General features: G+C 36.7%; 7 protein-coding genes across 15 annotated transcripts; 5 read left to right on the top strand and 2 right to left on the bottom strand.

Annotated features, from left to right (window-relative positions):
- The first annotated feature begins 4,523 nt into the window (after positions 1 to 4,523).
- LOC131355714 (collagen alpha-1(XXV) chain) lies at positions 4,524 to 150,396 on the top strand. 7 transcript variants are annotated; one of them, XM_058394148.1, is made up of 38 exons: positions 4,524 to 5,214; positions 5,361 to 5,430; positions 82,357 to 82,401; positions 86,161 to 86,168; positions 101,380 to 101,406; positions 104,629 to 104,655; positions 109,898 to 109,969; positions 111,351 to 111,467; positions 112,757 to 112,792; positions 117,140 to 117,166; positions 117,935 to 117,979; positions 121,415 to 121,459; positions 121,989 to 122,015; positions 123,255 to 123,299; positions 130,570 to 130,602; positions 130,768 to 130,803; positions 131,856 to 131,900; positions 134,010 to 134,072; positions 135,054 to 135,122; positions 135,850 to 135,894; positions 136,014 to 136,058; positions 137,029 to 137,106; positions 137,385 to 137,408; positions 139,032 to 139,076; positions 139,238 to 139,282; positions 139,434 to 139,514; positions 139,646 to 139,708; positions 139,815 to 139,865; positions 140,174 to 140,200; positions 140,541 to 140,621; positions 140,946 to 140,981; positions 141,507 to 141,560; positions 143,011 to 143,064; positions 143,215 to 143,241; positions 143,384 to 143,437; positions 145,785 to 145,862; positions 146,942 to 146,980; positions 147,157 to 150,395. In XM_058394148.1, the coding sequence occupies exons 1-38, from the start codon at positions 4,918 to 4,920 to the stop codon at positions 147,157 to 147,159; spliced, it is 2,064 nt and encodes a 687-aa protein (XP_058250131.1). In that variant the 5' UTR covers positions 4,524 to 4,917; the 3' UTR covers positions 147,160 to 150,395. The 7 variants fall into 7 exon arrangements, 3 of the variants coding, with proteins under 3 accessions (XP_058250131.1, XP_058250129.1, XP_058250130.1); XM_058394146.1 differs by lacking the exons at positions 4,524 to 5,214; positions 5,361 to 5,430; positions 82,357 to 82,401; positions 86,161 to 86,168; positions 109,898 to 109,969 and having other exon boundaries at positions 101,284 to 101,406; positions 104,629 to 108,408; XR_009204902.1 differs by lacking the exons at positions 4,524 to 5,214; positions 5,361 to 5,430; positions 82,357 to 82,401; positions 86,161 to 86,168; positions 109,898 to 109,969 and having other exon boundaries at positions 101,283 to 101,406; positions 104,629 to 108,408; positions 145,785 to 146,980; positions 147,157 to 150,396.
- Positions 150,397 to 150,761: 365 nt separating this feature from the next.
- On the top strand, positions 150,762 to 161,632 carry etnppl (ethanolamine-phosphate phospho-lyase). Of its 2 annotated transcripts, XM_058394149.1 has the most exons (13): positions 150,762 to 150,921; positions 151,358 to 151,476; positions 151,726 to 151,885; positions 153,058 to 153,132; positions 153,488 to 153,581; positions 154,649 to 154,765; positions 155,442 to 155,524; positions 156,411 to 156,636; positions 156,795 to 156,949; positions 158,151 to 158,240; positions 158,604 to 158,734; positions 158,834 to 158,895; positions 159,187 to 161,632. In XM_058394149.1, exons 1-13 carry the CDS (start codon positions 150,863 to 150,865, stop codon positions 159,268 to 159,270), a joined length of 1,455 nt encoding a protein of 484 aa, XP_058250132.1. In that variant the 5' UTR covers positions 150,762 to 150,862; the 3' UTR covers positions 159,271 to 161,632. The 2 variants fall into 2 exon arrangements, with proteins under 2 accessions (XP_058250132.1, XP_058250133.1); XM_058394150.1 differs by lacking the exon at positions 150,762 to 150,921 and having other exon boundaries at positions 151,398 to 151,538.
- Positions 161,633 to 164,289: 2,657 nt separating this feature from the next.
- ostc (oligosaccharyltransferase complex subunit) lies at positions 164,290 to 168,124 on the bottom strand. The gene is made up of 4 exons (XM_058394151.1): positions 167,739 to 168,124; positions 165,904 to 165,997; positions 165,620 to 165,817; positions 164,290 to 164,710 (listed from the first exon to the last, which is right to left on the bottom strand). The coding sequence occupies exons 1-4, from the start codon at positions 167,875 to 167,877 to the stop codon at positions 164,692 to 164,694; spliced, it is 450 nt and encodes a 149-aa protein (XP_058250134.1). The 5' UTR covers positions 167,878 to 168,124; the 3' UTR covers positions 164,290 to 164,691.
- A 2,874-nt stretch (positions 168,125 to 170,998) lies between these two features.
- rpl34 (ribosomal protein L34) lies at positions 170,999 to 174,963 on the bottom strand. The gene is made up of 5 exons (XM_058395233.1): positions 174,889 to 174,963; positions 174,335 to 174,405; positions 173,293 to 173,392; positions 171,856 to 171,959; positions 170,999 to 171,122 (listed from the first exon to the last, which is right to left on the bottom strand). The coding sequence occupies exons 2-5, from the start codon at positions 174,397 to 174,399 to the stop codon at positions 171,038 to 171,040; spliced, it is 354 nt and encodes a 117-aa protein (XP_058251216.1). The 5' UTR covers positions 174,400 to 174,405; positions 174,889 to 174,963; the 3' UTR covers positions 170,999 to 171,037.
- Positions 174,964 to 175,851: 888 nt separating this feature from the next.
- On the top strand, positions 175,852 to 193,000 carry trmt44 (tRNA methyltransferase 44 homolog). The gene is made up of 11 exons (XM_058395232.1): positions 175,852 to 176,274; positions 176,369 to 176,483; positions 178,534 to 178,753; positions 178,980 to 179,048; positions 179,218 to 179,325; positions 179,686 to 179,757; positions 183,722 to 183,828; positions 186,094 to 186,277; positions 187,621 to 187,987; positions 190,522 to 190,638; positions 192,262 to 193,000. Exons 1-11 carry the CDS (start codon positions 175,944 to 175,946, stop codon positions 192,480 to 192,482), a joined length of 1,911 nt encoding a protein of 636 aa, XP_058251215.1. The 5' UTR covers positions 175,852 to 175,943; the 3' UTR covers positions 192,483 to 193,000.
- Positions 193,001 to 207,164: 14,164 nt separating this feature from the next.
- gpr78b (G protein-coupled receptor 78b) lies at positions 207,165 to 210,471 on the top strand. The gene is made up of 3 exons (XM_058394134.1): positions 207,165 to 208,285; positions 208,376 to 208,489; positions 209,115 to 210,471. Exons 1-3 carry the CDS (start codon positions 207,618 to 207,620, stop codon positions 209,350 to 209,352), a joined length of 1,020 nt encoding a protein of 339 aa, XP_058250117.1. The 5' UTR covers positions 207,165 to 207,617; the 3' UTR covers positions 209,353 to 210,471.
- Positions 210,472 to 211,915: 1,444 nt separating this feature from the next.
- On the top strand, positions 211,916 to 221,988 carry LOC131356818 (carboxypeptidase Z-like). 2 transcript variants are annotated; one of them, XM_058396029.1, is made up of 11 exons: positions 211,916 to 212,268; positions 212,599 to 212,625; positions 214,790 to 215,164; positions 217,301 to 217,516; positions 217,772 to 218,001; positions 218,571 to 218,732; positions 218,898 to 219,056; positions 219,225 to 219,360; positions 219,461 to 219,600; positions 220,395 to 220,494; positions 220,659 to 221,988. In XM_058396029.1, the coding sequence occupies exons 1-11, from the start codon at positions 212,154 to 212,156 to the stop codon at positions 221,000 to 221,002; spliced, it is 2,004 nt and encodes a 667-aa protein (XP_058252012.1). In that variant the 5' UTR covers positions 211,916 to 212,153; the 3' UTR covers positions 221,003 to 221,988. The 2 variants fall into 2 exon arrangements, with proteins under 2 accessions (XP_058252012.1, XP_058252013.1); XM_058396030.1 differs by lacking the exons at positions 211,916 to 212,268; positions 212,599 to 212,625 and having other exon boundaries at positions 215,024 to 215,164; positions 217,303 to 217,516.
- Positions 221,989 to 235,705: the final 13,717 nt, after the last annotated feature.

Here is a 235,705-nt window from a genome sequence, read left to right as displayed (position 1 = left end):
TTCACTTGACTGTACATTTTTCATGGGAACAATTTGACCTGGACGTGCAATTCCTAATAAAAGAAGAAATTCACTTCCAAAACCTAAGACTGAAATAACACAATTACTAAACTGAACAAAAAAATATACCACCCAGGTTCTCTTCCCTCACATTTTCAGACTGGTCTTCACTCAACTTTAGACTATATACAGTTATGTGTATACACTGGCCACTCTACCCCTTTGCTATTAGATGAGATTCCCTTCTTCATGGCATGGATTTCACAAGTTGTTGAAAATTCCTTTGGGATTCCTGTGCTGACTAGATTGCATCACATAATTGCTCCATATTTGTCATCTGCACATTCATGCTGCAACCCCCTAGTTCTACCACATCCCAAAGCTGCTCCATTGAATTCCTTGGCCATTAATTTACACTGAACTTATTTCAATGGAACACATTTGAAATGATTTGCACTGTGATATGGTGCATTATCATGTTGCAATTAGTCATTATACAATGGGTAAAAATTGGCCATAAAAGGATACTCATGGTCAGCAACACTTTAAAAGGTTGCAACATTGACATGATGCTCAGTTGGTATTAAGGGGACAAATAAGTGCCAGGAAATCATTTCCCATATCATTATACCACCTGCAGCATCCTAAACTGCTGAGGCAGGTTGGGTCTATGGTTTCATAATGTTTACACCAAATTCTGACCTACCAGCTGCATGTCACAGTAGAAATCGAGATTCCTGAGACCAGACCAGTTATCTTCATCTTCAACTGCCCAGTTTTGAGTGTGACCCACTTTTTTTTTTAAACCTCTCACACCAAGGCATTTCTGCCCATAGAACTTCAGCTCATGTAATGTTTTTTTTTTTTTTAATTATTATTATTTTCACACCATTTTATGCAAACTTCATTTCATGTGGCACCAAATGCCATGGCACAGTCAAATCTACATGAATTTAGGCAATGTGCTGATGCCAAATAATTGGCTGATTAGATAATTATGTTAACGTGCAGGTGTGCAAGTGGCGCTAAGAATGTGTATCACTGTACTTAATGTTGCGTGAAGTAAATATTAGGAAAATTTAATGAGTCCTTTTTATTTTCACACAAATGATTCCCCCAGAAAATACAAAGCTCCATTTGTGAATGAGATTAATATTGATTCCAGTGCTTCCATGTGATTAATGACATAGCCATTGCAGTGCTCATTTCATTTGTTTCCATTCATTGTTAAAAAGGCAATTTTCCCTGTGTGGGTTTTCATTTGTGAAATACTGTGTGCTTTTTCCAGTAAATCACAAGTGTGTGAATTTTCCAGCTCCGCAGGTTTTTTTTTAGAATGCTAGCACTGTTGAATTAGACTGCATTAGATTAGACTGTCTTTCTGACAAAGGGATCTGATAATGATTTTACAATGTGTGATACAATAACAATGTGAAGCATGTAAAGAATTCTGCAGTGATTGTGTGGTGACTGTGCTGTAATTGTTTCTGGCAGAATAGAGAGAGCCAGCTGGGCTGCTGGATACACATATAAAATTGAAACAGTAGAGCCGATTTTGGTTTCAATATATCAACTGGGAAAAATCCCATGAATAGGCAATCACTGCTAAAAAAAAAGAAAAAAAAAAAGAAATTCTTAAACTAGGTGTAGGGTGCCAGCTAGTGGACAGAATCGGCAGCTGCAGGTTCAACAATTTAAACCTGTGGAATAAAAAAAAATCTGGTGATGATAAAATTCTCATTTAACATTTATTGTGTGATAAAAATGTATCTCGGTCAGGTGGTGGATTGTGAGCTCATTCTAGGAACACTGCATGCAAGGCAGGGTCTTGGTGGGACACCAGTCACCTCACACACACATTGCAATAGCATATTCATATGCACACATCTATTTTCTGTAGTGCTTATCCTACACAGTGTCACAAGGTGCCAAATTCAGGGCACAAAGTGGGGGACACCATGGACACAGTTCCAATCCATCACTGGCCACAATGTCACACACACAAACCCTTTTACACACTGTGGAGATGCCATATCTTTGGCCTGGGGAAAAAAACTGGAGTACCCACAAAAAAAACCCCACTGAAGCACAGGAATAACACACAAGCTTCTCTCCTGACATTATTGCCAGAATTATACTCCAAAATCTTAGAAAGCCTGTGGAGGTTATAATAACATAAAAGGGGGACTAAATCTATAATGAAATGTTCAACAAGCACATATGGGTGTGATTGTTCAGGTGTCCACATACTTTTGGCTATATATTGAAGAATATATCTTTATTGTCATAAATATTACAATTATTTACATATTGATATTTTTTTTTAGAAATCTGTCCCAGTTTTATTTTGTTGAGACAAATCAGAAAGGAAAAAAATACATGATGTTTTCACACAGAGATGCTGCTGCATTGAACACACCCCCTTTGTAAAATGCCACACTTGACTTGGCACACTGTGGACACTAGAGTGCTCTGTTGCTGTTTGAGTGAATGAAAAGCCACAAAAATCACTAGGTCCAGGTTGTAATTTTTGCACTAAAACTGCACTATGTGGATGAAATAATATGCTGCTGTATTTTATTTTAGGCAGTAGAAACTGTAGTATGCCTTACAGCATAACTATAAAGCACATTAGTGAGACAATGACCTTGTGCATAAATATGCTCACGAGAAGAAGTTCTGAGTTCTGAGACTTATCAGTTATGTTATAATAATTAACCATTAACTACTGTTATATCACAATTAACTAAAAATATATTATGATGACACATTGGATAGCATTGCTGTCTCACAACTCCAGGGTTCATTCCTGGGTTTAGTCTCTGGATATTGTTTTGCATGTTCTCCTGTGTTTGTTTTAGACTCCTCAGGGTTCTCTAGTTTTCTCCCATTGTCCAACAAAACATGCATATAGATGAGTTAGCCCGTAAGTGTAAATGAGTGCATAAACACCTACAGTATGAGTGCATGGTGCCCTACATTGGACAGGCATCCAATCCAGGGTGAATTCTTCCACCTTAATAGGTCTTGCTCTGAATCTGTAACACCAACCAAGATGAAGTGGTTACTGAAGAAAAAAATGATTGTTCAAGAAATAGCCCTCACCCGAAGAATTCAACAAAAAGCAACACATCACTCTGCACCCTGTACATCAATTTCCTCCCAGAAATCCTATACGAAGACTCATTAACTGTTTCTGTTTATACCTCTTTTATGAGTATGTATGACAAACAGATCTCTTGGGATATGGTTGTTCAACACAATAAAATTTTTTTTTTTTTTTTACAAATGCTGACCAAGCACCTCACCTTAAATTATTTTTAGGACTGCTTTAGTTTAACTTGCCCTTTTTTTTTTGCCATGTTACTATTGTTCATTAGTCCAAAATGTTTTATTATAACCCTGTTTAATTTGCTCTTTTATTATTGTGCTTTCACAGATGTTTATGCACCCTACTTCCTGTTGTATGGGATTCTTACCATCAAAATGATGTAATGATACAATTTTCAATTCTTACAAATGATTATGCAATACCTTTGCATGAGTCATCATAACATAAATAAATAAATAAATAAATAAAATTTACACCGATTGTAGAGAGCTAGACACAGTACACAGTGGCCAGCTAGTAAGATTACATTATACCATCATACATGGAATAACAAATAGCAACTTGCTTTTGCTAAATATGGCACTGCTGTTTTGCCTGCATATGGTGTCTATCAACTTGATATCAGCTCGCAAAAAAGTATACTGTGATATGTAATGTGTATCTCTTAAATATCTTCACCCATTCTATATTTTTTGAGTTTCTGTGGTGAAACTCAAACTGAGTGTGGGACCAATATAGAGGTCAGTCCAGGCCACATGTCTGGCAGCAGGAAGCAGTGAGTGCATGTCAGGCATCTCTACATGGGTTCCAAACACGAGCTTCTCCTTGAAGCCTGCTGTCTAAGGTTACTGCGAAAAAAACTGCGGCAAGCACATTGAACTTCACAGCATACAACTGCCACTTTTCGCACACCACGTGATCAAGATTAGCGTTGCAATATTTGATATTTATTTCCAGAATTTATTGTACGGTTCATTATGCATGAATTATTGAGTGAGGTTTTGGGGAGCGACAGTGCATTGATTTTGATAGGCTGTTACGCAACCTCGTGTCTAATATGTTTTGTAATAAAAAAAAAAGTTTTTTGTGCAGCTACATGCTGCTGATGTGTGTGAAAGGTGTGACTTGTGCGCTAAACAGATACCTGGCAGGCAGAAAATGAATGATTATAGCAGCATTCACTATTGATGACGGTTTCCTGTTGACGGTGCCACATTTCAATATCAACGCATTATTGCATTTAGCTAATGCGTGGATCTGCTCTGCAAAACACCATTCATAATAGTCTTATTCAAAAGCGCAACAGACGCGTCTGACTATGTTCGCAGAAATAAGATGCAGATAGTGATGCATATGGGTGGAGAGAGCAGTCATGATGATGATGATGATGAGTAGCGCGTTCATTCGGAGGCGCACAGTGTTGTGTAGTGTGAACGGACCGTGTGGAATGCATTGCGCTCTTCTCAGCGCGCTCACACGCTCGTGCGCTTTAGAGCTTTGGCCACGCCGCCTGCCCAAGTAGGGATTCGTAACGTCTGGCCACGCCATCTCATTGATCCTTATTTTTGTCCAGTGCATCAACTAGCTCCCAGAAGCCTCCACGAATCAGCCGCTGGTTATCCGGTTATCAGGCTGGGTTTGAATGAGCGCGCGCTAGACGGAGCTGCGCGCAGACACGGACGTCGCTCACAGTTCAGTTTCAGCCTGGGACGCGTCGAAAACAGTTTCAGTCCTTCCCAGTCATTTCTGCTCCTGTCTCTGCATGGTGATTATTTCCATAGTATTGCACGGTTAAAAAAAGAGTTATGAAGGCTTCAGAAGCCACAAATCAGCCCAGGTGCGCTGCGAAAATGGAGAGCGACTCGGGCTTGGGCGGGAAGCGGCATTACCTCAGAACCATCACCGGTGCAATTCCGTTTGTTTTCTCCGTTGCCTCTGTCGCTTTTTGCATCCTCCTTGGGATTCAAACCAGTGACATAAAGAGCAGAATGGTAGATTTAGAAAGCAGCAATGGAGAGCGCCTTTTACACCCGTTTGCTGAGGTTTCCATAGACGAGTTTAACTCAATGGTTCAGGAGAGAGTGGACGAGGTCCTGTCACAGGTAAGTCATCTAAAATTGCGTAGGAAGCGTATGCATTAATATGTCAATTTACTCTTATACACAGCATCTAACCCTTTTATCAGTTTCGCAAATCAGCAAACTCAACGCTTAGTCAACATTTGTTTTGGTTTCTGTTCATTCCATAGCGCTCCTACGAACATTTTGCACGCATAAGGACTGCACGTGAAGTCTCATCTGACTGCAACTGCCCACCAGGTAATCACTAACAATATCAAATCTTCTGTATAATTCAGTAGTGTAAATGAACAATGCAGGATATGACAGATACACGCAAGGCTTTAAGATTTTATCATATTGCGCACATGCTTCTATGTTACTTTGTCAAAGCGCACGGCTCACCAGTGCGCACTGCTAATTCAGAAACTTCTAGTTAAGGGCATTGAGTTGGAAATTGGATCTGCCTGGTGTTTCAGCAGGGCTATTAAATATTCTCGAGGTTTGTTGGCAAATGAGGCGCGTTAATGTGCCACGTGGGGCGCTGATTGACGTTTAGCTCGGCAGGGCTTCCTCTGCTGAACATCCTCTACAAAAAAACAACAAAAAGCGGACTATCATTCAGATGGCAGGATCTGACTCTAGATAATGTTTTTTAATTGCAAAATGAGTGTGTGTGGGAAACGTACGACCAAACCCTTAAGACGGTCTAGAATGTTTTGAAAGATGCAGACAGGTGGATGCTTTTAAGGGTCGGCTTTACTGTACTTCTATAAATACTCTTCTATACATAAAAGTTTTGTGATGGTGGTGTGTGCTTCGGAGTGTGTTATCCTCACACATTCTTGCATCCCCCCCCGCCGTTTTTCCTGAGTGAAACATCTACCTCATTTTGCAGTCTACAGTGAGACACGTTTTAAATTGCATCTGATCTTATAGTAGACTTCCACAGTGCATGCTTCATTTTGTGGGATCCTTGCTGGAAAGCTGAAGTGACCACAAACAGCCTCTGAAAAGAATTGAATGTCTCAGTGCTAGCTGCTCATTTCTACCAGCAGATGGAAACACACATACCTAGAAATAAGAATTAACTTTGAGGAATTTTGAATACATCTGATAGGAAGATGAATAACCTGTGAATAAATTACAGCAGTTTAACGAGGACATTTTATTCTTTGGTCTTTAAAAAAGATAGAATGAGTTTGCATCAGTAGGATCACCAGTTAACTAACACCCTGATTTGATTAGAATGTCTGGAGTAAGAATAAAATAATGTAATAGATCCTTATACTAAGCTCAAAATTTTGTAAACCATATTTAACCATAGTTATGATCATAGCATTATAGCATATTTATCATAGCATAGTATAATATAGTCTATTATGCATTTCTAAGTGTACCTGTAAGTGTTTCTATGTCATTATCAGCATGAATATAGTCTAAAGTATGATTTGCATCAAACTAACTTTCCCCAACACCCTGCCAATAGAATTTATTTGGGAGATAAGTTGTACAAGGCTTGCTGGTGCTGCTCTTTATATTGTCCACACAAACACATACCCAGCCCATGAACTTTAATTCCCTTGTCTTCAGTGGTGGCTGTTTCACTAACGTAGAACAATACTGGGGTGTAAGACAGACTGTAGCTGATTCTAGTATGTATCATGAGACCCCTTTTTTTAACCAAAGTTGATTGAACAGAAATTGCTCAAATGGGTAAAAAAAGAATGTCTGACACAGAGAGAGAAACAGAGAGAGAACACGACTGCATGTGTGTGTGTGTGCGTGTGTGTGTAAGCGAGAGAGAAAGTGAGAGAAATTTGTGGGGGATGAAAGATGCACACCATCAAGGGCTTCAAGGTCATTTAGTGCTTTGTGCATCGTTTACTGGAAGAACAGACAATTTGCTTCAACATCTATTACTATTACAGCATTGCATCTGTCACCAATTTACATAAGCTCAGAAGAATCATGTCTCAAAAAACGACATTAATTGGTTCAGGATTTAGGCTGCTTTATGGTTTCCTGTACATTTATGTCATTCTTCACACTGTGATCAGCATTCCAAATAGTTGTCCGTTGTTTAATGGGCTCTTTAATAAAAACTGCACTCAGCCAGGAGGAGTGCCCAACTACTGAAACACCTATTTTCTTTCTTTCTATCACCATCCCAATGCTTATGACCAACTATTTCTGTGTGTGTGTGTGTGTGTGTGTGTCTCAGTAACGCTTCAAAAACCCTTGGCAGGTCAGATATGCTGGGGACATACTATAATGGAATTTCCCACTGTTTATGTGGTTTTTCCTGAAAGTGGGTGTTGGTTTTGATAGTCAGGAATGTCTACTGGCAACACAAGATTTCTCTTATTTCTTATTTTTTTTGTATTGTTTTAATGTTATCCAACCTTTATCACCATCTTTTCTCATAGCTCATTTTCTCCTCTTCTAAATATTCCTCTGCAATGGCGATACACAAAACAGTGAGAATTCAGGAGGCAGCCAAATGATAGTTGCCATCTATGTTTTATTTTCCCTGAACAAGGACAGCACAAGAAACACTACTGAAACTCAAACACCTAAACTCAAACATGTTTAGAGGATTAATCATTTTCAAGATGTATGTTGTTGTGTCCTTTCTTTAGCTCAACTGGCTGACCTTGTCAGACTAACTGTTGCGTTCCTCAGCCTGTTCCAAACAATTAGGCAGATAATTAATAAGAAGCGTATGGGCTTATCTTGCTGTGTGTTTTTCTCCCACTGAGGGGGTAGAGGAATTACCGGCTGCCAGGTAAAGCGATACAGACATTCAGCGAGAGACAGGAGCCAGCTGCTACTGGTTAGACACCAGCCAGCAGCTGTAGAGCACAAGACGAAGAAGGTTACACATGAGTACAAACATGTTAGTGGGAAAAAATGTGAAAGAGAATGGGATGGATGTCAATTATAGTATGGAGGATTTTCAACAAAAATGGATATTGGAGTCCATTGGAGTGGCAAACCATTTATACACTGTATGTAGTGAAAATGTTCCTGGTGTTATGGAGGTGACACTTGAACTAATGAGCCCCATCTTCTGAAGCAGCCTAGCAATTGCGAGACAGTCTGCATGCGTATATTAGTAGAATGCAATGAAAATGAAGCTCTCAATTTCTCACATATATTTCAGATACAGTGCAATTTATCAGTATTATGGATGTGACATTGCAGTTTACTATCTTGAGAAAACACAATGCATTTTTGCCAAAAACCTGAAGGAGAACATGAACGTAACTTGAATAAACAGAAATCTTTGCAATAGTTGCAAGTGTATGTTTTGTTTCTATATATTACTGAAGAAAATCTACAATTCTGGATGGAATATGTTTGTGAGATAAAACAGCAAAGAAGCCTTAACAGATGACAGAGATCTCCATAACTGTGGGAAAAAAATGATAAACTAAGAATATAAGCTTTAAATGAAATCTTGAACTTTAGCCTTACAGTTAAACCTGCTGTGATAGGTTAAAGATTCAATTACTTGAAAATATTTAACTATAGGACAAAATGGATAATATTTTAAACCTTTTAATCTTATTGTAAGATTAATATGTTTGCATGAATATAGGTTGTCAAGATTGCTGCCTTTCTTCGCTCTGTAAGAGAGCATGGCCTCTTTCCTCAAGTAATAAGAGTGAAAGAAACTGCAGTGGAGGGGTAGCAGGACAAAACAGTTCATTATAAGAGATCAGCCTGAGGATTGATGTATTGAAAAAAGATAAATAACTGAATGAGAGAGATAGAGGTAGAGAAAATAAAGTCTTTCAAATCAAAGAGGCTGTTTGTTGCTGTTGCTTGACTCTTGGCTGCATTCCGTGGATAGTAGACAGGAATCTGTGGGTAGGAGGGAGAGATCTCACCCTCGCCTCTTACCACAGACGATGCTTCCAGGCACATGCAGCGGTTCATAGAGCCACAACACATGTGGTTGCACCCCAATTCACTGGAAGAATGGCTCCACAGTTTTAAATGTCATTGTGCCACTGAAAGGTTGCAGTTTGAATTTGCAGTCAAAATATTGTATGTTTGTAAGATTTTTTTTTTTTAATATATATATATCATCTGCTTCGTTAATAGACAGCTTTAGTAGTAAAAGCCAAGCCTCTGAATTGGCAACTCCAGCAGATAACAAACTGCAGTTTGAATTGTGACATTGTGAATTGTTTTGTCAGAGAACTCATTTAAATGTTAAAGTGTACAGATGGAAAGGGGGTGGAGAGTAACCCATAAATGTCATCATCACTCCCTAGTTTGGCTGACAAGGTTAAGCAAGCATCTGGAAAGCTGGCTGAAGCCATAACTGTGTTAGAATATGACACATAAAGTTGTGTCACATTAGCTTTGTACCTCTGTCTGTGTGGCCCCCCATCTATGACTCACTTGCTTCTTCAACCACATAACCATGACCACTATGTGATCCGTGAAAAAAGACCTCTCTGTTTTCAAGTAGACACAACACTATATTTCTTCCTAGCCCCCACCACTTTTACTCCAAAAAGGAGCTTCCTGCATTGCTCATTCCCACAGGAGGTCAATCTCTCTCAGTTTGGCCATGTCCAGAAGGTGAGTGCTGTGTTCTGGGTCTTTACAAAGGGAAGACCCCTAACCTCACAGGGCACATCTGTGGGAAAGTCTGGATACTAAGCTATTATATTCTCCACATTTCTAGTATGGACCTCAGACAACGCAAAGTCAAAGGAGCCTAGAGGACTTAAAGGACCCTATGATCTATGTGATCCTCTTTTTTGGCTCAGAGCCAGCATATTAAACATAAAAGAGTCATAAGCGATTGATTCAATTTGAAACATCACCATGCTTCCATGTTACAATGTGAAATACATTGTATTGTACTGTCTGTCTTGCACTGTTTGCACACGTTTTCACGTATGCACTTTGTGTAGGTCTGTGTAGTGTACATAGTTCTGTGTTGTTTTATGTAGCACCATGGTCCTGAAGCAAAGTTGTTTCATTTTGCTATGTACTGCACCAGCTGTATATAGTTGAAATGATAATAAAAGCTTCTTGACTTGACTTGAATGTTCATATGTTCATATGGACCGATTTAACAAGCTTCTTAGTTTTTGCTCTTCCACACTGTTCATACTAAAGGTCGTCCATTTCAGTCCTCAGCCAGAATCCTGGACAGTGTGATTGTTTTTCTCCTCCAACACATGGGTGTTTTGAGCCTGTGAATTGCCTTAAATCAACTTTGCTGGAATATAACCCACTAGGAGTATAATAGAATAAAAAAGGTGTATCTAAGGGGTGATTCTGAGTTTGAAGCCATGGGAAAAAAACATATATACACTACCAGTCAAAAGTTTGGACACATCTTCTAATTCCATGGTCTTTCCTGATGTTTATTTCTTTCTACATTGTAAAACAATGCTGAAGGCGGCCGAAATACACAATAATGTCCTTTGAACAGTTAATCTTGAGATATGTCTGCTACTGATGCTCTGTAAAGCCTTCATAACGGCTCTAATCTGAGGTGCTGTTAATTGGTGATTTCTGAGGCTGGTAACTCTAAATGAACTTCTCTGCAGCAGAGGTAAGTTTTGGTCTTGCTTTACTGGGATGGTCTTCATGTGAGCCAGTTTCATCATGGTGCTTGATGGGTTTTGCAAATGCACTTGACAATACTGTTCTTGCAAGAACTATTCCAGAACACCTGACCTTCGTGTCTTAAAATAACAACTGACTGTTTTTTTTTGTCATATGTTGTACATATGGATTACTTAAGTCCATGTGTGTTATTTCATAGTTTTGAAATCTCCAGTATTGTTCTAGAATGTAGAAAATAAATCCCTAAACAAAAAACATTGAATTAAAAGGTAAGGTGTGTCCAAACTTTTGACTGGTAGTGTATATATATATATTAATGAAAGCTATAGAAATGTGGATTGCATACAGTGCAGTTTATTATAAACATGCTCAATAACTTTGTTTTGCTGTAATGACTCATAAAAGGTCAATAAAGGCGATTACAAATTCTCCACATATAAACACCCAAGATGTCAAAAAATCTGTCCTTTATTATGATTAATCACATCTTATTGACTACCAGCTGCTATGGTGAGATACAGGAGTAGAATGATGTTTCTGTTTAAAAGTTACTAGTCTGCTACACTCTAAGCTCAGGGACATTGAGCTGACAGCTGATTAATTTCTAGAGGTCTGGTGTTGGAGAAAAAAAAACAAAAAGAAGATCTGTTTTGATGAGATAAAAAGTTATTTTATTCATATAACTAACATAGTATTTTCCTCATTTTCTGGTGAACTGCCATATTATTATTATTATTATTATTATTATTATTATTATTATTATTATTATTATTATTATTATACTGGTTAATTGAAGATATAAAAATATCTATATATTAAAATATCTAGATAACGAATCCGTGCCATCAGCGCTCATACTGCTTTCTCAAAAACAGTGCTTTGCAGTATAATTGTACAGATCACACAGTGACGTTATTTAGCATATTTTTTCAATCTCTTCCATGATTAATTCCTGGCTATGCCACTGATCGATGACCTTAGATTTAGTAAGTAGGTCTGAGATTGTAATATCCAGTATAGTCAAGAATCCCTGCCCAGAATTGGGTATGTGCGCATTAGCACATGGGGACTGCTTCCACTGTTCAGCACATTACAGTTACTAATGCTTTAAGGACACTCCAGTCAGCAAATATGTAATTTTATATCCACCGGGCATGATCATTACTTGCGTCAGCCATATTGGACTGAGTGCTAGGGGGGAGCTCAAGGCCAAAAGACACAAATCTCACATCTAATATCCATGTAGCCTGAAGCACTAGGTAAAAATTGATGCAGCATCTCTTTGTCACTGACATCTGGAACAGTATTTAGTAATGCTTTAGGTCAAGCTTCTTTGTGTTGGTCTTTAAGCAACGTAACATAAAGATCAGTGTGAAAGTCATCTTATTAATCTGCTTTGACATTTTTCTCTCTAAAGAGTTGACTCACTGATTGTGAACTTGCTGGCATAATGTTGAGAAAGAGTCCACCCCCGAAATATGCTTATCCATGAAATACAAGTATTTTAAAATATGATTATCACATTAGAAAAGGCCATTTCCTCTCAATAATATTGATATTTTAACATCTGTGTTAAGGCAAATTTATTCCTCTCTGCTGCTTTTTTAATGAAATGATGGATACTTCGTGTTTTGGCTTTGAACTCATTAGAAAATTCATTATTCCATTAAGTCTCAAAGGTCGACTTAGTACATGGCATGGTTCACCTGCTAGCACCCCCACCTTTCTTTCTAGATACGAAACATTGAACTCCAAGTCAGCCCTGATGTAACTGTCTCAGATGCATTTTTGCAAGCTGGGCTCAGGTATCAAAACACGTTTCCTGCTGTGATGACATCCATCAAAGAAGACAGCCGTGTTGGTTTTGGTTCAGTTCAGTTTGGTTTGTGTTTTGAGCAGTTGTGGCCAGAGTCTGCTCTCACATGAGACATTTCAAACGACTGATACACGCTAAATCGAAGTCCAGGCACAGCTTAGGATTCTCCCTCAGCTGTTTTAAATATCAGACTCAAATCACTGGATCTTAGAATATGGTTTGACATGAAATGGAACGTTACCAAAGCCGCACCACTTTTAATACAGCGCAAAAGAATGAATCATTCAAACAAGTGAATCTCTTTGCGGTTTTAAAAGAATAATATCCTGAGTGTAGAACGTATAAGCAGCTTTGCAAGGTAGGCTTCAAAGCATTTTGGACATTTGCTTAGCATATATACAGAATCTTATCTTAATTTAAAATCCCAGGAAGGACTGACTGGTTATACTTTTACTAACAGCATTAGTTAGAAGGTGATACACTATGTTTCCACACTAACATGTACATAATCCTCCTTTCTATACATTCGACATGGCAGCCAGCAAAATGTCAATTCCCCAAATTCATTTCAGGTGGTTTTCATGAATGGCATGGTGTGTCAAAAAAAAACAACCCACTGCCTTCATGCCATTTTCCCTCTCTGTGCTTATTTGTGGGTTTTCTGTGGTTACCACTATTATTGTGACACATTGCAGATGTGTAGACTTTTTTTTTTTTAACCAGACTAAAAATCTTACTAAACACACCATTCTAATACTTTTCCATACTCTGTTATGTGTCTGTTGCTAAAATATGCTCACAAACATAAACATATGTGAAACATACGCACTCCCACACCCTTCAAGCATTTCGGTTTCATTTGATACTGCTGACCAGTGAAGTGTGGGAACTGTGGTGTGACATACTTGTGTAGCCTTCAAAACAGGGATCAGATTCATAGTCTGCTACAGAAAGAGCTTCCTTTAATAGCCTCAAGCTTCATTCATAAAGATAGGGTTGATGGACTGGGGTTGCAAGTCATGAATGTATTTCCTCATGTCCTGAATGTGTTTCCAAAAATAGTTAGATAAAACTTATGTGTACCACCCATGGTCTAATATAGACTAAGACTATGAATATAGAATGACACAATTATTTTGGTTTATAGGAAAGCAGTAAAGCAAAGCAGTGTTTGTAGGCTTGATTTTAGCCAAAATAACTAATTCTAGGTAACTAAGTAACTGTTCATTTTCTTTTGTAATATGGTTCTATACATTTATACAGAGCCCTTTTAAACACAAAGCTGCTTTACAGAATCCAAAAGTAAGGAAGTAGCAAATATATAAATGAAATCCTGGCATACAAACATCTTTCACAATAAGACATAATGGAGATTAAAGCAGCTGGATAAGGTTTGATCAAATGAGATGTCAGAAACCATAACGATAGAGTGTAGACAGAGAAGAAGTAGAACTAATAATCAGAAAGAAGACCTTGAGAGTTTAGAGTTCATTACTTTATGTGATTACATAGTTTGTTTAAAAGTTCAGAAAGCATCATTATCCCAATTATGCAATGTCAAGATGAAGACTCTGGGCAGCTTTAAAGCTCTTGGGACTTGTGGTAGTGTTAGATCTCATTCTCCTTCTAATGTGATAAAACTACTAAAACATCTCCTTTAATTTTGGCTTGATGCATTGTAGGTTTGGTTGAAATGTATGGATTACAGTATAATTAGATTTAAAGGCTAATTTCTCATGGGTCATGTAGCTAAGATGATTAGGCACTGACTAACTGCTAACAAACTAATTTACTAATTTCCTTATCTAAATCTCCATATGCTGTGCATGTTCTTTAATTAAAAGCAATTAGATTTAATAGTGTCCCCTTTAAGGTGCCCTTTTAGTTGTACCAAAGCATGGTACAATCATTGGACCTTTCAACTGGCTTCTGTCTTGACATTTGGAACACTGCTTTTCAAAGCATTCTTTATCTCAAAGGCCTGCTCACTTTGGACTTTGGATACTCCATCGCACTCAGCCTTGTATGTAAGAATAAGTGAACAAGAGCATGCCATAATTCTGTCCGTCTTTCCAAGTTGCAGGTCATTGCTTGGTTTTAGCTGTATGATTCCTTATTTTAATTTTAGAAAGCCTCATTATCCCAGACAATATTAAACTTAGGACTGTGTGCTAGAGAAAGTATTGATTTATTGACTATACTTAAGAGGTGACTGAATGACAGTGACAAATTGTAGTGATTTGGCCTTCGCTTTAGTTAGGTCTGTTAGAAACCCTATGATGTAACTATTAAGTGAATCATGCATTAAGGGTACGCTTAACATTATTACTTACCATACCAGAATAAAATATTACATCAGTTTGAGTGAAATCATATTTTCTGGGTTATTAAAAGTGTGAGCAAAGAATACCTGGTCATTCATGTGCATTAATTTAAGGCCTCAGTTTAAAAAAAAGGTATGTGTTAACATTTTGTTTGATTTAAGATAGTAGAGATTTTAAACAGCACATTATCCAAAGGTGACATAGTGGCACAGTAGGCTCTATTACCCCCTTACAGCTCCAGGGTTCCTGGTTCGATTCTGTCTGTGTGGACTGCATATTCTTTTCATGGGTTTCATCCTTGCTGTCTAGTTTCCTCCCATTGTTCAAAGACATGCAACATTTGGCTATGCGAAAATGTCTCTGAGTGTGAATTAGTGTATGTATGGTGCCCTGTGATGGACTCCTGTCCCATTTGAGTTGAATTCCTACCTAATGCCCAGAGATACAGAGATAAGCACCAGATCGACTGTCACCCTGACCAGGTTACTGAATTTCTTCTTCTTCTTTCAGCTTATCCCTTCACGGGTCGTGACAGCGAATCATCTCTCTCCACCTATCCCTATCGTCTGCATCCTAAACACTTGCACCCACTAGCTTCATATCCTCATTTATTACATCCATATACCTCCTCTTTGGCCTTTCTCTTTGCCTCCTGCCTGGCAGCTCCATGTCCAACATTCTCCTACCAATATACTCACTCTCCCTCCTCTAAACATGTCCAAACCATCTTAATCTGGCCTCCCCAAATTTGTCCCCCAAACATCCAACATGAGCTGTCCCTCTGATGGGGGGAACATAATGTTTAATTTCTGAACATAATGTCTATTTGTATATTATTTCCTATTTTTATGCTGCTAAACTGAGTACATTTTATTTTCTTAATATTAAGAAGCAACTTAGGACCTTTACAGCGTGCTAAACTGTCTTTGACTCAAATAAGCCTTTTTCCATATACAAAAAATTCTAATCATTTATATTTGTTATCTGTTACACACAGCTTTAGAAGGTGTTGGCATCTTAGCAAATTCATATTTCTGATATTCTTCCTTTGCTGCATTGTAGCCAGACATCAAACCCAGTCAACAGAGAGCTACTACAGACAGGTGACGCCTGGAGTAATTGTCATGATGTTATGTAACGTGTTACAACCTTGCTGAAATGGCTGGGAAATTCTAGTCTGTATAATAGAGATATTCTGTATATAGGGATGCAAATAAGATGAAAAAAAATGAATTAATTCGAATGTAGATGTCCTGCTCACAAAACATTATACAGCAGGTAAATTGTTCCATTCTGGTCTTCTCCTGGACCAGCACTTTATAGCCAAAGTAAATAAAAAGGAAGCTGAGAAAGTACTTTGCTCATTCTCACGATTACCGCTAATGTCCCACCAGAGTCTCTGTCAAAGTGGCCAATTTGCAACACTGCATACTTATTACCATTGGAGAACTTAAGAGAAGTGTTATTTTACCAGGTCTTCTTTGCTTCTACAAAGAAAATACAGAGCATATGGAGAGAAATATTACACCACAATCAATCCTTCGACAGAGCTGATTAGAACACATAATTTTGAGTTTTTCATTTAAAGTAATTCCATCTGTCAAGCAAAGTAAAAAAAAAAAAAAACACGATATGGAGCACACTGCTGACCAATTCCTGAGGTTGCTGGCTTGGAATTCAGGGGTGTCCCATGAGGTAAGCTTGCCAGTAATAAAAAAAGAGCAGTAATGGATTTTGTAGTCTGTAAATCCAGTAGCCCAGTCATTACAACACTATATGACATGGGCAAAACCCTGCTGTCCTCTCCTTGATCTCAAAATAAGGGGTACACTCTGCCCTTTTCCCAAATCAACCCTGTTTATTTGCTGCATGCTAAAGAATTTCCCATGTGCACACAAACCACTCAAGTTTGGCGCAGCTTAATTGTTCACTTGACTCGTTCCATTGTGCTGCTGTCTGGGTTGTGGCTGCCAACTTTTTTCTTTCCCACTTATGTCAAATATCAGGGCTGTCATTTGTCTGAAATAGAATGTGCAAAAGAACAATATGAAATTTTTTGAATTAAAAGAACAGATGAAAGCAGAATGAACAGATATGTGTGTACAAGAAGTGGACTATTTAACTATGAGATAATTTTGAACCAAAACAGCATTTTACTTCTTTATCATTTCACAAACATGAATTTAATTGGAAGGTGATTTACTTGTCCTCAGTACGAGGTAGTAATAAAAGATTATCTCCTTGAGGGCATACCCTAGCACAAACAATTAGTGAAAACACTTCCACAGCGGACTGATGCTGCATGGCTGTGCAGTGGTGATACGAGTCCTCATGAGAAGATGAGGTCAGCAAACTGCCCCAAAAGCCTGCTTTTTTTTTTTTGCATTGAAATAGCAAAAGTAGGAGTGAAATGTATGCAATAATGACCATCAGCTGAGGACATCTGAAAGGACTTTAGAGCTTGTTGCATTGCCTCCAGCAGTAAATGACTCATACCTCGGAGAGGGCCCACACTAAATAGATCATCTTAGCTCATTTCCAATCCACTGTGTGCCTACGGTGTGGAGGGCTTTGATGATATAAGAGAGACCAGTGAAGTGACACAATTGAAAGGCATAAAAGAAATAACGGATAATAATTCAAAAGTCCTCAGATGATAAATAGTGTGCTGCTGTAGAATTGCTCAAACAAAATCCTACCAGAATCCCTCCTTAACGTTTTGCTAAAGCAACTGACGCTTTCTTTGCAGCATTATCACAGCCATTCAAATTTGTTATGATGTCGGCCTGACTGGAGTCTTATCTACATTATTTACTCTGGCTCCTCAAAAAGGGCTGATCCAATGACTGGTGTGTATTAAATTCAGAGAATAAAAGGAATTGGACTGGATGATGGATAAATATGAGCGGTTATACATGCAGCATACTGGCTCCTGGAAGCTTTCCAGTGTATCCCAAAGAGGGAGTTACATCAAGAAGAATTCAATGAAACAGCAGACTAACTACAAAGTTGAAACATGAACTGTGTCAAAGCTAATTATGGACTTCAAAACACACAAAACTTAAGACTTTAGTGATAAGTAATCCACACTAGACTCAACAATCTCAAAAATCAATCACTTTTTTCAGGGAGGATTCCGGCTATGCGTTGAAACTCCATACTAGACTGGTCAAGTTGGATAACCCATTAATCATCCCTTGGGTAAGGCACTCAGCTTAGGGTTAATATCCACAGATTTCACAAGCATATACCACATCTAACATTTTGGTAGTGGTACAGTTTGAAATCCGTTGTCAGATTTGACACAATAATTGACAAATTTTGTTATTTTAATTTACTGCAGGATAAAAACGAGGTCATATTTAGGAAAATCCACTGTACACAGCAGGTGTGAGGACACAAGTGGGAGGCACTTTCCTCCTGAGCCTTCTGGAGATTATCAGCATTAGCACTGGGATGTCAAATCACAGCCTGTCATGTTTGTATCATGCCACACTTGTGCATATGGCAGCTGCTTTTCACCCCAAGAATTAAAGAATATCTGGGTGCCCATAGACGTTCTGGCTTGAGCGCTGTCTCTAGGGCAATATGGAAAAACACTTACGGTTTTCTGCTTTTATTTGAGTGTGTCTCTGCCAGAGAAAGTCACTTTCATGTGGGAATATGGAGTAGCTCATGCTTGCCCCCAAAAACTGCCCTCTCACGACAGTAGGACACGCATGGATGTCTGGTCTGTGTCAGGAAAATAGTGTTGTCTGTGTGGATCATTGCCTTAATATGACTTGGAAGGGACTATGAAAGGAACAGAGCAAAAGAACAATTAGTGTTTCAGGCAGTATGTATGTGTTTTGTTACTTTAGTAGGTGGGGTAAGAAAAATGCTTATAATGCCAAAAACGTCTGGCATTAGCAGTAATGTTAGAACTTATGTCCAGAATGGTTGTTCTTTGATGTGAAATGAACTTTCAAATGACTGGGAAATTAAATGAGTGTAAAATGAACAGGAATTGTAACTCTGGCCCTGGAGAGTCACAGCACTGCGAAAGAGAGTGTTTATTTATTTATTTTTGCAGCACTTTATATTCAGAATATAAAGGTTTTGATAATGGGTTAATGAATTCATCATACTTGCTAACTCTAAAAAAAAACACTACCTTTGTAGAACTATGGTCTTTCCAGACTTAGCTCCCATCCTAGGAACTGCTGAATATAAACATCGTGTAATTAATACAAAAAAAGTCTATTCATTCATTCATTCATCCTCAGGAACCACTTTATCTTGGTCAGGGTTGTGGTGGATCCCAGGAATGCTGGGTATGATGCTTGCTTGTATGGAACACCAGTTCATTGCAGAACACCACACAAACACACTCCATACAAACAAACACACACACACACACATTCATGCCTAATTTTACCTAACAGCATGTTTTTGGTATTTGGGAGGAAACCTGAGAAAATGAAGGAAACCCTCAAGGACACAATGAGAACTTGTGATACTCCACACAGCTCAGGACTGAACCAGGGACCTTAGTTCTCTGAGGCAGCCATGACCCAGGAAATACATTATAATATGCTTAAATCATTGCTCAGGCACTCACAACCCCACAACCCCAAACACACACACACACACACACACACAAGCACTTTTACTCTACAATCTGGCCCACCAGCCAGCTCACCCCTATCATACAACAGCTCTGGCCCTCTTTTAATACTTTAGTGCTCATTTATAATGTCTTTCTTTCCTTGTTCGTTCTCACTCACACTATGTTCTCTGTAGCTGGCACAGGCAGACAACTCTCATCAGTCTCTGGATAGTATTTTTATGTTTCATAAAATTATCTGGCCTAAAAACACACCAGCTAAGACACCAAATTATAGTTTTTTTTTTTCTTGACTTGCATTTCAGCAAATTTTGCCTCCTACGCTGTTGGTTGCTAGTTCTTAGTCACAAGAAATAATTTGGATATTTGAGATTTTTTTCACTCAGTATTTTTTCTTAGTCATATTTACAAATAAATAGCTTTGAACATTGTTCTGAGCTTATTATCTACTATCCATCCATTCATCCATTTTCTGTACCACTTATCCTTCAAAGGATTGTGGAAAACCTGGAGCTCATTACGGGGAATTTGGGGCACAAGGCAGGGGATAACCTGGATAGGGTACCAACTCATTGCAGGGCACAATTGCACACATACTCACACACACATTCTCAAACTGCGGACATTTTAGAGGTGCCTACAATGTGTGTCTGCATTGGGAGAGAAAACCAGAGTACCTGGAAGAAACCCTCTGAAGCACATGGAGAACATGTAAGCTCATGCAGGGCAGAGGCAGGAACTGAGCCCACAACCCGGGAGGTGTGAAGCAAATGTGCTAATCACTGAGACACCATTATAATCCATTATAATCTTAGTATAATTTATTTTAAAGTAGGTTAGATTGCTAAAATAGATAGATAAAATAGGTGTTATGCTTTTGACCATCTGTTTGGGCAAGTAAAGTGGCAAAACTGCAGTGAACCCCATTCCTGCTCATATTTCCTTTCTTTCTCTTGTTATATCAGGATCTGACAGCTTAACCCACTTCCTGCTGATACACTGTCAGATTTAGTTGCTGCAGTGTCAGCCATCAGAGTTTAGAAACGGTACCACTTTAAGAAACATGCTGATGTAAATAAAACCAAAAACATTTCATAATTGATGGTTTCGAAATATTGTGGTTTTCTGTAACAGCCCAATGAAACATGCAATCCAGCAAAATGTGTATATAATTAAAATGATATACTGGCATGAATGTTCAATAACTATATTCCTCATTTATTTGTTTGTTTGTTTATTACAAAAATGTTTTTATTTTATTCTGTTCCCTTTTATACAACCACTATAAATATCAATTTGCTGTTCTAATTTGTTAACTATCCTAACCAAATCTAAATATCACAGACAGCTATTACGAAAATGTCTGCTCCGATCATGGTATTGTATTTGTTCCACTGTGCCCATGCCTACAAGTCCAAGACAGAAGAAAATGAGACATTTTCTTCGATAAATTGTCTCAAGAGCATAATAATTTCTGACGTACCGAGTACCAAATCCAATTCAATATGTGAAATAACATGGTGCTTACTGATGCATGCTGGGTATTGTCTGATGCTGTGGATAAATCCAACTTCTTTGAGACAAAGTATTTCTTGGGATCGGAGAGACATGTGGCATCTATAAAACTTCTGTCAGCCAGTTATAGCTGGCATAAATTCATGCGCAACAGCACGGAACAGTTGTTCACAGTATTTTTATTGAAATATCATATAACATTATATGAAGTTCTATGAAAATTACAAAGTACCAGCACATTTTTTCATAACCCATAGAGAGCATGAATTCAAATCCAACACTAAGGCAAAGCTCTTGCCGTGATATGTTTATTCTCAGACCTCTTTCACTGGCTTCAGTTAGCAGTCTGTCTTTGCTGAGTGCTTCTAATCCCTGAGCTGTGTAATTCCACTGGGATAGTAACCTGAGGTGTATGCACATGTGGCTCAGCTCCTCTGTTTGGTCCAGTGAGGCTTGTGTGTTCTGCTCGGGGGTTTTATGAATGGAGCCTGTAGGGGGCTGGAGGTGGGAAACCGAATCCCTTGAGATTGCTGAGCGTCTGCTCACACATGAGAGTGCCTGCTCTGGAGGAATTATAGGAGGCAAGAGGCCTTAATGCCTGGCCAGCTGTTAGTGTTCACATTGTGCCACTGAAACAGGAACCAGATGATAGGCTTGAGGAAAAAATGTGATAAAATGCTAGTTTGCATCCTGACTTCTGTGTGTGTCAGTGCACAAAGATTAAGAATAGAGCTGATATTACACAATTTTTTGAGAGTATCTGTCTACATCTCATGTGTGTTGGCATAAGGATAAACTCCAATATAAACTCCAGTGGAGGAGCACTATGAATTTTGAATTGAAATAAAGCGAGCTAATTCAGCATGGACCCTAAGTAATGTGTAATGAACGTGTTTAACTGCATACTTTTCACAGCTCTTATCCTCTGCACCTGGAAGATATCTTTCTTTGAAATCTCTCTTAGTTTTGATTGCTCAGTGGCTCACTATAAAGTGCATTCTCAGATCCCTGGCATCTGTGCCGTGTACTGAGTGTGACTCTGGCAGAGCCTGACAGGCTCAATTAGACCCTTTTTTTCTGTGTTACCTTCACCTTGTGTCTATAAAATTGTAGTCTCAGATAATCCTATGAGTTTAAGTGGAATTCACCAGATGATTCCATGTGCCATATTTGCCCTATGTCTTATCTTAAGAGTCTGTTTCTCTGGTTTCAAATGATTTTTTTTAGAATTAAAAACAAAACAAAACACACATAGTTTCTCCCTGAAGGATAATTATTCAGTCAAATATTTTGTATAATTTATTATAATTATTATGCATGTCTTAATTAGAGCAAAATCCTTTAGTAAGTAATTTTTTTTCTGACAAAATAATGCTTTTTGTATGAATAAAGATGATATTCTTGAGTATAGGAAAAGCAAATTGCTTTAGCATACAACAGTAATATTGAATCGAAAGCAAAATCTTTAAAAAGCTCAGCGTGTCATGTGCTAATCCTCCCCACATACTATGCCTTAGTGCAGATTCTACAGTCATACAGTCACCACCTGTGTCAGGGTCATGTCAGATTAATGTAGTTGGCTGCCATACTAATAGCAGTCTGTCTTTCAAAAGCCATTTATAAAACAATTCATCACTCATCACTTCTGTGAAGCAGATGGTTGCTGGTTTAGCATCAACAGGGACAGTTGCGACCACTGTCAGGGTCAGACACTATCATCTCCTACAGGGATCCGGTGGTAGAATAACAAGGTTTCAGCTAAAGACACTGCAGTCAGAGACTAAATTATAAATGGCCTAGAAATGTAGATACATATGTAAATACATATAGATGTTTAGGACTCATAAACATTTTCACCTGTAAAGATATTCTCAGGAGCTTAAATTCAGTGTTTGCCATTATATATCCATGTCGTGAATATAGAGTATACACTTGAAGGAAGGGCCTTCTAAGTAAAAGTTATTATGGTTAAAAGTCAATCTCTGGCACTCCTCACAAACTGTATTGAAACTTCTGGTTTATAATCCTCAGCTGTAACCTCTGGAACACACAAAGCCTCAGGACAGTTCAAAGCCACATGTATAGAGAAAGACACCAAGGACATCTGGACCTGGTCTTGGTTTCACAAAGGGTGAAAAACCACAGGATAAAGACGGAAATGCAGAAAATACACAACACAAAGAGGCTCTTCAGAAAACTCTTATGATTCAAAGGAACAAAGCAGCCAATAACAGCTTGCACTGAGCGTTTATATCAACGAGACATTTGTGCCGTTGACTGTTTAAGGAAATGAAGTGCAATTTAGCCCGTTGCCCAAACCCAAACTTTGTGCATCTACCCTCTTGGTGCACATTTTTCTTTTTGCATGTGCAGTGTGAGCCTGGCCATGGAGTAAATACATGAAGTAAATCGGGTGGAACCTGGCTAATGTGCTGTGCCTTGGAGCTACTCAGGCTTCCTGGCCTCCCAAAAATCTTTCTCTACTCATTTTTCAGAAGTCCACAAGAATGGATACCTTCAGGCCAAAACACACTTGTTTATAGGGGGTTGCTAGATGCTTCTGGTGGACCAATTGTTCTGGGAAAAGTTGGATGAGAGCTTGTGGCTGAACGTTTACATCATAGTTGGTATCAGTAACCTTTAGGGAGAAACAAATCAGTGTGGTCTAATCAATAGGTCTTTTGTTTGAACAATGCCGCAACTCGATTTTTTATTACCAGTGTTATGTCCTGCAGTTTGAGTAGATGTATTTTAAGGCTCATTTCAGAAGGGATAATTGGTAGGATCTCAGTGACATGTAATTGGTCCTTACTTATGGCTACTGGCATTGTACCAAAGTAATATGGTAACACTAACATGACCTCTGCAGTCTCACATTACCTGCAGTGATAAGGTGGGGAGCCATATTTACTTTGCAGGAGTTCGACCTCTATTATTTTAAACAGAAGGAGGAGTGTGTCTTAGTTTATGAAACAACTTCTTCATACTTAACTAAACCTCTAAAAGTAAGATAAATCACAAGAGAATTTGTAGCATGTATCATGTTTCTACCCAAGGAATGTTGTTGATGATTTGAATGTACAGTATATCTGGAGAGATTAATTTTTCACCAATGATCTTCATTAATGATTGTAATTGTATAATTTGAGCCTATGTGAGCAGACTGACACCTAATGAAACTTAACAGATCATAACACCAGCTGTTAGGCTCTGAAGATGAGGATGCCAGACTAATGCCAGCCTTTCCCTCCTCTAGTGGTCATATATCCCTTGATCCCTCCTTTTTAAAAATATGTATGCATTGCCTTGTACTGTATTTCAAGGCATCGCATGGCTTGACAGCTGAACATCTCAGCTGAACTGCATTGCTAAAATGTGTGTTAAGTGTAAGCATACTGTATGTGTTAAGCACAAATTACGGAGCTGTAGTGTGTAGTGGTCTTTGCACCTGTTCCTGACATTGCTTGAAACCTATTTAACTTCACTTCCAGTTCTATCTTAAAAAAAAACAAAAAAAACAGGCAAAATGACTATGAATGCTAACTGAGAGGAGATGTTGAATTAGCTGTATTTGAGAACAAAAGATATGAAGATTGATTGCTTGCAGAGAAATAATAATATTAGTGTGTGAACTAGTTCCCCAAAAATATGTCAATGTGCAAGATACAGAGTAATAAGAGAATATCAAAGACTGAATGAGCACAACTCTTGCCAATCAACTTCCCCTTTAATTCCAGGCATTGCTTTGATACTATAAACATGCTCTGCACACAAACAGGAGCCAAAGGCAAATTTTGTTCATGTCACATGGCCAACAAGGTCAACTTGTCAACAAATTTGTCTTACTGAGAAGCCTGAAATATAAGGCCAACCACAGAGCAGGAAGTTTGTTGCTGAACGAGCAGGAATCAGCAATGTAATACCAATATATTTAACACTGTTTTTTTTTATTATTATTTATTTTAATCTTGATGACATGTGAAAACATCTGTTGAGTCTACTGATCATCTGAACCCTCACTCCTTTTTAAATATAAGTCTATGCCCCAGTTATTTGTAATTTCATAATGGAAAAATAACACTGTTAAAAAGATATAGGCTACTTGATGAGGGTTTTTTTCAGTCTGCAATTACTATACAGACACAGGATCTATACTATTGTTAATTATAGCTCCCAATTTATAAATTACCTTTAAACATTAAGTATTTGTGCTTATTGGACCCCAACCCTCAAGCTGTGAACCTTGAAACTGTAGCTGAAATTGTAGTTGCAGAATATATGTGATATATGAGTACCAAATTATTGCCATTATTCCAGTTCCAGTGTTTATAGGTGAACATTTTTTGAGTCTTTACTGTTTGTTCTCTTACTTGTAGGTAATTATAATCAAAGTAAAATTATTCTGTTGTTTTGGTTAATTGAAAGCTTATGCACTTTCCACTTTTCATCAACATGCAGTCAATTTACCTGCTTGAGTAAAATGACCAGAAAAAAAAGTGACTTGATTGTTTTCATTAACAGCTCTCTGAGTGAAAAATATCAATTTAATTGTAAATGATTACCCTGGCATACACAGTAACATGGCTTGTATCATGGGGTAGTTGAAGCGCCCCAGTGTTTCAGACCACTAAATCACTTGAGACAACTCAATACAATACACAGTGGGAAAATGAGGCATATGTGTGTTAGCTTGACTTGCAAAGCACTGCTTTTAAGTCTAACTCAGTAGCTAATCTTCCTTGATGTCTGATGACGTGCTCCAGCCTTACCAGGTAAACACTAGCAAGCAAAATCTGACAAGCTTGTGCTGATTCCAAGACCCATGTGATGTTTTGCTTGGACTTGAGCGTTGTAGTTATAGGCATACACAAGGGTGATGTGTAGAAAGCAACCTCTGTCTGACTCTGCTGAGTTCTGGCTAATTCCAATGAGATACTATATTAAACCTTACCTCATACTTTATCTTCATGCCAAAATTATAATCCCAGTTCCACATGAGAAAGGACATGCAGCATGGGCGGAGCGTCTATGCACAGTTGTTGCATTTAGCTAAATAGAGATGTTCAGTCAATGTTGGAAAGCATTACTCAGTTACAAGGTGTGTTCCATTCTAAAGCAGCTTTATAGTCACCTCAAAAGGAAGCTGTCTTTTAGCTAAAAAAAAGAGTCTTTTAGCTAGTCATTATACATTATATAAAGTCTTTATACATCAATGTCTTTAGTGAGTAACTACAACCAGACTGTTTTTTTCCCCTGAGTATATCAGTCTGGTTGTAGTTATTTACTATAACGGCTAAGTTAGCTACAGTACATACATTGGCTAGATATATTTTATGCTAGAATATTTAAACAAGTCTTAGCCTAATAATGTTTTCATCATGTTTGCTGAAATTGTCACAGGACTGTACAAAATTATTACACAGGTACCTCAACAGGCACCTGCTTTCTAACAGGGTCAGACCATATCTCATTAAGTCTACCAGTGCCAGACTAGTGTATAACAGGTAAATAGCCGGCTAACTATGTTTTAGAGCTACTTGTTATGCAGCCAGGAATTCTAGGACTGAATTAAACTAATAAGCCCATTCCATCAGTTCGTGAACAAATGTATTCAGACTACAAGGTAGCGTTAGGATCCCATATAAAACGATATAAAGTGAGGAAATTTGGTACATCACTCTTATATTTCTGCAGGGTATTGCTTTGTAAGAATTCAGAATTTGAATTTGTGCCTGAAGTGAATCTGATCCACCTGAGTCTGCTGCAGTGCATTTCACTGTGAGATTCTGTTGCAGACACTCGATCAGAGACACCAACCAGAGCACAGTATGCTACTGCAATGGCTGAATTATGACAGGATGCTGTCCTAAAACATGGCAGGAATTTCATTGATAAATGTTTATTCTACTCCTCACTAAAAGTAAGTCTAAGAAATTTGACCTCCCAGGTCCTGCTGTGAGCTGTAAGTATTTTTAGTCTTATTAACACTTTATCATGTTTTAAAAACAATTCTGAAAAGCTTGATGATGAAGAGTTGAACATTTAATGCAGCAGGAATGAAGAAAAAATTAGCCAATAAGAAACTATAACAGGTTTTTTTTTCTGTTTCTCTCTGGAAAACAACACTTGTAGGCCTTTTTTTCATTCTCAGATTACAACCATGACACCAAGAATGGCTTTGGGATGTAACTGGAGATTGAATGTATTTGAATTTTCTAGACACAAAGCATTTAAATCACAATAAAGGAACCCTGCTGATTGTGTAATAAATGAATGGTTTCCCTTTTAAAGGTTTTAATTACAAAATGGGATATGTGAATATTTCACTTTTTTTTTATTTTAATACTATATACTTTAAAATAGAAAATACTTTTAGATAGATGCTTAAAATACTTTTTATGTAGCATGTCCAAGCAACTTTACTGTGTCAGTGGGATATGTCATTATTACAACTGATCATAAAAAGAAAGCTAAGTGAAAGTTAAGTATAAGCTAAGCTTATATGTAAGCTAAATTCTCTGTCGCTCAACTGAAGGAAAATCCAGTATATAAAATCCAGAATACAACATTAAAAACAGCATTATTTAATTCATTATTTAGTCAAAATCCTGCTAAAGTAAACTTTCTTAGTGTCTGCTTATACCAAATGTATGATATTTTGGCACTAAAATATCACAAACAGTAAAATATCATGAACAAAACTACAAATTCTCCTCATGTTATTCCCTATTTGAGTTCATTCGCCTTATTGTGGTCCACTTGCTCCCAAGTAAAGGTTGGAAAATCCCTACTAGAATATTCATAAAGTATTTGAAATATTCTGAAGCCAATGAAAGAATCTCTATTCAAACAAGAGTGACACTGGCCCACTCTCTTCACATTTCACCTTCAGCACTTCATACATTAAGGGCTGGCTCTTTTGATCAGAAGACACATTCATTTGGACAGAGTAACAGAAAAGGCATCTGAATTTAAATATATTACTATATAATATTTTTTTGTTATAAATCTTACAGTTGTCTAATAGTTTGTGGGCTTGTTAGATTTTGCATATGAAAAAAAAATAACACTGAGCAGCAAGTTAATAGGAACTAGATTAGTACACCTAATAAACTAGCAACCTATTTGTTTCCTTATGTAACACAATCTATTGCATCAGATTGTGTTACTTCAAGAAAAAAAATGATTTAAGATTCAAAATTGACTTTTTAAACCTTAGAATGAAGGGTTTCAGAAATTGCCTAGATGTACCAGCTCCTTCAAACTAGACAGAAAATGGCAAATGTGAAAAGCAATCAAGTCTGATTCAATTGCTTTGAGCTATAACAAAACAAGCAACCTTAGGGGAGCACAGAAAAAAAGGGAAAAGACTTTGCTTGATCTGTACTGCTTTTTAAAAGCATAAATAGCTTTTTATATATTCTATAAAATGCTTATATTTCAAAATACAGGCCCTGATTTTATCATCACATGCTCTTGGATATTGGAAGGACCAGCAGTGCATCTTGAATATAACAGTGACCTTACTGCAGTATTAGTATTTCATCATTTTCATAACATTTTAATAAGAAATTAATAAAACAGCCATGAATAAAAATAAATGGAAAGTGATACCCATTTTTGTCTGTGAACAAGTTTCCACAAATGTAATATCTTTAGTATCTTTCTAGATATTGTTTGTAATTCATTTTCCTTTTTTTTTTGGCTGGTGTTATCAAGTCTGCACACATTTTAACCTGCACAAACCTGTTGTATATCGCAGAGGTTTTTTTTTCTCGCTTTGGTTATGTAACGTATTCTAGACACAGCTCAATGAATTTAAAGGTCTGCACTGGGGTTCTGGGCAAAGCTGTGGATGAAGAGGTCAAACATCCTGGGCACAGTTTTTTGGCTATAGTGAGAGTGAGGCTAGTGTTACCCCAGCTGCCCACCCAGATTTTTTGGCAAGAGTCTTTGCCCAAGGTTCATATCACAGCCAAAGGTGTTACACCCATGATAAATAAAATATCCAGATGCAGAAAAGTGAGAGGAGTCAACAGATATGTGTCAGGATTAACTAGTTGCAGATGGCCTCAAGGTCATAGTAAACTGCAAATGATATTTTTCAAGGGAGATTAATGGGACATACAAACATCAACCAGGGATTTGCATTTGCATTTCCCAATAATTCTGAATTTCAGTGAGTAACAAACAACTTAACAAAGGGCATACATTATGTATGCACCTGTTTTGTGAGTTTTTCCCAAAAGCCTTCGTTCTTAGAGATTTAATGAAAACATTCAAAATATATCTTTGTTGATTGTTGCTCAGAAGCGATAGAACAAGTTCTAATGTTTTCTAAACAACAGGCTGTCACTCAGTGAAAAAAGAACAAGGGGAATGACAGAATAAAGAAGTCAAATAAGTCAGCTAACTCATTCATTTCTGAAGTTTAGTTAAGATTCATTTCAGTAAACATTTGCTAATTAATGCATATTCTTAGGATAAAGTTAAGTTGCTCATCATTACAGACCTGTAGGGAAATGAACACCAAAACACAGAAATAATGAATTTATGCCATGAAATACTGATTTGAATCTTTATGTACGTTCTAGTATTTTCTACGGTGGCCGAGAAGTGCAAAACCATATAACAAACCCAAAAACAAATCTGAAAGCAGAATAACAGATCTGAAAACACAACGACAAAAGGAAGGTATAGTTTGCGAAAGGAATTCTAACAGCAGTTTGGATGAGGCATTTGTCACTGAAGATACAAAAACAGTAGGAAATTGTGTATCTAACTTTATTTCTTGTATATGTGTGGAGTTCTGCATTCACTTTAAACTATTTTTTTTCGATAGTGCAACTTTAAATCTAAGAAAATAACAAAAAATTTCCATTGGCAAGCAAACGGAATTCATTCAACACTTCTTTGAGGAACGACATTCATATGATGAAGCATATCATGGCATAAAGATTAGTTTGCAATGTCTTAAAACACAAATGAACAATGCAGGTATGTTTCAAGGACAAAACTATTATAAATTAAACAATATAAGGAATGCTATAAGAAAAGAACTATGTTCATACACACACAAATCAACTTTCTACTGCCACAGCCTGCTGAATATCCCGAGTGACAGATATTTCGTCCAATCAGTGGTAAGAATTCCATTTGCAAACTATACCTGCCTTTTCCAATTGTCTGAATTGTCATTGCATTTTTGGATTTATTTTGTTTTGCTCTTCTCAGCCACCGTAACTTTCAGATTATATGTTGTAGTCAAAGAACGTACTTACTTTGACATACAGAAGCATAATAGAGCTTGATTTTGTAAATTTGTAATTACAATCTCTATAGCTGGACTGATCAGATAAAGTAGAGTATAGTATAGTATAGTATAATGTAGTATAGTATAGTATAGTATAGTATAGTGTTGTGTAGTATATTAGAGTATAGTGTATTGCAGTGTACTATAGTATAGAGTAGTACAGTGTAGTGTAGTATAGTATAATATAATATACTGTAGTATAGAGTTTAGTCATTCATTCAACATTTGCCTACATTCCCATTGCTTAATATCCAAGAGCAGAGGAAGGAATAAATAATAATGAAACAATAATATTATCTCAACAGTAGAAGCAGAAATGTGCATTCGTTATGTATTTTGTCTAATCTTTTATTTACTTATTATATGAAACTGTACTGCATTACTTTTTTTCGCTACCCTGATGCGTATTCATCACATTTCTTAATTATAGGCATTCATCAAACATCATCTTATTAGACGTCAGAATCTTGGACAAAGGCTTCATGATGGTTTCTCTGTCATGCATTGCTGAGTTTGTATGTTTTGTATCATAGCAACTGCATGGAGGCAGACTCTTGGATGGCTGTTGGAACTGCCTCACATTCAATGAATGGGCAATATTATCAGCGTCCATAAGATGTCTTTGTGTGTTTGACAGCTCCTTGTCATTTTCATAGGGAGGGGTGTGGATTTGTGAAGTTGCAGCAGGAGGGCCTTGTGAAAGACTGGCATTGCTAACACATGTCACGTTAATGCCAGGTCAAATCAAAAGGGCATCAGTGCAGCATGATAAATCAGACACTGGTGATTACTTTTTTTTTAGCTAGACATAAAGTTTCACTCACTGATTTAGTAATATTGTAAAGTTTTCTGTTAAAAACAAATGCTGGGTTTGTAGACTGCTCTGGTCAGTGATCATTTTCTCAGTCAGTGTTGGCAGCTGATGCATGAAAGTTAAATACTTTGGTTGTGACACTGTAAAAGTTTTCAATGTAATTTGTTAACCAGGACCCATCAGCATTTCCAGATACACATTCCTCACTTACATAATTATGCTTCCTATTATTTTCACTATAGTTACTAGTTCATTCAGTGTAGATACTGTATAATGTTATCCTAAAAGTCGATAACAGAATAATAAAATATGAGTTAAAGTTTCTAGATGATCATAACTTGGAGTATTACTTGGAGGCAGCTGTTTTGTGACTTGCTAGATGAAGTGTTTATTGAAAGTATTTAAAATGGATTGAGCAAACGGTTAAAAAAATAAGTGTGGTAATACATCCCACATTTAGCTACCAATGCAGTGTGCCTGAGTGTCAGTGCTGCAAACATAAATTAAGTAATGTTGGCTGGACTACCAGAGGAGAGTGTAACAGAAATGTGGTGAAGTTTGAAGTGTAGCAGAATGTTCTGCTTGAACACTTTTCACTTATTTTGAGACCCTACAACCACAATAACACAGGAACTAAGTATCTATATGTGTTACCTGTTTATTAATCATCGTTAGTCCTCCATCCTTGGATACAGACCAATAGAATTCCTTTTGGCAACACAGCCACCAGCTATAGACAGAGTACCAGACTCACTCTGACATCGCTGAGCTGTCTGTTGGCGGCGGCCGCTTGATCCACGGCACTTGTGGCGCCTTGTGTCAAGTGTAGAGGGAGATGGAGGGTGTGGGGTGATGGCTGAGGTGCTAGAGCAGCTGTCTGAGCCAATCTGTATGCATTTGAATAGAGTGGTTTAAGAATACAGTCATCCTCTCACATAATTGCATTATTTAATAGAAGAAGATTAGGTTTCAAATATTCAGAGTCTGGTGATACAATTGTTTATACTGAGTGTGTTGAATTTTAATGGTGAAATAATATTTTTACAGAAAACATGGAATGAAAACAGACAGTCTGTAATTGTTGATTTCAGGGTCGCTTAGGAGAAATATAAAGACTGATTTTTTTTTTTCCTAGATCAGAACAAGAGACAGCGTGTAACATAAGATCAGTTGGGAATGCTTGGCCTTGGTGCATCCTTCCCCTGTGGTGCCTAATCAAAGAGGATATTGAAATTGCAACTTCAATTTAAACAGAATTTATCTCCATCATTGTAAAGAGGTTTTAGCAGGCCTACAGGATGTAGCACATTCATGGCTGATAAACCACTCTGATTAATGACACGGCTATTATAATGCGTGTTATTGGGTCTGCACAAAGTGTCACATGGAGCCAGATTTGTGCCATGATGAATAAAGGTGAAATGGGAGATAACGGTTGAGAATATTACCATGCAATTTAAAACCTTTCTCTGAGCTCCTGTGAGACCTAAATACATCCAATAAGATGAATATGCTCCAATGGCCACACCATCTTTAGCCAAATGAAGCATGTGTTTGGCTGACTAACTGGACCTGCTCTAACAAAAGACATTTTAGAACAATGTGTTTCAGGAAAAGAAAAACAGCGGTGCTCATTCTACCCAATCACACATTTTGCTGCTGCAACTGCCCATGCTCCTCTCTATCACTCTAACTGTACCAGAGGCATAACATTTAATCATTTTAACTGTTCTAGACACAAGCAGTGTGGGAAGTGCCTAGTTAGCAAATGTGACCTCTCTGTACTTGGAATAATGGCTATAACGTTACAATAAGGACGCTTATGATACTATGAGATCTAATATGCACTTTACAGATTTTCAGAAAATAACACTATATGACCCAGGGAGCTTGCCCTAGAATGTTTGAGTTTGGTCCAAGAGCAGGTGTTTCTCTTGGCAGCCAAGCACCAGAAATCAAGTTTTACAGCCAGTACCACTGACTGAATCCAGCTCTTAAGCATGCACTAGTCTCCTGTGTCACAATGTACATTTGTTAAATGTTTGGCTTAGTGCTACTTTACTGACTGACAAGCGTTGATATAGCCATGTATCATCTCCCTGTCAGGGCCTGACTGTACAGTGCTATATGCTTTCAGTGTCAAGGGCAGGAAAGTCTGTTAATCCGAATGTAATCAGTTCACCCCGTTGACTTATCTTTTTATACAATAGTTGCAGTATGTTGATATTAAACATTAATGAACCTCTGTATAAGCTCAAGTGAACTGCAGACATGCGTGCTGTGTGGGTTTGTGTTCAGTTGCACGCTTGTGGCTTAATGCAGTGACAAAGTGCACAGTCTGATCAAGACAGACAGCAGTCCCAAGGTGAATGGCACAAATGTTATTTAGGGGTATCAAATTTACACTCATCTCCTGGTTTGTTACACAACCTTCTAAATTAAGCCTTGCACAGCTGAGTGATTCTGCTAAAGGACAAATGTGGGGCAGTGAGTAACACGCACACACACACACACACACACAAATACACACACAGACACACACAAATACACGCACACACACACACATACATTTTGTGGGGTATTTCCATTGGCTTGTGTGGTACTCTAGCTTAATGATGTTATGCCTACCCCTAACCCTAACCATAACTTTTCTCTAACCAAAAAGAAAATCATGTTTTGGCTCTTAGACTTATTCTCCAGTGCATACATTACATTTATAATTCTGTTTTATTTTAAAAGAATAATGCTGTTTCAAATTAAAAAAGTGTTTTTAAAAACACTTATGCTGCTGTAAACTTAATCATAGTAATGTTGTATAGAAATATTCACAAAAAAATAATAATACAGTAAAAAATACAATTATTACAGTGAAGCTAATAGAAAAGGTGCATTGCTATGGCTGAGATTAATGTAAGTCTGGACTCGGTGGAGGATTCTGGGAGCTTAAGAGTTTACATCTGTTTAATGTCTGATGTCTACACTGAGATCTATTGCATTTATAACAAGTTACTAACGACATGAAATGAACAGTTCACCACAGATACCTAACTTAATCGACTATTTCAGAATCATCATCCATTATTCAGGCATTGGAATTACATAAATTATGTTAATACTGAATTTTAAATTTGGGTCAATCTTTATCATGAGCATAAAGCACATGAGTAACAACACCTAATCTAATTCATGTTTAAAAAGAACCCACATGTGATGAACCCACAGCATGTTAAGCGTTCCAAGTAGGGATTGCTGCAGGTCAGGCTTTGGAAGAAAAAAGAACATAAATCCATCAACAAAGCGATTCATAACATGAACAGTATGTTCTCTGAACTTAAAGATAATTCAATATACAATAAAAAATGTTTTATGTTGAATTATTGTAATAGCATGTTAGGAAGAGAGAAGAGAAATCTGGAATTTATATTTAAAACTCAGGATAAACAGAATGTTTTCGAATATGCAATATTCAAGATTCTGCACAATTTTTAGGAAAATCTATGATATGTAACATGTTGACTTTTTGTACAAAAGGTCACATGTTCTTTGAGTCTGAGGCATGTGTTCAGAGGAGACTCCAATGGATTGGAACTAACACGGGCCAACAGCTTTTACACAAACCTGTGGAGTCCACAGTCACTCTATTACATGCCCTAATTAAAGAAAAAGGAGGATACAGCAGATATTGAGAGTGAAATCCATATAAATATTCTGAAGAATCTGCTTTTCCCTGAAGTAGTTGTTATTCATATTTACATTTACATTCATGGCATTTGGCAGACGCCCTTATCCAGAGCGACTTACAGTTTATCTCTTTCTTTTCTTTTTTTTTTTTTTACAACTCAGTAATTGAGGGTTAAGGGCCTTGTTCAGAGGTCCAGCAGTGACAGCTTGGTGGAGCTGGGATTTAAACTCACAACCTTCTGACCTTTAGTCCACCCACATCATATACTGTAATATATAATTAATTTTGTATTAAATTAGAAAATGCAAGAAAAGAAGCACTTTAACTGGTGGTCTCAAACTTCTGGACCCAACACAATTATAGTCAAATAAAAAAAAAAATACTTTCACCAACGTCTGCTTAAGTAAAAAGACTGATTAGGAAAACTCCATATGCTGTAACGGACCATGCACCTTTTCAAGCATCCTAACGTCCCTAACAGCTGTCATGCTGTGCTATGTAGTTTCAAGGCCTGACATGCATAGCAACACATACATTGGCTCAGACGGCTTGATCAAGGTGACAGAGTAGGATGTGAAGCACTAATAAGGAGATAGCAAAGAGGAGCCTCACTCATTATCAGAAACTGTGTGCTCATATCTCTCAAATGTTTCCCAAATAAAAAAAGGCCCCATGTTGAAGCTATAAACTCTGTGAAATGCTGCTTTCAGCAGGCAACATGCAGCGATCAAGTATCACATACTACCACAACATGCTCTTTGGTAGGTTGTTGAAAACCACAATGCTGTACAAAAAAAAAAAAAGAAAGAATGTTGTGGTACAACACACCATTTGCTGTATTCTGTCTTCTAGACAGACATGATTAACTTTCAATAGTGCTAGAAGTTATTCTTTCAGGATGATCAGAGATGCATGCAGTTTTCCTCTTTATAGTTAACATTAGATGTTGAGAAGTAGAGCTCTCAGAAAAACTCAGAGAAACAGACATTAATCTATTATCACAGGAAAATTGAAACCAAGTATTATTGCATTCCTGTTAAGGGTAAAAATGTATCATTATGTAACATTTGGTCTGAGAATTACATTGTTTAAGTTACTGGCTAGTTTATTTTATGCTAGACTTCATTTACTTTTCATTTTTTCTTAATTTAATTTCATTTATGTTACACTTCATTTAAATTAGCAACTATTAGTATATGATATTCCTAGATAAGGCATATTTGAAATAACCTTTGTATGACAACATTAACTAACAGCAGTGTATTATATGATCCCAATTGTAACATAAAAGTGAAAAAAAGAAGCAAACAAACCAACAAACAAACCCTATCATCCCATTCCATACATGCTGAAAATACAGCATTACTCAGTTCCTAATCTCCAGCACTGTTTATCATCATAAATCAGTGTTACTAGTACTAGTGATTCAGTTACACTTGGTATGGGGAAGTGTTTACTTCTAACTGTTAATTTATTTCTTATCTACAGTGGGTAGCATTTATTTCATAGTTTTGCAATACAGTTGGTAGCATTCCTGCCTTATAGCTCCAGGGTCCTAGTTTTGAGTAGGACCAAGTATCAAGTATGGGTTAGAGTCTGTATGAATATTTGCCTGTTCTCCTTGTGTTCGCATGGGTTTCCTTTGGTGTTCTGGTTTCCTCCCACTGTTCAAAATCATGCGGATAGTAGGGTACACATACAGGGTGAATTCTCCCACCTTGCACCCAATGTTCTAGGGATTGGCTCCAGATCCATTATGACACTGAACAAGATAAAGCAGTTACTGAAAATGAATGAATGAATCAGTGAATGAATTAGTTTGGCACTAAAGAGTTCCTCCTCTGAGTTGCAAATGGAAATTCAGGTTGATGTTTTTGCAGTAAATTTATTCATATTTAATAACATTAATTGTAATTTCCAATCTTAAAAGATAAATCCTGTGGGGCTCAGACCGTTTATTGCATACGTAATAAAATAGTGCAGAGTTTACTGGCTAGTGGCATTTATAGACCCTGTTCTTGAGCACCTGCATTGAGAAGATCTATGGCTCTGTCTTGTGGCGCTGCCTTTATTGAGGATTATTTACCATGATGCTTCTTCTTATGGCTTTTGGAACTCTTTGTACCACTGAAAGTAAGTTACCCTTGGAAAAGTTTGAAAAGTTCTTCTATAATTTCCCTTTTGCCTTTAATGCAGGATCATGTGGCTATATATAGTTGTGATGAATTAGAAAATTACAGCATTGTGACATTTTATTGGGGGTCTGAATAAAGCCACCATATATGGTTAAATATGAGTATGGATAAAAACAGCGTTTTTTGCCTAGTGAAATATATGAGATTTATAATCTTTAAATATCCCCTGAGCCAACTTTTTTATCATTCTGAATCTACATTACAATGTCAACAAAACTGAAGGCATGATTGCCAGCAAAAGAGTCTGTCTCAGGTAGACACACCACGCTTCAGTAGTGACTGATGACAGGAAGGAGTAGAGCTGGCATTTGGGTGGCAGTTTGCCCACTATAGGCTTTAAGTGGGCTCATTTGATATCACCTTTCATGACTCATTGCGTGTTTACAAGACATAGGTCATTTTGAATCAGCACAGCTCTTGCAGTCAGCTCAGGGCACCTCACACACACTATCCTCTGAGAATCAATGTTAAGACAAAAACAAGGCACTTCAGACTTGGGTAATAGCCCCCTTAGAGCTCATATTTTACAGAGTCTAAATAGAGTTAGACCTCTTGGTGATCCTTGAATTTCGAATAAACTTTTACTCAAATAAGAATGTAAACAAATCAATGTAATATGTAGCTTGGGAAGATTAGCCCAAGATAAAGAGATGCTTATATATAGCCTAAGAGTCTGAAAAGTTTCCTTATACAGAAAGGTGACAAATTGAAGGAAAATGCTGTCTGTTCTATGTTATGGGAGGCATTTTGCTGGCATGGTTTGTGTCCACTTTTCCCCTTAGAATGAAGAGTCGCTGCAAATCAATGCAAAATTATTCTGACTGATCACCTTTACCCTGTGATTATAATTTCTATCCTGTTGGGAGTGGTCTCTTCTTCTCTCCCAGTCCACAAGGGCTCATTGAATGGTTTGATGCAAATCATATGGCCTTCACAGACACCAAATACCATTCTAATTGAACACTTATGGGATATTTTGGACCAAAGTGTTAGGCAGTGCTCTCCATCACATTCATCAACACACCAAGTGAGAAAATAACTTTGGAAGAATGGTGTTTGTCCTCCAGTACAATTCCAGAAAAGTGTTCACGGAACACTTCACGGAAGTTGTTCTGGAGGCAGGTGGTGTATACTAAGTCATTTTGGGTTGCTTTACATTGTTTATATCTATTTCAAGTCAATTAAATTTTATTTGTAAAGTGCACTCATAAAGCAGCTTTACAGAAATATGAAAATTGAAATATAAATGATATACATTTTATATTTCAACTATAAGCCAGAGGCAACAGTGGCAAGAAAACACACCATGAGACATGTACAAATCAGCTCATAAGTAGTCAATAGTGAATTTTTTTTTTAATGTTTATTGGTTCAAGATGGAAATGTGGCTAATCTCTGGTACAATTAAAGAAATCATCAGACTTTAGTTAAATCTGACCTATTCAAGCTGAATAAAGATGAATGAATAAAGATCTAGCTATAAATAGCATTGAAAGGAAAATAAGAGTTTACTGCCTCAGTTTGTAAGAAAAAATATTCAATTCACTGCTTTATTTTAGAAAGAAATATTCAGTTTACTGCCGAAGGTTAAAAAAAAAAACTATACATGGACATAGCCATCCTTTTCTCTGCTGAAACAGTGTTAACAGTTGATTTTATGAGGATACCACAATAAATAAAAAATTTGAAATAAAGCTTGGCCACAAGCACCTTCAACTCAGCTTCACAAAATGTGGCTCAAATGAGGGCATGTTTGAGACTACATTGTGGCAAGTTCTTTGCATATAGCATAAATAATTAGTGGACAAGGAGTTGCTTCAAGCAGCTGAGTGTGATTTACCAGTTGTGTTCAAATCAATTGCAAAAGCAACTTTAATGAATTAATCAAGGATTAATGATAAAGTGCCAGTATCTCAGTGATATGTAAAATAGAAGCTTTCAGTGTGTCAGCCACTGTAGCTTTGCTGTATGAACTGAGGGCAAGAAGCCGTTATCACAATACATACATTACAGCACAGTGAAATTCTTTTCTTCACATAGCCCAGTTGTGGAAGTTGGGGTCAAAGTGCAGGGGCAGCTCTGTTACAGCACCACTGGAGCAGGGAGGGTTAAGGACCTTGCTCAATCGCCCAACAGTGGACCCCGATCCTCCGATCAACAACCTAGAGCCTCAACCACTTGCACCACTACTGCCCCTTAAGCCTTCAAGCTGGGACTATTTGCAAGGCTTGGGTGCTTGGTAAGGCGTGGGACTTACCCATTTCATGAGAGACAACTTGGCACTTGACCAAGCATATATGCATCAGTTGCTTTCATTTGTGTCACAGTCATAACACACATACTGTAGCAATCTGACCAAAATAATATAAATTTGCTAATATATGCAGACAATAAAGTGATTAAATACTAGAGATTATAACATTATCACCCATGTTTCCAACAAAAACACTTTCAGGAAATAGTGTGAGAAAATTGCTTTTGTAATAAAAGTATTGCGTTGGTGGCTCAGTGGTTAAGGCTCCGGGTTACTGGTCAGAAGGGTAGGGGTTCAAGCTGCCCCTGCCAGCCCTTGAGCAAGGCCCTTAACCGCCTCTGCTTTAAGGGCACTATATCATGTCTGAGCCTGTGCTCTGACTCCAGCTTCTTACCAAGTTGGGAATTATGAGAACAGAATTTCACTGTGCTATGTATAATGTATATGTGACAAATAAAAAACACTTTCTTCTTCTTCTTCATACAATCTACACAATTTTGTGTTTCAAAAAAAATCTTAGTTATACAAGGGAATTCAGGTGAAATAATTATATAACATTTTTAAAAGCAGAAAAGGCCATTTACTGTCCATTTTTAAGGTATTACTGTCAGTCCCCTGTTTTTCCAGTGCATTAAAATGAAGCAATAAAGACACCAGACCATATGCATTAGCACAGTGTGACTTACCTTTATGACTGAAAAACTGTTTGTAAAGTGGCAGGCGCAGACCTCAAGTTCACAGAAAAATACAGAGCATGTTCCACCTCCACACAGTATTGAATACATCTGCATAAAATGATCTGTCTAAAGCAGATTCGAGGCACCAACTGCCAGCATGCTCTGTGCGTTGATTGTCTTAACTGTAATCTGTAAAATGAATTGCTACTTTGTATGCATGGACATGAAAATCTGAAGACGTATCTAGCAGTTCATGCACACTCAATTCATGCACAGACATTGCTGATTGTAAAAATTCAATCTGAAGTAATTTATGCTCCTTGGCATGTGCGGTAAACTGATATGTTTTTGGGGTAGAAACAAAGAGGTTGTTGGCTGGAGGTTCTAGAAATCACAATATGTAACTTTGTCTGCCCTGATGGGAGTCCTGGGGAAAGTTTACCTTAGATATGCCAAAAATGGCAATGCTTTTGGCCTGTTTCGTGTTAAGGAGGAATTTTATCATAACTGTGTCTAATTGAATTCTACAACAGGAGCATTATATCAACAAAGTTATTGGATCAGCATGGGAGTTGATGGGATATGGACCTCTGTTTTAAACTTGAAATCTTTGTTAGGATTTCCACAGTCTCTGTTTAGCAGTTGGAATATGACTAACACACTAAAAGTGAAGGTCAATTGTAGATTAAGATCAGCAGCAGAATTGTTAATACCCCCTACCTACAATTCACTATGAACATTTTTACTGGGCTCCTTAGTAGTGCATTTCTTCTTATAGCACATACATTATATATTTAACATTGTAGATGTGCTTTCTCTCTCAGACACCCAGATGAAAATCTTGTGGTTAGTAGGCTTTAACTGAAATGTTTCATTCTTTAACCTTCACACTATTCCAGGCATCTGTTTTTCTTCTCTGTGCCGGTGTTTATCATATTATACCACAAGTGAAATGTGACCTTTTATACTGTTGAATTTGGGTTTAATACAATGTAAACAGGAAACCTCTATACTGAAAATGTTCCGTTTTTTGGTTAAATATTAAAGCAACTGGTCATTGTGGAGTTATTCCCATTCACAACTTGCAGGTTAATATGCATCTCTCAGCTGTCGCAACCTGTCACCCTGACCAGATGCTTTACATTCTCAGCCTGTGGTCCGTCTCATCCTTAATGCAGGACCAATCCGCAGAGAGAAGCTATGGCCCCAGAGAGCCAAGTACTGCTTCTTAAAAGGATTTCAGGGCCAAAGGACATAATCCAAGGGCGGCTGTACATGATATGATCATTAAAATAGTTGTAGGGAAAAAACAAGGGTGGGGCTTGAAGCTTCGGTGATGTGTCTCTTTGACTAAGGATACATACATGAAATAAGTCACAGACGTTTACCAGTGATCAGATCCAATCAGATCCTATTTCCAAATAAAGAAGTAGCTGTCCATTATTCATTGACGTGGATGAAAAAAAAAGACTGGCAGAAAATATCAATTGAATGCAGATCTGTTAGTGTATGTCCAATTAATGTGCAGTAACTTTTTAAGAAGCAATGATGTTTTAGTCATCACACAATAAACAGTTTACAAAACATGTAATATTCTTGCAACACTTTTTAAGCAAATGCCTTGGATAAAAGTTTTATATTTTCACATTCCTCAGTTGCTAACAATTTAAATAGGCTTCTTAAACTACAGGAAAATGTTGCGTATTGGATAAATTTCTCTGTTGCTTCACGAGTCAGACCACAATCATCTGGAACTTATAATGACTATTAGAGAAATTAATGAAATCCTCATGTTTTTTTTTTTTTTATATATGCAGATCTTCCACGATCTGGGCACACATTTGGGAATAACCTGAAGTGCAAATTAAATGAGAATAATTTCCCAAAACAGTAACTGAATTATAAATTGGGATTTTCTGCTATTTTTTTTTTGTCTATTAGTAAAAACTATTTTTAAAAACCTCTTCTTCAATGTCTTGTATTAACATGTATTTTCCAGGCCCCAAAACTAATCTCACTTATTACTAATGTTTTACCTGGAGAGTTGAGTGGAAATGGGTTGAATGTGAAATTTTGGTTTGAAGACTCTACACAATACTATCCTTACCTCACACTCATGCCAGAAATGTCAAGAGACAGAGAGAGTTTCTGTATTTCACACCCATTGAGAGTTAGCCAGTCACTCTGTAAAGGATGATAAAGAGTGATATAAAGAATAAAGCACCTTGGCATATGCTGTTATAGGAAAATAATCAACCATATTGCCAAACTGAAGCTGATGTTCCAATAACAGCATGTCAAAAAAGGGCAAAAAAGAACATTATGTCAGATCCATGCTGTTATAGAAAATTACTCAACACCTTCTGATCAGAATTGAAGATTCGACAGCACTATGGTGTAAAAATAAATAGAGCTCTCCACTTTTCTATTATCACACTGCCTTTGACAGATGTGCCACTTGGGAGTCTGTGGTGTCTATTTCATGATCCAGTAGAATTATAACTATGTTCCATGTTATAAAAGTATTGTATTTCTTTATACTTCAACCAGGGAAAATACAGACAAAACTTTTTTTAAGAGAGTAAGTATATTTTGGATAGGTCAGGGCACATACTCCTCAAAAAACAGTCTGTGACAATGACACTACATTATGTTGATCAGCAGAGTTTCTGGAATTCTTTAGCTTCTTTTGTAAATAAAGCAAATTAATGCTTGGAGCACTGGCTGTCTACATCAAAGCATTTTTAGTCAAATGGGTTTAGTCAAATTTAGCTATGTATGGGTTGCATAGGACTCTTCTAAATGCTTAAATTTGCCTTAAGATCTGAAAATCGGACAGAAAACCACTTATTCCAGCAACATTTTCTTTTGTTGTAGGGCCAAGTCTTCTGATAATGCAGACATTCTGAACCCTCAAATTGATTATGAGGATTCCTAAGAGCGTCAGTTTAATCCAGTTAGATTTGTTGTACATTTGATCACTGAGCCTTAGGCCAGTGGAAAAATTCACTAGTGTGTGGAGAGGTGCCCAAATACTATACCTTGATTGCTGTCAGATGAACAGAAAAATATGGAAGACATAACATGGGATAAACACTTGGAGCCTTTGTTGGAAATAAAATACAGGGGCATATCAATCAGTGATCTTGGCTTAGAGAATATAGTAAACCTTTCAATATGTTGAAAGTGCTGACAGAGGACTGAACAAGGTACAAAAGGGGCTTAGCAAGTAAAACCAAACATTAAAAAAACCCTCTATGCACCAACTGTATTATGAAACAAAACGTGTAATGCCAAAATCATTCAAAAAGAAAACGATTAGGCTAAATACATCTCAAGAGACTTTGGCTTTCATCAGTTTTATTTCCCGCCAAATCAGAACAGAACAGAACAGAACAAAACAAAACAAAACAAAACAAAACAAAACAAAACAAAACAAAACAAAACAAAACAAAACAAAACAAAACAAAACAAAACAAAACAAAACAAAACAAAACAAAACAAAAACAGCATAATCCTGTAGGTTAGTCCTGCTCTAGGCTTGTTCATATGTTAACCAGCTCAAACATATGTACAAAATCGGTGTTGTTTGTTGTTTTTTATATGCAGTTCTCCTTGATGATTTAATTGATATTTAATTAGTTTTACTTTTACATATGGTAGTATGTCAGTAATTTTCCTGAAGGTCCACTAGTTGGGTGATGGGTTTAAATTTGACATTCTGGTGGTTCACCATGGGTGGGACCAACTGCTAATGGGCCATAAATGTGGTATAATTGTATCTTGCAAAACATGTACAGGCATAAAAAAAGTTTTGTCAAGGATTATTTGGATAGTTCAGGACACTTTGTTCTTAAAGGGGTTCTACTTGGAACTCTCTTATAGGATTGTACGCAGTTGTAAGGTTCTAAATAGAAAAATTGGAGGGCAGCTAATTAATGTACATATTTTAATATCATATACAAATACTGAATGCAACCCAAACAAAATAAAAAAATACATGTAGTTAATAATAATGTAATTCAAATACATGCAGCACCTTACAACCACAACATTCTCACAACTGGTAGTTATGGTAAAATATAATAAAAAAGCACATTAAGGTTAAAGCTCAGACGTTCATGTGGTAATAATATTCCTTGTTCTATCATTACTGTGTAACTGAAAGCCACAGTAGCCACCAGATTCCTGGTAGATGTTATTCACAAGCGTTTTATTCATCTATCAAATCAATAACTTTGCTAGCATATGGTGTATGTGATATGTACTGAAACTTTGTGATCATATTTCACTGTGAGACGATAAAAGCTAAAATGTGCGCAATTAGTGCAGTCGTCTTAAATAGTTTGGTATTTGCAGTGCCTGCAGTTTTTTTTTCCCTAAATAAATGATTTAAAACTGAAAAACAAATTTACATTTCATAGCTCTGTTGCTTACTAAGGTTTGATTTGTACAGTAGGAGAAAATTAATATGGGAAACTTTGAACAGATTGGTGCTTTATGATTAATAAGCAATAAATTCTATTTTCATTGAAGAGAAGTAAGAGATGTGTGGTTTTAAATAAACCACAGCAAAAATATACAGCTAAAAATCAAACAGAAACATGACTAGCATAAAAACTAAGGAAAGTTAGAGTCTCCTGCTATTATACATTTAAAGTGAAGGCTCATAAGATTTCTTTTGAACATTAAAAAGTATATAAATCTGTACAAGTATATGAAACACTAGATGCTATTAATAATATATATATTACTTAAATAGACAAATATTTGCCTAAGTAATTTTAACCGAAGTTCATTGTTGTTTCGGTTGCTCCCTGTTAGGGGTCACCACAACAGATCATTTGGTCCACACATTTCAATTTGGCACAGGCCCTTCATGATACAACCCTCCCATTTAATCTGGGCTTGGGATGGGCACTGAGAGTTAACTCATTAGTGGCTGGGTTAGCACGCTGGCCCAACAGGAGGCAACTGAAGTCTATCATTATCGTGTGAAAAAATATTTAGTTTTTAAATATACAAAAAAGACAGAATTAAAGAGCAGATTAATTGAAGAACTGTCTATTTTATACCATAACACTGAAGACCCAATTGTTTCTGTAAAGTTTTAGGAACACTGGAATTTCAGGGATTAAATGGGTATACCTATAAATCAGTACTTTAGTAAGAAACATGAAATTGAGTGATAAAACATAGCATGCCATTAACAAACTGACTGAGTAGTCATTTAGTTCAGACACTTACATTTAAGTCATCTCGCCCTTATAGCCAAGTCAAACCCAAAGTCAAAATGTTAAGTCTTGAATGGGATCTTGGAGAGCACATTGCCAGCACTGATCATTTCATTTGTCAGAAATACCACAAGTCTTATATGCTCAAGTCTCAGGTCATAGATAAGCGAGCCCGAGTCATTCTACAAGTCATAAATTGTGATTGAAATAGAACTTAAATCCAAGTCCATGTTGTAAGAACCTCATCACTATTGGAAACATGCAGAGGTTGCAAAGCATTTAAAAAAATGCTTTGATGGCGCCAACAAGTGTCTTTTTCCCCTTTCAAACTAATTTGCTTTGGACTCAGATGGGTTATTTGATCTTAAAGGTTACTCCAGGTCATGTTATTAAGGTGTACCTTAACTCATGTGGTTGACCACAAAAATTTGACAAACACTGTGAACTGAGCTTTTGTTTGTTAAAGATCATTTAAAGTGATTGGTATAATCTTAATGATCTCCTATAACCTGGCATATCATGGTGGTCTAATTTCTTGTGTTATTTTAGTCTCCTTTTTACAAATGCCTTTTTATAAAAAAAAAAATGGGTCCAAGAGGAAGGATGCTGGATTTTATGCTCAATGAATTGCCCATAATAATGACACTATAAAATTATGTTCCAAAAAGTCAAATCAGTTGATCCCACAAGCCTGATAAAACCTTTGCTTAGTTACCTCAATGATTCAACAGTAAACAAACAACAAAGTAGAGCTGTATCTTTAAGACTTCCTGTTTTGGCCCTAATACTTATGGCCTTCCCCTTAAGCCTTGGCTAGAATTTGACTTTCTGTTTTAGTGAGGACTTTCTCTGTCATTTTGGCCTAAGGATTCTCTATAAGCTCAATCACTGGGCTCTGAATTGCAGCCCCAATAATGTTCATCCAGGCTCCACTGGCACAAAAACAGCCATGCTGCTGTGATAATGGATGCCACCTGTTGGGTCTGGGCACTTATTACAGCTCTTAGTGTGCATTAGCCATCGGGGGCACAGAGAGGTGGTATGGCAGGCAGTGCCACTATAAAGCAGTTGTAAGACTTGGCAAAGCCTGCACAATTTTATAAATTGGCACAGAATGCCCAGGCTCAGGTGGATGTGAGAATAAAAGACTTACAGCCTAAGCTAATAGCAGGGTGAATGGGTTGTCAAGGTTAAAGTATACTTTAAAGCTGTTCCTGCGCTTATTTCCACAGTGCACAGTTGGCTTTTTAAGGACCCTTCTAAGTAATGTATAATTGAAGGATGAGGAAAAGCCAAGTGTGACCAGAGGAGAAGACATGAAAGTAGTGGACATGAAAGGCATCAGGAAGTGTAAGTGATATGAAATCCTATCCAGAGGTCAAAGATCATAGCTCTTCAATATCATTGAGTAACAAAACAGGCCAGTTTGCCAAGCTTTGAAATGGGAGGCAGGTTGCGGGCTGCATTCAGGGGCAGTTGTTGTGTCAGGTGCTTCCGTGGGACAGGTTATTTTTAAGGAGGAATTTGCGACCATTTCTATGTGTGTCTATTCTGTCATCCCGCTGCCATCTGTGCTATGAATTTCAACAGCTTCTAAACACAAACATAACACACACACTGGGGTCATGGCATCACACTCACATACATGCTGCACACAGGCCACAGCCACATGCTAACCACAGACTCCTATAGTCTCTAGAGACAGAAAAGGACAGAGACAGGCACCAGTGGTATGCATTGTCGCTTGGGTGGCCTAGTCAAAATAAACTCCAAGTGTGAACTCAGTAGCCATAAGTCTGTGAATCAGATAATTGATTTTTAAGCCAGCAAAGCCAAGATAACTACATGGACTAATTTTGTAAGATGAAGCAAGACAAAAACAAGGCACAGTCACTAAACATGTACTGTACACCCCACTTTGCTATCTTGCGTTCAGAGACTTTATGCTGATGTGGTACAACAGCAGAACAGGTCTTATTATATAATTCTCATATTTGCACGATTAGCTAATAGTGCCTTTAGTACAATAATGTTAATTATATAAGTGCTTATATTATCATGTTATATATATACACTGTATTGTTCTCTTTGTCAAACACGAGTTTAGGGGACTCAAAAACACTTCACAGAAGAACAAACTTATAGTGTTGAGGATCCGATGATGAAACATCAAGTATCCTTTTACTGCACTGAGTAGAAAACACCATGTTCTGAAAAACCATGCCAAAGTATCTAACACAAAGGAAATGCCTTGCTTTAAATAAGCTTCATTTCTCATGTCTATATTTGGACAGTGCTAAGAGAACAACAAGTTTTAAGCCATTACTCGAAAACTTCCAAAAATACTGTTCAAAGATAACTATGAACACACAGCACAGGCATATAGAAGCATATTTTTTCCAGAAAGCATCAACAGTTTATTGCTGGAGGGCCCAGAGCAGAGTGGCTGACTATAGCACAAAGATTGAACTGTTTACATCTGCTAGTGTGACCCTATAGAACATTTAGGCTTTGTCACAACACAACAATGAGCAAAATCAATTCTAGCCCTAGTTTAGTCTATACTAGTTCACTTGAGAAATAGTTTTTCTGGCAACATATTGCAAGGGTGCATCTGTGTGCATGGTGGGCTTGAAAAAAAAAAAAAAAACTTTCCCAAGGTTGTGAGGATTTAACTGTAATTGCTCTAACTGCCTGCTCTGACAGAAGTGCAAAACTCACAGCACAGTTTGTGAAACTCTGAATTATTGACCCTTCCAATAGGACATCCTAAAACTTTCTTTCCAATTTTCAGGTAACTAGCAAGATGTATTAATTCACAATGGAATGTGATTAGATACTTCCTTGTAGATCAATACTTGTCAGCAAGATTAAATGCTGCAGAGAACGTATACAAGGCTGTGAGAGATAAATCACTAAGATACAGTGCTCATATGTGACTCAGGAGTCTTCTGCCAGCTGCATACACATGTACTGTAGATGCTTTCTGTGCAATGTATTAGAACCACATTAGGTATCTTGGCTAATTTGCAGGCCTATTCATGACTCCTGCTGTTAATAGACTTAGATAAAACACTGAAATTAGAAAACATATATCATAGGGTATGACATACACAGTTATTATAATTTTAATATACTTATTTTTACTTATTCAGCTCATTCGCTGCTAAAGAGGCTGACAGGCAAAAATGGTAAAACCTTGAAATGTTTTAGAACCCAGGGTAAATTTAGTCTTATGGAGCTTTGTAGATAATATGAAACAAGGCTAGAGAATAGTGATGATTTGTAATAAAAGGCAAGGGTCTAGAAAAAATATTCTAAAACATTCTCTGTCCTACACTTAACTGAATATGCAAATGGCATTACATGGCATTTCTATTGGGAAAATCGTGTTTTATTTATAGTATGGATGCCCCAGTCTGATATAGAGGATCAGAATATGGGACAATATCAGGCTAAAATGTGAAAACAGTATCATATCTGACTTGGCATAATTCAGTGATGTATTTATTATTTTTTTAAATTAATGTGTGATCATGCATGTGCATGTGTGATTGTTTAATATAATTTGGCAGCAGGTTTATAGGGCTATAAAGCTTGAGTCCAGTCTCAAAATGATTTCTTTACTGACTTGGATTTGTCACTGACTTACTGGCATTTGTACTTGGACTTGTCAGTCTTAAGTGATCCTGCTAAATATGTTCTTGGTCTCGACTAGGAGTTTTGAAAATAAATGTTTGTGTGGTCTTTTCACATAGAAATGATTGCTTCTAGTAGAAAACATAGCAATCCTCAAATGAAGCCAAATAGATGAAATAAAGGCTCCAGAAAGTTTTTGTCTTGCCATTTTATTTGCACTTGGTGTGACCTGGCCTCAATAGGGTATTAAGACTTGAACTTATCTAGCCCTGGTCTTGAACCTGACAATAATAGTTCTATAGACACTGTCTTATAGACATAATTACCAAGAGGATGCATGAGGATTAAGTATTAGGTGATACTCAGAGCTCTGAAATCAGTATTGCATTTAAGAACGATTGGTGCATTGCTACAATTTCGTCAAGGACTCTCAGGGACAGTGATATAAGGGTACTATGCCTGGCACATATTTAAGTGTACAAGTGAGGTTTGCCAAAACCCTTAATGATAAAATATCTTTTCATGTCATCATTTGTGTACCTAAAGAAATTACTTGATCTGTAGCATCAAAATGTCACTGAATTTGTCTGTGCTTTGCATCTGCACTAACAAAAATCCCATGTGGAACTTGTGCTTGGCAAAAAGATTCTGATTCCAAGAACACAGTTCCCTTGAGAACTATAGAGAGCTGGTACAAGCACTGCATGAAAAGACACACACTGAGTAAGAAACAGTGGGGAACAAAGTCTTAGGATTAGATAGTTCAAACGAAGACCATTTTTGGTCTCTAAGCAAATGCTTGCTCTAAGAACGTCAGAAGACACTTACGGAGATCGAAAATGACAACGTCTGAGACAAAATGTTACCACCATATTGAAACATATTCTGTTTTGCTGTAAAACAGATGAGGCTTCCTTTGCTGCTATTCAGATGTCCCTGAAATTATAACTGGAGGCACCAGAGTTGTCCTGTGGCTCTCAACAAATGAGGAACCATATAAAGTATACCACTGACAACAATACTTCTTGTGGCTTGACTGTGTAGTAATGCATACATTTAAAATAAAACAACCACTACATAATTGAATTTAATCTGTTTGGGATTGTTTGCATTTGCATTGTACTGTCACTAGAGTTTCTCCTTATTTACCCAATACCCCTTATTAAACACAAAGGGAAGTTCAGTGTCAGAGTGCAAAGTCAGTTCCTTGGGTGCTTCTGGGACAATTTGGGGTTAAGGGTCTTGCTCAAGGGATCAGTTGTGGTAGAACCGAAAGGCTATCACCCCTTCTGGTTGAACTCACAAGCTTTTGTTCAGGGATACTGATTCTTACCCACTGATCCACAGAGTCATCTGAGGACAACAGTGGATGTACCTTGGAGAAAAATGACTTTTTCTAGTCCTTTAAAAAGAAGAACATACAAACTTTTAAACATCTTCACTCCATAGTTTCACACCTATTCGCATTTCTGAACTCCAATATAATATAATTTAAATCCAATATAATGTGAATTCAACAAGTTCAGAGATGTCTTTTGTGTCAGTCACTCAAATTGTTTAAATATAAATGGAATTCCTTATAGGAATACAGAATATAGGCTACAAACTCAAATGAGTGTCAAATTGTCTTCAAAATGAAAATGTCCAGCCACATTACTTATTTGAGAAACCGGAAGGAGCATACAAATGAGATGGTTTGGAAAAGGTTTGGTGTCCAACTATTTCCACTTTTGCATAAGAAATAATGAAACTCTGATTCAGCAGATTCAGGAGACAAGTTAATCTCTAAAATACTAATGGTTGTGTCTGCAGTGTTCTCAGGCAGAATCTTTTTTTTTTTTTTGGCTTAATAAGACTGAAGACCCTCAACATTCACAATAAAAATAAACAAGTCACTTCTTGTTTGCATGTAGCCACCACTACAGTTGACATATATGAGCAGACAGCTATCTTCTAAAAATAACTAGTTAAACACAAATCAAATAAAGCCCTAACCAGTGTGAAATCGGCTGTTTGATTTACATCCTAGGTGGAAGCCTTCATAGTAGCTTGCTAATTTCATTGTCTAACTGTGCTAGAACTGAGGCCAATGGTTTAGACTTACATGCTTTGGCGTGTTTTCTAATTTTTTAAAAAATGAGAAAACCTCAATTCACTTCTCATATCAGTAAAATTATGGCTCTGTGTCACACACATATGTAAAAAAATTATTATTTTCTAATGTATTGCCATTTTCTAATGTGAACATGAAATCTGTGTAAATAATTAAGGAGTGCTGCTTTTCTATTTTCAGCAGTTAAAATTATAATGAATATTTTTAACAGATGATTATATTTTTCAGCCCATTTTTTTTATCAGACAAACATGAGTTTGGGTGCTACCACAACACTGCCTTTCTTTAGTTGATCTCTCTCTCTCTCTCTCTCTCTCTCTCTCTCTCTCTCTCTCTCTCTCTCTCTCTCTCTCTCTCTGTTTTAAATAAAATAAAGCACATCATACTTGTACTCCCTTACCTGCACGCACATGTCCTCTGGGTATTGTATTCTGAAAAGCACTAGCCTGGGTTGATTAATGAAATGTTTCTGGACTTCGTTTGTAGATTTATTCAGGGCATGGTGAGGGTGAGGTAAAGGTAGAGTTGTGTGGCCTAGTAATTGTTTACTGTGTTAACAACAGGATGTGTGCTGTTTATAAAATGTATTACATCCTGTGCTTTTGGAACAGATTGTCTGGTGCATGAGTTACAAACATACAAGCATGAAAAAGTGTTGTTATACTGGCAGGAAAAAGGGCTGGTGGCTTTACTAGAGTCTATGTTAGTGAGGTCAGTGTTTAGTTACCACTTTTTACATGTTGCTGAAATGTCCTGAAGCCCACAGGCTGCAGAATGTCAATACCTTACATGATTTTAAAGACCATGTAAACCAAATGCTGGTGAATTTCCATTGGCAATCCTTAGAGGATGTTCTCTCTCTGTCTCATGCTGTATCTACATTCCTGCTGCCTGATGTGATGCAGTTTATGCCCAAGACAAGATACTGTAGATTTGTACCAAAGAACTGCTTCTGTAGTCATAATAACTATCTTGTGCTCATCCAAAGAGTCTTATTCACAATCTGCTTATAATAATCATTCTTTCAACAAACTGTTATTTGTGTCTATCCTCTTCTACTCATTTATACTGTAAAGATTTATAATCATTTGTCACAGAGAAGAGGACGGTTATCATTTTAAGTCTGAACACTCCCAAGGTGTCTTCCTCATGTCGTCGCAGGGAGTTTATCACTGCCACTGTCACCTCTAGCTTGTTCGTTAGGGATTTAAATTTACATTTGGATTTCTGTAAAGCTGCTTTGAAACCACAGACAGTGACAAAAAAAGTGACAGACAGAATTAATCATTGTAGTCCATCTGATATCTCTGTATCTCCTCAAAATATGTCTTTGGTGAATTTGTTGTTTGGTACAAATTGTAATACTGTGAAATCTATTAGTCTGTAGTTGCCAGACTACAGACTTAGAGCCAGACAAATTATATGAATCATTTATAGACTTTGAAACCTATATTTCTGACTTTACAAACCCACTGGTGCATTAAAATAAATTTCACAGAGCTTATTGTGGATTTCTAGTAATTGTGGGGTCAGAAAGAATGTGTCTTTTGGTTTGGCGGTCTTGACTGTTTGATCAGCATCCTGCAGGCAATTACCAGAACCGAGTCATAATTGACAGGCTGGGAATGCTGTTGAAGATGGGTGTCGTGCTCATTAGCATGAGCATGGTCAGCTGAGTAGACTCGGCCATGCGGATGGCAGAATGTTGGAGCTACCAAAACTTGTCGCCTTTCATCAGTGCTACAAAGAAAAAAATAGTGAGAGGAATTCTAGGCCTTAGAATCAGACACTATTATATTGAATAGCCCAGGATTAATCTTTTTTTTTTTTTTTTTTGCCATGGACATAATTCATGTATGGTTATCCTCAGGTTACTAGACATCTGGCTGCCTTCATATAAAATTCATAAATAAATTTGCGACCAGGAATATTGTATTAGATTTACACCAAACAAGGTTGCTTGTATCACATATTTGAATTAAGCAACCAAAAATATGAAATATTCATAACTATTCATAACAAAAGCCCAAATTTTTTTATATCTTTATATTTATCCATCTTTTATTTACAGGCTCTTTTGAGACAATAGGACCAGTTGTTATCTATCAGATCTTGAGTTTCTTGCCTTTATCATTGCAAAAATGGCACTATATTTTGACAGAAACATGGCATATCCGACTTCTATTTTCATTTTTGCCAGGGATTTATTGAGAGTAGTATATATTTACTTAGTACATAAATGGCACATTGATAGTGTGTTGGTATGAGATAGATTTTAAAAGGCTTTTATTTATTTATTTATTTATTTATTTATTTATTTATTTATTTATTTATTTTTATTATTAGAAATGGCTGAAATGCTATGGAACAAAAAAGATCTGATCATCAATTGGTCTTTGGACCTTACTTTATTTAACATTGATGTGGTCTGATCTGGTCCGACTCAGGTTTCGCAATAAACAAAAAACATTGAGAGAACTACAGTAAATATATGTGATTATAACTATGTCTTATTCCTTTGGGGACTGAACATCATGGGAACACCACTTCTTGGTACAGTAATCATGTTAATTAGTAATGAGGCAAGATCAGTATAATAGGGCTATTAATTACCAATTGCTGATGGTTATAAATTAATTTTTTTTGGAAAGGTTTGCCAGCTAATATTTGTCTCTTTTTTATTGCTTAAGACACAGGTCTTTGATGTGTTTCCATGTAATTAGTGCATGATGCCTGTAAATGAGAAGAAGGACCAATCAGTAAATTGCAGTCTGGTTTATTCCTTCGAAGCCTTTCCAAAAAAAACGAACTTGTTATCATGTAGATCATACATTTTAATGGTAGTAGGTGGTTCCCGATATTTGCAGAAATTAAGTGAGAAAGAACATATTTTCTTGTTGTCTGTTCAAAGAAAATGGTGGCAAAATTTGTCACATATTCTTATGATTAAATAGTTGGAGGCATCTTGGTTTGTTTGTGTTGCATTTCTACCACAACAATCAGGCCATATGGTTCGCACTTGGCTGTTAATTTGAAAGTCATAAACAGAAACAGTGTTGGACTGCAACTTAAATATGCTTCACTTCTCGTCACTTTTAAATAAAGTGTGAGGTTTTAGAAGTTTTGGTTTGGATACATGGTTGTGGTTCATCTGAGGTTTTGAAAAGGTTGCAAATAAAAAAAAAATGTTATATATTCTTTTAGGTCAAGTAGGCTTTAGTGTCATTCCTCCCATCTCAGACAACAGTAATGCTAGGAATGAAATGTGGTTTGCCGAGAATCATAAAATTACACTTAACTTGAAATACTGATGGAAAGAAAATTGTGCAACAGTGTCAGAGACGGTGCAAAGTTGATAAAAACAATAAAAAACACACTAAACTCTAAAATGCAGTGGGTATCGTAGGTAGAGTCTGAAATAATTTCCACTGAGATCTGCCTTTGACATACAGTGGATGTATACCTGAAATTCTATCTCACTGACATCTATGGGCTGCTTTGTTGCATTGTTAGACACAATTGTTAGCCAAATTTGTGTAATCCATTTCCATCAAATCACACAGAATAATAAACCCATTATGTAATTATGAACAAATTATCTGATGTTTTTGTAGATTCACCCAATATTTGGGGGTTTCCTCTAGATAATTAAAACAAAAAGTTCCATTAGGATAAGCAAAATTGGCACTCTGTGTGAATGTGTTTGAGTGAATGTGATATGCCACCTTTTAGACTGGTATCCCATTATGGTTGTATTTCTACCTTGTGCCCAGTGTTGTCAGGATAGACTTTGGATCCTCCATGACACTGACCTGAATGGTGTGATTGAAGATGATTTTATGAAGAAATAAATAACAAACTTTGTGGTGTTTTCACTCACCACTATCTTTTACTCATAATTTAAACAAGTGGATCTGTACAAAAAGGCTTATGGCTTGATCTGACTTAAAGATATTGACTAAAGCAGCAGACACACTGCATGTGAATGAAATCTGCTTGGAGAAAAAGTCACTTGGTATGCAAAAAAGATATTTGCTTCTGGTAGCGATTAATTTCCGCTGACTTTACTTCACGCTGAGTTCATCTAGACGAGACCTTTTTAACTCTATGAATCTGCCAGTTTTGGAAGGCACAGGCCAATAGAAAACAAGCACAGGGATGAGGTTACAATTTTCTGGATGACTTAACATGGAGATACTGCTAATTATCACCAATTCATTATGGCAAAAACTTTTTCTTTTCGTCAAACAACATAAGACTCACAAGCAACAAAACTAGTTATGTGGCTAGAGTTAGCTGAACCACAGTTTCATTTTGCCTCAAAAGGACAATTCATAACTGTCTGATTTTGTTTCTCATAGAATAAATTCACAAAGAAAAATCTAGACTGAATGCTGAATGCCATGCGGGATTGCAGTAAAGTAAAGCAAATCACTTCCTTTACCAGCAGCTGGGGGCAAGCCACTAAAGAACAACAAGTTCATTACTGGAGTTATAGAATAGATCTGTGAAGCAGAAGTTAAGGAATATTCATGGTTTTAAATCTTTTGTTTTGTGTTTTTAAAGTTAAGTTACAAATGTATTTATGGATTGTTCAACGTGTGATAGAATGTTGACTAAACTGAAAGTTAAACCAATATACATGTACCTTTTGCATGTTTATTTACTTATTTATTTATTTATTTATTTATTTGATATGATTCTAGTGGGCTACAAATGTCACATAATTATGTTTTCAGAGATGACAGCTATTACACTGCACAGTTCTTTCACTGATTTCATCATGTGGCTTTAAGGCAATTTAAAGCCAATGAAAGGATATCGTTAAACAGATTTTATAAGCCCAAAGTTCAAGGCATTAATAGAATACTAAGTCCATTGATAGTTGTATCTTTGAATAAATTGCTGACAGATGTTTATAGAGATTTTATGTGGTAGCCAAGCCAAACCACCATAGTCTAGTGGTTACCACATAAAACTTCATGACATAACATATGGCTTGATATGGACTGAATAGAATACAGAACAAACTTTGATCAAATACAGTGATGAAAATCCTTTCTGTGGTTATAGCATTTTCTAATTATGGCAAATGGGACATTGTTTATGATTCATACACTGAACAACAAAGGTCTGATATAGTATAATAATGTGTTTTGGAATGTGAAGGTATTTTTTAAAACATTCCACTTATGTTGTTATTATTAAGTGCTTGTTCATCATGCTGTTATGTTGATGAAGATACAGCCTTAACAACTGAACACCTTAAGCAATTAGGCATAATGCAGTGTGTTCAATTAGGAAAGAAACAAGTGAACAAGCCTCCAGCATATATTCACTGTTTACTGTTAGCATTACTGCTGATAATGTAAGGGTTAGCAAGTGGGTTAATCAAACTGTCATAGCGTAACAGTGTTCAGGCAATTAACCATAAGTAATTGTACCTAGATTGTTCTCCACAACTATGGGTACAGCTGTTTATCAGGTACTCATTGAAGAAGAAACCCAGCACTTCAGAAGAAAACATATAATTGCTAACAATAAGAAGCTAAAATATATTTTTTGAACACTACTAATTTATAGCACATTAAACTTGGACTTCAAATCAGATAATAGACAAGAACACTTGATATCTCCTTAACATTTAGCTACTAGTAAGCTTTTTAGATGACATTACTTCAGTTGAACAGATTTGGTGATAACACATTCTTCCCTAATCCATCCATCATAAAATAAACTTTTTCCAGTTTTGTATGCTTAAATAATACAAGTACTATGAAAATTAGATAAAATGAAACAATTAAGCAGCAATATGCCTAGGCTAATTACAGTGTACTGTAGCTTTCAACACATTTACAGTATATGTTAAAGACAGAGTGTGTTTTCAGTGGATATGAGATCTCACAGCATTTTTCCCAGGGTTCTCTCTGACATTTTTTTTAAAAGTAACAGTTACTTGTAAATATTACCTAGAAAAATGAATGTAGTTTTAACCTGAAAGTTAAATTACTGTCAATATATTCACCTTAATGTTTTTGGTGACAACAAACGCTACAGCTGACCAAACAATTTTTTTTTTATTTTATTATATTTTTTAAAGAATTATATGTACAGTGTAGATAACACGAGAATGTGATATCTGATGTGGTAAGAGCAACTTTGACACAATTAAAATGACACGGATACAATCATTTTCTGATGTGTAAAGAATGATTTGGGCTCTCAACTCTTAAGTTCTTCAAATATAGAATCATATGAACTAAAGAACCCCCTGAAGCACCCTTTTCATTTCATTAGCAACGTCTTCTCTGTGCATTACTGATTAAATTAAATTATTATTTAAATTGTTACACAATGCCAGTAAGCTCAGTCAGCATGGTGCTTAATTCTAAAATTACAACCACAACATTCTAGAAAAAAAAAACCCTACAAGGTATTTCTAAACTCATTGTAGATTATGTAAAAATAAATCTGAGTGCAAACTGATGTGGTTTCATTTGCCAGTAACTCCATGAATAACCTGATGAACCCTCTATTACTATGTAGCACTTGTTTTGAAGTTTACTGGATTTTGGTTCCTTATCATGCAAAGCCATCTTGGATCTTTTGTTCATTAAGCTTGTTTGCATGTTCTTACACATTGCAGCAAATACCTTAGAGAATCAGGCCCAGATGTGGGAACCGCCCATACCAGAGGTAGACGACGCGGGCTCTCAGCATGGTGCTGGCTCTGATTTCTCCCAAAATAAATATAGCCAATGTTCAGCATGTCAATTATTTTTCCCTTTGCAGCCAGAACTAACAGCACATGCTGCTAGCATTCAGCAATTACACCTCTCAAAATTAATGTCGTTATAAATACTGACAAGAAAAATAAAAATGTCTCTGATATGCTGAGTATGGTTTAATCGACTTATACCACAAGTTGCTTTGAAACCTGAAACTCTTAGGACAGAAATATATTTAAGCAGACAGCTCCGAGACAAAAATCAGGTTTGACAATCATGATTGTGGCTCTGCCACAAAGCAGAGCAAAAAATGTAGATCTAATAAATCATACAAGTGTGGAAACCAGATTCTGACATGCAGACATAGTGAGACATCACAGATAAGAGCAATGATTGAGCATGAAAAAATGGTGGTAAGGCACTGAAATGGCCATACAGCTGTTTGGCTTTAGGGTTATCAAATGGTAAGTGATGGCACAAGCAGTGTTGAATCTGTACCTAAGAGCAAATATGCTTTCTTTCCCATCCAGAGAGCCAAGATCACCAAAGCCTTAGAGAGAAACTGGCTAATAAGAAGAGTAAATGTTAGTCGAGATAATTTAAGTAAAAGAATAATAACTTCAACTTCATGAACTTTATTCCTCTTCTACATAGAGGACTTGCACAGAGTTGTGCACAGCTTATGTAATGCCTGGCCCTTTTTTATAGTTTTAGTCATGAATCAACAACTTTGTCAAAGATCCCATGCACTTTTTAGTGGGAACCTCATGTGCTGAGGTACGTCACACTTTCCTGCTGTGAAAATGACAAGATACAATGAGTTAAGCAACATTATGTCAACTTTATTATAAAGTTGAAGAGGGAGATGGTGAAGTAGCATGTAGAAAATTTTAGCAGCATTCACACACACATTAATGAGTTACAGCGTACTCAGGTACTGATATAGTCTGGGATGGAATCTGTCCACAATAATTGTATTTCATTTAAATAACAGTAATTTCCTCTCAAGCCTTTAGGAAGTCATTTAAGTTATTTTTTTCTTCTGAAGGTTACCTTGTGTAATTTCCTTTCTGTATCCTTAGAATCTGCAATTCTGGAGAGAAAGAAAAAAACAACAAACAAAAAATTCTCACAATATGTAAAATGATCCTTATTTTTTTTTTAGAAAAACCTTGAAAGGTTACAGCTGAAGAGGATTAAAGCTTGAGTCTGTCAGTGAGTGATATTAAATGCCATTTGTTTACAACTTTTTAAAACACAAAATGTCTTCAAAGTACCTCACTGGAAAATTTTTAGTTGGATATTGCTATGATTCACCGCACCATATTTTATGCATCACATATTTCATTTAGAGAGAGGGACTGCTATGGCAGCCACATTCTCTCTGCTTATGTCAAATACATCGGCAAAGTACCTCTCAGTCATCTAGCCTCAGCATCTTACACAGCTCAGTAGTTTTCCTACCTGCTATAAAAATGTAATTCAGAACAGATCTAAAATCTTTTTCTAAGCACTAAATAGGCAATATCATAAGTCTGTGAAAAGACATGAAACACCTACACTTTCACTACTTTTTTAACAATGTGAGCAAGTATTCAACTTAGCCACTAAATGCTTAATAGATAGCAGAGTGTGACATACACATGGGCTGTCCATTAAAATTCATCTAATTGGCAATTCCACTGATCTCTGCATGGACATCACAAGTGTGATCTTTTTTGTTTCAATGAATATACGGATGGACGGCAGGGAGGTCAAAGATGAGCACCTCTTGGTTGAGTTATCTGAGCTGGCCACATGCTGTTTATGTCAATCAGATTAACAATGGCTCACTCATTCGGTCATTTTAGGCAATGCAAGCCATTAGTGATGGAGTGTTAAAGGTCAAGACAGCAGGAATGTACAGGTGGTCAGAGAAATAGAAAAAGTGAATAAGAATGCCTGAATAAAATGCAAGGCTTATTGTTAGCATGACTTTTTTAAAGCCGAAAACACAGAGAAGTGCTGAAACATTTAGAAAGATAAATAGTTCTAGTAGTAGGTGTGGATCTAGAACATTAAAAAATGATGAAAAGTAAATGCTCATGGCGGTCTGTGAGCTGGAGAAATGCCAGCATCTTTTATTCTCTTCAAATGTTTGGCTCAAAAAATGCAGGTTAGTTCCAGTGTTGTGGCAAATCATGTGGGCAGCCATGCGACTAGCAGCCAGCCAGCAATATCCAACTGCCAGAAAATACATAAATTCTGCTTATTGTTCCATTTAACCCTTTCAAAGCAGGCTAAGCCCAGAGCCACTATATCCGCTTCAGCACAGCATTTATATAAAAAGCTACATGAAAGGTAGCCACAATCATCAAAATAATTATCACCATCATGAAAATCAACATTAACCTAATCACAACTAGTCATAGCATATATGAACGCTTGTAAAGAAAGCTCTCACATCATGATGCCTCTTATTTAATCAACCCAAATGTCTAATCAAAAGCCACACTCATAACCACATCATTTTCCAACAAAGATTGGGCCCAATTAAATCTGTTTCAACACGTTTATAGCATGGAGCCTTGTTTCTTGATTGTTTCTCAAAACAGTGGAATGCTGAATATATTGATATGTAGCCCACCCTAAGCTGTTTACTGTCTCACGAACATGAAATTAAATTGATTTTGACACGACTCAGTGGGTTCCTAAGCTGAGCCAGCACACAAGACATTACATATTCGGCATTATGGAACCCAGTATAACTGTCAATTAATACATTTAAGTGGAAATAAAAACAATATTTCATATCCCACAGAGTTGAGTGTAGGCATGTTTTGTTTAAGATGTTTTGACATTTGACAGTTACCAAGCAGCTGTAACAGCAATATCAGCATATCCAGTGTGTAATGTAATGCAGTAAAAGAATCGGTGATGTAGATTTTGTCCGTTATTATTGACATTTCTCACATTCATTCCCATGCTACCAAAGCTTACTTTAAGTTTCAAAATTGTAAGGTACTTTTACATGTTTTTTGCTAAAAAAAAAATGGTATTCTATAGTCAAGTAAAATAAATATGGCCTATTTGGTATATAAATGTATTTAGTCTGTGCAAGATTTGCCTAAAAGTGTTTTTAGATTGTTAAAGATATAGTAAATGAGCATATGAAGCTATTGGGTGCAAGTGTTGAGGATGCAGAAGAGAGGGATAGGTGGAGAGAGATGATTCTCTGTGGCCACCCCTGAAGGGAAAATCTGAAAGAAGAAGAAGGAAAAAGATTAAGGAACACTTTAAACAAACACTTTAAAGGCATAATAATAACCTCAAATGTTTTGTGTATAGTATAGTTTGTGAATGCCAGTAAAAGAATGAATACAAACTTGAAGTAACAAACCAATTAAGACTTTCTAGAAGTACTGCATAAGGAGGTCATTTGGTGGCTTTTGAGTATTTCCAGAATTCACTCTTTGGTGCAAATGTTATTTTGAAATAGTTAGACAAATACAAAGAAATTGAGCGAGTGATATGTAACAGATGGCGATAACTTAAACTAAAATAACCAGTGAAGCATAATACCTAAAAGTGCCTATGTTCTTGTATTTAGTTTCCCATCCTGAATTCTACATTTGGTGATCAGAAGTGTCAAACTCTTTACTGAATACTGGACATCTGGTTTAAGAGACTAGAACAATGGTAGCTATGATAGCTATAGCTACCAAGATGCCAACAGTGCATTCTCCAGAGTCGTACTAAATATTCATTAAACATAACATTAAAATATAATATATTGCTTACAGTTTAGAGGGGTTTGCTGTCAAGTGCAATATTGCTGGAATTACTCCAACCTCCAGCGTTACGTTTTGGCACAGCAAGTACTGAAGTCTGGGATGAAATGTGCTGAACAAACTGTTCGGCGCAGACGGAAATGCTCAGGAACTGTAGAGAAAATAAATATAATCCACTAGTTTGTGACACCTGACACATTTACCTGTCAACAGCCAGGAAAAGTGCAAAGTTTAGCTATTTTCCTTGTTCTCTCTTCTGCTTTAAACGGCAATCCTTGTCATTTCAGCCAAACCGCTGTAGGCTAAATATGTAAATGTGTTCATGGTAGTGACATCACAGTCATGAGGAATTCAAAACAGACTGTCCTTATGGCTCATTTTTTATATACGCATGACATGGTCTGAGGAAGAAAATGTTTTGAAACTTTTACATTCATCTAGTTTCATTTAAAAGGGCAAGACAAATCCGGTTTGAATACAAAGTTGTTTAGAACCCCCTTGCTGAAGAGCACCCAGAAGTTCTTCTGCTCATAGAGCTGGAGGGGTGTTATTTGTAGAATGGCTGGAAAAGAAAACAGGAATGTCAGAAAGGAGCAGGAAGGCGCAAAGGGCAAATTAGATGGTGATGTTTGACTTGGCTGTCTGTGTTGGAAATGGTAATAATAAGCAGCTTAAGAGGGTTCAAAGAGCTTGTTTTCTTCCATCAGCATGCCACTGTACCTGCCTGTCACCCACATTGCATACCTGCTTCATCAGTAGCCACAACCTGTTTTCTATTTTTCCTACATCTCTTGTCACTGTACTCTGTTCTGTCTTTCATCTCAGCTTACCATGCTCAGTTTACTCGGAAAGTGGCCTGGTACTCATTAAACACTGCTTGTGTACTCAAAAGCTTGTATGGAATTAGTGGTAGCAATGGTAATGATTATAATCCACAACATACATCCTTCTTCAGGCTTAAATCTGCTTTGCTACTACACATAAAAGATTGCTTTTACTCTCTCTCTCTGAAGCTAAATTCTAGCTTCTACTGTTCTACCACATAGGTTTTTGAGGAAATTAAGCCTGGTTAAATGAATATTGAGCCGTTACTGTGAGGGAGTTAATGTAGAGCATGTGGAAGACTTTGAACAAAGACAACAGTTGTACTGTACCAGCAGTACAATCATCAGTTTTTTTAAATGAGACAGCTCATTTCCTTTTTATTTATTTTTTTATTTTGTTTATTCATTTATTTCGGATCAGATATTGAATTGATATTTATATTTTTGGTTAATGTACAACATACAGTGGCATTCATGGTTTGTCAATGGATATGGCAGTCATTTTTTTTTTATTAATGTTAACTTAATTTAAATTTATTTTCGTAAATGTTGATAATTAATTATAAAATATACAGCATCAGCTGTTTATTAAAATACTTTAGAGTATACTGTAAATATGAGTTCCAGTCTGTATTTTATAAGCATGCAAACTTTGTCATTTGTTTACTTACTAGATTTTATTAGGGTGTCATCGCCACACTCACCTTAACAATAGTGGGCAATAAAGGCCCATGAAGAGAGAACAAGTTCATCTAGTTTTAAGGAAAGTGGTTTTAATTGCTGAGCACTTCACCATGTTTAATTGAGGACTCTATAAACTACCTGACTTTTAGAACAAATTGGTTATGCTTCACGACCCTCCGCATTATGATTTGCATTTCATTATAGGACACAGCCATCAAGAAGAGTCAGGTGAGCATAAAGTTGCTGGTAATGGACTTCAGACATAAGTGGAAAAGTTTTAAAAAGGCAAACAAGAAATGTGTGGATAGGCTTTGAATGCTGTAGTATAGAGGCAGCATTGACAGAAATATTCATTAACAGATTGCATGTTTCATTTTTTAAATAGTTTTCCATTTAGGTATTGTTGGGTTTAAATGCGCCGTTTGACACTATTGACTATGACAAGCTATTGATTAGTTTAGGATTTTCTTGAAAGGCAGCTACAAGTTTGTTAACATTAATGGAACTTCTTCAAAGATTTATAGCAATCATATGTTTAGTCATTACTGCCATGAGTTCCTTCGATGAAAACATTGCAATAGGCTGTGAAAACCGAACACTGGGAACAATAATAGCTTTCATACTAAGCACAGGACCACAAAAAAGTCATTCCCATGCGAATAGCCAAAAACACTGCTACAGGCAGCTATCTGACTGAAAAAGACAAGTGCTGTTAAAGCCTGATAAACAGCAATGAGTAACGATGTAACAGAGGAAATTGTACAGAAAAAAGTAAAGACATGTCTCTCTTTACAGTCAAATACAACAAATACTGTACAGCCGTAATATGATGTCCCACAAGGTTCTATTTTAGACCGTATATTGTTCTTTTTAGACCCTGTATTGTTTCTTGAATACAAATGGAAGACTCTAACTTTCTCCTGAGTAGTGATGAAACAGAAATACAAAATTTGTTATTAATTGTATGTGCAGTTAAGTGGTTTATTTAATTATAGAGTGTGACGATTATTTAGCTATAATGAATAAACTAGGTATAACACTAGACACAATTTTATCCTTTGATTCCTGTTGGACTATTTAAATATTTTGTCAGCTGCCCCACTGTCTTTTTAAATATACTTTAGTTCATTAGAATTCAGCAGACCTTAACCAGAATAACAATAAGTTAATCAACTCTATCTTTAAGTGCTACATTAATTATTGAGTCCTGTTTATGAAATAGTTTATATTTAGCTTAATCTTAATATTTAGTCTTCTTGTACACTGGCTGTTAATTCTGAGGCTCACTCTTAGCCCAGAGAGTGGAGGGGTCTTTTATCTTGCTTAATATGCATTATATTTGTTTTTATACATTCTTATTCTCAATAAATTAAAATTTAAAGTCAATTTAGAGATTGGTTTATTAATGTGCCTTACCATAAACATCATTAACACCTTATGTATATGTACGGCTCTTTGAAAGTTTGAACTCAAAATAAAAAAGAAATATATTAACATTAACCACTCAGTCCAACAATTACATGAGAGGAAAAAAGTATAAAAGATAAGTATTTTTTAGATAATCACTGCTCATAAATTCAGATAATAAAAACATAATACATTTAATTTAACCAATTTCTTTGATTCAATTGTAAATACTTAACAGAAAAAAAAAAACATGTGAGGAGACCACAGCATCCGCTCTGGGTTTACTGAGCCAGCAGGGTTAATGTCTGCTCAGATCTAGCTTTCAACACCTGCAAATGGACTCCCACTGAAGAGCAAAGTCAAAACATCTACATGTCTGTCTAAAATATCCACATCCCTTAAGTGAACAAATGTTAGAAACCCAGCAAGACGCTTGTCATCTTGTAAAATATAATTTAAAATTTTCATTGCCACCTTGAAGAAAAGATGCAAAGGTGCAGAGAAGAATGACAACTAATCACAGGTGATCAGTGTTCATTTCCTGCCTGTTGTGGCTGGCTAATGCAACACTGCAGTCAAAAGGGAATGACTAGTGTAATGTGTGGTGCAGAAAGAGCAAAATATGACTTAACATTACGAAAACCAAAAGTGAAGCATTTAAAGAAAAGGATATGTATTAGATATGTAGTATTTAGGTAAAATGCCTATTGTTGGATGGAAAAAACCATGGAGCTGCTGTAACTTGCTGCCACTAGCAGGGCACTGTCTTTTCAATTAATCAAGTAATTACTGAATCAATTAATGAATTCATTTTAAGACTGAATGATGTATAAAAGTAATTTGCTACAAGGTTTCCTTAGCTGTAAGGTTTTCTTAGGTGCAGTGTTATCTGTAATGTTGCAATGTTCCACTTACATACAGACAACAAAACTGCAGACAGGCTTGTTATCAGTAAAGCTGAGAAACATTCCCTGTGTAAATGATAAGAAATTGGAAGACTGTGTCATTTTAGCAAAAGTATATTCTCATGTGTACTTAGTGAGTCATGATTGAACATATACTCTGCTTTCCTTAGCTTTGGCAAGCCTAAAACCACATGATTGTAAATTCTGTAAATCTGTAATCACATTGCTTACATTAGTCAATCAAGTGCTCTAATTTAAACAGTGTCTCAATCCTCAGTCTCTAATTTGATGAACTAATGTGGTTTCATAGCTTTTACACTGGGTCTCATCAATCATTAAATAAATTAGTCACAGAAACACTGATAGAAACAGAAGCTTGGAATTAAAGTGTATTTTTATTGATGAATAGACCAACCAATGCTGCCATAGTTTATGTTGTATGTTGAACATTGTATGTTTAAGTCAACAGTTCACTTTGTACATTTAAATTTACATTTGCCACATTTAGTATTTATCCAGAATGATATAGCATTGCTTTGTAGTCTCCACATGTTAGTCGAAAGACCTACTTGTTCTTCCATCTAAACAAGCTTCTGATGACTTCAGTGTGTCAGAAAGGTCCTTCAGATGGGGTAGAGAGCTACAGTATAAAAGACATACAAGTGTTTAACTCTAATTGAGCTCATCCTTCATCATAATAGCATTCTATTCAATAATAGCAAAGTGGCCTTATTGTCATTTCAACCATATACAGCTGTACAGTACACAATGAAGTGAAACAAGGTCCTCCAGGACCATGGTGCTAGATAAAACATCACAATAGCACATGAGACTGTAGCACAGCTACACACATTGGTACATACACTACCAGTCAAAAGTTTGGACACACCTTTTAATTCAGTGTTTTTTGTTTAGGGATTTATTTTCTACATTCTAGAACAATACTGGAGATTTCAAAACTATGAAATAACACACATGGACTTAAGTAATCCATATGTAATGACAACAAAAACCAGTCAGTTGTTATTTTAAGACACGAAGGTCAGGTGTTCTGGAATAGTTCTTGCAAGAACAGTATTGTCAAGTGCATTTGCAAAACCTATCAAGCACCATGATGAAACTGGCTCACATGAAGACCATCCCAGTAAAGCAAGACCAAAACTTACCTCTGCTGCAGAGAAGTTCATTTAGAGTTACCAGCCTCAGAAATCACCAATTAACAGCACCTCAGATTAGAGCCGTTATGAAGACTTTACAGAGCATCAGTAGCAGACATATCTCAATATTAACTTTTCAAACGAGATTATTGTGTATTTCGGCCGCCTTCAGCATTGTTTTACAATGTAGAAAGAAATAAACATCAGGAAAGACCATGGAATTAGAAGGTGTGTCCAAACTTTTGACTGGTAGTGTATATAGGTATGTATATATATATATATATATATATATATATATATATATATATATATATATATATATATATATATATATATATATATATGTGTGTGTGTGTATGTATATTTATACACAGAAGTACAATGTGCATGTGTGGAAATGTGTACAAAAACCAGAAGACAGTAGGCACAATGAAGGACAGTGCAGCATGGATGAGTACAAAGTTCCAGTGTGGAATAAAGTACTAAAAGGTATTACAGTATAATAGTAAATGCTGTAAATGTGAACATAATATACAAGTTGGTAGCAAAATTACAAAAAGTTAATACAGTATAGTGGAACCTTGGCATACAAATTTAATTTGTTCTGGAAGTGAGTTCTTAGGGCATAAATTTGTATAGCAAAATAAATTTTCGCATAAGAAATAACGTAAATGCAGATAATACATTCTAGCCACCCAAAAATATTACCAATATTACCAATACGAAATGTCTGTAAACTGTATAGCTGCTTACAAAGAACTGACCCAAGCCAATTGTTCCATGTCAAGGGTGCTCACAGGAAATTGTGCCACCAAGCTAATAATAGAACAGACTACCCATGGCAACAAAAAAACGCAAGAAAAATCACTTAGCTTTTGAACGCAAGGCGAAGGCAACGTTGGTAACAAGGGTCGACTCTTTTCGAAACTGACTGAAAAAATGTTAAAATACTTAAACTTGCTTTGGTTGGCTTCGCTTGGCTTTCCACTGACGCAAACAAGTTTTGATTGGCTCCCAGATGTGCGCGCAACTTAGCTGGCATTCAGTTCGGTTTGTTCGTATGCCGAAAATGCTTCATATGCCGATACAGATTTCTTGAAAAATTTCATTTCTGAAGGCCAGTCGTATGTTCCACTGTATTTTGTTTGTGGTGTTTTAGCAGCAATAAAGAAAAGAAATGTGCAAAACTGTGAGTGTGGGTTGGTGCCAGTGCAGTCTGATAGGTTCAAATGCTTCAGAAGAGAGACCCTGATGATCTACTTAGCAGTCCTCATGATCTACTGTGGGGTCTTGTGATTTGATACAGTGCAATTTCCAAACCAAGCAGTGATGCAGCTGCTCATGATGCTCTTAAAAGTCCCTCTATAAAATTTTTGGGATGCTGCTGGGCTTTTTTTAGGCTGAGGTCCTCCACAAAATGGACAACAAGGAATTTGGAGCTCTTGACAATCTTCCTGGAGGATCTGCCGATTTTCAGCAGAGAATGGTGGCACTGTGCTCTTGTGAACAACCATATCTTTTGTTTTGTCCATGTATAGTGACAGGTTGTTTGCTAAGCATCAGGCCTTTAGCCACTGCACCTCCTCTCAGTATGCTTACTGTTTGCTTTTGCTGATGCGACCCACCCCAGTCGTGCCATTGGTGAACATTGTGATGTACATTGTGATGTGAATTAAGCTGCACATTGTGTCTTGAGACTGCAAAAAAAAAACAGTAGTGTAGTGAGCACACAGACTGTTGGAGATCAGGATTTCCAGTATCCAGTTGCAGAGGGATATGTTCAGACCCAGCAGGGTCAGCTTCCCAATCAGGTGCTGAGGAATGATTGTGTTGAATGATGAACTGACGTCTATGAGCAGCATTTGTGCATACATGTCCATTTGTCAGGTGGGTGAGGGCCAGATGGAAGGTGGTGGTGATTGCATCATCTGTTGAGCAGTTTGGATGATATGTGAACTGCAGGAGGTCCTGTGAGGGGATACGCCATGCAATGCACTTCATAATAATGGGAGTGAATGCACAGGATGGTAGTTGTTGAAGCAGGACACTGAAGACATCTTCAGCATAGGGACAATGATAGTGGCCTTGAAGCAAGTTGGAACAACGCTGCTCAGGGACATATTAAAGATGTCAGGGATAACATCTACCAGCTGGTTTGCACATCCTCTGAGCATTCTGCCAGGAAAGTTGTCTGGCCCAGCAGCTTTCCATGGGTTGACTTTAAGCTTTTTTTAAATAAATGGTTTCCTTATCCATCGTGATTCCGTGCAGTTGTCTTCAGGTAAGACTTCAGCAAAAAAAGAGCAACATCTGCATCTCCGTCATCTAATCTCAACTAAGCTAACACTAAAGTGTGTGATTTGCTGTTTACTAGAGTCACAATTTTGCTGTTTACTGCTCATCAACTTATTCAATTGATTCTCCTGCTGCACTTTTCTACTGAATTCCCCTACTGATGTGAGAGACTGTGGAAGCCTAACTCTTGTAGGAATTCAGTTCAGTCATCTCTCAGAAGCAGTAGTGAGAAAGTGTAATGAGCCCTTAAGGGTGCCATTTAGCTAAAGCCCTGTTAAAGAGTTGATAGTACAGCTACAATACACTTTTTTTCTTAAAGTTGCCAAGTGAAGAGGCAAGTCTTCAATTAAAGATAACCAGTGACTCAGCTGTTTAAAAAACTAGCAAAGAGAAGATTTTTGACTGATGTCTTGAGGGATGGTGGGTCAAGTTGAGCCGTACTTGTGGTTTGAAAGAACGTGAAAGAGAGTGATTATGGTAAAAAACAAAATTACAGCCATAACCAGCCTCAAGAATTGAAAGATTTTAGCTGCGCTCTTGCTGCAGTAACAACCCCATGCGAGATGAGTCTGAGTCTAGTTTAGGCATAAGACTTTCTCTTACCCACCCTATTTTTCCCTGCATCACCAACCTGGCTTCTTTTCACAGATGTACCATGAGCTCACAATGTTTCCTTTTTTCTCACAAAAACTATGCTGCAGCATAGCAATACCAGACACAACATAATGTAAATGTTTTTAGTGATACAACATAGTGATACTGGTTTCTGGTTTTATGAGCCTTGTAAGTCCCCTGGCACTGTGCCAGTGCTATCATGAACATACATTACATATAAACGGCTTTCCTTTAATATAGAATGGCCAACATGTTGTTGTTTAGTCACAGGTGTGGTTTAGTTAACTTAATTTCTGGAACAGTTTAGCTAATGTGAGTGAGAAACAGTAATACCCATTTTCCAGCTTAGAGTCAGTAATTATTAGGGGGAAAAGTACATCCATTCATCATTCATCTTCATTTACTACACTTTCCCTTTCAGGATGGATTGGATTGGTCAGGATGGTGGATTCTGTGTTTATCCCAGGAACACATAGCATTTCTTAAGAAAATTAACCTAGATTTTAAATTGATTAGAACAATTGTTTCTCTTTATTTACCCAGTAAAGTTAGATACATTACAAGTTCCTTTTATTTAACTTCCAGAACAACCACGTGGCCAACCCCCCACCCCCACACACACTTTCTGTACCTTCCAACAACGAAGCTGCATTTAACAGTTTAATATGATGATATATGTGTGAGAGGTTTTACTGTATTGTAGGAGGGGGCACTGAGGTAAACTTTGGCTTTCATAATGTTTGCTGCGTAATCCAAGGTTATGTGTAAAGCACTGTTAGTGGATTATTGTGGCAGGCTGTAAAAGAACACGGTGAGACAAGCTTCAAAAGGACTTCACCGGCAGCATTCTGGCATAAGCTTCAACAAGAGCGTGCTGTGAGCCAAGGGAGGCAGAGATGAAGGAGGCCTCACTCCTGTTCTTTAACTCCTACTCTTCTCCTGATGCTTATGAGAAAAAAACCCAGTGTCCTACTCCCCTCTGTGTTCCCTACCAACTTTATGGGGACATGGTATGACCCATTATATCAATCCCTATAGACTAGGCTTGCACCACTACTTATGTGTTTCAGCTTTTATTCTCTGCTTTATGTCTCCCTTGTTTGCTCTTTAGTTCTTTTAACACTGGTCTTTATGTTGTGTCAGCAAGGTTTAGATGTATGGATTTGTTCTTTAGTTATAGAAGGTTTTAAGACAGACCAGAAACTGGAGAGGAAGTAGTATAACTCTAATGGAGTAAAGGTAGTGCTGCTGAATAGTGTTGACTATCATTTGTAATATACACAATATACATACTTACTTATATTCCTCAAATATTTTTTCAGTGATAAATAACTGTCACTTTTATTTAAGAACAGTTGTTGATCAGGTGAAGAATATAACATGACAGGCCTTTCTGTCTTGAAAAAAATAACATAATGGTCTGGTGCAGCACTACACAATGTTTGTCAGGAACTGCTGGTCTGTTCTCTGCCAGGCCTGAGGAAGGCGCTGGCAGGTGAACCCGAGAAGCCTGCTTGTTCATGTGTCTTGTAATTACCTGTCTTATTGTTCTCTCCCCTGATTGTCTCACCTGTACCCAGTTTACCCTAATGTCTAGTCCAATAAATAGGGATCCTTTTGTGCCTGTCTTTGTCTGTGATTGTTTGCTGTTATTCGTTCCGTGGTTCCAGTCCGTCTATGATCCTGAGTTGATCTTGTTACCTGTTCCGTCTTTATTTTCCTTTTTTTAACCACGCCATGTCTCGTATCCTGTTCGTCTTCCCATGTCGTGTCTTCATGTGAATAAAAGCAGCGCTTTGCTGAGTCCTGTGTCTGGGTCTGCATTCAGCCGCGTGCTGGCGCGGACACGCGCACCACGGACAGCCGGGTTCGAGCCCCGCCTAGGGCAGGGATCCCAGCCGTGACAATGTTAATTTTAGCATGCCAAAGTTGTTTATTTTTCTATAACATGCCCCTGTGTTTTATTCCTCTTAAATCACAGCAATTTGCAAGAGCTAACCATTTTTGGTAAGGCCTTATTTTAAGAAATATTTATTAGGGGTTAGGACTTGATCTTTGTGTGGTAAAGCCCAAGTTACAGTTTTTTTTTACAAATTTCAAGTGGCTGTGAATTAGATTTATTTCACATGCAATTAATGCTTCACTGAGACTCGGCTACTGGTTAAATGTGTAGATTCAACATAGCATCAAGTGACCTCTGGTTTAGGTCTGTAAGAGCTATTCTATTGAACCTCGGTGCATATATATCACTCATGATCACTCATTACTCATGATGTTTTTATTATTATTATGATTATTATTATTATTGCTCTATAATGTGCCATACAGCATCTCACCTCTTCTGTGTCCCACTACAGTCCCCTGGTACTCATGGTACACTTGTATTGTAGAAACTATTGATGTCGTTAATGGCTAAAACACATGCACAAGTTTCTTTACATCTTGCACAAGTGCAGGCCTGAGTATGGCTTGCGTTCGTGTTCTCAAGAATCGTGGCATGGTTCCAGCGCAATCGAACCCACACCACCTCTTACTACAGCTAGTCTTGGGTTCAGTACCACATCGTGTTTCCTGATCTTCAGGACGGCTTTTACATTACCAATTTTTTATGCAAACCCTCTGTTTCTAACTAAACTGCAGTGTGAAAGCCCCCTGAGAATTCTCAACTAGTGTGGCTGTGTGTGTGTGTGTGTGTGTGTGTGTGTAATTGAGTTCAGGTGTGTGCAGTCAGAATGAGGGTGAACATGACGCGTGATAGTTCATGATGGTTGGGTGTTATAGTCCTGATGTGGAAAGTCCCCTCAGCAGCCGATCTTTATTTCCCTCTCTTAAAGTTAATAAGACAGCTTGTCATGTTAACAAGAAACTAGAAAGCACAAACTGCTTTGCCCTGGAGACATTCTGTGGTCTCAAACCTAAGAAATAGCTTTATCTTGAACACTTTACAAAGCATTAATGTTAAATAACTCTCTCCATGATTATAGCATATTATTTTATGGTTGAACATATTTGTTTATTATTAAATTAAGATTATGTGTAGAGTGTTTTAAGCCTTGCAGACAGCTCTACTGTCAGAGCTGCTATTATTTCTTATTAATCAGCACCTTCGGACCAATTCAATTTAAGTGTTGTGGTACGTAGTTGATTACATATTATCACAATCCTCTCATTACTTTTGAAAACAGTAGCACTTAATTCTAAAGCAGATGCACATAATTTCATTTTTTTTGGTACCGACATTGATCTTGAGGATGAATGTTTAAAATGGAGAGGGTTGGTTTGAATGACGTACATTGTGGTTTATTTCTGACATTTTAATGAAGAGGTATTTGCCCTTATAAACACCATGCACTTTGGATCTGAATTCCAAAAGCTGTTTCGGATTGACATTGTTTTATGAAATTTCTAAAGGTCCTGCTTGTGCCTGTTTCTGAAAGTTCTTCCACTGATTATGTTTAAAATGAGACTTGGAAGAAATTTTAAAGACTTTATTAAACCTCCACTGTAGACCAAGGCAGTGACTCGAGCAAACAGTTGGATTAATTGAATATTATATTTGTTTTTAGAAACCACCATGTCAACATCTGTGTAACCCAGAGCACCCTCTTTGTAAAACATTACACATTACATTTTGGATCTACTTAGAGGTGACTAACTTTACAAGCATCAAGCATGCAATTCGATAAATTACAGCATTGTTGTCCACTTCTATTGTTTGTTTTTTTAATATAAAACATTTCAGTAATGTGATTTGCCCTTTGGTCAGAGTATAAAATTTACTTCTTCTTCTTCTTCTTCTTCTTCTTCTTATTTAAACTGTGGGTGAAGTTTTATAAAGCGGTATTTAAGAAGACTTTATGCCAACCTAGTGCAAAGTGGATTGTGGTTGTGGCACATATATCATCAAATAAATTAGGAAAAAAAGAAATAATAAATCTATGCCAGGATAATCTTGGGCACTTGCACCTCTAAGTACATAACAAGTGCTGTGAGAACAAGACGGAGGTTTCGATTTGCTGAAGCATAAGCTGTTTGGGAGGAACAGAAAACCCGCAGCTCCAAAAGGATTGGAGCTGTTGACAAGGAACCAAATAACGTGGTCCAATAACTTTGTCCTTACAAGTGGACTCCAACAGACATCAATATTCTTCATTAAATGCATGGCTGCATTTAATGCAAGGCTTTTATCAGCAAATCATAGATACGATTGGCCAACAAATTATGGTGTACGTATTCTAATAAGCAATAAACATGTGCACTGGGAACAAAATCATTATGGAGCAACTTGATGATTTAATAAACTGTAGCAGTCACAATAAGTAGCACTTGCAAACAAACACTCCAACTCTCTTTATTTTTCATCTCTTAGAGTTGTCTTTGAACCTTCCTAATACTTTCTTCAAACTGTCAAACTGTGACACAAACTGATTCAAGCTTTTCCCATGTGGAAAAGTTGTGTTTAAAATGTGCCATTTTGTGGTCTATGCATAGCTGCATAAATGACATTTTAATATATGGTTTAGGTGTACATTTGATATTTTAGCAACGATAAATTCCTAAAAAAAAAAAAAAAAGCTGTCTTTTTTCCTCCATTACCTGGATCTAAGTGATCCATAATATGTGAAATGTTTCTCACTTTGTTTTGACCTCTTATCTGGCTTGAATGGCTTACCAGTAAAAACACATGAGGCAACTCTGCTCCATCTGACAAACACTATTGATATTGTTTCTCCTCATTTCACAGTGTGGTTACGAAAACGATCATGTTTCATTTTCTTCTTGCAAGATTTAAATCTGAAAATTTAAAAAGTTCCCTTTGGAGCGCAGATTTATTGTTTATTATTCAACATCCAGCTGCCAGGAAATACATAACATACCTGCATCAAGACACAGAGGATTTTACAGAGTTTTAGCCTTTCACTTAATTACACAAATAGTTATTGATTTTTCTTTTGTGGTTTGTAGGAATAGTTGAGAGGGGTTCACACACACACAGTTTTATATACATGTTTCATGAAAATAGTATTTCATTTTAAAAATGATTTGTTTTATGGGTGCTTTCTAACATCCAGGTAAACAGAGCCTGCACTTACAATGCAATTACTTCACATAAAGGTTTTGTGTTTAAACCCTTTTGAAATGTAAGGTGCAAGGTGACATGTCACTTCATTGCTCTTCATCTAGATATGCTGTAACTAGATCCACTATATACTATTTATATGAGGTACAATTTGCCAGAAAAGCTATCAGACGCTCTTGTCTAACACATCCCACAGACGCTTTGAGATGCTTTTTCAGATTGAGATCTGGGGAAGTTGGAGGCCATGTAAACACCTTAAACTATTTGTCATGTTTCTCAAACCTGAACAATTTTTGCAGTGTGGCAAGCAACTTTATCCAGCTGAAAGAGGCCACTGCCGTTAGGGAATACCACTGCCAGGAAGGGGTGTACTTGGTCTGCAACAGTGTTTAGGTAGGTGGTACGTGTCAAAGTAAAATCCACCGGGACTCAAGATTTTCCAGCAGAACATTGCCCAGAGCATCACACTGTCTCTGCCGACTTGCTTTCTTCCCATTATGCATCCTGGTGCCATCTATTCTATATATAAACTAGCACTATACACTAAGAATTATGCCAGAGGGGATTTCTGCCAGAAGGGAGAAAATGGTCATGCAACATTAACATGGATTGTGCTCATTTAAGTGTTTTCACCATCCAGTCCAGGCACATCATAAAGTTGTTTTACTGCCTACACTGACCTTGTAAAATCTCATTATACCATTAAATGTACATTAAGGACCTTTAATGATTACTGATCATTACTCATTACCTTAGTGAAGGACGCTGCAAACAGTAATTATTATGTGATTTGTTTTTGTTCACAAATATCCTCTATGGCAGTTAAGACAAAAATATCCTTTATAGCAAAAGTAGCTATGTTGGCCTGCTAGTACTGAGAACTTCATAAACAAAAAGACCAGTTTAGAAAAGCAAAGACTTTGGTTGCTACTTCTTGTCTTGGCCAAAATTTCTTTCTCCTGCTGTTTAGTTTGTGCAGAAGCATTATAAAAAGGGGGGTGGGGGTGGGCAGGGGGGATAGGTTCAACAACTGAGAAAGCCATCAAAAGACTCATTACTTTTGTTTCCATTAATTATATCCTCAAACACTTTCAGGATTCAGATAAATTCACTGGTTAGCTTTAGATTAGTGAAATAGTCTTTTCATGTAGGTGAAGCTTATTTAAATAATCACTGGAGATATGAATTACTTTGAATTAACTCAAATAAAATATTATATCAAGGAATGAACAAACAGCTCATTAAGCACCAGTTTCTCAAACAAATAAAGATAAACGTCTTTGGGGTCAGTGGGTTTTCTCTGTGTGTATACATGAGCTGTGTGAATATAATATTGGCAGTGTTAGTAACCTGTTTATGTTAATTAACTAGTGTGGGCCTCTCTGTCCCAGTACTGACTGGAAACTGGAAAAAGAATATGCTCATGTGCCAGCTGATTCTGGACAGTACAGTATAAGCATTGGCTAGTTTCGATGACCGTGCCTTTAATTCAATTCCATTTAATGACATTTTATTTGTATAGTAACAAATGAATACAATAAAGTCACAAAGTGTGTGCAAGGATATTCAGTATGAGCATCTTGTGCATATAGCATTCGGCACCTTTGGGGCTTTACAGCAGTGATTTTTTGGTATGTGTCTACAGTATCCAGGTGAGATTATCCAAGATTCAGCCTTGGGCATAAAGTGCTTTTTCCAAGTGTGAATTTTTGTATCCATGTGGGAGCATCCCCAACTGCAGAAGTCACATGTGCTGTCAGTCCTGGCTTTGGCTGTTTTAATGTGCAGAGGTTGGAGTGCTTACAGCTCAATTACTTTGATTTACTCATGTTTAATGCATGGTTAGTATATGTTATTTGTAGCCAGTTGGGGATTTCCAGGAGTTCTGAATATATTTAGTTTTAAAAATTTACATATATTTAGTACCCCCCACCACTAAATCTGTTATTGTATAATGGACAGTTCTTCTTTGTTTTCAGATATGTAACATTTTGTTTATTACTTGTGTACTACTAATTATTGAAGCTTCATAGGATTATGTAATTGTAGGAATAGGAAGCTATACTGACTTCTAAAAGTGTCAAAAAGAAACAGAGCCACAGACTATAAAAATGGCTAATATGTGAAATTTGCATACAAGAAGATATTTAATAAACAAAGTACATTGGTCATTCTTTAATAAATAACAAAGATGCTCTTACAAATACTGAGGTAATATATTTAGCCCAATTATACTCTCATTTCTAATTTAAAGTAAATTGTACAGGTAATTTTGTATTGTTTATAGCTGTTAGCACTCTAAGATATATTTGTTTCAACAACTAAAAATGTATTATTTTAAACATTGTTGATCAAAGACAGCATACAGAGAGCAGACTTTGTGTCGTACAAACACTAAACACATGCCAAGTATCCACACGCACCATTATGCTGTAAAAGAAAGCACATGAAGTCAGCCAAGACTGACAGAATATCAAAGCCATGGCTTACATGTAGTGTTACCACCATCATCCATCAGCCTGGAGCTAACACCACCTCCAGAAACAGAAATAAACTCACACTTGGATATGCTTTACTTGATACCTCCAGCATGTCCCACTGGATATTCTCAATGACACTTTCATTCAATGCCCAGATGTATTCAGGCAACTGTTTCTCTGTTTCTGTTGGGACATCTTTTCACTTCCCTTGAGAAGTACCTCACAGCTGACTAAAGGGACAGAGACAAATATGTAGAGCTCACCACACACCCAAACATATTACTCAGGTTACAAACCGTATTCACAGTGGAATACTCACCAGCTGTTGTTTCGTAAAGTAAAGACAGCAGCCACCAAAAAGTATCATGATGGAGACTGATATAATGTCACTTTGGCCATCTGTCTGGTTAATTGTCCATCATTTCCTTTCAGATGTCAGGTTGGCAACTGGGTCTCCAGGGCAGTATTGTTCTTAAAATAGCATGAAGTGGCATCATGAGTTCCTTCACCAATGTGCAGTTGCAAACTGTGTTTAATAATAATGATGGTAGTTGGTGTACTGGTTCTGTATTTGATGATATGGCTTAATGGCACTGCTTATATAAATCTACATAAAGCAGAGTATTTGACAGAGTCAGTGAAACCGCAGCTAATATATAACTTAAGTTGTGTGACAACAGCTTGGCTATTGATTTGTTTATTACATTCACTGGCTGTGAGTACTGTATTCTCTGCCTTCAGTTGGCCCACAGTGGACTCTGTGGGGAAGATAATTGCGTTGAACTGGACACATAGGGAAGGTTTCAAATATCTAAGCCTTCGACTCAGCCAGAGGAAAATACATTGAGCTCCAAAGGTGATGAAAGCTCTTCTCATAGTTACAGTGTCCATACATAAAGATCCTTGCTGCAATGTGAAAAACCAATTCTGCTAGCTGATGAATGATTAAAGGTGGCCATCAGATGAATTTAACTAATAGGTGAGTGCGAATTTTTCTTGGCATCAAAGATGAGCGGAACACATTTCATGAATGCATTTGCAATGAGATATGTCAGTATTGGATGGGGAAAAAATTTTGAAAATACTTTCATATGTAGCTGATGTGATTTTAGGACTGAGCTATTTTAGCCACAGATTCATTTCCAAAGGGGAAATCCATTTTTAATACCTAATTTAATCTTTTACACATTGTTAATTGGGCTGAAATGATGAATACTTCGCTGGAAGCATGTCAGAAAAAAAATATTCACTGGTTAACCAAAAAACAGCAAGGAAGTAGAAGCCCACTGAGTTAAACTGCTACTGCACTGAGAAGTGTTTCCACACTTGCCATTTGTCAATGTACAGTACGGAGGAACTAAGCAGCACTAGATAACAGACTCTGACAGTGTATGCACACATTCATTCAGGAATGTCAGTCTGTTTGGAATCAGTTAGAGTGCAATAAATAATTAATGCTATGTAAGATAGAAGAGACTAGATTTAGCCCAAGTGGGTAACACATGGTGGATTGCACACATAAAATAATTTAAAAGAAATGAAATGAAGCTTAAATAAAATGAATTAAGTGAATTAATGAGTCTCACTGATAAGCACAGTCAACAAATCAGCAACAGTAATAATGTCTTCTTAATCATTCTTTTATTACTTTTTTTCCCCATTATTAAGCTTGACGCCAGAGTGGTGCAACAAAATAGCATTTGTTCTATCATCCAGCAATTGTGAGTTCAAATCCCAACTATGCCCAAGCCATCCATGGCTAGGCATCTAAGAGAACAAAACTGGCCCTACTTTCTAGATGAAAGCGATGGCATAGTCTCTCTCCCCATCAATAACAGTGACACTAACAAATACATAAGAAAAGTTACCATGCTCTGTAATGGTGTAAATATAAAAAAGAAAGAAAACAGCATTGCCTTTTGATACAAGTTCATTATATGTACATGGTCACTAAAACCTGATCATAGTTGGCTTGGAAACAAGAATAAAATCTGAGTTAATTTAGCTAGAACAATGCATTTATGAACTGTAGAACAAAGAGTCTATTCAGCATCTCCTCATGTTTCATGTCCAGACTTAGCAGCAACTGAACTGATGTCATTCATAAGAATATTTTCTGAGTGTGTCGCTCTGACTCTGTGTGTGTGTGTGTGTGTGTGTGTGTATTTAAGTTCACCGGTTACACTGAGTCATGATCAGAAAATCATGATCAGATACACCTACATACACAGCTACAGTTTGACTACAGACTTTCTTTGTTTCATATAGCATAATAATGCGGTGAAGTAGATAGAGAGTAGAGCTTACAGGATAACATTACGAGAACTGCACTGTATGAGCCTAAAGCCAGACAGACACTACAGCATCTTTATCCTGTCTTCATGTTTCCTATTTTGTTGTATTTTTTGACAAAATTTTAACTAAAGGCATCTTGATATTGCCATGTTTTATATCTATATACAGGTCTAGAGTGAGGTTGTCTGAGATACAGCTGGATAACTGAGGCCACTGTGCTGATATTGCATATGTATATAGTAAAATCTGTATTACAGCTGGAGTAAAACAGGATTACTAAAAAGGAATGTACATTTTATCCTTTTCTGTCAACAACAAGTGCACAACCAGATCCTCCCTTTCTTGCTGACTTACCCTCATAATCTGATGTCATGCACTGTCATCACAGATGTGGTGGTTGGCTGCACATTAAATGTATAATTGCATAAATCAAGACCAGCTAATGGTTAGGACACCATTCAAGCTTGCAGTCTGTGACAAATATTGGCCTTAAGTGATGTTTATTTTACACCCATTCTTAATTATGCTGCTGGTTAATCGGCTGCATACTGCCATTTGATTGCCTCCTGAAAGTATAAGCTGTAGATGAGCTAGCTTGGTCAGAAAACAACACCAAACACTTTTAATCCTAAGAAAGAAATTAGATCCTTGCTACACTACTTGCATATTTAAATAAACCAAGCATGATTATTTAAGAGATGATTATTAGATATGCAATTTCTAGATATCTAATCAATAGATTTACTTAATTCAAAATCCTGACAATTATTGTTTAAGCGACTGAGTCAGATATGTTTGGCCTACACAACTCATTTATAGATAAGAACAAAACACCAATAAGAAGTAGCCCATGAGAAAATGTTAGTGAATGCTTCAGTATAAAACAGTGGAAAAGATCAAGTGTATAGAGTTTTGTATGGGTTAAATTAAGAAAGTTAAGAGATTAGTGACACCGCATAAAAATTAGAATTTAAACTTATATCTTGACCTCAGAGGCTCTGGATTGTATTTACAGCCAGGATCATTTACACAGATACCCTCTGTAACATGTCAGCCCTAAGAGACAGATATCTCATACAATGTCTGCCATAAAATACTACAGTGGAGTTCAGGAATTTATAGTTCATTTGAGGAATTATTTTACTTGGAGTGGAATATTCACTAATCATTTAGATGTTTATTAGATCTTTCTTTAGTGGCGTATGTTGAGTTTGAAATGGGCCAAGACCTCTTGTGATTATAAATGCTATTTCAGTCAAAGATGACATATATCTGTTTTGCTGTTTCCAAAACAACTGCAAAAACAGAATAGCGCATACAACCAATTTGCATTGGTCATCCAAAAGCCCAACTTAGTTAAGCATTTAACAATTGCAATACCACCAAATTTGAGTTATAGTCAAATTATAGCCATATAATGTTCTGCTGTGAAACATAAATGAAGAATGCTCATGTTTGACATGGTGGTAATGGATACAGGCAGAAATGAATTTCCATTATTTCTTCAAGGCCTTATACTGTAGCTCATCACTACATTAAGTATATATAAAGTGCACAATTTGGGAATGTTCTTCAATGACAGATTTCTGTTCTAGTACTTTTTTAAAAATGTTTGCAGGCTCCGCGCTCAGGCTGTATGATGACAAGTCCATATACGAGCTGGAATCTCTTCATTTTTTTTTTACACGGAGTGAGCTTCATTCAGTTTATAAGGCTAACAAAAAAAAGAATGATGATGGAATAGTTATACTCATGGAGTAATGATCATGGGTTCCAGCATGCTGTTAAAAACTCAGCAGACATGGTTCAGTTAACTTAGTTCTATAAAGATTGGATGTTTGGGTGCATAATGATCATTGTTGAGATTAATAATAAGGTTCTTGTCATTTGTTATCTGCCTCTGCCACACATTTATGAAGATGTCACTCTGTATATAGTGTATCATTTTACTGAAAGAAATGAGAGCTGAAGGGCCTTGGTTACAGTTGGGAAAGTTTAGCCAGGGGTTCTCAGTAGATGTAGTTATAAGTGAAAGGCCTGTACATAATTAAGCTCAGAATTCAGTGCTCATGGCCTTGGGAAGGCTGGACAACTGGCCACTGAGCCACATGAACCATGACCAATTGATTAAAAAGTATCTGCTTTTTTTCTAGAGCCAGTTGCACACATTATTTATTTATTTATTATTATTAGGTTGTCTTTTTTTTTTTTTTTTATCTCGCCCTTGTTTTGCAGTCCATGAAAATTGGAGCAAAATTTATAAAGCCTTCCAGGGAAAATGGGAAAAAATTGTCTCTCTTGCAAAGTTATATTTCAACATCTCACGTATGAGTGACAAATAAAAAGTTTCAGATCTATGAATAACAAAGGCGTACTGTAAGTGATGTGAAGTACTGTTGTATTTATGACTCACTCAGGCAGTAAACTTTGCTTTCACAGCTGCTTGCCCTGACAAGGAAAGGCATCAAAACTAAAGCGACAACTACCAGACGCAATATTAAGGCTTGGCAAATTAATGAATATATAAATATGTAGACTCAGCATTTTAGTCTTTGGATCAGACTAGATACCTGAAACGTAGTTACTGGTTGAAGTGAGTTAACAGATACTCTGTATAATTTTCTTTAATCTCCTCCTGTGTGGAGCAGGAGTTCACAGCAATTCCATCAATAATACATAGGATCTTGAATACTTTTTTTTTGTTGTTGCACATTACACCTAACAGCCCATATAATTACATTATATACATAGGCAATGTTTACTGAAGGCTCACAAGAAACTGAAAATCAAGCAAACAAAGAAACTAACAAGAAATAAATGCACCAACATTTGGATAAATTGAACTATCAAGTGCATATTTGTTATGGGGGAAAAGTGTCTTTTTTTCATTTTAGATTCTTAATGAACCTTGTATAGCCTGAAGAAGCAAGTCTAAAATCAAGTCTGAACAATTTTTGAGTGCTTTTTATTTACCTTTTAGAAATTTGACAAAGTCTACGGCAGAAACTATAAATATCTAAGGATTTTATTCTAATCAAACAAGAAAAGAAGTCTAAAAGCATTTTTCTTTCTTTCTTTCTTTCTTTCTTTCTTTCTTTCTTTCTTTCTTTCTTTCTTTCTTTCTTTCTTTCTTTCTTTCTTTCTGTCTTTCTTTCACATTCTAGGCCCACCGGGAAAGCGAGGAAGAAGAGGACACAACGGAGAACCCGGTGAGTGATTTCTTTCAAGCACCTCATGGCTTAGTATCCATGTCGTCTCACTCAGCAGACAGTTTTCAAAACAAGTAACAAGACCCATTCATGGAACTTATTCATGAAAGGGTTATAAGTACTCCTTTCACATTTTCCTAATGAAAATGATGGAGACTTAAAATGCAACTGCCCGGAAGAGTTGAATTCTCCGTCTGGTAGTTCTGTTTTTATTGGACCTTTAGTAGGAAGTTCATACCTTGAACAGACCATCAAATCCTGCAAAAAATAGACCTAATTCAGTTCTGGAGGACTCACATTAACAGTGCCCTACCCACAAACCATATAAAATGGATGCTGGATAAAACTATAATGAACTAAAAAAAAAAATATCAAATTTGAGATGCAATGAGGATGAATAAAGGACATTGAAGACTAATGATCACAAGTGTTGAGAGGTGTAGGGGTTGAATACGGTACAATGGTACTATTGGAGCAAAGGTAGTCACTCCATAAAAAGCAAATGACTGCATATAAATTTGAATCACTGCATATAAAAGCTTTTTCCTCAGTGAGCTTGAGCTATGAGGTAGCGGTTAGCTCATTGGAAAGGAAATGAAGGCGGTCACTGATAGAATAGACAGGACATTGGACTCCATTATTATTAATACTGATGTAGGCTTTCAAGTTGCTGGAATTAAACAGGAATTAATCAGGAGACTGGCCAAATATTCTACTTTTGATGTTTGAATCCAAAGTCCTCTGCTCTTAATTTTGCTAAATTAATTTCAAATCTTGTAAATAGCCTGAAGTTTTGTTTTTGGTTGAGTGGATGATTGTGTATATATTCTTGTGGTATATACTTTAAACTACCATTCACCCTGCATGTCACTTCAAAGCTATGAAAGAAAGTGATGCATTGTGTTGGTATTTTGCATGATGCTTAAAAAATTTGGTCGATTTTCTTTGGTTGGATGTGTACTTTTGAGGTTGCTTTATGTAGCAGTGAAAACTGAAATAACCCTCTGTGGATAAATTGACTGGAAAAGCAGCCAATGCCAGCAAGAACAATGTACTACACTGTACACTCTTTCTTAGTAACGGTATACAATAAGACAACAATTCCCTCTATTGTGCTGATATATGAACTGCATCATTGTGTTGCTCTATCAGCATGTTGCACAGCCAGACCAAGCATATCAAGGCATTTTACACTTGGGCCACACACTTTCAGCCAGGCCAGATTTACAGTTTCCAGCTCTGGTCTGCGACCACACACACACACTTCCATTTAGGATGTGGTCCACAGACAAGCCAAAACAAATGTGAGTTGATGCTCAAATAATGAGTTCTTGAGATGTTCTTTTACTCTCACCTTTACGCATTAGACTAATGGTCCACTTGAAGTAAAACTTCATATGATCCAGGTTCCCCCTCATAAAGGAATGAAATATACTGAGATGTGAAATTTCTATTGGCCTTTTGGGAAGAAACATTGGTAAATCTCAATTCCCAATTGTGAACACAATTAAAGAACATCTCTATCTGTACCTTATTTATATATTTAATGTACTTTACAAAAATATGAATATTGTATCTTCACTAGAAACTTTGTGCTGCATCCAACTCGCATGTATGGCGCTTTGATAGAGAAGGATTTTCAGTCGATCTTTTAACCACTTAGTTAAAGAAGACGACTGGGTTTCCAAGGTGAGAAACACCAAACATGTGGGAAGACTGTCTGGATGGATGGAACATCCTTTCATCTGGTTGCACTCTGCCCAAAAGTAACCAGTTAATTGAGGGGCTAAAGCAAACTGGAAAAAAACCAAAGTGTTTACCCAGGAACTAAAGCTCAAAATTAGGGAGTGTGAATGGGGTTTGAGAGGAACAGGCATTTTTTGGCTGGGCTGACTAAAGTCATAGGTGGGGTTAGTGGTTGAAGGATATAGCTGTTGAGTGAGAGCGTGGCGGTTATCTGTGACCGTGCAAAACGGGTGGTCAGTGCTTGAATGCACTTACATGCACATAGGCGCCTATTCACTTCCTCAGAGTAATTCAGAGCCCTTGCATTTCTGACCAAATGACCACAGGAAAAAATCTATTAAAAGCTTTCATTCCAGCAGTTTATCCAGATGAAATAAATTGCTTAACAAAACAATAACACTCAATGGAGAAATATATATATATATATATATATATATATATATATATATATATATATATATATATATATATATATATATATATATAATAAAATAATATAAAATAAAATAAAATAAAATAAAATAAAACACAGACATACAATAAGGCAGGATGGATTATGACAATGCTGCTATTTCTAAGAATGGTGGGAGTTAACAAATTTAACAGATTTACTCCACAGTTTGTCATAAAAGAATGATAGCATCCTAATGATAATGCATTAAACATTAATGAACTGCTATCAAAGTAAACATAATACACATGGATACTCTAAATGATGGTTGGTGAAATAACAGAGTTAGCCAAACATGACCTACACAGCTGTCAGTACCCAAGGCTGTTCCAGACCTTCCTGTCATATCTGCAGGTGATAATTACTTGCCCTTTCTTATGATCATGCAGAGTCTACCTTGCCACCTTGCCAAGAAGCCATTAATCATGAAGGTAGATGTCAAACATTCAAAGGGTTCCAGGACAGGAGCCAGGTTATTTATCTTCACTCATAGCTTTTTGGACTAAGCTTGCAAAGATGGAACTGCTGTATCCTCTGTGTTACACATATGAATATAGTGTATATACATATTATGTAGTATATATATATGCATATATAATGGTATATATCTACAATGGTATATTTAATAATAGTGTATGTACATTCTAAATCAGTTAACTGAACATATCTTAAAATGAACCTTGGGATTTATAATCTCAAAATGTATTCAGTTTATTTATATTTCGTTTAAATATTATCTATATCTGCACTGTATGTTCTTCATAGGAACTCTTTATGATTGAAAAAGGCATTAGAGCTTAGGAAAGTAAATGATTTGGAATGCTATGCAGTGTAATGCAATCTCCTACTCTCATGATTCATCGGTTACCTATAAAGTTGAACAACGTTTTATAGCCAAAATTTTTTTTAATTTTTTTATTACAAACGTATTGCACTCATGGACAAATTTTAGAGATATTATTAAAAAAATAAATTACATATCTTCAAGTTATTATCAATTTATTTCTATATAATTACAAACATAAAAATTCTCTTGTGAAATTATTATACCCCTAAACAGCAGTACTGGAAGGTAAATGAAGCCTTTTTTAATTTTTGTAAATTGGAGGACAAATTGGGCTAAAAGATGTTACTGAGAAGGAACTGGGAGAAAGAACCCATGCTGATTATAAATGCAGACCATATCTCCTGGTTAAAGCTATATCTGATTCTCTGCCCTGTTATTGTTGAGATACAAGCGTTAGGAAAGAAGATATGTTAAGTATTTTGCCTAGGTGCTAATTTTATATGGAAAGAGTATTAATAAAACACTAGAATCTGCATGCAGGCAGAAATGAGATGCAGTGATACTCGTGAGTTGAAATAGAGTAGCCGGAAGCATGTTCTTTCCCTTGGGGTATAATATATTTATATTGATTTATTTAAGGTCAATTTGGAGTTGAAACAATGCCAGAGTGCATCTAAAACGCAGCTGCTAATGAACATCTCCTGAAAGAGTAACTGATCTCTTGCCTGCTAATTTGTCCAAATTGTGACCATTTTTCTTTCTTTTCTCTTCCTAGGACCCCCTGTAAGTACCATGGCAAAGAGCTGAATTTCATTTGCATGAATGATTGTACATCTTTGAAGGTAAAGCCTCTGATGACTTGGGATTGGAAGTGACATACATTTTCATTTACAAATCGTTAATAATTGTGACTTTTCTATATTTTAATTTTTTATTGCGGTCATGTTGTCAGAAAAAGCTCATTTCTCACTGTCCACTGCATGCAGTAGGCTAAGCCTGTGGTTTTTAAACAAAACCGAAGGATAAATCTGCTGAAGAAAATCCGAAAGCAATGGTTTGCAGAAATGAGTTGGACCAAAGTTTACTAAACAGAGACAGTTTGCCAGGACCTTCTCTAAAAATAAAAGAGTCTGAGGTACAAAGTGATTAGAAAAGCATTCTGCTTCAAACAGATAAAAACATATCTGCAATCAGGAGGACAAGTATGAAGCTGTATTTAAGCATTAGTGGCTCTGAAAGACAAAAGATGTTGGTACATAATCCGGGTCAAAGTAGGCCATGTAGGTTTGGTTAAAATAATTCACAGAGGTTGTGTGCAGTTGAATGGGTTGAACAGTGCAGGTCAACAAAGCTGTGAAAAGAAGGAGACACTTTTCTTTGTGAAAAGAACAAGAATTCTTTTTGCTGATACTGACATCTGCCAGACGTATTTCATGAAGCCAGGTGGTGAAGTAGGTTTTATTCAGCCATCGATTACTCTGTTGGGTGTTGAGTATCAACCCATGCTTAGACATAAAATCACTAGAAAACCCATATACAACAACACAGAATCATTTTCAGTATAAATTACATGATTGAAAGCACTATATCATCCTAATGTTTCGTTTTCAATCACATTGTGACAGATGACACCAATGACAACACTTCTGAACTGGATATTTCTATCTTTTTTTGCCAAGTGAAGTGTTGCATACTAATTCAAGGGGAGAAATGCTATAGTTATAGAGATGAAGAGCTCTCATGAATTGAATTTACATATGACGAATATCTGAAATAATTCAATGAACAGTAGGGATGTGTATGATTTGAAATGGCCTCTGTAACTCACAGGTCGTTTAAAAAACTCTCAGCTCAATAGGCAATATAAAAAAGAACAAAAGAAAACCAATATGGAAAAGCGATTATTTTCTTTTTATGTGTTCTGTTTCACTCCTTCAGATAATGTTTTGGAGATATTGTGATTCAAATAATGGCAACTTTTTTTTATATAGGAATTTTGAGAATGACAAAAAGATTGGAAAAGCACTCAGCAGTTAGCCACTGGTTTACTCCAGACAAATAAAAATAAAAATTAGCAAACACATTTTACTATAGTTATGTTGACTTATATAAATAGATTAATGTGTCTATGGAAAAGAGAACACCAACCATTGGGTGGTGATGGTGTACTCAGTGAACCTTAATGAAAGATCTGCAACAATCATGACTGAACAAAGAGCCAGTCTAGCAATGCATTAAGGCACATTTAGGCCACATTAAGAAATCTAACATTAAGTGTTTGCAATTATAATAATTAAATAAAACAAAGAAAGAAACTGTTAAAAAATTAAATCAAGGAAAGTAAAACCAAAGCATAAGTTAAAACTTTTTTCTTTTAAAAACTAAAACTATACTCAACAATTAGTTCCATATCCATGTGAGGGTTCCTAGATTCTAGGTTCTATTTAACATGTTTTCTTGATGTGTTACTCTGAAACAAAAACCATCAACCTGTGTGCCATGAAGACAATAAAGCCTGCACAATAATGGCAACAAGGATATTAGCCCAGAAGCTCTGTTTCTCAGGCAGCATTATCTGAACATGCTAAACATGTGATTCTTTAAAGAGTAACATGTTATGCACATAGCATAATTTTGCATGGATTTGGTATATAAAGTTTATTTATTTATTTATTTATTTTTTGACTGGACCCTGTGACTTCAAGTCAGCTTATAAGCATCCACACAAACTATTGGCATGGAATTGCATTTTTCCAGGCTTTTTTCCCCCTCTGAAATTACTTGAAGGAACAGTGTGTCATGGTAAATGAATTATGCAGTAGGCCTGCCCAGGATTAGAAAAACCTTGGAGACACCCAGGAGCTCAGCCCTTGGCCTCATCCATAATGTAGTGCACCTGTTAATAAAACATCTTCCAGTTGGACTTTGATCAGCCTTATACCTCACCTCTGCTGTGAAGAGAGACTTAGGAGTTAGGAGAGTCCAAATACTAACTTGCTACTAATTATCATGGCATTTTGACAAGTCAGGAAAAAAAAATCATGCGAGAGAGAAATGAGAGTTTCATGGACATGAATTACATACAGTACCCTCTGTAAACATACTCTGCAGTTTGGCACTATGTACATTTGATGACTGTACAATGTCCACAAATCATTTGTGGATTTGATGATTCCTGTTCAAAAGTCTTCTCGTTTGTCACATGAGAAGCTTCGATCTGAGAGGACCAAATCCTGACTGGTTTGTGCGTTGCCTAGCAATGAAGGTAAAAGAAGTCTTCTAAACACTTTCTCAAAGACACCCAGCTAGAGGTGGCACAGCTGGATTCAAATAGGAATCATTCCTGCCCTGATAGCCATGCAACCCTGCATGTGGATTTACTGCATTACCCATTTATGCTAAGAAAATTTATTTTATAATTGCTTTCTCTTTTAACAAAACATAAAAAGGAAAAAGCTGTTGTTTGAGATCTGATTTATTAACTCACAATCATTTGTTAGCATTAGAATATGTGCATGAATTGTTTGTGAAGAGCTTGAAGGATAGGAATACCAGACATTGTGTCTATCAGCATGAGGTTAGGTTTGCTATTGAAACTGTCAGCATCATAAAATTGTGGGTGTAAATTGCTAAACCTTAAACATAGTGAGTGCCCAAGCAAAATATGTGTTAGTTGATGAATGTTGTTGCATATTACATATACTTTTGGGACTGTACCAGAAAAAAAAGAGTGTACCAGAAACCAAAATGAGCAAAACCTAATACAAGGAGGACAAGAAGTGACAAGGAGTGACATCTGTACCATCCCAAAGCTGCAAAGAATCAGGACAACATATGGGGATGTTTGGAAGGCTTTTCATATTGTGCAAAAAGTATAGAAAAAGTTTCAGTGTTGACAGGCATTTCAAATCAGCCAGATTCAATCTGGTTTTTTCAGGAGGCCAAGTGAAACCAGAGACATACATCTATTACAGGATATTTGTACTGCGACAACAGAAGCTTTCAAGCAACAGTAATACTGCTGTAAAATTGTGAGATATGTATATTTTCTAAGCTTGTTGTTAGCAAGCTCAGCAGCAGCAAGAGTGCTGTTTCATCAAGTCCTGACCAACAAATTGTAAACATCAGTGGCTATTTAATTAAATGCTGGCATATGTGGAAGTCAAAATTTCGATTATTAATTGAAAACATTTATATGAGAAATGTGATAGTAATACTAAAAAAATACTTTTTAAAATTGCTTTCAAATCTAAATGCACCCATGAATTCAACATCCCAACCACCACCACCAACAACGATAGCAGCATCTGTTTTATAAAGCTCTTCAGTATTACTTCACATGAAATAAAGCTTTGGAAGCATTGCTGCTTTCCCTCCACTAGCTTCCTGTAGCTGCCCACATCAGATTTTAAAACACTATTGCCTGCCTACAAAGCCAAAAATGGACTCATACTCATACCTAAAGACATTTATCAACCCCCCTTTCTTCACATCTCCTTCCAGCCTGTGGCACGGCTTAACTTGAATCTCCATTTCTCAAAATACAAGGAAGACATGCATCACGACTCTTCACTGTACTAGCACCCTGGTGGTGGAAGGAACATTCCCTGACTCTACAAATAGCTTCCGATAAAGGCTCAATATCTACCTTTTCACTAAACATGTACATTTTAAAAAGAAAGAAAGAAAGAACTAAACTTGTACTGTTATTATAAATTGTTCTGGGGCAGTGGTGGCTCAAGTGGTTAAGGCTCTGGGTTGTTGATTGGAAAATCGGGGTTCAGGCCTCAGCACTATCAAGTTGCCAGTGTCAGGCTCTTGAGCAAGGCCCTTAACCCGCTCTGCTCCAAGGGGGCTGTACCATAGCTGACCCTGTGCTCTCCAAAGCTGGGATATGTGAAGAAAAGAATTCCACTGTGCTGTGCTGAAATGTAATGTGTGGCAATAATACAGGCCTCTTCATATTTTTGCTGGAACAAATTGTACTAACTCATCTCTAACAGGGTTTTAGCTTGATGGTGTTCTTAGACCCTGACCCCTTTGTACAAGCATGAGGATGTTTTTGATGGAGACTACAAAGCACTTGTGTAAGTCACTCTAGATTAAAGCATCTGCCAAATGAAGTAAATGTAAATGCAAATGAAGCAGAGCAGGGTCACAGTCTCAAGTAACTTTAAAAGAAGTCCATGGCTAAAGCTAAAACCAAATTCTTAAATTAAGGGTTTTATATAATCAATGAAATGTAATTCTGTGAGCTAGGTACATGATTATTACAGTGGCATAAGTACAGTCTGTGAATTTTGGCACGGTGGTACAAGAAAGTATTTAGAAAAGGAAATATGAGGCTAAGTATGGATTAATAACCTGTTCACTTGGAGGTGATTATCCCTATACTGGAGAATCCATATATAAATCACAGCCTTGTTTAGGCATACTGATTGTTAGATCACAAAAAGTAGACAAAATCATCAATAAATGTTTTGTACTTGCCTGAAATTCTATAAGCCAGTAGATCTCAGATGATGTTCTTTCATTGTCTGTAATATAGACATTTTTTGTTTCAGGGAATTTCTGCCTAGAGCTGTTTTATGATGACGTTCCACTGTTGTCACTGACAATTGTCCATCATCGCTTGGCATCATTGCAAGATGATGCTCCACCCGTTCAGTAATTGGCTGTATCTGAGTAGCTATGATGCTTCCGTATACTTCAAAATTCATTTTGCTGCTCCTGTCAGCAGTCACATCATCAGTAAAGACAAGTGAGCAGTTCCTCTGGCGGCTGTACATACCCATGTCACCATGGTTCACAGATGAAGTGTTGTGCTTTGGATCATAACTAGTTCCTTTTTTCATACACACTTTTTTTCATCACATCTGTCCATAAGACTTTGTCTGAGAAGTCTACAGCTGTTTGGCTTGTGTTCAACAGTGTTTTTTTGTGATTGAAAGCACTGTTTATTAACCCGTTGGTCTTTTGAGCTTTCCCAGGTTGTTTATAATTGTTAAGATCATCAGTGCAAGTTAACTCCGGTACCAAAATGAATGGATTTTTGATTTGTTTTCATTTTTTGTATTATTGTAGTCTGCCAGCATTCACATTAGTTCCTCTATCAAAAGACAGCAACTAATGCTGGGCTCGATTGTTAATCATACTATTAGTGTTTAGGAAGGACGTTTATGTTCAATAAAGGATAACTATCTAGAACATCAATAGAAGTCAAAGATTTATCTTTAATAATTCTATATGTCAGTAGAATATAAAACACATCAAATGGTAATAACTCACAAGCACCCTTGGAGGAAAATGGCATAACATTTTAAAATAAAAATTACATTTTGGCAGAGCTGCATGTAGTCATCGTCAAGTGAAACATTTAATAGAAACAGCAATATATACATGAACTAGCTCTTAAAGTAAGTCATAATTTGTTGATCACTGTCTCATAAATCTGTGTCCAGAACAAAGCTGGGATTACTGAGTGTGGGAGTGTGCAGAGTGCTAAGCAGTGACACACTTAAGTTAACTGCAAGGTGAACTGCTAATTAACTCATCTGGCAGCACATTGAAACTTTGTGGTTCTTTACAGCATGACTCACTTTGTTCAGCCATAGAATGCACCACTATGGACACACATGCACATATGCAGCCATCATTAAAGCCACTTTGGGCCAGACCAATTGTGATACAATGCGATTATGGGAACCAGATGCCTTTCCCCAAAGTCAGTTTTCCAGTGGTTTTTCTATTCCAGCCTAACCTCCAACACTGTGATTCCCCTGACAAGCACCAGCCATTTTGCGGTAATCTGTTCTTGCCCACTCTGTTCTGATTGCTTACATCCTTGTCCTCCATTAGATTTCCAACTCCAAAACATTCCACATGGCTCCTTGCTCAAGGGTTCTGATTCAGACCTAACATACAGACATGAGGTATGCCATTAGTCTTAGCTCTTTTTCTTTAGGCTTGTGGTTTGGGGTTCATTTAGTGAGCTCCCCACTAAAGCATTAAAGTCTCTTTAGGAAGAGCTTGAGAGTGCAGTGGCAATTACCTCCACTTGCTCACTTGTTATCATGATCTATTGGTTTGTTTACCTGCTCATCCAAGAGCTGCCATTGATTTGTTATGTGCTCATTACAGCATAGTCGGTTTATATAATCAAGACTGTTTCATGTGTGTAAGCAATATTTATCTACATATACTTAATGCTTTATCTACAGAGGTTTTCAGGCATTCATTCATGAAAATACATCATGAAATACTAAATCCATTGGCTCAAGTGAGTAATGGCAATAGCAGGTATGGATGAGTAAAATTTGGAAAGCAATTTAACAGTTCAATAGCAGCCTTTGTGTCTGCCGATTTACATAAAGTAGTCTGCCATTCCTCATAGTCAAGCACTTCCTCGGTAAGTGGAGGGCAGTCAAAATGACTCGTTTTATGGCCATGTTTTACAACAATTGCCACTCTGGATTTATTCCATTCACAGATTTAATGTGTGAGGAACAGCTACCACCATTAAGTACTGTATAGGCTGTGTATTTGCCTTTCTTTTAAGCAGGTGTGGGTTTTTAATGAAGCATACTAAATGTACTGCAAAGGCATAATTTTCATTGCTCTATCATAGGTCCAATTAGGCCAGAAAGATGAATATATTGTGCTTGTGACATTACCCATTTTTGTGGTAAATATCAAAATGCTTCACATGTGCTTCTTGTTATGATTTCTTCACACAGTTGTAGCAATGCTTTTAAGCAGCTTTGTCACTGGCATTTGACAGTACAATAGATACATTTTGAAAAAAAAGAGGTGGTGTTGTCTCTTGCTTTATATGAAACCACTGGCATTTGTCAATAAACCCAAAACTGAAATATAAGACTGGTTTTTAAAACATTTTATACAGCATCCCTTTACAAGACTGAATAAAGATTTGGATAAATGAATGACATTTTATTATTATCTAAACCAGCTACATTCTTGAACTACATCTATTCTCAAATATCTTTGTACAGAATGTCTTTATGTCCTAACTCAGTAAAGAAACTCTTTTTAGGAGGCAACAAAAATGGTTAGTTTTTTCACACAGATCTTTATATCTTCGAAGTAAATGGTGATATAAAACTCATTTCCGTGCTCTTAAATGCTTGTTCATAATTGAAGGTATTATCTTCAACCACTAAAATTCTGTATTAGGTTATCCCAACAGAGGTAAAAATGACTCTCACTGAAAGCCAACAGTTTCCTGACTAATTTTATATATCAGACTTGCGTCGCTGAAATAATTAATTTGTTTATACTGACTGAGAATGTCCTATAAGCCGATTTCCATTCGGCTAGGAGAATGGAACACTTGTGTACTAGTAAAAAGGATTTAAAAAACCATTCATACAGGGATCATTTCATATATGCATTCTCAAATTCCTTTTAAATAGCTTGAAAATGTCTCCAATGATCCCTGCTCCAGTAAAATGGATTTGGAAGTTTTTGTTTCTCTCTTTAACTTCAAGTGACTTAACACGATTAGTAACTGATATGTCAATAATCAGTGTGCGTTAGGTGAACAGCATACCTGTTTTTGTAGCTAATACCTTCTTAAAATGAACGTATATGAATTAGATTGTCACTGCAGTAATTAACACAAGCCTTCTATTGGTTGCGCTAGACAAGTACTGGCTACAGTCCTTCTTGAAAAGGCTATTAATCATCATTTGGTATCTAAAAGTGGGTATTGACTTTGACTACTTTTATAAATGAGGTGCAAGGCCTTTAAGTGACAGTGATTGATTTCACAGGGCAATCAAATGCTTGGATTATTCAGTGGCACAGTTTCTACAATATAAATATAGAAGCATCAAGCCCCTGATGATGATGATGATGATGATAATGATGATGATAATAATAATAATAATAATAATAATAATAATAATAATAATAATAAACATTTTATTTAGAAGCACTTAGATTTAAGACAGACTACACCATGCTAGCACATACAGATAGATAGGTAGCTGTAGCTGTATATGTATGCAGAATAGATATTGTATGATAGATAGTTATCTGTATAAGTCAAAGGCAGAAACAAAGCAGAGTATCAATGTAGCTAATTTCAAAGTGTGAGATGGAGATAGTCCATTTTGTAAATACAAATATAAAAAATATTTTAAAAAGTGAAAAGAAAATAGAAAGTGTTTTCTCCTCTAGCTACAGATTGTACGCATTTATGCTGAACCACTGAGGTAAGCTGTAGTAAACTCATTAGGACACTTTATGTTCATGTCAACAACAGTGAAACTTTGGAAGCCCTCCAGCCTTGTGCTTGCACTTCTGAATACAAACTGTCAAACTGTCACCATTTTTCATGTTGCTGAACAGTGGGAGGAAATATGAACTCACTGGAAGATGTATAAACACACAAAAGATCTCATCTGCAAAAAGATCTCTCGCTTATTTAGTATAATAACAGGTTTAAAGTTTTGGGAAATGATTAGGGGGCTAAAGGCTACATGTTCACTTGGATATAATAAAAAAAAAGTGATAATTAAATAAGATGCACTTTGGTTAAAATGTTCAGGAAAACCAAACATCTTATTGAATATTTGCTGAAATAGAATACATGGAAAATGTGATTTACACCATTTTCCTTGAAAATTCTGTTGAAGGTTTCTGTAATGATAGGATTAAAAAAAAGAACATATATGTTAGATATGTTTCCTTTTAATACATGCACTAAAAAGCTATGATGTTAGAGCTAAAGACATGTACTGTATAGTGTACATGTACTGTATTCTGTACATACTACAGAATACAGTACACTGTGTTTATTCTTAAAGTCTGTTAAAGGTTATTATAATCCTAATTCATTTTCAATTACAGAAGTGAATTTAGTTTGTAAATGAAGAGCAGAAAAAAAAAATAATAGTAAATCACTATAATACTCATAAATCTGTTTGATTTCTTAGTTAAAAGGATGGAAATAAATATTTACCAAATGCATTTCTTTAATTATCATTAATATTGCAGGGTATTAAATTAGTATTAGCATTATTAGGGTAGTTACTAGTTGAAATGTTTTAAAAATTGGCAAAATATCTTTTAAACAAGCCTAGGTTTTTCCAAACCTCCATGAATGTGCAAGAATGGTGAATGGTGGCTGAGCTCCATCATACTGACAAGATGGCACTATTTAATCAGTTTGGCCTTTTGTATCATTCTGCTGACAACAAGCAACAATCTAGCTAAACAACAAACCATGGTTCAGAGCTTGGTAGTTTTAGAAGGTTTTGGGTTTTTCTCCTCCCACATACAGTAGCTGTCAAATTCAATCTGGAAACTGTGACCTCCTGATAATGTAGTGGCAGGATGTAGACTTCTTTGTGAAGAAAAAAACCTATTATAAGAAGCAGTGATGATTAGTTCACAACTGACTTCAGAGCAGCTGTTTGTTTGTTCATAGATTTGTTTTTTGTTGCTGTTGTTGTGCTTAGTACAGTTTGTTGAGAGATATGCAAAGCACATATTAAATCTAAGATCTGACACAACTATGGCATAGTATGTAGGTGATATAAATGTATGTATAAGAGCAGGTGGCAGTTTGTAAATTGTAATTGTGTAACATTACAAGCCAAATCAGCTTGCTAGTTGTGGCAGTGTTACATGGCCTTTTTTAATTTATGCATTTCCAAGAATTAATGAGAAAATATGAGAGAGAAAATGAGGACAAACTCATGTACGGAGAGAAAAACATAACTGTAAGGCTAAATATTTAACTCCATCATAAACCAAAATAGTTTATGGAAGAAGGTAAGTATAACATAATAGAGATTAGAAACTAGCGATCAGTGTAGTATATGCTCAGTTTTGTAAATTTATTAAAAATTTAGAAGTAGGTCACAGTTCAGCAATATGGGCTTCACTAAAATTTTGAGCCCCATTATGACTTACAGCTTTCACTGTAAATTGTAATGACAAGATTAATAGTGGAGTATGTAGTTACAAACATGCATGTCCTAATACATTTTTGAAGGTTTTATATAAGTTAATACAAGCAAAGGTTCACACCCACAAATACAGCTAGCTTACTTCTCTCCTATCTCTGCAATGATTTAACCTTGCAGACACCCACCCCACCCCGGCCTTTTTCTGACTAACTCTTGCACTATGATTCTTAATACATTTTATTCACAAGATAAAGACTAAACCTGACAAGGGAACATTTGGGAAATCGTTCACATCACCATAGCAACCAGAGAACAAGCAGAGCTATCATTGGAGCAAAATCAGAGCATCAGAAACATGTATTTTCTGGAGAGGTGAACATAATGCTAATACAAAATATGGATTTGAGTGGAAAAAATAGTTTCTCAAGCTGTTCTGTTCTGAGGTCGCAAACATGCTTTGGAATCTGTTTAAAAGACACAAGGGATCTATGTGGCATCTATGTATTACTTATTAGCTGTAGGAATGTTTATGGACAGACTTTTGATTTTTATTTTTTTTTTACCTATCCAGGAAGCTCATTCAAACATATATGCCATAGATGTCAGACCTACTTCTTACTGCCCTAACACAAAAAATAGATCTACTTTATTAACCTGAAAGAAATGTACGCAGTAACCACTATTAACATACACATATAGATATTCATCATAAAACCTATCAGTGTGGACAGTTACAGAATAACTGTTAAAGTGAGTAAAACTCATTACCAGCCATAGTCTCCATTCATATAAACTTGGTGTGTTTCTGGCTTGGACCTCAGTGTTATTTAAAGATTTATTGTACATAGTGTAAATGCTTGTAACTATTACGATACACTAAGGGACCCTAAAAAGTCGGCCAGAGGGAATGAATTGATTTTCTAGGTGGGAGATATGAGAGGTGTATGAGGTCATTTTTCTGAATATTGTATTTACATAAACAGCCTAAAGGCTGGGGTGGTAATTGCCTCCCATCCTTTTTATGGCATTGTGTGTGTGGTGGCTGATCTGAGGCTTCAGCTGGACTGTCAGTTAGCCAAACTATGAGGTGTCACAGAAGACAAATGTCTTTTCAACACCTTAATAAAACATATGCTCTTTGATACCAAAGACTGTCGTCACAGAAAATCCACCAGTACCTTAATACATACATGTTCCACCTATATTATCTCACTAATATGTATGATCAGTAACCCGATGAGGAGTTAACTGCCTGATGCTCTGACTTTTACTGTTTACTTTGACTGATAAATGGCTGCCAATAAATTTGGCATTACAAACCAAGATAGAGCTGGGGCCTCACTGCTTTATGATCCAGGGGTTTATCCTGAGCTCTGGCTAGCATTTGTGCAGAATTGTATTTGTTCACCCTCTGTCTATACGCTTTGGGGTAGTCTAATTTTTTTTTCCACATCCCCAAAACAAGGCAGTAGTGAATGAGTTTGAGAATGTGTGTGAAGAAATACAATAGACTGGTGTGCAATGGAGGATGTATACCTGCCTCCCAGTGTTTCTGGGAAGGGATATAGACTCAACAAGTCCCAGATCACAATAAAACAAGTTTATGAAGAAAAACAGTAAAAAAGTTTATGAAGCTGAGTGAATGAATGAATAAATGAGATGAATGAATGAATAAACCTGATATATTCAGCAAGAACTAATGGATGCCTGTGCCACCTGAAAGCAGCTTATGTGTTAGTAGTGCTGCTTACACATTTGCAAGTGTACAGTGATTGAACAAAATAAGTGTCTGATTCACAATCACCTGATGGTCAGGAATAACTGGTACCACTTAATGGTGGCAAAGGCCAAGATCCTTAGTGGCTAGTGAGTCTAGTTGTGATCTCCTAGAGATGCCTACATATAGATATTTACATTTCTTTAAGATATAGTGCCCCAAGCAAATGCTATTTCCTCTGCAGATGTCTTAAATAAAACTGCTGAAATACAATCAGTATCGCAATCAGTACAGAACTAGTAGCTTTGTTCAAATTGCACAGCAAAATTCTATTTTTCCGTGGTTTTGGATCAATCTTAAACCTATCAGACTCAGCAACTGTGGTAATGATATCCAAAGCTTGACCACATTCAGCAGAGACATAATGTGCCCCAAATTGTTTATTGAAATTGTTTATTTCATTCGCTTTGGTTAGTTCATAAAAGACATGGAGATGTTTCTTCATCAGTTTCATGTTGGTCAATCCTAACAGAAGCCTTCTTCTTAGCTTTTGGTTTTCGTCCTGTTTTTGATTTAGCTCTGTTTGTACAGACCTTAAATGCATCATTTTTGATAGCAGATATATAAACAGAACAAGTAAAAAAAATATTTACAAACTGCCAAGGTAACTAAACTGCCCAAGATTCACATTTGCAGACTGGCAGTATGTCTCTGCTTTTCCCCAACCTTTTCAATATGAGAAGTAATTCAGGTAAATCTATATGTAATTTTCTCTATGAAAACAAGACACAGGACTCACCCTACTCATGGTTGCATCAGAGAATGTCCTTTCAATTCAACAGAAAACCATTTTAAACATATAGAGTTTTGACATGCTTTGGGCCCTCTTTTCTATCAACATAGTGTAAGTGAAACTAATTGTTCTTATACTAAAATTGTCGCTTTAATTGTGTACTGTGGATATACCAAGTGACCCCTATGCTTTCACATTTGAACAGTCCTTCTGTCAGTCAGCCAAAAGCCTCTAGTTAACTGGTGTGGTTAATTGTCTTTAAAAAAATCAGGCATTATTATAGTATTATGTGAGCCAACTTAACCTACCCCATTTCACACATCCATTAAATTATTTTATCCAACCAAATGCAAGTGGCTTCACAGATGATATTACTGTGTGTGTGTGTGTAGGCAAATTCTTTCTGCCAATGTTATTTGATGATCTGATGTCCATTGTCTGTTTGAAACAATTTCTGAGCCAAGCCAAACTGAGCAAGCCATTATAAAGTTTTGACAAGACTGCATACCAAAGCTTAGTCTAAACTGATCAGACATGAGAGTGCTTACACAAACAGAGATTTGGAGAGAAAATTTATCACATTTGTATTAATACTCAGGATATCTACTTTATCAGATATGCTGTGGAGAGTGTTTCTCAGTTCTTTGCGGTTTTGGCTCAGGTCATGCAGTCCATTCACGCAGGCCATGTAATGCCTTTTATTCCTGAACTGCTGTCTGTTGGTCAGGAAACACAGCACTATGATGCTCATCTTTGTATTAAACCTACAACCTCTTAAAATGTAAATGAGCCATAATGATCATAGAAAGTATGTATGTTTTATGTCCTGTGATACTTTTCAAGGAAATAGTTCTGGCAGATATATGTGTGTTTCTTCTATGCACAGTAATCAGTTAATCAAGAAACTGACTAAAATAAGAGGCTTCTGAATCTTCTGTACTGCATATGATGATGCTTCCTATTTGCATAAAAGCTAGAAATGTTTGGATTATTTGCACAAATTGCAAATGTCACTAAATAGCACAACCTTCTGGTGGGGTGGAAGAAAGGAATTCAGTCTACAAAAAAAAAGAGCAAAATGAGCAAAGCCAAATTCACACTTAGTGCATTCATTGTATTTTTATTCATTAGATATTTTAATACAATTTTGTGGTTTGCAGAATAAGAACTGTAATAATAAGTACAGTTAACACATTTCATACAGCAGATAAAGATAAGGGCTCGCATTTCCTTTTCTGTTTCTCATATTATATCCTCTCTTATTCAAGAGGACATTTTTGCTTCAGTGGGCAGGTTTTTATGCTTCACTCTTTTAGAATAACCCACAATTAGATCAATATACAATTAAGAAGAGAACAATTGCATGGAGATGATAGCTGTTCCTCCATGGACATGGCAGCTGTTCCATGTTTATTTAACACTCAAGGGTAATGGATTTAATGTGAATGCCTCCCCTTATCTCTGAAGGACATCTGTGCTCATGAATTTGACAAGGTCTGATATAGCCCAGATAGAGGTTAACAACATGTCCGTGCTTCTCTTCTTACCTTCGCTCTCTCACTGGGAAACCTGCTTAGCGTTCAAGAGTGAAAGGAACAGCTCCAGACATAGTATTAGCTGGAACTGATCCATGAAATGTCAGACTCAGGGTGAAGCGACTTAGGTAATGGTAACACACTGTGTTTTAAGAGGAAAATGTCAAATGGGCAAAAAAGCTTCTGTTCACAAATAACAAAACGGCAGAATTCAAAGCCTTTCTTCCTTAGCTGAAATAAATTGGCTAGATGTCATGATTCAGAAATGAGTCATTCAAAACAGGATAATAGCTTTTAATATGGTTATTGACCCCATTAACAGTAAACAACAATTTCCTACTCTTTTAATGAAACACATTGTAAGCAGTTAGTAGGTATTTCTGTAGGGTTTGAGCTGTCATCACACACATCAGAAAAACCCTGGAGGAAGGAAAGCTCCAGCTTAGGATAGCAGGTGTCTGGCTACACCATCACTTCCTCTACGTCAAGCCTTTTAGTCTAAACACAACAGCACACAGCCACACGTGTTTGCATTTTAGAAGCTTCCTCTTTACTGCTATTCTCACCACAGAATAGCGAAAAAGAAAGAAATGATTCGTTTCCACCTCAGTGACAATGCAGAACTAGTACAGCAATTCACTGTGCATGAGCAGCACAGACACTTCGGGTGAGTAAATGAAATCCAGTTCAAATACATTTCAGGAGTCCAAGGTTATTAATGTATTATATATTTGATCAAAAATATATGATATATAAAATCTGTATTGATATTATTATCAAAAAAGGGGCAAAGGGAGTCAAAACCTCTAGTTTACCATCTATAGTAATTGTTTATCCTGGTCACGGTGGTGCTAGAAAGAAAACAAAGAATTTACTACTGGATGCACCCAAAGCTTTCATGTTCAAAGTTCATTATGAGCTAGTTTGTTGACACACATTTGTGTTTAAATATTGTGTATTGCCATTGAGAATGAGTTTGCAAACCCTAATATTTTCTCTCAAACCCCAACAGGGTCCGCCAGGTCCGAAAGGTGAGAAGGTAAGCATAATTTTATTAGCATTTACACTCCTATTCTCATCATTCGTTGTATTATGCCTTTACCTTGTTTTTGATTAGATTTACTTATTTAGATGCCATTTTGAAGTTGCTCTTTTGTTTTAGACACTCTCTAGCATTCAGAAATATTTAGCCCACTGCATTATTCCCTTAAGACAAGGCCCTGGCTACAAACATGTTAACGTTTCACTTAGCACTTTACCAAGCATTCCCCTATAAAATACTACAAAAACACTAGGAAAAAGTGTCAAAGATATTACCACACTCTTTAGGCTATGGACCATGTGATTAATGCGGACCAATGAAGCTAAAATGTGGAAAGAATAAAATCCTGCAGATATGTGAGGTTTCCTCAGCTCTCACTCCATGGGCTGTTAATATCTTCACATCTTTTGTTGATATGGTTAAGAGAACTACAAATCCTTTAATAGTTGGCTCTGACAGCTTTTCCACAAAAGCAAGAGACCTTTAATACAGCTGTGTATTACTGAGGCAAAGATGAGAAGGACAATTTGAAAGTCTGAACTGCATTTCCATCATGACTTTTTTTGGTGAACCCATGGAGTCACTTGAGAAGCAGCATAAGAAGATGAATAAACATGCCTAAGAATTTGGACATGCAGCACAGTGGGAAAATTTGGGTTTAAGGAATTGTCTCCAAGAAGTGGATAATGGACAGCTGGTAAATTAGAAAAAATCAGCCCTTTTCTCGGCCCAGTCAGTGCCATTTAGTGTTTGTTGAAATCTGTTGACCACAAACCCCTGAAGTCCAATACAAACCACTCTGTTTAGCTCTTCCAGCTCAATAACATTACATAGGATGGAGCACCACATATAGTTGTTTGTAAGTCATGTGTATAACCTATGATAAATTACAGTATTATTCATTTAGTCACACTGTCTAAGATAAAGCTTGTACACTATGCACCAATTAGAAATTAGTAATGGTGGTTTTATACATGAGATTGGGTTTCTTCATACACTGCTTGGTTAAACTGTGTAACATTCTGAAATTTTGCAGAATGGGTGGCACACTTCTTTTCCAATTGTTCTATTACATTATTATTATTATTATTATTATTATTATTATTATTATTATTATTATTATTATTATTATTATTATTATTATACAATAATAACTGCTGTCAATGCTGATATAAGTTTCTGTAGCCAGTTGCACCAACTGAACTTTTTGAAGTTCACAAAGAGCCAAACACTAGAAAAACTCTAGGAAAAAGTGTCAAACTTAAACAGTGGGTGTGTGGTTGCTTAGTGGTTAAGGCACTGGACTACTGATTGGATGGTTGTGAGTTCAAGTCCCAGGTCAACCAAGCTGCCTCCTCTGAGCCCCTGATCAACCATTTATCCTCAATTGCTCAGCGGTATAAAATGAGATAAAAATGTAAGTCACTCTGGATGCGGGCATTGGCTTGAAACATAAGCATTTAAAATGGTATAAATAATGCAACAAGTAATACAGCATAGTTTTAAGCTAGTACTGTGTTTTTGAAACTGGGTGAAGTCATCGCTGGCAGTCCAAGTGAGTCAAAATAACAGTAGCCAATTACGTAATGTGGAAAACAAGCTGATGGTGTGAAAATTGGCTATAAATAAACGTGGAGAAAAGGAGTGATAATAAGGAATAAAGAACAATGGGGCATGCTGTTGTAGGAAAATAACAGTGGGTTAGTGTGTTGCAGCTTAACATGTTTTATTCATGTTATACCATAGAGATTTGCCAATGCTTCATACATTCTAGTCTTTTATAGTTACAGTTGATGTTGTGAAAAATCCTTGAAACATCCTGTTACCACATATGTTAAGTCAATTACTGTAAATTAAATTAATACAACTAAAAACTGCAGATTGCCATATTATCAAGAAACCTGAAAGGACAAAATCATCTGCATGGAAGAAGAAAACTTCAAATTGTTCATGGGGAAAGAACCCTTAAAACTTTTAATATCAGAGCTTTTGTTATTTTGAACAGGAATATTCAATACAGTTTTTTTTAGCATTCAACTTCACTACTCTTTGTTGCTTTGTTACACAGGGGCCTTAATTTGAAAACCTCAAGACTGTCAAGCCAAGAATGAATAAAAGCACCATGCACAACAAAGATACAGAAGAATACACCACCTTATAATAAAACACATGCCTTACTCAAACTTAATGTGTGTCATGAAAGTAGTTGGTAAAACTGGCTATTGATGTTCAGGGCTATGTTAAGGTTGTATGTAAGACTATTAATGGGCAAAAGTCCTTTCACATAAAATCATGTAAAGTGGATCATTTTTCGTAAGTAAATTAAATTATTAAAAAACTCAGTATATAGGCAGCACCAGTATTGTTCACAGATTAGAATATAGCACATCTACCTATATAGACAGTATAAACTGTACTTAAATATTTATATGATCACACTCTAAATGTTCTCTCACAGATTGTCTAGCCTTGTAAGCCTCCACTGGTGCTTTGTGTAAAGCTGCTGTAGGCATGGACAGACAGACATCTGTATTGTATATTTGTATAGCAGTAAGCAAGCATGTTAAACTAAGTGAAATTTTGAGACTCAGAGACTAACATCTTGCACATTGCTTACTGTAATTGCTAAAGGGATTCAATCCCCATTCTCATCTCATCTCAAAATATTTGTAACAATAAATGAAAATGTTAGAAACCAGCTGTCACATTATGTTTCATAGTTAGTCTTTATAACCTTTACACCTTTAAAGTGTATCAATAAAATGTATTCCTTGTGACCTTCTTCTTAAAATCTGCATTAATATGATGCAGGCTTAGCTGTTAACATCATTCAGTGCTTAGTAGCAGTCTCTTATTCTGGCTGATATACAGATAAACCTTTTAGAAGCTCTGGTTAGAGAAGAAGCCAGTACCCTAAATGAGGTGGTTGTTCATGTGTTCAGCCACAATATGACAAATTGGGACCCCCCCTCACGTATACACTTTCCCTTTTCAACTCACACTTCACCTCAGCCCTGCTTTCAAACCCCTGCCGACATCACTCTCTGTTATCATAAGTGATTTTCCCCTCAGCCGCAATGAATTCTTGAGGTATTAGCTTTCCTCATCAGTGTATTTTGAATTATGACTCGGTGGTACTCCTCTTGCCGTCTCTCTGTCCATTTGTACGTATGATGTTACCTAAGTGTATTCTCCCTTTGCTTTTCTTTTCTTTTATAGGGAGATCAAGGAGACCAGGGACCGCGGGTATGTGGTCTTCTCTAGCATGCGCTTATTTTATTTTATTTTTTGATGTGTTGATAAATCTGTGTTATGTCTGGGATATTAAATGCATGGAATGTTTCAGATGCATGAGTTCTTTGTGGACAGTTCATACTTAAGCTTTCCAAGCATAACAAAGCTGCCCTAGAATAAGTCAAGCAGACACAAGAGAGTTGAACTATAAACACCTGAGGTAGCCATTAAGAAAGGTCAGTGCCCTCTGATTGCTTCTGCGGGTCTGAGTGCCCTCTGCCGAGGAAGAGTGCCTGGAACAAAAACAAATGTGTCAGAGTTTATTGTAATTTGATATAGCTGAAGCCTTTCTACTTCACAATGACATATGATCACTGAAGACTGAGAGCTCATTGGAAGAATGTAATTATTTCCATCCCAGTTGTTTGACATTTTGATAAATTCACACCTCTTAGAGAATGATTATGAAGTCCACGCTTTGCCACAGCTGGCAAATTATTGAATAAATCACTCAGATATCTCATTCCAATATCTGCTTGCAGGGATTCATCTAACTGTGACTGACTTATTAAGTCTATCTGTCTTTATTGCATTACGCGTCTGCTCTTCTCCTACTCTCTGATCCTCACTGCCTTTTCTTTATATTCATCATTGTCTTGGATAGACTCCAGAAGGGAACCAGGCACTAAAAGTGTCTCTAATTAATTTGCCCCACATGTGGGTGCACATTGAGGTTAACTTGAACACAGCCATCAGCCCAATACCAAACATCTTCATCACCTGTGACACTGTCGCATATGTCCCTGAGTTGCAAGCCCATACCAGCTTCCTGATTGTGGTTTACTGTCTATCACTATGAGTCTCCTGCTCCTTGAAAATTAGATTTATACTCTAACCACAAAACCCACTTCATATGAGTTACTGCACACACAGAAGCTTTTGGTAAGTTGTGTTCTGTGTCATTTAGTTTTTAATTGTATAATGAAGTATTTGGATAATAAGATGATGGATAATGTGAATGATTTACATTTCACAAACTTATCCAAGATTTATATGACTTGAGCACTAAATATCCAAGGTACTGTGTCTGATGAACCTCCCAGACAAAACACACCGTGCAGGCTACTTTTCTGTGAGTCATAATTACAAGAATGAGATGCTGGCTTATTGTTGTTATTATTATTATTTCACTGAGTCATATAATTATGTGAAAGTCATCATCTTGACTATGGAAATGGGTTTTATTTTTTACATGAGCTGTCTGAGCTACACTGAGCTGTCTACATAGGTAGAGAAAGAAAATGTATTTAAAGGAATACAGAGATACAAAAGAATAGGAAACCAATATTCAGAAGTGTGTGTGCTTAAAGAGAAGTAACAATACTTACTGTTACTAGCTAGGCGTGCAAAAATGTGACATATTTTATGTAGATATGTGCTTTTTATAATGTAATGAAATTTAAAAGTAATAAAGATTGTACTAAAAAGTAGATTAGTTTATTACTTTAGTTATTTTGACCAGAACATGATACATCACTTTTCAGAAGAACTGATGAGTTTGCGCTTAATGGAAAACATAACAAAATGAGATGACTGATGAACACCCATCCCTCACACACCAACTCATATTCCTTAGTTAAGAGGTTGAAAGTTCAAAGAATGAATCAACAGCAAATAATACAGCCTGAAGTGAATAGTACGTGTTGAATCAAACTTGAATCAATTTTTTGGTTCTGTCATTGACGGGACGTGTGTAATTTATACAGTTCCCTATTGACGCTTTTCTTTAAGCGCTACAAAGGGGAGTCCAGTCCTGGTAGCTATATTTTGTGTAGTCCTGCAGATATACAACTCAAGATGAGCTCTTTTACTGCCATAGAGTTAAGATCTTGGGTCTTATCCAGTATGAAATCTCTCCACAAATGTCAGAAGAATTATTCAATGTTAAAGATCTGAAAAGCTATTCCAGGACAAAGAGTTTTGCATGCTATGATTCAGAAGCCAAGATGTCTTTAAAAATAAACTGATTTAAAATCAGTCTGATGAGGTTTGTAAAATACATGACAAGCCAAGTATACCGAGCCACCTTCAGGATTCAATCAATACACTTATTTAAATTTATTGAAACCATCTGCCCTCAAATATAGATAATCATTTCATGGCGACTAAACTTTTGTCTCTCGGTGCAAAAGAGGACAAAAAAAAAAGAAAGATGAAGATAAGTAGAAGGGACATTAACTTTAGCACTGGCTGCTGCACACAACATAAATGCACACAGAACAGCTCAAATCTGCATGTAACGAATGATGTTAAACTGGGCATAAACACTGTGGTTAAAAGAGTTGGATATTTTAGAACAAAAATACTTCAACTGAACTGTTGTAGTCAAGCAAAATGTCAGATAAATGTAAGGTAATCCAGATTATAGGTGTAATGTCATCATTACTGTAAAGGGCAATTCAGATTGTTATCATTGCATTTGTTCAGTTTTGAGCCCAGAAAAAGTACCGCTTGCTCTCAGTCAAAATCCAAACTATTTGCTGATCATTAAGAATCTTTATCAACCATATTAATTGTTCGAGTATGCAGTGGGATTATGAGGACTATAAAGCTCCATACTAAATTTAAAAGTAATTTAATGAGACATTGTGAAGCTACTTTTCTTTGACTAAGGAGAAAAGTGATGAAGAAAAGTGAAAACCAAACTCTTCTTTGGTTGAGTCATGTCAGACATTTTTCTTCCCGCTGCTAAGGGCATTATTGTAACACAGGGACAGTTACAGTGAGGTTGATGGTGCAACCCTGTGGCCAAAGTAATGGTACATAAGCCCAGCTTATATTAGCCACAGTCTTCTTATAAAATGTAGTGGGATCAGTGCAAAGTCCCACTGACTCCAGGCAAATTGATCAAGCTTATTGTAAAACTAACAGATTGAAGCGAAGGCAACACTCCAGCTTTAGTTGAGCGCTACATAACTCAAAAGGCCTAGACAGTATTTCTGTCAGAGGAGCTCTCAGTGATCCTCTTGAGCTTGCTCCCAGTTTTATGCTCAGGATGTCTGTGGTTGTTAGTAACTCATTCTGTAGTAATGTCTCATTAGTTAGATTTATTATAATTTTGTTTGAAAGAGTATCCTCTTCACATATTCACTGAAACAGTAGACAGCTGTTTCCTGAGCTATACTTTTTAAAATAACCTATGCCATTTCAATTACTTCCCAAACATGCTAAGATGGAATATCCCATAAACATGGTATTTCCCCCATGTTTTTATGACAACCATTTAAAAACCACTGTTCAACTAATTGCTGGAATTTTTTTTTAGCATACATATACCAGACTTTTAGGTTGTGTTGGGATGACAGAGCAGACATAAAAATATATGGTCACATTTTTCCTGGAAAATCATTTCGTTCTAAATAAACATTTAAACCATTTTAAAAGAATTGTCACACAAAACAGATGGGCAGATACAGAGTCATGCACCAGACATGGAAAGTCTGGCACTTATTATTATTATTTGACTGATCTTATTTTTTATTTTAAATATATAGTTTAGTTGATATGCACCTCAAGCCCCTATACAGGCATTATGTCTTTACCCTTGAATTTGATACAGTGCTACAGAGATTTGTGTGGTGGTGTACACAATCCATGTTATCATTTTGTGTGGTTGTTGTTTTTGTTATGCCATTTTGTCCCCAGGGACTTCCTGGTGTGCCCTCCATGGCTGCATTGCACAGCAATCAAATCCTGACTGTAAAGGTTTGTCTGGGTGGTGCAGCTGCTCAGCCAGACTCCACAGCTCACACACGGAAATAACCTGACCCTCATGCTGTTTGTCACCTGAGACCAGTTAACAGAACAACTTGATTTGATCAATCAAGTCCAATCAATGGCTACTATGCATTTCAACTGCCAGCAGCCCTAATAAAAGAAAGAGCTCCTTTCTGTATACTGTGTGGTAGTGGTTCTCAAGCTTGCAGCAAGTGCTTGTTAAGAAACTGAGTTTGTTATTGATTCCTTGACATAACAGATGTAGAACAGGTTTTCTTTAAATCCTTCTAAAGACTGCCAAACATTGCTAAAGGCCAAAACACTCTTTACCATTAATGCTCTCTAATTCATGACTGGGTCTCCTATATAGGTATTTAGGCACAGAAAAACCATTAATAACTGTACAAATATTCCATTTAAAGAGAGAAATTGAGCAGCATTATTCTGATATTACATTCTGCTTGTTTTGTAGATACAGCATTATTATTATTAGTGCTTGTTTAATTTACAGCAAGATGTTCACAAGAAGTTTGAAAAAACAAACACACAGAAAATATAATATAATATAATATAATATAATATAATATAATATAATATAATATAATATAATATAATATAATATAATATAATATAATATAATATAATATTCACAAAACCACTATAACCTGACAGACTATGTAACTTACTCATGTATTTTTGTTTAATATGCTGTTTATATATACACTCTTCTGTCTGTTCTGTTAATCAAAAAATACTGTCCAGCAAGAAATGTTGCTGTTGAAGGCCATGACTACAAAGAGTTAAGGCCAAGAAGCGTCCTGTACAACTAATTAAGATATGTAACCCAGACTAATGTTGAGAACCACTGCAGTATGGAGCCAGATTAAGAATGATGGACTTAACTGAGGTTTTAAGAAAAAACAAACAAACATGCAAGCAATTATACACAGGATTCAGATTTACTAACCAAGATATGGTCTGGAGCGTTCCCATGTGAGTGAATGTCCATGTTTCTTACCACAAATATCTCCCTCCAGTGTACTTTTCAATGCTTGTAAATGTTATACATTTTTTAAATGACGAAAAAACGAAGCATCACTTCAGTGTGTGCAGCTCCTGGGGTCTGGCTTAGCACTAAGCATTTCTGTGATGACAGTGCATTCAGTGAGAAGAAATTGACATTTTTCTTGGGGCTGATGAACTCTAAGTGGGTGTCCCAGCACCCCTGAGGTAGTAAATGAGACCTCTGAGACCAAATATAGTTTTCAGATATAGACTACAGAAACCACCACTGCAGAAAAGTGTGGATTTCTCCTCATGCTTGAAGGCGCTGAACTTGGTCCTCTGTCTCACTTGATCTAATCTATTTTTATGCTTTTTTATTTCTTCTATTTTCTCCTACTTCTGGGACTTCATCAAACTATCTTCTCTTCAAACTCTCCCACCTCCGACCTCTTGACCTCTCACTCCTGCTCAGATGGTCTTCCCTAAGATCAATCATGGCTTTCTTTCCGCTGATCAGCAACTCATTAAACGTCGACTCATTAAGGTAGTGCTTGACCTCACACTTCTTTCTCAGTAGCCCACTGTTTTTTCCTTTCATCTCCATTCTTCTGGTTCTGGCTGGGCAACAAATCATACAGTATGCAGTAAAAAACAGCAATCATTCTAAGATTATAGTAGAACTTTATAGCCACTGCTACTCGTTTATTTTTTGATTTGCTTTAAAATGTCAACAAAGAAACTCATTACTAGTTCAATAAGTAATTTAGATATCATTTAATAGTTGAAAAGAGAGAACTTTAAAGATTTATTTTTATATAAGAGGTTAATAAAAAATTATGTACATTTGTCCCAGATGAGCAATCACTACATGATAAGTAGGGAGTCTACCATGAAACACAAAATGTTCCACTTAATAAAGAGCAACTGTGTTAATAAATTAAATACAGAGCCCCTGAGAGGGCACAATATTTCTTTTATTTCATGTGCATGAGGTTCTAAATTGTGCACATGATTTAGTTTAACATGGCAATGAAATACTAAATCGAGGCACAGAATATTGAGTTCTAGATTTAATAAAGTTGTGCCCATATTTTGCTTTTTGCTGTGCTTGTGCCCTTCTCTTAGGATAACATATCCACTGGTAGCTCTCTGATAGGTTTCAGGGAGCATTATTTCTATCAGTGAAATTCATCTGATGAAGGTAAAGCACCTATACCCTTAAAACCCATGTACCCTTACTGTATATTTAGAGCCTTCTTGCTCAGAGTAATGCCATGGACGTTTAGTGCTATTTGTATATCTGTAACACACCCAAATTTACTATAATTACTGAATTTATGTCCATAATGAAGACTTATGAATTATTCATTCAGCTAAACGGTGATCTTTAAAGGAGAGAACAGATTAACCAGATTAATGATTTTATTAATTAGAGAATCATATTAATAAATGGAGAGCATGATTGATATAAATCGTGTGTATCTGTTATGATTTAAGGACACTTCTTCTGACCATGTTAAACTAAATAGTGCATTCAATTTAGTACCCTATGTACAAGAATAATAAAGACGATCTTTCCAGTGCTCTGTAATTAAACACAAATATCTTGCAGGCTAAGTGGAAATCTGGAAATCTTTAAAAGCAGTTATATATTAAAATTCCAGAAAGAAATTTTCAAAGCAGAACTGTCCACCGCAGCCTTAAATCAGTGGATTAAAATAGAAGGCTAACATCAGGTCTGCTGTCTTATAGTCTACTTATTTGATTTAAACTACTCTATGATTCATAATCCCTCTTCATTATAGCTATTTTCATTGCCTTTTTATTCATTCACTGGATATTATCTCTATTCCTACTCATTGCTGTCTCACGCTCTGACTTCATCTGACTTCATCAAATATTATGCTGCATTATTTGTTCTTTAGGGTGATCAGGGTCAAACAGGCCCTCCAGGACCTCCTGGACCTCCAGGTCCTCCTGGTCCCAGAGGACCTCCAGGGGACACAGGAAAGGATGGCCCCAGGGGAGCTCCAGGGCTACCAGTGAGTGCTTCCTGCTTCACAAAGTCTTGCTAGAAAATGTACCTTGAGGCAGGGTGCAACAAACAGCATAACCAATAACATGCTCAACTCCATATCTCAAAAATGTTCCTGCTTCCAGCAAGCTGTCTGTACCCCAGCATTTGATAGATATTACTTTTGCGTTCCACTAAACATAACTCTTTCCATGTGTGTAATTCTGTCAGTGGGACAGTGTGTTAATTTATGTACGTTCTGAGAAAGATAAAAAGGAGAGAAGAAAAAGACAAAATATATCAATTATATGCCATTATATAACATTCCATGGGCCTCAAACTGATGTGTTATTTTTCGCTGATTTGTGGCAAGCATGTAAAATATTAAATGTTGCTTCACTCCAGACAAGATCATTATATTGTTCTCAGTCTTTCCAGTAACTCACTTCAAAAAAAGAAAATGATTTAGAAGGCCAGAAAAAGCCATTTTGTTAAAGAGAGAGAGAGAGAGAGAGAGAGAGAAATGAATTAATTAAAAAAATGATATATTGAAAGGTATAATAAATTGTACTCTGGTGTGTCAACATTTTGAGTGTTATTACATCATACTGTGTTTTCAAAAACTTACTAAAACAATGACAGATGGATTATGACAGATTGTTGACACCTGAACCTCACACATGTGGTTCATCCCCAAAATATTGCCACAAATTTGGGAGCACAGAAATGTATAAGATGCCGCTGTAGCATTACAGTTTCTCTTCATTGTAACCAAGAGGTCCTGTTCCAGCATGACGGTGCTCCTGTGCAGAAAGCAACGGCCATGAAGATCATGGGTTGCCAAGATTGGAGTGAAAAAACTCAAGTGGCTTGCACAGAACCATGACTTCAACCTCACTGAACATCTTAGGCCTAAGTGCCCAAAATCAGTGCCTCATCTCCATAATGGTCTTATGACTAAATTGATAAATCCCCACAGCCACACTCCAAAATCTAGTAGAAAATCTTCCAAGAAGAGTGGAGTTTATTATAACAGCAAAGGGGGGGACTAAATCTGGAATGAGATATTCAAAACCCACATATGGGTGTGATTTTGGCCATATACTGTATTTAGATTTTCACTTTTACTTTTTATACTACAGAGATTAACATGTAGTATAACTTTTACTGTATAAAATTACTACTTTGGCACATCAATATTTTTCCTTATAGTAGTATTTTATCAACAATGACAAATACCTTATCCTGTATTATAAAACATTAATCCCTGTTAGAATGAAAGATTATGTTTTTGGGTTTTTTTTGTCTCTATCACAGGGTGACCCAGGAACTCCAGGAGAGCTGGGCCCTGCGGTAAGCAACTTTTCCAGTGCATCTTTCATACTGAGTGACATAATTTTATTCAATCAGAAACATTACTTTTGTTACTAATACTAATTGTGAATGGCATTACTAACCTCATTACTACCTTCTTGAACGCCTATAATTTGACATAACCCTCAAATAGGACATGCTTTGAAAAGAAAAGCATTAATTATTGACCAATCACACAGTTTATTACACAGATTCCTAGAGTTAATTAATACATTTACGTTTGTTTATTTATTTATTTGACACTTTATTTGAACATTAGTGACAGATTTGAACTCCTTATGACCTAAAACTCACACAAATATGTTTACAAGGTATAATTATCAATGTTCTTTCAGAAAGACTAGCACAAAGCTATATATTGAAATCAATAATCAATAAGCCCCACACACACTTCACAGTTTTCTAGCCACACCAGAAGCCAGCACATGCAGGTGTAGATAATGAAATTCATTGGAGATGCTGTTTAATAGCTAGACTCATCAGATCAGTGTCATTGGCTAGAAAATTGCACATCTTATTGGTAACTTGCTCTTTGGTAGCCAAAACCATGCAGCTGAATCTAACACAGTAAAACCAATCTTAATAAGATTTTGGTGTCCAACAGTAATTAATGAGAAAAGAATTGCTTAAAGATTGCATCACATTTGCAATATCCTAAAGTACAGCAAAATATTACTGAGGTTTAAAGACTGTTTTATTAGAAACAGTTTAAGTTGGAACGGCAGTGTGTCATGGTGCCATTCAAAAAAATAAAAAAATGGCTGTTTTTTTCATGCATGGAGCTTGTTATAAGGGCCAAGCTTTTCTAATTAACAACAACTGAGTACTGAATTCTAAGATGAACAAACTTAAGGTTTTAAAGAAAGTTTCCTCACAGTGATTTCATAAGATATGTCAGTTATACCAAGTATCCACTGACAAGTACAAAGGGCATAAAGTGAAACACTGTGGGCAGCATGTTTAAAAGAGGAGATGAGGGAGAGAAGATGAACATTCATTACAGTACACTGGGTCATGGATTTATGATAATTTATTATGATTAAATTATTTTTCATTTAATAAGGAATACAAAGTTGTGCTTAACTTTTATTAAATGAAGTCTAGCACACAGTACTCTGCATCTTGAACCAGAAAGAGAATTCAATAGAATCTTAGGTTTCCTTAGTATTTTGGCTTCTGTATCTTTATGACAGTTTATAAACTCATTCAGCATTCAACAATAGCCATCTGGTGAACAAAGCAAACAATCAAGCAATTTTACAATCAAGTTATTGTAATCATTTTTTGCGGTAGTAAACAATGCTTAAGGGAATAGGTTTCAGCAAAGAATATGAAGACATACCAATGCAATGCATCTCGCCAGGGCCCAGTGTCAACAAGTTGTGTTTGGAGAAAATTCCATGGTCTTCCAAAAATATCCAGGGCATTTGGTGTTGCTTATTAAGTTCTCATAGAGTACAGAAGAGTAGAAAAATAGAATGAAGAGACTCTCTGATTTCCAAAGGTGGTTTGCAATCAGTGAGATGTACAACACTGTGGTGTGCTGAAAGAGCATTACCTGTGCAGGATCATGATGGAAGATCTTATATTGTGATAGCACACTATATTGTCTTTTGCAGAATGGGGCTGCTGATGAAAATGTTTAGAAAGTTAAGGAAAATTTATACAACCTTTATTTGTATGGATTAGTAAATAATAATGCTAATGCATTTAATCACTTAGCAAATGAAAACACTAATTAGTTTGACACTAATTTACTGTAAGGGAACCTCAATTATTATATGAAACCCAACTACTATTTTGAGACCTAAAAGACCTAATAATCTAATACTAATCTAATACTAATTTGTCTAATGATCTTATAATAGTTATTAGTTATATTAGTTTGCTATTTAATACTATCCACTATAAGTCTTATACTGTGACTGTGAATGACTATATCTGATGTTTTACTGTATATACGTAATCAGTGTCAAAGATTAAAATCTCTCAAAAATTAAAATATTGGCAGTTATAACTAGATTCATTCATAGGATTAAGCCTAGCTTTCTGATATACTCTAACAGAGAGAGAGAGAGAGAGAGAGAGAGATGTGTATACTTATATAATCATGTAGCAGCACAGCAGTGCATACAGTCATGTAGATTCAGGCCAAGAGCTTAAGTTAACATCAAAATGGGATTTAAGTGACTTTGACATTGACATGGTTGTTGACAGATATGCTGGTTTGAATAATTCAGACACTGCTGATGTCCTTAGATTTTCATGCACGGTCTCTAGAATATACATAGAATGGTGTAAAAAACAAAAAACATCCAGTGAGCATCAGTTCTGTGTTGAGAAAGGTCAGACGAGGAAGGTCAGACTGGTTTGAGCTGACAAGAAGTACTCCCTCTTCATAACTATGGTGAGATGCATCTCAGAAAACACAACCTGTTGAACCTTGAGTCACATGGGATACAACACCAGAAGCCCATATCAGATTCCATTGCTGTCAGTCAAGAACAGGAATGTGAGGCTACACAAATTGGGCAGTTAAAAATAACAAGACAGGAGATACCCAGCAGTATTGAAAACACCAAAACCAGCCTGTCAGGCATCAACAATCAAGACACAGTCAAAGCCATATTTTTCCCCATTGTGATATTTGATGAGAAGATTAACTGAAGCTCATACAGTATTTGCCTGATTTTTTGTTGATGCTACATTATTGGCTGATTGGATAATTGTATAAATGGGTAAAGATACAAGTATTCCTATGAAAGTGTAAGTCCAAATCACTGGCTTTCGTAGGTATACGTACAATATATAGTGTATATGATGCATTTGCACAAATATAACCTAGCAATAGTTAACAGGTATTAAGGTTTCTTGTATCTGGCTGTTTCTTGTTCAGAAAATCAAATGCATTTGATTCAGACTAAAGTAGAAGGGTTTGTTTTTACTGGATTAGTCTGTATTACAGACAATAAAAAGAGGTTTGTTAGTGGCTTTTAGTGTCTATTTCCTATTACTGGGGGAAGTATTCTCATTTTGTTAAATTGCCAAACAGAGACAGGATAAAATGGAGAGAACAGGAAAAGAATCATTTATCAATTGAATTGATGCCTAATAACCTATTATTTGCTTTCTTTCAGTACTGAGTACAGGGCTGAGACAAACCTTTGGTTTAGTTCTGTTTAGTTTGGAAAATTGGGTAGGCAAGATGTAATGTCTGACGCGAAAGACCACAGATATTGTCTGCAGACATATGGACAATATCTGAGCTTGGACTCCTAATGTGATATTTACTATGAAATTCATCACTCAAGGGAACAGAGGGAGTTCTGAACTTGATACATCCAATATGGCTTGAACTTGTCCTCAATACACACCATGATTCATCACAGTGGTTAAATACTGGGCCAACTTTCAGTTAGCTTGCACAAGCAGAGATCTGTCAAAGAGATAGCGGTGTTCTTGTTTTATGCCATGCACTAGCCTTCTGCTGGTTGACAGGAGCAGGATCAGAGAGATCTTCTGGAACCTGCTCATGAAGTGATGAAGTCCAGTGCCCTATGTTAACTGTAGGGTCAATCTAATCAGAAGCAAAAGTATGACTCTCTTAACGCTATTTTCCTCTACAAGGTCAACAGTTCTAAGCACTCCATTCTAATGGTATTTGCACCTGGGAACCCCAGCATTTGGCAAAGACTGTCTACAATATATGCACAGCAATGGCATCTTCAGCACTGCAAAACCATGCTCAAAGAAGTATGTCAGCTTGACTTAGATGAAATACGTGTAATAATATTAATTAGTCCAAAACGATTTTCTATAGGTATCATACCACCATACCTGAACCACTGTCCCCGGAACCTTATCATGCTGTTTTTCTAATATATTTCATAGTGTTTGAAGTCACTCAGCATTTGTCACTCACCATTGTGCTAATCACCCATAGGATATTCTTGTGGATATACATTAATCTGGACATTCAGCCTGTCTTGGGCCCAGAGGAGCAATGAAGCCATTTAGTTGCTACTAACATTGTACAATTTATTAGTATCCACAAACATGCAAAACTCCAGTGTTCTAGATCAAAGGAAAAAAAATTAGATTTTCAGAAATTCTACAGGAAATAGAATCAAAGGACAATATAAAAGCACCTCAAAATGAGACAGGCCTTTGGTTAGTTTTTTTTTTATTTCTTCATCCAGGGCTTGAGTAGCTTGCATTAATTACTTATAAGCCTTGCTTGGGCAGGGCAAGCAATCTCAAAGGATTGTGCTGGCACAGGAAATTATATTATATCATACTCCTTTTTTTGTCTTTTTCTTTTTTCAGGGACCAGAGGGCCCTCCAGGACTCAAGGTACAGTTTAAGTAATACTTTTCAAGCCTTACTGCTGTTTTTATTCCATTGAGTCATAAATCATGGAAACTGGGTACTGCATCACTTCATGCAAGGTTGATTTAACACGACATACAAAGATGCATTCATTTTAGTCTGAAAGGCAGATACATTGTAGGCTCCTCACCAGGTTGTCTTGAGCATATTTTTCAGCTTTGTGTGAAGGTTTATACTAGCGGTAAATACTGCCTTTGTTCCAATTGTTCCAATCATTAAAATATTTGAAAAACTATGGCCTAACCTTGCAATGACAGTATACAAAACTTGATGAAAAGGAAATATAAAGACTAGTTAAAAAGAGTGAATGCATAAAGAGTCTTAAATCTTGCTGTAAACATGTTATATATCATTGGTTTAATATCTACAGGCCACGTCTAGGAACTCAAGAGCAGCAGAATCCATAGCAGAGTTCTGTTTCTTGTCAGATTTCTATGCCAGGTGTCTTTTTCCGCCCTCAATACACAAGATATTTGGTCTGGCAATCTTAACAAACACACTCAATAGTCAATATGAGAATCAAAGTTTTTGTGGCTAGCACTACTGAATCTAACAAAAGAGAGAAATCTTGCACTTCACTGAGGTCCTGCTTCTTACCTGACAGCTTATCTAGTGGATAGTATTCATTAAACAGATATGAACATAGATGGCTTGACTATTTTAGTTAATTAAAAAATTTCAACCAACATAAATTTACAGTATACATTTTCTCAGACATATTTTCATTTATAGGGTTCCATTGGGCCATCTGGCATTCCAGGTATTGATGGATTGAAGGTAAGATGTCACATAACTTTTTGCCACATGTCAATTATGTAATTTTAGCATCTGGAATCAAAATATCAGTCCAGCAGAAGTCCAGTTAATAAAGACAGATTGGTGCCTACACACACTGGAATTGATTCTTGCGAATGTGAATAAACTCTACAGAGGGTTTTAAGCATATGGCAGGAATTATGTATACTAGTGGGTCGTGAAAGTATGCTAGGGGTGCCGTTAGATAAATAAATAAATACTTTCCCCTTCTAGGAGATTCTGCACAGTGATCTGCTACTACTAATATTTTTAGGAATTTAGAAAATATGGAAAACATGTTTACATGATGGTTTGGAAGTGTTCCCTGCTGAGGATAGCAGAACAGTTAGAACATCTATAGACACATTGGGCCATGTGGTCTGAGAACTGTGAACATTTTAATTATGTGTCTGGGAAAGTACATGAGGCATTTGGAGGGATGTATACAATAATGTTAATAGAGTAGGTGTGCTGTGTGTGCAGTACACTGATTCTCAGTTAGTGATATGCAGGTTCACCTTAACAGTTGGTTGCTGCAGGATAGAGGAGCATAGGTCTTATCTAAATGATCTCCCTGTTTAAAAATGTTTGAAACACAGAAGGAGCATAAACAAAGCCATATGGCATAGCTAAATATTCATAATAGCCAGAAGTGGTCGGAAAAATCATTTTCCGCTAATTCTCTTCACATACAAGTGGAAAGCCACATCTAACCTACAGAAAACCCTTGTATTTGTTAACTTCTGTAAGGCTTCTGAGTGGGAGAAGTGGTTTGAGAAGAAAGTAATATTTAGCCGCAACAGCATTAGACCATGGTAATCAGTGCAGGGATATAGGTTTCAATCATTCATTTCTACAAAGAAAAACACTACAGATGCAGTGGGAGTGTGGATATAACCCTATTTGATATAACCCAGCTTACTATATGTACCTTACAATGACAGCGGTTCAGCGGCCATGATCTTGCTTACAAGAGCAAAAACTAACATTCACAACTCAAGTGGGGTGATGTGTTCCACATGGGAAAAGAGGGGCTGTTTCCATGGCACTATGGTGACCATATTGTTACATCCCTTTGAGACCAGTAAATATAAGGGTCATCTGATAATTTTGCTAATTAACCACTGTAAATGTAAGCCCAGGGGATGTGTGTGTTGCCAGAAGCTGGATTTCTGTATTGTTCAATGTACAGTTATGTCAGGGGAGACCCCCACCCTCCACAATACAGACATAGATACTTCTTTAGATGTCCCAAATGTTTTTTGTCAAATGTGTTCTGGTTAACTGTAAAGGCTCATGTTCCTCAGAGAGATGAGTACCAATTTACTCTTTGCAGAAAGAGATGAGAGATGGGTCTTCAAGATGTAGTCCAGATATATGCCTGTCTTGGTGAATGTGTTTAAGGAGAATTTGTCATCTGTTTTGGCAATCTGTATTTGTACCATACCACTGGGACCCTTAAAGAAAATGGTAATATGAACTGACTCACTCCATCCTCTTTGTGCAGAGAGTATTCGGGAAACTTTTACCTTAATACACACTCCCTGAGCAAGGTTAACTACCTCCTGAGGGGTTAAAAACGGCTTCAATGAGGGTAAAATTGATCATTATGAGGTATGAGTAGCCTACTTTGTGCCCATAGAGCTTAAGGCCCATTTTCCAGAGGTGTTGTTTTTGTCAGGAGAGCTAAAGTTAGTGATCAGAGTTGCCAAAGTACTCCAGAATGGACCATAGATGGCTTAATTGTTGTTATATTTTGTGCAGTCATTTGTTTTGCACCATGGCAGATACAGTAGATCTGGATTTTCTTCCCCATCCATTTGTGGTGAGATTTTCTGTAATGCCAGGACAATGGTTGAATAGAAAGGGAGATACATTTATCAGTGAACAATGTCCAAACACAATCCAGAGGTAATGTTTCAAAACATGGTCCGAACACATAATCTAAAACATACTGCAAAAAGTCGGAAATCCAGAGAACAAAAGGAGGATCAAATTTGAGGGAAAAAGAACGCAATAACAATAGGAGAAATTGGAAAGACAAAAAAAACCAGGATCATACACATGAAATGACAACAGACTATAAACCTGTCTCATAATTCACAATGTTGGCAAAATTCACAAAAGGGGTAAAACTTTGAACAAGTCAAAGAAATGACACTCATTAATCAGAAGGCTGTGGAAACAGAACAAGTTTAGAAGTTGCTGGAGGAGAGCATGAAGTTGAGGTTGAAAGAATGTTCTGTCAAACTCATTCAGTGTTGGAGGAAACTAGTAGACTAAGCTTTACTGTCTGATTAACCCAGATTAAGTAACAGCAGCTCAGTATTATAGTGAAACTCAACACTGTGTTGATAAAGCTGATCTTGAGCTTTCAAAGCTCAATCAGGAATAAAAACAACTCATAATCCTTATTAAAACAGGTCAAATCTTGGAGTGTTCATGGTGTTGTCTCAGTAGTTCCCTTCTTGGGTTTTCTTTGCTTCAGATATGCTGCCTGGTTCCTGGTTCCTAGCTCCTCACTTTTCCTTCCATGCTGAAATTTATTCACATGAGAATTTTAATCTTATGACAAAAATGTGGGGGGAAAATGCTTTAAAATAGAACTACTGTATCGATATCAAGGTTTTCTCTTAGATATATAATGATATATAGGAAATATTATCATCCCCATATGGTATCGTTAAAGTAAGCAAAAGAAAAATACAGAGAACATCTGACAGACACACTAGTACAGTTATCTTCAGCAGCATTTAAAGAGATATGAAAAGAAAAGTTTGGGTGTGCATGAGAAAGAGAGAAAGGTCATTTTCTGACAGGAGTCACTTGGAAACATTGCAAACTTGCAAATTCCGTGCCTGTATTCGGTCTGCTGGGTGCCAAGCCTCATGAAATGCATTTCTGGTGCTGTAAAGTTTCATTATAAAGTAAATTAGTTCCACCATTGAATCATCATGCTGTAGAGATTTGTGATGTTCACATCACATGAAGAAAAAAAGCTCCAGAAACCAATCCATTAGATGCATTTTAAATTAGCATTACTATACCCTGTTGTCTGAAGTTTTATTTTCGACAGGTGTGTAAATGTCTTTAGACAGACAGCATATATTTCTAAGCAAAATCCACAGCTACAGAACTCATACATTTCAGGACTATTAAGGATGTTAAAGACTAGCAGCATGTAAAAAAATGTACTCAGAGATATAATTCAGATAGAATTATTATATAATAGCACTCAGAGATATAATTCTACAGCCTATGAAAATATGGAAACAAAATCTGCATGCCATCTAAAAAAGTAATGTCAACAAACTTGGTTATTTCATATGGACTCCTGATACCCTTCAGGTGCAACAGATCATGGTTCCCTGTGTGGAGGGATTAAATGGGTCACATTCTGTGCTTTGTTGTTTGTAGGGGGAGGTGGGTATTCCCGGATTAGATGGAATCCCTGGTGCCAAGGTTTGTGGCACATAATGTGTGTAATCTCCAATCACAGGATCCATTTCATATCTCAGATTTCTTAATTTTAACATGAAACCACCAGAATTGTGTTGACATTCATTTGAAAAATCACCTGACAAAATGTCTATGTGATTCCCAATCACTATCATTATAGTAGCAAGGAAGTGTAAGAATTATGAATTTTATCAGCCACTATTCCAAACTATGTGATTTTCATATGAATTGTGTCCACATTTCATCTCATTTCAAATATTCCTGCCTGCTTTGCCTCTGTGCACTATATCATGCCCTCTGTATCTGCATGTGAGTGTTTATTTTAAAGTGAGGCACGATGCTTGGGGAATTGGTCATCATTTACTCCTGAGGTCATCTGTGGAGGGAATAGCTGTAACATGAGCTTCATTTCTAAATTGAATGTGAACTTAATCATAGATATAATGTAAACAGGCAATATGCTTTAATTTTTCTGGCTTCTGCACTGTCTGACCTTTGAACTCTTAACATGTGTGATTTTCTTTTCAACTAGGGTGACAAAGGAGAGCAAGGCGAAAAGGTAAAGCCATGTTCTTACATTCATTCATTATGCAAGATAAACTCTCAAAACAATTTCACAAAAAAAATAAATAAATAAAAGAGAATATGAACTAAACTAAAAAATGAATCTTCAACGAACAGCACATGACCTGTTGATCTTTTCCTTTAATTTGTTCAACACATAGATTAACAAATGCCATTAAATGTAGAATACAGAAGATATAAACTGTGCAAGATCCGGTACAAGTTTATCATGGAACAAAGAGCAAGTTGAAGTTTCTAAAGATAAATTTCTTAGCATGTAGTTTGTTTTCAGATTGTCTAGATCTACTATACATGACCCACCTGCTGAAGAGTTTATTTCTCATGCTGTGTTGATGGCTGAAAATTAAGAATAAACAGCATATACTATAGAAAGGACATTTAGAAAATCTCCTTTAGCACTTTGAAAATTAAACCTTGCCCTTTATTCTCAGAAGCAACCAATTATATTGTTTCTGAATTCAGTCTTTGTTCACAGCATGTTGATGCTGAAGATGCAAAAATCTAATGCTCTCTTACGTGTCAGATTAATGACTTCATTTTCAGCAGATAATGCCTGAGAAGACTAAAGGTTGAAAGGGATTTTATGAATCATCTAATGTGCTGTAAAATTAGTCATAAGCAGCAGGATGGGTCTTTCAGTATAAAGTATGAATATACCTCTCTCTCTCTCTATCTCTCTCTCTCTCTCTCTCCCCCCTTTTTGCTATTAAAGACGTACTTAAACAAAAACATAGCAGGCAAATATAAATATAGTCAGCACATGCATACTAACTTCTTCATCTATCATCGATACCTGTTTTATTAAACAGTTTAAGTCAGTATCCAAATTAATACAAATTAAATTAAGTGAATCTATGATAAAAGAGCGAAAACAATGAACCTTTCTTAAAGAACTGCATAAACCCATAAACCCTCTGACCAAGTAGATTGCTGTGCCATCCGCCTGTTAAATAAATGCCAGTCCTTCAGGCTGAACAATAAGGATCAAAATATTCTGCCAGTAGTTCGGCAATATGACTCAAAAATTTGCTTTTCATCTAACATCTGGAAGCTAAATGCTGTCCCTGCTGCCATGCAATAATGATAATGCTCTAAAACTTAAGCAGGCTAAATGGCAGACCTTATTAATTTTTTTTTATGATTATAATTTCATGTATTTTTATGAACATATATTCTCATGTTTCTTATATTGCTTTTTGCCTTTTTTTTATAGGGTGACATGGGAGAAGAGGGGCCAAAAGGCGATGTTGGTGAGAAGGTAAGCCTGCACAAGGACATGTCTATGCAACTTAATCCTTCATATGGTATTCATAAGTTGCCATAGGTTTCTGCTACTCAGTGCATCAGGCTAAAGTTTGAACAACAGGGTCTGCGAAATGTCTGCAGCAGTAGTGTACAAGTCATTTCTTCCTAATTTGTTTTTGCATTTAAACTTTTATTGAATGCCTGTTCACCAGATACTGACATTCTGATGCTCCAAAACAAATGATTATGTAACTTTTCAGCAAAGACTGTACTAGCTTTTCTAATATAATAGGTTTAATATGGAAAAATAACTTCCAAATTGGAGATAAAGTATTTTAGGAAAAAATTATTGTTTACGCTACATGTCTAATGTTCTGTTCTGTTGGAAATATTCCTTAACTGTTGAATTATTTTAGAAACTTTAAAAATCATTTGCCTGCTTATATACCTTTGGCCTAAAGTGTATATGACTGAGCATTGAACACAAAAAACCATATGAGTCAGTGAAAAGGTAATAATTTTGACTCCAGATCAGCAGTGGGTAAAGACATACTGTTGATCCAAGCTATATTATATATACTTGCCTTAGATAATGCCCCTCTGAGGGCCATGTTGGGATGTTGCCAACTTGAAGTAGAACCCCTTGGCATTAGATTAGCACAATTACTCTTGTATACTCGTTCCATGCCATTGTGCTCTTTGCCAGTCAAAGCCATTCACAAAGCATATTTGACAGTTGGCCTTATTCTAAAATCACACGATACCAAAATGTACAACACATTGTATTGCTGCCATCAGAAAAAAAAAGAAACAAGTTTAAACCTCATATAATATAGTCACGGAGGGTGTGTATGTTCTTCACACTACATTAAGGGGGTGGAGATCCTTATAGACTGTGGAACAGAAACGTACCCAGTATGTCTCCACCAATTTATTGCACATTGGAGTACAACTATTTTTTTTAACCATTATGGACATTCTTAGTCAAAGTGGTAGTGCGCACAGCAGCCAAGTTAAAAAAGGCGTTGTAGGAAACAGATGCAGGACCATTTCCATGCATGGAAAGTGATCCAAAAAAGAAATTGGGCTACAATAAAACTTTGTTGCCTGAAAAAAGCTTTGATCTCATCTACCTTGCTGCAGTAAAAAAGCTTAAATGAAGGGGGTGGGTATGAATAAGGAAGCAGTTATCATGGAAAATAAAATGCCTTACACATTTTCTTGACTGACATGCAGAATTCCTACTGTACTCTTTCATCTGGAAAAGCGGAAAAATCCTCCTGACATTCATCATATTGTTCTTACTGCACAGCCCCGAACATTAGAATTATAGCACACCCTTTGAGCAGCGTTTGAAAATTGATGGGTAAAGACAAGTTGTGTCTAAATCATTTAAATACTATACAAATCACCATCTCTGTGGTAAAAGAGAAGGCAGAAAGTCTTCTTGAACAGTGTAGTGCATGCATGTTTTCCATGTTTGTCACCTAATGGCCTTGTTCTTGGATAAAAGAGTGCCATGATGTACTGAATTGATTAGAACAGACATTTTAAGTGTGATTCACCACTGACTAAGGACATTGATGCACTGCATCCTTGTCTAGCTTATACAGTTAAAATGCACTCTGCCATGATTTGGAAATTATGTCTGATGTTTTCCATATAGGTTTGTCAGTAGTGAGTTGTGAAGCTCTCATGGTGGATGCAGGTCTGTTAACATGTCCATTCAGAAGTTGCCAAGATTTGGGTTTATAAATTCAAGGAAAAAGCACAGAATCTGGCTAACAAAGTAACACTGTAACACGAAGTCAAGTGTAAAAGAATAAACAATAAAAGCGGGGTTTTAGAGTTGTGAGAACATGTCCAACTGCTTGATAGGATGCAAGGGACAGAGTAACTAAGAACTATTTCATCTTGCTTGGGTGGAAACTTGATGTCTGCTATAGCTGCTGTGGCTTGTGTGTGACAGATGAGGTAAAGCATGTTGTTTGAGACAGTTATTCACAATGAAATGTCACTCATAAATTGACTTTAACTAGCAAAAGGGCTGTGGGAAAATGTGTTAAACTCTTTCTTTCTTTATACTATGATAATAATTTACAAAAAAAAAAAAAGATTTATTTTCATAGTTTGAAATGGTAATAAAACATTTGACGTGTATAAATATTTAATTGGGTATGAAATTTGCCGAGATCTCAGAGGTGGAAAAATGCATTTTGGTCAAAACATTGTACGAGTAAACGCTAATTGGATTGCAAGAAAGCATTTAATGAATATAAGGGTTAGGCCAGTGACACAGTTTCCATGTAGCGCCTCACAGTCTTGAAGTCAAATCTTATTCCAATCATCTGCCAGTAACCATAGTGCCTCGCTTGCCTCTGAACTATTGAGAATGTCTGCAGCTACAAATTCTCATGTTCTGCTTGGATTAATCATTAGAGCCAAGCTGACGTAGTTTAAACAACCAGGCACCAAAGAGGCACAACCAAACTACGGCTATAACTTTAACTGTAAGAAGCACTCATCACCTCTACAGCTGAGCTTTTATGACTAATTACTCGTCATTACTACATGTGATGAGAAAACTGAGACACTCCGATCCTGATTGCCAATTTCAGGATGAAAATGAAATGGGATTTGTCCTTCATCGATTTTTAAACCCTAGCTTAGGGGTTCTTGTAGAGATTGAGGTATTGACATCCTAAACTTATTCATTTTGCTAAAGTCCTCCACTTAGGGCTGGATTCATGACCACTACTGCCATGTCCAAGGCCAGAATAAGTAAATATTGAATCAAAACTGTGTATTAATGGAGTTGAGGCTATGTCAAGATAACAGTCCAAATAAAAGTGATACCGAGATTGAAACTATCAGAAAATATCAAACCCCTTTTAAGACCACGACTACAGATAATTGACTTCATTCATGCATTGCACCAATGATTAAACTGTTTCCTACATCAAAGAGTTACTTTTTGTAAAACATTATGTATGTAAACAGAAAAGACAGTATGAACTTTATTCAGACATGTTCTCAGTTGAGACCTAGATAGTGTTTAGTGAGGTCAGTGTGCAACACTGAGACAAGTCCAAGTCAATACAGAAAATGTCTAGAGACCAGAAGTCCAGTGCACTATTAGTACTATCTGTGTCTTTCTCTCTCTTTGTGAACTCATACAGCTGTCACCACCAAAATGTAATCAATTTGATTTTTACCAATAAAATTCCACACTAGACTTCCAGGAAATTTCCAGGAATAAATTGACATAAATACATTTTCTCATTTCTACCACATGCTTACACAACATTAAACAAATGTGACCAAAAGTTTGTGGACACCTGACCATCATATGTGCTTTATTGAACATCCTGTTCCAGATGCATCTCCTTTTGCAGTTATAATAATTCTTCTTCTTGGCTGTCCACTAGATTTTGAATCGTGGCTATGGGGGTTTGCCTATTCAGCCACAAGAACATTATTGAGGTCAGGCCTTGTTGCCCGTTAGTTCCAGTGAAGGGGAATTGTAACGCTACTGCACAAAGTCATTCTATACAGTTCTGTAACGTGGCTGTGATGGTCATATATCCAAATAGTGTATGTAAATGTAATTGGTAAAATGTAAAATGCTGTACATACGGTATCTATTTGATTTTAAACATGTTAGTTTACCACTGGCTTTAGTAAAGATTTGAATGATTTGGTAAACTATATAGCTATCATTTGAAGTTTCTCTTCCCTGGCAAAAGAATTTCCTGCAATTTCACATGTAATGTTAGAATACACAATTATGCAGGAAAATCATGGCAATGAAAGCATTTCTTGTTCAGTTGACACAACATCTTTGGGGCAAATCTGCAAAGTCAGCTATCTATCAAGTTGTTTCCATCCACGGGATGTGCTGAATAAAAAGAATTACAGGTTTACATGGTAATGCGCTTTGCCTATTAAAGTATATGGCTCTACAAATGAAAGTTTTGATGTAGGACATTGTACTTTCCTACACACCAAATAACAATAATACAATACTAATTGACAGATTTGCATGAAACAATGAGAACCATTAACAATATAGTTGAAAAAAAAAAGTTGCTTCTCTTTAATGTTTAATACTTCATCAAGTTCAGCTTGAAGTATTCATCTGCCACAATGCATTTGTTTCCACAAGCATCTGTATAAATTTTAAATGACAAGCCATGAATGTGGTAGCATACATGGGCTGAGCTGTTTAGTGATATCCAGCTGTAACTAGTAATCCAGTTTATGGCTAGCAGAAAATGCAAAAATTAAGTATGCCTTGTGCACTCTCATTAATGACTCTAATAAAAACCCAGGCCATGCATTCCTCAGCAACTTCTGAATGCAGAACGCATGTGGAAACTCAAATTCAGCAGCAGGCAAAGGGCCCAGCCTTCCCGCTCTCACTCACTGACTTTCCCACCAGCACTAATCATTTGCTGCCCTCTGTTCCCCTTTTGCACATCACATCCCAGAGGAACATTAAACTCTCTCCCAGTGATCATTATTAGCCACACATTTTATTTCTGTTGTTCCGTTTAAAAAAAGATACACCCCACAGAACCTGCCTGCTGATTCCCTCCAGGATGTTTGACAGAGTGCTGTGTGGTTTGCAGGCAGGAGCCATGTGTCATGTGTATGGCGGACTGGGAAAACCCAAACAGATGTTGCTGTGTTCTGGCAAACATCCAGCAAACTTTGCTCACTCTGCCTAAAGATTTCTAAAATCTTCCCAGTGAAGTGTGATTTTCTCAGTCACAGTTTGATCAAGTTGTTTGATAGCAAAGTGGCATCGTGAAAATTAATCAGATGCTGACTGTCAAAATGATGCACCTGCATTGCAGTTGGAAAATGCAGTTTTTCATTTTTGGAGGTTTTGAGATACATACAAGCTAGAAACATGTCTTGGTTCAGTAAACCTGTAGTTTTCAGAAAGATATATAGTAATAACATCAATATTTCACCATGTTAAGTATTTTCTCAGGCAGTAATATGTATCATTAAGCTGTAAAAGACTTCTGAATGCACATATAGAGGATCTATATAGCTGTATAGCTGGAGTTAACAGAGAGCCTCTTGTAGATTTTACTTCTTATTGCGGCGAATGATACCACATCCTTTTAATACAAGTGTTTGTAACTATTATTTGGCATTTACTATTTACTGGATTCATAGAAAAGCAGAATAAATTAAATTAAATCTGTTTTTAAAGTCTGGGAATCTAAGAACATTTAACTTTCCAACGAACCCTTGAATAAACTGTTTTATTTCTAGAGTTTATTTCTCCTTTTCTATCTCGATCTGCAGTATATGCACTTATGAGTCAACATACATAAATCTAGCAAGTTAAAATCTTCTTTTCTTTACTTGTTTTTTATTAAACTAAAATAAATCACCGCTGGACAATTTTTTTGATGAATTGAAACCCATGATGACAATAAAGAAACCACAATAAAAGCAAACAAAACTTTGAAAATATCCTCAGTGCTCTAATGCTTTTCACATGAAAAGATGTCTTTTGACTTATTGATACTATAGTGTTTGGCTTGAAACAATTCACTATAATAGTTTTGTTTTAGAACAAAATAATTAAAGAGAGATCAGTTACTAAATCAAAAGCAGACTTTCTAAACCATCATCCCAGCTTTCATCTTATACTGGAGAGAATCTGTCGCATTCATAAGGATTGCCTTGAAAGAAGTTGTTAATTGTTCATAAAAAGTAATTTGTTGGAGCAGGAACACACTTTAAAGCTATTGATTACATTAAGAGGTCTGAGGACCCAAATATTTATACTGATTGAATTATTATTATTATTATTTCTTCTTCTTTTTCTTTCTCTTCTAATGCATAACTGTGGGAGGCTCTTATTACTTCAGCTTCATCAGAAGGCACAATATATTCCATAAGTTATAAATTTCTTTATTTTTGGAATGTGTCTTATTTAATTTAGACACATTTAAGCAGAGCAGCTTATATTTATGAAGCGCTTTTAATACAGCTGATAGGTTGAGGAGTAAGAGCCTTGCTCAAGAGAGTCAGTGGTAGAAGTGTGTAAGTGCTAGAACTCACAACCTTATGATTAGTAGGCCACAATCTTAACCACTGAGCTAGGAGAAGCTAATCAGGATCACATGAAATCGGATATAACTCACTTCCACTGAAAATAGAAGCTTTCATTTACTCATTCATCATCAGTGACCACTTTATCCTGGTCAGAGTTATGATGGATCCACAGCCTATCCTTGGAACACTGGACATGATGCAGAAATACTCCCTTTATGGAAGTACAGTCCATCACAGGACATCACAGACACACACTCATTCACATGTAGGGTCACTAATCCACTTACCAGCATGTTTTTGGGAGGAAATCTAATAACTTTGTGGAAACCTAGATGGACACTCTGAGAATGTGGTTAAAGTTGTGGATTACAGATCAGAATGCTGAGAATTTAAATCCAAACATTGCCAAGCTGCCAGTGTTGGGTGCATAAACCGCTCGATGAAGGCAAATTATATGCCTATGTCAAACTCAGTGATGAACCATTATAAAGACTCTGCTCATGTATCACCTGCTCCTTTTGGGACATGGGTTTACTCCTCCATTTAACACTCTAGTTCTATTCCTAATACCCAAATAGCCAGTATTCTTTTTTGTAGCGTGATGGTCTTAATAGAGTAAGTGTTGTATATCCTGAATAATGTTTGCTCCAGCTTTGATGTTGCACTGTGTTCTCAGGCAATATTTCAGTTGGACAGAACGGTTATTGTATAGCAGAACATATTTTCCATCACACCTGTGTTTCAGCTGTGCCAACTTTCGCACCCTGATTCAACTCAGCAATAATAATTCATGCTGTTGTGGATGTTTGTCATTTGCTTAGTCTGGAAAAGCATAAATTTAACTGGACACAGATGCTTTGAACTGAGTGAGTGGTTTAGCAGATATGTGCTAGCTTATACACTATCAGGCCATCTAGCAGTTTCTGAATAGCCGCAAATCCAAATGTGTTTACACAATAAATCTTGATATCGTGTGCCCTTAGCTAAAATAGATTTATTACACTTAAGTAAGGAAATATTATCCCTGTGCTTAGTCGTTACTATCAGGCCAGACAGTTTGTAATGAGTTTTTAGGCGCATTTCTCCCCTCATGCACAATTATAAATTACCTGCATGAAAGATAGCAGGGACTGAATGTTTAAATAGCTCTAAGGACAGCAAATGCTTAAACATTTTCTTGGTATTTTCAATTTAATCCTCAGGGTGATGCAGGGTCTTCTGCTGCTGGCATTAAGGTAAAATTGACCCCAGAATTTTATTTATCTTTTGGTTCATTATTTTATTCATTGCTTTCAGAAGTTACGTTTAATTATTTATTTATTTATTTATTTATTCATCACACTCAAAACTCTATTTTATGAATATCATTGTTTACATTATGGTTTAACTCTGCATTACAGGGAGAACCTGGTGAACCTGGACGAAGTGGGCAAAAGGTAAAACAACACAAACTAAATGTGGCTCAAAAAACTGTTTTCTTTATGAAATGCAACTCTGAGATAATAAAATGAAACATTTTTGTTAGGATGCTATTTTTATCCTGTTTCAAAATGACGTGTCGTTTGCACTGTTTGCTTCTGATAACCACAACTTATCTTGCATTGAGGAAGAATCCAGGCAGAACATCTTTGCAAGCTATACTATCAAACACTTTTTCCCCCTCAGCAACACCATGTCTGAATATTACACTACAGCCATTTAGTCTATTTATTTCATTCTGTTTCACGCTGTGCTCTATAACTGGTTCTGATTTCTCATGAAAGAACAGATAATCTACTCTGAATAATTCATACAAGTGAAATTAAGTGAGACTTTGAGAGTAGCTATTTCTGTGAAGAATAGTTCATCATATTTTCAATGCTTTATGGAGATGCAGTGGAAATGTGCAAGTCTCAATCTGTCGCCTGAGATCTGTTTTGAAAAATGTTCCTACTTACATTCCCTATGTGTATTAATTTTAATAGAGCATGTATGCCTAACTAACAATGAAAGTTTTTTTTTTTAATGATATGTTAATGCTTTTGAGGACTCAGCTTTTCTTCACCACTTTCTCATGATTTACTTAGCCTCCAGTGCAATAATTATAGACCTTTGTCTGTTGAGAACCATAACAGTGACTTTAGAGATAAGAATGCGTCACCACAGAATTCAGAAATGTGGTCTATTATCCACTTTGCATGCATGCTAAACATAATTCAGTTTGAACATGCTGGTTGACACAATGACCAAGGGAATTGCAATTCCTGAAAATGTGCACAAGATTTCCATGGAAGTCACCCAACTGAAACATCCTTAAACGCCCAATTCTGTTAGCTTCCACAACATCGAACTGATGATTGTCACGTTGGTCAAAACACAGAGGTCTGATTTAGTGGTGTAGTGGACAGTGAGTGAAACCTTTAGTGGTTGAGCTGGTTTTCCAGGCTCAGGTCCAGGAGTGGAGGCTTAGCTTGGTTTGGCTGTAATTTCTTGCACTTTTCCTGTGTAGGGAGAACCAGGACTTCCAGGGCTGCCTGGACTTCCCGGAATAAAGGTAAATGTTGCTGTGTCTTCATGCATAAAGCTTCTCAAGTTGGTGTGGTAAAATCACTAGTGATGAATGAACTCCTATATAGTTATACAGAAATACATTGTCAAAATCTGACCTAGTTCTCTAGGAGTTAATCCTGGTGATTTAACTGTACACCCATTCCCATAATCCACCTACACAGCAGCCTAACACCAGTCCATGACTCACTGTAGTCCAGTGTACTTGTGGCAGGGTGTCTATGGCTTAATCACACTTATTTTGTCATGGTTAACTAAATTCCTTAGATTTATGTGTGGAACTAGCTAGCATAAAGACATTATTTGGATGTGAGCTAACATCTGTTTTGCAACCAGTCACTGATGCAGTAATGCATTCAAGCAACAGAACAGGCTTTAATAAAGACAGATTCATGTATTTTCCCACTTCCAATTTACTAGTAATCCACCAGATACTGTAATGTCCTTTTCTCTCGCCACATGGGTTTTAAGTTTAAGACATACAGTACTTGTACTGTTCATTTATTCCTTTATGCACTTTAATATAGCACTTTGCTCGAACACTATAACGTGTGAATGCAGGCATGAGATGATGCTTGTGGCTATTTTGTTTGTTTGGCTGCACCACTTTTTTGTATGCTTGTATCCTGCTGGTCTTGTAAAAATACTTGCCATTTTTATAACCCATTTATTTAAAGGCTGTCGGCTTTTGGATGCTAATGCTGTTTCTTTATGTTAATTCGGACGAAGATTGCACACACACTGAACCCAACATGTGCAAAAATCTCATAGTTGTCAACAAATCAGTGTGTAGTTCAGTTTGTCCACAGGGTAAAGACAAGACGTACTATGGATAACTTAATATTTTTTTTGTTTTTTTATTTGATATGAAACAAAGACTATGAACAATCAGACTGCACTTCTTACAGCGCTATTCTCATGCTCCTGTAACTGACGTCTCATTTTCAACAGTGATTCTTTCATTTAGATTTAAAACAACCCGCTGGCTTACATTTTTCTAATAACGCAAACAATTTACAAGAGAAATGTCAATACTTCATTTCCATTCATTTTGCAAACCTAAATGTGAGAAAACACACAGAATTTAATCACAAGGTTCTGTGGTCTTGCACTACGTTATGGAAAAATGGGCTGTTTTTATTCCCACCAAATTTATTTCTTATTTCTCTCTTTTTTAGTAATAACTAACACATCCAGCATTTGTTTTAGGAAGCATCATTCTGCTCAAGTTGTGTGAAATTATGAGCAAATAGGTCTGTCTGCAGGTCCACTCATGCAATTTGGAAATTTGTCCACTGAAGCAAATTTATTACATACAATTTATTGCAGCTATGGCCATCACTAGGTCAGGAAGTGCACAGTTATGATTGGCTCCCTCCAAATCCTGCTCCTCACTCTCCAAGTAACAGACACTACAGGCCTTAAGCAAGTGCAGTTTGCAAAGTTCTTCTTTTTCACAGGCATACTGACTATAATTGCACACAGTGTGTGTTCCCTTACATATACATTCCAGCTTCTTAAATTTATGGTAATAGCTTCTCATGGATATTGTGCCATCTGTAGTTCAAAATAGCAAGAAAATTTCCAAGATTTGAAATGTTAATGCATGTAGAATGTATGAAGTATATACTTCCTTCATATTTGTGAAAATTAAAACCTCACAAATCCTGGAGCTATTCGTTTATGACAAAAATATTTCCCTCTAAAGCTATTTGGATGTAATAAAATTGCAAATTTCTCACTGATATTTTAAATACATCCAGGCTTTATACCTCACTCAACAACAGACTCGTGTTTATCAATATTCTCCACAAGGGGGAGCTATTATCATCTAATGAGTGTGTGTTTGGTGGATACTTGCATGGGATGAACTCATACCAGCTGTTTCTCATGGGTCCCCATATGTTTTCAGTCTACAGTTATTAAACTATAACCCCAATCTACAGTCTTCCATTGTGTGTCCTTGTGTGTATTTAAATGCACTCTCTTTGGAAATGACATAAATACATATGTGATGTTTATAACTATGCATTTTAGATACTAAAACATTCTTAATATCAGATTCTTTCATTTCACAACATTCCCTCCACCACAGGGTGAACCTGGATTTCTCGGCCCACAGGGTGAGCCAGGGCTGCCAGGACTACCTGGAACCAAGGTGGGTAAATAAACATTTGAGTGCACTCGAAACAAACCATACAAATGAGTGCCTTTGTGCTAAATGATGCACATAATTATTTGATTGTTTGCTGCTTTAATCTATTCTGTGGTCACTGTGCTGCACTGGACATTCATCCTGAAAAAATGAAATGAAATGAAATGAGATCTATTGTCCATAAACATCCAATTCTGTAACAAAGGATTGTCAGTATGTATTTTATAATTAATGCAGTGTTCTGACTAAAGCAATATGTTCATTGGCTGGATTGAGATAAAATCAGTGCCCAGTCATTAGCTGCTAATTTTGTTTCCATGTTCCACATGTTTCTGGTTTAACATAGGATGTGTGTGTGAGAGAGGGAAAGAGAAATGTGAGAAAGGTTAGGCCTCAAGAAGTGCAAAACTGCAAAGTAACTTTATGCAAACAAAATGTGACATTACTGAAGTGAGGATGGGAGACTGCCGGCCAGTCACATGGTTCCACAGTTGATTCATAAAGAAGCCTGCAGTGCAGTGTGCTTTGACAGAATATTTTAAAACTAGCTTTCAAAGCAACGATTAGAAACTACAACTAAGGTTGAATTTAGCTTCCAACAATTTTACAATAGTTCTATACATACTTAAGGAATCTTCACCATTTTTTATTAATCCATTTTTAATTTTTATCCTATTGAAGAAAACCTGTTAAGATACTGTGTAGAACTCCACAAAGTGTTTCTCATGTTTAGAAAAGGTTTCTAATTTTACCGACTGAAAAAATAAAATCGTTAACCACCTGAGGAATCCTTAAGGAGCTTCTAGATTGTAGACCAGAAAGAATGAATTAAACAGAATTTTAGTGCTAAATCTGTGTTCATCATTCAGATGTGTATCACTATTTAAAACAGGTTTATGAGTAAGAATGATGTAATTGACTTAAAAAAAACAAATAAACAAATAAATAAATAAATAACCATTTCTAAAATGTCTGATTCAACAGGGAGAACGAGGAGAGCTGGGACCTCCAGGAAAGGGTGAACGTGGAGAGACAGGCCCAGTTGGACCAAAGGTCAGCGCTAGCCACAAGAGAGCTATTGAAAAGACAGAGCACTATGATTATCACTGATTACTAAAAAGTCCTCTAGGCTCTTGCACAGTTCCAGGTGTTTCCCAGTCCCAAAATTGGATTTTTGTTTCCCCCTACTGGCCATTTAATAAACAGGTCACGTTTCTATTAGCCCAGAGGGGAAAAACAGAGATAAAGAGTTAAAGTGGGGATCAAATAGGGTTCCAGCTGGCATATTTACATTGATCATAAAGGCTTCTATTCACATTTTGGTGTAGGCAGGATATAAATGACTTGACCAGACCTTTCAAGGAAAATTACAGGCTTTGAATGAGATTAAGACTTGGGTCCTCATTTTTTTCCCCTTGTCATATACCGGTGATCTGTTCAAAGAGCAATATGGAATTAATTATCTGTGTATGGTGGGCTGGTGCAACAGGTGGTTTCTGCATCAGTCTAAAGAGTGGCCTGACAAAATATAATAGGAATTTCTCTTACTTACAAGACGTCCCAAAAGAAAACTAAGCCCCCACCCACCCCACCCCCACTGAGAAATAGGTATTCCAGTTTAAACAATCAATCCTTAATTCTAATAATATTTAAAGACAAAAGAGAATAGTGATTTACGTAGAGTGGTGTAGTGTGTGTGTGTGTGTGTGTGTGTGTGTGTGTGTGTGTCTAAATATTAGTTTGAATATACTTTTATAGTAGTGATTTCTGTTTACTCTAGGGAGCACAAGGGGAGCCAGGAACACCAGGCCTCAAAGGGTCTAAGGTCAGACAGATGGTTAAGCCTTTTTTAATTTATATTAATTAGTCAATTATATTAGTTCACAATGATTAAATAGTAAGATTACTTCTGTTAACACTATTATCTGCTTGTTTTATTAAAAGGGGGACACTGGAGACAAAGGAGATGTTGGACTTAGAGGTCCCACAGTGAGTATATTATATGCAGAAGGGAATATAATATAAGAATCTTAGCAATTGACTTTGAGAATATCATAAACTGTTAATATTATTTAATTTTTTTGGGTTGCTCTTTTGGTTATGTCTGTTTTTAGGTGGTCTTGTTTGATTTGAAAAATGTTGAGCCACAGACAGTGACTAGAGATGGAGGCAAATGCAGTTCACCACTTGTAATAAGGACAAAGGCAGAGAAATCCAAAATGTTAGACACAATAAAAAAAACTAGGCAAAACGTCTAAATCAAGAAACACGCAATAATCCAAAAAATCAGAACAACAATCACTGGTAAATTGCTGGTAAAGTCAAGCACAGAAACACCAAGTACTTACTTTGTTTTCATAAGAAATGAGATTCCTTACTTACTGTGGTCTGTAACTGTGAATAGGTGTGTGTAAGATGGCAAAAAAAGATGGTATGCTAGTGGTAACACTACAACATGTAGTGTTGCAGTCTGGTGCTGCTAGTGTTAGGTGTTTGTAGCAGCCATGTTAGCAGCCTGTGTAGTACACTGGGTAGGGTAATTGGATATTGTTTCTGACAGTGACATGACAATAGTGTGGTTATATGGCTGCATTCATTTTTATTGGCAGTGTCTGATCTCACTAATGCGTTTGGGGCTGAATAAGCAAATCCCCGCAGCCACACGCCAAAATCTAATGGAAAGGGTTTGCTGGAAAAATAGAGGTTATTATAACAGCAAAGAAGGATTATATCTGGAATGGGATGTTTAACAAGGACATATGTGTTGGTCAGGTGTCTACAAACCTTTGGCCATATAGTGTGTGCATCACTTAATTAAATAATGCATTAAATAATTTGGAAGATCCAATTTGGAGAACTTATTATCTTTCTGTTTTTCTTGTTTGTATTTGGTTATTTTACCTTATAAAGCATGCTTACATTCATTAATTAATGGAAAATAAAAATATATTTATTAAAGGGTCCAGCTGGAGAGAAAGGTGACCAGGGCACAACTGAAATAATTGACTACAACGGAAACATCCAAGAAGCGCTTCAGGTCAGAACACACAAGTTTCTTTTTTATGAGACATAGTAAACGACTATTAGGTTTTCTGTGCATTATGTTCTTCTATTTCAGCTTAATAATTTATTAGTTTATATATTAGTTTAATATTTCCTATTATGCTATATGACTTATTCATTGTTACCTATTCATTGGTAATTTGTCATATTATTTGCATGCACCAACACATTTCAGCAAGGAGGGGAGACATGTTCTTATCTTCTCACTTCACCTAATCTAATCACTTTTCACTGCCTCCTTTCTGCCTACAGAAGATAACCACTATTACAGTGACGGTAATAAATCTCCGTCTTTTCTGTGTTAGTGCTGTACTTTGCCCTGCATGGACTTAATTCTGTCCCTGTAAATGCCCTCCTCTGCTAATAATGCACCTCACCTTGATGCTGTTACGTGTTCTGACTAAAGTCATATGTCCCAGGGACTAATGTCATATATCCTTTATAACATAGTTTCCCGTTGAGTGTAATAATGAGCATGGTTTTGAAACTAGACTGACACTTTGAGTGCAGAGGGCTTTCACAAGTGCAGAGGGCTTTTGTAAAAATCAACACAAAAGTTTTGCAATAATGGAGGAAGACATTGACCTCTCTAACCCTTATAAGAGTATAGGAAGGACTTGGGCCCCATTCATTGAACTTTTTGTAGACTTTCTTCTTCTTAGTTATTTAATATGCAGATGTGTCTAATATTAATTTAAAAATCAGAAGAAATTTTACTCTACACACAAAATCAAGCTAATTAAACTAATTAGTTAATTTAACTTGTTTGCTATAATGCCTTTCAGTTCTGTTAGACAGAGGGCAAGCATGTGTGTATCCTTCCTGTTTCTTTTATGAATCCCTCATTTATTGTTCGTAGTTGGTGACCTTCATGAAAAGAGAAAACCCCCAAATTATATACTGTATTTTGTGGATTCTCTGAGGTTTGTGAGACTTAATGCAACAGTGATATTGTTTAAGTAATTTCTGATGCTTTGCTTGAGTTGTCAAATTTTTACTGTTAGAGATAATGTGGTTGTATGGCTCGGATTATGGCTATTATAAGCAATTTAATCGAAATTTTTAGATCATAAAGATGGTCTTTTGTTTGACTACTATTGCCTCTTGTGCTTTTTTTGTCTACATTACAACTCATTTTTCAAAGCGAGTGAACTTTTGGGTCCTATGAATCAGAAATAGTATTTTTAGATGTCACCCCGTGAATCAAACCATTTGTAGACTCAGTTAAATAGGTATATGGATAGACTTTAGCCTAGATGCTACACCTGCCTGACACTGTTGCTGCCAAGTGTATGCATGTACTCCAGGACTGTGGAATATACTCATACTTTATTGAAGTTAAAGTCCCAGCAATTTGTGCAAGGAAGAAAAATTGGAGTGTCAGATATTTGGCCATTAGGTTGAAGTTATACCAAAGGCTTGAGTGCTAATTGACTACAAAAGCAGTGAAGCAGTGGCTGTGCCGGAGTGTATATTCTTCATTAGTGTATCATTTTGGTCTACCATCCTGAATCTACTCCTCTGCATTACTTACAACCAATCAAGTGTTTCGTAACTTTTTCCTACTGCTCGTGATTGAGCTGCCTTTTCCTGCATATTGGTTTTTTGTGGATCTTTAAGTCAAATTAGATTTTTTACATTACTGGTTAATGAGAGGCGAAGTTAAATGGCTTTAATTGGTACAGATAAGCCAGCTGCAATGAATGGAGCCCTAGCATGACAGTTATAGATGCATGTGGGTTATATATGGCTGGCATTCCCAAGTGTGTTGGAAATCTGTAAGTTACTCATTTAACACATTTCTGTATAATGGAAAGATGATTTATGATGTAGAGCTAACGTGTGTGTGTGTGTGTGTGTGTGTGTGTGTGTGTGTTCGTTTATTTATTTATTTATTAGGGTCCCCCTGGGCCTCCTGGACCAGTTGGACCACAGGGCTTTAAGGTACTAATACAAGAAATGCCTATAAAATGCCTATAAACAGATCAAGTAAAAAATAACAAATTTTAGCCAAATGGCAACTAATTAGCAAGATGGAATGTTAAATAGCAAGCAAACATAAGCCTGACTGCTGATCGAAAAAATACTATACATTCGTTTCACAGGGAGATCAAGGTCCTCCAGGTCTTCCAGGGCTTGATGGAGAGAGGGTAAGAAAATAAACATTGGCTGTTGTCTGTTTCATTAAGTCAATTTTTTATTATGTACTGTAAAAGAAATGACTTGTTATCTTGTTATTTATGAAATCTGCTCTGTATATCAAAATGTTGCTACATTACTACTTATATAAACTGTTCTCAGGGTCACAAGGGTTCAAAAGGAGACATGGGAATGCCAGGAATGTCTGGCGATAAGGGATCTGTAGGTCTGCCTGGCCTACCAGTAAGTGTCACATATTTTTCCATTTATATACTATCACATTACCATACCATAAATTCATGAGATTCAGTATTAGTAAGTGCTGATTGAATGAAGAAATTGAAATAATGAATTTTTGATGATGATGTATGCAGGGTACCAATGGTCAGAAAGGAGAAAAGGGTGATGCTGGTTTGCCTGGACCTCAAGGACCATCTGTAAGTTCAGCATACACTAGCATTGAGACCAGGAGAATATGACCAACTGTGCAATATATTGAATAACAAAACATATAACTCTTGACTGAATTTCTCATATTAACAGATTATAGGCCCTCCTGGGGCACTCGGTCCACATGGTCCACCTGGTCCAATGGTAAGTCTTTATGGTCAGGGCTATGAAAATACTACAGTGAATGATATTATATTTTTCGGATTCAATAAACAGAATTTGCTTAGTGCTCAAAATTGAACAATAATAAATATTATCCAATTCAATAGCTGGACTTAATAGCATAGCCTATATCAATCATGAAGGTTATACACTAAAGAAATAGATTTTTTTATACTTGGCCAATCATTAAAACATTACTGAAAGGTATGAATTATAGAACCTAAAATACTCTTTAGACTTTTGGATTTAAAACTTTTACATGTTACTTAACTTGCTGGTGCTTATTTTAGGGCCCTCATGGATTCCCTGGACAAAAGGTAAGTAAAAAAAAAAGGTTTCATAATTAAATAAACGTCATTTTAACCTACAAAAATTATGTAACAAATAAATCCAGGGTTAATAAAGAATGAATGAATATTCAAAATTGTAAGAATTCACCAAGCACTTAAGAAGGCATGGGGTTCTGCTTAAGGGTCCAACATCCGATAAATAGGATTTGAACTCATCCATCAACCTTCAATTCACTAGCAGAGAAGCATAACTACTAAGTTAGAACTAATATAATACCACTCATCTCTATCACAACTGGTGCTTAGTAACCTCTTTAGATCATACTTTCATTCCCTGAACCAAGCTTTGCTGCTCCTCTGCATTTAGGGGGAAGCAGGTTTGCCTGGTTTAAAGGGAGCACGCGGAGAGCCCGGGCCCAAGGGTGACCGTGGACCCCTGGGCCTCCCTGTAAGTAGCTGGTATAAGCTATGCATGCTGTCATATTAATGCTACAATCCAATCCCTGCAGTCTTCCCAGCACTTTTCTTCCATTTTCTGTTTTCTTCTTTCTTGTGATTTCTGTGTAAAGTTCACATGCTTGCTTAGTTTTTTCTCTTACTTTCCACCTTGCCTGCTCCTTTGTGCCTGTCCTTCATCTGTGTCAGTGTCATATCTGGATACTGTACTTCCCACTCTGTTTTAACAACTCAGTTGACAGTTTTTTGGCCACCTCACTGTTCATCATGTACTAATCCCTGTCTTTATGTTACTCATACCTCCACAAACTCACAGGGAGCATCTGGCTTGGATGGCAAGCCGGGATTAAGGGTGAGTCTCACATGAATAAACTTCATCCCCCAGCTGCCTTCTCCTTGTAGGAATCAAAAAGACAAACTGGACAAACTATGTTTGATGGGGGCGTCAGTTGATATTAATAATGGCTCTTTTCAGAAAGTTATTCCAATGCTAACTGTCAGTATTTAGTCCATATATACACATATAAAAATGTTCATTTCAATAAAAGGCCACATGAGATCCCTGTCTGTCTGCTCATGAGTGTAAAATTAACACAGAATTAACACCCAGTCATCTATTAATCCATTATCACTTTGTTCTGTTGGAATTGACTTCTGCATGGGATTACCAGGTCTGTCTGAAATAAAATTGAATAAAAGTGAAAGCAAATACATGCAAAGCATTAAAAGGTATCCACAGCAAGGTTTTTAAATAATTACAGACATGTCTTTGAAGTGTTGCTCACATATTGGCCAGTGGACAATCCATTGTGTGTATTTCACTGATATAGAAAACTCTGTGAATAAATAATGCAGTGAATTCAATATGTTTTCATAGGGTACAGATGGCCCAGTTGGTGCTCCTGGTCCTGCTGGCCCTAAAGGAGATAGAGTAAGTTTAATGAAAATGCATGCCCTGGTACCAAGTCATAATTGAATTGAATTGCATTGATCAATCCATTGATCAATCCAACATTATAGTATGTTTATTATTTAATTATTAATCAGTTTGTAATACAAAACCCTGAGTTAACTTCAGCTGAGCCAAAGTAAAGAATTCAACTTCAGTGCATAGCTATGCAATATCATTTCAATAAGATTTTCTTGTCACTTCAGCGACAGGTTTGAGGGAAAACACAAAGAAACTATAGTGAACTTGTGTTATATAGTTCATTTTACTTAACGTTTTCTGACCTAGCAAGGATATTAGCATTTAATAAGATTTTGCACCTTCATTTTCCTACAAGCCTATGTGCACTGGAAACTCTGCCATATGTCATATTTTTACATTTGCATCTATTTTCTTATGTACCATATACTGTAGGCCTTAGAAACAACTATGATTACTCGGTGGGACATGCTGCATTAAAATGCAAAGACATTCTTTTTCTTAGAATAAAAGGACTGTGTATAGCACCTTAAAGCAGTTTTCAGTCTTTAAATCAGACTTTCAGTCTTTTAGTCAGGAAGACTGAAAGTCTTAATGGGGAAATCAAAGGTTGTTTGTAGGAGCCTACAGCACATGGGTCATTCCAGAAAAGTAGAACTCTACATTCTACATAGAATGCTACACTGATATTTTGCTATTTTATCTTAAGTATAGCCAAATTTATCTAATATAAAAATAAAAAAATAAAATAAAAAATTATTTCCAACTTTTCCCAAAAATTTCCAGAAGAACCCTGGCAGATTGTCTAAGATGTTTAGAAAAACTCCCTTATAAAACTGTACCTGAGACTACATGTACATTTCAAAAAAGCAAAGAGTTTAGTTTGATGCTTTACTGTTTACTACTCTTGATATTGTATTTTTTGTAGAAACATTTAATTTAATTTAATTAACTGTTATGTTATATGCACAGCACTCTATATGTAGCTTCTGCAATATTTATGATGAACACCAGGCCACCTCAGGCCAATCAGCTTGACAAGGGAATGAGCCTGATGTAACAGGAACAATGTACAAGCTGTACATTTTTGGTCATGGTCATTGTCATAAGTTGTGAAATGACAGTAACAAAGTCAGAAAAAGAGATATTGCCCTAATTCTGAAGGAAACCACCCACTCAGTTGAAGAACTAGGGTTACATACATAACCTTCTGATTTTAGATAAGATTATCTCAAACTAAGATGAGATAAGTTCAAGTCTGGAATTAGTAAAAACATCTAGAAATATGATTACTAATCATTTTGAGTGCTTTATTTTATGAAAGCTCCCTATTTTTCACATAGTGTATATTAACTTTCTAGGATATCACTTTTGCAATAGATATAGAAGTGATAACTGTCCAAAGAGCTATCCCTTTTTCTTTTATTAAATGTTATATATTTATTTGTCACAGGGTGAAAAAGGTGTTACAGGTGAACCTGGACCAAGAGGACCATATGGATTACCTGTAAGTCAATTTTTCAATTTTAAACTACTGATGTTAGTAATGAGGAATTAATGAAGTAATAGCTTACATTAAACTGTGAAGGTTTTTTATTTGTTTATTTTTATTATTATTTTGGTTTTAATAATTTTCTTGTGTGTCCCCCCTCCTCAGGGTGCTGCAGGGACACCTGGCTTGGATGTGAGTTAACAGTCCACATTACTGCTGAGACATTTTTTTGCCGTTCCTTTGGTTTCCTAACAGCAATTTGTCACTTAAGTTATGCAGCCCTCAGTAGTTAGGCCTCAAGACATGTGTAATTATTTGAAGTTGTATTTTGCAGGGGTTACCAGGCTTAAGGGGAGAGAAGGGCGACGTGGGGGAAAGAGGAGAAAAGGTGACCATGACATAGATAAGTGTGCTCAGGGAATCTTTCAGCAAAGCTTAATTAGAAGATCTGATGTCAATGGACCATGTGAAAGCTTATCTTAGGGACAGGACTGCATATTGGCAAAGATATTACACACAGCCACAATTCTTTATATGTTTTTATGTATTTTTGTATTATGAGCATTGTAATACAATGTCCTTTATCTGCCATATGCTCCACATGGACATTAAATATTTAATGGAAATGAATCTCTTAATCCCCTTTTAGAGGCATGCTCTCAATTCATTCATTCTTCTTCAGTAACCACTTTATCCAGGTCAGGGTCACAGGGATCCACAGTCTATACTCAGGAACACTGGATGTGAGATAGGAATACACACTGGTTGTGAAAATTTTGTGTAGCCAATACACTTAACAACATTTTTTGGACAGTGAGAGGAAACCAGAGAACCCAGAGAGCATGCTGAATATTAGTCAGAATATAGTTGCTAAAATTTTACCATTCAACATTTCATTCACACGTCATTTTATCACCACATAATCACCCAAGATAACTTTAAAAAGAGAGAGAGAGAGAGAGAGAGAGAGAGAGAAAAACATTATGCTGGGTTTTAATTTGATTAAAGCTAGCCCTTCTCCAATCTAGTTCTTAAAAATTTCAGAGATAGTCCATTGACAACAGGAATAGCTGCTGAATTTTAAAATCTGCATTTCCTATAGTTTGTCCCCTCATTTCTCTCATGCATGCTGATCATTTCACTGCTAAATTACTTCTACCTAACTCAGCTTTTCTTCATCTGACTGACAATGGGCAACTCTATACATGTTTAAATGTCATGGAATGTGCTAGACATTCTCCAATGACAATAATAAGCAATAAATATGATATATACGTTTTACTATATATTGTAATTTGAATTCTTTTTATCAGGATCTACAGTGTAGTAAGTTAATGGCGACAAAGATTCCTGGCAACTGGTACAATATGAAGAGGTGTATTTATAATTTATAGTACTATTGTTTATTTGACCTTTTCTTATATGTGTAAGTAACTAGTGTGAAATATGGTCAACATACGAAACAAAGTAGTGCCATTTTTCCAATACAATCAAATTCCATGACATGATGGGTAGATAAGGAGATTTTTAATCACTGCTAATTGTGTATAATCACAGCCAATCAGTTTTAGGAAAACTGTATCCCTTCTTTATAGACAGACGGTGAGTGTATATATCCTAGGATTTCTACCAACTTCACAAGCATTGAATACATGAATCTCCATATTCATCTTTTTGCACGTCAAACTCTATAATTTAGACCGAAACAAATATCCATCATCATTACTTAGAATATAATCATGGAGCAGGTTGTTGTCCATGTTCATTTAAATAATATCAGATTGTTCTATTTTTTAACATAAGCACGCAAAAGCACACAAAATCTTGTGTGTTAGGACTTGAAGAAAGGGATACAGTTTGAGGGGTCTGTGTGATTTAATGCGCAGATAAGATGTGCTTTTTGGGATCTGGGGTGTCTTTTTCCCACACTTTCTCTTCCCCTTCGGCCTCTGAGATTCCTTCTCCCTTTACTCGCAGATGTAGCCTCCCTGATTGCTCCTTTCTGATATCCTATCCCTATCTAACGCCCTTTCATTTACTGGATGATAGCTCTACCCTTACTGACATAAAACTCATTTTAATTAAGTTGAATGCAGACCAATTGTGTGTGGGTTTGCAGGTTTACCTACATTTTCCCCATAAATGTTACCTTTCTTTCATCAATATATATATAAAATTGTGCAAACACATTGATAACACTTATATAAATGTTATATAAACACAGGAAATAACCTGTAATAGCACCGGTCTCATTTACTTTGAAGAAAAAAATGCTCCAGCTGATCATCCATTGTGTCCACAGGGGGAGAAGGGAAAGAAGGGCAAAAAAGGGCCTAAGGGGGAGAAAGGAGAACAGGGTGCCCCTGGATTAGATGCACCCTGCCCATTGGTATGTGCCAGCTGAGGGCTGGAAAACCTCCCCGTGACCTAAGGCAGCTGAATCCCTCAGGGAGAAGTGATCCTTTGCACAATCTGGCAACCCAAATAACCCTGCAGTGTGTGCTTAAACCTCTAGTGGTGTCTTGCTTTTCATATTCTCTACCACAGCGTTTAGGTATGCAAAATGTTTGTCATTACACACTATAGATGGAAATGGAATGATGGGTAAAAGTGGTTGCCAGCCAGTGCCAAGGCCACTCCTCTCTGCCCTATGCCGAGCCCTCACAATGAGAGGCCGGAAGGGCGCCTGCAGCCTCTATCCCAGTAACACTCCCAGTTCCGTTTTTATGACACAGGGTTTCCGGGGCTTTAAGGGTGAAAAGGGCGAGCCAGGCCAGCCTGGTCTGGATGGGCTGGATGCCCCGTGCCAATTGGTACAGTATCCTCTTTTCCTATCCTCTCCTGTGCATGCCACCATTCTCTGTGTCCTCACTATGGCGTGGCTCCCTCATGCTTTCATGGCATAATGTCAACCGTGCCAGGCTGTTCTTCAACATGCATGACTGGCTTATGATTTGAGTGGGAAAATATTAGAAAAGTTACTCTATTACTCATCCGTCTGATTCATACCACGCATGTGCTTCTTATCACATACTCAACTGCTTTAAATTGCTTGGTTTTGTGCAGTGCATTCATCTTTAATAGCACAGCATTTACTATCAGACATGCTTACACTATTAGTGATCTTTTTGCTTCTCAATAATAAAACACGCAGGCAAACCCAAGAGACACAATATTATATTTATCAGCCATATGGAATGTCAATAGCAACTTCCTAATCATCATGAACATAACCCTTTTGATTGAGACCCTTTCCTTGTCATTTTGATTAAATGGTGGAATTCATATAAATTCCATTTAGCAGAATATTACACATAGAACACTGACTAACCTGCGCCCTGTAACTTGATAATACTGTACTTGAATTTCATTGCATTAGCAGCATGGATCTAGTCTTCATATTCCTACTTACCTTTCTACCTGTTCCAGTTTGGCACAGCAGAAACAAGGATATATTCAGCCCATGGCTCCTCCTGCACCATTTTTTAAAGTTTTGGCTCCTTTGTAAACCTTAATGTAGCTAGTGATTAAACATAAATTATGCTCTTGCATGTAGGTAGGTTATTAGATATCATGTTCTTCTTACTTTAAGTACACTTTGTTGCCAAATGTTTCATTTGCCTTTATTTTATTTTATTTCTTTTAATATTATCAGATAGCATATACAATGATTTTTTTAGAGGTGGTTTTACATGTGCTCATTTATAAATGTGGTGTTATATGTGAATATCACATCTTATGTCTTTTATTGCATGCACCAGTTGTTTGTGTGTCCTTTGTAAAAGAAAAGGTTTGGAAAACTAGAAAATAACTAAAGATGTTGTGGAAAGTCACTTATAACTTAGGAAACTGTTTAATAACTGTTTAATTTTCTTATTCCTTGCCACAATAGGGGCCAGATGGATTACCAATGCCTGGCTGCTGGCAAAAGGTAAGAACAATACTAGTTGAATTCTTAGAGTAATATTAATATTCTGTGTGTTGCTCTGCTCAGGTAAAACTGCATGAGGTTTAAAATGCACACCTGAATAACAGTGTGTGATATTAACTGTGAGCCATTGATTGTGTCTCATACCTTACAATGTCCCTTTTTTGATTCTCTTACAGTGAACAGTCTAACTCAAACCGCATGGAATTTGTAAATAATGCTTCATTATTGTATTTATAGTTTGTATTTTTAATTGTGAAGAAGAATATAAATGGATCTTAATATAAATGTGTGTACACTGTGGGGTAAAAGTGAAAAGATCATGAGCCTCACCACACCCAACTGCTTCTACTCACGTTTGTGCTGTCATGGCGGTGTGTGTCACATTCCCATAAAGCATTGTGGAGTTTATATCATGTTTGTGATCCACTAAGAGACTGTTGAAAACAAGGACAGGTTTGCATGGTCCTTGGGAGACGAGTGGATACAGAAATGGACTAATGAGGTGAAAGGCAAAAGTGGAAGAGTAAGAGGAGGCGATGGAGAGATCAGGACTTGCTCAAGATCTAAATATCTATCATCCCATCATGTTGTACTACCAGCTCAAAAGACTAAAGACTGTCCACACATCCTAAAAGAAGCATGTAAATATCACGTTGTGCTGCAATCAAAATGCTATGGCTTCTGCAGAGCACTAACTGGCTGTTTTTACTTTGTCTAATAAGGAATATTTGGCCCTGATGTTTAATTTACTTTTTGTCATCTTCTCAAGGGAGTCACACCTTGGCTGGTGGCGTAAGAGAATCATTTAAATGGAGGTAGAATGAGATTGTGAGGTTTCTTTTATTGTTAAGAGGTCAGTTCCTTCAGCACTTCAGGATTTCACTCCTTGATCGTCGTGAATTACTGGAATGAACAGTGAACTGTAATCACAGGATGAGTGGAAGAAAGAAGCAGCTGCAGCACTGTCTTCATCTAATCCTGGCTCAGATGGCAGATCAGAAACTCCAACCTATATGCACTTTATTGCAGTATGTGCAAAAGGATGGAGATTTCCAACACCTGTCCCATCATCAGGAATGACGCGTCTGTATTCCTCTATATATGTATATATATAGTGATTTACATCCTTTGTTATTCAGTTATTCAATTGTGGTCATTCCTTTACCATTTATTTTTGTTTTGACACAGAATTTTCACACAGAATGACGAATTGCATAATATACAGTATTTCAGCTGATATATGTCGCAAGCAGATGATGACAAAGAAATACAGGATTTTCTTTCTTTGTAGCATTTTTTTATGGTTTTAATCTAACTGATGTTCATGCATGTCATAGGTTAAATGAAATAGTGTCCCTTGCCCCTATAAACTTTGACAACTTTTAGGGAGTGCATGTTTTTTTTCTGAAGCTAGCAGTTCTGTTAGTCATCACTCTGAACGCCATTTAAGAAGATGATTTATTTTTACATTGTGTGCAATTAAATTTGCACAAATGTTGAATTACACAAACTTTTACAATTCAAAGGTCCAGCAGACAGGGGGCAGCACTGATTTTATATATATATATATATATATATATATATATATATATATATATATATATATATATATATATATATATATATAATTATTATTATTAATGTTGTCTGTCATCATTGTTATATGCTATAACATTCCAGAGCCATTGCAAAGTTTCTGAGAAATGCAGCCCTGCAGTTCTGTAGTATTGCTTTAGCCACGTGATGACAGTCGAATACACACTTAGGCTGCACTGTGTTTGATGGAGCAATTGCTTTGACTGCGTATGTATTGGCATTTCTGAACGGTCTGTTGGGCAATTCAATTTTGTTTGTGTATTTGTATATACAGTTTATATTCAAGCTAACTGAAACATTTGCATTAGCCTTTATACTTTGAAGTAATGCGATGTTTGTTTTATACTTAAAGCATATTGCTGGAAAACAGAGGCATTCCTTGTAACATGAGGTAGCTTTGAAGGTCTTTTTACCTTTCAGTATTATTCATGTATGGTGGAGTTCTGCACTGAAATGCGAAGCAATCTGAATGGACGTAATGCTTCATTATGCTTCAAAACTTCACTCATTTGAATCTTGGAGATGGTTGGTTACCATGGTTGCATTACACCACACTGCAGCACCGTTTAAGTTGGGCTGCTTACTTTCAGTCATATGTTAAGCAATCACTTTGGTCTTGCTGTTATTCATAGTTTAAGTCAAAAAAGGGATTGATAAGTAAGAAAATGCCACATGCAGTTTTCACAGGCTGTGGGTAATATAGCCCCACTCCCTTTCTCATACTTATTGTTCAATGAATGTAGAATAATTATATGTATAATGTGTGGGTTAAATATTTGCTCATTAGACAAAAGTGCAATTTATACTTTTCTTGTACAGTATGTATTGATTTGTGAACCATATTCAGTATATGAATACAAATGTCAATTACACCCATTTATTGTAAGTTATAAGAGGTATTTTAATCACTTTTACATTGGCACTGGTGATTCCAACATTTTCCAAGAGTATGGTGTGGATGTGAAGAAGGTTGAGTGTTGTGTCAAGCATATTTTCTTTACTTTTTTTTTTTTAATTCAGATATGGCAAATTCTTTTGTTGTGTTGAGCTGTCATTTTACACTTCATTTTTGAGAACGTGAGAGCCGAATGCATCTTCTGTTAACTTTATTTCTTTCAATATTTGCATAAAAACACTTTTCTATACATTTCAACATTGGTGCTGTTTAAATTCATACTTTTTTTGTTATTGTTGTTTATTTGCTTGGTGTCATAATATGTCTTGAAAATTCCACTTTTCATAAATGGTTACTTTTGAATTGACATTTTTTTGTGTGTGTCTAGAGTTTTGTCTGGTACTTTCTACACTATTTAGTTTACTTTTTCCAGAAAGCACTAGGCAATAATTTAACTGATTTTTTTATTTTATTATTATTATTATTTTAGTTTTAAATATGAGAAACACACGAGATGAGTTAAATGTTATGATGATGTGTTGATGGGTTTCTTGTAAATAATGCATATGATATTGGGTCTGGGATTTTTTGGTCATTTAGCAGAATCAAACTTTACAGACATACTTCAGTTCCACTTGGAGGACCACCTTCTGACTTCCATGTGAATGGATGTGCAAGCTAATTCTCTCTCTCTCTCTCTCTCTCTCTCTCTCCCTCCCTCTATTTTACTTTTTATTGACTTTTATTCATTATTGACTTCCTGATTTAAAAGAAAAATGTTCATTTTCTAATTTCTTCAATTGCCTCATGTTGTTAATGAGTGTCCATAAAAGGCTCAATTCATTTCAAGTACGTTTTATGTGACAGTGCTGTTGAGCCAAATAAACTCCTCCAAATATCTGCAGCAGTGCTTTTGTTTCTTCTTCATTTAGAAAAGACTTAAAAACTTATTATAAGCACCAGTGACTGCGTTTAAAATGTAAGGTTCAATGAACTGTGGTTACACACAGAACGCTGACCCCATGTCAGCCAACACACACTCTCAGCACGCGCTCATGAGTCGAGTCATTCGGTCTATACGTTACAATCCATAATCCAGTAGGTCATTTGTAGCTCTATTAGCTCATGGATTACACAATAACTGGAAATTATACACAAGATTTCAGTATAAAACAATAAAGTAACGACAGACGCGGTAAAAAGATTCAGCTTTAAAGAAAGAGTGGAGGCTTTTGAATCGTTCGTTCTGGCGAATCGATTCTCTCAATCGAGTCACTATAAGGGGTCGTTCCTCTGTCCTAAGTACTAATGTGCTCGCTCTCTCGCTCTCTCTCTCTCTCGTCCACTCACTGCGAGCTGCTGCTTTCTCCCTCATTCTCCGAGCCGCTGCAATGACAACTGAAATTTTTAATAAGCAGAAAACCATCGATCTGAGAAAGCAACACATTGGGTAAGGAGGAAGCTTTAGTGTGCGTTACTTTTCTGGAGGAAATTATGATGCATCGCTGCAGAGGTTCAGACAGACCCCAAGAGAAAAGCCAATATCCTTATAAAGAACAGTGACTGCTAGTTCTACATAAGGAATGAAAAGCTTTTTTTTTTTTTTACTTTAATATATACTTTTTTATAATTGTTGAAATTATCAATTAACTAATTAACTAATGTCAGTTTTACTGGTTTAAAAGTAGGCTGCATGGTATTGATGTCATTAAAATAAAAATTTCTTCAGTCAACTATATTTTTTATTATTTTTTTGCTATATGTTAATTAATATTATGTTTATATTATTGTTTATTGTTGGGTCGGTTTCAGTATATCACATGTATGTAATAAGTATGTGACAAATAGAGTACCTTTAATCTTGAACCTGAACCTCTTCTATCCAGTCCCTCCTGCAAGGTTTTCTTCAGCCATGACCCCATCAAGATTATGCGAGCCAGGGGTCAGTACATGTACAATGAAAAAGGCGAGCGGTACCTCGATTGCATCAACAACGTCGCCCACGGTACATGCACAAGGCATTGCACTTATTTTGATCTGCTTTGTCATGTTATAGCCATTTTTCAGGTTAGTAATATTAGCAAAGAATGTAAGTTTTTGTGCAAGAACAACTTTATATCAGGAAGAAGATGGGGAATTAAATACTCTATGTGTATTTTTTTTTTTTTTCAATTTCAAAGAAGAGCATTGTCTTATTTTATCAGTGGTGGAAATATCAGCCTGAATTTTTAGGTTCTGTTTTTTAATGCCTTAGTGGGTCACTGTCACCAAGAAGTTGTCCAGGCTGGAGCGAAGCAGATGGAGCTATTGAACACTAACTCACGCTTCCTTCATGACAACCTTGTCCAATATGCACAACGCCTACAGGCCACACTACCTGAACAGCTCTCAGTCTGCTACTTTACAAACTCAGGGTAAGTCTGTCTACCTGCTATAGGAGAAATATCATGATACTGTGTCATGAGAATGCAGCTCTTTAACATGCTGAATATCATCCCCCACGTATGTTCAGGAAGTACAGAGATAGCTTTTCCCAGGAGACAAAAAACAGATCTTGTTTGCTCACTTGTCCTTATGTAACCTGGGAATGTTCTGTGAATATGTTTATTGCGTTGTGTTGTTATAGATCAACGTTCAGAGTACATACATGCACAAGTGCTGTTTTGAATTTGAAAATGACTTTGGCCACAGAAATTCTAAGCATTCAGGCTTCAAGTATCAGCCACTTGCTATAACATATACATGTGCTGGGAGAGATCAAAAGGCCAGACTGTGTTCTTACAAAAATAGACTCTGTGGAACGAGAGACCAAACGAAACGCTGTGCAAGCCAATCACTAGACCTATGTATTAAGGCTCTGAGACAGCTAAACATGATACTGTAAACATATGCAGGTCATACAGTAGACAAGATGACTCTACCCAACAGATCTCAGATGATTTGTATGTTAGTCCCCATCTTGATTCCAGAACCAATACAATTACCACAACCAGTACTGTTATGTATATATATATATATATATATATATATATATATATATATATATATATATATATATATATATATATATATATATATATATCAAGTATCAAGTAAGCACAAACTTAACATTTATTGACATAAACTGTTACTGTCACCCTGATTTACATGAGTTACATTTTAGATGAGTTAAGGCAGTTATAGAGTAGCACAGCTGTGTGTCTAACAGGAGGAAAATACATTACTATAAAAAAAATATTTAGCAATCTGGGTTTTTTATAACTTATTTAAAAGCATGGAAGACTTTCAGATTGGCTAGGAAATTCTTAAGGGCTTTTCACTCCAGAGGAAGCAATCACTTGCTCCCCATACATTCTCAGTAAGAGCAGAGTGAATGATTTTTCATTCTGTCATGTGGAACGCTCTTAAAGCCAATGTTGAATATTCATCTCTGACGACTGGAGGTCTAGCCTTTACAATGAGTAAAGGGTCAAAGTTAAAAGAAGATAAACTCATTTTGTTTTGTTGTACAGAACAGATCAACAGAATGTCTGAATGAAAGACACATTTTTTAATGATATTGACTCTTTTGCTCCTTGACCCTTAGCTCTGAGGCCAATGACCTGGCCTTAAGATTGGCTAGGCAGTACACTGGCCACAAAGACATCATCACGCTGGACAAGTAAGTCAATACTACAGTCCATCTCTGTCTGTTTTTCTCTCTACATACGCAAAGAGTAACCAGGTTCGTAGAAATGCTGAGTTGTCAGCTTACATATTAACTCCACCAAACGCTGTCTGTCTGCTGGTGACCACAGACAAACCTAGTCAGCTATTAGTCATAATGATATATAATAATAGTTTTACGTGTCCAGAAACCTTAAACCTAGGTTTAAGGTTTAGGTTTCTATTTTTTTGTGTGAAGAAATATCACTAGATGATTCTTAGCTACTTGCTTTCAGCTCATTCCACCTTAAAATATTTAAGTTATTGAGTTATTTCATGGGAAGCCCCTGTTCACTGTGCTCTTCCTGCAGTGCCTATCATGGTCATGTGTCATCACTTATTGATATCAGTCCATACAAGTTTCACCAGTTGGGAGAGTGTGAGCAAAACCAACATGTGCACGTGGTGAGTGCTGAAAAACCCCTCAAACCTATTTAAAAACACAAAGTTGCATGTGCGTCCACACCCACATGTATTCAACAAGACACTAAACTCCTCAGTCTCGACTGACTTTTGCTCTTTTCCTTGTATGACTCAATATACCGTGTACTATTATGTTATCATACTAACCACATGTGCTGCTTCATAACTCAGCAGGTGATAAAATCAGCGGGAGATAACCATGGGCGCATGGGAGTTTTTCTCATTCACTGTAACATTATGCTGTATTTCAACACATTCAGTTTGTGTTAACAGAATGAATTAGTGTGAATGAAACTACAAATAGCAACCAGGCTAAACTTAATGCCAGTTTAAGTTTAATGGTAAACAGCTGTCTGGCAAAAGCATTATTATCTTTCTAAATTTATTCTACATGAAAACTTTTCTGAAAAGAAGACCTTCTGTTTTAGGTTATTAATAAAAAAGGGGCTTTCAAAACTGTGATAAAATACACTTTTCTGTTAAATGTTTTATAACATTTATAAACTCTGATTGGAAAAAGCATATTAGATTTTAAGATTTTGTACTAACACGTTAAAGTTGTTCATTTTTGCTTGTTTTCAGTGTTAAATATTTAATTTTGTGCATATAAAAGTTAAATACATTTTCAGTGAACTCACAGGGTATTGTAACAATTTTCAGGCATTTTTTAAGCTGTATATTGTGATGCATAGCATGTATAGCAGAATGGTATTAAAGTATTGTGATATTGTAGTTTTGTTATATCATCCACTAATGATAGACCCTATAATAGACAAGAGTACCCAGATCTAGAAACATTTTGGAATTCAAGAGAAATTGAGAGAAATGAAGTGAAATTTATTCTTCCTTACCACCTTTCTCATTTATATTCCAGTGACTTATTGTAATTTACTTAAATGATATAAAACTATATATTTATTACCCTGTAAAATCACATCTTTGCCTCTTTTATTTTTCCAAAAGAAATGCTCCCTGTCTCAAACTACTGCTTTCGGAAAAAGCTGATGTCTTAAAATTATCTCCCATTTCCATAAAAATTGTTTTATTAGGCTCCAAGTCCAGACATCTACAGAGGAAAATATAGGGAAGATCACGCAGACCCTGCTACTGCTTATGCAGATGACGTTAAAGACATCATAGAAAAAGCTCATGCAAAACGACATAAGGTACGGTCAATAAGATTGCTTAACAAATAGTTAAAAGAGTAGATCTAAATAATACAAAAGAAATATGCGATCATATTCCATAAACTAATAGATTGTGGATTATGTCATTGATTAATTCAAGGTAAATATGGCTTACATAGTCTTTCACATCCTCACACAGACGTTTCCTATGACGTCTCTCCAGTTCCTCATCATCATTTGACTTCATCCTCTTTCCTTTCTCCACCTGTCTCTTTTAAGCCTTCTTTACAGGTTTTACATAGTCTTAAGACCTCACTGATTTTCACATGGTCAGATGTTAATCGACTCTTAAATGATCCTCATTAAGAGTATCCTTAAATGATCCTTAAATGATGGAATGAAGACAGAGGTGAATTGATGGGGCTGTCACATAAAGAGAAAGAAATTGGGTATTTATTCAAGGATTTTTAGAAAACTGCCCTTTGTACATGATCTTTAAAAGTCTTTTTTCCTGCTCACTTTGGTGCACTGCCTTCTGCTTACAGCTACTTCTCCATCTTTTAAAACAAAACAAAACCCAAAAAAAGACGTTGTACTGGCTTTTGGGTTTAGCCAGATGACTCCTGAAAGGAAAAGATGTTAATAGATGGGGTATGCGACCTTTGCACTTGTTGTAGTAGGGGTTTGGGGTCTTACATGGTCTTCCCTTGTGTAGATTGCTGCTTTCATTGCTGAATCACTGCAGAGTTGTGGAGGGCAGGTCATTCCTCCAGTGGGCTACTTCCAGAAAGTGGCACAGTATGTATAAGCAATCAAACAATTAAAGTGTGTCTAATTAGCAAAATATAAAAGTGTATTGCTGACTTGCTTCAGGTTTGAATGGAAATTATATCTCTTTTCTTTTGAATTACTACTCCTGGCTGATCTCTATTCTGTATTATAGTGAGGAAGATTAATAGCTCTTTTGCTGGATATGTTATCATTTTGTCATTTGGCTATTCTAAACTAATAATCTTCTCAACCCATTTGTGTGTGCATAGCAAAGCAAAACCACCCTGAAACACATTTAATATGTTTATACTGAAATATTTGAAGTGTGGTTAGGTGATCCCTGTGCTTATTTCTTTGGTCAGCGCTGTATTTTCATTATTCCTGTAAGAAATTAGCAGTCGTATCCTGACATCTTAGAGGGACCTTGTGAGCTTGGTTATTATGTTTTTTAATAGGAGAGGACATTTCCGTTTTTTTTTTTAGTTTTTTTTTTTATCTTAAACATATCAGATCACAGTCATGTCTCACTGTCAGATCCTAAAAACAGTAGAGAAAGATCGTCTGTTCTCACTCCCTATTTTTCAGAGATGGTGATGTAATATTAATCAGAAATCCAACAAAGAAGTAGTGGAGATAGAAAAATCTTTTAGTTTCCTGAATTCTGAGTCATGACAGACACTCGAGGCCTGGAGAGATTAAAGGAAGAAAATGCTGATGCTTTGGTTTATATGAAGCAACAGCTAATTCCCACTTACACCAGCGTCAGCAAGTAATCGAGCGGTATTGTGGATAATGTAGAAAACTGCTAACCAAAGTGAAAATAGACCAACATGTCCATGAAAGGAATTTAAACTTATAGAGGCAACTCAGATATAACACAGATATGTGTACAACACAATTGTTCTTTCCACAGACACGTGAGAAAGGCTGGGGGCGTCTTCATTGCTGATGAGGTTCAGGTCGGCTTTGGAAGGGTAGGCACTCATTTCTGGGCCTTTCAGCTGCAAGGGGAAGACTTTATACCTGACATTGTTACCATGGGCAAACCGATTGGGAATGGACATCCAGTGTCCTGTGTGGTGACCACCAGAGCCGTGGCTGAAGCCTTCATGTCATCTGGAATGGAGTACTTTAACACAGTGAGAACTAGAGCTACTCTTCACATAGAATCATTTTCACTGCTAGAACAATACTTTAATACAAGAAGATACGACGGTGGTGCTTTTATAACGTTTTTTACCTAATAGATTGAACAATGTTAACCTGACTGAAGAATCTTTCTTTTTGTATGCCTCAGTTTGCAGGAAATCCTGTATCCTGTGCTATTGGACTAGCTGTGTTGGACGTGATTGAGAAGGAGGATCTCCAAGGCAATGCCCTGCGAGTAGGAAGATACCTGATGGACCTACTCGAGAAACTGAAAGAGAGACATCCCTTAGTGGGAGACATCAGGTCTTTTTAAAACGCTTTCTTCTCATGGCTTCTTATCGCTATTATTCACATTTTTCGAATTAGAATTTAGAATATTCTTAATCTGATATCCATCTCCGTAAATAACTACTTTTAGGAAACTTTCAGCAACTTTACCAACATAACTATATGAAATCAATTTTTTCCTAATATCCAATCAAATTGCATGCATTGATACTGTCCAGGACAGAGGTGGCAAACATGCAGCTCTTTTATTGCTCCTATTTATTTATTGTTTATTTTTATTGTTACATTCCAAACTTTTATTGAAGTAATTTTGAAATAAATAGAAATGCATGTAAATGCATTTGCGGAATCCAGTTTAAATTTTTAGATGCATTTTTATTGCTTTCTATATAAGCAATAAAAAAAACTTGCACTTTTTTAATAAAAAAATCTTGCACTAGTCGCCAAGAGCTAGCTTTTTGTCTAACGTGCCATAATGCTACATGGTTGACTTGACCTGGCATCAGGGTAGAGCCAGGGAAATGCACAGAACATTTATATCTGAATGGTAGGACTGTTTTGTTGAAGGAAACCATTCACTGTCACATTTCTCAAAGTCCCTGAACTTTGCAAACACAAGGTAAACATGTTGAAACATCAGTCAGAACAGCAAACTCACCTTTTTCAAAAATTTACCAAACATTCAGCATTATATCAGCTGTCTTGCAACACTGCTCGTCCTAACAAGCCATACAGTGAAGCGGAATTTGTTAGATGTTATGGCACACCACTAAACAGAGAATATCAGACATTAACAAATCATTTGAAACGAATTTAAATTAAGGTCTATGAGACGTACCGAAATCTTAGCATAGCTTTTGAATAAATCTGTTGCATGGATGTTTTGGCATGCAAGATTTAAGATTCAAGAAGCTTTATTGTTATTTCAACCACATATAGCTGACGCAGTACATAGTGAAATGAAACGTTTCTCCAGGACCTGGTGCTACATAAACATACAACATAAAGATCATAAAAACAACACAGAGCTAGGACAATCATCCCAAACAGGTTTGCTACCCTGATCTTGACCTTTAAAAACACAAAAGAATTTCACCTCCAAGCTGAATTAGTTGGAATATGGTTTGTGCATATCAGAAGGTCTCTGTTACGGGCATTGTCACATAGTTTCCATATCAAATGTCAGAGTGAAATATGAAAGCTGTGTGTTTTACAGAGGTTGTGGCCTATTTGTTGGGGCAGAGCTGGTGAAAGATCGACTTAAAAGAACCCCTGCAACAGCTGAAGCTCAGGATGTCATATATAGGTGACAGTTACCTAAACACCCTTAAACAAGTGGTCTTCAATCTTACCTGCAAAGGGATGGTGTAGCTGCAGGCTTCATTCCAACTGAACAGGAGCCACACCTGACTCCACCTGGTTTTAATAGTTCGTCCTTCATTCATTTCATCAAAAGTATTCATTAGGTATAGCACTACAAGCCTGTTTGTTGGAATGAACCTGCAGCCACACTAGCCATTGTCACAAGATTGCTAAGCCCTCATTTAAAAGCTTTATTTCTGTCTTCACCAACTCACCAAAAAACTGCACGAGTTCTGGTATATTCAAAAGACGTATAGTACAGAAATGTCACATCTGAACTGATATAAACATTTTGACCTTCGCACAGACTGAAAGATCAGCGGATTTTACTGAGTGCAGATGGACCACACCGTAATGTCTTGAAGTTTAAACCACCTCTGTGCTTCTCCAGAGAGGATGCCGACTTGGCAGTTGAAAAAATCGACCAGATTCTAACAGGTAACAATGGTAGACAAATATATTTATATATACTTTGTTTTGGTTTTATAGAAAACAACAGTATACTCCTATTTAATGCTTTTATGGTTTTAATTTAAGATCTTGAGAATGCTTTGGGCCTCCCTGTGTCTGATCATCTAAATGCACAAAACAAGCGCAAGGTAAGAGTTGTTTTTTTAAGGAAAACCTTTGGTACACAGTAATCTACTGTTAGCTAATCACAGTTTAGGTTTTATAATTTTATAATTTAATATAAATAATTAGAAAAAATATGATGATGATGATGATAATAATAATAATAATAATAATAATAATAGCAATAATAATAATAGCAACAATAATAATAATCATCATCAATATCATCATCATCATAATCAATTATATAAAAAGTGATAGATTTTATTGTAAACTGGAAGCACTATGAAATTAATTGAAATTACCTTCATTCCCAGGAGCCAGTCGAGGAAAACGGCCATGGTGTTCCTTCTGGTGGTAGCCATCACATCACTAAGACTAACAAAAGACGGAGAACATAAGAAACCTTGCTCTTCTTTTAACATTAGAATTAAATATGTCCAGCATTTTTTTTCCTTTTACCTGACAATGACAGCAGACACAGGAGGCTTTTTTTCCTGACTACACTTGCTAATTAATTTACTGAATCATAATTAGTCATGGCTATAGACAAAAAGTGAACAGTGCGAAGGAGTGATTTCAAAAGAGCTGGAAACAAGAACCCTTTTTCACAGAGAGTAATAGCAAATGGGTATGCCTCGTTAAGAGACTTACAGTAATTAAGGTATATATTTGGAAATAATTAAGATATTCAGGAATAAATCATGAGCAGTGCAATCATTTTCAGAGGAGGAGAGAGCAAAGAAACCCAGAACGGGACACAAAACATTACTAGAGCTATTAAGTGGCTATGCCGGAAAACCTTTCATGAGTTCTTGAAAGAGTCTTTAAGTGTGTTAATTTATGAATATCGTCATGCATGTCACAGCTACAGCTGTAACATTATACAATGCTGCGATTATTCCATAAAAATGTTATTCACTGTTGGTGCATTTCAATCAGCTCCCTAGCTCCCTAGGTCATGAATTAATATATCATGTACACACTGGAAAGTCCCGGGCTCAATGCATAAGGGGACATGATTTCCGGCCATATGACTACACTATGGTGTTGTGAAACGTCACCACTGCCATTTATAAACAACAGGCAGAACTGATATCTTTGACATAATTTTTTGATGTTGTTTTAAGTTTGAAAAATTATCTGTCATGGTACAGATAGGATTGTAAGCTAGCTAGAGGATTTCTTTTAAATCACAAAGCACTTAAAAGTCATTAGACTTTAACAAATCGTGTACAGAACACCAACTAAAGTTAACAATCTCTAACGTAAAAATTATTTAAGTACTACAACACAGATAAGAAGCTACTTAGATTATTTAAAGATGTCAGCTGAGAGGCTTCAGAAAATATCCCATAATTTCTGGTAAGGGAACAAAGTGAGCATCGATACTCTGTTGTTGTTGTTTTTTGCGGTGCTTTATGGGATTTTTTAGGGAATGAACATTCCAGTGCACTGGAAGGATTTTGCAATTGAGACAGCCCTTAAAATGGCCAACTCTCTAATCAGTGCCCTAACCTACTGAACTAAGAAGCTGATTGAGATGCACCTGATATTTGGAGTTTGGATAGCCATCTTTTTTTTTATCATCTATTAATTATACGTTAACATTACACAAGAAACCTCTGGCTCACAATATTCTGACGTTAATTTCCATGTTTTAGTGGATATATAATGTACCTCATGCTCTAAAAGTGAAGGTGGTGTTATTTTATATATAATTGCTCACAATTTTTCTTTGTTATCGAGGAATAAACATGGTGCTAACTATTTATAGTATTTAATGATGCCATAGTCTAAACCAGGTTGAATTTAGAGGGTTTTTAATTATATACAGTATTCTAAGTTCAAGAATATTTTTAGCCACTATTATACTATAAACTATTATACAACTTTGAGGTAAAGATACTTCAGATGCTTACGTCAGCATCAGGCAGTAATGAAGGATTTTGTTTTAAGGTTCAAAGTTTTTGTTGTTCATTTCAACAACATTTTTTTTTCTGTTGGAAAAAGTGCTAAATGCAACCTAAGCAAATGTGCAAAGTTCACATTGTTCTTTTACATGCAAACATTACACTGATGTATTAGGCAAGTGCGTGCTCCTCCGCATGCACTCACTGAACGCAGCCGCTGGTGCGTGAGCTGTTGACACGAACACACACTGAAGGGGAGTGCACTCAGCCACTTTCAGCATGACCTCATATGATCAGAACAGCTTGTGAAACACTGGCCTGTCCAGCTGTAATGGAGTGGAACAGACCTTAAATGTCCTGTATGAAGGCCAGTCACTGAAAAACAGGTTGACTTGAAACTCAGCACTTGATTATCGCAAAATAAAAGTAAAAATATTTTTGATTGTTATTCTAATTCTGTGCAAGATAAAAAAAAAAAAAAACGTGGTATGACCAATGTTGTGTGGTGTGTGTGTGTTATTTTATAATGTGATTAAGAAAGAAATATCCTGAATATCGGCAAATGTATCTAATATTTCTCATTAAGAGATTATTATTTGAGAAATAAAGGAGTAGACTTATTTGTAGTCATTGTGAATAATCAGTCAGTTACTAGTCAAAAGTAAAACTATCTGCAATCATCTTCTATGAGTGCCTGATGCCAGCAACACACACAATTTAAAGAGTTTATACTATTGCTATGCTCTTCATTGTATTATATGTCAGTGCACTGTTGTTGAGAGCACCCACAGTTTCGTTGTACTCCTTATGTGCAATGACAATAAAGTCAAGTCAAGTCAAGTCAAGTCAAGTCAAGTCAAGTCAAGTCAAGTCAAGTCACGTCTATTCGTGTCGTGTCGCGTCGTGTATATGCTGGGGACACAGTGGCTTAGTGGTTAGTGCATTTGCCTCATACCGCCAAGGTTGTGTGTTCGATTCCCTCCTTCACCCTGCACACACAGTTTGCATGTTCTCCTTGAGCTTTCAGAGTTTTCTCCAACAAGCCAATGATTGTAGGCTGATTACCATCTGTAGATTGTGCGTGGGTCTGTGTGAACATCCTCTCTAGGGTGTCCCCTGTCCTGTGCCTAGAGTCCCCTGGGATAGGCTACAGGTTCCCCGCTGTGTCATACAATTCGTATATATAAAATAAATGAATGAATAATGGTGTATGTGTCTAGAACAGTTCTCAACCGCAGCTCCGGTAATGCTAAATGTCTCCCTCTAGTGTTTGAGATAAGTGCAGCATTTTATATGTCAACATGGTACGTGTCAAGAAATGTCAAATGTACGAAATGTGTTTTTAAAAGCCAAGCAAATGAGAAATTAACATCCTGCATCCTGTTCTAGTTCACATAATGGCTCTCATTCTGTATTTGAACATGTTCAACCAATGATATTCAACATCGTTGTGTCCTATGTATATAATGAAACATCAATATTTATCAGACAATATATACAGATCAGCCATAACATTATGACCACCTGCCTAATATTGTGTTGGTCCCACTTTTGCTGCCAAAACAGTCCTGACCCGTCAAGGCATGGACTCCACTAAATTTCTGAAGGTGTGCTGTGTTATCTGGCACCAAGGTTTTAGCAGCAGATCCTTTAAGTCCTGTAAGTTGCAAGGTGGGGCCTCCATGGATCAGACTTGTTTGTCACAAACATCCCACAGACACATGATTGCATTGAGATCTGGGGAATTTTAAGGCCATGTCAACATCTGGTCTGCAACAATACTTAGGTAGGTGGTATGTGTTAAAGTAAAATCCTCATGGATGGCAGGACCCAAGGTTTCCCAGCAGAACATTGGCCAAAGCCAATTGCTCCAGTTCTGATGCTCACATGCCCACTGTTGGTGCTTTCAGCGGTGCATGGGGTCAGCATGGACACTCTGACTGGTCTGTGGCTGTGCAGCCCCACAGGCATCAATGAGCCTTGGTCACCCATGACCCTGTTGCCGGTTCACCACTGTTCCTTCCATGGACCACTTTTGATCGATACTGACCACTGCAGACCGGGAACACCCCACAAGAGCTACAGTTTTGGAGATGTTCTGATCCAGTCGCCTAGCCATCAAAATCTGGTCCTTGTCAAACTCGCTCAAATCCTTACACTTGCCCATTTTTCCTGCTTCTATCATCAACTTTGAGGACAAAATGTTCACTTGCTGTCTAATATATCCCACCCACTAACAGGTGCCATGATGAGGAGATAATCAGTGTTATTCACTTCACCTGTCACTGCTCATAATGTTATGCCTGATCGGTGCAAATTCACTCACTCACAAAGTCATTCATCTACTTTCAGTACTGTGATCAGGATCATGGTGACTCTTTTCCAAGAACTTCAAGAAGAAACTCCTTTTCCAAGAGGTTTATGATTCAATCTAGACAGAACACCAGTCTACACTTTTTATTTATCTTAATACCACTACTGGCATGTAATGGGAGATACAGAGTAACCCTAGATCTGGATCAAACCTGGTGCCCTTTTGCAAAGCAACCTTCTGTACCTCCACACTGCTGGAACAAAAAGCAATTATAGCAGTATTTTATTTGGGTGAGGCAGCACCACTAGCAAGGACTAGCCCCCCCCACCCCAGCATCATCATCATCATCAGTAATAATTTTAAACTATCAGATGCCAAATTGAAGCAAACAAAAAACAGCTCTATTTATATAATCAGCTTCAGTGAAATTCATTTCAAGCAAATGACATCAAATTACTAATAGTATTTAAATTAGACTGTCTTATGCACAGAAGATTAAAATACAAAACTACATGAGGTCCAACTACTATGTTGCTGAATCAGATTAATTAAATCAGCACTAATTTTGACATCATATGACGATTGTGCTGAATCAGAAAAAGAAGCTTGGAAATCTTTGTAGCCCACAAAAGATGCACTTCTGTCCATATATTAAAGTAAAAGCTCAAAAGTGTGTACCTTAAACCCCAGATATGGGAAGGCGGGAACATGGGTCCATGTGGAAGTCTTCAAATTAAAAGAAAGAATGTGCTTTTGTGTTCACAAATTTTCCTTTGCTAATCTCAGCCAAGATTATGTTAGTCATATTAGTTGTCCTTTGGCTGCTCCCTGTTTGGGGTCACCACAGCAGATCATCTGATCCACATATTTGATTTTGGCACAGGTTTTTACGCCGAATGCCCTTCCTGACGCAACCCTCTCATTTTATCTGGGCTTCAGCTCGGCACTGAGAGTTAACACTACAGTGACTAAGTTGGTTTCCTGCCTGGCCGTGGTGGTGAGTAAATGTAATAATCTACATGGCCAACAATTGACATGAGATATCAGAAACTTTTTACTTGAGTGCATTCTTAAAATGAGTTGTAAAGTTTCATTACTACAAAGTCATGCTCAGTTCATATTTGGGCTCAAAGACCTTGAATGTGCAAATGTGTAATATATGGAGATATATATATATAAAAGAATCAACATCATTGGAGTTGTATAAAGAGCTTTTATTTTAACTTTATTTAGAAAAACCCACCCCACACAGGCCAGATTTAAACCCTTTTCTAGCTTTCTACAACACTTGCACATAACTGACTCCGTATGTAAACCAATTTTGATTACTTAGCAGTGTTTCCTTCCAGATCAAGATGTGCACATTTTACACAAAATATAATGAAGATTAACCCTGCAACCTTAAACCCTTAGGCATAGGGACAAGACACACTTTTCCATTTCTCTCTCTCTCTCTCTCACACACACACACACACACACACACACACATACACACAAAATAAACACACTGATCCGGAAGGGTCATTTTCTGTGAATATGGAGTCATCCTTCTGTCTCTGCCTGTGGTGTCTGCCTCAAAAAGGCCTTGTGCAGATTTAACCCATGAGATAACCACTGCAAATGAGAAATCAAACACAGTTATAAATGTGTTATGCTTGTGTTACACAATTAAAATACATTCTGATTGGTTCATTAGAAAACAACATCCATGATTTTTGATTTTTTAATGCCATGTTAGCTTCAATGGCTATATTATGGCAAAAGTCTTATGAATAAAATTTCTGCCTTATAGGGAAGTGCAGTGGAGTAGAATGTGTTTTATTGATGTAGGTGTTTTGCAGGCTTGACATAGTGGTGGTTCTTCCCCTTTAGCAGGTGGCCATGAGTGAGTCTCTTGTGGCCAGTGCGGCACCTTGTGTATACTGTTTGGTCAAGTCTACTTGAAAAGTGAGGGATTGGTCTCCTGTGGATAGTAGGGTTAATTTCGTGTAATTTGTTGTAGGGGTAGTTGTACATCCATGATATTCACAACACTATTTTCCTAAGCCATAAACAGCATGTCAGATTAAACCGAGCATATATGAGCTATTTTTGTAATGTATTTTTGTAGTGTATTGTGAACACTTTCTCTGGCTAAGAGGATTCACAATGACTGGTCAAAACAAACAGCGCTTATCTGTACAGTGCTTATCTGTAGACAACAGGATCAAAGTAGTCAGCTTGAAGATGCATAAATACTGATCTATCACAATTTAATTTTCAGTCAAGTTCACCACTGAACAGTTATTTAATCCTATGTAGTCCAGGTTCGATGAAAACAGTAATATCCAGGTTACTAATGCAAACTTTTTCAAGTAATCAAAAGATATAAGCCAAAAGTAGCCTCCTATCCAAAATAATACTGCATTTGTACATAAACCTCATTCTTAATAAGAAACATTTCCTAATTTCATTTAATGTGTTCTGTAAACCAAGACTGAATGAATCGAATCAAATGGGTAGAAGATTAAAGTTTGGACTTACGGCAGCTTCATCCTCATGAACACTCGGGCCATGAAGAAGCTCAGCAGTACACTCACAAAGCCAATGAAGAGTAGCAGGAAGCGGTTAAGTTTAGGAATATTTGGGGCATTGGAGCGGTCCAGAATGATGAAGCCGAGACCACCCATAGTGAAGAGGAAACTGGATGCCAGACCCTCCATAATATACTGCCCGTTCACCCTGAGACACACACACACACATGTAAAACTCTTACACATATTTGCAACAGAAAATTAGGGACCATTATTAAGCCTCATAAAACTCACCTGTAAGCCAAAAATGCCACAGGTCTCTGGTGACCGTGTTCATCAGTCATTGAACCCACACTGGGTGGCTCAACAATAACATCATAGATTATACCTGAAAGCAAAATAAAAAAATATATATTTTTGTAAAAGATATTTTATTTGCTACATGATGCCACAGTGGGTAGTGTTTCTATCTCACAGCTGCAGGGCTTCTGTTCAATTCTGAACACTGGGTACTGACTCTGTATTCACATGGGTTTATTCTGGGTTCGCCAGGAGAAAAAAACAACAGGTGGACTAATTACAGTAAATTGCTCATAGGTGTTAATTGGGCAATCTGTGTGTGTGAGGGCACAAGTTAAGAGTGTAAGAGTGTGTGTGAGTGTGTGTTAGACTGACGTCATATCCAGTGTGTATCCAGCCTCATGACCAGGAACAGGCTCCAGGTCCAGAGTGACTAACCAGGATAAAGCTCTTACTGATGATGACTGAATGTTTTATTCCTTTTCCTTCTTTAAATGTTCTGATGATTATTTTCATTATCCACCTTCTTTTAATGACAATAAAGCTTCTTGAACTTGAACTTAATGACCTGTGATCTATCTTTGTGTCTTTGGATTCAAGCAAACTGTATTATTATTATTATTATTATCAGTAATGCAAAACACATAGTACACTATTGAATTCAGATGTTGTTTTTCCGGGTTTGGCTTGGCCTCTTAGTTCCAGTGAAAGGAACTCAATGCTTCAGCATACCAAGACATTTTGGACAATTTCATGCTCCCAACTTTGGGGATGACCTCTTCCTGTTCCGACATGACTGCACCCAGTGCACAAAAGCAAGGGCCATAAAGACATGGATGAGCGAGTTTGGTGTGGAGGAACTTCACTGGCCTGCACAGAGTCCTGACCTCAACCTGATAGAACACCTTTGGGATGAATTAGATTGGAGACTTTGAGCCAGACCTTCTCATCCAACATCAGTGCCAGACCTCACAAATGTGCTTCTAGAGGAATGGTCAAAAATTCCCATAAACACGCTCCTAAACCTTGTGGAAAGCTTTCCCATTCATGCGCCTGTAAAGGCAGATGTCCCAGTTTTGGCCTGGCTCACAGTCTCCACTCTAATTCATCCCAAAGGTGTTCTATCAGGTTGAGGTCAGGACTCTGTGCAGTTCCTGCACACCAAATGATCACTCATCCATGTCTTTATGGACCTTGCTTGGTGCACTGGTGTGCAGTCATGTTGGAACAGGAAGGGGTCATCCCCAAACTGTTCCCACAAAGTAGGGAGCAGGATATTGTCCAAAATGTCTTGGTATGCTGAAGCATTAAGAGTTTCTTTCACCGGAACTAAGGGGTCAAGAGCCCAACCCATTATTTCAATGTTCTGGAGGGGTGTCCCAAAACCTTTGGCAATATAGCGTATGTATTACACATAACAATATCCTCAAGCTAGCTGTACGTAGCTGATGTTAATGATAGCTAATTCTAAATGTCGAGGGATAAATAATCGTATACGTATACTACACCTGAGGGGCATTTAGTTGCCTTTGTTTTTCAGTTCATATGCTAATTTGCTTTAACGTCTAGATACCTCATAACATTATATTCCAGCCTTCAGTTCAGCTCAATGAGAGACGTGAAGAGAAAAAGCTAACTACAGCTTAGCTAGTTGCTTTAAACGTGAATAAAACGTCGGTGCAAAATGTTCGCAATCACCTAAATGCTTATAACGAAATTATTACATATTAATATTATAAAGAGAGTAGTAGAAGTGATCTGTAGAGTATTTCCACAGAGACTATGACAGAGACACACACAGGAGGCTAACACAAGTTTAATAGACTCACCCCCCGTGATGAGAAAGTAGGACACAATCACCACAGCATACACGGTCATAGCAGAGGGCATGTGCAGCCAGGACGGCTTTTTCAGCTTGATATTTGGACATTCTAACACAGCAAACGGCAAACCGATTAAAGTTTCCATAATTCGTGGTCCTTTTTCACACTCCTGACCGGTCAGTGCAGCGCCGTAAGAGCGACGTGTACAGGAAGTAGCTCGAACACACAGGCTGGAGCATACACAGCTAACCGCCACAATAAAGGACTCCCTTCAGAAAATAACGCGATTATTTTATACACTGGATTACCCGATTACATTTACAAATTTACATTTAAATCATTTCTGTCCTCACGAGATTTTCCAAACACCGCCCGAAACCTACAGTACCGTCACATAATGTCAAAATAATAGCACGTCATCTGTGCAGCTCTGCTTAGAAACATCTGGCTGTGGTCCATTCTGTAGTGTTCATGACTATGCCCTAATCCCTCAGAAGGGAACATTCATTCTCTTAACCATCTCTGTACAGTGCTGCTACTATTGTATCAAGATTCCGGGTACACTATATTGCCATTCAGCATACCAAGACATTTTGGACAATTTCATGCTCCTAACATTCTGGGAACAGTTTGGGGATGAGCCCTTCCTGTTCCAATATGACTGTACACCAGTGCACAAAGCAAGGTCCATAAAGACATGGATGTGTGAGTTTGGTGTGGAGGAACTTGACTGGCCTGCACAGAGTTCTGACCTCAACCTGATAGAACACCTTTGGGATGAATTGAAGTGGAAACTGCGAGCCAGGTCTTCTCGTCCAACATCAGTGCCTGACCTCACAAATGCGCTTCTAGAGGACTGGTCAAAAATTCCCATAAACACACTCCTTAACCTTGTGGGAAGCCTTCCCAGAAGCGTTGAAGATGTTATAGCTGCAAAGGGCGGGACAACTCCATATTACATTCATGTGCATGTAAAGGCAGATGTCCCAGTTTTGGCCTGGCTCAGTCTCCATTCTAATTCATCCCAAAGGTGTTCTATCAGGTTTAGGTCAGGACTTTATGCAGGCCAGTCAAGTTCCTCCACACCAAACTTATACATCCATGTCTTTATGGACCTTGCTTTGTGCACTGGTGTACAGTCATGTTGGAACAGGAAGGGGTCATCCCCAAACTGTTCCCAGAATGTTAGGAGCATGAAATTGTCCAAAATGTTTTGGTATGCTGAAGCATTAAGAGTTCCATTCACTGGAACTAAAAAGTCAAGCCCAACCCCTGAAAATCAACACCTGAATTCAATGATTTGTAGGGGTGTCCCAAAACTGGCAAATATAGTATATGCTTATTCCTAATAAAACAGGGACACACTTGTTTATAATAATAACAATAATAATAAAAGTATATTTTCCTCACATCTCTAGGATTGAGGGTTTGTTCCCACCTCCGCCCTGTTTCCCCTGCTTCGGGAGCAGTTTCCTTCCCCAGTTCAAATACATGTGTTTTAGGCTGACTAATATCACTTAAATGTCTGAAGTATGGGTGTGATTGTGCTCTATGATAGGCTGGCACCACATCTAGGGTGTCCTCCACCTTGTGCCCTGAGTCCCCTTGAAAAGGTTCCAGGTTCTTGTGACCCTGTGTCCCTGGATGAGCAGTACAGAAATGGATGGATGGATGGATGGATGGATGGAAAATAATAACTTCCTTTTTAACATATAACTAGAAACTGCATTACAGCATTAGAGATGATGTAACAGATGCAGTGGTATAAATGATATACTTCTTGTAAAATATCAAGTACTGTATCATTTTACCTCAGAATGCCATTTTTAAAAACAATTCTAATACATAGCTGAGCTGCATTCAACAACTCCTTTTGATTAATCAAATATTTTATATGATGATCTATCTTCCATAACTGTGAAGTAAATTTTTATATAAAGCAGGGGTGTCCAATCCTATCCTCAAAGGGCCTGCGTGGTTGCAAGTTTTCATTACATCCAAGCAGAAGCCACACCTGAGCCTATAGGAAGCCAAGATCAGTTGATGAAACTAGGGGAATGTGGTGTGGCTCTTGCTTGATTGGAATGAAAACCTGCACCCACACCAGCTCTTTAGGGATAAGATTGGACATCCCTGATGTAAAGGATGGCAGGGTGGCAGAGGGAAGCAATCCTGAGCTGAAGTAATCATCTGTGCAGAGTCTGACTGCATGTTATGTTCTCCCTGTGCCTGTGTATTTCCTCCTAGTTCTCCGATTTTCTTCCACTTCCCAAAAACAAGCCAGAATAAACTGTCCCTATGACTTAGTGTGTAAAATTGTTTGTGCACAGAGTGCCCTGATCAAAATAAAGCAGTTATACACTGCAAGTGAGTTTATGTAAATGGGTTTGAAAACCCAAAAGCAACCTCTGGTTTGAATATCTGAGGCCTTTGTAAATGAAAATATTATAAAATGATCCCCAAAAACATAAAGAGAACTAAAAGCTAGCATTACAAAAATGTTTGTTTGCTGGAAATACTATTCACTTAGTTCAATCAGGTAAAAACAAACATCAAGCACAGACTGGTAACTTCGTTCAGCTTTTTTTTCACTTTAGTTAGTTTACTATCAGTAATTCACTGTTTGTAACATTTCTTGTAGTCTTTGATCCTTATTTACAGTTCAACACATTATTTGCTGCCACAAATGTATTTTATTCAGCACATCCAGAGAGCAAAATGCCCACTAAAATAAACTGCTTTTCAGTGCTCGTTACTAATGATCCTATCTAGAGCAGTGATGGGACTGGATAAGCATCACCACTTGATTCAGCAAAACAGTTTAAGTTAGTTAAGTGACTGTAATCCACAACTTTATTGCCTACCATAATGGACATATATATGGAATTCATCTAGGTTAACCTGCTTTTTTTCTTTTTTTAAAAAACACCAACAGCCTTTAACAAATGCTCTTACAGAACTGCTTTGGAGTATCAACACACCCACAGCAGATAAAATAATTTCTACGTTTGCTTTTCAGCCATTACTTTCATCATTCATTTGTGTACACTCAATTTTGTGGGCATCACTGCATGCATATGAGCCACGTCAGGAACACGGATTTCCCAGCGATCAACAAACAGGCAAATATAGTGAAATTAGCTTTATCAATTAAAAAAAAAAATTAGAAGTTTGGATTGGCTTATAAAAACACTGAAAGACTGTTACAGGCCCAAAGATGTGTTAAATCATTCAAAAATATATATAAAGCATAACAGGACACGAAGTGTGATCCAACACGTTTATTTTAAAGTACAAACACTCATTTACTTTGTTTTCTGACTCTGTGCCTGTGCCTTCAGTACTTTGACAACGATCTTCTGCTCCTCAATAAGGAAAGCACGCTTGATCCTGGAAGAGGCAAAAAAAAAAAAGAAAAGAAAAAAAATGGGGCAATTAGTGCAAATGCACTACAGATAAAATATCCAAAACAAACCATATAGGAAATGTCCATAGTGTTTTTACATTTAATCATCAAAAAACAATCAAAGCAGCATATCCTGTATGTGCAAAATGGACAATGCCTACTTATTACAGCACTACAGTGTAATTGTACTGGAAGGTTAGTGATCAGGGGAGCTAGAATATACACCCACACTCATTTGATTAATGTTATGGTGAATCTAAATCATACTTGCATTCTAATACTGCTCAACAAAAAGCAGGCAGCCAGGCCAAACATTCCCATCTTGCATGAAATTCAGCAACATCAGTGGCCTTTCTAATAGCAAATAATCTAAATTCTCTAAATTTTCTAGAAATATAAAAACTAGCAAGACTAAACTCCAATTTACACAGGACACCTCTGAAGTGATTTTTGCTGCAATTTTCCATTCATTGTAATAAGCATTTCAATCCCTGCCAGCAACAGAGATGCATGTCGTGCTGTGTTTTTGCTCCCATTGTCTTCTCGAACCCAAGCAACTGCACTGATATCCATGTTATACAGAGGTTCTAAGCTGACATTATACTATAATACACTGTGCAAAGCTATGACTGCAATCTATAATTGCATTAAAACACATTTGTATAGTTGTGATAATCACCCAATACACTCATACACAACATCTGCTGAACATCTTACCTGTCACGCACACATTTGGCGCACATGGAACCACCATAGGCCCTGCTGACATGCTTCTTGGTCTTTGAGAGCCTCATAAGAACCTGAGGTCTCACTGCACGGATCTGTTCAAAACAAACAACTGAACACTTACAACTGTGACCACAATTAGCATTTACATTTAATTATTCTTTATCAAATATGACACCAAGAAGAGTAACAGGACCACAAAACAAAAATTCGTTCCTATCAGGGTGAACGAAAGCCAATTATAGGGGAGAATATTTTGAAGCCGAACACTACGACATTCATTACGCCATCATTTCAAACCTGATCAAGCAACAAATAATTGCATCAAGGTAGTTCAGTGCCCTTGGAAGTGTAAATGACTGGATTACTTACAACCATGCTGAACCAGCTGGGTGCAAATTAATATTGTGATTGGGCTGTCAAAAAATGCCACTGTTTACAGAAAAGGAAAATAAATCCCAAACCTAACTTACTAAGTTTAAGATAAATTGACAAAATTAAGGTATTGCCACCTTGTGATGTTTGTTAAAGTGGATTTTCTGTTCTTGTATGTTACTGCCAACATTCACCCAGCCTACTTTGTAATGGTTAATTACATGAAATGCAATTTCAGAGGATTTTGACAGCATGGACACCCACACTGCTTTAATATTTTCATCATATATATATATATATATATATATATATATATATATATATATATATATATATATATATATATATATATATATATATATAAGCAAAAATTAAGGAAAATAATTTAGTATGCCAAGGGCCTTTACTTAGAAGGGCCAAATCCTACTAAACTTTCAAATTTGGTAAGTTTCTAAAAGTGCCTGGTTCTCAGGGTGGGGTTTGTGAAGCCTAGACACAAGGTCCACAATTTCTAAACGGTTACAGTTGTCACAAAGTGCCATTATTCTTATCTTATGGGTTTAACCCACCTTAATAATTCCACAAGAGGGGTCTCTATAAATAATGTTATTTGATTCCATTAGTCCAAGTCTACTGGAGCATCAGATCCCAAAAGTTCACAAATATGCTGTCTCCAATAAACTGCCACATTTTATTGCACATTATTAAACGCTTGGTCAGTTACTTAGCTTTATAAAAATCCATATTAATAACAGCGATCTGGATTTCTTTAAACAGTTATAGGTGTCCTTGATTGCTATATTTTGAATAAGAACCCCATCTTAAACTACACACATATTGGTCTACTGGACTTGCTTCTCCATGTGCAGGGTCTTGTGGCTCTATAAAGCATGATCAAGCTTTTGGAAAAAGGTGACCGCAATACTGCACTATGATTAGTTCATACACCTCAGACAAACTCTGCTTGTTAGTTATATCCTTTAATGACGACATTAAAGGCACCACAGCCTGAGTGCTGAGGAGCAAATGCGCTGGATATAAAGCAATACTTACACCACGCAGTCTACCGGGGCAGATTCCACATGCTGACTTGGGAGCCTTGCCGGTCTTCTTGGTGTAGAGATACACAATCCGGTTACCAGGAGTCCGGGATCTGGCGGCAAAACAAATGATTGTTAATCAAATTCTGTATCACTGCAGCAGAACCAACATGTGCACACTACAGGACAAAGTGGTGTGATGCTGTCACCACCGTAACATAGATTACTTTCCTATGACATCCTAATTTGTTTTCTTCTGCTTGTACTAGTGTTTTGCCAACAATTACTTTTGATTAATTGATTAATCAACACTGAACTGAAACATACACCGATCAGGCATAACATTATGAGCAGGTGAAGTGAATAACACTGATGATCTCCTCATCATGGCACCTGTTAGTGGGTGGGATATATTAGGCAGCAAGTGAACATTTTGTCCTCAAAGTTGACGTGTTAGAAGCAGGAAAAATGGACAAGCGTAAGGATTTGAGCGAGTTTGACAAGGGCCAAATTGTGATGGCTAGATCACTGGATCAGAGCATCTCCAAAACTGCAGCTCTTGTGGGGTGTTCCCGGTCTGCAGTGGTCAGTATCTATCAAAAGTGGTCCAAGGAAGGAACAGTGGTGAACAGGTGACAGGGTCATGGACGACCAAGGCTCACTGATGCACATGGGGAGTGAAGGCTGGCCCGTCTGATCCGATTCAACAGACGAGCTACTGTTGCTCAAATTGCTAAAAACGTTAACACTGGTTCTGATAGAAAGGTGCATGACGGGTCAGGGCTGTTTTGGTAGCAAAAGACAATATTAGGCAAGTGGTCAATGTTATGCCTGATTTGTGTAAAGCCCAATTAACTACTCAACCCTATTCAGTGGAGAAGTACTGCTTTCAGAAACGTGTACTGTGTTCTCTATATTTCATCAATCAGACCTGATATGATTACATTACTCGGTTGAGGTCCAGATTTAGGATCTAGGTAATGACCGCTTCCAGTGCTGTTAGATTAGTGTAAATGCATGGAGAAGAGTGAGAAGAGAAAATGAGCCTCACTCACAGTCTGGTCTTGTTGGAGGTGGTGTTGTAGGACAGCCTACGGCGGTAAGTCAGACGCTGAACCATCTTGACCTGGAGAATAAAAGACACATTTATTAAAAAATGTCTTGTTGAGAAACAACGTTGAAGTTACACATTTCAGCTGAAACGGCGTTTCTAAATAGCCGCATATGATGAGACCGAGTTCCGCTAAACTTCTGCTGATCATCATACTTTACTTTCAGCATCTTATTCTAACCCACACAATCACCGTGTAGTTTCATATAACTTACAAACTTATATTTAACTACATAAAGACAGCGAGTCTATGTCTATACCGCAAGGGCCTTGGGTTACACCGGTTTTAGCCGACTAGCTCACATTTCCACTAGCGCTCAAGAAGAGCAAATAAAAAGCTGCTTGACCTGAAAACCAAAGCAATATCATAAAGGTTTACTTCTTTACACCTTAAATAACACATATACACCAACACTATTTGCATTCGAAGCTCTAAACCCGAAGATTACAAGCGATAAGATTTTCGTTTCTTTCCCGAAAAAACGCAATCCGCCATACCTGGTATCACCGAAACGGAAGAGGAAGGCTGAGAGACAGGGTGAAAGTTGAAAACCCCTCGACAACCGGAAATGGTCCGTTTTTTGCGGTAGTCAACTTAAAAGTCTGTGTAAAATAAATTAAAAAACAAAAAATGGTCATCAAGTACTGTGTATATTACCAGGTTTCTCGAAAATGTTTTGACGCAAAGTTATTTTGAAATAAATATAAGCGTGTGCAACTCTGAACAGTTCCTTTGAAAAAAATTTTATTTAGAAATCACAAAAGTTAACAGTCTTACCTTAACAGTCCCTTGATTTGATTTTTGGTTTTATTCAAACCTCAGTAACTCAAAAACATAATATATTAACTGACAATCATCTTTAGTGTTAGTGGAAAGTTCAGGAATAACTAGTGGTTAAAGGTATATGTCTCAAATATACAATCATTTGATATATATATACATTTACAAATATATAAATTGTGATTTATATGCTTTATTTATACGCTTCTTATATATCGTGTAGTTTTTGTTCTTAGCATTGCACTAGTAACTTCTGGTCAGTTATCACATTACCCTGTGTATACTGACTACATGTAAGATATACAGTGTGCAATCTACAGCCTGTCTTTGTGTTACTGTCTCTATTGTTGCTGGATATCTGGAATTTCAATAAGTATCTGTCTATCTATCTATCTATCTATCTATCTATCTATCTATCTATCTATCTATCTATCTATCTATCTATCTATCTATCTATCCGACCTTACTATACACATTTAAATAATGCTGACGAAATACGTCTATACTAAAGGGATCTGTGGGGTTTAGTTTACTGTTCAGTGGGTCCTTGGTCCTCCAGGGTTAATAGAAAATGCAAGTGGACCAGGCGTATAAATAATAAAAATAATATTGACTCTTGTTTCCTTATGGACTGTGCTTAAACAAGGACTTTTACTTTGAAACTCGTAGTTGCTGCTAGCTAGCCTGACTGTAAACATGAACTGCTGTGACTAGAAGCAAGTTCCATGTGACTTTTTCCGGTCGGTAATGTCGTGCTTGTGGACTCTGTGAGATGAACCTCGAGGTTAAATGCAGACCCGAAGGCTTTTGGTCTGCGGTTGATGTTTGGATAAAGAAGCCTCATGTAGTGAATAAGCGGCTGTGCGGAGCGACAGAGACCGAATACAGAGACGTGAGCAGTGAGGAGCTCGAGCTCTGTCTCTGCAGCCTCACCGGCGTCAACCTGCGGGAGTTACCGGGAATCTTACCTTTCCTGCACGCGCACACCGCGGCCACGGGCCACCAGACTGTACCAAGCTGGAGTGTAGGGGGGAGAACCATTATCCCTAAAGCAGTGATACAGAGCAATGGCCCAAAACTGTACAAGGAGATTGTTGTGAAAGGTGAGATGAGACTGAACTTGGATAAGTAGTTTGATTTGTTTTTAGTGTGTTGCTTTCACTTCATGCCAAAGTCATTCTGAATTCTTCTCCCCAGATCTGAATGGAGAAACTGTGACATTTCTGCCAGTTGAAGAAAACAGTGAAGGCCACATCATTCTAAGGGAAACTAATATTTATCAGATCCAGCTTCAGAATCAGACGGATGATGGGTGAGTGCCTTCTCAGACTACTTTAATGAGGATCAGACAGAAACACTATACCTGAAATGGGATAAAAGTATATTTAGAGGAAACTTAACCGCCGAATGAGAGAGACGCACTTCCACCTTCAGTTCATTACACCTAGGGTTCCTTCATATTACTTATAATGTGCTGATTCAGTGTATTGATTCCCGGATCAGATGCTGGATTGGATTTGAAAGATTTTCTGATCAACAGATATTTTATGCATCTCATTGTGCTCTTTTATAGGCTTCACTGCATGCATACGAGCCATGTCAGGAACACGCCTTGCGGCATCCTTTTGCACATGAACAGAAAAAAGGATGTCTTTAATGACATTAGATTTAGGTATTAAACTGTTTTCACGAGTGTTGTGGTGACATACAGCTCTGAAAAAAATAAGAGACCACATGGTGTCACAAACCATCAAGCAAAGCTGAGCTGTTTACATTTTTGCAAAAAAAAGAGTGGTATAAAGTTCCCCAATGGCAATGTGAAAAACTGGTGGAGAGCATGGAGCCAAAACACATGCAAATCAGGGTTATTCCACCAAATACTGATTTCTTAATGTTATTTACCCAAAGCATTAACACAATTTGTTTACAAATTATTTGCATTTTGTTTTATTTGGGTTATTAAAGCTCTGCATATACTGCATGATCTTGGGTTATTTTGATGTGTTGTCATTTCCTTTAAATATACACTATAAATAACAATAGTTATATTTTCAATTTAGGAGAAATATTGTTCACAAAAAATGAAACAAAACTTTTCATCTCACCAATACATGCACCTGTAAGAAAATAACATAAGAAACTGATTATTTTGCAGTGGTCTCTTATTTTTTTTCCAGAGCTTTACATGTAAAACATAATGTAAAACAAACCGAAAAAACTCTGGCATAACAAGGGGCTAAATTGAGGCAGGACATGGTCAACTGAAAGTCGACTGTAATGGGGGAAAAGGACTTTCTTCAAACTCAGCATCTCTTGAAATGCATCCTCACTTTTACAGCATGTAACACCAATACACAAAACATTTGTATCCTTTTGCCCGAGATGGTCCTTTTTTATCCTCCTCAGATTATCTGTCTTCGTTTATTGCTTGGTTGCTGTGATTAGTTGACATTTGCCTTGACATTTGCAGTAATGATTATTTACCCACTGTCATTCAGTGTGCAGGAGAGGAACTTCACAACATGTCAATCCATTTTTCCGAATAGTGATTGCAATTGCTTTCACAACCAGTAAAAACTATTTCTGATTATGGGCTATTTTACAGTTGCATCTATTTATGGTCCATATGGGACATAATGGTAAGGCCAGACTGGCTCAACTAAATGGACATCCACTGATGTTTCTGGCCAAACTGTGTTTTCTGTTTCCTATAACTCCCTATAAACAGAATCTTATAAGCACAGTTATTTAAAGGATGCTCAAAATGGCATGAATATCAATACAGGTCTATTTATTGCTTGTGATAATGATACTACTATTTAGAATTACTTTAAACATATCAAAATATTTCAAACATGCACGTGCATCAATGAGCCTTGACCCTGTCGCTGGTTCACCACTGTTCATTTCTTGGCCCACTTTGGATAGATACTGACCACTGTAAACCAGTAACACCCCACAAGAGAGTTTTGGAGATGCTCTAGGTGGTCCACGTCTAGCCATCACAATTTGGTCTTTCGTCAAACTCGCTCAAATCCTTATGCTTGCCCATTTTTCCTGCTTCTAACACATCAACTTTGAGGACAAAATATTCACTTGCTGCCACCCACTAACAGGTGCCATGATGAGGAGATACTCATCACTATATTATTCACCTGTCACTGCTCATAATGTTATGCCTGATCGGTGTATCTGTACATTTCTGGAAAAACTAAAGATTAAAGAACTAAAGAAATGTAGCTTCATATGCATGTTAAGTCTTCCTCACCGCCACCATCATCATCATGTATTGTGCAGCTGTGTTATAATGTGTATGAAGCTTTATTATCATACTCTTGACTGTATATTCCTGTCTTGCTTAGGATACTGTCTCTTCATACCCTGAGACCTGATCAGTGGCATAGTGATGGCGTGGCCTACCCTAAACTCACCTGGCTGACATCAGAGCTTCTTCCTAAACTAGCACGCTGGGCCACAGAGAGCAAAGCCACGGAGTTCAAGAGCACTCTATCTGTCATTCCTGTCGAGAAGTACAGCATTCTCTACCAGCAGCTGAAAAACAAATATAAAGAAATTGTCAAGGTAAAGAAATGCAGATCAGGTTTTAATGTTTTACACTTAGATTTAGTTTTCTACTTATCTTACAAATATTTTGTACAGTTTAATGCTGGAAATTGTTTATAGATTGACTTTTGGTTGATTGTAGTATATCAAAAACTGCTATAAGATTGTCTAAGACTGCAAATGAGTTTACAGGGTTTTTTTTAAAAAAAAGCTTGTTTGTACAGTAAATACAACTGTGTTTTAGGTTTGGCCTGAAGTTACTGATCCTGAGAAATTTGTCTTTGAAGACGTTGCCATTGCTACATATCTTCTTGTAAGTATAACCTTTTTCAACTGTGTTGTGTTGTTAATAAGTTTTACAAATATGTTTCCATTGCACAATGTAAGGTTGTACCGTTTGAGTAAGTTAATAATATATTATACAAAAATGTCCGAGTGATGTGTTGAAAGGAAATCAACCTGGATTCAATGCCACTGTGCAGGTTTTATGGGCTGAAGAGCGGGCTGAAAAAGGAATAACATCCAGACAGTCTTTTGTGGACCTGGGTTGTGGAAATGGACTTCTTGTCCACATATTAAACAATGAAGGGGTATGTCTTCACTGGTATATTCATTTGTTGTTGTGTTAAATTATTAAACCCTGCACCATGTGCGCTCAGTCCAGTCTGTGAATGACCTTTGCCACTGAGATCATCTAATCTACCAAGATTCATTCAGCATTAAAATCAATGACACGGTAGGAGCCAGGTGAAGAGGATAATGAAACCACCTAGCTTTTCTTTCACCTTTTTAATCATACGCCCCGATTAGAAATCTTTACCCTTCACAGTCTCCCACATGCGTTCACACTCAGATGCTGAAATGTAATTACACATAGTAACCTTGGGGTGCGTGGGCTGATTAGTCACTGATTGTGTTGGATAGAGCAGTTACAGACTCTTGTTTTACAGCATCCTGGAAAGGGAATTGACATTCGCAAACGAAAGATCTGGGACATGTATGGACCCAATACACATTTAGAGGTAAGAGACTTAAACCAGCATACATTCTGCATTTTTATGATTAATAAGAAAGAGAAAAAGGCGTCATTTATTAATGGATAAAATATCTACAGTTGGGTTTAAAACATTTGCACAAGAAATCAGACAATCCAATTAGTTTAGAAAAACTTGTGTATCTAAGGAAAGCTCATGAGTTTCTGTCGATTTACAAGCAAGTTAACTCTGTACTGTGACCCCTGTCTGTTGTCAATTTTATACATGAATTTTATTTTAGCTTATTTAATTTAATGACACACAAATCTATAGACGCAGTTGATTTTTGGTAATGACTGTAAAGAATATAATCCAGCACTGCCATGCATTAAGACAAGTAAGGCCATGCAATTAGGACATACTATGTCTGGGAGATCTTCTCACTCTTCTCAAAAATGTTTGTGGTAGCTGATGCTGCACAATGGCTGAGCTGCATTACTAGAAGATGTTCGAAGCCAATCTTTTGCCGTTTGTTTGGCATTTTGTTAGCTTTGCCTTTTATGGAGTTTTATGGGCGTCACTGAATGTAAATCAGCTGGGCTGAGAATAATCTGTGTACTTAAAGCTGGCATTTATCAGCACGCACACACACACCGATCAGGCATAACATTGAGCAGTGACAGGTGAATAATATAGTGATGATTATCTCCTCATCATGGCACCTGTTAGTGATGTCTCTTATTCTCCACAACTCTAAGGCTGGTTTCCCGGCGCATCTGTTAGAGATACTTTAATAATCTACAACATAAATATGAACTGGCTAGAAGCTCATGCATAAGATTAACATATGTGTTTTGTCATGTAACGACAAAGCAAAGTTTTTTTCTGCTTTCACGGAGAGTATTGGCTTTTCTTAGTGTTTTCTGTGGAAAACAAAAGACGTAAGAATGAAAATGGTCATTGAAGTGATGCATAAAAAGGAAAAACTGCCATTACATGCTCATGAAGTAAAGCATGTTATGAAGCTCTGCTACCAAAGCAAGAGCTCTGCCTTTAAAGAGTTCAGTGACAAAGACACATAAGCTCCTTGGTAGATGTTATGGCCAGTTTCAGATGGGAGAAAGCACCCATTAGTCTTCACCTAATCAGAACGGTTGTCAGAACCAGAGAGTCCTTCAATGATGAGAAAAAGCCATGACTCATTCTCAGAAGAGAGAGAACTACACAACAAAAAGGCTTAATGGCATAGAGAGAAAAACACATTTTTAGATAAAGGACACACTCTTATTAAGAGGTTTAAGAGATTTAAAGATGCAACCGTTTGTCAGGGTACTCCCATTATACCTATCTGGCCTGGATATATTCTTCAGATCATTTTAAAATCTTAACCTTGTCACTCAGGCAATATGCAACATATCATTAATGCAAAATTTGCATACAAGTATATAGGGAAAGAATTCAGATTCATTTGTTTAACAGAACACAGCAGACTTTCACGTTCCTTGTGTTGTAAATCTAGCAGCATTCCTATTAGTTTGCAGTAATTACTAAATAATTCAGAAGGTATTGAATAAGATGCTTGAACAGATGCTTTTACAGTTCCATTCATTTACTAGCTCTTACCATGGTTTCTTTATACCAAATTCCCTCTGTAAATTGTGTTAACCCACAAACCTCCCCGATTATTATTTGGCTAATTTAGTACCTTCTGAATTATATAGTAGTTACAGCAAACTAATCGAATGGGTGTTGTATTTACAACACAGAGGTATGTAAGTCTGATATATCTCTTGTATGTTAAAAGACAATTTGGTGTCCAACATTAGAGAGCCAAATGTATGTGGACACCTGACCAGTTTTATTCATATGTGCTTGTTGAACATCCCATTTCAAATTGATTCCCCCTTTGCTGTATGAAAACCTCCACTCTTCTGGGAAGACCTTCCACTAGATTTTGTGTGATTTTGAGTGTGGCTGTGAGGATTTGTGTTCTTTCTGATACATGAGCGAAAGGCGCTGTTGGTCAAGGCCTGGGGTGTAGATAGTATTCAAGTTCATCCCAAAGCTGTGCAGTGGGGTTAAGGTCGGGGCTCTGTGCTGGACACTCGAGCTCTTCCACATTAACCTTGACAACCCTGATGTCTTCTTGGAGCTCACTTTATGCACAGGGGCATTGTCATGCTGGAATATGTTTAGGCCTCTTATTCTTGTGAAGGGAAATCTTAATGTTACAGCATACAAAGACATTCTAGACAATTTTGTGCTTCCAGTTTTGTGGCAACAGTTTAGTGAAGCCCACATATGGGTGTGATGATCAGGTGTCCACATGCTTTAGGCCATATTGGGTATGTCTCCACAGTGTTAAAATGCAATCCAGTCCAGATTATGGCTCATATAATAAAAAATATTAGAATAGTAGAATAGAAAATGCCTTGCATTATTACTATTATATTGTAACTATATTAAATTGTTATTATTATATTATATTATATTATATTATATTATATTATATTGAGTAACTAACATTTTTGATACTATAATCCACGTTAAATTAAATAGTCAAATTTTACAACAGGTTTAAATTGTACTTTACTTTAATGAGGATGTTTTGCACAGACCTGTAAGTTGGGACTTATAAAAGCTTAATATTAAATAATTCCTTTTGAAATATGAATTTGTTTGCAGGTTCCTCAAGCCAGACCTTAAATATGTAAATCTCTCTACTTTATTCTCGAGGAACCAGTTTCTTTAATGTATTCATCTCATAAGGAAAACAAGACAGAGCTGGATTATTCATAATGTTTTTCTTTGAAAGGAAGCACAGAGGTTGTTCCGTGCTGTGGCTGATGGGAATTGATGTTCTTTTAGGGTGAGCACCCATGTACCAGTGGAGTCCCTGTGGTGCTGAAACATTACTAAAACACCTGATGTGTCCATCAGCACTGAGGCATGCTGGGAGGAAAATAGGATGCCCATGAAAGTGGTTTTGCTCTTCAGTTTAGTTAAATGATGTGACGTGTACATATTTATTGGCATTGTATGTATATGCAAGGTTTGTGGCAAGTTTTTTAAATTATAAATGTGACAGTCTTGACGGTTTTACGTTTCTCTGTCTGTCAGATGATCAGGAAATAGGTTAGGAGTCTAGTAGCCCTGAAGTAGGAGTAACTTCCTGCTAACCATCTGCAATAAATTTATCTAAACCACCATCATTTATTTAGCACTGTAAAGAGTGATATATAATATATCCACTGCAAAATAATCAGTTTTTTCTTACAGGTGCATGTATTGGTGAGATGAACAGTTTTGTTTCATTTTTTGTGAACTGCTGACAATATTTCTCCTAAATTGAAAATATAACTATTGTTATTTATAGTGTATATTTAAAGGAAATGACAACACATCAAAATAACCCAAGATCATGCAGTATTTGCAGAGCTTTAATAACTTAAATAAAACAAAATGCAAATCATTTGTAAACAAATATCATTAAGAAATCAGTATTTGTTGGAATAACCCTGATTTGCATGTGTTTTGGCTCCATGCTCTCCACCAGTTTTTCACATTGTTGTTGGGGAACTTTATACCACTCTTTTTGCAAAAAAGCAAAAAGCTCAGCTTTACTTGATGGTCCATCTTCCTCTTGATGGCATTCCAGAGGTTTTCAATAGGGTTCAAATCTGGAGATTGGGCAGTGGTGTGTGTATATATATATATATATATATATATATATATATATATATATATATATATATATATATATATATATATATATATATATATATATATGCTATATTTAATAGCACTCATTATTAACACAGTATGAAACTTTTTCACTATTCTTTAAAATTGTCGTATCCTTTTACTGTATGAAACTCCACCATGTGAAACTGTTATCATTCAAGCACATCAGCTTCTTTTTCCATTTTCAGCACGAGACGAGTGACTCTCGGTGTCATTACACCTTTAGCCGCTGATAATGAAATGCACCGGGCTCTCTCGTCTATTTCAGGAAAAGGCAATCACGCCCAGCGCTGTGTTCCTCTTCCCTGAGACGGACTGGCTGATTGGAAACCACTCAGATGAGCTCACGCCATGGATCCCCGTTATAGCAGCCAGGCAAGTCATCAGCCGCCAATTTAGTACGAGTGCTGAAGTGCCACCTGATCTCCAGTAAATGACTGCGAAGGGGTTCAAGCACTTATTGCTACTCCTTGGTTGTTTGTTTAAGATTCATTGTCATGGCTGGATTTCAGACCCAGAGACGGGTTTAATAAAAAAAATTGTCATCATGGGGGAAAACATCTTAAAAATGCCCTTAATATCACTGGGAAGGTCATTATGAGGTAATCCACTGCAGTTTGTGGGAGAAATGGAAAAGCAGTGTTGGCATATGTGGAAAAAAAAACCATAATTTGACATATGGTCAAATTAATGGTAATGAATCATGGTAATCTTCTTATTTATATAACCACCAATGAACTTCTAAACTTATCTAAACAGCATTACAGCAAAGTTTTTAAGAAATGACAAATCTACAGTGAGAAATGAGTTGGTTATCATCATCCACAACAGCCTCAACCTCATCACCTGAGGTAAACATCACATCATGCCAGAACTGAATCTATTTGTATAGAGTTTTTAACAATGGACATTGTCACAAAGCAGCATTAAAGAAATATATACATTCAAGGTATACATTATAATGTATCAAGTTTATCCCTAATGAGCAAGCCAGAGGCAACGTTAGCAAGGAACATCTTTCTGAGACGATATGAGAAAGAAACCTTCAGGAAGCAGACACAAAAGGGAAGCCATCCTTTTCTTGGTGACACTAGATAATGTGATGATACATTTTTTATAATTATTATCTTATTATGTCTAAATATTTTTATCCTTTTATAACTGTAGTATATGGTCAATAAAGGTGGGGTTATGCAGCCAGGAAATTCATTCTAGTTTTAAAAAGTCAAAAAATGTCTATTTTGTTGTCACTATCAGCTGATCACCAATGGACTCTTGAGTGCAAAACTATTGTGATTGTGGTCCAAATCTCTCCACTCAGCTGATCTCTGTTCACTCTAACATTAATTCAGTCAGGTTTGTACCATTGACTAAATTTCTCGTCCTAAATATTTTAAACCTTTGTTCTTTGTACAGTGTGTATAATCACATTTCTTTGTTTCTGTCAATTCAACAACATGATGAAATCAAGGTTTTAGACATCTTCAGGATTTGCCTCTATGATTTTACACCTTGACATGACCTTTGAAAGCAGATAAATACAAGTTTATAAATAAACCAAAATAATAACATTCACATGTCATTTTTAGAAATTATTTGGTAAAGTGGTGATGTAGAAATATATATATTCATCATGATGATGTTCTTCATCAGTAAATATTTGAAGGCATTCTATAATGAACACAGAAATTACTCTGACCTATTAGTTGCTCAGGGGCTCTTGGTTGCACAATTCCACTTGACAATAAACAGGAAATTATTTACATTTACATCATTTATTGTCCGGTGTCAACACAGTTGAGGATTAATTCCTTCTGAGTCTGCTTCCTCTCAAGGTTTCTTTCTCATATCATCTCAGGGAGCATTTCCTTGCCACTGTCACCTCAGGCTTGCTCATTAGGGATAAATTTTAGAGATAAATAGTAACTTAATTTTAAACTTTATAATTTTTATTTTATATTTCTGTATTTCTGTACAGCTGCTTTGAGACAATGCCCATTGTTAAAAGCGCTTTACAAATAAATTGAATTAAATATATTATGTGCAGACAAATTATTTTTTGGTCAAAACCTGAACATTTGTCATTCATCCTCAATGATAGTCGCCAGATTTTCCCAATCCACCACACAAACACATGAAGTATGAGCAGTATAAGAAGTGTGCTACAAGTTTCAGGATATGTTTGGCTGATTAAAAGCATTAACTAACATATTGTTTATCTTATTCTAGCCTTGGGTGAATTAAACACTAGGTGGAGATCTTTAGCTTAGCGCATTCAGTCCTATGTTGACTCTTGTTATTGTTTAAAACTTGGCAGTGTACGGGAACCAGATTCAGAACAGTTTGAACATATTCATCTTTTCCTTATATCGATTGAAATATATATTTTCCCTGTTTGTAGGATTGTGATTGTTCTATATTGAGCTAAATGCATTTTGAAGAATTGCAACTTATGACTTGTTTTGAAATAATGTGAATTTTTGCACACACACATACACAAAAATCCCACTCCCAACTGGTTTTCTTGGATCAGCACACAGCTACTGGCCTTTGATATAGAAAACCAAAAGTTTTCTGTACTGTGAGATATTATTTTGAGAACTGATAAATGATCATGTTTCCACATTTTTCTTCGCATAGATCATCCTATCACTGCCGCTTCTTTGTGCTGCCTTGCTGCTTCTTCGACTTCTGTGGAAAATACCAGCGCAGACAGTGTAAGAAGTCTCAGTACAGGGAGTACATAGACTTTATCAATGAGGTCAGCACAGCGTGTGGCTTCCAAACAGACGAAGACTGTCTGAGGATTCCCTCCACCAAGCGGGTACGAGAAACCAACTTTATTTATCTATTTTTCAGAAATAATTATTGTAAGTATTTAACTTTTTATTTTTCTAATTATTCTCTCTTGGTACGGCAAGAGATTTCTTTGAAAGGTAATTATATATCTAATTAAAATAAATATAACTATATAAGAGTTTAAGTTCAAAAATCTGAAAGGCTGAAACATGCATGGCTGTTTGTATAATCTCTGATATACACGCACACATTTGTGACCACATCATAATTAACTGATTTGATTCGAAAAGTTTTAAAAACCATTAAAACACCTCAGCTATTGTTCTGTACAAAGAATGCCGGAATCTTTGTGCATATTATTTATAATTAATTCAGTGTTGATTTTTAATACTGTTTGTGTCTCCATCGCAGTGATCTTATCACAGATTACAATGTAAAGCGAAGTGACTGAAACCTGCTTACCTCAGAAAACATATCTTAAAACGTATACACTCACCGGCCTCTTTGATAGAAACACTTGTACTCCCGCTCATCTGTGCAATTATTCAATCAGCCAATCATGTTGCAGCAGCTAGATGCAAAAAAAATCATGCCGTCACAGCTTAACTTGTTCAGTATGTTCAGTATATTTGGAAGGTCTTGGATTTTTTAGAAATTGTTGGAATCTTCACACGCACCAGGCTCTAGAATTTATACAGAATGGTACAAAAAACATCATGTGAACAGAATGGTTTAAGCTGGATTATGCAAACACAAATAACCAATTTTCTTTACACTCATCGTGAGCATCTTAAAACACACATTGAACTCTGAAGTACCAGTCTTCAACTACCTAGTTATGCAGAGCCTGTGCCCTCAGTATTGCTGTTCTTGTCTGACTTGATGTGGAACCAACAGCCCATCCACCTCAAATCTCTACATTTGTTTATTTTTTGAGAGGGTTTTCTGATCAGCACAGTTGTAAATAATATTTATTGAGCTTTCCTCTGAGCTCAAACCAAGCAGGCTATTCTACTATGACCTTTTCACCTGTAGACCTGCCACTCATTGGATTTCTTTTTCTTTTTTTCTTGCATTGTTTGTTGTAAACTCTTGAGACTGTTGTATGTGTGTGAAAATGCCAGGAGGAACGGCAGCAGTTTCTGAAAAATACCTGTCTGGCATCAACAATCATACCATAACAAAAGTCTGTTTTGTTTTGTTTTGTTTTTTTATATAGGGCAGACTCTGAACCTGTATGCTTGTGTACCAAACTGCTGTGTAACTTAATGTGTAACTTACTGTGGCAAGACAAGCAGCACTTGCTGGAAACTAGAGCCCAAATCCCCAATAAAGTGTTGCGTCATGCTTTTTTTTTTTTTTTTGCAGGTCTGCCTAATTGGGAAGAGTAGGAGTTATGAGCAGGCTGAAGAAGAGTTAGCAGACGTGAAAAGAACAGACTATATTAGGGGACGGCAGGCCTTAGTCCCCACAGTTGTTAACCAGAATGTACACAGTGGATCTCATCAACATGGAGATGGACAGGAGATGGCCAAAGCAGCATGTGACTGGGGAAAAGGATTTCAGCCGAGGGAGAAGATCGAGACAGTCAGAAACTGTGCAGCTCTCCCTAGAGACTTTGTAGATGGTGTCGTCCTGAAGGTAGCGAAGGCCTTGTTGGGACTCGCTGGAGAGAAAACAGAGGAGGAGGAAGAGGACAAGATTGGAAAGGAGAGAAGTAAATGGAATGCTGGAGGTAAGAAAAACATGACATTTCTTTCCCGGTTAGGTGTGAGTCATATAAGTTGTGTTTAAAGGTAATGACTGCATTAGTTAAGGAGCCGTGAATACGATGATATAATTGGGATGGCTGAGTGAGGAGGTGGAATTTTTTTTTAACTTCTTGAACATGTATTCAATTGATTATGCAAGGCAGTGAATGAATGTCTTAAAAAGCACAATGAAAATGAAGACTATGGGGAAAAAAAAAAAAGCCAGGATCACTATCCTTAGTGTTATCATGAAGGCATTTTATATGAAGGGCTTCATGAGTTCATGAAGTCTCTCAGATGAATAGCTTTTTACAACATAACACAATTGTCACTCTGATTTACTATTGCTGATGTTTAAAGTGGCTTGGAGGACTGAAAGTTATTCCGTTGTAAAAGGTTATTTATTTCTGTAATGCTAACTAAAGAAACCAAGGCCAGAACCTGACATCTGAGTGAGTTCCCTAGTTCTGGACATCCTGTACAAATGCACTCCATCACCCTGTCTATTCAGTTACAGTCTGCACTAAGTGCTTTAACTAGTGAACCCCATTTAAAAGCTTTATGTACAAACACATTTTGGCTGTTTCAGTGTTTATCCATCTGCATAGACCGTAACCTGAGCTCAGGATCGAACGGTGAACCTGGAGCTGTGAATTGGCAGCATTATGCTCTTTTACTTTTGCTCATACTATGGAAATTGGTAAGGGTTGCCTTAAGAACAATTATGTTTACTCACACCTTTTAACTTTTTTCTCTTAAATTGACTTCTATGATATTACCTATGTTAATTCTCAATGGCTTTAAGGATACTTCTCCAGAGCTTAAAAGCTGGAGTGTGCACTCACACTAGCGGCAACGGTTGTTCTTGCTACACACACCCAAACGAGACAAATTGCAACTGACTCAAGTGACTTGTTCATTAGCAGTGTTTTCTCTCTAGCTGACTGTGTTGTAATTATGACTTTTGGGACGCCCATATTTTCTAACAAGCAAAAGCAAAGCTCAGTATTCAAACCCTACACTTTAAATCTACATCTATGTCTATCCACTTGCTTTCTCTTAGGATGCATTCCTTTTTGCTGAACATTTTATTTTCTAAAGTTTTGTAGTATCATTTGATATCTAACGGTGCATCTTGCTATAACGTTAATGAATTGTTTCTTTAAGATAAATGACAAAGTTTATCAACATGATCATCCTAGTGCTTCACTTGCTGGTAGAGCAGTAGCTGTTCGCAGTAATATGCGGCTCATATCAGCAGGTGAAGACAAATGCAGTATATCCAATTACGGAAGGGAAAAAAAAAGATCAGTTTATCTTGAATTATGTGGTTTATATTGCTACCATTAGCCATCATAAAAGAGCTGCACAATGCATTTTGCCTGTCTGGGTTAGTTCCTACGTGCAGAACGTATAGAGTTAATGACAAGATGATGAATGTGGCAGAATTTCAACAAAAATTGAATTTTGTCCTCAGTGATTTACAGTAAAGCCGAATAATAAATTCACACATGATCAGTGTCATGAAGCCGGAGACATAACGTAGTTAATACAGATACATTAGCTTATAATTTGGATATCCATATATGTAACCTGAAGCCATGTTTAAAAGGAGGATGGCAGTTTGTGAACATAAACACAAACAGTGAGACTCCTTTCAGCTTCTCGCTCCACCTAGCCATAAATCCCCATTTGTAGAGTGTGTTCTAAAGGGCAGCTCTAAATGGGCTATTGATATTGTATTAGCGCTGCATTTGTGGTGTCTGGCGTCAGGAATTCTAGGGCATTGTCTCCTAGCTTAAATTATGCAGTGTATACAGCAATCCAGCATATTCACTGGTACCTTCTCCTTCTCCTTCCTTCTGCTAGCTTTGACGTTACAGGAATTCAGCACAGCGAAACATCACATAACATGTCCGAACAGGGTTTTGTTCAAGAAAACAAGTTTCACTGAAATGTCATACAGCCTCAGTAGGTGTGCTGACCTCCTGGGCATCATTATAGAAGAGCCGTGCATGTCATTCGACGCTATTTCGGATTCCCCACTGACATCCAGTATGTCACATTAAGAAGCCTCGGGGTTCCTGCTGTTAATAGTTGGCTTGGCCAGTCACTGTGGAAGAGAATTCTGCAGTACAACAGTCACTTCTGTTAATGAGTGGGCCTTGTTACTATGGTAACAAGTCTACAGCTCAGACCGGAAACCCACCTTGTTTGTAACGTCTACTAGAGCCATTAGGAATCTCCGTCTGCTCCTGGTACTAAATTTAGATATCAGGGTTTGCTTGTCAGTACAAATTATTCCAGAAGTCAGCTTGTGTAAGGTTGACTTTTTTGTTTAAGTCAAAAATGATGCACTAAAGACTCTACTCTAGTAGTAGGTGCAATTTGTCCAGAATTCTCTCCATTTTATTTTTAAGATATAAAATGTTTACTCAAATGAACATATTAGCTACTCTTCATGTCAGAAATAATTAAATTGATTCATCTGCTTTCCATCCATCTATCTATCTCTCAGGCTCGCTCTCTGTCCGTGATGTAGCTGAGCTTTTGGACAAGTCCACATTGCAGACACTGAAGAAAGAGTGTGGAGGACTACAGACTCTGCTGAAAAACAACCATCAAGTATTCCGAGGTAGTTGGCAATTTTCCCAAATACAGATTTAGCTTCTATGTTGACAGCCGTTTCTTTGGGTCTGCAAATGTATAAAAACTGAGGCATATTGAAGGGAATACATTCATTAATTTGATAATAGTTGAAGAGATTCATACAAAGCAAAAAGAAATCTGTGCTGCATGCTGAAGTTTCTGTCAGACCTGATACCAAGTTGTCTCTGAAATCTGAAGTTTCGAAGAGTGGACTAATTCAGAGCACACAGCTCATCGTCAGAATCACAAAAATATCTTGAAGGTCTGTCTGGAAGACGATAAAATGGATTTCAGTGTCTCGATTATAGCATAATAAAAAGACAAACTCGATTTGCCAAGAAATTGAATATCTAACTTTTACAGGAATATTCTCAGAAAAGGGAATCTGCTTGCCTTGTTTATCTCTGTCTAACTATAAGGTATAAAAGTGTATTTTTCATGTGGTAAGAAACATTATTCACAGTAGTATAATAAAGACTTGAATTACCTTTGCTTAATTGCTACACTTATTAGAATCCCCTTTACAATGTTTGTTTATTAAAATCCCCTCCTTTACAATGTTTGTTTATTAAAATCCCCTCCTTTACAATGTTTATGTTTATTAAAATCCCCTTCTTTACAATGTTTATGTTTATTAAAATCCCCTTCTTTACAATGTTTATGTTTATTAAAATCCCCTTCTTTACAATGTTTATGTTTATTAAAATCCCCTCCTTTACCATGTTTATGGTGATTAAAATCCTGTCCTTTACTAAATTCACTGAAATATGTGTTAAATGTGAGTAGACATGCACACGGTAAGATTTTCAGACGTGTGTTAATGTTACAGGAGGATGTCTGTAATGATTCTGATCAATTCACACAGGAAAAACAATCTGTATAAATCACATGTCTTCATGATCACAGTGGTCACACTACAGTTCACTAAATGCAGGCTACATACAGCTCATTTTAATACAAACTGATTGTTCTGACCTTTTATTTTTATTTTTTTTATTTGTAGGTCACATGAATGTAATGTCTCTAGTCCTAGGAACTACATATCTTACAACCTAAAACCCAAAGAAGAATCGCTTCTCTGAAAAAAGTGCTTTTTATACTGTGTTTTAGTGATTAAACTAAACCCAGCTAACACTTGGGTTTAGTTTGGTTTTGGTAAGAGATGATAGAAAAGAGCCAAAGCTTTCTCTTTCCTCTGTTTTTATATTGATGAAAAAGCACAATGCCTCTTTTCCCACAGGAATTTTAACATTAATGCAATAATGAAATTACTTTATATCTTCTGGTTGTTTTACAGAAAGTAAAATATGTCGTATTATGTCTAGATGCATACAACATGACCATTTCATACAGGACATGAGATACTTCAAGAAAATTTCATTCATGTAAAAACTAGTCCAAATCTACATAGGCTTTGATGCTTAAAGCTTTTTAACATATGAGAGAGAGAAGACTTAAGTGCAAACCATTTTAGAGAAAAATTCTTTTGTTAGTCAGGATATCAGTAAATCCGTTTCAAACATCTTTCACTTAATCATCCAGTTTTTACATTTTTAAATATCAGTGCTGTTTCAGCATGAGCTCACACTGTGTTTCCTCTTCTTCCCAGTGGAAGGTGGACAGGTTCACATTCGTGACTGGCGCACTCAAGAGCCCCAGACTGATCTGAAGCGAAAATCCCAAATCTTAGGAGCATTAAAAACACGACTCTGCTGGTTCCACACTCACCACCCTGATGGATGCCCACTATCCAGCAAAGACTGTGTTTTCGCCCATGGGCCTGACGACCTCCGACCCTCCACACGACCCCTGAAAAAACACAGGAGCTGACCATGATCGGTCCAAAGAACCTTTGTTTTTTATATTTGAATTGAAACTCCATGAAGAAGTGATTTTGTTTTTCACCTTTAGGTCAAAGGAGAATACAGAGTTATTTTATTTTAGGCTTCAAATATTTGTCTTGTCTAGCTTTTTGTCTTGTCTAGCTTTTTATTTGTTTGCTGTTGTGTGTATAGCAACAGATCAAGCTGAATTTCTCCTTGCAAATCTTAACAATAAACACATGAACTCAATAAGGACCACACAAAACAAGTCTTACTTTTTGAATGTATTTACCCCAATGGGGCATAAAACCTTTTGTGTATGTGCCTGGGGTAGAGCATGCACTAAATGTTAAAAGCATAAATAATTTGCCAAGCCGTGTATGGGGAGGGCAGGCCAATGTGTAGGTTATTGTCCCTCTTCTCAAATGTCACAGGACAGGATGTCTGTGCTCTATACAGTGAACTGAGGCTCCAGGGCTTATGGCTGATGGTGAGGTGTAAAATCAGTTTATTTATTTATTTTAAATAAAAGAACCGTGGATATGTGGGAATAGCACTAGAGATCCTTTGTAAAAAAAAAATAGGAAATTACCCTTAATACTTACAGAATGTCTCAAATATGTAAACTGTACTTAACATATCATATTTACATTTTATATCATATCAAATGTTAATGTTAAATGAATTTCATACTTGATATTGGATATCGGATATCCAGAGTGTATATTGCTTATCATTTGTTTGCATTTTTTTCTAGCACAAGCATCACTTTAGGGAGCCTTTAGCTATAACTGAAGTGCTCAAGTTGCTTCTTGGGAGTTAATTTATAATGAGAATTTTCCCTGGAAATTATTTTCCAGGAAGAACTCGGTGCTGCCTTTTCACCACGGTATTTCTTGTAACGTGACCTACTTATTTCACCCCAGGATGATTAATCTGAATTCCTTTATGCAGTCGACTAAAGTAATGTTAATTAAGAATTCATTAGACTCAAGAATCAAGACTCATAATTGATGTATGTTCCATTCCAGCATGTTGGGTCATTTGGAATTTTTCGGGGGGAGAAATGATGTTGAATGTTTGGTTAAATGTATCCTGATCTGTAATAGAAACATGGCTCAGTGTTTCTCTCTCTCTCTGTCTGTGCCCTGTTGAGAATAATAAGTCAAAAAGGCAGCCTGATGTCTCTTCTGCATATGGAAGAAACTTGGCACAACAGAATCCTCTGGGACCATGCTAATGAAGGCACACAGTGCTGTAGCAGGCGAAGCATCACAGGTTCTTTTCATCTCGACTGGGTGCTTAATAAGTCTGCAGTGTTAGGGTGGGAACTGTGGAGTAGCCCTGTAACCATGTAGTGTTTCTCTCTTTTTATTGGAGGTGCACATACTCATACAGAGTCACAGAGCGGGCTTTTCCCATAAGAAACATTTTTGACTAATTGAGCCATCTTTTGGACCCATTAGCTAACATTAATACTCTGAGCTCTTGGTCTCTTTATTGCCCAAACAATAGAGCTGTATGAAGTATAAAAATATGGCAGTAACAAAACTACCCTTAATCTGACATTTGCCACAACAACAACAGCAGAGACCTCAATTATGGTGGATCATGTTTTCTGTATTATATCAAAGATGGAACACCTTTTCCTTGAAGAACTGCAGACATGTTTCCCCAAGCTTGAGAAATAACAGGAGGAGAAACAGCCAGCTGTGGCTGAATCTGGGCCAGAAGGGAGGATTTGGAAGGAAAAAAACGAGAATGCTTTTGTCTTCACCGAGTTTTACACTGATACGAGGTCAATGTTCTCTCCGTGCTTGTAGCAAAAGTGAGAGACATGACATGCTGTCCTGTGATTATAAGAAGGAATCTTAATCTCAGTATCTTATCCAGGGTGCCATGAAACCTTACAATTAAGCGCGGTTAACAATAGCACTGATTTATAGAGTGAAATGAAAGGGAGAAAAAACAACAGGAGGGAGTTAAAGTTACAACACAGTGGAGAAGTTGAGATCATAACTGGCTCTGTGATATGGGGTTTGTTTGTGCGCCTCTGTGTGTTTGTGTGTAAGGAAGGAGAGGTGGGGAAATCAGTGCAGTCAATCTGAGGTTGTTGGCACCGTCACTGAACTTGGTAACATTTCTTTAGAGACATGTGGATTAAATGTGAAAACATTTGCACTATTCAGAGGTCTTGTTGAGAATCTACAAGGTCATGTTCTTTCCTCTCTTTCTTTCTGTGGATTTGAAACCAACAGACGTTTTTCATTAACATCCTTCCTGCTTTCGATTTTGCAAAACACACAAATGTGACTCCTTCATACCGTAGGAATCATAGCTTCTTTTTTTCCCCTTTTCCCTAAATGTTAAAAAAGTTTCATGTATGTAATCCTGTGACATTTCTGAAACACCTTAGATGAGCTGGCTGAGCTGCTATATCTGAGCATATACACTGCAACATCAATGTGACAGATAGGCACATCAGGGAGCCAGATGCAAACCCTACGCTTTCTCTGTAGCCTGTATGGCATCACACCAAGTGTGTGCTGCCAAAAGATAGAGAATGGCCATGGGCTCTGGCCAACCAAAGACCTTATGCTGCCCACACACATCTGTCGAGCTGTTACCTGAGAAAATGATAATACACAGTGACTAAGACTCTTTCCCCTCTCAGTGACACTGACTCTAGCTGTCAGGTCTCTGCTCACTTCATCCGAGGTGGAACGTTTGTTTGAATTTATCTCTGGGTTTTACCTGGGCACTGCATGCTCAGAATAGGAAGTGCCTGTATTTCAATGTGGAGAGTGTCACGCTGACGGAATTCCCTTATATTAGTTAAGGTCATGCTATCATGCTGTATATAAATGTGAGGATGTACTGTAACATTCATCTGTGCATTCATTGTACTTATAAACGAGTCCTCTTATAAATATATCGCTAAGCAGTCAACGATATTAGCTGTCTGATAACCATTTTAGGCTTTCTCTTTTCTGGAAAATAAAATGTACTTATGCCTTGCATAAGGATTCACCCCTTTTACATTTCCACATTTTGTAGTTCCACCTTAAAAAGTATTTGTATTACATGTATCAATATCATAGCCCATAATACTGACGTGGGAGAAAAATCAATATAGTTTGGAAATTATTTACCAATAAAAAATGAGTTTTGACCCTCTTAAATGTTCATCCCCTGTTATTATGAAGTGCTACATTAGCTCTGGTTCAATCAGTTGCCGTCAGCCATCACATCATAAGTTTTATGGAGTCTATGTGTTTGCATGTGTGTCCAAATGAATGTATTAAAGTGTCATGTGATCTCTAAAATAAATTCACATGTTCCTGAAATAACCCAGAGGTTGCTAAAGAACATACCTAAATTAACAGCATCATAAAGACAAGGTGTCAAAACAATTCTTCATTAAGTCTATCATTAAAAAATAATGCAAAGAAAATGATACAACCACAACTTTGACTAGAGGAGTCTATTCACCAAAAGAAGCCATTAGTCAGAGAATCAACCAAGAGGGCATCTCTGTTAACTCTGAACGGAGATGATCTGCAGAGATCCACCTCTCAGATATGTGAGGTTGTTCATAAGAAAGCTATGAACACTCATCAAATGTTTGTGGAAGAGTGGCAATAACAGAAAAGAAACCATATGAGGTAGCCAAAATACATGGAAACACATTAAAAAAAGATGATCTGGTCTAAGATCTTTCTGGCCTAGGTTTGTGAGAAACACAGTGTTGTCCATCACCTTTAATACACCAAGACCCACATTGAAGCATGATCGTGGCAGCATCATACTGAAGGAATGCCTTTCTTTTCTGCAGGGACTGGGAACCTGTTGATGGCAAGATGAATGATACAGGCCAGTCCTGGAGTTATCCTGGAGATGGGTTAGAATGGTTGGTTCAAATCCCAAACCTTAGTCCAATTGAGAATCTGTAGAAAGATTTAAAAATGTTCTGTTCAAAAATAATCCTCATCCAATTTGACAGAGTATAACCATATGTGCCCAGAATAATTGATAAAAAAAAATATTAGGAGCCAAATGTGCAATAGATAGAGACAAAGAGGGGGTGGGGAAGGGGGTCAATACTTATGCAAGGCCCTGTAAGTAAAATATGTATTAGTCAATGTGACAGATAAGCAATAAGTTGGTGCATTATGAATTATTATAGTTAGATTCATCCAAATTCTTAAATCTTTTAAAAATAGTTAAACTATAATTATGTGGTTACTCTTTTTGTTGTTTCTAGTCTCAGTTTGTCACCTCAAAAATGACAAAAAAAACTGACAACCATCCATTTTTTTCTTCCTGAGCTGAAGGTCATTTCTCAGGCAACAGACTACCTCAATGGATAGATCTGGATGTTATTGCATATGTCAGCAATTAAATATTTGTTAGGTGGAAAAAGTCACTGGGATGGAGAGATTGTACATTGAGAAACTCTTTAGTTATCTTACATTTATGTTTCCATGGGATAAGCAATGCTGAGAAACTTTGCCTCATTTACAAATAACTAAACAACATCAAAGAACAAATTACTTTTGCCTCTTGAAGCCAATTATATAAGCACATCAGTGCAACAGATGCCCAAAGGGACTCTTAATGTCCCTAGTGTACATAAAAGAACTTTTTTTTACGCTTTTTTAGTGTTGTACATGTACAAAACTTCCAGTGAAGCATTATTTTGTGCTCTTGAGTTAGCACATTAAAATGATGATTCACAATATTACACACCCTGTCCTCCATTTCTGCTGAAATGAGACATCTAAAAGATACCCCCATTAATCTTGGACAATGTTCAACAAGAGGACGTGGAGGGTAATGAGACGGAACATCTGTGATGTTACATCCACTGTGTAATGCTGTTTGGAGACTGTGTGCATTAAGAATGGTTAAAAACAACCAAGCATTCTTGTTACTATTTTTTCCTGTTAGAGCTGCTTTCAGGGGATGTTCACATATTCCCTTGGTGGGGTTTTTAATAGAATCCAGGTAATGGAAAACAGTGACTAAGAGAGCTAAGGAGAGAAGGACTGCTGAATGTATACTCCTGCCGTATATGTAGATAGATACACATGATGTGAATAGATGGGAAAGATACTTAGAGTACAATATTTTGAAGTATATAGAGTTAGGATTATAAATAACATCCACGTTTTCACAAAATGGTCTTAATTATTGTTTAATATTCATTCATTCATTCATTCATTCATTCATTCGTTCAGTCATGATCAGTAAGGGTTGTATGAGATCAGGACCATGTCCCTGGAACACTGGGTACAAGGCAGACACTAACATCATGATTGGGATGCCAGTCCATTGCAGGACACCATGCACACATACATTCACACACTTGCTTATACCTAGGGGCAATTTAGCATAGCCACCTGGTATGTTTTTGGGAGGTGGGAGGGAAATGAAGAACCCAGAAGAAACTCAAGCAGGGAAGAATATGCACAAGGAGACTTTGCAAGGACAGTAACCTGAGCTCAGCTGGGGACAGAGCTGCAAAGCGGAAACAATCCCCACTGTGCCGCCATGCTTCCTCTCCTCAATATAATTAAATTCAAACTAAAGAAAGTATACATATCACTTATATACACTATATTGCCAAACGTTTGCAGACACTTGACTGTCACATCAATACAGTATGTGCTTGTTGAACATCATATTCCAAAACCATAGAGTTGATCCACCTGTTCCTGTAGTCACTGCCAAAGGAAGGCTTTCTACTAGATTTTGTAGTGTGGCTGTATGGATTTGTCCAGTCATCCGCATCAACATGGAAGTTGGGTGAGGAGGCCTGGAGTAGAGTTTTCCGGTTCATCCCACAGTTGTTTATTAGGGTTGTGAGCACAATGACAGACCATGTCCACATTGAACTTATTTTTGCATATGAGTGTAATTGTGTGCTTCCAGGTTTGTGACCACAGTTTGGCAGTTTGGAGAAGACCCATGTATAGGTATGGCCAGGTGTCCACATTCCTTTGGCCATATAGTGCATATCACAAACATTGTTACTGAGTATATGCATGTTGATATATATATATATATATATATATATATATATATATATATATATATATATATATATATATATATAAATATATATATATATATATATATATATATATATATATATATATAACTTCTTTTAAATAGTTTCTAATGCTGTAGACAGTAGTACTAGAGAATAACTTCTTTGTATGTTTTTATTAGCCAATATTATGATTTGTTAATTTAATGAATCATGTACACTGCCAAGTGTAGCTAAGTAACTATGTTTGCTAGAAACATCAGCCAATTGCGTCATATAAGATGCAATTTAGCTGTGAAGTAATATCTGAGAAGAAATTAACATTGTTGACTATTAAGCTCGAACACTGATTTACACTGTCAAACAACGAAAAATCATCTTTAAAAAGACAAATGGTGTGCAGGAATCACATCCAAATCAAGACAAGCACAAGAATGTAGAAAACACTTCCATTATCCTCAAATCTCCATACAAACATTTTCATCTTTATCTTTTTATCCTGCTCTGTGTGTGGGCGACATTCACTCAAAATAGCACCTTCTATGAACAGATGAATCAACTGGGCACCTTACGCTTTAATTAAAGTTTCACGAGAACTCAGTGCTGCTGCATGGCAGATTTGGGAAGCTTCACTTACTCTCCTGATTAGAGTTATGTAACTCTGGTTAATACTGCATGCTCTGATGAAATAGTCATGAGAATGGAAGCTGTGCAGGAATAATGTTGCCCTGTCGGAAAACGTGAAGCATGGTGTCCTACTGATCTTTATAGATTTAAGTACTGTCTTTAAATAGCATCCCTACAAAAAGCTGGGGGAAATCTGTCACTATTCTTGACATTCTGCAGTGCGCTTGAATCAAGGGCATAGACACCTTTAATCCTCTGAAGAGATACTGTGCAATTGTCTCTGGGTGATTCTCATAAGCTTTAACTACTAAGTCATCCTTTAACCTGAAATGTTAAGCATGTAAATTATAGAATTTGCACAAAATGCTTCGTAGTGTAGAATACATTAATTTACTAGCAATTTTTAAATAGATATTGGATTTATAGACCTGTTACACAGAATAACCAAAATAGATGGAAAAAATAAAATGCACTCCTAACTGCAACTAGGTATAAAGACACAGATTTTCAGACCAGTTTTGGAAGGTTTTCTATTCCACATAGCACCATTGCCTAATCCAGCAAGGAAACAGCCTGATCATTTGGCAGCAGAAAATTTGCATTCTCAACCCAACCAGCAGTGATGATTAGTTCTTCCTATTTGACGTAAATATGTGAGAGCATCTGATTTAAATGTGGTTGTTTGTGAGATTAACTGGTCATAACTGCTTATAATTATCAGTTTTGCAGTCACATTAGCTGATTAAAATACAGTGATATATCGTGTTTGTTGTAAGTTAGATGCTATTTTTATTATATGCTTATATATCAGGACAAAAGTGAAAAGGAGAGCTAACTGTATAACATGAATCAGAAAAATGCAAGTCTATATAGACTTCACTACAATGCTGATTCTGGTCCCTGTATTTCTTAGACACTCACTAATCTACAATAAGCAGGATACACTTAAAAATGCAAGGGAGTTTGCGTTAAGCTAAAAATCATCGACATGCCAGAGTGACAATCTCATCTGTGATGTATGAAGCTTGTTTTGCAGACCTTGAGTTGGACTATGGGGCATGAGTCACATTGTTTTTCTTATATAACATCCCTCCAGACCTGAGCATACAGGGCCACAGCCTCGAGAGCAGCTGAGCCCCAGACAATGATGGATGTCCTGAGTGCCACTGCTGTCACATTTCTCCACAACGCTTTCCTTCAGTTCACTCTACCTGCTACAGAGGTGCCTTTAGGGCCATACTTTTCTGTAGGGAATGCATTATAGGTATAATATCTCAGTAGATTCTAAGACGCTTGCTATATTACTGTTACTATATGTGTATTTATTTTCCATTGTTGTCATAAATTTACAGTCAGCATCTTATATTAGAGATAATCGATCAATATACTTACTTTTGCAGCTATTAATGCTGTAAGAGTAGGCTTAAGCTGTCAGCAGAAGGAAGTGTATAATTAACCAATTTATATGACTTATTCACATAGAAGGAATTTCGTGATTGTTCCTTCAATACTTCAATTGCCAGCCTCCTGCATTTTAATCTTTAAAGCAGATTTTCACTGATACCATTGGTATGCCTAGTATAATTTAACTGTCAGCCTAGATTCCCATGTATCTGTATGTGTGTGTGTGTGTGTGTCTGTGTCTGTGTGTGTGTGAGAGAGAGAGAGAGAGAGAGAGAGAGAGAGTGTGTGGTGTGTGTGTGTGAGAGAGAGAGAGTGAGAGAGAGAGAGTATACATACAGTATGTCTGTGTGAGAGAGAGCAAGTGTGTGTGTGTGTGTGTGTGTGTGTGCATTACTCACCAGCTGGCATCAACCAGCTGGTTTTTGCTAGTGATAATAAATTCAGTATGTTCCCATATCCCACATTCTCTCTCTCTCTCTCTCTCTCTCTCTCTCTCTATCTCTAATATTGCTGTCATGCCTGGAGCCACATTTACCTTGTCATACCATTTTAAGCAACCTAAAATGGGAAACACTTTTCTGACAAAGTGTAGAATCATGGCACATGCTACGCTGAGATAATGCAGCATGTTTATCATGAGGCGTCTCAGTTCATAGCAGCATGCGGAAAATTTGCTGTGCATACTAACAATAATTGTTCAGTGTGGTCCTTACAATTAGCATGAAAGCTGTTAACGTCAGAAAACAAAGGAACATTTTGTGTGTGTATCATTTTATTGTTTATTCTGTTTATACAACAGATGTCCTATAGAAAGGCTTGTTATTTTCAGCTCTAAAAATACCACAAGCTACATATAAGACATTTTACATTTTAATTTAATCATCTCGCTGTCCATATGTTTTATACATTTCAATTCATTAGACTCAAAGCATGAAATTATATACTTACATTTACACCAATTTTTTATTTTCTTTGTTTTATTTTAGGCATGCAGAGGAGAAGAAAACTACAAAGGGCTTTAAAAGGGTTTAAATAACAGTGCTGGTCTTGACAAGCTGCCAATCTGGCAGCAAAGATAACAGCACCTACTGAGCCATGACACTTGAACTGTGCTGGTGTCTTATCAATTATTTATTGCATATCAGCATTGCAAATATGACCGACTCTGATCAAACCGCTTCTTTGAGATGAAACTGAAACTCGCCTAACCTGTACAACTGGGGATACTGATTAATTCCAGTCGGAAACAGGATTGTCATTTAGCATGTGGATGGAGCTGGAGTCACTGGTATTAGGTTATATAGGTTCCACAAATACAGCTAGGGTGTTAGAGGATTAATAAATAAAAAAAGAGTCTTTTCAAATATGACCTCTTTGTTGTTATTAGTCCAAGGGGGTCCATCCATTTTTCCCCAGCACTAAGCTGAAAAGGCTTTATTGATGTGATCTCATGGGTCTTCCATCCTACTCCCTGACCAGTCCTTTTGGCATCAGGATGAAAGACGCTCCCCCATGACTAAAGCAAAGGTTGACTATCCCAAGGCCACTGGACCCCTGCAATGATCCAAACCATTCATTCTCTGGAGAAAGCCTTATTGTACACTACTATAAAAAATTACGAGCATTTAATATGCGCTTCATTATATCTCTAATATGGAATAGTTGTGCATGAATTCCATGCACATTATTCAGAGGCAGTTAATCCAAATTCAACAGGTATGTGCATTCTCATAAAGTATGAATACACAATCTGCTATTGAAAGAAGTCAAAAACAAGTCTAAAGGACTCTTCAATTAATGCTTTGCACTTTCATTCTTTAATATTTTTAAATGAACCTGGCACATATCAGACCGAATATGACTGCTGCCCCCAAACTGTCCTGCATTTAGAATGAACTGCAACCTTACACCCAAAACAACATCTTTCCTATCATGTAGACAGTCCCATATTTGAACTTGATTGCATAACTGTAGTCCGAGCTTGTGTGGGACTGCCTTTGGACAGGAATCTGCTGTTTACTTAAAGGGATGTGGGATGTGTGACTGTGAAAACTTAGATGCAAGACAAGAGCCATCTCATCCAAACTCTCTCTATTTCTCTCTCTCTCTCTCTCTCTCTCTAACACACACACACACTCTCACACACACACACACACACTCACACACACACACACACACAGGATATTGCCTTATTTGGTAACTGTCGTTTGTTTCATTTGGCTGTCACAAAAGGATGGGCAGGTGGATCGCTTTCACTAGCAAAGGTGACACAAGGGAACATTGAATTTTGGGCTTCAGTGCTATCAGAGAAGTTATTTTAATCCTCTGCCATTTCACCGAAGGACAATACCTCACAAGACTTAGTGTTTCCATGGCGACATGACTCACAATAACTCTTTGATCGTACCTGTGCCAGCTGGGAGATGTCTCACGGCAGCCATTTCACGCTGTTTGTTTGCCAAACAGCACTCTCTTTAGTGGCTCCAGTGCTTCACAAATAACACCCCCCGAATAACTTGCCATAAAACACGGTAGGGAACAACAAGGCTATTGTGTGCCTTTAACACTCTTAATATAACTCTTCAAGAGTAGATATGGACTTTAATTACTGTGTGAAGAAGGAGCATGAAGATATGGTTATTATCAAGCTATGGTGTCATGGACTCTATTTAAAATGGGATAATTGTCTTTTGCCCTGATTGTGACACGTTTCTCGCTGCATGTTTAACAGTGATTATGGGAGCTGATATATCAATAATGTGTTCCAGCATGTAAATACACACACCGACTCACACACACACACACACATGCGCACTCAAACAAATAATTGCCCACACCTACACAGGGCTTTTATCTTGTTATATGAGCAGCTTATTTGCCCCCGTCACTACATGTTCCTTAGGCAGGCCACTGAGTTTTCAAAAAGCTGTGCTGCTTTGCACATGAATACTGACCTACATACAGCATATGACAGGTGCTGAAGCACCTGCTCAAGTTAGTTGGTGGCAACACTGCTGTACTGCATTGAGTGTAATCTAAAACTCTTTACATGAAGGTGTTCCTAATTAACATTAACTATTAGATCGGTTAACAGCATACCATAAGTAATTCTTATTTGAAATATGACTAACTATTGATGAAGTCAGCATGTATAAATGCTGAAATACACCAATCAGCCTCATTTATAACCAACAAACACATAGTGAATGATTTTATTCTTGTCGGATAATGCAGGTTTCCGATTGTTTAGTCCATATACAAAACAAATATCATTTATTCATTCATTCAGCTTCATTATCTTGGTCAGAGTTGCAGCGGATCTGGAGCTTGTCCTGAGAACACACCCTGGATAGGATGGCTGTCCATTGCATGAAATCATGCACACATGTGGTCACTTGTGCACAGTTAATCATATGTTACACATACAAAACATACACATATGTTTTTGGGGAGTTTAGGATCAGCAAGGACCCTAAATTTGTAAGGCAGGAACATGTGACACTGTGCTGCCTTAGAATTATTTATGCACATATATACATGCTTTTTAAAATTATTTTTAGTTAATTATTGCTAAAGGTCAATTAGTAGAATAAATGACAAAAAAACAATGAACATTAGTTTTGTAAACAACGGTTAAATGGTTATGTCCCGCTGTCACAATTCCAGTTTGTGTAAAGCACAACTAGCGCTGATGCAGAAAAATAAAGACCTGCTACGGTTACAGTGAGTCATGAGATTCTTCATTTGGAGGTAACACGAGAAGTTCTGATACAGCAAGACTTATCTTAAGTAAATACATCTAGCATAGAGATCTTGCCTGAACTGAAACGATTGGGCTTGGCAAACGTTATAATAATCTGAAACTTAAGATCTTTGGTCACTCTATGAAGGTGACTCAACTTATGAATGCTCAACTTATACTTTAATTGTATTGTGGCTAGGTTTATGATCCGTTTTTTGTTAGAAAGATCCTAAAATGAATCTCACATTTCTAAATGGCAAAATATGATGCATATCGCTACAACCCTGTAGTGTCACTATAACTCCCAGTTCATTAAAAAATACAGCTTTTGCACATAACCACAATTAGCAACACAGCACTGTATTTGAGGAAGGAAAACATTACTGAAATGCAAATTAGGCCTATTTCCACTATATAATAGCCAATAAATTGTCCACCACAAGGTGCAGATGGATTTAGAGTTTTTTTCCTCATGTGCTGTGTGTATTCAGATTCCCTTTGCTTAATTTAACAGGAAACCATAGGTGGCTCTACAAAGTGTGAAAGATATCGCTTGTACCTCATAAGGGCTCTTCAAGATTGCAAAATGAATTCAGAAATAACACCTTCCACCCACAAGTCCATTAACCACAACTAAATGGGCAGGAAGTTGTGGACCATAGTGAAATAATCAAGGCATAATGCAGTGTTTTTAAGAGGCATCTCCCACGCATCTTGCAATGGGTTGGCACCATGTCCCATGTGTCCCCTGCCTTGTGCCATAAGTCCTCTAGCATCGTCTCCAGGCTCCCCATGACCCTGTGTAGTATAGGCGGTACATAAAATGGATGGAAGGATGGATCTCCCACACAGATACTCATGCAATATACATATAAACATTCTCATGTCTACTGCCAATTACAGAGCAGGGTGGTGAAGGAGGTCAAAAAGAACCTCTCAGAATTCAATGGTTAATGCTTGGGGTTATCAAAAGCACACACCATTTGCACACAAATGACCACTGCATATTAGGAAATCCCCTCTACCCAATGTGACACAAGGATGTGGATCATTGATACTCTGGTGCTGTGTGGGCTGTTTTGGCTTGTGGTCAGTAGGCTCTTGTGGAAAGTTATCTCGCTTCGTTTCTCTGCCAGAAAGAAAATCTGGTTGCCTCTGCCAGAAGGTTGTGTCTTAGCCACAGTTGGATTGTTCAACAACATAATGACTCCAGACATGCATCTAAATAAACACAGAAATGATCATGGTAAACAGATTTGTCATCTCAGTCTGTGGATAGGAAAACTATTACAGGATAAGGTTCAGTCATTAGGCTGAAAGTCTTCACCAAATATTTATTGTGGGGCTGCTGATAATGTTAAAATAAATGTTTAAAAATGTGCTGACTTCAATAAAACTTTACAATGCCCCTGAATATACAGTGCTGGAAAAAAAATAAGAGACCACTGCCCAATCTCCAGATTTGAACCCTATTGAAAACCTCTGGAATGTCATCAAGAGGAAGATGGATGGTCACAAACCATCAAGCAAAGCTGAGCTGTTTGCTTTTTTGCAAAAAGAGTGGTATAAAGTTCCCCAACAGCAATGTGAAAAACTGGTGGAGAGCATGGAGCCAAAATGCATGCAAATCAGGGTTATTCCACCAAATCCTGTTAATGTTATTTACAAATTAATGTTATTTAGCCAAAGCATTAACACAATTTGTTTCCAAATTATTTGCATTTTGTTTTATTTGAGTTATTAAAGCTCTGCAGATACTGCATGATCTTGGGTTGTCATTTCCTTTAAATATACACTCTAAATAACAATAGTTATATTCTGAATTTAGGAGAAATATTGTCAGCAGTTCACAAAAATGAAACAAAACTGTTCATCTCACCAATACATGCAGCTGTAAGAAAAAAACATAAGAAACTGATTATTTTGCAGTGGTCTCTTATTTTTCCAGAGCTGTAACTAAGAGTTAAATCACCTGTTGCATATAAATATTAATTTTCCTTATTTTCATGAAAGGTTTCGGCTATACTTGATGTGACAGCAAAGCCTCTGTTTATAGATATTTTCAATAAATGAAAATGGTGTAGTTGCATTCAGTTATGTACTGCTATATTAAAGATATAGCTCTGTTACATTTGACCTAACTAAATGAAACAAGTCATTCCCCACTCACTTTGAATGAGAATCTAGTGTGTAAAGTCTTTTCATCCTCAGGTTGTCGGATATTAGAGACAGGACACTGAGGTGAATAGGTTATACAGAAGAAGACTTCGCATTATCCTTTTGTATCACACTGGACCATTGGACAGCTGTAGCAGACTAGCAGCCATTGTCTAGCTGATTTTATATTTTTAGTTCCACAGTTGCCTATCGACTTACAGATGAAACTTTGACTTAAACTCTGAAACTGCTGTACAAAGTGTTACGATTGATAATTGAATACTAATTCTGTAACTATGGTGTGTCTTCTTTAATGTAGGACACAATAGCTAAAAATAAGTTCCTAGTTTTATTTTCATTACCGAACTGTGTATAGTATGTAATTTAAGCCTGAGTTTATGTTTATAAATTTAAATCAGTTAGGCTGGCTTTTCTGTTTTCTCTGATATTGGATTAGGACAGTTTTGTTTTAGATAAGGAAAAACTGCTGCTTTGTTGAATTCCATGGATAATTGGGATTCAATCATTTTTGCATTGTTATGCTTATAACAGGATTGATCTTATTGCACTTTATTGATAACCGCAGTTCTTAATAAATAAAATGTGAAACACATTTTGCACCATGCTATAAGTTTATCTGTCTAGTGTCGTCAGTTAATCTCCTTACTTTGTTGTAATTGTGATTACATTAAATAGTTGCAGGAGTACTAGGCCTGTTGCTCTGTGGCCTCCCACGGTGGGTTGATGTGTGCGCATGATCTGATCACAAGGCGCTCGTGAGCTTGACAGTCGCAGTGAGTTGGCACTGAGAGAGAGACAGAGAAAGGAGAAGAGTAGAGTCTTGGGAGGACGGACTTTATGCAGTACAAAACTATAACGAATCTGTTAGAACTCTGTCAGAAATGCATTGTTTAAGAGATTTACGCGCGACTTTTAGGAGCTTTGGGAATTAAAACGAGACATTCGCGCGCGCGCGCTCTTTGTGGTTCAGAACGCTGGACAGCGCACTCATCTTGCGCTTCATTACACTTTTTTGGAGTTGATGTATACACTTTTATAAGAAGATCAAGACGGACAAACTCATGAGGAATCATGGATGTAACGAAGTGTTTTCGATCACCGGGCTTGGGCGCACCTCAACGAGACTTCTGAAGTGAGACATGGACTTAGCGGAGATCCTGCTCGCACTTTTTATCGTCGTGGTCGCGACGGTCTCCTTGTTGTCCAACTTGCTGGTTTTGCTATGTTTCGCGCACAGCAGCGAGATACGCAGGCAGGTGCCGGGCATATTCACGACGAACTTGTCCTTTTGCAACCTGCTCATAACCGTACTGAACATGCCGTCCACGTTGGTCGGGATCGTAAAGGACCAGCAGCCTTTCGGGGACTGCCTGTGTCGCGCGGTCAGCTTCCTCGACACGTTTCTGACGGCCAACGCGATGCTAAGCATGGCGGCGCTCAGCATCGACCGCTGGATCGCCGTGGTCTTCCCGCTGAGCTACTCGAGCAAGATGCGGTGCAGGGACGCGCTGCTGATGGTGTGCTACGCGTGGCTCCACTCGCTCGCCTTCTCCGTGGTGGCGCTGCTGCGCTCCTGGCTCGACTACAGCCGCGCGTACGCGTCCTGCACCTTGCGCCTGAACGCCGAGAGCTCCCGCACAGACTTCGCCGCCTTCACCGTGGCCTTCCACGGCGCCAGCTTTATGCTCTCGCTGCTCGTGTTGTGCGTGACTTACTTAAAAGTGCTCAAAGTCGCACGCTTTCATTGCAAAAGGATCGACATCATAACCATGCAGACGCTCTTCTTGCTTGTTGATATACACCCAAGGTATTCATGTCGCTTTCTCATATACCTTCTGCACATTATGTTTGCCATTCTTGTCGGGAGATTTCTCATTACATTCTCTTTCTTTTGCAGCGTTAAACAGCGTTGTTTGGCCGAGCAAAAGAGGAGGAAACAGCGCGCAACGAAGAAAATCAGTATATTTATTGGATCATTTATTATTTGTTTCGCCCCATATGTCATAACCAGGTAGGTGCTATGCAAATGAAACATGTTGTGACATGTTCATGTTCGGTCATTCCTAATGTTTTAATGATGCAATGTCCATTCCTCAGAACAGAATCATGAAGAAATGCCTATAAATGTGTTTTACTGTTAAGAGTCTATTAAGATGCTTTTTAATTGCGTCATTTAATTGAGCCTTGTGGTGACGTAAACGCGCCCCATAAAAATCCGCGCTTCTAAGAATAGCCGGTGTGACAGAGGTGATAGGACAAGATCCTATCAATAGTTTCTGTTTCTCAGGGGATTTGCACTTGATGCCTTTAATAGTCTCAAAGCATCCTATAGAATTTTCTCCCCCTCTATTTCTTCCCTTTGTTTCTTTAATTCCTGCTGATTTTTCTTCTCATAAAGACAATTCTTCAAATCACATAAAAAAAATCAAAAACAATTGAAGGAGGTCTGATATTAGCCCTTAAAGCATAATATTTATCAACTACTTAAATTATGTATTAAACTTTTATTATTACACTGAAGAGGAATGTAAGTCTGGGCCTGGCAACTGGTTCTAAGAGTTTATTGGGGTAACGTTCTTCTTTCTTTCCCCTGACTGTGATTGAGTTGTTAATGGTTACTACTTTCTGCTTTCTAGGCTGACAGAGCTTCTTCCCTTTGTGGATATCAACCGATACTGGGGTATCATCAGCAAGTGCTTAACATACAGCAAGGCAGCTTCAGATCCCTTTGCATATTCTCTCTTGCGCCAACAGTACAAGAAAGTACTTGTAACAGTGGCCAATCGCCTATTGAAACGTGACTTACATCCTTCCTCTGGACACAACAGCTCACTGGACACAGAAAATGACTACTGTCTCCAAAGAATCAGCTAATGGCATTTTCCTAACACTGCAACAAGCAAAAATCCTAATGCTTAGATGTATAAGGGTGATAGACAAAAAGTGGGAAAGTGAGAAATAGAGGGAGAGAGAGAGAAAGAGAGAGAGAGAGTTCTAATGATTATCACTTAGATGTAGATGGAGATGGTAATTGTTTGATGCACACGTAGATTTATGGACCAGACAGCAGTGATAAATGTGGACAAAGGCGATATGTGACTAAGTGGCCATGTGCTGTTCACAATACGTGCACGTGCACGTGCACACACACACACACACACACACACACACACACACACACATACATACATACACATACACATACACATGCACACACACACACACACACACACATCAAAGACATCAGAAGACGATAATTGAACCTCAGCAGACATACAGACACTGCTGCTCCATCATCTGCAATGTGTGTGTTTTCTTTTCAAGTTTTTTTCCCCCAAGATTATTAAACATTATTCAGTGGAAGGTGTCATGTGATATGATCTATTCTGAACTATGTGCCATGCGCATGCATGCACAGTGTGTTAATGGCATTGCTGAACCTCTCATGATGGATAAAATGTGTTATCTTCATTATCATGTTTCTACTGATAGGCAGCCAGGTTATTTATATATTATGAAATGGCTCTTGTTCTTAATTTAGTGTGACTTTATTATTAATTCAATCATTTATAAACCCAGATCAGTCACTGGAAAATACTGCACTTTGCTCTTACAAATTATTATTTGTAACTCTTAGTTACCAAACAGCCAAAGTCGAATATCACACTATAGTACCTAGAACAGGTTGTAACTGAATGTATTAGATTCTTTTTACAGCAGCATATTGTGCACATTGTGTTTCTACAAGTAAACATAGTGTATATATGTTGCACAATATAAAGTAATTTATAATGTAAATTATGTTGTTTTATTTAGTAAGGCAGGTTTGTGGTATTGGGAGTTGTGAAATGAACTTATGAAATGATAATGAAGTGCTTTATACAGCCATATTTGTGTTGGTTTTGTTATACATGTACTGTTTTGTGAACATGGTGAAGAAAGGAAAATATAGATGAAGCTAAATTAAGCTGTGTAGTATTTTACGTTAATGCCTGCATCCAATAAACAATACGAAAATCACAGTCACAGTGGCCAACATCCCTTCAAAAGCAAAACATAAATCTGTGCCAGCTTGCTCCCATGGAGTCTATTCACCTATTACTATATAAAAATAAAAATAAGCACTGCTTTGTGCACACTTAGTAGTTAAAGCTCCACAATACTGCGGAGAAGCAAATGAATGGAGATGATGACTAATACGGAGACTCGCTCAGGTTAATGGTCAAAGCATGAAAGCCCGCTGATCTTTCATGCTAAATTCTATTTTCGTCCCAACCTAGAAAATACCTTTCTCAGTAAATGCAATGGAAAGAGAAGGGTATTAGAACTGACAGTTCTGGGGTTGGCATTTAACATTATAGTTTTCACATGAAGGGATTGGAAGGCATTTATCATATGCCTGAGGTTTTGACACATGCCAGATAGCACACAGCACATACCACACACAGCATGATCGTTTTGCCTGGTCCTGTTATTCCTGATGCGTTCTTGTTACATTGCCATGGATCTTCAGACTGTAAATAACCCTAGGAAACCATTCAGGATGGAAAATCATTTTGGTCCAAATAACCCTATGAAACACTTTAAAAATGGTTTCCAGGGAATTTTATTTTTAAATGCATACACATTTGAACTAGGAGTTCTGCTCTTTTAGATATCTCCTTGGCCTGACATATTAACAGGTAATAAGCTATGACCTTATATTAGCAACATACAAGCTACGCTCAAAACACTGTACATGTAAAACGCTTCAGTATACGATACAAATTCCAAATACATATCTGGTACTATTACACACTGTTGCCGCTAAAAGAGAAATATCTCTCAATGATTCTTGGACGGTTATTTAAGGATTCATTGAAGAGTTAATGAAGAAGGGTTTTCTTTGGAATAATTTCTGATAATGACACATTGTTGTCAGGTTGAGGATTTTTCGATGATTACTAAAGGGAACCTTTTTGCACAGACATGTAGATTTTTAATAAATCTTTAAACAGGTGCAGATGCTAAGCAGTGGTCACTTATTAGCAACGTTAGACTGGTTTCTTCTAACACAACGTACCCTTGACCTTTGCTGCCAGGTGTCTATTTGAGTTCAGTATTACACCTGTGAAAATATGATGAACTTCATTGTTCAAAAATGGGTAAAGTAGTATTTTTATTTATTTATTTATTTATTTATTTTTTGCTCCTAACTCCTTAGATCAATTTATAGTCATCAAAGAATTCAAACAGCTTTCTACTTCAAACTGCTTCATATAGTCTCACATTAGTCTTTCTTTATAGGGGTTCAGTGAGAGAGGATAATACTTTACACTTCAAAATAGAGCTTGCTTTAACTTTCCTATAAGATGCAACGACTCTTGTTTTCCTCTCATATTGCAAGCACCTTCATACAATAATGATCCCATAAACTCTCCTCATGTGACGAAGTCGTTCAGCTGTTTCATTTGGAAAAAGAAAGTATCCAGGCATGCCAGTGCCTCAGAAACTCAGCAAGACATCTCGGGGAAAGTGGACAGCAGCGACACGTTAGTGTTTTTCCTCTTGATTTATTCTCCTTGTGTAATCTGAGAGTGCTGTACAGTGCTGTGCTGAGTGGAGACATCCACAACGCTGAGTTTGGAAACAGTGCGAGCTTCGGATCCGACATAGTTTTACACTTTACCAACTTCATGGGAAGAAACCTATGCACCATGAGAAGTTTGTGGATGTTTCTCTTCGTCAACATTTTGGGAAGAGCTCTGTGGGGTTTCCCGCGGCGTTGTAGAGAAGGCAGATATTCCCAAGGTTAGTCAATTGATTTTAAAATGTAAGATTATGACATCATTTAATTTAATACGAGGCATTAGGTATACTATGTGTACAGTTATAAAGACTGAGTGCAGAAGTTGCAGTAGTTTGAGGTCAAACTGGATTTATAGGTCAGTCTACTGAGTGTGCATATAAACAGGGTGTTTGAGTGTGTTTATGAAGAATAAAGAATTGGCTTTTACACGCTATATAGTGCACCACATGTTACATATGGAGTCATTTAAAAATCAGGCAACAGTTCTACGCCATCTAGCGTAAAATAGTCTGAAAGTCTGATTTTCTAAACAAATATTTTCTCTCACACAGGACGGTGCAGACCTCCTGAGGAACAACGTGAGTTGTGTGTTTGTGTATGTGGGTGTGTGTTCCTTACGAAATATTCACATACATTTTACACATTAATTATACACCGATCAGGCATAACATTATGACCATCTGCCTAATATTGGTGTTGGTCCTCCTTTTGCTGCCAAAGCATCCCTGACCCGTCATGCACTGTGTATTCTGACACCTTTCTATCAGAACCAGCATTAACTTCTTCAGTAATTTGAGCAACAGTAGCTCGTCTGTTGGATCGGACCACACGGGCCAGCCTTTGTTCCCCATGTGCAATAAAAGAGCCTTGGCTGTCCATGATCCTGTCGCCGGTTCACCACTGTTCCTTCCTTGGAACACCCCACAAGAGCTGCAGTTTTGGAGATGTTCTGATCCAGTCGTCTAGCCATCACAATTTGGCCCTTGTCAAACTCGCTCAAATCCTTACGCTTGTCCATTTTTCCTGCTTCTAACACATCAACTTTGAGAACAAAATGTTCACTTGCTGCCTAATATATCCCACCCACTAACAGGTGCCATGATGAGGAGATAATCAGTGTTATTAACTTCACCTCTCACTGCTCATAATGTTATGCCTGATCGTGTAGGTGATGGCATATGTGAATACACATGATTTGAAGAGTATTTGAAGGCCCAAAATTGAACACATGTGACTAATGAATATGGTCACGTGAAAAATGTGAGATAAATATATATATATATATATATAAATTATATGTGAAAACATAATGTCTAGATGTGTGAGGAATTGTCCAGTTCAACACTTAATTGTCAAACATTTCTGAATCGTGTGATTTATTCACATGTAACAGGTGTACACTATAGTATTAATAGAGGTGATTAATAGAGGTGATTAATAGAGGTGATTAAATTTATGATGCCACTTTATTAGAAACACCTGAACAGGTCAAGAGCTTGAATCAGAATAAAAAAAGTGTGATCTCTATAGCAAGGATGTTGGTGCCAGATGGGCTGATTTGAGTATTTCAGAAGCAGCTGATCTCCTGGGATTTTCATACACAACAGTCTGTAGAGATTAAACAGAAAGGTGTGAAAAGCAAAAAACATAGAGTGAGTTCTATGTGATCAGAGGAAAATGTGCAGATTGGTTCAAACTGCCAGGAATATGGTCTTCTGCTGTTGTTATCAACTCAAAATGTCAAATCAAATTCTAATTTTATATTGTGTATATATATTTATACTGTGTATTTTAACATACACAGTCAAACACTTATTACAACTGTCTGTGTATAACAAAAGACTAAAAAATAGTCAAAATGGAATATAAATGTAAAATAAAAAATAAAATTGTATAGAGGAATTAAAAGGTCCTGTGAATGATTGCACCACACAGCAACTCACCATTAGACATCTGAGCCACCAGTGCCTTCAATGTTATACTGTGCATTCTGAGATGCTTGTCTTCTCACCACAATTGTAACAAGGGCTTACATGAATTAATATATCCTTCCTGGCAAGTCAAACCATTCCATTTCAGCCTACAGACTCTCCACTCACAGGATGTTTTTGCACCATTCTGTTTAAACTCTATGTGTGAAATTCACAGTCATAGAGATCACACTTTTTTCTGCAGCTGTACAGGTGTTACTATTAAAGTGGACAGTGAGTCTATATTACACACGACAAGCATAAATGAAGCCTGTGTTTACCATATAGATGTTACCATTAACATCTGTAAGAAAGCCTGTTTTGTGAATGTGCTGACCTCACCAAACAAAGTGTCAGGGTGACAAGAAATGAGAAACATCTGTTTTTGAAAAACATTTATTGTTTTAAATTGATTTTTTTTTCCTGAAGACAAAATGGAAGCGTGGTTGTCCAAGAAATTTTGATACTGATATATACAACTAAGCATCAGGGCCATAATAAGACTTGGAATGGATAATCAGTGCTTAGACAGAGAAATGGGAACCAGTCATGCTAGAACACACATACTGCTTTTTTTATCGCACAGTGTAGCAACCATATTATAGATATCCCAGGAAAATCCATTTTTACTGCTTATGGGTCTATGATGTAGGCAATACACCAGAACGGGTATTATAATATATTTGCACACAAATTACTACCTATACTGAAAAGTACTTGAATTTTAGTTACTGCTAGTGTTATATTGTGTGTTTTTCTTTTACCTGTCTAGCCAAATGTACAGAAATCATGTTGACGTACTGTAAAGACATGCCCTACTCCACCACCATGTACCCTAACCTCCTGGATCAAAAAAGTCGCACTGAGGCTGAGCAGAGTGTGGAGTATATGCTTCTAAATGTAGTTCATTCAGTGTTAAATGGGGAGTGCAATCCAGATATACGCATGCTGGGCTGCTCCATCATAGCGCCACGCTGTGAGAACAGCAAGATCCTGAAGCCCTGTCGTAGCACCTGTGAGAGTGTGCACAAGGCCTGTGACCACCTGTTTGAGCGAATTGGAATGGCCTGGCCTTACTACCTGGACTGTGACCGCTTTTTTGTTAGTGAAGAGGAGGGCTGCTATGACCCACTGGAAGGCCTGAGAGGTAATGTTTAATATGAGTGTTTCAGAATTTTGTATGATCTTTCCTTATCCTTCTTTTTCATTTGAGCGCACAAAAAAAAAGAAAATCTTACAATAACCTGATTGAATAAATGTGCACACCCCTTAACAATTTTATTCTGCTATTCTCTACAAAGGTGCTCCAGAGCTATCAAATTGAAAGGGGCCTCCTGTGCATTGTTCTGCTCAAGTCATTCCACATGTATTAAATAGGATTTAGATCTGTTCACTTCTCTGACTGGGAAGCAATCCAAAAATTTCATACATCATTTGACCTGGATGTGTGTTTTGAGTTGTTATTATGCTAGATGGTAAAAAATTCCATGTGTCTAGCAAAGGCTTGCCGGTTTAGTACCAAAATTGATTGGTATTTAGAGCTATTCATGATTTACTTTATCTTGACTAGAGCCCCAGTTCTAGCTGAAGAAAAGCAGCTCCATAGTATGATGCTGCCACCACCATGCTTCAGCATAGGCAGGGTGTATACCAAATATATCTTTAAGAATTATACCTTAGAACAATCTACTTCTCATTGGACCGCAACACATTTTGCCATATACTATTGGCAAAATCTGTGTGGGCTTGGATTTTTTTTTTTTTGTGAGAATGCGCTTCTGTCTAGCTGCTCTACCCCTAAATGTGTAGAATATGAGAGATTTGTTGTCACATGCAGAGAGTGACCAGTACTTGCCAGATATTCTTGCAGCTCTTTTTAATGTTGCTGTGGGTTTTTTTTGTCTTGTCCTTTCATTCATTTTAGAGAGACATCCTGTTCTTGGTAACATCTCTGTGCCCCATTTTTCACTTGTTGATGGCCTTCATGGTTTTCAATTGTACTTGCTTTGGTAAATGCTTTGGTATTTCTTTTGCATCCTTTTCCTGATTGATACCTTTTGATGATGAGATTTTGTACATGCTTTGTGAGTACTCTGTGGACCACTGCAAACAGAAAATCCTACAGAAACAGCTCATCTTTATTTGTGGCTAATCAGAATCATTTCGTTGAAGACAGATGTATCATAGTTCATTTTGAAGGTTCGAACATGTATGTGATTGGTCACATACTGTCACATGACACATTTTAAAGAGTGTACACACTTATGCAAGCAGGTTATTGTCAGCATTTTTTATTGTTCTTTTTCCCTAAAGCATTTTGGAGTTTTTCACTCGATTTTGTTCCCAATCATAGAAGGTTTCAAGTAGAACCACTTTAGGATGTGAAGAGCACTTAACTATCCAAAGTACCCTTGAGGAACCTTTTTTTTAGACTGTGTAGTCAGCTGATTTCCTGATTGAGCGCCACCATTTCAAACCGATTGTGAGAGGTGCAGCTCATAGCAGTCAGAATGCTTTGAGATTGGGATTTGCTAAAGATTAAAGTCAAAGGTGACTTTTTTTTGTATTAATTAAGATAACGTGTCTCTTCAAGTCCTTTCACTACTCATATCCCCAACTCTGCTGCTTTGTATTATGTTCTATTTTAAGTCTCAGAATTGCTCAGCATTGTGCAGCATCTACTTTTAGACTGTCTAAGCATGCAAAAATACTAACAGATGTTTAGAGCAATCTCTCAGCTACCTAGTTAATCCCAGGTTGAAAATCTTTAATATTTAATGAAAGGTATACTTTCAAAGGAACATCATTTCTCTGCGATTGTCTTGCTTGTCTAAACTTGCAACTCAGCTTGTGGTATCGGCCATGGCCATTAGGAATAATATTTTCCTTATTATGCTTGAGTAAACAAAAGGGTAAAAAAAATGATACCTTAAAATACCTTTATATATACTTTAAGGCCAGAATTTTGATGTGGACCCCTGAGCCATCCATCCATGTGGTTCCTCCCAAACTGTTGCCACCAATTGACCAGAAGTCTCTTTGTGTGATTTTTCATCACTGAAAGTAAGGGATCCAAATCTATTGTAACACGATATGCACAAATCTGAGTGAAAAATCTCCAACCTTGATTCAACTATCAAATAAGAACAGACACATTCGCTGAGCTTTCTCTTCTTTTAAGATGTCATGTATGTGTGCTTGTACAATTCTAATTTTAAAAAACTTGTATGTCATGTATGTGTTCTTATACAATTCTAATTTTAAAAAACTCTTTTATTTGAAGAGAATGTGGACCCTGAAATGGATAGCATTCCAATAGAGGAGTCCTCATCAGTAATCCCATTCACGTATCACTCCAACACACAGATGTTCAACATCCTCAGTAAGACTGCAGAAGATTGCTCTCACATTTCAAGGACATACAGCATTGGAAAGAGTTTTGAAAAGAAAGACCTGCTGGTAATTGAGTTTTCAAGCAACCCTGGAGAGCATGAGCTATGTAAGTGATTCAAAAGCAATAGCAGTAAGATGATTCAGTAAATGCACCGGAGCAGAAATGAAATCTAACATCTTGTTCTGTTGAGCACAACCCTTAAGCTGCATTTAACTTTTTCAGGGGTACTTTAAAAAGCCTCTAAACACAACACTGTTAACACAAGACACAACAGCTTTTGTTTATAACACATACCAAATCTAATATTGGATGATATTGGCCTTTAAGCTAGTTGTTTTCTGTGTCCTCTTGTTTGGTAAGTGGAGCCAGAGGTCAAGTACATTGGAAACATGCATGGAGATGAGGTGCTGGGCCGAGAGCTGCTAATTCACTTGGCTAAGTACCTGTGCTCGGAATATCTGTTGGGAAACACACGGATCCAGACTCTCATCAACACCACACGCATCCACATTTTGCCTTCCATGAATCCTGATGGTTATGAGTTAGCTCTTTCTGAAGTGCTCAGAGATTCAGACTCAGAGTACGATGAGGTGAGAGGCTATCAACTCTCATGTTCCATAGATTCCAAGTAATGTGTTTACTATTGGCTAACAAATGTTCTCATTTCCTTCTTTCTATCCAGGTAGAGGAAGGAAATGTTTGTATTTTATTGCATTAACCTTTTCTCAGTCATGCCCTCTGAAGGTGTCTAGGATTTCAGTTGTCCTACTTGTCCTACAGTTCTGCAAAGTTTTTATCCATGTGATCTATTAGACAAATGTCTTTAACTGTACTGATGTAACATTAGTCCTAATGTCTGTAGCTTCAGAAGATAGTTTTACGGACATGTCTTTGTCCCGACAGAGGCAATACACAATGTTGTTTTGTTACACAAGAAATACATCTTATTAATAAAAGAGAATTTTGAGAGTTTATGATGCCTTTGAGGTAAACCACTGAACTATGCATGGATTTCACACAATGGTTTACAAGAATTTGTAACCAGGCACATGTGGTTTTAATCATCACTACTCCAAAAACAATATTACTAAATACTTTACAAGAAACTTTAAAACCATGGTCCAGATCAAATCCATTTATTGTCATATTAAATTTACAGGATGCCATATACACAGGGCAGACAGCTGGCCGTAACAATGCCCAGAATATAGACCTCAATAGGAATTTCCCAGACTTGACTTCTTATGTCTACAACCAGCATAAAATCAAGCACTTTCGCAATGACCATATTCCCATCCCAGACTCATACTGGTTTGGTAAGGTAGGAGTTCTCAATCCATATGTACAGAAGCACCAAAAAATACATTTTATTAATATTATATTTAATATAATTGATCACCAGTAAAAAAACTATATTTGTAATGATTTTATATATTTAAATAGACACAGCAGAGTATAATATGTGTTTGTCTTTGTCTACATAAAGGTTGCTCCAGAGACATATGCTGTTATGAAATGGATACGGTCCATTCCATTTGTTCTGTCTGCTAGCTTTCATGGAGGGGACCTGGTGGTGTCTTACCCTTATGACCTCTCAAAGCATCCTCTCCAAAAGAACGCATTCTCTCCCACTCCAGACGAGCAGGTGACTCTTGGCAGCTAATTGGCAAATTTCATCACTGTACTGTTGTAACACTGCCATGAATAAGTACTGGTTGCAAACTCCAGCAAGCCAAGTGATGCAACAAAAACAATACAAAACTTAATACAAAATACAGTTGCAGTAGTGTTACACAAGATATTTGAATTGCAGGTCTTCAGTCAGTTGGCCAAGATGTACGCAAATGCCCATGCTACAATGTCTAGCCCAGACACTGACAGGTGTGGTGGCAACTTTGCTGATAAAGAGGGGATTGTGAATGGGGCTCGGTGGTACAGCATACAAGGAGGTAAGCATGATAAAAATACATTATAGGCTATTAATTTAATGAATGTCGCCATGAGCAGGTTAATATAAAATTAATTCCCACCTTTTCATTTTTATGGCAGGGATGGGAGACTTTAATTACCTCCACACAAACTGCTTTGAGATAACAGTAGCGCTGGGCTGTGACAAATTCCCAGCAGAGGACGACCTATATACAGGCTGGAAAGAAAATAAAGAGGCTCTATTAACTTTTTTGGAGTCGGTAAGACAATCATTGCATAAATTTAAAAAATAGTATGCAATAGAAATGCACAATATATAGCTTAGCTTAAAAAAGACTTAATATAAATGATTAAATCTATAATAATCATATGACCTATAGATTAGTTACTTCATTTCAATCTTCTCTTGACATTTTTCTGACCCAGAAAGAGCAGCGTTGCCCATCTTTTCAACTTTTCTCAACAAGTCCACTAATTTCAGTACACTTTTTCTCCTCATGTATAAGAACCCAGAAGTACACAGAATTCCTTCTGTACATACAGTACATCAGTGCTAAGGTTTCAAGTAGGAAAACAAACGTGACACATTTGTGGCACAGCTTTTCAGAGCAAGTTAGTTACTGAGGAGCAGATAGTGGGAAGATAAATGATATAATCTAATTAAGCTGTAGGAAAAAGTCACCGGTTGTCCTTACCCCCATTTATTAACGAAACATACCAGACTCTTGAGGAAATATTAGACAATATAGATTAATGACTATCCAGATTGTTAGGGTATTTGTAGACAACTGTCTAAATATAAATATATAACACTGTCTGACTAAATATTTATAACACTTTACTGACCCTCAGTCTTGTTTCTGTTATATTTCAACAGTAACTGCTTATAATTTTTTCAACAACTGTGTATATGTAGTGTCATTGGATTGGTAAAGGCACATGCAGTCTATTAATGCTGTTGTTTATTAGCACTAACTCCAGATAATGACTGAGTTTAATGGCATCTTTAGACTCCAGCCACTTGATATTGAATGCTGTCAATGCAAACATATAGGTGCATATGGGAATTAAAGGAATTGTCAAAGATGAAGATGGCAATGGCATTAAAGGAGCTGTGGTGTCAGTCAGAGGGATCAGGCATTCCATCACCACAGGTAATAATGTAGGAATGCTCAAATACATTTAACTTAAAGTTTGTGCTATGTATTTGCATAATGACCTGCATGCCATTTCTATTCAACTTATTTCCTCTCCAAAAATGATGCACACAATTAGTATTACCTTTTGTCTAAATGTGCATCTCTCCTGTCTTTATCAGCTGAAAACGGTGATTATTGGAGACTGCTGACACCAGGCATCCACATTGTCAGTGCCTCAGCATCAGGTTATAGCAGAGCCATAAAGAAGGTGCACCTTCCTTCTCACATGCAGGCTGCTGGTCGTGTGGACTTTGTGCTTAAGAAGGTTCCAGTGGATCCAGAAATGGATAAAATAAACACCATTCATATGAGCAACTACGATCATTTTGACCCTTATAACATTCTGTTACAATATAATACGATGGTTAGGCTAAGGAAGAAGGAGAGGCAACAGAAACCATGGTGGTGGTCCTATTTCACACAGTTGAATAACCAAAACCCCTCCTGGCTCCTAAGGAATTAGCTCCATCTAGTGCTTTGGCAGTATCTTCACAGCCTGTACTTCCTGGGTCTATTTTATGAGAATTATTGATTAGTCCATTGTAGACATATAAAGACATATAAAAACACCTCTACTGAGATTTCACTGCACGGTTTACAAACTTATATCAAACAAATATCCATTATATATATGTATATACATATATATATATATATATATATATATATATATATGTGTGTGTGTGTGTGTGTATGTGTGTGTGTTTGTGTGTGTGTTTGTGTGTATGTGTATCAAGAAAAAATCATTTTGAATATATATACTTACCAATATTGCTGTTGCAGTATTTTAACATCTTATATATTAGAAAACCCAAAATATCTTCTATAAAAAGGTGTGGGAAAAGTATTGAGATATTAAACTTAATATTATAAAAAGACAGTATTTGTGATATGTCAAAATTGTGCTCAAGTGAAAGGTATGTATTTGCTCCTTTGCAGTATTAAAAAGTAAAATAAAATGTTTTAACTAATAAAATTAAGTGACTTTATTAAATCATATAAACTGTTTAGAAGATGAATAAAACATTATACAGTCTCTGTATGTTTGCTGGTTATATGCTTGGCTAATGTTATACAGTTTCTAATGAATTAATCTGAAATAAAATATCTTAACTACAGCCCTGGAAAAAAATAAAGAGACCACTGCCCAATCTCCAGATTTGAACCCTATTGAAAACCTCTGGAATGTCATCAAGAGGAAGATGGATGGTCACAAACCATCAAGCAAAGCTGAGCTGTTTGCTTTTTTGCTAAAAGAGTGGTATAAAGTTCCTCAACAGCAATGTGAAAAACTGGTGGAGAGCATGGAGCCAAAACATGCAAATCAGGGTTATTCCACCAAATACTGATTTCTTAATGTTATTTACCCAAAGCATTAACACAATTTGTTTACAAATTATTTGCATTTTGTTTTATTTGAGTTATTAAAGCTCTGCAAATACTGCATGATCTTGGGTTATGTTGATGTGTTGTCATTTCCTTTAAATATACACTCTAAATAACAATAGTTATATTTTGAATTTAGGAGAAATATTGTTCACAAAAAATGAAACAAAACTGTTCATCTCACCAATACATGCACCTGTAAGAAAATAACATAAGAAACTGATTATTTTGCAATGGTCTCTTATTTTTTCCAGAGCTGTATATAGTAAATAACTAATATTTGCTAAAAGCTAGAATTTCACTTGCTGGAATCCATGCTCATTGAACCTGGTAGAAGGAAACACTCTAATTTAGTTAAACATGTTAACAAATTATATTTTATATGAGGCTTTGCTCACATATTTCAAGCATATTGGCAGATTACTTACTGATGTAAGGCCAGAGCTTTGTACAGCATGTAAAAATAATTAAGCATGCTAATACAGTTTTAGACATGCTATACTACACTACAGCTGTCAGTGATCTTAAGACACTGGGAGAAGCAAAAGATGATTAACCAGTGAACCATTGGGTATTACTGAACAGCAGTACCTGGAAAACAAAAATAGCAGTTTGAAAAAAACAAATAATCCTGGTGCTTCCATATGCTATATGGAAAACAAATAATCCTGGTGTTTTATGAAAGTGTAATGAATAGCTGATTCACACTTCACGCTTCATTACACTTTCATAAAACACCAGGATTATTTGTTTTCCATATAGCATATGCTCACCATCATCAGGTCTGTCAGTACAGAAAGATTCATGATCCATGCTATGCTATAGGTAGTTCACTAGAATTTCAGCTTAGTATTGGTATTCGCATAGTATTATTCATCCTTTTAAATTCTGTAGGTTTTATATATGTCTATATAAATTGTGCATTTTATAAATTAGCTGTCTAACACCTCGGTTAAATAAATATTAAATGCATGTATTGTATTCCTGGAGGATGAATTGTGTAATATCAGTGATCCAACAGGGGGCGGTGTTGTTCCTTTGAGTCAATTTCGTCAACAGATTTTATAAACCTTTACATTTACATTTTAGCAATTAATCTAGTAACTGTTTTGCTGGTGGTGGTGGTGTTTGTGGTCCTTATATATAAAGTTGTAAACTGTACATAAAAGTGTAATTATACATAAAACTAATACATAAACCTGGCTATTGTTACTTCAGTAGATGTCATCAAACCAGAAGAAGGCAGCATTTCCTGCTTGACCAATTCCTGCTTCATGACCCTTAAGTGTGTGACTAAAGACTTAAAAAAAAAACAAAAAAAAAAACATTTAACACTAAAATAGTCAGGTTAAACATCTGGCAAATAAATCAACAATCAGCTTCTCACCTCTCATATCTCAGTAATCTCACTTAATGAACAAGGATCTTGCTATATTTTATAATACTGTAGACATATTTACCTTTCTAATCATTTTACAGTACTTTTTTGTTATATATTTATTTTTTCTATAGCATGTTATATAATATTTATTTTTTTTCATCGCCCTGAAATGAAATCAGTATTTTTATGACTGTAATGCAAATAATGCTTATTCTAATTCATACATTTATATTCTGTTTAGTTGCAAATAATTTAAGATTCTAACAGTCCAGAATGGTCATTACATTATATCTACATTATTTTCTTACTTCTCAAACCATTCAGTGATTCCTTGTGCACTCTAGATGGGGACATTGCCATCTTCGAATAGAGCACTCCCATCAGGATTTCTGTTTTTTTTTTACATAGCTGAGCTCGACTATTTCAACTGAGCTGAAGCTCCTCTGGTTTCTCAGACTGTGTGAAAGTGAATTCTTTTTTTGCTTATTATTTTTTATTGAGTCACAATGATGATTCACTGTGTTCAGCAAAACAAAATTTGATTCATCAATAGTAGCTCAGTATCATTTCCAGTTTTGCTTGTTTAGTGGCAGCAATTACTGGATTGTAGGAGATAATTACATCAGCAGGAGATGATAAGCTTGTCTCTTTGTTAAAGCCCTTAAGAAAAAAAAATGAGCAAAACACATGAAGCAGGGATAACATGGCAAGTCAAGCATGACGTTCTACTAAACAAGATCATTGTTGTCAGAAATGCCTTGGTTATATGAGCAAACAAAGCTCTCTTAGAGCACATGCTCATTATTGGTTTGTTTAATGAAAACAAAAATCTTTTTTGTCACCGAGATCAAGTCCTTCTACACAACAAGCACGCCTAACACTTTTGCTAATACTAATGGCTTTGCTGAAGCTTATTGTACATATGTTTTCTTTGATTTTCTCTCTACAACCATGACAGGTCATTGCAAATATAATAGGAGTGACGCTTTAGCTTGACCCTGAGGCTAATGTATTTGTTCAGACTTGTCATGGTTCAAGTCCTTTTTTATGTACATTAGTCTTTTCCATTTGTTGTTGTTTCGGTCTAGTGCACTTCTTTCAGAGCAGTGAGGCTCTGACTCTAAACTTTCCACAGAGGCCTACAACACAGTGCTGACTTTACTCTGCTTTATTGTTATGTCATGATTTGCAAGTTAAAATTTCTCTCAGTCATTTAAATATATTTTTGAAATACACTGTCATTATTTTATGCTCTGCTCTCAGATGACCACCTCAAGTACCAATGCCTAAATAGGGACATTAGTTAGAAATAAGTTATTCTTGCACAGGCTACTTTAGCCTGTCAGTGTCTAGACATTGAGTAGAATTATGCATGTGACATTACGCAAGTGCTACCATCTAAATAAATGGTCTTGATTTTAATGGATATTATGACCACAACTCATTGAAGAACTGCCTGTAGCAGTGGGGTTAATGAAACCACAGCACCTAAATGACATATCATGAAGTAAAAATAGTCTGTATAGCAGAATAAAAGCAAAAAAGTTCGGCTAACCTCTGTCTACTTCTAATAATACCCTTGGCAAGTGTGAGGCAGAAATTATCTCTGGATGTTGCATGAAACTGAATTTCATAATCATATCTGACAGCAAGACAGCAACAGAAGAAAATGCCTTATGATGGCACTGCTTAGCCACTGCTCCCAGACAGAAAGAGAAAAGAGATATGGTTACCCAATGTGGGAACTACAAACTATATCTTGAGGACAATACACACCTGACACCGAAACACTGATGTTAAAAACCACAGAAGAAATGAATCTGATCCAGCTGCAACCAGCTTTTTTTGGTGCCGGTGGGAAAACTGGAAATGAAATAGGAGATTATATATTACACTCTCTTTCCTGATGCAGTGTTTCTCTAGAAATGCAGTATGTGATGTTCCTATGTTATTACCTAGTAAAGAGTCATAATTTTATGAGCAATGTCAATTGACAGATTGCTCCACCCAACACTGTAGGTGAGTCTGGTTATTTATTTTTGCTCAGAAACTTGCTTCAACATGGTAGTAAATATGGAGTAAGCAGAAAATAAGTTACAGAGAGAGAGAGAGAGAGAGAGAGAGAAGTTGATACCAAGAACACTCAGCTCTGAAGTTATTTATAGTTAGTGCCACATCAGCTTGATACACAGACAACACTGTCATCAAGAGGCAAAGAGCAAATTTAAATGAATTTGCCTTTTGTTGTTTGAATATCCAGTATGAAGATCCACAATCAACAAAACCTACTGCTTTTTAATAGCCTCCCATGTTCCAGTTCACGCTGTTTCATCATTACATATGAAACCCTTGCAGTAGTCACTGTGAAAGAAAGAAAATCCTGATATTATTACACAATGAAGACAGAACATAACATGATATATGCATAAAGACCAGCATTATTTGAAACCATATTCATTTTTAATATGGTAAGTGGGATTGGGATCAGGAACATATGGACTATGGAAGATTTTTTAATTATTAAATTGTGGCTTATATTGTAAAATGACCTCTTTTTTTTTACAGCTATTACAGAGAAATGAAACTCATCGAAATGAATGATTAAAGGGGTCATGTACAGGGGTAATGTAACTAGGGAAAAGTCTCTACTACAGTGTAATTGCATTTCCTGTGCTTATTACTCATTTAATGCATAAGCCCAATTATTAAATATGCAAAATTAGCCTTTCAAAGTAGAACATCTTTGTGTAAAGTGCTCTGAGGCACTTAAGGTCACACATGCATATAAAATGTTGACGCAGTGCATTTGAAAGAAAGGCATATTGGGTAATAAGCATTAAGTCATTTGGGGAAAGAAGCTGGAACAGATAGATATATCAATGTATTTAAGGTCAAGATCTAATTAATTTCTCTGTACACTATAAATGAACATAAGTGGATATCAAATGAACTGTGTTCTCAAACATCATCAGTTGTTCATAAATTTAGAAACAATCATTTTATTAGGATTAATAAAGGATTAATTAGGCTATATTAATACTGCATAGAGCGTCCCACTCCTCTCACAACAATATCAACTTTAGTGGTATGGATTACACAAAATGGTGTAAACATTCCTTTGAGACTCTGCAGATTTTTTAGATGCACTTTCATGCTTCGAATCCTGTTCTACTATATCCCAGTAGTGCTATACTGGATTCAGATCCACTGACTGGGAAGGTGACCATCTCCACCAGCCTGGACTGTTGACAGAAGACAGGTTGGGTCTATAGATTCATGCTGTTGGTACCAAATACTGATCTTACCATCTGTGTGATGTACAGTAGATTCATCAGACCAGGCTGCATTTTTTCAGTCTTTATCTGTCCAGTTTTCATGAGTCTGTGCCCACTGCAGCTTCAGCTTTCTTTTCTTGGCTAACAGAAGTGTAATCCGACATGCTATTCTGCTGTTGTAGCGCATTTGCTCAAGGTTCTTCATGTTGTGCAGTCTGAGATGCTTTTCTGCTTTTCAGTTGTACAGAGTGGTTATCTGTGTTACTGCTGCCTTTCTGTCAGCTCAAACCAGTCTGGTCATTTTCTGCTGACCTCTCTCATCAACACGGTCTTTCCAGACTCAGAACTGGAACTACTCACTCGATGTTTTTTCTTTATTGCATGTATGTTAGTCGTCCCATAGGGAAAAAAAGTTGATGTATTTTTAACTTAATCTACAAAACGATATATTAATTATGTATTACTGACTTTTTTTCTCCTCAACTCCCAGGAAGAAAAAGGGGATTAATATTAATAAGCAATCGATTCTGTCCTAAAGTCAAAAGAGAAAGGCACGGTGTCTCACCTGACACTGAAATCGAAAAGTTTTTTGGAAAAGTCAAACACAGGATTCAGATAAAAGGCATACCTGAGTAAAGGATTTACAGCATAAACTTAGTTTAACCTGTAAACCTATTTTATCCTAGTAACAAACAATGTCACCCTACAGATGAAGGAAATAATGGTTAGAGCTGGTGTGATACCACTTTTTGTATTCCGATACTGATAGCAAAACCTTGAGTATCAGCCGATATTGATATTGTTTTCTTTCTTACTGTTCCTGTTATCATTTACATTACAAGTGCTATAAACCATTGTTAATAGCATAGCTTGTCATGTTACTTGAAACTGTGAAGATATTCCTGTGTTGGAAAACTTGTAAGAACATCCTGTTAGAAAGGCTAAACAACATCCAAAATGGCTAAAAAAAAATGTTTCCACACAGAAAACTTCACTATATCCACAATTATAGCTACTATAGTTAAATTTTTTAAAGTTAATGTGAGGATACCATGTGTGTTAAGAAATGTTATTGATCTGGGACAAATGTCCTTTTATGTGATTAGTAAATGTCCAAATGTGATTAGTAAGAGGTGAAGAAACATTCTGTATGCAAAGGAGGAGATTTGAGGTTTGAGAAATATGAGAAAGAGAAATGTGAATTCAGGTTTTGTTTTTAGGAAACCTGATGCTTTTAGAAGTTGTGATCTCTGTACAAAGGCCCTTGCACACCATAGCTATAATCAAACACAGATTATATCATGAGAGAGAGAGAACGACAAAAGCACTATGAGAGTCCTATCTATCCTTTTAACAAGATTAGAGCCAAAATATAAGTGCCAAAGTCACACTTTAGAATTTAGTCAACTTCCACAAAGATCGCTGTATTGTTTATACATGAATAGATTAGTTTAAATGACCAATTAAATGTCTATTTATTATTGTTTATCCTCTACATCCATAAAAAATCACTACTGTTTAAGCAATAGTTTGTTTTCCCTATAATAAGGGTTTCTCCACAATATCTGTTCAACTCAAAAATTTCTGGGAATTTTTTTAAACACTGTAAGACAAACACACAACTCTCATTCAGAGGCATGTCCAGTCCTCCACGTGTTATTTTAGGACTTTTCCCTCTCGTTTGTGCAGACGGCTATTTACACAAGTGGTGCTTTGGCCTCTCACGTGAGCATTTGTACCATCTGCCCTAAAAAACACCTCTTGTGAGTGAAGTCTGAGTAGAAGTGGCAGGCTTAATTAGCCTTTTCAATAAGCAATAATTCATACTTGGCTCATTCGCTCTGGAATGATGTGATTCCTTCTGTCATTTTGCCCTAGGCAGCCGAGGCAGACTGTTTAAATGTGCAAAAGCACAAAATAAAAAAAAGGAAATCAAGGATCTCTTCAGCTCAATCTATTACAGAGCTCTTTAAATATTTATTTCACCAAGTCCCTCATGATTTCATCCGAGCAAATGGACTGTGAGGTTCCATTATTTTAAAGACTGAAATTCAAGGATTGGTCTCTCATGATCTGTCAAAAAAAATTTTGAATTGAGCTGAAATGCTTTGTTTGAGAGTCTTTTTTTTTTTAAATAAATTTGATAAAGGTTTTGGCGATTTTTAATGAAAGTGATAGCAAATGAGATAAAATGACGGTCTGTGCTATCTACTGTGTGCTAATGGCGCTTATGAACTACAACTGGGATTAAACCTGCTCTATATTTATACAAACAGAACAATTTTCCCATCACTGGTTCTCCATAGGCCTCTCAGCTTTGTAGCATAGCACAGGCGCTCAGCAGTAATAGAGTCCTCAGCCGCTCCAGTTAATACAGTGTGATGTGAATAGAGCAGACAGGAGAGAGAAGTGGGTCTTCCAGTCATGCATAATGCAACATGAATATGACTTTATCACAGGCTGCTAATGGTGACATAACAATCTGTTAAAGCACTTCTCTCAATCTTGGTACATCTTACATATAGACAAAGAGCAAAAATAAAAGTGGACTCTGGCGTTAACAGCAGATGCTTGAAATCCTGTAAGTTGCAAGGTGCCTGTGGCCTGCATGGATCAGACTTGTTTATCCATCATGTCCCACAGATTGATTGGATTGATTGGATTGATTGATTGGATTAAGATAGGATTAAGGGGAATATGGAGGTCGAGTCAACACCCTGAACCCTTTGTCAAACTTTCCTGAACATTTTTTGTAGTTTTTCATAGAGCATTATCCTGCTGAACGTCTGCATGTCTGCAACAATGGTTATGTAGGTGGCTTTCTCTCATAATCAGTACTAACGTTTTTAGAAATTTGTGCTATCGTAGATCTTTATCAGCAGGTCACTGGTTGTCCTTCTTTGGACCTCTTTTGGTAGTAACCACTGAATACCGGAAACACTCCACAAGACCTGCCATTTTTGCAGATGCTCTGACCCAGTCATCTATAAACCGTAATCCTTATTTTTTTTTGTAATTATAGATTCTAACCTATTTTAAATTCAACAAACGAAATTCATGTAGTGTCTAATTATTACATTTTTATTTTAATTATTACATTTTGTAACACATACTTTGTGCCTACTCTTTGCTTAATAATTGTTCTTTTACATGTTATATTTCACGTTATGCTATAAAAAAATCTTCATGTAAAGACTGCTGTCATTTTTGATTGTTGTGTAAACATTATGTCATTTTATAAGTTATGACAGCATTATAACTATAAATAAGCAATTCTTCTTCTGGGTTAGATTTCTGTTTATTTGTGTGGATCTGAATTTGTTGATGGTGGCAGTTATTGTGAACTCTGGCCTTTACAAAGATCACTCAGTCTTTCAAAGGTTAATGTTAGCAGTCTTGTTAATTGTGGCATGAATTGTCTGTGACAGATCGCATCACAGTTCATTGTGCAGACTGCATGCTGCAGCAAGCAGGAGACGTTCATTCGAATCCCAGGCTTCTGTCATCTTGGTTAACATTTATATGTGAAATGTGCTGAGATATAGTAGTTCATGGTCTTATTCTTAGTGAGTTTGCTTACATGAAATGTAAATTAATTACAAAAAACATTATGACTTGGGATTTTGGGGTCATTTGCTTTACTACTAATTTTATCATGGATTTTAATGACACAATAGCTAAATAATAAATCTTAAAGCAGTGCTTCCCAAACTGTGGGCCGCGGCCCCCTGGTGGGCCGTAGCGGTATTGCAGGGGGGCCGTAGCTAGGCTACATCAAAATATTAAAATAATTAAAATATTTTAGAATAGAATATAAAAAGCTTCTGTTACACACTTTGATTCAATATAATTGTAAATAGTATGCAGACAGTATGTAGTGTCAAGGATTTAAATATATTTGTAAAGAATGTTTACATCATCTTATTTTCACCAGCATATAAAAATATTACATTTTATGGTAGTTCTCATGAAATTCTTACAAACTGGTTAATAAATGTTGATAATTTTGTGCAAAGAGACAATCTGATTTATTAAATATATCTAATATACAAATATATGTATAAATATATCTTTATACTATTAATCAGTATACTGTATTTTTTAAACAAAGAGGTTGGGAGGGGGGGTCTTGGAGCTTTTGCTATGTATTTGGGGGGCCTTACCCCTCTGAAGTTTGGGAAGCTCTGTCTTAAAGAGATGCAGTTCTGCAGGAAATATGTATCACATAGTCTGTAACATCACACGCTTTCAGTAAAAGCTTTAACCACAATGTTAAGTAATCTTACAAAACAGTTCATAGTATCTAAAGTATTAAAACTGCTGCTTTGTCACAAATACACATTTAGACACATTTAGTTAATAGCGTTGTTACTTAAGCATGTGAACACTTAAGCATGTGTAAAACGCACTGAGGGTGTAAGTGTAAGGCAAAATTTTCAGAAGGATTGCACTGACTCACAGACAAGTCTCTGAATATGTTTATGAGTCAATGACCATTACATGTTCTCTAATGAAAGAGACAAGCTAATAGACTGCACTGATGTGCTGCTGTTACACTATTGATCTGTAAGTCAGAGTGGAGGCCTGACACTCCCAGAGTGACACAATATAGCACGATTGTTCTGATCAAACCCAGTCGATAGTCATCCATTAAAGGCATATAGACTGTCACACAGTGACCTCTGGCCTCTGCCAGCCACATAAACACAAATTTAAACCCACATCCATGTCATGGCTGAGCCACATCCATTAGTCCAGTATCAGTTTTCACTAACTCATGATATTGATTTTCTAAATATTTTTGCCAGGCCATGTACAATGGTCTGAAAACACAAAATCTTCGATGAACTGAGCAGATTGCTGTCACACGTGTAATGTGAGTTGGTCCCATGTTGTTGGTCAAATGTCAGCTCCATGAGGGGTCCAAGTGCCATGTCGGCAGATGGGTCAGGAGGAATGATATTATAAAGACCTGAACAATATGCAGCTCTGGGGAGGCAAGAGGTCATTGCTTTTCATTTGACATGTCCAAATGTTATCTATGTAATCATTAAACCAACAGCAATACATGTTTCTTTTCTTTCAACACAAATGAATAACAATATAAAAAGGGGAATGTAGTATTTGTTTACAAATATGTAAAATTTGTAATGTAGAAATATGTTTATATCATTTTCCAATGATGTAAAATCATTTTGTTCACAACCTTGATTAATCATTTTCATCATAAATCATAGTTATTGAAAATTAAACATATCAATATAATACAAACAGATATACATCTATCTAGTGTCTGAATATCATTAAGAAGCGTGATTTTACAGAGAAGCAACAAAGTGCATTACTATTGTGTTTTATGTACATTATATACAAGCACATCTACTGTCTATTAGTCTTGCTTTTTTACTATAATCAACTTCTTATACATTTGACTTTTACTCAAAAATCACTGCTTTTACATATTCACACACTACATCAGCATTAAACTAGTGTGTATAATCAGTTATTATCATATTAACTAATATTTGTAAAATCAGGAATGAAGCTTTTGTCAGGTATCTTCAGCACATTCCTTGAGGATTTATAGCAGATATCGTTTTCTTTTATGATTTTTTTTTCTTTTCAGGCTTTAAAGTACATTTAAAAACTTTTAATTTAATATTTCACCTTTTACTATAATATTAACATTTATATGAGAAAATGCACATTTATTGAATTTATAGAATTTCTGTACTTTTACCACCTCTGTGATTTTATGTTTAACTAATTCAAAGCTAAATATGAACATATTTCACTTCTGCAATCACTCCTTTAACTAGAATAGAGACAAGTAACTGTACACGAATGCACACATCAGCAAAACAAGTATGCTGATTAGCTAAAGTGTATTTAATAAAAGTGATTACAGTCGTTAAATTCTTTCAAGCATAAACTTCATGTGAATTCAGTACTGAATAAATCTACTGGGGTCCTAATGTCAAAGCATTAAGTCATGTCAGGCTTGCAGTTTGCTCTAAATCAATGTCGTTGGGAGTCTTATGGGAGGATTAGGTTTACCACAGTCCTCATTGGGTTTTAGATTTTAATGAATGGGATGTTGTTGAGGTTGTAAATTACTTCCATCAAAATCTCCCAACTGCTGAACTCTTCAGCATTATCTTAGAAATAATCATCTTGTCCTTTACATAAAGCCAGTCAGAATACATCGTCGTGTAGGACTGAGGTTTTGAATCAAATTTTGGACAATGAATGAACTCAATATGAAGTATGAATAAATTGTTTGTCATTTAATAACCTGAACATGGCACATAACCAGAATCATCCACATAAATGGATTTAATCTGTCCTGTGAAAAATGCAGTTATTCGATTAGAGCTTGATCGTGTAATTTGACAATATGACTGGTATTTCATTGGTATTTTGGGGGGTATGATTTAGATTTTTTTTTTTAGAATATTTTGTATAATATTTAATGATTTCTATGATTAGTCACATTCAAATCTTTTTGCCAAATATGATTTAGTCTTTTATGAAAATTGGGAAAGGGTTTTAGGGAACTGAAGGAACTTTAGGGAACTAAAAGTGTTTTTTTCAATCATCAGATATCAGTTGTTTTTTTGACGTGTCAAATTGTTTTCTGGCTCATTAATTTTTTTAAGAGTGTATTTGTTTAATGAATGTAATTTGCCAAAATTTCATTTCCTGTGTGCATTTTATGACATTAATAAGCTTAGAGCCTGGCTTGATATTTATTGGTATTTATATAAAGACAGTAATGAACACAATATACGCATGCAATATTCAATTTTATTCAAGAAATTTGGTGGAAAAACCTCAGTATACAAGCTCCTTGTTAAATGATAGACATTTCATAGGAATAAATAGTTTATAAGGGCTATTGCTTACTACAGTCCTTGCTGTCAGTCATGTACAGTATGTCAAAAGATGTCATGGATGTAAAAAGAAACAATAACTGGTAAGCATGAAAATGATGAGTATACTATATCTACATTAGTGTTACATCAAATCCTTACAGGATTATTTGTATATAATCTGTCGTTTATTACCTTTGTAACATCTAGATTGACTATTGTGACCAAAAAAGAATCAGATATTTTTGTATACATCTTTTAAAAAATGTTTAGTATAGGGTTGGAGTGGGTTTAGCATGCATAGCTTTTCTTATATCTTCATATGCACAAAATTAAACAAAGAGCATGATTCCAACATTATGCTCAGTGCACATCATGACATCATGTGATATTGTAATTTTTGAATACTCATACTTGGCTTTATGATGGATGGATAAACATATCGAACACTACAAAAATAACTAGAATTAAAACATTTTTTCCTTAGATTTGACCCCATAATATCCCACAGTTGGTCCATTAGTTCAAAAACAGCATTCTTAAAAAAAAATGTCATTTTACACCAAGAGGAAATGTGTTCTGTGGATCAGTTTCAGTCAGAACAGAGCAGTTTCAGGCTTAAATCCATTTCAATAGAAGGAAGTTGCGGTAACTTCTGTGTTCATTTTGAACACAAAATGATGTATACTTTGTAGAAATATGTGGCAGCAAGTCAATATTTTGTATTAAACTTCCCACAAGTCATTGATATCCCTAAATGTGTGCATATGGTATCCTGGCATTAGGAGTCTCTGATCAGGTGAAGCCGTTAATGGATCCCCCTTCACCTCATACATGGCTCAGCAACTAGAAGGTCATTTATACCTTGAGGTTCTAGAGCAAAGAAGCAGAGCGGCGTTGGGTGGCTCATACAATACCAAGAGCCATCACAAGCAGAGCCAGAAAGTCTGGCGGCGACAGTCAACCCCCTTCCCAACACACACACACATACACACACACACACACACACACACACTATCACCACAGCATTATCAAATAGATTAGAGGATTACACGGCTAATTAAAAAACACCAATATCCCTTCACACCATGTTAATTTATACCATAAATATAACCGAATTTTCCACTTTGTCCAGCTCTGCTAGTCCCCTAATTGTGTAAATAACTTCCCATTAGATAGGTTACAGTGTGATTTAGTGCAGATGACAAAACTGTCCATGCAGATGATGTGCTTTTGGCTGAATGTGCTGTTGGTGGTACAGCGTTATTCTGCAGCTCCAAACATAAGTAAATAGTTCTGAATAGAAGAAAACTGTGGCTGAGCCAGGGAGAGTGCTAGGCAATAAAAATAAAAAAATAAATAAATAAAGTTTCTACAAATGATAAAACAGACATGGAAGCAACACAAACCTTTGAAACACTGCAGAAATAAAGATTTTATTTTGTTTGCAGCAGTAGTGGAATATTCATTTATACTTTTTTATGTTTTTATTCTTAAAATCTACATTCATCAATATTAATATTCTCTTTTAGCTGTACTGACAGTCTAAGATATTCATACAGCCATACAATATTTCAGTCAAAGCCTGGAAATGCATACTGAAATCCTTTTAAAGACTCTATTTAGGAAAGAACTACATGATAATCTGCGCTTCTCTTTCATTAGATATAAACAAGTCTTTTCTATTGGTTGTTGTAAAATATTATAAACTCACTGCTTGTTTTTATTTCACTGGACTACACCGACCAGACATAGCATTATAACCACCTGACGAATATTGTGTTGGTCTCCCTTTTCTGCCAAAACAGCCCTGACCCATCATGCACTGTGTATTCTGATACCTTTTTTTTTTTTATCAGAACCAGTATTAATTTCTGAAGGTCATAATGTTTTGCCTGATCGTTGTGTAGTGCACCAGACTGGAGTAACATTCATATAAAATAGATGATATTTAATTTGTTATTCACTGGTTTAATATTTCAGCTCTTAGTTTTGAATCCAAACAGGTAATGATTCATGGTCATGTTTTCTTAGCTGTTGAATTATATATCCAGAAGCCTTGCTTGTTAAATCTTACTATATCCCATTGTACTGCAGAGAAAAAAAGAATATTGAAAAGAAGTGACTCTGAATGATCTTCATTATAATGCTGCATTTATCCTTGCTATCATCTGACAAGTCCTTTTAACCTACAGAAAACAACACAGGTTCATCCTATAGACATCTAATTGGATTTTTGGTGAGACTGTGTA

The sequence above is a fragment of the Hemibagrus wyckioides genome, linkage group LG07, assembly GCF_019097595.1.
Source record: "Hemibagrus wyckioides isolate EC202008001 linkage group LG07, SWU_Hwy_1.0, whole genome shotgun sequence".
Classification (NCBI taxonomy): Eukaryota; Metazoa; Chordata; class Actinopteri; order Siluriformes; family Bagridae; genus Hemibagrus; species Hemibagrus wyckioides.
The sequence above is the reverse complement of the archived record's forward strand: the minus strand, read 5'-3'. Positions and strand labels throughout refer to the sequence as shown.

What these genes read in the sequence shown, in the direction of transcription:
- gpr78b (XM_058394134.1), top strand. Translation starts at nt 207,618, where the DNA reads ATGGACTTAGCGGAGATCCTGCTCGCACTTTTTATCGTCGTGGTCGCG. An exon ending in CTTGTTGATATACACCCAAG is followed by an intron (nt 208,286 to 208,375) that starts GTATTCATGTCG and finishes TTTCTTTTGCAG; the next exon opens with CGTTAAACAGCGTTGTTTGG. An exon ending in GCCCCATATGTCATAACCAG is followed by an intron (nt 208,490 to 209,114) that starts GTAGGTGCTATG and finishes TCTGCTTTCTAG; the next exon opens with GCTGACAGAGCTTCTTCCCT.
- rpl34 (XM_058395233.1), bottom strand. Translation starts at nt 174,399, where the DNA reads ATGGTTCAGCGTCTGACTTACCGCCGTAGGCTGTCCTACAACACCACC. An exon ending in GCCCCGGTAGACTGCGTGGT is followed by an intron (nt 171,960 to 173,292) that starts GTAAGTATTGCT and finishes TGTTTTGAACAG; the next exon opens with ATCCGTGCAGTGAGACCTCA. An exon ending in GCCAAATGTGTGCGTGACAG is followed by an intron (nt 171,123 to 171,855) that starts GTAAGATGTTCA and finishes TGCCTCTTCCAG; the next exon opens with GATCAAGCGTGCTTTCCTTA.
- etnppl (XM_058394149.1), top strand. Translation starts at nt 150,863, where the DNA reads ATGACAACTGAAATTTTTAATAAGCAGAAAACCATCGATCTGAGAAAG. An exon ending in CATCAACAACGTCGCCCACG is followed by an intron (nt 151,477 to 151,725) that starts GTACATGCACAA and finishes TTAATGCCTTAG; the next exon opens with TGGGTCACTGTCACCAAGAA. An exon ending in CCCTTAGTGGGAGACATCAG is followed by an intron (nt 156,950 to 158,150) that starts GTCTTTTTAAAA and finishes TGTGTTTTACAG; the next exon opens with AGGTTGTGGCCTATTTGTTG.
- LOC131355714 (XM_058394148.1), top strand. Translation starts at nt 4,918, where the DNA reads ATGAAGGCTTCAGAAGCCACAAATCAGCCCAGGTGCGCTGCGAAAATG. An exon ending in CAGGTCCGAAAGGTGAGAAG is followed by an intron (nt 101,407 to 104,628) that starts GTAAGCATAATT and finishes TTTCTTTTATAG; the next exon opens with GGAGATCAAGGAGACCAGGG. An exon ending in TTGGACCACAGGGCTTTAAG is followed by an intron (nt 139,077 to 139,237) that starts GTACTAATACAA and finishes TTCGTTTCACAG; the next exon opens with GGAGATCAAGGTCCTCCAGG.
- ostc (XM_058394151.1), bottom strand. Translation starts at nt 167,877, where the DNA reads ATGGAAACTTTAATCGGTTTGCCGTTTGCTGTGTTAGAATGTCCAAAT. An exon ending in CTACTTTCTCATCACGGGGG is followed by an intron (nt 165,998 to 167,738) that starts GTGAGTCTATTA and finishes TTTTGCTTTCAG; the next exon opens with GTATAATCTATGATGTTATT. An exon ending in GTGGCATTTTTGGCTTACAG is followed by an intron (nt 165,818 to 165,903) that starts GTGAGTTTTATG and finishes TGTGTGTCTCAG; the next exon opens with GGTGAACGGGCAGTATATTA.
- trmt44 (XM_058395232.1), top strand. Translation starts at nt 175,944, where the DNA reads ATGAACCTCGAGGTTAAATGCAGACCCGAAGGCTTTTGGTCTGCGGTT. An exon ending in CAGAATCAGACGGATGATGG is followed by an intron (nt 176,484 to 178,533) that starts GTGAGTGCCTTC and finishes TGTCTTGCTTAG; the next exon opens with GATACTGTCTCTTCATACCC. An exon ending in CCATTGCTACATATCTTCTT is followed by an intron (nt 179,049 to 179,217) that starts GTAAGTATAACC and finishes GCCACTGTGCAG; the next exon opens with GTTTTATGGGCTGAAGAGCG.
- LOC131356818 (XM_058396029.1), top strand. Translation starts at nt 212,154, where the DNA reads ATGGGAAGAAACCTATGCACCATGAGAAGTTTGTGGATGTTTCTCTTC. An exon ending in CCCTGGAGAGCATGAGCTAT is followed by an intron (nt 217,517 to 217,771) that starts GTAAGTGATTCA and finishes TTGTTTGGTAAG; the next exon opens with TGGAGCCAGAGGTCAAGTAC. An exon ending in TATTAACTTTTTTGGAGTCG is followed by an intron (nt 219,601 to 220,394) that starts GTAAGACAATCA and finishes GCAAACATATAG; the next exon opens with GTGCATATGGGAATTAAAGG.